The following is a 226,822-nucleotide window of genomic DNA, read 5'->3' on the forward strand; positions in this document are numbered from 1 at the left end:
CCAACTGAGCCACACTGGCCAGGACTACAAATACAGTTTTTAAAAAATCAAGTCATTTTCAGTCCTTCTCACCTAAATATCAATCCAATTTTCATATAACTAATGACTCTATATTACTCAGGTCATCAACTTCTCCCAAAGGTGGTGTTGGAGCACATTTAGATATCTGCAGCAAAGAGCATTCTAGAAACAAAACAAAAAGCTTTTTTAAAAAATATATTTTATTGATTTTTTACAGAGAGGAAGGGAGAGGGATAGAGAGTTAGAAACATCGATGAGAGAGAAACACTGATCAGCTGCCTCCTGCACACATCCTACTGGGGATGTGCCCGCAACCAAGGTACATGCCCTTGACTGGAATCGAACCTGGGACCTTTGAGTCCGCAGGCCGATGCTCTATCCACTGAGCCAAACCGGTTAGGGCACAAAAAGCTTTTTGCTATGTTCGTGAAAAGGATGAAAGTGCTTACCCAGCATGACCCCCACAGTGATGCAGATGAGGATATGAATATCTTTAGAGCACTGCCCATCCTCTCCCCACTCGCCAGAGATACTGGACATCCACAGCCGCATGGCAGAGCCAATGCTCACCACCCAAGTCCTTTCTGGGGCAGAGAGTAGGTAGTGATGTGAGTACTTGACACACATAAAACAGTCCAGATCAGCTTCTTTGTCAGTTTAGACAAATTATAATGTGTCACCCGCTTCTGACTTAAATAGAACCAACCACTCTATCCCAAAGAATCTGCCCATAGGAGATTGCAAAGTGGTGCTTAAAGCCAACACTCTCCGCCCCGATACACACACACTTTTTTCGTGTGGTTCTAGTAACTACACTCACTCATATGTAGGATAAAAAATTGAGCCTCCTCTCTCTGAGGGTGAGGGGGTAAGACAAAGCCCGCAGCTTCTCTCAGAGAAGCCATCCAGGCAGCCAGACTTGGCAAAAAGACCGGGTAATCAATGGAAGAGTGAAGCACTTGGCAGTTCTGTTCACACCCACCCATTCTCTTAGAAACCATTGTGAGGGAGAGTCACAATGTTCCTGTCAAACTAGCTTCCAAGTTCATTTATCCCCATTTCCTTCTCCAAGGAGCCTGAAAGCAGAGCTCACAAGTGCTGGCGTATGCATAGGCGTGTTTACATTTGGGTGGGTTTTGGAGTCTGAAAAGAAATCGGAGGAAAAGGATGTTTCTGGAAATCAAGCTGTTATTCCACCTACGCATCTGAATGACTCCCTAATTTTAAGCCTCATTTAAATAAGAGACTTGGAATAGCTCTGCTTTTATGATTTTAATAGACTTTCCAATCGGTACTTAGCCATCTGATATAATGAAGTAGGTGGACTTCAGTCTTTACAGGAAAAATAATAAACATTCTGAAAGCTGTAATTTACATTTTACATCTTCCTCCAGACCTTTTAACGCAATTATTGTCAAACTTGAAATAGCCACGGCCCAAATACAAACCTCAAGTTTTGCAAAAAACCTACCATGCTAGGGCGGGGTGAGGCAGCTGGAATCATTTTGGTAGAAATCCAATTCCATTGGATGAGCATTAACACGCTGATGTGTATTACATGTGAAATATGCCAGTGGTTAGAGCACACTGGGCATCCGATTTCCTTGAGCACAGATGAAGGAAGTTTGTGAAGTCTCTAGTCCACAATGCAAAATGCCTCAGCTCCTAAAGGCTCACACAGAGGATTGGTTAGTGGTTACGGAGGAAGGTATGAAGAGGTGAGTCCTACAGAAATAGCGAGGAAACCTTCAGTACAGAACAATTTAGACATAAAGGGTGAAGATGAGGTAGCTATCATAGATGACCAAGAAAATAGCAACTCTATTTATCAGTAGTTCAAGTCCAAAATTTTAGGGTCATCGTTGACCCATCGTATGTCTTGACTCAGGGATAAGATCCAAGGTTTGTGAGCCCAGAAATACATACAGTGAGGTTCCTTTTTAAAAGCCTTATTTTGGAGGCAAACTTTCCAAAACCATATGCTGATGGAAGTACCCTGAGGGTTCCAAAAGCTTCAGTAAATTCCCCTCTGCCCACACAGACTTCCTGTTGGTTCTACCTTCAGTACAAGTCAAGAATCCACATTCTTTTCCACCTCCCCATCCTGACTCCAAGCACCTTCATTTCTTGTGTGGACTACTGAAATAGCCTTCCATCCTTCTGATCTTCCTGCTTCTTCCCTTGTGTTTTTAATCTGTTCATGCCAAAGGAGGCGAATTAGAACATGTCCCTGGTTGGCTCAAAACCCTCCAAAGTTCTCTTTTCCAAGTAATAGAAAAAGACCTTACTATGCCTTTAACAGTCCTGTTTTACCTGGTCTCACAGTGCCTCCGGGACCAAGTTTCTGCAGCTACTTACTCACCTCTGATATTTTTGGAAGCTGCCAAACATGCCTCCAGGCCTTTGAATTTGTGTTTCCTGAATTCAGAATGCTTTTCCTGAAATCCTCACTTCCTTCATGCCACCTTACCAGAGGCCTTTCCAGACCATGCCTACAGCACTGCGCTACCCCTCTTCCATCCTCTTCTCCTTGCTTAGGAATTTTCTCCACAGGTGTAGCCTCTTTGGGCACACATTTGTTTGCTTACTAGAGGGGAGGGCTCCTAGTCAGGGGACAATTTGCATATTAGCTTTTTATTATATAGGACTAGTGGTCTGGTGCACAAAATTCATGCACATTAAAAGGGAATTAATTAGAGGAAATATTTTAATATTGCTATTTGCCCTTTCTCTATAATACAAGTGTCAGAGATGAAAGAAAATTAGTAAAATGTATATGAAAATCTCCCTCCTGTCAGAGTCTGGGGCGCATTGCAGGCCCCAGAGTCAAGTCCCCACCCACGCACTCCTCAAAATTGGATGAGACCCAGACCCGGCTGGGCCCCCCCCCCCCCCCCCCCCCAGGGCTGGGGCGCAGCCTCAAGTCCCCATCAAGTCCCTCTGAGGTGGGGGGATTTGCGGTAGGGCACAGCCTCAGGTCCCTGGCCCCAGCTCCAGGGCGAGATGACTATTTGCATATTAGCTCTTTACTATATAGGATTATCTTACCTCTTCTAGACTGTAGCTCAATGAGGGTAGGGATTTTAATTTATTCACTGCTTGACATTTAAAAAAATATCCTCCTGCACACTCCCCACTGGGTATGTGCCTTGACCGGAATCAAACCTGGGACCCTTGAGTCCGCAGGCCGACACTCTATCCACTGAGCCAAACTGGTTAGGGCACTGCTTGACATTTAATAGGTACTTCATAACTATTTGTGGAAAGAAGAAATTACCCAATGTGGGGAATTAGGTTAATCGTGATTACTACGAAAGAGAAATCATTTAGGGGAGATGATGGAATTCCTTTTGGATGTTAAGTCTACTAGTAAAATGAGATTTCGTAACTTAGAAAATCTTTGTGAATTAAAACCTGTTTGTGGATGAATAAGTGAGCCGAGGAGTTACCCACAAGGCACCATGATCGGGACTTTAAAAAAAAAAAAAATCAGATCTGACTTCGCAACAAGTTACCAGTTGAATGCACGAATTCTTCAATCAAGTTTACTCTATTTTACTACATGTTTATCTTCCTTTCTCTTCATTTTCCAAATAGGCAAGAAAGCCATCACCGACTGCAGGGACAAAATTCCTCCCAAGGGGGCATTTTCTCAAACGGTGAACGTAATCAGCGGGTCGTTTACTCGGATTTTTACTTCTATGGGTGAGGTAGCAACCGTCTCCCCCACCCCCACCCAATCTTCATTCTGGAGGTCTCTCCCGGAGGAAGTGTTTCAGAGGCGCCAACCCGAGGCGGTTCAAAAGGGCAGTCCCCGAGGGTCTGGCTCTTTGTCACCAAACCGTGCAGGGAGTGCGCGGGGAGACCTGGCTGTGCGCGGCCCCCTCCTCCGCGGGATGGGTCTCCGGCCCCTGGCCCGTGGGAAAGGGGAGATCTTGGCGGGACTGTTCTCTTGAGCACGAGGGTCTGAGTTTCCCAGCGGGAGGCGTCCCGGTGTTGGGGGTGCGGGGTTTCCGAGTTCGGGCTCTCTAAATAACGTTCCCACCTAGGAAACCATCCGCCTAGGTTCTCCGTTTCCCAGAAGACCGGTCCGGCTTTGAGGCTCTAACCGGGGCCGCGGGAGCTGGTTCTGTCCGGAGTCCGGCTTCCGGCTCCCTGGTGTCAGCTCAAGTCCTGGAGGACGCAGCCTCGCTGCTCATTCATTCGCAACCGTTTCTGCAGCGCGGCCGGGAGCCGGCACCGGGTGGGTGGGGGTCCCGGGGGCGAAGCAGCGCGCACGAGTGCCGTCCAGGGTCGCCGGGCTCCAGCGCGCGCGGGGAGGGCACCCAGCAATCCTCGCCCGCCGCCCGGCCCGGGGTGCCCAGCGCCCCCAGCGCAGCCCTCCCGACGCCCGCGCCGGGGAGCCCGCCCACGGATCCAGCCTCGGGGGGTGAATCCCGGTGGAGAAGGCGGGGGGGAAAGCAAACCACCAGCGGGCAAAACCGACGCCAGCCTGCCCTGGAGCTGCCGAGGGAAGCGCGCCGGGCGCAGCCGGAGCCGCAGCGGCCGGTCGGCGCGGGGGCGGGCGGAGGGCGCGGCGGCGGGAGGGGCCGGGGCGGCGCCGGGAGGGCGCGCGGGGAGGCGCGGCCGCCGGCCCAGCAGGTGACCGTGGCCGGCGGAGCAGAGCGAGCGCGGGCGGCGCCGGCAGCGCAGCGCGAGGCCGCGGGGCAGGCGGAGTCCCGGAACATGGCGGAGGGGCCCGCGGCGCGCAGGAGCGCGGGGGCGCGGCGGCCGGCGCCCCGGGAGTGGTAGCTGCTGTGGCGGCCGCCGCGGGCGAGGTCGCCGCCATGGCCCGCTGGATCCCGACCAAGCGGCAGAAGTACGGGGTCGGTGAGTGCTCCCGACTCACTGAGTGCGGCGCGAAGTTGGGCGGCGGACGCGGGCGCTGGGTGCGCGCTGCCGGGACGGGTCCGGGTCCGGGTCCGGGTCCGGGTCCGGGTCCGGCTCCCGCCGCCCCGCGCGCAGGCGGCTCCCCTCCCGCGGCAGCTGTGGGGCGGGCGGGGAGCAGAGCCCTCCGGGCCCCGCGGGGGAAGTTAGTGGCTAAAAGTGCATTTGGCATTTGGGGCCGGGACGGGTCGAGTTGCTTCCGAACCCAAAGCTCCAGCGCTTGGCTGAGGGGCGACGCTAGAGGCGAGGGCGCCCCGGTGACTCGGGGGACCCCCGCTCCTCCCCTCAGAGCCGTTCCCTTCAGGAGTTGCAACCGCCCAGCTCGGCGGAGCTGTGCTGCTCGCGGTCCCGGTGTCTGCCTCCCTCTTGGGCTCTCTCCGAAGCGCCCAGGCGAGGAGTTGGGGGTAGGAAGCCCCCTCCCCGTCCTCCGGGCCTGGGTGCCGGTTGCAGCCGTGAAGTGACCGGGGAGTCAGCCGGTGTGGGTGCGGCGGGAGCGGCAGGAAGCGCGGCTGGCCTGGGAATGGGCGTGGGGACCCTGGGCTCACCTCCTAAGGGGTGTGAGGAGCGGGTCAGACTACTTTCGGAATCTCCAATTTCGTCGCGGGCTCAGCCGAGGACATTTTACTTTTTAAAATTTTATGGGTTGGTTTAGGAAAGAGAGGAAGGGGGGAGAGGAACAGTCACTTTGTTGGTGCTTTCATTGGTTGACTCTTGCATGGGCCTGACCGGGGATGGAGCCCGCAACCTTGGTGCTTGGGCCAGCGCTCTAACCAGCTGACTACCCGGCCCGGCTCAGAGGACCTTTTATTCAGGAAACGTGCCAGGCACCTGGCATCCGCAGCAGCGGCGCGGGAGGGTCCCCTGACCAGCGGAGGGGTCGCTGCTGTGCTGGTCGGGAGCCCAAACTGATCGCCAGTGCGGGGTTTTGATCCAGGTGAACGCCGTGGTCCTCCGCAGGTCTTGTGGGAAGACTGCCATTCGAGGGGGATTATGGTGGCAGTTAGGTTTCCGAGGGATTCCCTGGTGTAAACAGATGTGTGCGTTGAGAATGGTATCACTTCTTCTCAGGTTCATTCATTGGGCCTATTCGTAATCTAATCTCTTATTTTACTCCCTTTCCTGCCCCATTTTTCCTCACCTCACTCCTTACTAGGGAGAGGTCCCTGAACTTTCTGATGGCAACGTCACTTTCAGAGATAACTCTAACATCTCTGGGTTCTTCTAGATTCTGTAGCCCTGCGTGAGTTAATCAACCAAACAGAGCCTCTCCTTATATATATTATTCATTGTGTTGACCTATTTCAAACCTTTTTTACCTTTAAATTTCTTTTAGAATCCTTGCCCTCTCCCATGGCTACATCTCAAATAGCTAGGCTTGTTTCTCCTGCCCCTAACGAACCACGTGGCCATGACTTGGTCTGGAGGCTTCAGACAGGGACTCATCCTCCCGTGACAATAAGTAGCCAGTGGTAATAGAGGTAAAATGCTATATAATAGATGGGATTGTTTAAAGCATATTGAGCAGTGCCTAATTGTTACTTAGTACTTACAAAAAAGGTTATCAATTCGAACTTTGTTTAACAGGATAAAAGCTGTTTCCAAAACTACTAGGACTTTGGTGTAGTTAATGCAATCATAGCTCCAAAATGTGTTTTTTCTTGAGATAGTCATAGGAGCAGTATGGTATGTTCTCTTTTTTCCCCTGCCCTGGACTCAGGTTATCTTATTTGTCATCATTCAAGAAAAGTATTTGGGCCCTAACTGGTTTGTCTCAGTGGATAGAGCGTTGGCATGCAGACTGAGGGGTCCCAGGTTTGATTCCCATTAAGGGCACCTGCCAGGTTGCGGGCTCAGTCCCTAGGAGGGGGCGTGCAGGAGGCAGCTGATCAGTGATTCTCTCTCATTGTTTCTCTCTCTCTCTCTCCCTCTCCCTCTCCGAAATCAATAAAAATACATTTTTTTAAAAAGTATTTGGGAATTGCATTTCCAGGGCATAGGTCGTAGCAAAGTTGCCCCAGGGTAGGATAGAATTTGAGACACTCATTTCACTGGCCACAATAGATTCTGATGAATCCATTGACAAAAGGACCCACTGTTAGGACAGATAATCTGAGAATAAATCTCTATTGTTTATTCCGAAAGCACATTGTTGTTCATATCACCTCGGTGCTTGGAAGCCTCCTTGGCCTACAGGGTAAAGTCTAAACTGAGCCCAACTATCAAGGTTCCCATAATCCAGTTCAGTGTATCTTCACCAACCTTATCTCCCCTGGCTTCTTTCATTAACCCTCCACTGCCCTCCTAGCCCTTGTGCAATACGCCAGGGAGTGTCCCTCTTATGACTTTGCTCCCTTGTGCTTGCCCCCTGTCCAGAGTGCCCTCCTGCCTTCTGCATCCCACAATCCAGACTTTTCCTCGGGGCTCAGATCCATTCCCACCTTCAGACCTCAAACCTTCATACTTCTTTCTCACAATTCCTACAACATGCCATCCCTTATTTCATTACATATCCTGCTGTCCTTGGGTTTAATGAACCAGAAGGTTATGGTTTTATTTTTATTTTTTTTAAATGTATATTTTTTATTGATTTCAGAGAGGAAGAGGGAGAGATAGAAGCATCAATGATGAGAGAGAATCATTGATTGGCTGCCTCCTGCATGCTCCCTACTGGGAATTAATCCCACAACCCTACCATGCAACCTGACCAGGAATCAAACCTTGACCTCCTGGTTCATAGGTTGACACTCAACCTCTGAGCCGTGCCAGCTGGGCAGGTTATGGTTTTCTATTCCTGTCATTCGAGAGGTAGACCAGGCATAGAGCGAGCATTTACTAGTAACTGCTTGTCCTTGGTGTGGGGATGATGTCCTAAAGCACTAGCTTAACTTCTGTGATGATTTAATGCAGTTTTTCCTCCACTAGGTTTTAGCATCTCGTTCACTCTAATATAAGTTTTGTTTTGTTTTGTTATACAGACGACAAACTAAGAGCCTTGCTGAGAAACAAGGAAGCATAGAATAGGCGGACTCTATTTACATGTAATTGGTGAAAAAAATGGCTTGTGGGACTTTTGGGGGGATTGTTTTCAATTCTGAGTGTCTGCTAAACAGATTTCATTTCCAGGTGAAGGAAACCATGTTTGGTCATTTTGAAGCCTCAGAGCTGCTCTGTGTAGGGTAGCACTTTGATCTCACTTTGAATTGTGGGCAGTGGAGCCAGCAGTCTCTGCTGTCTTACGTTATCTTGGTGCCACCGTTGGCTGTCCCTGACATAGCCTAGATTTTTCTACAGGGACTGAAATGCAATCTGCCTGGGCTCTCTTAGCTCTTAAACATAGCAATGTTGTCTCAATCTTTAGCATTAGGTGGGATTATTATACCTCCTAGACGAGGCCCAGTGCACGAAATTCGTGCATGGGTCCCTAGGCCTGGCTGGCAATCAGGGCCGATCAGGTTCCCTGCCTCCTCCTTCCCTTGTCACCCGCACTCTGCCACTGCGCAGTTCCCCGCCTCCCCTGCCTCCCCCCCCCCCTTTCCCTCGCTGCCCACGTCCACCACCACCCACCTCCGATTGTCCACCACCACCCACCTCCGATTCTCCGTCCCAGCCCAGGGCCCAGCCCCAATCGGGTGATCGGGACCTGCTGGCCATGGGAGGGACCAGGAGGTTGGCCGGCAGGCCCCATTGGCAATCGGGGCCTGTGGGCTGGGGGCAGCTCCTGCGTTGAGTGTCTGCCCCCTGGTGGTCAGTGCATGTCATAGCGACTGGTCGTTCCAGTTTGTTTCTGTCGTTCCAGTTGTTCTGGTGGTTCCGTTGTAATGGTCGCTTAGGCTTTTATATATATAGATGTGTGCTATCTTATCAAGTGAGAGAACCAGTGGGCCTGCTTCTTTAAACATCTGGTCCATTAATGCCCAGGTATGAAGGGCTCAGTACCTGAGAGCTTAGGAAAAAGTGCTCATCCCCACAGCCAGGGACAACTCTTTTCTTTCTTCCTTCCTTTTTCTTATTTTCTTTTTTGTTACTCTTTCTCTGTTTCTTTTTTTTAGTGTGTTCTGTTTGAGGCTATGAGGCTATAAACACTTTTATTTAGATTTTAGTGATAAATATTCACATTAGTGCCTGGCCAGTGTTGCTCAATGGTTGAGTGTCAACCTATGAACCAAGAGATCATGGTTCGTTTTCTGATCAGGGCACATGCCCAGGGAGCAGGCTCAATCCAATCAACGATTCTCTCTCATCATTGATGTTTCTGTCTGACTCCCTCTCCCTCTCTAAAGTCAATAAAATGATTTTATAAAATGAATCAAATTGTATTGAAATACAGTTGTCAAGATATTTTCAAAATGTATGATGGTGTAATAATATATATGCTCTCTATTAATTAAAAAACAAGATCTAGTGGTAAGTCTAATAACTACTATACTTTTGAATTAGTGATGGGCATAAATGATTTTTTAAGATACCTGCAATAACTACAATATGATATGAAAATACCTGTGATCTACTGGTACTGCTGTTGTAACTGGTTTTATTGCCTATAGTCGGAATTGAAGTATATGCTGAGTGTCAGAAAATAGAACTGTCCTTTTTTTCCTTTTCAAGTCCATGATCCTCTGAATTTGAGCACAGATTAAGAATCCTTGGCCGAAGATCATACAGCTAATTAGTTATAGAACCAGAATAACCAACAACAGTAACACTTGTTGATCATCTGTCTACAAGAAACACTGTGCTCAATATTATACAATTGTAATGAATTGAATCCTTGCCCTAGTGTATTCATGTTCTAACAACATTGAGGCTAAGAATGAAGGAATAGAGAATTAACATTTATTAAGAATTTATCTACTGACAGGCACTGTTCTGCATACATGGGACACTTTCAGGGGTCCATGAGATTAAAACTTTTTTGGCAATAATACTAAGATGTTATGGACCTGCTTTCACTCTGTTCTTTCGTGAGCGTAGTTTCCCAGAAGCTATGTGGAGTGTGGTTTTGCAACAGATTGAATGTAGAAGCAGATATGAGAATCCAGCAGCCTTTGTGAAACCAGACATTAAAGAGATTTACAAGTATGTAAAACAATGCTACTCCTCTATGTGTTTTGTTTGGAAAATTGGTTTTTAAAAAAATGCATTTTAAAACTACAATTGCTATACAGTATTGTAGTGATTAGGTATTTATATACCTGATGAAGTGATCACCCTGATAAATCTGACACCATAATTAACAAATAAGTACTTTTTAAATGTCTCACTTGAAATTTTAATATGGTAAATAATTATAGATATAACCCACATAAACAAAAGCTCTTTTGGTTTCTCAATAACTTTTAAGAGTGGAAAGGAGTTCTGAGACCAAAAAGTTTCAGTGTTGCTGTTTTACATATTATTTCATTAAATCATTGAGATAATGCTGTAATTCTCACATATTATCCCATTTTCTAGATTAAAAAAAACTGAGGTTCATTTCTCACCCACAGCCATGTCCATAGCCATATAAAATCTCACTCCTAAGCCAAACGCTTCACCATAAAGTGTTTCCCAAACTTTAGTTGTTTACCTTGATCTCTGCCTGTCCAGGTGCCCTTGTGTGGCAGTTTCGTGACTACTATCATACCCACTTCTGTACTCTACTTAGTATTTTCTTTATGTTGCCTGCCTTTTTCATTCTTTTCTACTTAGAACAATTATTGAAAAAGAAAACATCACATTCTTACCACAAAAAGGAGGGCCATACCTACCTTAATTCGTAATGTCTAGGGCAGTGGTCGGCAAACTCATTAGTCAACAGAGCCAAATATCAACAGTACAATTGAAATTTCCTTTGAGAGCCAAATTTTTTAAACTTAAACTGTATAGGTAGGTACATTGTTATTAACTTGATTAGGGTACTCCTAAGGCTTAGGAAGAGCCACACTCAAGGGGCCAAAGAGCCGCATGTGGCTCGCGAGCCGCAGTTTGCCGACCACTGGTCTAGTGTAAGAGGGAATTTCCCCCACACGGTGCATACACTGCTCGAGGCATGCTTCTAATGAGGTGCCATCAGCAGTAGGGGAGAGAAACACTGAAGTAATAGATAAAACAGATTCGGTGAGTTGTTTACACAAAGGATTATGTGAGCATTGAACTAAATGTTGCGTTATCACATAGGAAGGGAACAATGGGGATTTGCTTTTGCTTGTTTTCATTGTCTGTGGAGGTTTCATGGAGGAAGATGCCTTGTAGGATTGGCTCGGTGGAAAGATAAAAGCTTGGCCGCGGTGGTGAACAGGGTGTAGGAGGCCTGAGTCATTGGATTAATGCTGGGTTGAGCACATGAGTGGCAGGGAAAGAAGATGCAGTCTAACGAAAGAAACAAGGCATTTCAAGTCATTGTTACTCCCCAGGACCAATAAGGAGTTGTGATGCCGTACAGTAAGCACATGTACCATACACGGGGCAGTGCAGGGTAAACGATCACAAGGAATGTGGAGAAGGAAAAGCAGTTCAGAGGACTGGCGAGGGGCTCTGAAACAAAGCTGGTAGCTACTCCAACTTTAGTTTGCCTGGATTTCCAGAAGGCTTGTGGTGGTCAACCTGCCATCCTGTTAGCTGAAACCTAAATTAACTGTGGTTTGTCCTCATCTAAATTTTAAGAGACTGATCCATAGGGCCTGGGAGTAAAGAATCAGATCTCATTGCAATGCATTTTTACATAAAGCAACAGTTTTTCAACTGCTAGTTTATATCCAGCAATGTTATTAAGTATAATAGCATTATAATTATAACTCTAAACATATGTAATATTTTAGTACCGTCAAAAGAATTTAAAAAGGAATATTGGTCAAATTCTGTTACAACTCCTCTTTCCGTTCTTTGGAATGAGCTGTGATAGAATCTGACCCTATCTGTGGCCAGGAACTTGACCAAGCTCACGTACTTTGTTCTTCTCTAAGTGAAGGGACATTTCGTTTTCTCACTGAGGAAATAGGTTACAATCACCCATGATAAGTCTACTCTCTGTGGACATTGGGAGTCCTTTGACATTGGTTTATAAGTAGTCTCCAGCATAACTCAGGGTTTTATTTTTGAACTAAAAATGTGCTTTTGAGATTGGGGTGAGAAGTGATTTTGAGGCGGGGATTTGGGCGAGGAAGGAAAAGCAGAGGATGGCTGTGTTAATTTTATGTTTCCAAGTGATGTTCAGGCCATGTCCTCTCACAGCCTGGGCTGTAGTCAGGGTTGTCAGAACTGCTGGCAGCCTGTTCCAGAGCAAGAGACAGAAATGGTCTTTGTCTTTGACACAAAGCTCTGTGTCATCGCAAAGCTGCTGTTGTTCAAATGACTTTATATTCCTGGACCCACCTTTCCGGTCCGTGTCATTTTCTCTTACATTTTCACACCTCATTAAACTGTGGAACTGTGATATCAGAGGAAGTAGTTGGACCCCTAAGATGCCCTCAGTGAGACTACTGGGTGTTCCTTCTTTGTCTTTTAAAACAACTCAGGGGGAGGGAATTGCAGCGGAGAGGAATTCTTTGAAAATAGCCCTTTGCTGACTCACGGGAGGTGAGTGAGAAGGCCTCCTGCGGTCTAGTCTGTTACCTGCACCTGCGGGACACGCTGTTCCTTTTCTGTGAGCAGAAGCAGGTCGTCTACGGATGGTCTAGGTTCCCCACAAACGTGCGTTGTGTGAAGGGCAGGGCGGCACCCTTTCCAGCCACACCCCGTTTGCCAGGAGGAAGGGCTCTCTGCACCATTCTGAGGTCCCGGAGGCCAGCAGAGCAGCTCCCTCGCTGGGATCTATTGAAAGTCAGCCCTCGACGCCAGGGTTTGTAAAAAAAAAACAACAAACATCCCAGGACTTATTTATTTTGTAATTGGAAATTTGTGCCTTTTAACTGTCTTCACCCGTTTTGCCTAACACCTCCCTCCCCCCACCCGCTGCTTTAGGCATTTACAATCTGTGTTCTATAGCTGTGAGTTTGGATAGATACCCAAAAGTGAGATTGCTGGATCTATGTAGTTCAGTTTTTAATTTTTGAGGAACCTCTATGCTGTTTTAAGTAGTGGCTGCACCAGTCTGCATTCCCATCAGCAGTGCACAAGGGTTCCCTTTTCTCTACTTCCTCACCACATTGTTATCTTGTCTTTTTGATGATAGCCATTCTTGTAGGTGTGATATGTCATTGTGGTTTTGTCACCGGAAAGGGGACGGGCCCAGGGCCAGGAGCCAGTCTTCCTCAGGCGGCCTGTAGTGTGTGGGTTCTTGATGTGCAGGAAAGATTTCATAACACGAGTCCAGGTGACTTTTAGAGTATGTTTATTAACGCTGGGGACAGAGAAACAAGGGCGGGCCTAGGACAGAGAAGCAAGAGGAGAGGGACTAGATAGGGCTGCTTTGGCTCCCTCGGAAGGTTATGGGAAAGAGATGAGCTGAGGTGGGGCTGCTGTCAGCTCCCTGCAAAGTCAGAGAAAAGGGGGCCTTGGGGACAGGTTCAGGGGGTGAGCCTGGGAGGAGCTGCCACACTCATTGCTGCTCTGGTTGCAAGTTTCCTGGGGACCTATTTAGGAGATGCTTGCCTGTCTGGGAAGAAGGGGAAGGGAAAGGCTCAGAGCCAGGGAGGGAGCGTGTGCCTGGCACTTTTGTTTTGAGGGTTTTTAGAGGCTGGGAGCTTAGGGGGAGGATCTCAGTAGAATACCAGTTTTCTAGGTGAGCTCCTTCCGGGTCATGGCCCTCACTGATTGGTCAGTGTCAGGGCAGGGAGTCCTTAGTCATTGCAGCTGGTCCAGGTGTCACCCCCTTGGTTTGGCTGCTTTTCTTCCCCTGGAGCTGACATACAACTGAGGCCTAGATGCTATCTCTGTGGAGGAAAGGTCAGGGGGTCCAAACCGTATGACCAGGGATATGTTAGGGGAGGAAATGCCATCCTGCAGGGGGAGGTCTGGGGGCTAGTTTTGCCCCTTGCTAGGCATGCAGGGCTTTTAACCCTGGTGATCTTCTGTATCTGCTGTGAATTGCTTGGCCTGTTTGTTCAGCTAACTGTCTCAGTTTCCCCATTCTACTTGCCAAGGAATTTTTCTAGCTTCTTACTGTCCTGCCTCAGTTTTGAGTTGCATTTCCCTGATAATTTGTGGTGGTGAGCATCTTTCATGTACCAATTGGCCATCAGTATGTCCTCTCTGGGAAAATGTCTTTAGATCATCTGCCCATGTCTTTTATTGGATTGTTTTTTTTGCCATTGAATTGTATGAGTTCTTTACGTATTTTGGATATTGACCCCTTATCAGATATGTGATTTATAAATATCTCCTTCCTTCTGGTAGGCTGCCTTTTCATTTTGTTGATGGTTTCCTTTGCTGTTCATCTTCCCCTTTATAAGAGTTCCGGAAAGGAAGTTTGTGTTGGAGGTTGGAGCCTGCAAAGTGGAAGTCACGCTGCAGGTCCATGGTGGTGACCCGGTTTCAGGCCTGCCGCGGGCCCAGCGGTCGCTGGGCACTGACGTGGCGCCGGCTGCAGAGTTACCAAGCAGATATCACAGGCGTGCTTGAGAACGAATGTCCCTGTGCTGTACCAAGTGCTGAGGGCTGAGGGATGGGAGGGTCATGCATTGATCATCAAGTGTTGTCATACTGACCGAGAAGGGAGGGGACGGGGGTTTATTTTTAGACCTGTGTCTTGAGCAAAATGGTGATGCCATGTTCTGAAGACTTGACCTAGAAGCTTGAGTAAGGCTTCTTGTCCCCAAGGCAGCTTCAACTCCTGCGCTCTTCTCCCTGGCACCGATGGCTTAGTCCCGGGGACGCATCTGCTGGGATAGCCACTGTCGCTCTCCTGGGCAGGCCCCTCCTGAAACAGGGACCGTGCCTCTACCTGGTCTCCCATGCTCCCGCTGGCTGCCAGCTTCCTTCAGACAGGAGCGAATAGCAGGTGCCTGGCTCTTCTGTGTCAGGCAGAGAAGGTCTGCCCCCCCAAATCGTGACAGCGTGGCTCTTTGCGTTTCCATCTCGCAGGGTTCTGCGGCACAGATTCCATGGACTTACATGGTTTTGTATCTCTTGTCAATCAGTGGGCACTAGAAGCATAGTTATACATTTATGGTTTTAGAAAAGGGAGTCTAAGGCTCAGAAATGTTAGGAACTTTAGTGTGCTGTGTGTGTAGTTTGTTATGGTTTCAAAAATTCAATTAAAATTGGTACAGCTTCTATCAGTTATTGATTAAAATTTTTTTAAAATATATTTTATTGATTTTTTACAGAGAGGAAGGGAGAGGGATAGAGAAGTTAGAAACATTGATGAGAGAGAAACATCGATCAGCTGCCTCCTGTACACCCCTTACTGGGGATGTGCCCACAACCAAGGTACATGCCCTTGACCGGAATTGAACCAGGGACTCTTTAGTCTGCAGGCCGACGCTCTATCCACTGAGCCAAACCGATTAGGGCTATTGATTAAAATTTAAAATGCTTGTACCCTTTGACTTGGCAACTCCATTTTTAGGAGTTTGTCCTACAGATATGCTAACATATATGGGGAAGGACATATGGTTATTTATGGCAAAGTCATGAAAACAACTTAAATATCAATCAGTTGGAAATGAGTTTAGTAATATATGGCACATGCATACAATGGAGTACTATATGGCCATTAAAAAGAATCAGGTTCAGGATAGACAAAGTGTCTGACAAAGATGGCACTGACATACTGTGATTAGAGGACGATCTCTTCAAAAAATGGTGCTTGGTCACTTGGTTATCTGTTTTGAAAAATGTCACCTGGCTGGAGTGGCTTGGTTGAATGTCGTCCTATGCACTGAAAGGTTTTGAGCCATTCTGGGTACATAACTGGGTGTGGGTTCATGCCTAGGTCATCAGGGGCACCTATGGAAGGCAACTGATCGATGTTTCTCTCTCACATGTGTTTCTTTCTCTCTCCTTCCCTCTCCCTTCTCTCTCTCAAAGCAATACAAAAAAAATTTTTTAAAGAAAAATATATTGGACCCCTATTTACCTATGTCATTAAAAAAAAAAGTCGGATTCCAGCCATGGCTGGGTGGCTCAGTTGCTTGGAGCGTCATCCTGTGCACCAAAAGGTTGTGGGTTTGATTCCCAATCAGGGCACATACCTGGGTTGCGGGTTCAATTCCAGGTCAGGGCTCATAAGGAATGTAACCCATCTATGTTTCTTTCTCTCCCTTCCCTTCCTTAAAATCAGTAAAAGCATATCCTTGTGTGAGGATTAAAAAAATCAATTCCAATGTGTGAAAGGTAAACAGGTGAAAGCTTAAAAGAAGAAAAAAAAAGCTTAAAAAAGAAAGCGCAAGAAAATATCCCCTTGACCATGCAGTAGGCAGAGATCTCTTAACAGGGCACAAAAACACTATCTATCTATCTATCTGTCTATCTATCTATCTATCTATCTATCTATCTATCGAGAGAGGGGGAAGTCATACTACAAATAAAAACTCCTTTTCACCAAAAGATACCCTTAAGTGATTAGAGAGAATGTAACGACATTTCCAATACATCATATTGTGAATATGTAAAGAATTGCATACAAATCAATAAGAGAAATCAATAACCCAATAGAAAAATGGGCAAAGATTTGAATAGACACTTCAAAATAAATGATATCCAAGTATGTGATAAACGTATGGAAGGGTGATCTACATTTGTCATTAGGGAGATGCAAACACAAGACCTGACAACTCTACTGGAAGGGCTGTAGTAATTTAAAAAAAGAAAATAAATACCAAGTGTTGGCGAGGATGTGTAGCAATAGGACATCTTATGCCCTGGTGGGAGTGGAAATTGGCAGTTCCTAGTAAAGTTAGACATACACCTACCCTGTGACCTAGCGGTTCCACTCAGAGAAATGAAAATATGTTTTCACAAAAAGACGTGTGCAAAATGTTCATAGTACACTTTTCGGCATAGCCCCCAATTGGAAACAACACACATGCCCATCACCAGTTGAATGGATGTATACATTGTGGTATCCTCACACAGTGAGATCCTGTAGGGCAGTGAGAGTGAATGACTTTCATGTGCACACAAAGGTATGGATAAATCTCACAAAGGGAGGGTAGTGGATAGATGCCTGCAGGGTAAGAGGTAGAAGGTGTGCTGGTGCATTTGCGTTTAGGTTGTTAGTAATGTTCCTTCTGTTTCTTGATCTGGGTAATGGTTGGGTGGGTACATCCGGTTTGTGAAAACTCAGTGAAATGTGCATGTGTGGTATATGCACTTTTCTGTATGTATGTTAAACTTCAAATTTCCAGAGAGAAAAAGAATGAGGCAGCTTTAAATACATTGATATGGGCTATTTCAAAGATATGCTTGAGTAAACGCATGATGTAAAAAGTGTATGTATACAGTATTAATTTCATTCATTAAACGAATGTGCGGCACTCACTATTCAGGCACTGTTCTAGGCACTGAATACAGAAGACTGAGAACAGTGTGTGATACTTGTGCTAGACCATTCTGAAAGTGAGACATTAAATTGTTTATTAATTATTTCTTGGAGGGGAATGGTTGACTGGATGCCTGAAGAAGAGAGTTTTGCCCTTGGACACAGACAGCAGTATGGTGATAGCGAGAGGGAGGGGGCTGGAGGCTGGGTGGAGATGGGCAAAGTGTGAAGGAGGGGAGAATGGGGAACTTCTATAGTAGTGACAACAATAAAAATAAAGTAGAGAGTTTTTTTATTGAATATTTGTGTACCTTTTTATTTATTTATTAAATATATTTTTTATTGATTTCAGAGAGGAAGGGAGAGGGAGAGAGATAGAAGCATCAATGGTGAGAATCATTGATCGGCTGCCTCCTGCACAGCCCCTACTAGGGATTGAGCCAAATCGACTTTGGGACCCTTCAGTCCATAGGCCAACACTCTATCCACTGAGCCAAACCAGCCAGGGCTGTACCTTTTTTAGAAAATGTGCTTTCTATTGATTTTTCTAGAGCAAGAGGAAGGGAAAGGGATAGAGATGGAAATATTGATGAGAGAGAAACATAAATTGGCTGCCTCCTGCACCTACAGGGGATCAAGCCCACAACATCAGCATGTGCCCTGATTGGGAATTGAACCAGTGACCCCTTGGTTCATGGGTTCATTGAGCCACACTGGCTGGGCATGAATATTTTTGTATCTTTTAAAGTTTGTGCAGTGTGAATCTAAACAAACAAATAAAGTAAACCTAACTGTCCTATTATTATTAATTATTATTAATGCAGTTTGAGACTTAAAGGCAGTAGCTTTAGAGATCCAGCTACTGAAAGACTATTTTGGTGGTTTGACCCAAGCCACACAGGATGTCTTCTCTGGGTTTGGCAAGTAAGTCTGTGTCTCAAGCTATGTTGACTTTTTTTAAAATTTATTTTTTATTTCAAGAAAAATGATTTTAAATATGTTACATGCATTAAACACCAATTATTCAAGAAAAGCTATCTTAAATATAATAATATTACATGCAATAAATATTAATATTTCAAGAAAAAAGGTATTTTAACTATAATAATACCAAAACTGTACTAACATAGTCTGATATCACAAAAGTTGTAGGAAATAATAAAATTCTGCAAATGACAGGATTCTATTATATTCTAAAATATCCTGTTTTTCTTCTGGCTCTACTTCTGTTCATCAGTTTATGTTGTTCATTATATTCCACAAATGAGTGAGGTGATGTGATATTTATCTTTCTCTAACTGGCTTATTTTGCTTAGCATGATGCTCTCCAAGTCCATCCATGCTGTTGTGAATGGTAAGAGTTCCTTTTTTATAGCAGCATAATATTCCACTGTGTAGATGTACCACAGTTTTCTAATCCACTCATCTGCTTATGCGCATTTAGGCTGTTTCCAAATCTTAGCTAGGGTAAATTATGCTGCTATGAACATAGGGGTGCATATATCCTTTCTGATTGGTGTTTCTGGTTTCTTGGGATATATTCCTAGAAGTGGGATTACTGGGGCCATTTTTAATTTTTTGAGGCAATGCCATACTGTTTTCCACAGTGGCTGCACCAGTCTGCATTCCCACCAGCAATGCACGAGGGTTCCTTTTTCTCTGCATCCTCTCCAGCACTTGCCGTTTGTTGATTTGTTGACGATAGCTATTCTGACAGGTGTGAGATGGTACCGCATTGTCGTTTTGATTTGCATCTCTCTGATGATTAGTGACTTTGAGTATGTTTTCATATATCTCTTGGCCTTCTTTATGTTCTCTTTCAAAAAGTATCTGTTTAGGTCCTTTGCCCATATTTTTATTGGATTGTTTATCTTCTTTTGTTAAGTTGTATGAGTCTGTGCTGACTCTTGAGTGTTCTAGCAAAAACCAAACTTTATATGTTCATATATATATTTGTTAATCTTCACCTGAGGTTATTTTTTCCATTGATTTTTAGAGAGAGAGGGAGGACGGGAAGGGGAGAGACAGGGAGAGAAACATTGATGTGAGAGAGACACATTGACTGGTTGCCTACTGCACGTGCCCTGACAGGAGCTGGGGATCGAGCCTGTAACCAAGGTATTGCCCTTGACTGGAATCGAACCTGAGACCCTTCAGTCCTAGGGCCGATGCTCTAACCACTGAGCAAAGCTAGCCAGGGCTATTCCCATATTCTTGACGACCATCGTAATTTCATACACTTCGCTTTCTATCATTCAGTTAATTACTTATGACACTCTCTGTCTCTTTGTTTATAATCAGAAACCAAATCCAAACTTTTGCTTCAGTTAAGTGCAAAATGGATTTTTCATGTTTATACTAGTCTTATCGCTGTATAATCCTAAAGTTTAAAACTCATAGAATCACGTCTCATTAGTTGTAGTTTGTTGGTTGTTTTTCTGATCAACATGGCTATTTTATTATGGATAAACCATTCATCTCAGGCTTTGTCCTTTCTGTTTAAAGACATTAAAGTGTGATGTAACTGTCATATTTCGATAAAGTAATGGACAGTCTGACACATACACAATACTTGGTCTTGCATTACATAAAATAAAGTTATTTCAGTGATGAAACAGGACATTTATATTTATTTATTTACATATATTTATTTCTATAGTCCAATAGCATCTCTGATAAGATACGCATTTTTAAAAATAGGTCACCTTCTGAGTTACTGAAGAAGACTGAGACACAGATGGTGGTTTGCTTAGTGCCACATGACAAGCTAACTTCAGAACCATGGTTACCATTTGTAGTCCTGCAGACTGGAGTCAGGGTACTGTGGCCAAGCCATGCTTGAAATTGGATTGCCAGGGTGGATGCCAAAGCCATGTACTGCAGTTAAGTGTTGGAGAGCAGCTTCTTGTGGCTAGGAATTTTGAAGTCCAAGTCTGCGAACTTTTATTACTCTCTGCCTTTGTGAAGTCATAGAGGGCTCTGAGCCAAGTGAGAAGATATGAATAAGATTCGTATACTTCCTGGTATTGTGGGCTGTCCACAGTCATTATCTGAAAGTTTGTGAGGTGGGAGCCTGCCTGGCAGTACACTGGGCCTGGCAATCAGGCACCATTGTTTGCAGAGCAGAGTTGATTCTTACGTAGTTAATATTCGTTAACCCTGAACCTGTCCTCAAAGGTCCAGACTAGAGTCTGGTCTATTTTCAATTTCAAAGCCTTTTTGGCCAGAAATGACTCGGTCTTGCAAGAATTTTCCTGGAAGATATTTGAACTCCTAGGGGTCTCTGGGTGATGGGACGTCTGTTCTCTGTCCTATGGTTTAGGGGGGCTCTCACTCACTGACTCAGGATAGTCTGGGATCCGAACAGGTATAATAAATAATAAATTCACACCTAACCAGCTAATTCACATGGATGTCTTGAGTCAGGGCAACTGGAATTTGAATGCCCACTTGATGTGGGTAACTTACCTTCCTGCTCTGAGGAAGGGCACATTCGCTGTGCACCTGCAAGGTTCCAGTGGCCCCCGGGTGGTTGTGAGGAGTATGTAAGAGAAGTAATGTACAGAAAAAGCATAGGTAGGCAGGGCTTCATAGAGGCTGGTTCCTTCCCTTTGGCCCGATAGAGTGCCACAAGATAATCATAAACTCAGGGACATTGTGACCAGTAGTCCTAGGCCAGCCATTTCGGGTCCTATCACACAGGGTGTCGTAGAATCTGAAAACAGGATTCCATTGAGGACAGAATAGTAGATGGTTATTGCATGGGCCTGTAAGCCTTCCTAAGTGAAATAAGTCAGTTATTTCAAGTGGGAAGACTGATGCCCACTTGAGTTAAAGACTCGTCTGCCTATAGAACACTCTGGAATCGTTTTTCAGAAGAACCTTTTACGCCTGGGAGAGGTGGGTACCCGGTTCACTTTCGGCAGTGTGAGGATTGCTACTCAAGCTTGTTTTTAAATTTTTTGGTAGCTTCAGGGAGGCCTCAGAGCTCACAAATTCAGAAATGGTTTGAGTCTGTAGAAGAATTCTTTTCATGTTTAAGCTCTGATCTCAGCCAAGAGCCTTGGAAATTATGAATCTCGTATGTTTTTTATCCTGAATTAGATATGAGCCTCCTTGCTCAGCTCAGATTTTGACATGACTTATTTCACAAGCAAAAGGCTCACTTCATGAAGCAACCCATAGTCCCATCACTTTTCTCCTTTGGTGGCATTTTGATTCTGATTTAATTCAGTGACATGAGGACAGGTTTTAGACCAGGAAAACAGAGTCCCTCATTTGTTGCCCAAAGGACTAAATTTTTAAAATAGTCCCTTATTGATTTCAGAGAGGGAGGAAGAGGGAGAAACATCAGTGATGAGAGAGAATCATTGGTTGGCTGTCTCTGCTCGCCCCTTACTGGGGATTGAGCCCACAACCCGGGCATGTGCCCTGACCGGGAATTCAACCGTGACCTCCTGGTTCATAGGTCAATGATCACCCACTGAGCCACGCTGGCCAGGCCAAAGGACTAAATTTTTTAAATTTATTTTCTTTAATGATTAAGGTATTACATATGTGTCCTTATCCCCCTATCTCCCCCCCCGCCCCCCCCCCCTCGCTCATGCCCCCCCCCCCCAGTGTCTGTGTCCATTGGTTATGTTTATATGTATGCATACAAGTCCTTTGGTTGATCTTTCCCCCTTCCCCCCACCTTCCCCTGCCTTCCCTCTTAGGTTGGATGGTCTGATCTGGTTGATCTTTCCCCCTTCCCCCCACCTTCCCCTGCCTTCCCTCTTAGGTTGGATGGTCTGATCGATGCTTCTCTGTCTCTGGATCTGTTTTTGTTCATCAGATTATGTTGTTCATTATATTCCACAAATGAGTGAGATCATGTGATATTTATCTTTCTCCAACTGACTTATTTCACTTAGCATAATGCTCTCCAGCTCCATCCATGCTGTTGCAGATGGTAGGAGTTCCTTCCTTTTTACAGCAGCATAGTATTCCATTGGGTAGATGTACCACAGCTGATGGGCACTTAGGCTGTTTCCAAATCTTAGCTACTATAAATTGTGCTGCTATGACCATAGGGGTGCATATATCCTTTCTGATTGGTGTTTCTGGTTTCCTGGGATATATTCCTAGAAGTGGGATCACTGGGTCAAATGGGAGTTCCATTTGTAGTTTTTTGAGGAAACTCCTTACTGTTCTCCACAATGGCTGCACCAGTCTGCATTCCCACTGGCAGTGCACGAGGGTCAGAGGACTACATTTTTAAGGATCAGGTCTGAGTGTGTTAGGGAGGACATAGGGACTTGTGGATTTTTGCTTTCATTTGTTTTCTTATTTCCCATCTTTACTTTTGGTTTGATTCCTTTTAGATCCCAGGGGATGAAATTCCATGTTGAGGGGGTTTTAGCTAACAGCTCTAAACCCTAGGGAAAGGTAGTATCACCTCTGAGGTCCTGTCTTTCTAAAACAGCTCCTATCAAGAAAGGATAGATGGAGGAAGTATAAATGATATCTAAAATTAAATGTGTTCTGCTGTAATATGTCTTTAATTTCTTGCATTTTTAGCATTTGAGTGACAAGGTTTTATACTTTTGGAAGATTACAGGGCTTGCTTTCTTGCTGAAATAGCCACCCTGCCACGTTCTTTTGTCTGCCTTAGTTCTGAGAATACTTTTTTTATTGGTTTTTAGCACCATGGGCTTGGATTAAGCTTCAGGAATTACTCATTTCATAAAGATCACTTGTTTTTTATCTTCTGGGTCATTTAGGGTTTGGAGAGTTGGTGGGTGGAATAAAGCAAACAGAGAGTGTTGAAACCAGGATTAGGAAGCCGGGCTTGCATTTCCATCTCTGTTACACACACAATCAAGTGGCTAACTCTCTTTCACTTCGTTTTTTACTTCTGTCAAATAGAGATAATATTTGCTACTCAGAATGTGAAGCATTTTCAGTTTCTGAAAGGTTATGTAAGTTAATTAAGTACTGCCAGTAAGGCCACATTCATTGACTCCCAAATGTCATGATCTAAGTTGGACATGCCATTGAACTTTCTGCCCGAAGACTTATCAGGAGGTTTTTGTCTAGAAAAAGCTTTGGGGCAAAGACGCTTATTTCTTCGTGGAGACGCGCATTTTTTCATGGCCTTTTTCTTCACATGCCAGTAGGACTCTTATATTCCTTCTAACTTGGCATCTTTTAAAAATATATATATTTCTTTTTTTTCTTTTTTTAAAATATATTTTATTGATTTTTTACAGAGAGGAAGGAAGAAAGATAGAGAGTTAGAAACATCGATGAGAGAGAAACATCGATCAGCCACCTCCTGCACACTTCCCACTGGGGATGTGCCCACAACCAAGGTACATGCCCTTGACCGGAATCAAACCTGGGACCTTTGAGTCCGCAGGCTGATGCTCTATCCACTGAGCCAAACCGGCCCTGGCTATATATATTTCTTTATTGATTTTTAGAGAGGAAGGGAGAGAGAGTGAGAGATAGAAACATCAATGATGAGAGAGAATCATTAATCGGCTGTCTCCTGCATTACCCCTACTGGGGATCGAGCCCTCAATCTGGGCATGTGCCCTTGGCCAGAATCGAACCTGGGACCCTTCATTCCACAGGCCGACGCTCTATCTACTGAGCCAAACCAGCGAGGGCTAACTTGGCATCTTTTATATACTCTTCAGGCTGGTTAAGTCATTGGTAGCATGAAGCGCTAGTTTTCCACACTCGACACTGAACTTGTGATCTGGTTCGTCTGGTTTCCAGTTCTGAGTTTCCCCTAATGCTCCAAGTCATCTTTCCCAAAGTGTATGAAAGGGAGATCGGTTTTAACAGGGGCTTGAGTGTGATTTGAAGTATGATTCTGCCATTGCTAGATCAAAGTTTAATTCCTTTAGTTTAATCACTGATTTTCCTCCTCTCTTACAGGTGTTTGGATCTAACAAAAGTAATTTATACACACACACACACACACACACACACACACACACACACACACACATCCTGGATACATACATGCCTCTAGCAGCCTTCCAGTCGTGATTTCTGTTGTTGCTGTTCGATTGTCAGGACTCAGATCTCTTAGGGGACTCATGAGGTAGTCGGTCTAGTATTGTATTGAAGGCAAGGGAGAGAAGTGTTATTGGCAGACTCGTGGAAATAAATGTTCTGCATTCATTCACCATGTGCTTACCAGGTATCGCACTGAGGAGCAGGTATATGCTCAGCACTTGGAAGGAGCCAGAGAAGATGTGGACATGATTCCATTCATGGGAAGTTTATCATGAATGAAAGGACCTCATGGTAGAAGCCACAATAACTCGTGGAAGGCTGCGCATGAGAATGGTGCAGAGAAGTGCACTGCGTTCTAGGACTTGGGAGAAGCTGAGGCTGTTCTGAGGGAATTGGGAGGCTGTTCTGAGGGAACTGGGAGTCTCTATGCCAGTGATGGTGAACCTTTTGAGCTCGGCGTGTCAGCATTTTGAAAAACCCTAACTTAACTCTGGTGCCAGGTCACATACAGAAATTTTTTGATATTTGCAACCATAGTAAAACAAAGACTTATATTTTTGATATTTATTTTATATATTTAAATGCCATTTAACAAAGAAAAATCAACCAAAAAAAATGAGTTCGCGTGTCAGAGGTGTCATGGGTTCGCCATCATTGCCCTATGCCCTCCCTAACACACTCTGACCTGATCCTTAAAAAAGTAGTCCTTTGACCCTCGTGCACTGTCCGTGGGAATGCAGACTGGTGCAGCCATTGTGGAGAACAGGGAAGAAGCTGAACTTTGTAGAGACGGGCATTGGAGTTTGGGAAGGCTGGGGACAGGGTTCAGCATCAGCATTGGCTACGCTACCTGCCGACATTCCTGGCGAGTGGAGAAGGAGGAAGTGTCCATTCTGGCGGGAGCAAGGCTGGGTGAGGCGAGAAGAGGGAAATGAAAATGACGTAGACTATGTCAGGTTGGTAGGGAGCCTTGTTTACCTGGATTTTTTCATTCTCTCTCTTTTTTTTTCCTAAGAAAAATGTATTGATTTTTAGAGAAAAGGAAGGGAGAGAGAGAGAAACATCGATGTGAGAGTGCAACATGAATCCACTGCCTCCTGCACACCTCAGTCATGTGCCCTGACTGGGAATCGAACTGGCAACCTGCTGGTGCACTGGACGACCCCCAACCAGCTGAGCCACACTGACCAGGCCTTTCTTTCTCTTTAGCCATTATTGATGCTGCCGTGGTGTGCTGGTAACTAGCTGTCCAGGGAGAACAATAAAGCCCCCAATTTGTAGCATTTGCCCATGTCTGTGGTGTCAATCAATACTCCTGTTATGGCGAATTTCAAACTACCCGTGGATGAACAAAAGGTTCACAAAATTCTTGAAAATGTAACAGCACTGACATGCCAGTGCCAGCCTGCTCAGCACGGTGCACAGCCTGGGTTAGCGCCTGTGTGGCCGTAGTCACTGTTGTCCCTCTCTGGGCACAGCCTGTGCAGAAGATGGAGGAAGGCCCAGGGAGCGATGTGTGACACCCTGCCCTTCTCCTGTAACCATCGCCGATCGGTGTGTGGGAGGGTCCACCACTCCAGGGAGGCCATTCCATCGTCTGGACAATGGCATATGTCTTGGCACAAAGAAATAAGTAGCGTTGATCAGAATCCCTGCCCTGGGAGCTTCAGTGAAGGAATCCCACATATGTTTTGCCAGAGGCAGAAACTAAAGAGGGTGCCATTTGAGAGCTGAATCCATGGCAAACTGAAGTCACACAGCAGCCAAAGATGTGATTGAAAAAAACCACATCGTGGAAACGGAAGAAGCTGAGAGAAGGGAACAGAAACCCCACGTGCTATGAGGGGCACCCAGCCCGGGAGCTGCCCTTGTTCTCCGCAGCTTCCCAATTCCAGTCCAGACATCCTTTTTCTTGAGGCGGCCTGAGTGGGTCTCTGTTCCTTGCAACGTAATGGCTCAACTGAAAAAGTGAGCTCTGCACTTCAGCACCTTGCAGAGCACGCCCGTGGAGTGGAGGGCAGACCGCGTGCTTCAGCCTGAGGTTACACAGGCCCCGCCCCTTACTTCCTGGGGCACCCCCTCTCTGCAGGCCTCCCAAATGGCTGGTGAATATTCTTTTTCTTTCATTGCTGCAGGGCTGGCTTGGCATCCACGATGTTGAAAGAATAGCCAGTAGGACATGTGGTGGGTGATATTTGCTTGGCACTTACCACTAGAGACAATCATGAGAAAATGGGAGCCATTCGCAGCAGGGAGAAGGAGTTCTTTATTTGCGAGGGCATCTGGAGCCAGCGGATGTGAAGCTGGCCTGTATGCTTGGTATGAAATGCCATAGGGCATATCTGAGCCTTTACCCCGACCCTGTCGGATGGGCTCACCACACGCACATTTGAGAGAATTAAGTTGTCAGGAAGGGGGAAGTCGTGCCTCACTGTTTTTGCCCAAGGCTTAGTCCTACACACTTGAAGCAGGTGCTCTGGGAGTCCAGAGCCCAGGATGGCAGTGGGGCATCGCCAGGGGAGGAGCCTCTTTTAAGGGGAAGGGTAAAGGGGATGCTTGGGAATCAACAAATGTGATTCTGCTCAGAACTCGGTCCCTAACAGCCATTTGACCTCACCTAAGTGGCTTCTTTGGGGGTCTCAGTTTCCTCATCCCTAATGAAGAGTTTTGCTGACAAGATTTTAATGTTCTGTTTGAGAAATAAAGCTCCTTTGAGACCCCACTGAGAGCGATGGGTTCTTGCCACAGAAGTTGTGCATGTGCAGGCAGGCAAAATTTCACATAGAATTTTCAGGACGTTTATAAATCTTCAGGAACTGATGGACACTAGATTAAGAAGAACCCCTCCAGCCCTGGCTGGTGTTTCTCAGTGGTTAGACCATCAGCCCAAGCACCAGAGGGTCACCAGTTTGATTCCCGGTCAAGGGCACACCCCTGCGTTGCAGGTTCGATCCCCAGCCCAGGTTGGGGGAGCGTGCAGGAGGCAACCAATCAATGTGTGTGTCTCTCTCTCTCCCTCCCCCCCACTCCACTCTGTCCAAAAAGAAAAAAAAAATGTCAATGGAAAAAATGTTCTTGGGTAAGAATTAACAAACAAAAAGAAGAACCCCTACAGTAGATGATATCTCAGCTTTGGTGTTTCGTGGTCTGTAACATTTCATTCCAAAACTCTGGCCCGGGAGGAACCTGGCAAGTCCCACAGTGAGAGTGACTCCTCTGAAACATGCTGGCAGAGTCTGTTTCCTCAGAGTCCATAACCTCTTGAGGTGTGTGTTCCAAGTAAGAGACAGACTAAATTTAAAGCATGTGTCAGATCATGTCAGTTCATGTTAAAAGCTGTGAGAATACTGATAAGAGACTATAACGTATAGAGAACGGGGTGGCTGATGTAGTTTAGTTAGGGCCGAGATCCCTTCTCTGAGAAGACATTTGGAAAAATATCTGAATAAGAGAAGAAATGAGCCATGCATAGAGTGAGATTGTTCCCGGCAGAGGGCTTGGCACAATTGAGGAGCAGTAGGAGGGCCGGTGTGGCTGGGCCTGACTGAGGGAAGGGGGTGGAGGGGCAGTGGAAGGAGATAGGTCCAGGGGCTGTCAAAATTCTGGTGGGGTTAGTTTTCTGTTCCCACATGAAAATCAGTTGTTTATATCTTAAGTGGTATCTCATAATAATGGTTATTCATTAAGCCACCCATTCATTTGATAAATTTTGTTTGTTACCCACAGTGTTCCAGGAGGCAGTGAGCTAGTTGAGTAAGACGGTCTGGTGTGTCTTTCGGAAGATAAAGTTTGACAGCACCAACCAAGGCCAGAATCTACCTCCGGGATATGAGGCCCAGGCCACTACTTGGTTTTGGTTCAAAAACTTCCCAGGTGGTTCTTTTTGTACTGATTTTAGAGAGAAGAAGAGAGAGGGAAAGAGAGAAACATTAATTGACTGCTTCCTGCATACCCCCTCCTTGAGAGTGAGTTCGCAACCTGGGAATGTACCCTGACCTGGAATCAAACCAACGGCCCCTTGGTGCATGGGACATGCTCAATCCACTGAGCAACACCAGCTAGGCTCCCAGGTGGTTCTGATATGCAATTGCTGGACCTGCCTTGGGAGTACTATTTGAATACGATAGTCCATCTGCAGAGAGCGTATGGTGAACTGCCCGAATTATTGCATGTACATGGGAAAATAGGACTTGTTTCATAAGAAGCACAAAACGTGCTAAAGTGGGCTTCAGAAGAGGAAGTGAGTAGTTTCCATTGGAGAGGTCAGGGAGGCCCAAGGAACAACTAAGCCATTTCCTCACCCATGAATTGGGGAAGATCTCAGAACATACAATGTTGAAAAGGCAAAGTGAGTAAGTGCCCAAGAGATTTCCAAATAGGGCCTGGTACGTAGTAAGCGCTCAGTACATGTGACCAGTCATTTCAGCGGATTCTTAAAGAATGGTGAGAATTTCTGAACTATAGTGTGCTATCTATATAGTTTGTCATTTGAGAAGAGTTTTTTAAACTAAGCTTCCACGTAAAGGCTATTTATTGAAATAGCTATTACACAAAAATCTGGTGGTTAGCTTGATGTCTTAGTTAACAAGGCAACCCAAATTTTCCAAATAAATCCATCTATATGACTTGTACAGGAAACATACTGTTCCTGACATTAATTGGTGCTTAATCCAATACCTTTGAACCTTCTTCATTGTACCTGTTTATTGGACTAGCTTTTAAGGAACACCAGAGGGCCAGTCCTCGGTGCCCAAGGCTGGCGCAGGAGCTTACTGTCTGGAAGGGGAAATAAGGACACATGAAATCACAGAAACCACAATCGGTTGAATCTTCATTACCTTGGTACCACCTAGGAAGTAGACTGGATGTACATCTGCCTACAACATCTGGATCCCATTTCAGTTGGCATGTCTGTTTTAAAAGGAAATACCCAGATGTGTCATGTGACTAGCCAATTCATCCTAAGTAGTTGCAGGGGTCCTTAAACTATGGCCCGCGGGCCACATGCAAATATAAATGTTGTATTTGTTCCCGTTTTGTTTTTTTACTTCAAAATAAGATATGTGCAGTATGCAAAGGAATTTGTTCATAGTTTTTTTTTAAACTATAGTCCGGCCCTCCAGCGGTCTGAGGGACAGTGAACTGGCCCCCTGTTTAAAAAGTTTGAGGAACCCTGGTTTAGAGAGTGTCTGAATCATTTTGCTTATGTTGAAGCTTGCAAGTGGGAGGGCTGAGAACCCCGGCCCCAGGGCTCGATTTAGGAAAACCCAGGAGGAAGGCTGTAAATGTAAGGCAGCGTGCTTTCCGGAAGGCCGTGTCTCCGAGATGGCGTTCAGAGTCCTCCCACTCCGCAGGCTTGCATGTAAAGCTCGGGGGTAGATCAAGGCAGGATGCCTGGGCTTACATTGACCCCGGAATTTTGACTGCCAGAACCGAAAAAAGATCAATCTGCTGTTGAGAGAATATTCCCTGGCGGTTCAAAGGATAATTGCTTGATTCCAAGAAAAAGGCGCGGCTGATAGTTAGCACTGAGCTTTGTAGATTGCCCACAGTGGTGGTGGGTGGGCCCGTTGGTTTGAAAAGGCCCCCTGCCTCTTCTCTTGGTGGAGTGGCCGGGTGTGTGGGTTGGAATAAAAGATGGAAAGTTGAGCCCTGGGCGCAGTGGGAGTCTAATCAAGAGAAAAGTTTCCTGTGGATCAGGCCCAGACCCTACTGGCCGGGAGGCCTCTCTATTTCCTGCCTGAAATGCCCGGTGGTGTGCACAGGCCGCTGTGTTACAGCAGCTTCCCTGGGGGCCTCCTGCTCAGAGCCCTCTCACCTGGATGGGTTGTTTGTTTCACACAGAAGTCTGGGCCACCTGAAAAACAGCATAAGTGTAGCAAAACGGAGCCAGAGCGGCTGATCTCTAGGTTTCTCCCTCTCTGGCTGGGAAAGCTGCTTGTGGCTTGGCCTTTGTGCCTTTTCTGAAGCCTTTCAAGATGTGAGAAACTGGAGACCTGGGAGGCAGAGCTGGGCTTTCGTTTGGGTTTTCCCCTCGCTCGGTCAGGGCTTAATTAGAACCTCTTCCAAGTCGCCTTCCGGGAGGAATAAACTTTCATTGCGAATACCTCCTCCCTCCCCACACTCCAAGAAGTATAACACCAACGAAATGAGTGTCCACAATTGCAGTCATTCGAATCCTCACATCATAAACACATTCTCCTCCTAAGCGACCAGCAGGGAGCTGGGAAATGCCCCCCTTCTTACTGCGGCCGGGGCAGAGGCCCTTTGGGACCATCAGAAAGGCTGGAGGTTGATGGTTGATGAACAAACCTACAACCAGGGTCTGTTTGCACCCCCACCGCCCTCTGCTTTTAGGGAACTCATTCCTACCTGCGTGTTGCTTGTTGCTCTTCTGATGTTAACCTGGGGCTCTCTGCTGGCTCCCAGTGAGTTCCGTGCAGGCGTGTGGACGGATGAGGTGGGACCCAGTGTCTGTCCTGGTGGTGGGAAGTGGTTTGGGGGTTAAGTGATCGGGTGCGAGGGGGTAGACCATTGGTGAACACCTTCACCAAAGGGAAGTGGCATTGTTTTACACCTGAGTGTAGGATATCTGATCCATCGGTTCCTGCCTTCAGTCTTAGAGTTGTCTCTTCTGCCTCCATATGGGTGACACACACCGTCAGTGTCTAAGTTTGCACCGTGGTTCTCACTGCAGAGGGTCTGAGGAAAGCCCTCACCACGGCTCTGTCGACCCCGCCACGGCCGCTACTGCCTCTGGTATGGCTGGTCTCAAGCTTTGCTGTGGGTGTTCTGTTCCCTTATAGCTCGTTCCCTTGTAGCTCCTCAGATGCCAGCCCCTCCTCCTCCTCTCCTGTCAGTTCAGTGGGCATTGGTTGCTCATTCTCCTTTCACAGCTGTGCCCCGTGTCAATGTGAAGGCGACAGATGAACAGGACACTGGAGGGTTGTATGTGGGAGAGGCCCTGTCTGTCCCTGACCACTGGCTGAGAAGGTCACGCAGCACAGAGGACCAGAATGGATGACTTGAGTCAGTGTTCCCACCCCACCTTTGTTGCTGTCACCACTGTGGCCAACTCCCAATCTCCTCTTACCAACAGGAAGCCAGTGACCAGACGAAAGTTTTCATATCCTTCTGGCTGGACCTGGCTGGACCGTGCATCACCAGAAAGTCTTCTGAAGGAAGGGGTATATGCTGGACATGGGGTGTGGGAACATGTGCAGGTCATGGAGCTGGGAAGTCCTGGACTCCGCTTCCAGGAGGGAGCCGTGCTCTCCAGCACTGGGACCGGCGCTCCAGACCAGGGTGCCCTAACAATGGCTCAGCCGGACTCTTTGTGTCCCTTTGAAAGGCGTGGGGGAATTGGGTGACCAGTTTGATTTCAGCTTTAAAACATGGATAAGCTAGAGTGACATGGCAGTCAACGTATTCTGTGGGAACAGAGCAGCTTTGAACAAAACAGAGTCACTGGGGAGAGAGGAGGGGATGTTTCTCCTGTGGCCTGGATCCATAGACATTGAGGAGAGAGAAGTGCATAACTTTTAGATCTTCAAGTGCAGGAATTGCTTCTTCCATGCCCCCAGACCCCAGTGCTGGCCCATTAGCAGGTACAGAGTAAGGGCTCCACGGTGAGTTTTATGATGTATTTGAGGGAGGGACAGCCTCTCTAAAGGAGGGCAAAAACGGGGGAGAAAGGAATTACTCTTCCCAAACAGGACACGAGAGAATGTGCAACCTACTCAGTCTTTGGACTTTATGTTGTTTCGGTTTCTGGTGACAATGTATATTATTAGAAGACTTTTTCTTTTAAACCATAAAAAGATCATTTATTAAAGCAGTGTTGTCCTATTGTTACAGAATCCTATCTAATAAAAGAGAAACATGGTAATTAGCCGTACGTCTGCTATCCTTCCCATTGCCTAATCAGGGCGATATGCAAATTAACTGCCAGCCAAGATGGCAGCCATCAGCCAGGCAGCTTGAAACTAACATGAGGCTTGCTTGCTTCAGTGACGGAGGACTCCAAAGTTCCCTGCCTGCCGCTGCCGGCCTCTGAGCTTGCAGTTTGAATCATTGTTACAAATATAGAAGCTAAACAAAACCCCAGAAACCTGCTTTCAGCCAGCCGGGATCTCAGAGCTGGAGTTGAAACAGTGTTTCGATTATAGAACCCAAACAAACCAGATACCTGCTTTCAGCAGCAGAGGCCTCAGAGCTGGAGCCAGAGCTAAAGCTGGCCCAGAATAAAAAAAGAAAGAAAAAAAGGAGCAGTTGGGAGCTTCAGTCACCCGTCAGCCTGAAAACAGCCATCAGCCCCTCACCCAGACTGGCCAGGCACCCCAGTGGGGACACCCACCCTTGAAGGGTGTGTGACCAGCTGCAAACAGCCATCATCACCTCACCCAGGCTGGCCAGGCACCACAGTGGGGACCTCCACATGATCCAGGACACCCTTCAGGGCAAACCAGCCAGTGCCCACCCATGCACCAGGCCTCTATCCTATATAGTAAAAGGGTAACATGCCTCCCAAACCCAGGATCAGCGTGACAGGGGGTAGCGCCCAAACCCCCTGATCGCCCTGCGGCTCTGTGTGTGACAGGGGGCAGGGCCACAACCTCCCTATCTGCCCTGTTCTGTTTGTGACAGGGGAAGGCGCCCCAACCCCCTGATCAGCCCTGCTCTGTGCCTGATAGGGGGGAGCTCCCCAACCCCCTGATCGCCCTGCGGCTCTGTGTGTGACAAGGTGTGGCACCCCAACCCCCTGATCAGCCCTGCTCTGTGTGAGGCAGGGTGCGGCGCCCAAACCCCCCCTACCCCCCACGGGCCCTGCTCTGTGTGTGATGGGGTAGAGCCATAACCTTCGCATCGGCCCTGCCCTGAGTGTGAGAGTGGCGGCGCCCCAACCCCCTGATTGGCCCTGCTCTATGGGTGATAGAGGGCGACGCCCCAACCCCCTGATCCACCCTGCTCTGTGTGTGTCAGGGGGCGGTGCCCCAACTCCCCTATCAGCCCTACTCTGTGAGTGACAGGGGGGAGCTCCTCAACCCCCTGATCGGCCCTGCTCTGTGCGTGACAAGGGGGAGCTCCCCAACCCCCTGATGGGCCCTGCTCTGTGCGTGACAGGGGGGAGCTCCTCAACCCCTGATCGGCCCTGCTCTGTGCGTGACAAGGGGGAGCTCCCCAACCCCTGATGGGCCCTGCTCTTTGCGTGACAGGGGGGAGCTCCCCAACAACTGATTGACCCTGCTCTGTGTGTGACAGGGTACAGAGCCCCACCCCCCTGATGGGCCCTGCTCTGTGAGTGACAGGGGGCAGCGCCCCAACCCCCTGATTGGCCCTGCTCTGTGCGTGACGGAGTGACGTCGCAAGCTCCCCATCGACCCTGCCTTGAGTGTGACGGGGTGGTGCCCAACCCCCCAATCGGCCCTACCCTGAGCGTGACTGAGGGTAGCATCGCAACCTCCCAATCCACCCTGCTCTGTGCATGACAGGGGGCGGCGCCCCAACTCCCCAGTCAGCCCTGCTCTGAGCCAGACCAGGGGCTGCACCTAGGGATTGGGCCTGCCCTCTGCCACCCGGGAGCAGGCCTAAGCCAGCAGGTCGTTATCTCCCGAGGGGTCCCAGAATGCGAGAGGGCACAGGCCGGGCTGAGGGACACCCCCCCCCCCCCCGCCCACCCCGCCGAGTGCACAAATTTTTGTGCACCAGGCCTCTAGTTTACAATAATAGAAAGTGACAACTATTAACTTTGGTATGATTTCCTCCAACTTGAATAGAGTAAAAGTTTATTGAAGTTTCTATATTAAGTTATCAAAAATAACAAATCTTAGATTGTTCCTAATCTTTCCAAACCCTGTGAACACTGTACACACATGATTTCACATAATAATTGGGTGGATACTTAGGAAATATTTTGTGTTTAAACAAGTAATTGTATTGATTTCTGGACAGCTTAATAAGGGATCTTAAAAGGAGCAATTGAAGTTAGCTGTTTTGAGTCACCACCAGTAACTGAACTTACTCGTGGGACTTATCCTGACCACTGGGCTTAGCTTGTTTGAAAATTTGGGGTTATCCTTTCTATGCCAGCTGATAACAGTATTGAATATGCTAGATGTCTGGCATAGAGTAGAGTTCCAGTGCCTTTTTCTTTCCTTTTGCATTAAATTATTTCTGCATTTTATTGTTTTATTTTTCAATTATGGTTGGTATTCAGTATTATTTTATGTTAGTTTTGGGTGTACAGCATAGTGGTTAGAATTATTTATATAATTCACAAAGTGATTCCCCGATAATTCCAGTACCCATCTGCCACCATACTTGCTTATTACAATATTACTGACTATATTCCCTCTGTTGTACTTTAGTGCCTCTCATTCCAGTTACCTGAGCCCTTGGGGGGATATGTGGTGGAGGGCAGTGGCTCCAGGTTGCCCATGAGAACATATTATTGTCCAGGCCAGCACTTGCAAAAAAGGGGCCATGTCTGTGATTTCAGAGAGCCATGAGATGGTGCAGTAACGCATGACACCAAGTTATCATTGACTCATGTAGTGAGGGGGTAATTCCTTTTCCATTCTCTCCCAGTACTAGAAAGTCTCAGTGTGGTGGTAGCCACATCTCGCTCACATTGCAATCTCAGTCTTGCAGGCCCCTGTAGCGCTAAGACTGTGTACCACTGACATTGCAGGATTATTTTTCTTCTTTCTCATTTCTTTTGTTTCTCATTTTCTTCCCTTTTCTGTGCTACAGTCATCATGTGGGAGAATTTCCCTCAGATGTTTGCAGACCCTTGACTCCTTGACTGCTTATCTATATACTAGAGGCCCGGTGCACAAAATTTGTGCATGGGTAGGGTCCCTAGGCCTGGCCGGCGATCGGGGCCCATCTGTGGGGCAACTGGCGGGGTGATCAGGGACCCCCACTGGCACCCACCTTGGCTGGCCTGGGGCCTGGGGGCTGGGGGCAGCTCCTGAGTTGAGCGTCTGCCCCCTGGTGGTCAGTGCACATCATAGTGATCAGTCGTTCTGCCGTTCGGTTGATTTGCATATTAGGCTTTTATTATATAGGATATAAAACCCTAATATGCAAATAGACCGAACAGCGGAACAACCAAACAACCGGTTGCTATGACATGCACTGACCACCAGGGGGTGCGCGCTGAATGTGGTGGGCTTCGGTAGCAGGCAGCAGAGCATGGAACATGGTTGGCATCGGCTGCGGTGGGATGGTGGAGCAGGAGAGTAGGGGCGCCAGGGGCGCCTGTCGCTGTCATCAGGGTGAGCCTCTGGTGGTTACTGAAAATTCTTTGCTCCCAAGTACTGTGGTCCCACCTGGCACTCGCACCTGCTGCCAATGCTCGGTGCCGGCCCCGATCGCTCTGTGCTGTCAGCGGGTGTGAGTGGCAGCTGCCGGCCCCAATCATTCAGCACTGTCAGTGGGTGCGAGTGGTGGCTGCTGGCCTTGATCACCCCTCAGGGCTTCTCCACCTCCCCCTGCTCCTGATGGGTGATCGGGGCCGGCATCCACCTCTCACACCCACTGCCAGTGCCAGATCTGCCTCTCACACCTGCTGCCAGCGCCCAGTACCAATCCTGATCACTCAGCTCTGTCAGCGGGTGTGAGTGGCGGGTGTGGGTTCAATTCCTGAATCGGGTGCATGCCATAGGCAACCGATAGATTGTCTCTCTCATATCAATGTTTCTCTCTCTCCCTTTTTTCCTCTCTAAAAATGTTTAAAATAGGTGAAGCTTTTCAAAAGCTTGAGCTTTTTTTTTTTTTTTCCAAATCTTAAGTTCCATTTCTATTACTAATCACCATCTTTATATTCATCACCACCATCATACCCATCAGCATCATATCTATCACCATCATATCTGTCACCATCATATCTGTCACCTCACCATCATATTCATCAGCACAACCATCATCATGACCCATCACCATTACCATCATATCCATCACCATCATCATTATGTCATTGCCATCACCATCGATATCCATCTCTACCATTATCTTATCCTTCACCATCACCATCACCAGATGAGCCCTTGCAGGGACTATTTTTATTTATTGATTGATTTTTGAGAGAGGTAGGAAGGGGGAGAGAGACACAGAGAGAAAAAGAAAACATCGATTTGTTGTTCATTTGTGCATTCATTGGTTGATTCTTGTATGTGCCCTGACCAGGGATGGAACCCACAACCTAAGCACATTGGGATGATGCTCTGACCAACCTGGCCAGGGCTCAGGGACTATTCTAAGCTCTATACATTCTCATCTCATTTAATCCTCAGAGCAATCCTGTTCAAAGGCACAGTTATTAGCCAGTTTGGCAGAGGAAAATTGGAAGCTTAGAGAAGATTAATAACTCATCCAGGGTCCCAGAGCCAATAGGTGGTGGAGCTGGGATTCATATTCAGACCCACCTGTCAGGTGGGTCTCACTCTCTCTCCTGCCCTCATCCTTCCAGGTTAGCCAGGAGTGTTGGCTTTTGCCAGGGATCCTTGCTGTTCCTGAGCGCACTATTTTTTTTTGAGTTGATGTTCTCACTTTCTTCATGCTCCTCCGGTCTGCACTGTAGTGTGTGAAGAATCTCTCCAAGGCTCTGCATGGGGAGAGTGCCTTGGTTTCTAGGGTGTATGCAGACTTTTCTTTCTTATAATAATTCCACTATTATTTCAAAGAGGATCTGAGTGGCAGACCATATCCCCGAGGGCTTTCCCTTTATCACTTAAGAATTGTTTCCAAACCCCATCCTTACAGTAAAGGGAAATATAATTCAGTTGGTCATCTCATGTTCACTTCTGGATGAGTGGATGCGATAACTCTTAGGAGACAGGTGGCCGAAATCTCCCCCTGACTCAGACAGCCCTTTATTTTCTCAAATATAAATAAAAGAATGATATGCTCTATCTCTGGCTGTTGCACAGAAGTTCCATGAGAGTACGTAAGAGGATCTCTGTAAATTTGTTTTTCTTTTCTCTAATCAGATAGGATGAAGACCAGGAATCTTAATTATTGCCACATTAGCACACTGAGTGGACTTCATTAGAAATCATTCCTTTCTATCTGATCTCTTTTTGTTCACCTGTTCCTACCTTTCCGCAGAGGCTCCTGAACCCTGGGATGTTCTTGCTTACTTTAAGCAAGTGCATAGCCCAGCCAGCTACAGAAGGCTTTTATAAAGGTCATGGGCCATCAGTATTTCCTTTACGGTAAGCAGACTTCTCATCTCCAAGAAGGGTGAAGGGTTTGAGGAAATTTGCGAAGAAGTGTCTTCCACACTTGGTGCCACTGACAGCTGCCCATCAAATGACACACTATGGAACCCTATTTGCTGATCCCTGCTCACCTGTGAGTGCTGCTCACACAGATTCCTGCTCTGGATCTTTGCTCTGGTCAGTTGAGTGTTTGCATTAAAAGCCCTGGAACTGAGTAGCTTCTTCATCCATCCTTGCTAGGGCTCAGCGGTTAGCTCAGGGCCAAGATTTGGAATATGCATTCTGGGACTAAGAAGCAAAGTACACGTGCTCAAATGATTTATGATTATAAAGTGAGTAAGTGAAGGGCTTTTAATATAGCCAACAATGGAAAGTAAAAAATGACATGAAAATGGGTGATAAGAATCGATTGCCATTATTTTCATGAGAAGTAGTATCAGGCTGCTATAATAAAATGCCATAGACTAGGTGGTTTAAACAGTAGTCATTTATTTCTCATGACTGTGGAAGTGGAGATTCTGAGACTAGGGTGCCAGCATGGTTGGCTGAGAGAGAGCTCTGGTTTCTTCCTCTATAAGGACACTAACTAATCCCATCACGGGGACCTCAGCCTTATGACCTCATCTAATTATCTCCTGAAGATACCTTCAAATACCATTGCACTGCGGACTAGGGCTTCAATACATGAATTTTGGGAGAGTACCAACATTCATTCTATGCCAGATAACTTCTTTTATTTATTTTTTAATACTTTTTAAAAAGTTTCATTTATTCATTTATTATTGATGAGAGAGAGAGAGAGAGAGAAACATGGACTTGTTGTTCACTTATCCATGCGTTCATGGTTGATTCCTGTGTGTGCCCTGACCTGGGATGGAACCCACAACCTTGGCATATTGGGCCATTACTCCAACTATCTGAGCTACCTAACCGGGACCAAATAACTTCTTTTGAAAACATGTTACAGGTATTTCTTTCCATAGGAAGATGGACGTAGGCCCTTTTTGGTAGATGCTTTCTTAAATTTGTCAAAGTACTTCCAAGAATGAAATTTCTGTGAAGTAGAGTGACCCTGTACTTCATGGATGAAGTGTGGGCATTCATATCTCACTCATGTGAGGAAGTTTCCCTGGCCATCCTACCTAAATACCATACCAGCCTGTTCACCCAGCACTGCTTTGTATTACATGTACTACCTCCCGACTTTTTCTGTTTTGTTTACTGTTATATCTTCAGCAGCTAGAACAAGACCAGGTTAGTCTCAGTATTTGTTGATGAATGCATAAGGCATTTTTACCTTTAGCATTTTTATGCTTCCTATATTTATATACTATCCTTGAGTTCTTAAATTTTTACAACATCTGTATGTGAAGATATATTTCTTTTTCACCCTATGCAAATATTATGTATATTTTATAGCCATTAGAAAAAGAACAAAGAAGTGTGTCACTCTGAATCTCATTCACTTGCAGTTGGAAAGGTGCAGGTGAACTAAGACCAAATCTGTCTTCTGTTAGGAGAAAGAAACTTTAGAGATCAACCGAAGTACTTGTATGCATGCATATAAGCATAACCAATGGACACAAGACACTGGGGGGTAGGGGAGGCTGGTGGGAGGTCAAGGGGAAAAAAAGGAGACAAATGTACTGCTCTTTGTAATATTTGAAGCAATAATATATATATACTAGAGGCCCGGTGCACAAAAATTTGTGCACGGGGGGGGGAGGGGGAGGTCCCTCAGCCTGGCCTGTGCCCTCTCGCAGTCTGGGACCCCTCGGGAGATAACGACCTACTGGCTTAGGCCTGCTCCCGGGTGGCAGAGGGCAGGCCCAATCCCTAGGTGCAGCCCCTGGTTGGGCTCAGAGCAGGGCCGATTGGGGAGTTGGGGCACCGTCCCCTGTCATGCACAGAGCAGGGCGGATCGGGAGGTTGTGATGTCACCCTCAGTCACGCTCAGGGTAGGGCCGATTGGGGGGTTGGGGCACCACCCCCTGTCACACTCAAGGCAGGGTCGATGGGGAGGTTGTGGTGCCACCCCCTGTCAGGCACAGAGCAGGGCCAATCAGGGGGTTGGGGCGCTGCCCCCTGTCACTCACAGAGCAGGGGCCCATCAGGGGGGTTGGGGCTCCGTACCCTGTCACGCACAGAGCAGGGTTGATCAGGGGGTTGGGGAGCTCCCCCCTGTCACGCACAGAGCAGGGCCCATCAAGGGGTTGGGGAGCTCCCCCCTGTCACGCACAGAGCAGGGCCGATCAGGGGCTTGAGGAGCTCCCCCCTGTCACTCACAGAGTAGGGCCGATAGGGGAGTTGGAGCACCGCCCCCTGACACACACATAGCAGGGCGGATCAGGGGGTTGGGGCGCTGCCACTGTCACACTCAGGGCAGGGCCGATGGGGAGGTTATGGCTCTACCCCATCACACACAGAGCAATGCCCATGGGGGAGGGGGTTGGGGCGCCACACCCTGTCACACACAGAGCAGGGCCGATCAGGGGGTTGGGGCGCCGCACCCTGTCACACACAAAGCCGCAGAGCGATTAGGGGGTTGGGGAGCTCCCCCCTATCAGGCACAGAGCAGGGCTGATCAGGGGGTTGGGGCGCCTTCCCCTGTCACGAACAGAGCAGGGCGGATAGGGAGGTTGTGGCCCTGCCCCCTGTCACACACAGAGCTGCAGGGCGATCAGGGGGTTTGGGCGCTGCCCCCTGTCACACTAATCCCGGTGCCGGGATGCCTCGCGGCTCCACTGATCCCAGTGCTGGGGGGCATATTACCCTTTTACTATATAGGATAGAGGCCTGGTGCACAGATGGGGGCCGGCTGGTTTGCCCTGAAGGGTGTCCTGGATCAGGGTGGGGGTCCCCACTGGGGTGCCTGGCCAGTCTGGGTGAGGGGCTGAGGGCTGTTTTCAGGCTGGCGGGTGACTGAAGCTCCCAACCGCTCCTTTTTTTCTTTTTTTTCTGGGCCAGCTTTAGCTCTGAGGCTTGGCTCCAGCTCTGAGGCCTTGGCTGCTGAAAGCAGGTATCTGGTTTGTTTAGGTTCTATGATCAAAACACTGTTTCAACTCCAGCTCTGAGATCCCGGCTGGCTGAAAGCAGGTTTCTGGGGTTTTGTTGAGCTTCTATATTTGTAACAATGTTTCAAACTGCAAGCTCAGAGGCCGGCAGCGGCAGGCGGGGAATGTTGGAGTCCTCCGTCACTGAAGCAAGCAAGCCTCATGTTCGCTTCAAGCTGCCTGGCTGCCTGCCGCCATCTTGGCTGGCAGTTAATTTGCATACCACCCTGATTAGCCAATGGGAAGGGTAGCGGAGGTATGGCTAATTACCATGTTTCTCTTTTATTAGATAGGATGTGTGTGTGTTTGTGTGTGTGTGTATATATATATATATATATATATATATATATATATATATATTTATGAAAAAAGTAATTTAAAATAGTTACATTGAGGGAGGATGGGAAGGGCTTGTAGGGGTTGGCTCCTCTGCAATGGGAGACACAGCTTCATCTTTTCTTCCTATAATTCATTGGATCGCAAAACAATCAGGATGCCAATCTAAGAACCACTGGCTTTACTGACTCTACCCCAACCTGGGCAACACTGACGCCCCTCTCAGGGGACTGATGCGAAGTAGTCTGTCCTATAACTTAGCAACCCCCCACCCCCATAACCCAGTTAAAAATGGGCAAAAGACTTGACTTGAACAGTACCACAGTGATCATTCCTGCACATTTTTATGCATTTAAGTAAAATAAATTCCTAAAAATGGGAATGCTATGTCAGAATTTATGTACATTTCCACAATTTATGCATAAAAAAGAGTTGTAAGGCATTCTCTTTTTTTTCTTTGTTTAAGATTGGTAATACTTCTTCCTTAAAGATTATGTAGAATTCACTAGTGAAGCCATCTGCACTATAAGGTTTTTTTGGGAGAAAACTTTTATAATTATTCAGTTTCTTTAATAGTACTATACAGATTTTTTTTTATCTCTCCTTGTGTCAATTTAAGTTAGAGTTTTCAAAGCATTTTTGCATTCTACCTGAATTTTCAAATTTGTTGTCATTAACTTTTTAGTAATACCTATTAATTTTGTCTTTGTCAGTCCTATTTTCTGTTATATCAATTTTTGCTCTTCTGTCTATTACCTTCCTTCTACTTTTTTTTGGATTTAATTTGCTGTTTTGTTTTACAAGCTTCCTGATACGGATGATTTGATCATTGACTTTTTTAAAGTTTCTTATCTAAAAGCAAGTGTTAGGATGCGGAGCAACTGCAACTCTCACCCACTACTGGGTTGGGAGTGTAATTTGATACTTCCGCTGTGATACTGAAAAGGAGTAGTAACAGGAGTCACCCTTGACTTCTTGCTGATCTTAGTGGGAAAGCTTTCTAGTAGTTTCTTACCATTGAATATGCTGTCGTCTATCTGTAGGGTTTTTGTAGATATTCTTTATCAGGTAGAGGATGTTCCCTTCTATTCCTAAATCACTCACCAGTTTTTATCATGAGCCTCGTCCCGTGTGTGTGTTCTCTGTGATGCGTGTGGGACCTCTGTCTAGTCCGCCATGGCCGCCATACAGGTGACTCGTTTAGGAGCCGTGGGCCTTCCTAGTTGTTACGAGAAATTGGGACAAACGTGTGAGAGCGGCAGGGGAGTGCTGATGCTTCACGCGGGTCCTGGGATACAAGAACACCCCATCATTCAAGCATCGCCCTCCCTCGGCCCGCTGGCTGGGGCGTCTGCGAGCATGTGCACATGTTTGCCATGCGGGACCCAGAGCCTGTGTGGAGTCCGTGGTTGGAGCCGAGGCTCAGTTTGCATGTGGCCTTAGCCCCCTCGCCCAGCAGACATCCTAAGTCGGCCCCGTTGTGAGTAACTGATTTCTCTGAGTGGGCTTTCATCTGCTACCCTAGGGAGAAAGGAGGGGTGAACACCACCCTGGGCCTCACGTCGGGGGTGATGGCGGGCAGTGTCTTGCCCACTGCAGGGACGCACGCCCCAATCTGGTGCTAGTGAGGTGTCCAGAGCCACACGTGTGGCCACGCTCAGCCAGGTCTCTATGGCTGGTCTGCAGCCTGGGCACCGTCTCTGCCCTCCAATGTGTATTGATTGAGTGCTGTGCCCACTCGTATCCCTGCTGAGGCACCTCAGCATCTGCACCTCAGTGGTACTTGGCACTCGGCCTGGTGATGGACACAGAGATGGGCTCTCACTGCCTCCTGCCCACCCACCTGGGCTGGCCTGCGGGCTGAGAGGGAGCCAAACCCAAACCCCGGGTCACTTGTGTAGACAAAACGCCAGCACTACTCCAGCCCTGAAGCAGCACGATGTTGGGATGGTCTAGAAAGCTAGGGGTTTTTTGAAGTAAATTCTTAATATTTCATATTGTTAATATCCTAAAAACTTATTAAATGTTGTTGAAAGCCTTATTACTATTTTCAGATGCTTTCAATAAACAGACTTCTTTAAAAAGTAAAAAAAAAGTTTTTATTATGAATGGGTATTGGATTTTGTCAAATGTTTTTCCCCGTATCTATTGATATGATCATATCAATGTATTGTCATCCCCCCCTGCTTGTGATTTATTTTCCATGTCATTTATAGCCTTTGTTCTTTGGGAATTTTTATTTGACCAAATATGTAGCCTTTTTGTTGTCTGGTCTGGTTATAAGCTAAGAAAGGCTTTTCTTTTTCCAAAGTTATAAATATATTGTCCTATATGTTTCTCTTAGTAATTTATGTTTTACTTTAAATCCCTAATCTATCTAGAATTTGTTTTCATATATGGTGTGAGAACACATCAAACTTACTTTTTCTCTACCCAGTAAAGCAATTATTTTGACATACATTATTTCTACTTTATCTTATTTAGATTTCCAATTTTTTTTTTTTTAAATATATTTTATTGAGTCTCCACAGAGAGGAAAGGAGAGAGATAGAGAGCTAGAAACATCGATGAGAGAGAAACATCGACCAGCTGCCTCCCGCACACTCCCCACTGGGGATGTGCCCGCAACCAAGGCACATGCCCCCGACCGGAATCGAACCTGGGACCTTTCAGTCCGCAGGCCGACGCCCTATCCACTGAGCCAAACCGGTTTCGGCATAGATTTCCAATTTTATCCTTTACTATTTTCCTAGATTCAGTTCTATTTCTGAGGTTTTAAAATTCTGTGCAACTGATCTCTGTATTCCGAAAATCTCCTTGGTTTAATTACTGAAGATATAGGGTAATGTTTAAATGTTTTAGAGCAAATTTCCCTTTGTTAATTTGTCATTTTCAAAACATCTTAATTTTTTAATGTATTTATTTTTCCAGATGAACTTCATTATCATTTATGTATCAAACTATTTAAAAGCCCATTGGGATTTTAACTATAATCTAATTTAGTATATGTTTTAGTTAGAGCATTGACATCATCACTGAGTTCTAACATTATATCTTTTCTTATAGGAACATCATGTATTCTACTTATTTAGATCTTTGTGTCCTCCAGTCTTTTGCTCAAAAACAATTTTGACACAAGAATTCTAAAGATAGCTGAACTTGAAGGTAACAAAGATTCACAGACATAAAAGCCATGAAAGAGTGCCAAGCATATGGTCATCTTAAATTATTTGGAGATTGTCTTAGTTCCTTCAGGCTGCTATAACAAAATGCCACAGAATGTGGCTTATAACCAGCAGAAATGTATTGCTCACAGTCTGGAAGCTGGAAGTCCAAGATTAGGGTGTCATCATGGTCTAGTGAGGGGGCCTCTTCCAAGTCTCAGACCTGTGATTCTATTGTCCCAGGGTGATGAGGTTAGGGAGCTCTGGGGGATCTCATTGATAAGGGCACTGATCCTGTTCATGAGGGCTCCACCCTCAGGGCCTGATCACCTCCCAGAGGCCCTACCTACAAATACTATCACCTTTGGGAGTTAGAGTTTCAACATACGAATTTGGGGGCAGGGACACAAGCCTTCAGACCATAATAGAAATTTACTCAACCTAAAGATCACTCGAAATAATGCAAAGATGAGGAAGTAATGGTATAAAAAGATAGTAGTAAACCAATTAGACATGAGACTACACACAACTATTTAAAATATAGCATTCAACAGTAATTTTTGGTAAAGCAGATAAATAATATACAAATAAGCAATTAAGTATAATCTTATGCAATGAAACTGCCAGGCTATGTAAACAAAAAATAAGTAGTTTGAGGAAAGGCCTGAGGATTTAAAGATGTGCTAATTTTCTTTCACAGCAGTTGGTTAATGTTTAATTAAAGGTATTGATAATTAAGATAAGTGTAGGTTCAAGAGATTTCTTCTTTCTTTTTCTAAAACCTCACCCAAGGAGTGAGGATATTTTTCCATTGATTTTTAGAGAGAGCAGAAGGAAGAGAGGGAGAGGGAGGAAGGGAGAAAGAGAGAAAGACACATGGATTGGTTGCCTCCTGCAGCACCCCAACTGGGGCCAGGGACCAAACCTGAAACCCAGGTAATAAATGCCCTTGACTGGGAATTGAACCTGAGACCCTTCAGTGCACAGGCTGGTGCTTTAACCACTACGCATGCTGGCCGAGGCTCAAGAGACTTCTTAAAGTGGCAAAGCAATCACAAGCACAATGAATTTTTTTGCGTTTTTTTTTTTTTTTTAATTTAAAAAAATCAAGTTCTATTTTACAGTAAAATTTACCTCTTTAATGCACAGAATTGTGAATTTTGACAAACTCATTCAATTGTGCAAGTACCACCACAATGACCCTCACAGGTTTTTTCCTGTACCCCTTTCCAGCCAGATTCCTTTTCACCCCAATGCTTGGGAATCACCGGTCTGTTCCTCCTCTATAGTTTTAACTCTTCCAGAATGTTCTTTAAATGGAATCATCCAGTGTTTGTATGTCCTGTTGAGCCTGGCTCCTTTGCCTTACAATGCATGTGAGATTTATTCATGTTGTGTAAGAGTTGTTCCTTTTTTTGCTCAGTAGAATTCGACTGTATGGATGTACAACAACTTGTTTATTCATTCTCTTATTGCAGGACATTTGGGTTGTTTCCAGTTTTTGACAAGTACATATAAAGCTTCTCTATGTAGAGAATTACCTTATTCTATTATCGCAGGGGGAAAAGGAAACCAGAAACCACTGAAGAAGAGATAAAAGACAAAACAAAATAAACAGAAAATAGAAAGCATAAAATGACAAAAAATGAGATTCAAATATTTGTATTGCAAGAACAATATTGTTAAATCTCTCATTAAATGACAGAGAACTGAGCTGGAGGAAGTGGCTCTAAGCTTAAGCAACTAACTTTACCTTTTCCAGAAATTTCTTGAAAGGGTCAAAAAACTATCAAGGTAGAGAAAACCTGAAGTCATGCCTATTTTTTAGGGAGCCATCCAATTCCCCCATACTCGGCATTTTCACACATCACATATTTACATATGCCTTGCTCCATACTCACATGGCCAACCCCCCCCGCCTCCCTCCCCGCCCCAGAGGAAAATTTTGACAGTAGCATTAGGTGAGGAGAAACATGGGATCGGTCTCTGGGGGTGTTCAGATAGGGCCTGATTGAAGGATGCTATCAGGAACACTCTTAGTTCCCTTTTGTAGAGATTTCCGTGACGGGGAAGAGTCTTGTACTTTGGCTAAGTAGAGACTAACCTACACAGGCCCACCTTTGTCACTGTTGAGCAGCCCTCTTCAGGATGTGGCTGTAAGGAAGCCAGGACACGTGTCTTATGGGGTTTGCTTATGGGGTTCCTGTTTCATGGACCCCTGGAAGAACCCGGGCAGGCCTCATCACACAGCAGGTTGTGTTGACTAAGCTCTAAATTTTGTTGAATAGGCAGGATAACTGGGGCAAGCTTGGGTTGAGTTGGCCCTCTGTGAGTTACCTTTATGGGTAGGAATTGGTCCAGTGGAGGAAAGCAGAGGCCATTCGACCAAGGGGATTACAAAAGACGCGGGCAGGAATGAGCTTTACATTGGTAAGAAATAGAGACCCATGGGAAGATTTTTGAGCTGGGGAATAAGACTTTATACACAGTGTTAAAAAAGTCTTAGAGGGGCACAATTTTGTGGAATAGTGTTATAATACCAAGAATGGGTAGTTCTTCCCATGGTAAATGTTTTGTTTATTATTTTTCTTTATTGATTAAGGTATTACATATGTGTCCTTATCCCCCATTGGCCACCGCCCCCCCTCATACCCTCACCCCCCCATGTCTGTGTCCATTGGTTAGGCTTATATGCATACATACAAGTCCTTTAGAAATATTGTTTAATCTCCACAGTAGCCTTCTGATTTAATTATTATCCAGCTCGTCTCATGCATGAGGAGAGACTTGAGGCAGGGAAACCAGGTAATGCCCAGGCGTAGTAATCTGCGTTCTAGGTGATAAAGGAAAGATAAAAATGGGGGAAGCAGAAGTGGAGAGAATCAGTTCTAAGAGGACTCTATAGGTAGCAAGCCTGAGTGACTCAAAGAATCAAGTCCCCCATCCTCTAACTGAAATAGACTGATCTTTGGTTTTTTTCTCCCTTACCTATACTATACTCTGATGTTGTAAATGTCCTCTTGGGCAGAAGGGTGGGTTTGGGGCTGTGAGTGGGCAGTGAAATGTGATAGGATTTTTATCATAAATGTATTGCCAAAAGGTGGTACATGATCTTACCCTTCTCTGTTTGTGGTTCAGAGTAGAAGCAGAAGTTGGACTGTAACACTTTCCATTTGTAGGTCGCTGCTTACTAATTCATTATATTGAAGTAAAACATAACATGCCGGTGTGCAAGACCAGGACATACATTTTCCAGTAGCTTTAGAGTGATTTTTAAATGCCAGAAAGCAAGCAAGCCAAGATTTTTGGTCAGAAAAATGCTGTTTTGCTATTAACATTTAGATTAGGTTGTAAGTTAGGCTGTTATATTTTATGAGCAGTATGTTCTTTTTATGAACATTCATGCCTAAAATATTTTAATGCTTTGGGGATAACTTAAGAGGCACATTGAATTTGCATGCTTACTTTTCTATTCTTGATTGTTTTCAAATGTGTGTGAAAAGAAAGTGGAATTTAGGTAAATTTTTACATTTGTAAAGTGATAATAGTGGAATACAATCTGTGAAATTTAGAATTTTTAATTTGTTCTAAAAGTAAATCAGAAGTAATGTATTCACGTTCTTTAGACCAGAGGCAGAAATGAGATTGAAAAGAATTTTTTTATCTTTCCATGGAGTTCATTCCAGCTAATTGTATCTTGAAACGAAAATTTTAATTGGTTGCTATATGACGAAGGTAAATAAACCAGACCCTTAGCTCCTCGTGTTCATGGACCTAATGCTTGCTTGCTTGTGTGATTCATTCAAACATTTATTTTATTGCATAAATGGTAATTGATCATTTGGTTTTATTCCTCCATTATTTTCATTGTTTATGTTAGAAGCACATTTCAATGCAGGGTGAAATTTATAATGAAGAGTACTTATGTGGCCCTTGAAAACAATTATTCCAGCTTGCTCATCTCGAACTGCCTCTAATTAGCGGTATGATCTTAAGCAAGCCACTTCATCTGGTCTTAGCTTTTTCATAGGTGAAAAGAGCAATTGGATCTAGAATGTATACATTTAAGTCTTTCTGTTTTAAAGGTTTCTTAATTTTTTTTAAAGAAAGTTTTGTGAGACTCATCAATGTTGTTTTATGGTACCAAAAGCATTTGTGTTACCAATGATTGAAAAATGGATTTTTCTATATTGACAAATTGGGCCCTAAAACCTCTTTAAACTACCTCATTAGTTCTAGTAACTCACGAGTAAAATGCCTTAAGATTTTCTATACAGATGATCATGTCATTTGGCACAGCTTTATGCCATCCATTCCAATGAGTAAGAGTTTAATCTCTTTTTCTTGCCTATTGCACTAGCTAGAACCGCCATTAAAATATGGAATAGAAGTGATGACAGCACACATCCTTGCCTTGTTCTTGGTATTAAGGAAGCACAGGAATATTTGGAATATTTGATGGTTTGGTATGATGTCAGCAGTGGCTGTGTCATGTATGCTTCTTACCGGTTGAAGATATTCCTAATTTGCTGACAGGTTTTTTATTACGAGTGGATATCAGATGATCAAATGCCTTTTTGCATCTGTACAGGTGATTACATATTTTTTCAGCTCATGTGGTAGGTTACGTTGATTTTGAATAATTGTGGGTTATTTAGAGGTGGGTTTCCATTTCCTCATTTATGAAACAGGGAGATCTAACTCAGTGATTTCCCAGGTCTCCTCAGCTTCTGGCTTTCTCCTCAGCTGTTTGCTCCTCTCATTGCCCCTTCCCTCCTGGCCACACAGACATTCTGTTTCCTCCCTGTGCTCTCCGTCAGCGGCGGTGACTCTGGCGTATTTAAAACTGAAGAAGCTGGGGTGCAGCTCTAAGACCCTCCTGAACATGATCGGAGGCGTAAGGGTGTTGCTATATGACACCCTTTTTCATATCCTCGAGGGTCTCACTAGATTTATGGAGGCTCTCACTAAATTTATCGGCGGTTTCTAGAAAATTCCTGAAAAACCTTGTAAGTGTGGTTCTGAACTCTTGTCCAGGGACTGGCCCTGCTGAGATGTAAGCCCACCTCTGAAGCTGCTGCTGTTATATTTGATTTTCAGGCTGACGATTTTATTTATTTATTAATTTTTTTTTTTACTTATTTTTTTACTTATTTTTTAAATTAAATCTTCATTGTTCAGATTATTACAGTTGTTCATCTCCCCCCCTTTACTCCCCCCCACTGTCCTTGTCCATAGGTGTACGATTTTTTTCCAGTCTCTTCTCGCACCCCCCAACACCCCTTTCCCCCCCGAGAATTGTCAGTCCACTCCTTTTCTATGCCCCTGATTCTATTATATTCACCAGCTTATTATGTTCATCAGATTATTTATTCACTTGATTTTTAGATTCACTTGTTGATAGATATGTATTTGTTGTTCATAATTTTTATCTTTACCTTTTTCTTCTTCTTCCTCTTCTTATTTTTTTTTTTAAAGATATATTTTTAAATATATTTTATTGATTTTTTACAGAGAGAAAGGGAGAGAGATAGAGAGTCAGAAACATGGATGAGAGAGAAACATCGATCAGCTGCCTCCCGCACATCTCCCACCGGGAATGTGCCCACAGCCAAGGTACATGCCCTTGTCCGGAATCGAACCTGGGACCCTTCAGTCTGCAGGCCGATGCTCTATCCACTGAGCCAAACTGGTTTCGGCCTTTTTTATATATATATATATATATATATATATATATATATATATATATATATTTTACTGATTTTTTACAGAGAGGAAGGGAGAGAGATAGTTAGAAACATCGATGAGAGAGAAACATCAATCAGCCGCCTCCTGCACATCCTCTACTGGGGATGTGCCCGCAACCCAGGTACATGCGCTTGACCGGAATCGAACCTGGGACCTTTCAGTCCACAGGCCGACGCTCTATCCACTGAGCCAAACCGGTTTTGGCCTTCCTCTTCTTAAAGGATACCTTTCAGCATTTCATATAATACTGGTTTGGTGGTGATGAACTCCTTTAGCTTTTTCTTATCTGTGAAGCTCTTTATCTGACCTTCAATTCTAAATGATAGCTTTGCTGGATAAAGTAATCTTGATTGTAGGTTCTTGCTATTCATCACTTTGAATATTTCTTGCCACTCCCTTCTGGCCTGCATAGTTTCTATTGAGAAATCAGCTGACAGTCGTATGGGTACTCCCTTGTAGGTAACTAATTGTTTTTCTCTTGCTGCTTTTAAGATTCTCTCTTTGTCTTTTGCTCTTGGCATTTTAATTATGATGTGTCTTGGTGTGGTCCTCTTTGGATTCCTTTTGTTTGGGGTTCTCTGCACTTCCTGGACTTGTAAGTCTATTTCTTTCACTAGGTAGGGGAAGTTTTCTGTCATTATTCTTCAAATAGGTTTTCAATATTTTGCTCTCTCTCTTCTTCTGGCACCCCCATAATTCGGATAGTGGTACGCTTGAAGTTGTCCCAGAGGCTCCTTACGCTATCTTCATATTTTTGGATTCTTTTTTCCTTTTGCTCTTCCAGTTGGGTGTTTTTTGCTTCTTTGTATTTCAAATCTTTGACTTGATTCTTGTGATCTTCTAGTCTGCTGTTGGATCTCTGAATAATATTCTTTATTTCAGTCAGGGTATGCTTAACTTCTAGTTGGTCCTTTTTCATATCCTCGAGGATCTCACTAGATTTATGGAGGATCTCACTAAATTTATCGGCGGTTTCTAGAAAATTCTTGAAAAACCTTATAAGTGTGGTTTTGAACTCTATATCCAGTAGTTTGCTTTCCTCCATTTCTGTCATTTGTGTCCTGTTTCTTTGTCTCTGCATTTTTTATGCTTCGCTGTCTCGATAGAGTAGCTTTCTGTACTAGGTGTCCTATAGGGCCCAGTGGCTCAGCCTCCCCAATTACCTGAGGTAGACACTCTTGGTGCACCCCTTTGTGGGCTTTGTGCACAGTCTTGTTGTAGTTAAGCCTTGATTGTGGTAGGTAACACTGGGAGGGATTGACCTCCAGGCCAATTGGCTGTGAGAATCAGCTGTGTCTGCAGTGGGAGAACTTCTGTGCTGGAGATACCCCTCCGGGGCAAGACTTGCTTCAGTGGGGCTTTGGTGCTCACTGAGTCTGCCCCCTGAGTGTGTCCTTTATGAATCCGAGGATTTGTGATCTGGATGGTCCCACTCTGACCACTGGGTACACGGGCTCTTGGGTCTCTAAGGAGATGCTAATTTAGCCTCTGCCTGAGGCTACCCAGCAGGAGCTACGGAGAGATCTTCAGATTCCTCTTCTTTGTTTGGTGTTTGGAGGTGCCCAGATGAGGCCCAGCTGTGAAGCAATGCAAGCTCCTATGGGGTCTTGGGGCTTCTTTTGGATGTTCTGGGTCTCTCTGACCCAGCTGCAGTTTGTTAGGTAATTTTAGATTGCAAAGGGCCAGGCCATTGATATGCAGAAGCCTCTGGACATAGCTTGGGTGGGGTGGGATCTCAGGGAATCAACAGGGCAGAGCAAAAAGCTAAGGCTGATCCTCAGACCTGCCCTAAGAGGCCCAGGGTCTCAGTGTCTGGTGATAATCGCTTCAAGCACCTCTGAGAGAAAGCTGCCCTCAGGTTCCGACCGATGCCAGACAGTGCAGTTTCTCCTTGTATGAGTCCGGGTCCCCAGAGACTCGCCCGGAACTGGAGTTCAGAGCAGTCGGGAGCTTGTGACTCCCTCCCGATTAAAAAAGACAGCCGTGTCCTCAGTTGCCAGCCCTTTCTGTGTGCGCCTCTGTACCTCTGCACTTAACTTCCGCACCTCCTGAGTTTCAGTGTGCTTTTCTCTTTCCTTCTAGTTGTAGAATTTCCACTCAGCCAGCCTTCCTGTGGTTTTGGATGTTGTCCGTTTTGTCTTTTAGTTGTATTTTTGAAGTGGTTGTGCGAGGCAGCAATTTCCGGTGTTTACCTATGCCGCCATCTTGGTTTCTGCCAGGCTGATGATTTTAAATTGATGGCTTTTTCATCCCAGTTGGGGATCATTCCCTTTCTCAGTGAATGGTGTCTTGTCTCAAATTCATGAATGTACAGAAGAAAAGAGTTACTGACACTTCACTGTCATTTCAAACTGTTTGTCCTGGTTCCACAGTAACCTCAGATTCCCTGCTCTTCACCACAAGTTCTGAATGTAAGTTAGACTCAGTAAACTTGACACAATCTTAGTTGTGACCAGTTTTAACTTAGATCTGTTTAATTTTTATTCAATAAGAATACACACCAAGAAGAACCTGATAATCATCTCTTACATGTTTGGGGAAGGTGTTCTGAGCTTGTTAATTAATAAGTTTATTTTTTTATGTCATCATTAAAACCCTGCCTTCCTTGCCCTCAGATTTTTTTCTCTTATTTTTTCTTAACAAGAAAGAGATCAGTTGAAAAGAATAGAAGCAAATAGAACTTTAGGCATGAATAACACTAGAACGTGCGTCTTGAATGTTCTGTCCGTATTGACGGTGCTGTAGTGAGTGCATGGCTCAGGCCCCGCTAGGACTCTGAGTGACAGCTGGTACCACGGCTGCATCACTGCCGCATGCTTGTTAGGGGCAGGAAGAAGATGCTTAAAATAGGGAAATGTTCCCCGACTCCCACGCTGCTTCTGAGGGCAGCTTTGCACTTAGGTGTCTCAGTCACAGGGCCCTGCTGTCCTTATGGACCTGCATTTCATTGTTCAACAACCTTTACCTCTGTTACCTTCCTGATTCCCAGTTTTCATTGGCTTAGTGGGAAGGGGGTGGTGTCAGTCTTTGTGGGTATGGGTGTGGGTATCACATACTCAAGAGGGAAGTTGGGTGAGAAAGGGGAAGGGGATAAGGGAAGGTGACTGGCATTGACTCAGTGTCTACCAGGTGTTAGTCATCGTCCTGGGTGCTCTGTTTACCTTCTCCTCTTTGGCTTCACAAAACCATGTGAAGAATTTACTGTTGCCGCCATTATTTAGATTGGGGAAATTGTGGGAAAAAGCTGTCCCTGTTTGTAGAACATAGACATTTTGTTCTATAATCTTCAGTTGCCTTGTTTTGGCCTCTCTCCTTGAAATATTTCATGTCAGTTTAATTGAATATTAATTTAAATGATATGGCTTATAGTAATCACTTGGTACCAGTAATGAAATAAGTAGACTGTAGTTGAGTTTATGTCTTTGAAATCATCTCTCCAGTTAAAGATACATATGGGTTCCACCCACAAATAGATATAATCCTTAAAATAGAGATTTCTAAAGCAGCAGTTTTCAACTGGTGTGCCCCAAGAATTTTTATTTTTAAATATATTTATTTATTTATTTTAGAGAGGAAGGGAGAGGGAGAGAGAGATAGAAACATCAGTGATGAGAGAGATTCATTGATTGGCTGCTTCCTGCATGCCCCCTACTGGGGATCAAGCCCGCAACCTGGACATGTGCCCTGATCAGAAATTGAACCATGACCTCCTGGTTCATAGGTCGATGCTCATCCACTGAGCCATGCTGGCCAGGCCCAAGAATTTTTAAAACATGCAATACTTGACGATTTAGTCAGGGCCACTGACCTCTTTTCTCTTAGATTGTCAGATTAAAAAAATGACAGCAACCAACACAACAATAGCCATCTAGTGTGAATGCCCTGTCCTTAAGCATAAATATCCTATTAATAAAAGCCTATGTGGTTATCACACCTTCATGCTCTGATGCCCTCACACCACAATGAGCAATCACCAGGAGGCTGCATGCGCAGCGGGTGCCTGTGGTTGGGCAGGGCTGTATGCCCGCACGGGTGGGCGGGGGCTTGACGCTGCGTGCGTGGTGCAGAGGTGGGGCCCACGGGCTCCATTTGGTGAGGCCTGGGGGTCCCGCATCTCCGCACAGTGAGGCTGGGGGTTCCGCAGCTTCGCACAGGGTGGAGGCGGGACCCACGGCTCCGACCTACCTATTTGGGGCAATCCATCCAGGAGCCCCGGATGGGTGGGCGGGGCCTACCTCTTTGGGGCAATTGATCACAGGTCTCCTGCACTGTGAGAGGGCATAGTCCAGGCTTGGGGAACCCCCACCCCCCCACCCCTGAGTGCACAAATTTTGTGCACTGGGCCTCTAGTATCCTATCTAATAAAAAAGAAACATGGTAATTAGCGTACGACCGCTACCCATCCCATTGGCTAATCAGAGCAATATGCAAATTAACTGCCAACCAAGATGGCAGCCGGCAGCAAGGCAGCTTGAAACTAACATGAGGCTTGCTTGCTTCAGTGACGGAGGACTCCAACGTTCCCCGCCTGCTGCTGCAGGCGTCTGAGCTGCAACTCTAAGCAACTATGTTACAAATATAGAAGCTAAACAAAACCCCAGAAACCTGCATTAGTCCTCCGGGCTTCAGCCAGCAGGATTGCAACATTGTTTCAAATACAGAAGGTAAACAAAGTCCAGAAACCTGCTTTCAGCAGCGGAGGCCTAAGAGCTGGAGCCAAGCCTCAGAGCTAAAGCTGGCCCAGAATAAAAAAAAAAAAGAAAAAAAGGAGCGGTTGGGAGCTTCAGTCACCCCGCCAGCCTGAAAACAGCCCTCAGCCCCTCACCCAGACTGGCCAGGCACCCCAGTGGGGACCCCACCCTGAAGGGTGTGTGACCAGCTGCAAACAGCCATCATCCCCTCACCCAGGCTGGCCAGGCACCCCAGTGGGACCCCCACCCTGATCCAGGACACCCTTCAGGGCAAACCAGGCCTCTATCCTATATAGTAAAAGGGTAAAATGCCTCCCAGCACCGGGATCAGCGGAGCCGAGAGGCCTCCCGGCACCGGGATCAGTGTGACAGGGGGCAGCGCCCTAACCCCCGATCGCCCTGCGGCTCTGTGTGTGACAGTGTGCGGGGCCACAACCTCCCTATCTGCCCTGCTCTGTTTGTGACAGGGGAAGGTGCCCCAACCCCCTGATCAGCCCTGCTCTGTGCCTGATAGGGGGAGCTCCCCAACCCCATGATCGCCCTGCGGCTCTGTGTGCGACGGGGTGCGGCGCCCCAACCCCCTGATCGGCCCTGCTCTGTGTGTGATGGGGTAGAGCCATAACCTCCCCATCGGCCCTGCCCTCAGTGTGACAGTGGCAGCGCCCCAACCCCCTGATCGGCCCTGCTCTGTGGGTGATAGAGGGCGGCGCCCCAACCCCCTGATCCACCCTGCTCTGTGTGTGACAGGGGGCGGTGCCCCAACTCCCCTATTGGCTCTACTCTGTGAGTGACAGGGGGGAGCTCCTCAAGCCCCTGATCGGCCCTGCTCTGTGCGTGACAGGGGGTGGCGCTGCAACCTCCCCATCGTTGGCCCTGCTCTGAGCCCGACCAGGGGCTGCACCTAGGGATTGGGCCTGCCCTCTGCCACCCGGGAGCAGGCCTAAGCCAGCAGGTCGTTATCTCCCGAGGGGTCCCAGACTGTGAGAGGGCACAGGCCGGGCTGAGGGACGCGCGCCCCTCCCTAACCCCCCCCCCACCCCCCCAGTGCACAAATTTTTGTGCACCGGGCCTCTAGTGTCATATAATAGAGTTGTATGGTATTGGTCATTTGTACCGTTGTACGGTATTTGCACCGTAAGGTTGCAGCTGATTGGTTAATTACTGGTGCTAGAAATCTTTATATACAATTATAGTCACCTGATTTTTTAAAAAGTCACTTTGGAGCAAAAGGGGTAGGTAATTATTACTTTTTTTGTATATCAATTAAAATTATACCTTTTTTTTTTTGTCAGGTTGGCAAAAATATGTTTGGTGTGTTGTAGAATTTTAGTCATTCATTTATATGTACAATGAGATGAAAAAGGTTGAAAGTCACTGCTCTAAAGAATAACTGATAAAGTGATCATTAAATCCTCTAATCTCCTAAAGGGTCTGGATTAGGAAATGAAGAATCCTGTGTGAACATGCTTTTGTGGAGCACCGTGGTGAGAATTATAAGCTGAAGTCTGATCTGATAGCCCCAGGCCAGAAGGTTCTGAGTGGAGACACAGCATGATGGTCATCTCACCCTAAAAAGACTCGTTTGGAAACTAATTGAAACAACCAGCATAAACCTTAGATTTTCACTTCTTGGGGTCAGACCTGCTGTTGAAAGGGATTAATGACCAGGAAAAAAAGTCTGCTTGTCCTTCTAGGAAGACATTGCATGAGATCCAGGCGTTGCATGAAAGATGAGATGTGCCCTTTTAAGTTTTATAGTTCCAATGGCTGAGCGTAGGCAGATTCCAATACTAATGAAAAGGATGAAGCTGGGTGATCCTTTTAATTTTCTGAATAGCATACAACTCACATCAGGGCCTCATTCTGTTAGCTTAATCTTTCTTTTATAGAGTCTACTGGAAGACTAATAGAACATGTCATGTTTTAGCTACTCTTTCAAAGGGTTGTAATTTGAGGAATCATGAAAGGACCTAATTTATTAGGGATATTAAATACCAGCAACCCACAGACTTTTCATCATCAAATCCGATCCTCCTTTGGGGGCCTATAAATCTATTCTGTTGAATTTTGGTTCAAAATTTTAAAACCTCAAATTTCTTTTTTCCTTCTCTCCTAAAAGCCTGGTTTAAAAGAAAAGGCCAAATCAAAGATTTGGTAAAATGCAAACGCTTTTACATTTGTAGACATACTGTCTTGTCTTCTTGGCTCTGCAAAATTACACTTTCGGAATATAAACAGTAAGCTGCTTAGGGAAGAATTCCAGCAATGCGCCTTTCCCAACCTTGCATATTACAGCCGGCACGGATGTAGACAGCAACTCCCTGCTCGTGTTTAATTTCCTCAGACAAAACACAAGATTGTGGTGGTGCCTGCTAGTTCAAAAACGACGTAACTTGTTTCTCTTGCCTCTTATTGTCACCTCATGAATCAGATGGTGTCGGAGCTGCAGGGATCCTTAGAGTCCACTGGTCCAATGCCTAGATTACAGATGGGAAACTGAGGCCCAGGCTGAGGGACTCATCCAAGGTCATACATGTGTGAGTGGTAGAGGTGATCTTCAGTTCTGTCTTGTGGGGCTTCGGGGTTTCCTTTGTTTCCCTTTCTCTATAACAGTTGCGTACATTGGGGGGCGGGGGCGGGGGGGGCGGGGGGACGTGATCCCCACTGAGTGCGTTGGTTGACGCCTGTTCCTGAAATAGCACCAGAATCTGTCTGGGTCATTGCTTTGTTTCCAGGCTGTTCCAGGGCATGCCTTCACCATTCCAGACCCACCTGTGTGATGAGTGGGTCATCACAGGACCGGCCTTGGTGACAGCCTTGCTGCTTGTAAAGCTGGGGTACATGGGGCAAGGTGCTTACCCCTCTGAGTCTCCATTTCCTCATAAATAATGTGGTGTGTGGCATTCACTCCAGACAGTTACTATGTTACGGAAGGGAACCCACCAAATACAGTGGAAATGAGGTGTCACAAGGAGGGGTCCAGGGAGGGGATGGTTCTAAAGGGCATAGCGGGGATGAATATATGGCATCTGTAACTGACTGGAAGTCTTGTTGGTACTGTGTTGCCCACGGATGTGAAACAGATAGGATGCACATCCTCTAAACCAGCGGTCGCCAACCTTTCAGACCACCGGTTGGTGACCACTGCTCTAAACTTCCCACTGCACTGAAAGGCACTGTTGAAGGGATGTGTGCTTCCCGTGGGAATCTCTTCAGAAGCTGAAGTTGGAAAGACAGATTCTCTCTGTGTAATAAGCAAACATGGTGGGAGAGGAGATTTTGATCCCTTTACTGAGAGGTGGGGAACCACAGCTGCCGCTTCTGCGGCAAGCAGGCGTAGCTTAGATTTGAGCATCTTCTCTGTGTCTAATCCAGTGCCATGGAATGTGAAAAAGTCATGTGTAAAACCCCTCCTTCATGAGGAGTTTCCCTTCTGATTGGTGGCAGATGATAACACAAGATGATCTGTGATTAAAAACCCGAACTGTGTTGGAAGGAGAAGTTTCTATGGGACGCCAGAGAAAAAGAGATGCGTGCAGGCCAGTAGGGAGTCAGTGGTCCCCTGTGGGACTGAGTTGTGAATGTGGGCTTTGGACTTACGAAGGAAAAGATACGCTGTTGTTTTCAGGCAGGGTAAGTCGGGGGCTGGCACAGAATTGAGGAAAGAATACGAGGTGACTGGAGCAGAGGGAAGCAGATAGTGGAGGCAAAGGTAGACAGTTAAGGCTGGGGTGATTTTTGGAACATTTTGATTATCAGGTTTAGGAAGCAGGCTTTAATGAAACTTATTGGTCTATGGCAGCCGTGGGCAAACTACGGCCCGCGGGCCGAATCCAGCCTGTTTGAAATGAATAAAACTAAAAAAAAAAAAAAGACCGTACCCTTTTATGTAATGATGTTTGCTTTGAATTTATATTAGTTCACACAAACACTCCATCCATGCTTTTGTTCCGGCCCTCCAGTCCAGTTTAAGAACCCATTGTGGCCCTCGAGTCAAAAAGTTTGCCCACCCCTGGCTATGGTCTGTGGTCTGTGGAGTGTGTGTGTACACACACATACAACAGTCCGTGGACGGTGCTTGTGCCTGGAGCTGCCAGTGCTCTGTGCTTCCTGTGACCACTTCTGCTTACTTCCCTGATGACTATTAATGAGGAAGAGGGGACACATGGCCGTTACACAGCACATTGACACTGCAGCCTCGCTCCTTCCTGTTTCTGGCCGAGAGAGGGTGATGGAAGGAGCCAGCTCAGTTGAAGGCAGTGAATGGGCGCTAAGGGGAGACAAGGATATGAGAGCTATATTTTCTGTACAAAACCAGCCATATATTCAGCGAGCAACACATTTGAGCCAACAAGCAGTCAGATGAAGGAGTTGAACCTCAGTGGAACAGCAGCTGTGGCCTGGTGGCCCATGAAGGGTCTGGGGAGGGGAACTAACTCCCACTTCTGAAATCTGTGCAGGTTCTCCTAACCCACGTCATCAGCTCATCCTATTCTGATTCACAGTCTAGTGCAAAAGTTCAATAGTAAACAAATTCTCACATAATTTGTCCAGCTTCTGTGCCAAAGACGACAGAACACTACTTGGGGGATTCCCTTAAAAAAAGAGGCCATTTGAAATGGATGTGTGGAGGGGTGCCCTCCTGCTCACCCACCGACAGAGTGGCTGATGTAAGGAAAAGCCTGTGGCAGGCTGCAGACGCATTGCAGGCTCAGGAAAGCAGTAAGTACCCACAATTGGCACACAGAGACAATGGAGTGGGTGCCATGCGCTATATTACCTACTGTGGAAACTGAGCTCAGAAGGGTAAGCATCTTGCCCCAAGTAGCCCTTTTTAATCACCTTCCTGGCATCTGTCAGATGGATCAGTGACTCCCTCATGTGCTCTACAGAGCTGCAAGATGGGGGATATGGTAGGTTCCTTGGATCTTTGGGTAAATAGTTAGAACTGAACCTCTCAGTTGATTATTATTCCCTGGGAGGATGCAGATCATTCAACAAGAGTGAGGATAAGACTTAATTCTACTTAAAAAACAAACAGCTTTTTTGAGGTCTCATGATGTTCTATAAAATCCACCCATTTGAAATATGCAATTCAATGAATTCTAGTAAATTCACAGGTTTAGTAGCCATCACCACAGTCCAGCATTCAGCTCCCTTTAGAACTCAATCATCATTCCCACCCCAGCCCCAGGCAACCAATAACCTGCTCTACTGTCTCTGATAGGTTTGCCGATTCTGGACATTGCAAATAGATGAAAACCTAAAATATGCCTTTTCATATGGCTTTCATTTAGCATGATGATTTGGAAGCTCACGTGTTCCTATTTTGTTCCTTTTTATTGCTGAGTAATATTCAGTTGTATGGATATGCCATATTTATTTATCCATTCATTCATTAATTGGTGAATTGTTTCCAGTTTTGGGCTATTGTGAATAATGCTGCTATATTGACTGTCATAACAAAGGTTTACAAACTGAGTGGCTTTATTTATTCTTTAAATATATTGTTATTGATTTCAGAGAGGAAGGGAGAGGAAGAGATAGAATCAGCAGTGATGAGAGAGAATCATTGATTGGCGAGCCCGCAACTCAGGCATGTGCCCTGACACTGACCTGGAATTGAACCATGACTTCCCAGTTCATAGGTTGACACTCAACCTATTTATTTATTTTTTAATTTTTCAATTATCGTTTACTTTCCATATTGCCTTTTTATTAAATTTGTTGGGCTGACATTGGTTAATAGGATCATATATCTTTTAAGTGTAGATTTCTATGATACATGATCTGTATATTGCATTGTGTGCCCACCACCCAAAGTCAAATCACCTTCCGTCAACATATATTCGGCCCCCGTTACCCTTTTCTTCTCCACCACTCCCTTCCCTCTCGTAACCACCATACAGTTGTCTGTGTCTATGAGTTTCAGTTTTATATCTCACATATGAGTGAAATCATATGGTTCTGAGCTTTTTCTGACTGACTTATTTTCCTTAGCATAATATTCTCAAGTTCTATCCATGTTGTCACAAATGGCAGTATTTCATCTTTTCTTATTGCTGACTAATAGTCCATAGTATTTATATATGTATCCATATACATCTTTATCCAATCCTCTCTTGAAGGACACTTTGGTTATCTCCATGTCTTGACCATTGTGAATAATGTTGCAGTAAACATAGGGATGCATATATCTTGGTGAATAAATGTTTCTGAATTTTTTGGGTAGATACCCAGAAGAGGGATCGCTGGTGGTCGCATAGTAACTCTATTCTGAATTTTTTGAGGAACCACCATACTATTTTCCATAGTAGCTGTACCAGTTTACACTCCCACCAGAAGTGAATGAGGGTTCCTTTCCTCCACAACCTCTTCAACACTTGTTATTACCTCTCTTGTTGCCATCTAACAGGTGTGAGGGGTAGTTTTGATTTGCATTTTCCTGCTAGCTAGTGAAGTTGAACATCTTCTCATACATCTGTTGGCTGTTTGTATGTCTGCTCAGGTCCTCTGTCCATTTTTTATTGTATTGTTTGTTTGATGTTGAGTTGTGTGAGTTTTTTATATATTTTGGATATTAACTACTCGTTGGAACTATTATTTGCAAATATCACCTCCCATTCGGTTGATTGCTTTTTTATTTTGTTGTCAGTTTCTTTTGCTGTGCAGAAGCTTTTTAGTTTGATATAGTTCCATTCATTTATTTTTGCCTTTACTTCCCTTGCCTTTGGGGTCAAACTCATAAAATGTTCTCTATGACCAACATTCCTAAGTTTAGTACCTATGTTTTCTTTTTATGTGATTTATCGTTTCAGATCTTATGTTTAGGTCTTTGATCCATTTCGAGTTAATTTTTGTGCATGTGGCCAAACTGTAATCTAGTTTCATTCTTTTGCATGTAGCTTTCTGATTTTCCCAGCACCATTTATTGAAGAGGCTTTCTTTACTCCATTGTGTGTTTTTAGTCCCTTTGTGAAAAATTACTTGCCCATATACCTGTGGTTTTATTTCAGGGCTCTCAGTTATGCTCCATTGGTCTATGTGCCTGTTTTTCTGCCAGTACCATGTGGATTTGATTATCTTAGCTCTGTAGAATAATTTGAAGTTAGGTAGTGTGATGCCTCTGGCTTTGTTTGTTTTTTCTCAGGATTGCTTTGGCTATTCAGGGTCTTTTGTGATTCCATACAAATTTGGTGATTTTTGTCCTATTTTTTTCAAAAATAACATTGAGAAATTTTTATGGGGATTGCATTAAGTCTGTATATTGCTTTGGGTAATATGGTCATTTTAACTATGTTGATCCATTCCATGGACACAGAATATCTTTCCATTTCACTGTGCCTTTTCAATCTCTTTTAATAATGCTTTGTAGTTTTCAGTATATAGGTCCTTCACTTCCTTTGTTGAGTTTATTTCTAGGTATTTTATTCTTTTGATTGCAATTGCAAAATGAATGTTTTTCATTTCATCTTCTGAAGTTCATTATTAGCATATAGGAAAACAGTGGATTTTTGTACATTGGTTTTGTATCTTCCAACTTTACTTGTATTTGTTTAGTGTTTCTAATACAATAAAGAGCTGGTTCTTTGAAAAGATGAATAAAATTGACAAACTCCTGGATAGATTCACTAAGGAAAAAAAGAGAAAAGACTCATGAAAACAAAATAAAAAATGAAAGTGAAGTTACCACAGACATCACAGATGTATATACAAAAGATCATACTAGAATATAATGAGAAACTATATGCCACCAAATTCAATAACCTAGAAGAAATAGGTAAGGTCCTAGAAATATATAACCTTTCTAGACTGAAGAATTGGAAAATCTCAGTATACAAATAAACAATGAGGAAGTTGAAACAGCCATCAACACCTCACCCCCCAAAAAAGGCCCAGGCCCAGGCCCAGATGGCTTCACCTGTGAATTCTACGAAACATTCAAAGAAGATTTGAGACCTATCCTCAAACTCTTCTAAAAAATTGAAGAAGAGGCAATACCTCCTAACACATTTTATGAGGCCAACATAACCCTTATATCAAAAACCTGGCAGGAATAGCACAAAAAAAGAAAACTACAGACCAGCATCTCTGATGAATACAGATGCAAAAATCCTAAGCAGAATACTAGCAAATGGAATACAACAGTACATCCAAAAAATAATACATCATGATCAAATAGGTTTCTTTCCTGGGGCACAAGGATGGTTCAACATATGCAAATCAATCAATGTAATACACCACATTAACAATGGATAAAAATCATGTGATCTTATCAATAGATTCAGAAAAAGTATTTGGTAAGTTGCAACATCCATTTATTATTAAAACAATAAAATGGGTGTAGAAGGAAAGTACCTCAGCATAATAAAGGCTATATATGGTAAACTCTCAGCCAATATCATATTCGATGAAAAATTGAAAGCTTCTCCTCTAAAATCAGAAACAAGACAAGGATGTCAGCTCTCAGCACTCTTACTCAACATACTGGTAGTGCTGGAAGTCCTTAGAGCAATCAGGCAAGAGAAAGAAAGAAAAGGCATCCAAACTGGGAAGGAAGAAAAAGTGTCACTTACATAGAAAACCCTAACGACTCCATTCATATAACTCTGTGTTGGTTTCAGAGACCAAAGTCTGAAAGCAAGGAGCTGGCAGGCTGTGCTTCTTCTACAGGTTCCTTCCTGTCTCTCCCAGCTTCTGGTGGTTGTGGCCGTCCTCTGTTGAGGTCCATTCCTTCCACCTCTGCCTCCATCTTCAGTGGCCTTCTTTCTCTTCACCAGCATGTTATTGCAGCCAGGGCCCACCCTGACAATCTAGAAAAAGCTCCTCGCAAGATCCTTAACTGGTTCAATTGTTTTGCCACATCAGTAACATCCACAGGTTGCAGAAATTTGATGGGATATCTCTGAGGGGCTATTTTTCTTCCCACCACAGCAGCTATGAATATTCACACCAAGTTTCTGTGTAGGCATGCTTTCGTTTCTCTTTGTAGATAACTGGGAGAGGAATTACTGGGTTGTGCTGCAAACTTATGTTTAACTTTTTAAGAAACTGCCAAACAGTTTCCTGAACATACATTTCTACCAGCAATGCATGAGGGTTTCAGTGTCTTCTCATTCTTGCCAATTACCAGCCTTTAAAACTTATAGCCATTCTAGTGAAGCCCATGGTGGTTTTGATTTGCATTTCCCTGAAGACTGATGCTGTTGAGCATCGTTTGATGTGCTCATTAGCCATCATATATGATTCTTGCTCAGACGTCCCTTTAGAGCTTTACCATCTGAAAGATTGGGTTGTCGTTTTCCTTCTGAGTTATAAGAGTTAGTGGACTGTTTTCACAGTCTGTCCCAGTCATTGCCAGCCCTAAGGACTGTGGTGACTGAGGTCACCTTGATGAGGAGGTGCTGGGACAACCCAGTTCCCCGGGGTGCCTAGAACTGGGGCAAGCTGGCCACCCCCGCATTGCACCCTGTGTCAGTCTGTTATTGGAGGGTATATGGGACTCACAAGTAGTCCTTGGGCCACCAATCACTGTCATGGAAGCTGGGTGATGGATCTCCCCATGCCCTAGAGATCACAGCTCAGTGGTGATCTCTGGTCATTAGACCATAGGCTGGCTGTGGTCTAATGAACAAGGGGACTGACCAGCGAAACACCACAATGTATTCTCATTTTAGCCTGTTTTTTTCTTTCATAACTCTTATAATTTTAATTAAGAAGTATTTCTGTAATAATATATGTAATTTCTTTCTTCCCCTAGAAGACTAAAAATCTCTATCCCAGGGACCATGTCTGTGTGTTCTGTCACCCAGCCCGTGGTCTCTCACCCAATACATGGTACACACAAGGCACCCAACCAGTATTGGGTGGAGGGATCTCCATAAAACACAGTAATGGGGGTCCAGGAGGGTGTTCTCTGCTTCTCGGTGGGTGATTCACCTGAAATCATTAAGTAGAGGGTCATTGTCGCTAAGTGGTTCACTGACCACAGAATGTGCTACTGTGACCTGCGTTTTAACAGCCACTGATGCCGTTTCCCCTTTTGTTTCCCATTCCAGCGATCTACAACTACAATGCCTCTCAAGAGGTGGAGCTGTCCCTGCAGATCGGAGACTCGGTTCACATCCTGGAGATGTATGAGGGTGAGTCTGGTGGCCTCCTGCCAGGCAGGGCGAGAGGCAGGAACAGTGGAAGTTACTTATTAATAAGGCACTTAGAGCAAACTTCAACACGCTCCACTTTCTGGAGGGGTGAAAATCCAGGAAGTCCTCAGGTTATATGATTTCATACTGAGGGCGATTTCGAAACAGCCAGCTGAATACAAGAGTACGAACACGCCCAGTTACCAGAATCCAAGTATGTGAATCCAAGTATGTGAATATGTTGGGCTCAACCACTGGTTGCAGAAGGACCTGACACAGTGCTGGCTTGGAAGAGACACGTGGGACCCTGGGCTGGTGGGGGCTCCCAGGAGGCACTGCTGATTAAGTGCCTCTTTTTTTGTTGTTAATCCTTACTGGAGGATAATTTTTCCATTGATCTTAAAATCTTTTTTAAAAATATATTTTATTGATTTTTTACAGAGAGGGATAGAGTTAGAAACATCTGTGAAAGAGAAACATCGATCAGCTGCCTCCTGCACACCTCCTACTGGGGATGTGCCCACAACCAAGGTACATGCCCTTGACCGGAATCAAACCTGGGACCTTTCAGTCCGCAGGCCAATGCTCTATCCACTGAGCCAAACTGGTTAGGGCTCCATTGATTTTAGAGAGAGTGGAAGGAAGGGGAGAGGGGCAGAGAGGAGAGAGAGAGGGAGAGAGAAACATCAGTGTGAGAGAGCCACATCAGTTGGTTGCCTCCCACACGCACCCCAACTGGGATGGGAACCTGTAACCCAGGTACATGCCCTTGATCGGAATCAAACCCACTAACCGCTGAGCCATGCCAGCCAGCCAGGGCTAAGTGCTCTTTCTACTCAGCACCAAATGTTGCCAGACTGGGGGAGAAATGAGGGAGGCTTACTGGGGTTGCTGAGATTCTTGCAGAGAATTAGGTCAGGACTGCAGCTGGTCCAGAAAGCCCTCTACTATTTGTCCCGCAACTAGGTCGGGCTAGGGCGGCGGTTCCATTTAGCCTGTCAGTGGGCGGCAGGACAGGACTCATGACTTCCGGGTTGTCTAAAAAGTACAGATCACGTCTGCACCTCCCCACCCCAACTTCTAGCTCCAACTCAAGCTCTCATACCCAGCAGGGCTCCTGTATCCACATGTCTACCCCAACCCACAGGGCACAATGCACATGTATCCAGGCCACTGAAGTTGAGGATCTGAGCAGAGAACCACATTTAGGGCCCATTTATTCTCTGAAGATTGGGGCAGGAACGGGGTGGGAAACCAGATTTTGACACATAGGGCGAGCCTTGTTAGAGCAGGCACTCTGGATTTGCAGGGCCCGGCTCCCCATGTAAGTGCTTGTGAGGGTCGAATGGCAGAAGTGCTCACCTAGAATCCAGGTGTACCTTCTGAGGACAGGACAGAAAGATGCAGGGTGGGGATGAGATGGGAAGCAGGGTTTGGCCGTAAAAGCTGTCATCTGCCTGACTGCACAGAAGACTCTGCTGTGACTGCTGCCTCCCTTTAGTTTTAGCAGAGGGCGGGGTTTTGCATTGTCCTCTCCTTCACACAACCCCAGGTGCCCCGCAGCTCCCAGGGCAGGAGACGAAAGGAGGCTGCGTGGACTTTTCCCGCTCCATCCTCTTTTCCTGTCAGCCTCACCATCTCAGGTCCAGCCAAGCATCCATTCCACGGCGTCTCTAAGTCACCCAGACACTCAGCACAACCTACTTACCTTCTTGGGACGCCTTTGCATAGTGAAACCACAGTCCTCTCAACCTTACTGGGTCACATAGCTCACTCTCAGGGGCCAGATGAAACCGTTCTATCTGGTTTCTAGGAACACACATTTTTCCATTGTACAGGTAAAAGGCACATGTTTAGCTTCTGCAACTCTTCCTGTGGGCTTGAAAAGAATGTATCTTTTAAGATCACTGGGTGCAAAGTTCTATAGGTTCTGATTTCTTTGTCTTTTTTTTTTTTTTCAGACAATTAGGTTCTGATTTCTTTGTCTTTTTTTTTTTTTTTTTCTTCAAATTTGCTATATGCTAACTTTTTTGTGTTGTTTCTGTTACTGGGAGAAATGTGTTAAATCCTCCACCATGATTGCAGTTTGTGTCAGTTTACAGTGCTGCCAGTCTTTTGCTTTATATAGTTTCAGACTTGTTTTTAAGTGCATACAATTTTAGCATTGCAACATGAAACAATCCCAACTTTTAATTTCTGTTTGTTAAACCTGTTTTTATTATCTTTGTCTGTAGTAATCTTTTTTCTTTAGTCTATTTTGTCTGAAATTATAGCCAACTCATTGGCAGTCTCCAGATTTTGTCCTCCTGGCTCCACAAAGCTGTCAGAGATGCTGCTTGTGACACAGGAACCTTTTCTTAATTCAGCAGATGCTCCATGATAAACGCAGCCCCACATCCTGGCCTCATCTTTCTGAGTCGGTCTTTCCCAGATCTTGACCTGGTAACTGTTAGCTTTGCCGTGTTAGCTCTTTAGTGTGTGTGTGTGGTATAGTCCAGCTTTTCTAATTGTCCTGCCGAGTGTGGGAAGAAAGATGGAGCGTTGATCTGAAATAAAGCAGATGATGTCTGTTAAATACACTTTCAAAATTCTCTTTTCATTTTTATATGACCCCAACGTATTTTCTGAAATAGCTAATGGAAGCACTTTGTCCTCATAAGATTCATATTCATGGTAATTTTAAGTGTACATATTATTTATACGTTACCAAGTAGCCTCCCAATTGACCGATGAACACTGCTGAAGGTAGCAGTCTTATAGACAAGCTAAGGTGGTCACTGAGCTTGGTTAACTTTCAGTATAAACACACACAGACACACACACACGTCGATTTCACATCATTCCGGAGCTTGAGTTCCGAAGCCACAGTGCTCCTCGCACTTGCAGGTCACACCGCAGCGCGCTTGCAGGAGGCGCTGGCCCGCTGAGAGACAGTCATACTTTATCAACGCTGCATCTGTAGTGTGATGATCCAGGTGCTGTCTGCTGGCAGCAGGAAACTGATTTTTCTTGTTAACTGTTGCCATAAAATACTGGGCGTGCCCAAAAGAGGACATCAGCACCTGTTCTGTAAAAGTGGACACGTGTCAAGGTGTGAATGGGCAGATTTAGAACATGAGCTTACTGAGTTCATTCATCACCCAATAGCATGTCAGCTTTATAGAGGTTATTATTTTGGATTAATTTTAAAAATAGTATTTATGTCATTGGATTAATAGTGCCCACCTTGCCAGATGCAGTGATAGGTTCTTACATCTGCTAAGTACTTTGAGTTCTTGGCTGGATTCTCAAATTCCTTTATTATTTCAGGCAGTTCAGGACTGAGTGAGGACAGGAGTGCTCTGCAAACATTAAACACGATGGAAATGCTGAGTAATAACTTGTTCTCTCCCTCCTCCCCCATCTCCTCTTCCCTTTTAAAAAAATAAACAAAATGGAAACGCCCACGGGGCTGCCAGATGGAATTTAAGGGTGGGTAGTGCTGGCACCGGCTAGAGGCCTTGGGGCTTGTGCCTTCAGCTTCCTGTCAGGTCTGCCTCCTGGGGCTCCCCCTCACCCCACGCTCTGAGATATTTGCATCCCAGACCCGTGTGTGCTATTTTGGTGTGGACATGAGTCCACCCTCTGGAACCCAGACATGAAACATTCTTTTCTGCCCACAACCCACAACAGAATACCACTCGGACTCTCCTGCTGCTGCTTCCTGCCTGTGGTTGGGTGGATAATTATGAAAGTGATTGGTCCTTGAAGGCAAGGCCTGCTTCCCCTTCCTCTGCAGGTCCCGGGCCAGCACGGTTCCTGGCACGCAGTAGGTGCTCAGCAAAAGTCTGCTGAATGAGCAAAAGTCAAATCGGGGCGCAAGGCAAGCTAGTGTGGAGGGCAAAGGGGGCTGGGTCACGTCCACAGAATGTAACCCGGATGTTACAGGCCAGGACTGCTTTTCTCCTCCCAAGAGGGAAGTACAGGGGCTCCAGCATTCCCCTGTCCTCTGCAAACTGCAGAAGAATTTGGTTATTGCATGAGCTTTTGTCTTTTGAATTGAGAGGAATTTCAAACATACAGTTTACCAGTTTAAAGTAAATCATTTAATAGTTATTTACAAAGTGCACCATTCACAGAGTTGGGTAACCATTATCACTCTCTACTCTGAGAACATTTTTATTACCCCACAAAGAAGCCCTGTACCCCGCAGCTCCAGGCAGCCACCAACCTAATTTGTCTCCGTAGAGTTGCCTATTCTAGACATTTCATGTAAATGAAATCATATATAATATGTGGTCCCTTGTGACCGACTTCTACATAGCATACTAGTTTTGAGTTCATCCATGCTGTAGCCTGTCAGTACTTTGTACCTTTTTGTTGCTGATGAATATTCATTGTACCCATGTACCACATTGTTTATCCATTCACAGTTGAACACTCAGGTTGTTTCCACTTTTTAGCTGTTATGAATAACGCTGCCACAGATGCTTGCAGGCACATTTCTGTGTGAATCTGCATTTTCATTTCTCTTGGGTATGTGCTTAGGAGTGGAATTGCGGGGTCATATGGTAACCCTGTGTTTGACCTTTTGCAGAATTGCCAGAAGGATTGGGTTTTGGCTTCAAAACAGGAGACCACAGCCCAAATGAGAGAGCCATCATTCATCCCTTATCATTTGTTTCTCTCTGTGACTTTCCCCTGAACTTCATTTGTTACTAAAAACGAGGGAAGGGAGTAGATAGAATTGCCTGGGAAGCTGTATGCTGCTCACCTTTTATGGGCCCTGAAGAATTATTTGCCTCCAGAGACTTTTCCAGGGAACGAAAATCCACAAGGACTGAGGCAAGTGTCCTTGCCTCATCTGTGGCACTGGCCTGCCTGCAGTCATTGCCACGCCTTTGCTTCTTTAACCAGACACGGGATTTGGCAGCGAAGCAGTTGTTCTCCATCTTGCGTGTTCTTTAAAAGCACTGCCCCCGGGAGAGCTCTGTGTGGTCATTTGGCCCTCAGCAGCACTCACTGAGCAAGTACTATGTGCCAGGTGCCTTTATTAGGCATAAGAGAAGTTCCAGGTCCTAAGGTCACCTGAGCGACAAAACAGCAAGGCTCCTGCTCTCATAGGCTTTTCATTCAAGGGATAGACAAAAACAAATGAACAAAGTAACCAAGCCCAAAAAATCAGTCCTGGCTGGTGTGCTCAGGGGTTAAAACATCAGCCTGCACACCAAAGGGTGGTGGGTTCAACTCTCAGTCAAGGGCACGTACTTGGGTTGTGGGTTCACTCCCTGCCCCTGGTCAGGGTGCGTATGAGAGGCAACCAGTTTTCAATTGAAAGTGATTAAAGAAAAGTGCTTTGAAAAGCAGGATTTCAGCATCCCTGCTGTCCTGTGATTAACCAAAGTCTAGGTACCATGATTTTACGCCCAAGGCCTGTTGTTCCACCAGTGGGTACTGGGTTCCTGCATTTGACTCCTATCCATTGGTTAATTCATTTTAGCTCTATAAGCCACTCCAGTTTGAGAGAGTGGCTGGTGTTAGCAGTGATCTCTGGGGTAAACACAACACAGTTGGCCCCATTGGAAATAACAAAGTGAGATAATGTCTCAAAGGCGTTCCAAGCTCTACAGAGACAGGCACAGCAAAACATTTTATATTATTTCAAAGGATAGCACAGATGGTGGGATTGGAACCAGAGGAAATGGGCAATCCTGGAAAGTTGAAAGAAATAAAAAGAAGCATTTGTGTACATATAGGAGGTCCCCAATCTACCGAAGTTAGATCTTCTCTATGGAGTGAGGCCAGTTTTAAAATGCACTTGGATCAAGAAATTCACCCCCTTACAATCTGCAAAGGAATAAAAATGGATTATGGCTTGAGCTGGACATGACTCTGGTCTTTTTGTTGTTAATCCTCATCCCAGAATATTTTTCCATTGATTTTTAGAGAATGTGGAAGGGAAGGGGAGAGGCAAAGATGTGAGAGAGACACATTGATTGGTTGCCTCACTCTCTGACTAGGGCCAGGGATCCACCCTGCAACTGAGGTATGCGCCCTTGACTGGAATCAAATCTGGGACCCTTCAGTCTGAGGGCCAACACTCTATCCACTGAGCCCAACAGGCTAGGGCTTACCTCTCATTTTATAAAACATGCTTTCTTTAGTAAGTATAGAGGACAGTATTATGACAGATAGGTAAAGCTATACCAAATTTTGGCTCCATGGCTGACAAAACTTTATAACAGAGGCATAAATAAGAAGAGAGTGCATTTAAAGATTTTCTTCAAGCAGTGCCTTAATAAGCATCTTTTGGAGATGTAATAGGACTCTGTATGGGGCCATGTACAAAACAGAAACAAACTCATAGATACAGAGATACAGTACAGTCTCATCCAATTCTTGGAGAATGTCTGATTTGAGAAGATGGATTGTCACATCCTACCATATCCTGTGTAATAATTAGTCAACCCGGTAGCTCTGACTAATTGTTCCTCTTTTCTATCCAGTTCCTTCTCTGTTTGGTCAGCAAGGCCCATTGGTCATAGGTGAGTGAGAGACAAAGAAAGTCTAAATTGATTTTTAAAAATCAGTTCTTAGCATGTGCAAAAGTATGTGTTATAAGCTGAAATAAGGCATTCGAAGTGTCACTTTCATTTACCATTGTTACACCACTAGACAAGATAATTGGAAGTTGATTGTAATTCAGAATCTAGTCTCCCCATGCTCTAGTCATAAAAACAACCACCTTTCACAAATATAAATGGCAGTGAGCCCAACAGCTTGGGTTTTATGGCAGGGACTGCGTGCGAACGTTTTGGCACCAGCCTAGAGAGCAGATTAGGCCAGGTGGCATTTTGTTGAGTCTGCCGGTCACTTCCCACATCTGTTTGACCTTCACCTTAAGTACCGCTTGTCAGTGACTACTGCTGGGGACATATGTTCCTGAGATGTGTTTTTTCAAAAGTTGTGTGTGGCAGTAGGAGTGTTTTCACAAGAAAAGCTAATTAAAAAGTAGAGTCTGGGGGAAGTGTCATCTCAGATTTAATTTTATCAAAAAGAGAATGCCTTCTGTCTTTTTCTTTCGAGATGTATTTGCACGTGCTTCTAAAATTCCATCTTCAAAGTTTATGTTACTCAGGTGTAGGCATATATGGGATCTTCTAGCATAGGGCCGGGAACCCTTTCTGAGTGGTACCGTCATTCAGTGACTTTGTCATGAACCGCTACTTGCACTGGGCCCCTTTGGGCTCAGCCCAAAAGCAGAGATGCACTTGCGATGTTCTGGAGGAATGTTCTCCTGAGCTTATGGTGTCGCATAAGTTTTGGGCTCCAAGGGATCTAAGTGGAATCAAGGTTTTGGAGGGAGCAAAGTGATGGGCAGGCTCCTTCCATCCCATGAACATCCATGCCCACTCATGGCTGTGCTCACCCTGGATGCTGGGCCATTCACATAATTTGGTGTGTAACTTCTACCAAAAATGTCTTCGGTATCGTATCCCCATTATGAAACATAGCACGTCAAATCATTGCGGGTCTGGGTGAGACTCAGTTAAGGATTAATGTAAGAAGAAAGTTCTAGAGGCAAGTTCAAAATTGACTTATACCTGGAGAGAGAAGGCTAAAGGTATGCCTGGGCTTCGCTCATAGTGATAAAAGTCACTTAGGATCTTTAAAAGCCTATAAGGATGCTTTTACATCATAAATATTAATTATGCCAGAGTGCCTCCATTTTATTCAACCCACGGAAGCAAATTATTCAACAGAAAGTGTTATAGGAGCAGAAAACGCTGCCAGAAAAAACGTGTGTGCTGCACCTGGGTCTCGGGCATACAGAGAACCTGAGTCCTTCTCCTGCCTCACCTCCACGTGTACCTCGGGCTGCAGGGAGGGATGGACAGGGCCAGGGAGGAAAGGTCCTTGTTAAGAAGGATTATTTATTAGTCTAACCCTTATTTTCTGCGCACTGTCCCCAGTGTTTGTTATTGGAACAAGAATATTAAATGTGTGAGCATTTAACTTTGACAGTAGGAATGTAAGATTTTAAACAACTGTACCTGTCAATTTAATCCTTCTAAATGGCAGGAACAATTAACACTAAATTCCTGACCTCAAATACTTGTTCTAGTTTTCACCAATGCAGGCTTAAGACTAATAATTGTAGTTGGAACTGAAGTAATGGGAAAGGGTGGGGGGAATTTTATTTTTAATTAGTCTTCCTGTCAGATTCACTGCCCACTGAATATTAAGTCAGGCCTTAGAATAACCTATTTTGGGAACGTTTGAGGTCTCTTTTCTGTCTCCTCTCGGGCCCTGGGTTACTCAGGACCATGTTTCTCAATTTTTCCAGCCACTGTCACATGGTTTTTTGGTCACCCAAGTTCGTTCTTCTACTTTTTTTGTTCTCTTTTCCATGGTCATCTTCTCTGCCATTTTCTTGGGTCATGGGACTTATTCTGCTGGAAAATAAATGTATGTCTTATCAGGTGCTTGGACTTTGGACTGAGGCTTGCCCACAGCATGGTACGCAACTGCTTTTGTAGCTTCAGCATTGGTCATCTGTAATTTAAGAATAATTTAGACAGGGTCTGCTGCTTTTTCCAGGGGCAGACATCCTCAGAAAACAAAAGAAAGAGAACTCCGAATAGTCTCCTGCATGTGCAGAAATCGTCAGCATAGGAGCCCGGGGACGGCCCTGGAGGAGGATAGTCCCTAACTATCCTTGGGCACCTCATTTCCAAGTCTGCCTGGCCTTTTCCATTTCCGTACACGCCAGCATTGAGCTCAGAGCTTTCATACACTCGGGCTCCGCTCTTAAAATCCCGGAAGAGCAGAGCTCCTGATGCTGGTTTAAAGCTGTGAAAATCATGCTAAGAAACTTGAAGATGTCCACGTGGCTAGTGAGTGTAGAGCCGGGATTCCCACCAGGGTCCCCGGGAATCCAAGTGTAGAGCATACTTTCACATGGCAAGGCCGTTGAGGAAATGACACTTCTGTTTGCACACAGCATACGGTTTTCCAAAGGGGGTGCACTTCTTTTGCTTTTTAAACAGCTGCCAGATGAGTTTCCCACCACCCTACATGTGTTTCTGTGGGGGCGAGCTCTTCCTGAACTTACGCCCTCCACCCCCACCCAGCTCTTCCACACAAGCTGGTAGCCCTGGCCAGTTGGCTCTTTGCTGCCCTCCACTGGGCATACTTGGGCTCACTTCACCCCCAGATGCCTCACCGGCCCTCCACACACACCTGCCTCCCCTGCCTGTTTTCAGCAGCTGACTTTGCCCAAGCAGGTAGGCATGTCTGATCTAGGGGACATAGCCAAATCATTCCCTGCACCCAGGGATATTGGTTCCTCCCCCAGCCCACCCACTCCGGGTAAGAACACTGAGGCAGTGGACCTCTGGTACCAGTAGGTTGTCCAAGCCCCTTAGGTCTGGCAGGAGGTCAGGGAGGACACAATAAACAGAGAGGTCTCTGGTGGGGCCTTCGACTTCCACAACCCTCTTCCCACCGGTGTACAGTTCGTGTCCCCGATCGTGCCTGCCTACCTGTGTTGGGAAAGAGGGCACTCGAGTTGAACCCAGTGATCTTTGGCTCTGACAGTTGGAAGGTTCATATTCACCTTCTTGCTTCTCCTCTTTTGCCACCAGGACTCTCACTGCTGTCGCCACTCCTGAGCTCCACCTCTGCTCCTGCCACTGTTGGTCTTGTCAGGTCCCTGACAGCGTCTCTCCACCCCGAGTGTCTCATTCCTCAAAGGGGGATCCAGTGGTTCATGTTTAGAGCCCTAGAGTATAGCTCCACTCTTTCATTTTGAGGATGCGTTCCACTGAGGAACTTGAAGCAAGTTTCTGAGTGACCCGGACAGAAGGGTCCTTGGGGACAGTGCTGAGTGTTGCATTGGGGTACATCCCTCACCTCACTTGTCCTCTTAGCTAAGATGCACTATCCCCAGCGCCTCGGCACACGATGAGTTAGTTTCCTTACGGGGCCTCCATTCTCCCTTCAGACATTAAGGCAGCCTTTTCCTCTCCTCTAATCTCAGGGCCCTCGGGACCGTAGGTAGGTTTATGAAAAGAGAAGCCTGCGCTGAAATTCCAGAAATCCTGGTAAGCTGGACGTGCCAGCTGGTGTCTCCCCACTCCACCCGTGTCTCTCTGTTCCCCTAGCAATTAGATTACAAGTTCTTCCAGGTCAGGGCGCGGGGTTTATTATACCCTCAAACACCTTGAGGCCCACAGAGCCAGCACAGTTCCTTATGAAAGTGGCTTCCTTCAATCTATGGTGCTTGACTCATTGATTCATCACTCACCGACCTGCACCCCGTTCCCGCCCGTCCTGTAAGTTGGTGCTGGTGACAACAAAGCCCATAGAAGGGTGAGCGGCAGCAGGTTCATTGCTAGGACTGATAATACCACATGCTGCACTTTTTCATTTCAGCTTTCTGGACCTCATTGGGTAAGTTAGTGAAAGGGATACGGAAGAGGGAAATTAGAGCCAGAAGCAAGAAGGACTGTTTTTTTTTTTTTTTTTTAAACAGGGCTACTTTGCTTTAAAAGGTTTTTTAAAAGCCAAATGCAGAAAATATAAAGGGAATTGGCCAATGAGAGTGATGGTGTTGATTAGATGAGAGGGAAGTGTCTGTGAAGTCAGAGGGGTTCCCTGGTTTTGCAGGCAACATTTGGATGTGTCGCCTCTCCATTCTGTCCAGTGTGATTTGGATCTACCCCCACCCCACCCGGACCAGGTCCCACCTTCTTTCTCACTAATACATTCACTAAAAGCTTATGAGTGCCTGCTATATGTCAGGCACTACAAAGACAAGTCTCTTTCTTGTTCGTCCAAGAAAGAAAGTCAGAGATGGAAAGAGGTCCTTCCCACTTGCTTGGCATGCTGGTGCCCGTGGTTTCTGTTGGTGGGATCCCAGGGCCACGCCTTCCTGCCCCTGAGAGGCAGTGCCCGGGTTCCAGCCACTGTCCCAGGCATGGCCCTGGAGGCAACTGGGGCAGGAAAAGAGAGAGGAGCTGGCTGGTAGGAGACCTGCATTTGCATCACCAGCTTTGATAGTAAGTTGCTGATTGACTTTGGACAACCCTTTCATCTCTTTGCCTATATTTCCTCTTTTTAAAGCAAGGGTGTTAAATTCCAGTGAACTCGAGTTCCTTTGGAGCTCAGACTTCCAACAGCTACCTACCTTTCTCAAAGACATAAAACTGAGCTAAGATAACGAACCAGGAGGACTGATTTGTCTCGAAAAAGGTACAAAAGAATAGAACCTTGTCTTTGACCATCTTTGCGTCCTTTTACTTTCTGCCTTAGACCTTCTTTTCAAAAGCCCCAGTGAGCTGCTCTGTGCCTTTGGAAAGTGAGCATCCAGTGCGCTACCCACAGGGAGGATCCAACAGCTGGGCCTTTTCTTTGTCTTGTGCTGCTGCTGCTTCCCTTTCCTCAGAGGGATCTCAGGCATGGCTTGGGGGGTTGGAGGAACACTCACTGGGGATGGGAGGGCAGGCTCTGGCCTTGGAAACCTGACAGGTTACCTGGTCCCCAAGGGACAGAACCTTTTACTTGACCTAATTAACTGTGCTTTACCCAGCCAACTACCAGACCATGACACTGAAAGGGAAAACAACAGGATTTAGCACCTGCTTTTCCTGCCCCTCCCCCCGCCCCCCTGAAATGTGGGTGCATGTAAACAGTGGCTCCTTATCCGTTTGTTATCTTTAATTCCTGGAGACCAAAAGAAAATTAAGGTTGTGGAATAATGTGACTGTATGTCATACCACTGAACTGTACACTTAAAAATAGTTACAATAGTTAAGTATTTGTTATGTATTTTCACAACAATAAAAACTAATTTATTGATTAGGGGGAGAGGAAACTAATTAGGAACTGCAGTATAAGGAGGGATTTTACAAAACCCACTCCATGACTTCCACGTGTAAAGATGCTTTTGTGGTTCAAAAATCTCCAAAGTCCCCTCAGTAATTGCCTTACCAGTCTGCGGCATATTCATGATCCTCCCGTTGTGTGAGGCTATTCCCAAGCAGAGCCCTTAAAAGCCCTTTTGTATTTAATTGTTTGCAGATCTATTTTCTTTCTCCTTGAAGAAGTGTCTGATGTTCTGTGTTTTATGTATAATGAATGAATGGCTGCATTAGTGATGTGAGCCCTCAGCTCCCAGTACCTTCTCAGAGAGAATTTTCTATCAGGCTTCGTAGTCCCCCAACCCCACCTCCACCCTGTCCCGTGTTACCCTTTGATTCCTTCAGAACTTGAACGCTGTATGAAATTGCTTGCTTTGCTTCTTTGCTTGTGCGCTGACATGTGTATGTTTTTCTCTTCCCATTGGAAAATAAGACGTAGGAGGATGAAGACCTTGCATGTCTTGTCATCCTAGTGTCTCTTCTGTTGAATGAGTCAGTCTGTGAACTTTCGGAAATAGCAAAACTCATTCAGAATCAGTTTTGCAGCACAAAGTGGTCAATTAAGATGAATAATGTCTTTGGGAGGGAAAGTAATGAAGAAATGGTTCTTTGATTTTTTCACACATGACTCCCGCTGGCTTCAGAGGCAGTTTCAACAAGAGTATTCTGTAATCCCGGAGCAACCCATTATCATGGAATGCCGTGCCACTTTGAGGTGGCTACTTTGTAATGTTCTGTTGAGGTATAAATTCTGTATGGCTTTTTAAAAGTGCACATATATGCAATGAAATACAGTCCCATGAGATTTAACAAATAAAGGCACCTGTGCACCTCATACTCCAGTCACGATAAGAACACTTCCCTTGCCCCAGGAAGTCCCCTGTTGATTTCTTCCACACAATTCTGGCCTCCCCCAAACCACTGCTGTTCTCATTTCGATCACCATGGGCCCACTTCTACCGCATAGCCAGTCTTCCTGACAGAGGTGTTTATCTCCGTCTACGTCTCAGACAAAGGAGAGACTTTCTCGGTTCCTCTTTTTTCTTTCTTTCTTGGATTTGTCCCCCCTGGAATCCTCTGTCCTGCTTCATTCGGGACTGGCTGCTCTCGAGGCCAGGCATAGATAGCTGCTTTTCTGAGGCATTCATCATCTGTGTCAGAGTCAGAAAAATAAGAACTAGTAGGTACCTCAGCAGAGCTAGGGATTGTATGCCTGTGTGTACAAATACAGAGTAGCACTTCTGTGAATTTTGACCTGTCTGGGTATATTAAAAGTGATGAGTACGCATGGATACCTTTGCTCCATTCCAGGATCACACGGTTCATTCTCGTTTTTTTTCCCTTTCTGTGCTTGTAACTTCCTTCTGTGACAGTAAGAAAACTGTCTTTCAATATTCCTAATATGTTTCCTATTCAATCCATTCCCATTATATAACCAGTCTCAATCTTCATTACCACACCTTCTCCCATGTGGACATTTTCTTGCACGTCTGTTCTCACTCTTATAACCCACATCAGTGCCCTGTCCCCCACTCAAAGTCCCCCATGCAAACTCCTTAGTTGCCCTGTCCCACCTAATGGCCCAGGGCTCAGTTGCTCAGAAAGGGCAGCAGATGGGCCAAGATAAATCTCTTGATTCTGTCTTCTATTACTCAACATTTTCCTTTCTTCCATCTTCCTATACCAAAGAATACTACTATCCACCTGTTTACCTAAGCTCAAGATCTAAATGCCCTTGAGTATTTGCCCTTCTTCCCCCTATTCATGGCTATTCTCAGCTAAATCATGAGCAACAACTACATTATATTTAAAATCTGTCTCACATCTTTTTATCTCTCTTCATTTTTACTGTACCTATTAGTCTCCTCACTGATGCTCCTCTTTCTACTATGTCTCACTTCCCATGATTTATTCTTACAGAGCAGCTGGCACGATCTTTTAAAAGCGTAAGGCATACTGTCCTTTCCAAGCGTCCACAATAGCTAAGATCTGAAAACAACCCAAGTGCCCAAGTAGATGAGTGGATTAAAAAGCTAATTCCATTGTATTACACAATGGAATCCCATGCAGCTGTAAAAAACAAGAATCTCTTACCCTTTTTGACAGCATGGATGGACCTAGATACTATTATGCTAAGCAAAATAAGCCAGTTAGAGAAAGACAAATATCACATGATCTCACTTATTTGTGGAATCTAAAGAACAAAATAAACTGATGAACAAAGTAGATCCAGAGGCATGGATGCATGGAACAGAATAACAGATCTCAATGGGAAGGGGTGGAAGAGACAGGAAGAGATTAACCAAAGATCCTATATGCATATACGTATAACCCCTGGACACAGACAATAGCCTGGGGAAGGCTTGAGGTGGGGCGGGGCTTGGGTAGAGGGGGGCGGAGAGGGAGAAAATGGGAGACATCTGTAATACTGTCAACAATAAAATAAAATTTTTAAAAAGCGTAAGGCATGATGTCCTTTCGAACCCTCCACTGGCTTCCCATTGTACTTGGAATAAAATCCATATTCCACCTGGATATATGATAGTCAGGCCTGGCTGCACATTAGCATTACCAGGGGAACGTTTAGAAGCACTAAGCCTGGGCCCACCCAAATATTCCAATTAAATCAGAATATTTGAGGATGTGGCCCAGGCTCCAGTGCTTTTTCAAGTTCCTGGTGAATCTGGTGGGCAGTCAGGCTTGAGAATCATGCCTTCCTCTAACCACCTTCATACCTTCTTCTTCCCTCTCATGACTGGTTCCTTCCAGCTTCTCAGAGTGACCTTTCCCTGATCACCTCATCGAAAGCGATGTCCTGTGTCACCAGTCATCCTCTGCCGTGCTACTCTGGTTGAGCGCTTCTTAGCAATGTCGTTATCTGAGATCATCTATGTATTTCTTTCTTTTTTTTGCTATTAGAGTGTAATCTTTATGATACATTTGCTCTCCACTACACCTTGGTGCCTAAGCTAGTGTTTAATAAATAAATATTTGTGGAATGAATATGTATAGATATGTATGAATAAATATGTATAGAAGGGAGAAGAGCCAACTGAGGACCTGTCATATCGGAGCCAGGAAGTGAGAGAAGTGTTTGCACAGGAGGTGAAATGGAGCAGATGATGCAGTGTTGAAGTTTGGGGAAAATCTGAGAAACCAGATAAAGTAAGCGATTCTGACAATGGAATTAGGAACTCTCTGATAGCTCAAATAAGAGGGGACGGATTTTTCCTGTATTGGGGCAGTCCCAGGAAAACAGAAATGATGGTTTCCTAAATGGAAGAGCAACCCGTAGCATAGAATCACTTTTGATGTTCACCATGGTTGCTATAAACTTCATCTCACCTAAATGTTGGTAAGAGTAGCCCTCTGGGCTCAGCCATCCCCTCATTTCAGTAATGTGCTAACTTAAGAGAGCATCTGAGATGCCTACCAGTTCACATCACTCATTCATTTGGTTATAGTTGCTTATTGATATACCTTCTCTACCTCTTTGCATCATAATACATTCAGAAGCCTAATTGCATAACCATATTTAACTATAATTATCCTGCTTTAAACATTGGGATTGATTGAAAACTTGTATTCTTGGCTATATCACAACCCAGGTTTATAATGCAGAAATGAGCAAACATTCTCTTGACAAAACCTCAGTGCTACTTTGTGCTCATTATTAGAAGACAGGGTTCCTTGGAAAAGACACTAATGCCAGGAAAAGGAAAAACAGGAAGGCTGCAGGAAGAGAGGAAGACCACATATGAAATGGGTTTACTTCATAAAAGAAGCCATGGGTACGAGTCTACAGGAGCTGAGCAGGGCTGCTTTGGGCAGGGCACTGGGCATCACTCATTCATAGGGTCGTCACTAGTTGAAGACGACTCAACAGCACATGACAACCTGAACTGTTACCATATCCCTTGCAGTTATTAGCAATTGAATTTATGGAGTCTTTACAGTATATGATTAAAACTCTAGATTCCAGCAGTACCCTGCTGCTGCCTAAGGCCAAGCAAAATGTTCCCTTTCACAAATTCAGCGTGATAATTGTGTGCCTTTAGATAAGGGTTGTATACTTACCACGATCTAGAAGAGACTTGGGAGGTAAAAAAAAAAAAGGTTTTCAAAAATGACAGGTTTAGGAAGCATAATTCTGTGATGAATGGCTGTGCGAAAATACTGTTTACAAAAGTGCAGGTAAATTGCTCTCTGAAAGTGAAGTGAAGTCTGTATTGTAACAGCTTGGTTTTATAGGACATTGAGAGAGAAAACTGGTTGGAAAAGACTCAAGAGGGAAATGGGGGGGGGGAGTGATCATATAAATTATTTAAAATGTCTGTTTTAGTAGTATAAGGTGACTTGTAGAATGTATATGTATATGGATGAAAATCCAGAGTCATTCATGCAAAAACTCGTAGTATTTATGAAGGTGTTAGGAGGCTGGGTTGCCTTCTGTCTTTTTTGTTGTTGTTGTTTCTCAGCTTGCCTCCCCCTCCCCATCCCAGGGTGAAGTTGAAACCATTTACTTAGGCAATAGCCATTGTCATGTGTTAGCAGACCCAAGCAACTATGTGCCAGTGCTAAAGACTCTTGAGACCCGGGAGGTATAGTTAGCGTGGTGTTATTTAGCGTGGTGTTATGTCTAGATCTCTTGCACGCTTTGGCTTTCTAATCTGGGAGCAGTATTTCCTGTTTCAATATCTTTCTCTCAGTCATGGGCCTTGATGCAAACCTATAGATCCCACAGGACAATGCTCCATTTCTCCCTGTAAAAAACAATAGCCAAATTTATTAAATTTCTGAATACTGTTAAAAATTTTTGAAAATGTTATTAAATCTATGTGCAAAGAAGGTAAGTTCAACTTTCTACTTGTAACATGTCCAAAATAGATTGTGTGACTATTTTCTTGGTGATCTTACATAGAAAAAATTACGAGAAAGGTCTAGAACCCTATTAGCAATTACCTAACGTTATTTTAATTACAGCTTGTATCTATTCTCTGTGTGTTTATGGCTGCTTTACACATATGTGCCTCTTACAACAGGACGCCTCATGGGCGTGGGGAATAAGGAAAATTATTACAGTGAATTACCTATAGTAGGTGTTCAATAAATATTTAATATAAACTATGTTTATGGACAGATTAAATTGTATACTCTCTCTACAAAGTAGAGGGTGGGAAAACATCCATAGGTATATGTGTATTTATTGGAATTTTGAAAAGGAAGTTAAAACCTTTTCTTAAAGCCTCATCAAGCAAATACATAACACCTTTATTACTGTGGGGGGGTGCTTATAGCACTGCGAAGAATTAATTTGAAATGTTTTATTATTGATTTCATTGTTTAAGTGCAAATATTTGTATATATAAGATTTGCTTCCCCAATTTAAAGTTGTTCCATATTGTGATTCTTATGCTTGGAACGAGAGAGAGAGAGAGAGAGAGAGAGAGAGAGAGAGAGAGAGGAGAGGGGAGAGGGAAAGGGGAGAGAGAGAGAGAGATCATATAAATTATTTAAAATGTCTGTTTTAGTAGTATAAGGTGACTTGTAGAATGTATATATATAGATGAAAATCCAGAGTCGTTCATACGAAAACTCGTGGTATTTATGAAGGTATTAAGAGGTTGGGTTGCCTTCTGTCTTTTTTTTTTTGTCTATCCTTTCTCCAGAGGAGCAGAGATGAAGCATGATTCTAAATGAATTTTAAATCCTTTAGTTATTAGGAGGATAAAGCTCTAAAATTGATCTAGATTTTTATTGTATAATAAACCAAAATGTGCATAATCTGGCATATTATCTGTAAATTGTCTCTTGGATTCCACCTACTGTTCTAACAGAATGTGAGGATGTATATTGCTAATATCTTTATATTATCCCAGATAACATAAAGGATTGTGTGTTCTCTTATACCTTGACAGGTTGGTACCGAGGATATACCCTCCAAAATAAAGCTAAGAAGGTATGGCTTATCATTCAACTTTTGAGTAAATCTGTCTGCTAGTTTCGTGTTGTGCTGTCTGTCCCATATCTGCTCTCTGCTGTCTCTAGACCGAGTCTGCTGTCTCTTTGATGGCTGCTCTTTAGATGTGAACGCATATCCTCTGGTAAAATAGTGCATATACCATCAACCATTTTTTCATCAGCCAACTCAGGATAAAGGCCCAGAGGTGAATTCAGAGACCCGCCCGGCCTCTGCAGGCTTCTTGCTCCCGGTCCCTCAGGCTCGTCAGTGTGGTGATACAGTGACATTGCTGTGGTTGGCTCTGTCTTTCTGGTCAGGCCTGCACCTTGTCCTCCTCAGCCACACTCAGTATTTGCACTCGCCTGTGTACACACACACACACACACACACACACACTGTTAACTTTGACAATTTAATAACCTACCAAAATAAAGGAGTGTTTGCCTGTAATATGAATATCAACTCAATTGGTATTTTGCTCCTTTGATTCCTTCCCAAATCCTGGTGCTGAATGTTTCTACCCACACACTGTAGCCTGTACCACATGCCTTCATTTATAACTTAGTTATTTTCATTTAATGTCTTGCTGACTTTAATTTCTCGGGGCCTTCAAACGGGCCTACGATGGCATGACCTAAAGAAGACCTTTCTATCTGGATGCTGGTTACGCAGAGTCCCTGGTTTTTACAGCCATTCTGCTTCTTGGTTTGGGTTTAATCCTATCAGTGTTTGTTTTGCTCATTACTGTAGAAGTGGTAGCTATTTTAAAGCATAATCAGAGTTAATTATTTTGAAGTTCTAAATTTATTAAAGGGAAAGAATACTTATGTCACTTAATTCCCTATCCTTTAAAAAGTTAATTTTTTAAATGAACAAAGAAACTACTCTCAGATAAAATCATATGAACTTAAAAAACAAGCAAAATTTTTTATTTTAACTGGTGACTGTGACTCACGTTGAACCAAGTTCCCAGTCCACAGCTTTTCCTTTCAGGGTCTGTAGTGTAAGGATCCTTCATGAGCATAAACGACTTTGGTTTTTGTTCTTTTTTTCTATTGATATCAGAGAGAGGAAGGGAGAGGGAGAGAGATAGAAACATCACTGATGAGAGAGAATCATTGATTGGCTGCCTCCTGCACACCCCCTATTGGGGATCGAGCCTGCAACCAGGCATGTGCCTTGACCAGAAATCAAACTCTGACCTCCTGATTCATAGGTTGACAATCAACCACTGAGCCACACTGGCCGGGCATGACTTTGGTTTCTAAGGCATCCTATGACTTTCTAATAGATCAGGACCCATCTAGCTTGTGCCTTTATTATCTGCTTTGAAATGTGGATAGATGGGTGCCACTCTAGGATCTAAAGGACAAGTTCTGAAGGTGGTTTTAATGTATTTTCTTAAAACCCTCTTTAAACTTTAAATCTCACACTATAGGAGGATTATTTCAGGAAGGGCTTTTCTTCGTTCTTGATCATTAAACTTTGTGATTCAACAGCATGATAGGACACACAAAGGCTGTGCATTTGTTCATTGGTTGTTAAGTTGAAATACCTTCCTTGTGGGGAGATCCAGGAAAAACAGGGGATTTAAAGTCAGTTGTCATGAATTATGCTCAGCTTTTGACACCCCTTCATTAAGACATCTATTTGAAATGCCTCCTAATGTTGTTTTCTTCTTCGTTTGCCAGTCTTAGGGGAACGCTATTTGAAAGGCCTGTAATTTTAATGGAAATTTTTGGTATCATTTACAAGCAGACATGGCCATTTAGAGTGGTGATAAAATGAGCTGTGGTTTCACAAATTGAAGAAACCAGACCTTGTAGAAACAGATATTGATCCTGGCAGGATTGTGAAAGTGTGGGTAAGGGCAGTGTCTGGAGAATCTTTTTTTTTTTTTTTACATTCAAGTGAGTAGTTTACACTGAGAAAGGAAAAGCAACAATGAGAGATGGGCTGTAAATCAGAACTATGTTACCCAGGTCCATAGTGTGTCGTAATGGCATCGGACAAGTTCTACAAGCCTCTGGTTTATCTGAGCAATTAACTGTCCGTAAGTGGACTTACGCTGTCGTAGTGGAAGATGCCTACAAATAACATTGTGATGGTAATACAACAAAATAAATATTCTCTTACTATGAAAACCATCGTACCTGTAGACCCAATATAACGAATCAGTGTCACAACATGAGTCAGTGTTTGTTTCTATTATAAATGCTTCTATCTTGGACTTCTCCCAGTTATTAAGAGGAAACTAGTTATCAGATTATGAATACATGAGAATTGCAATTGGTCCTTTACCTTCTTGATCTGAAAAATCTTCTGCAAGGGTAGTCCTTGGAACTAGCAATGTTACATCTTAATTTAACCTCCATATATGGCTCTTTATAACTACTACTTCAAGTGGTTCATCCTTATCCAGTACTCTACTTTCTTAATGAGTTCTGGACAGATTTTTATTGTAAAATATACATACCATAAAGTTATTAGACACACAATTAGACACACAACCGACGCCGGTTGAAGTTCACTCGTTTTCTGTCTCTGAATGGATTGAGGATCTCTGGGTACACAGGACTCTTTGACCCAGTCCACCAGACAGCAAGATGTCCCTCTGCCACATTTGTGGTGAGCCACCCCTGCCATGGGATGGGCCACACTGACTTTTGTAGACACGGGGCTAAGAGCAGTGGAGCCCTGGTGCCTGTTAAACAGGTTCTTCTCTTACTTCTCCTGGCCCGGCATGCAAAATACCATAAAACAAAGAACCACAATGCCCACTCCAGATGGCAGTCTCTCTGTTTATTGATGAGCGTATCTCACAGTTAAACAACAGCAGCTTTTGCTATGGAAGGAAACAGACATTCATGGCTCACTTCCTGTTGCTTCGATCTGATCTTCATTTCTTCGGTTTCCACTGACCAGCTTCTAGTCCTTCTTTTAGGCCTTTGTGGGCTTTAGTTTTCCCCTGGGCAGTGCCACAATACTGGTGTAGAACTGCCTCCTAAGTGTGTAGAACGGAGAGCAATTTGAGACTGGGAAGTGCTAAAAATAACCAGATAACCAGCACTGATTGATTTGGGGCACATTTGGTTAAAGTGAAAGTGCTGAGCGGAATCACTTCGGAAGATTACAATAATGTTATGGGCCACGACATACAAAGCCCTCCGTCTCACTAATTATGTGAAATCCTTTAAAGGGGATCATCTCATGGCATGTAGGGTCTGATGGGATTTAGGATCTCACTGTTAAAATCCTCTCCACTACTGCCGCTCTGAGCTCACCTGGGCATGTTTCCCTGTTCATTTACGAAGCATTTATCTTAAACTCTCTGAAGCCAAGTCTTCATTGATGCCTTTTCAGTGTTTCAGCTGTGATTTCACTTAGGTAGCCTCACTGTGATTGCTGCCCTGCAAGCCCGGCTGCAAACAGCAGCTACTGTCCAGGAGTCCTCCCGCCCCTCCATTCATTCTCGCTGCCGTCTGTGCCTTCCTCTGGGCTGAGATGTCTATGGCCATGTAACCAAAGTTCTTCTCTCTGTAGGGTATTTTCCCTGAGACATATATCCATTTGAAAGAGGCAACTGTGGAAGACCGAGGGTAAGTTCCATTTGGGGAAGACTCTAAAAAATGATAAAGATGTAAAATTATCATTGCAGAATGCCTCATGAACTAGTACATGATTTCTCTCGACTCATTAATTCGACTTCTCAGATGAGAGAAATAAATAAACACATTTTCCTGGCACAATTGTTTATTCTGTCTTCTGTTCTTATAATTGTTCCTCCCTGGAATCCTTCCCAAGGACAGAAAAGACAGGCGGTGAAAGAATAGGGCGTCTTTACCTTCATCTTGCACTGCCTGTTCACCGATTGCATGCGCATGTGTGCACACACGTTAACGTTTGACACTCCTTTGCTGATAATATCTGAGACCCCTTTTGGGAACTCTGGGAGACAGATGAGCAAGCTAACGCCTGCACTAGTCAGCCCTGAATCTTGGACAAGTCCGCCAGCCTCAGGCCACCGTGGGCTTGGGAAACAAATCTGGCCGATGTGGGTCACGAGCTTGATGAGAAATTATGAAATAACGTGCATGAACGTGCTCTACAGTAAACTTCATGTTCAGCTATTTTCTTGTTCACCTTTCTGTTTGTCCTGGAAATTCCTGCCTCTGGCAGTTATGAGGAGTGAGACACCCAGCCTGAAGTGGGGGAGAGGCCAGGTAGTTGGTGAGCCCACAGCAGGGGAGTTGAGGGAACCAGGAGTGCCCAGAGGCAGACGGGTCCCAGGGCTGATACTGAGTAGAATGGGCCATAGACTCAAGGCTGCCAAACATTCTCAGTCATAAATTCTGCCTCCTTGTATTAGAGACAAGAGGTGGAGACATGTCCAAATACACTGGACTTCTCAGAAGCTGAATCTGGACACCCTGCCCTCACGGACAATCTTATTCCCAGAGGGCCACTCCTGGGCAACCTCCTGTGTCATTGCTACAGCCCTGTGGGCGCAAAGGAGGGGTGGAGGACACTCCCTCTAATTGGAGTTGCTGTGTAAAATGCAGGATGCTCAGTAAATCTGAGATTCAGGTAGCAACAGTAAATTTTTATAGTGTGTTCCAGATATTTCATGAGACATGCTAAAAAAAGTAATTGAATCAATCTGAAATTCAGACTTAACTGGGTATCCTGTATTTTTAAGTCTCACAAACTTACCACAAATCCCCGCTCGTTTGCTTGCTCTCTCTCCTTTTCTCTGTTCGCTAATCATAAAAATGCCAGAGAGGATTTATGTGACTGAATGTCAGGCCTACCTTGTCCTAAGTCCCCTGGGAGTCAGAGGAGTTTGGTACGGATACATTTTCTGTGCTGTAAGGCAGCAGAGAAGAGAACCTAGTCCCATTCCAGAAAACAGCACTGCCCGCTGCCCGCCAGCAGTCTGTGTGAGGTTACAGGCCCCAGGACCCTGTGCATGAGCTTCTCCATCCACCCTCCCTACAGAAGCGGATGCTTGGCAGACACAGCCAGAATACTGGATTTTGACTTCCCTTCCCGGTAATCGCTGGAGACAGCCTGGCTCAGTGATTGAGGCTCCCATAGAGATAGATGCAAAATGGAGAGGTTGAGGCTGGGCTAGGAGTCCATTGCTTTGCTAGAAGATGAGTTCATTTTAAGAACTGCGGTGTTCTCTGCTCCTCTTTTCTCAAATGCTTAGGTATGACCGTTTCCTACACAAACCTCCCCGCAGTGGGCAAGTTTTGCTTTGTTTCAAGCCCAACCAGCCCCATTTCCATCTCTGAGTTCTGGGGACTCTGACCTCTGTCCAGAAGAGCAGTGACAGCTTGGAGTAATGTGGGCGTTTGTCTGGTTCTCTTTAGGCAGAACGAGACTGTGATTCCCGGGGAGCTCCCGCTGGTGCAGGAGCTCACGGCCACACTGCGAGAATGGGCTGTCATCTGGCGGAAGCTCTACGTGGTGAGTTTTCCCCTGGGGTCGGAACGGGTGGCGTTATTCCTGGGCTCTCAGCCTGTCTGTCCTGCTGCAAAGCCGTCCTCTGCAGGGGGCCAGCCACGTGTTAGTCTGTGGGGACTGGGTGCATCTTGCCCGGACCGTGCAATGGTTGATAACTAGCAGGTTCCCATTCCCCAGAGTAGGGTCATTGGTGATACGGGGGTGGAGGAAGTGGATATAATCGTTAGTTCAGTCTTTTCTCAGATGACACCAGGCCGATGGTAAAGTAATGAGGATAACAACTGCAAACACTTGGCGTAGTCCTAAGTGCCAGGAACTATTATTCATCCTACAAGGCTCCTATGAAGTAGGTGCAATTCTGACCAGCTTATCAGTGAGGAAACTGGGCCATTCTGTTAACCTCTGTATGTAGTGAACATTAGGGGCAGCTATCTTGCACAAGGCCAAGAATGTTCAAAGTCCGTCAGCAGCAAGCTTGTACCTGTATCCGCTTTGGGATGTGCTTTTCACGGCATCAAAATATACAAACACTGTTTTCTAAAGTTCCTTCTTTCCCAGTGGCCTCGTGGATAAGCATTGCTAGGTCTTGTCGCTGGAGGCATCTTCAGCCTTCCCTGGCTGGCCGGAATTCCTGGAAACGTGCTTCTCTTGTTCTCTGTAAATGAGTTCAGCAAGGGACCACACTCCCCTAGATGGCCTGGGGGTCATTCTCCTTCCTTTATGTGTTTTTTTTTTTTTTTTTTTTTTTTAATCTAGGTTGTTTTTCAGTCATGTTTTGAGTCTTCATTTTGACTCTCAAAAGCCAATCTTATAAGTTATTGGGAGCACATCACTCTCGACCATGAAGAGACAATAATCAAAAACTCACCCTGGCATAATTCTAAGAGTTCCTGTTGTTTCCCAGGGTGGATCACAGCAGCAGAAATCACCAACCCCTTTGGTGGAAAAGCACAAGATTTTTCTCTGCCTGCCCAGCCCTCAAGGCCAAGTTTAAGCCCTTTCTTCTTCATAATCTGTCTTCTAAAGACACTAATCCATACGTTTCCTTCTGGACTATAGGAGCACTTACAGCTGAACCCATCATCTGGTCCTTCGGGCATACTGCCTTGTAATGCAAGTGATATTTTGATCTTTTTATGTTTCATTGAGGAGAGAGCTAACCTGTACGTTCTTAAATCACAAGCCCCAGGAGAATAGAGATGCTGTTTTAGTAAGCCCTTTGGCCTACGTCCATCATCTTATATTTCTACTGAAAACACTCTCTAGTTCTGGTTAATTGATTGGTTAGTGGTGGATGGAACAAGTTTGATAGATGAGAAATGATGTAGACATCAGTTAGCTCCTTAACATAGAGTTTCTGGAAATCAGTGAGTGGTGAGACGTATTAGATAATAAGTACCAGAGAAAAGGTTTTTTTTGAAGGTGGAATGTACAGGGGTGAATATGGTAGACTTTTCCTCTTGCTAAAACACAGCTCTTGTGCTGAGTTTATTATCTCTGACCTCCACACGCCCACAGGTAATTGTGCCAAGTCTACTCTTGAAATGAGAATCAGGGAACCATGGAGGAAGAAGTACGGTTCATGTATTTGGGCGTCCAAATCCCTTAGCAGTTAAACGGCAGTGAGCTCAGGTTTGGGATTTCTTATGTGGGTGTTCTTGTTCCACTATTTAATAACAGAATTGGGTTCTAAGTTTTAAAAAAATCCATCTCCTGTCAGAGGGTAGCACATTTTTCATCATAATTTTGACATCTATTAAAATAATTATTTTGTTCTTTGGGAATATTTGAAAAATGTCTTACAGCTGCTATTGGTTGACTAAAATACATTCATTGTGGGAACCTTAATCAACTGATAGGGTTGAGCAGTCTGCTTCTGCTTTTGATGTGCGATCACCATTAAGAAATAATCTACTTCCCCCAGCCAGCATGGGTTGAGCGTAGACCTATGAACCAGGAGGTCACAGTTCGATTCCCGGTCAGGGCACATGTCTGGGTTGTGGACTCAGTCCCCAGTGCGGGGGCGTGCAGGAGGCAGCTGGTCTGTGGTTCTCTCTCATCATTGATGTTTCTATCTCTCTCTTCCTCTCCCTTCCTCTATGAAGTCAATAAAAATTTATTAAAAAAAAATAATCCACTTCAAATGGTTTTGTTATAAATCATGGCTTTCTTTGTTTTTCCCTTGTTCCTTCCTAAACATTGATGGTTCACTTTAGACAGAATTTCTAAACTTCTTTCTCAAAAATTTGTGTGTCAAAGGGAAAACCTCAAATATTATGCTTCACTGGGAAAAAGTAAAAGGAACCAAAATCTGTAGTTTTTACCACCACCAACCCCCCACCCACACCTCATACACTTTTTTCCATGTTTCTGTGTTCTGATTCTGTGTGTGAGTTTCTTCAGCCTAGGTAATGATAAAGACAGATTTTTTTCATCTATATCAATACTTATTTCTCTCGTGCATTTCCTGTCACAGATGATGAACCGTGCATTCTGTTTGTCTCCAACCTGTGGTACCTTAGGACCTCCACATTGCCTAGTTCTGTTCCAGGTCTAAGTGCATGAGGAATTGATGTAGACCAAGCATGTCAAACTCAAAGGCTAACACGGGCCAAATAAACAAGGTTTAGGTTTATGTGGGCCGGAAAAAAACAAAACTTTTAATTTTCATAGAAACATAGGTTTATTTCGATAGAGACATGCTGAATACAAAGGGCTGAAATAAATGAGTAATCCTATATAATAAAAGGCTAATAAGCAAATTGTCCCCTTGACCGGGAGTTCAACCGGGAGTTCGACTAGGAGGCCGGCTGGCTGGCCAACCGCCCACGGCCCCTTCCTCCGGCTGTCCCCCGCCCCCCCACCCTCCCCCATCGGGACAGCCTGCCGGACCCCACCTGTGTACAAATATGTGCACCGGGCCTCTAGTCGTTAACATAAAATAATAGAACATTTTAATAAAAATTAATATTTTTTCTTGAACATTAACTTGCCAGGTAATGAATAACTGCACAAATTAATAAGCGTAATGCAAATAAACCTATTTTTCTTGTTCTCCGAAAGTGAAATATTTTCTGTCGTGCACACCACACAAGTCAGTACAAGACTACGTGGCAGTCGGCTGCTAAAATATTCCCTGCTAGTATTAGTGGAGAGAAATGGTGCCCCTGCACGTAGGCGAGTAAGGGAAATGAATGCAATACGATTATAGTGATCAGTCATTAGGGAAAGTTGTAGTTCGTTATTAATAATTATGTATAACGGTATTGTAAAAATCAAGTTACGAATTTTTTATTAAAAAGTTTCTTACATACCGTTATATTGGCTGGGCCGCAAAAATATTCGTTGTGGCCTGCAAGTTTGATATGCTTGTTGTAGACCCAGAGTCTTACCTGAGAGGAAGATGCGGTCCATTAACTAGACTCGGCTTCGCTGTGTAAACAGGGGCAGTTGTGCTGGACAGGAGAGATTCGCTTTTAGAGAGTCACCTGAACAGCTGTGATTCGCTTTTAGCAGCTATCCTGTAATCTTGTGAAATAACCATAAATATTTTTGAAAGGGAGGGGAGTTCTTATGCTGAAATGAGAGGAACCCATTCATCAAAATAGAAAGAAGGAAGGTCCATCCGCCATTAACCAAGGAACCCCATCTTCCTTCTGTTCTTCTTTGTTACATTAGTATTATTTTTCCCATTTATCCTGGTTGGCCAAGCTGTAGGGGACAGACACAGGACTAGAAATTGGGAAGCTTGGTTTCTCATCCAGGCCTTGCCCTAACTGGCCTTTTGGTCTTGGGCAGGCCCCTCAAGGTCCTCAGTTGTCTGCTGGATTTTGCTCTTCTGTAAAAGTGATATAAAATCTGCCTTGTTGACTCCATAGAGTTTGAGGTATGAAAAGAAGTGATGCCTGCAAAGTCATTGTATAGGCAGACCAAGGACTCTGCAGCGTGAGCACATGACCCTTGATGCTGCTGTTGCTGGAAACAGGAGCGGCTCTGGCGGCCCTCCTGCTGGACAGCCTTGGCCCGTGTCCCTCTGATCTGACTTGGAGACTCTGAAGCTCCCTTGTGTACACTGCCTTTATCCAAGGCCACTTCCTCCCCATGTGTTATCGTCTTAGGCGGAGTGACCTTGAGCACTCAGTAACCAGGCTGTTTCTCTCCATAGATAGGGAGCCTCCTTCGTTCAGGTTCAAGTGCAGGAGGCACAGGTCATTTCAGAAAGGAATGCAGAGTGCAGACTCGCAGCCGCTTCCCAGGCGCCAGGCCTGCACTGCTGCTCAGCCTCGGTTGGATCCTGTTTTACCGCATGTGCTTTTAGTAGCTGATAGAAAAGAAGGAAACTGTGAAGGAGGAGGTGGTGGCCTGTGAAATGGCAAGACTGTGGACACTGGTGTCAGACAGGCAGCCAGTTCTTAATTCTGGCTTGCTCCCTTGCTTGGTACGTACTTTTATATTCACAAAAAGGAGCGAACCCAGTAACAGTTACCGCAACAAACCAACCGCAACAGAGAGAACGCAGGTTCTGAAGGCAGGCTTTGGGTTCAGGCTCTGCCACTGGATGAGCCCATAACCTGAGACGAGTCCTTTGACCTCCTTAAGTTAATTTCCTCACTTCAGGTGGTAATTACATATTGCACAGGCCTTGCAAATTTGCTGTAAGAATTCAATAGACTAATCTGTGTAGAACTCCTGGGACAGTGCCTGGCACTTGTCTTTAAAATGGGCAGCCCTGATTACCCCCTGACAGCACTGTGGGATGACCCAGGTTAGAAGGGATGGCACTGTGGGATTTAGCCCTGAGGTCTGTTAAAGGGGGCCCTCCAGCTTGGGGCCCCTTCCAGCCCTATGGGGACCTAACTGGTTCAGGTGGATGGCTTGAAGTACGCAATCCATTTTTCTCTGCTGCCTCTCGGGATTTTGCAGTTTTGCCCGCCCTGGAAAGGAGAACCAATGAGCTGGACTTGCCTTCTTTTCTTTCTAGCGGCACATTCCTGCTTCATGTGAGTCCCCCCACTAGAAGGGCAGACGCCTCTGCATTGATTTAGACACGATTGGGTTGTTGTAATACCTAAGTTTACCTTTTCCATAACAATCAAGTTATACTTTCTGAATACACACAACCCTGCATCCTACCTCATAACATTATACTTTCTCAACTAAAAATCAGGTCTCGAAAACTGACATGTTGGAGTTTACTTTGGGGGACATTGGGGCAAGAACTTTTGAAAGAGGGACCCCTGGAAATGGAGATGTTTTGGGTGTCATACACATGCTCTACAACAGCTCACCCTGAGACTTAGCTCGGTGCTGCTCCCATCTTCCAGTTGGAGAAATGGTTTGTTGAGTTTTGGTCAGCCAGGATGTTTTGTCCATATAAGATTGGAAGAGGAATCGAATCCCATCTCCTTAAGGAATGGGGAACATCCTGCCCAAGGGCCATATTAGGCCCTGCCAAGGCATTAGGGGTGAGTTAATTAAATGTTTGACCATGCCTGGCCTATGTAGCTCAGTGGTTGAGAGTCAGCCCATGAACCAGGAGATTACAGTTCGATTCCTAGTCAGGGCACATAGCCAGGTTGTGGGGCATGCAGGAGGCAGTCCATCAATGATTCTCTCTCATCATTGATGTTTCTATCTCTCCTTTACCCTTCCTCTCTGTAATAAATAAATAAATAAATAAATAAATAAATAAATAAGTGTTTGACCAAATATAGCAGGCTAATTTTTAAGTTGATAATTTTGTATGGCCCATGAATGATTTTATAAATATCCAAATGGCCCTTGGAAGAAAAAACGCAAAAAAATATAAGAACCCGAGGTAGGATGTGGTTAATATATATTTTGAATTAAGTAAATTTAACTATTAAAATGAAGTTTATACTAAGGACTGATCTCCTTTCATTTAAAATGTGCCAGCAAAATAATTTGAGAAAGAGCTATCATATGACCCAGCAATTCCTCTCCTGGGTATATACCCGAAAACCTCAAAATCATGTATTCACAAAGTATATGCACCCGTATGTTCATTGTAGCATTATTCACAGTGGCCAAGACATGGAAACCACCAGTGTCCCGTGATAGAGGACTGGATAAAGAAGATGTGGTCCATATACACAATGGAGTACTACTCAGCTATAAGAAAGGATGAAATAGTGCCATTTGTAACAACATGGTTGGACCTTGAGAACATTATGCTAAATGAAATGTCCGTCAGAAAAAGCTAAGAACTATATGATTTCACTCATATGTGGGATATAAAGCTGAAACTCATGAACACAAACAGCAGTGTGGTGGTTGCCATAGGAAAGAGGATTGGGGTGAAGGGGGTCCTGATATATGGTGACGGGAGAAGATTTGACCTTGGGTGGTGGGCACATAGTGCAATATACAGATCTTGTAACATAGAAACCCACACCTGAAACCTGTCTGTGCATGTTGACCAATGTCACCCCAATAAATTTAATTTTAAAATGTGCCAGCAAAATAAAACCTTGTGCTAGTCTCTAGTTCTCTAAAATTCTGGAGTAGAACAAATGCCCATAACTGAGGGGGCTGAGGGAGGGAACTTGCCCCATACAATGAATCGCCCTTTCTTCTCATCATCGCATATCCGGGCAGATTAAAGCTACTTGGGTCTAATCTTTTTGAACTGGTGCTGGGTACTGGCTTCTGGAACATGGGCTCTGAAGTGTAATTAAACTGGTCTCATAGTTTGAAACCAGCGTTTGGTTGCTTATTACTAAGGACAGAAATTCCCGTACCAACTTCTTCCTGTTGTCAGACAATTTCATCTGTGAGTTGCAAGCTCCACATCATGCTAGCTCTCAGAGAGGCAAGGGCAGTGATCGGGACAGGGCAGGGACAGAGTTTTGGGTGTTTTTCTAGTTGCGGTTTTTTTCCTACTTTGGTGCCTGGCTTTCAGGATTTCTTGTACTACTTCCAGAGGCAAAACTTGTCCTTTACTGGAATCTTTTCTTTAAAAATCAAGCCTTGCCCTGGCCAGCATGCTCAGGGATTAGAGCATTGGCCCAAAAACCAAAGGGTCTTGGGTTCGATTCCAGTCAAGGGCACGTACCTGGATTTCAGGTTCCTTGGCCCACCTGAGGCATGTGAGGGATGCAACCAATTGATGTGGCTCTCTTTCACATCGATGTTTCTCTCCCTCTGTCTTCTCTCCTCTTCCCCCCTCCCTGCCACTCTCTCTAAAATCAATGGAAAGAATATCCTCCCTCTAGGATTAACAAAAAAAACAACAACCTAAAAATCAAGCCTTTGCTAGTCAGCCAAAGCCTTTAGCTGAGAGGAGAAGGCACTAGAATGGCCAGCAAGAGTGTGACGGAGGCCTGTGGGTTCCCTTCCTCCCAGAGGAAGAGTCAGTGCAGCCCAGGACACAGGAGCAAGACACCGTGGGGACCCCAGGAGTGTGGGAGGTGTGAGGTGAATTGCAGAGCGCTCTGTGCAGGTGAAATGGAATGTAGAGCCACCGAGTGTGCGAGGGCATCAGCAGGCATCCCATCGGCGGAGGACATGAGTTTACGGTCTCCATCTTAGACTTGAAGGCACTTCTCCTAGGGAAGGAAGGGATCTTCCTGCCCGTCCCTTGGTTTTACAGGTGGGTGTGTCAGGGAGAATAATTTGCCCAAAGTCACTTGGGAAGTCAATGGTAGACTTAGAGATAGAAATCAGGTCCCCATACATTCGGTTAAATACTTTGCCTCTAAACCCTAAAATCCCATGGAACAGGAAAGGTTGGTGATTCTTCTGCAGAGGGCGATGGGAGGAACAGAGACCCGCCTTTGGACGTGGTCTGCATTGTTTAGGAAAGGGGAGCATTGAACCCAGGTTTCTGACCCCAGTGAGGCAGTGCTGTTGCCTCAGTGACCCCAGAATTCCTAAAGTGCTCAGTTCTTGCCCTCTGTATTCCTGCCATCATTGAAGGCAAAGTTGTTTTCTCTTATCGATTTATTTTATCACTACAAAGTACTTTTTGTACTAGGCATGTCCATTTTAATAACTATATATCTACATAACCGTTAAAAATAAATACATTTGCAATCCCATGGCTGATACCTACATAATATGCTTCTCTAAAGAAAGCTTGCTGTTAAATAGCCTATAAAATAATTCTGTCATTTTGAATATGCCTCCAAATTTAAGAGAAGCTCCAGTTTCCCTATTTATAGCAATTTAACAAAAACAGTCAGTTATCATTAACTTCTAACCACGTATGTAATGTGCATTTTCATGTCACAATTAGTTTCCTTTTATATTAAAATAATTTTGAAGGTCTTTTTAAAAAAATAATTATGGTATTGATGTCCAATAAACTGTGCATAGTAAACAACATTTGTTGCAGCTCATAGGAATATTATCATTAATGATCAATATGTGATCATTGACAAACATAAAATTTTGCAAAATTAGATTTAGGTATATAATTACCCTATAAAACAATAACTTTTTACAAAAATTATTTTATTTTTTTCCCCATTACCATTCATCCCCTTATACCCACTTCCACCTCCACCTAACCCCCTCCACACAAAATAAAGGTAGATAGGCATCCAGAATCAAAATGTAAAAATAAGACCTCCGAGATCTCTTAGTGGAAAAGAGGGTAAAACTTGAAACAAATGCAGGAATATCTTACTGTCTGGTAGAAAAAAATATATAGATATCTCTGTTTGGTGGAGGTGATCCTCAAATTGAAACCGGAGTGGCATTATACATTTGAGTTGTCCAAATTTGTTTTTGAGTCCCTCCTCAGTCCCAGGATTGTGATGACTTTTGCAGATAGGATCAAAGAAATGTATAATAATAAAAGCATAATATGCTAATTAGACCGGACGTCCTTCTGGAAGACCTTCTGGACGAAGCCAGGGCTGCGAGGGCCAATCCCCTTGCACGAATTTCGTGCATCAGGCCTCTAGTTATAATAAATGTCCTGCCCTCCTAATTTTGTGACAGTGGCTGCTAGTGAAGAAAAGGTGGAGATGAGAGAGGGCTAGAGGTACCAGGGAAGGTATTGTGCCAGGCAACTTGGGCTGTGCAAGATTAGAAAAGGGTGTGGGAGGTTAGGGCAAGACTGGAAAGCAGATGGAGACTCATGGGTCCTTGTCTCATGGTTTTGTGGGGGCACCCGATTTTCTCCTCACCTGCCCTCATACGCTGCCCCAGGAATCCATAAAGTGTCAGGGGCCAGCTATGGCTCAGAACAGCCAGCTTACTAGTAGAACAGTCTGAGGAGTGTGGCAACAAAATCCATTTCCTTAAAGTAGAGGGGGAAATTGTGTGCTTTGGTGCGCTCCAGCCTGCTCGATCAGAAGGAATTGGGCAGAGTGAGTCATAGAAGAATGGCTATCTCATCCTTCTTTGGGGGAGAACTTGGCAAGCAAGGCTGACGTGGACAGGCAATAATTAAGTTGCCTTGGCTAACGTCTAGTGTAATTGAGACCAAGACTGGTGAGTGTGTTTGCAAAGAGCTGTCGCTCCTAGGGGCTCCCCTGGGACTTCGAGCCCTTTCTTGACCACATTATGGGACCTAACAGCTTAATTAAATTGAGAAAGCATTTCAAAAATCCTAGCAGGGAACAGACAAATAGATTGCAAATAAGAAAAGAAAAAAAAAAAGATCTCCTTTTTGCCCAGCAGCTTTGAAAGCAAATTTTATTTAGCTTCATTTCTCCATCCGTTTTCCAGTTTGAAGGACGAGATGGAAACATTTTTTATAGAATTTACTGAAAAAACAAAACAAAACAAATTTTACCTTTGCTCATTCAAAATGGGAATTAAAAGTCTCATTCTTATGCTTTCAAAAGACCAGCTGATGAGAAAGAGGCAGTTCAGAAAATGCCAAAAGCCTAACGTGCAGTGAGTATCAACATTTTAAGCAGTCTTCGCAGCCTGTGTTTTCCAGATCAGTGGTGTTAATAGAGCAGATTGCAGTCACCGATAAACGTGTTGTCTCTCCCTCGTATTCTTACAGAACTTTGACTTTCTTTTCGGGCCTTTCTCACACTCTGCTAATCTCACTGCTGCCTCCCACTGTCCCCACTTGTAGGCGGAGGCCTCCTCCCTCACGTTTACTCTTTGTTCAGGAATATCGTGGATGTTTGCAGCACTGATTCTAGTCGATACCTTGTGTAGCAGCTGTCCTGGAATTATTGTGGAAGGACATCACCCAGAACAGAACGTGCTGTACAGCCAGCAGCAACTACTGTGTGTGTGTGTGTGTGTGTGTGTGTGTGTGTGTGTGTGTGTTTGTGTATTGGCATTTCAAAAATATTTTTTTTTTTATGATTTCAGAGAGAAAGGGAGAGGGAGAAAGAGATAGAAACATCAATAATGAGCCCTAGCCAGTTTGGCTTAGTGGATAGAGCGTTGGCCTATGGACCAAAGGGTCCCAGGTTCGATTCCGATCAAGGGCACTTACCGCGGTTGCAGGCTCCTCCCTGGCCTGGGCCCTGGTTAGGGCACTTGCAGGAGGCAACCTTTCTCACTTCTCTCTATCTTTCCCTCTCTCTTCCACTCTCTCTAAAAATCAATGGAAAAATATTAGGGAGGATTTAAAAAGAACATCAGTAATGAGAGAATCCTTGATTGGCTGCCTCCTGCACACCCCCACTGGAGCTCGAGCCTGCAACCCCGAGCCTGTGCCCTGACCTGGAATCAATTGTGATGCTCAACCACTGAGCCACACAGACCAGGCTGGCATTGTTTTTATAGCAGATAATACTTTCTATAATTTTAGAAGTGTATGGTTATATAAACATATCATGACTTTTCACCTATAAAAAAAAAAGAAGTGTTATTACAGTATGCATGGGGTATGTTGAATTATACAGGTTTTTATTTAAAAGGCATATTTCAGAAATGATACACAAAGCATTTTTCCCTGGCCCATCTCTGTATAGGGGCACCTTTCCCCATGTACACCCTATCATATCTTTATTTATTTTCCTTCTTGCACCTTTTTAAATTTACTTTATTGGGGTGGCATTGGTTAATAACATTGCATAAGTTTTAGGTATACAATTCAGGTAATACATCATCTGTAGATTGCATTGTGTGTTTTCCACCCAAAGTCTAATCTCCTCCCATCACCATGTATTTGATCCCCTTTACTGTCTTTATCCTTCCTCATCTCACTTCCCCTCTGGTCACCACCGTTCTATTGTCGTGTCTATGAATTTGTTTATTCTTCTGTTGCTTTCTGTTTCATATACCACATGAGTGAAATTATATGGTTTTTGTCCTATTTCTTATTTCACTTAGCATGATGCTTCTTGTACTATTCATAGTCTGAAATTATCTTTTGTATGTATGTATATATTAATATTATATATATTACATATGTAAATAGTATATATATAAATGTATATAGTTTACTTATTTATTGCTGTCTTTTGCCCTCTAGAATGTGGCTAGAATTTTATTTCCAGCACATAGTAGATGCTCTTGACCTTTAAAAAATATAATGAATCAACCAATCATTTAGATAGGACTAAGGTCATATGGCTCGACATAAAGTATTTGACTCTTAAAATGATTGGAGTACAGATGATTAGTTGGTCATAAGTTAAGTTAGTTCAGTTATAGGCAGTTCTGACTGAAGCCCAGGATAATGGTTAATTTTTTTCTACATCTCACAATTTTCTGGATGGTCTACCAGTTTTATGGGGATTTTAAAATAACATTTTACATTCTGAAATGACAGTTCTTTCTCCATCCATAATTCCCTCACACTGTACCCTTTATACAGCGCCTGCTCTGTGCCAGCTCCTAGGGATGCAAAAATTGGCAATGGCAAGCTCCTTGCCCTGTAGGCACTTCCATGTAAGCGGAGAGCAAGCTAAGCCAGCCAAGGCTGGGGTTCTGATGCTGTGACAGGACTTAATTCCAGGAGCTGGGAGAGGGACAGTGAACTCAGAGTTAGGGTTTCGAGGAAGAGACTTCTGACTTCTAAGTTGAGGCCTAACAAGTAAGAATTAGCAGTTGATGGAGGGTGTAGTGTGTGAGTGAGTAGGGATGAGCAGGGAGTAAGCGTAGGGGAGAGGAGAAAATGGTTCCAAGTAGAAGTATCGTTAAAGGGTCTGGAGCACTCAGGAGAAATGGACGTAGCTCTGCATAGAAGGAGCATAGATTTTTGAGGTAGAGATTGGTGTAAAATGCAGCTACGTTGACCTTACAATTGCTCATCTGTTCCTAAAGTTCTACTGGGAAGGGAGTGGGACTGGCTTAGGGCAAGGCCATCCCCTCACAGTGCATGGCTTACTGTATGGCACAGGTACCTGGTTAAATAGCACCTTATAAAGAAAATAGTCAAATGGTGAAAAGACGTTTCCATCCTTTATCACACCTTTTTTTTTGTGGGGGTCTCTTTCTCCACCTCATTTTCCTGTCCTAGAACAACAAGGTCAGTCTCTTCCGCCGGCTGCAGCAGATGACGTACAGCCTGATCGAGTGGCGGTCCCAAATCCTGTCTGGAACACTCCCCAAGGACGAGCTGGCAGAGCTCAAGAAGAAGGTCACAGCCAAAATCGATCACGGGAACAGGTAAGCCAGGGCTGACTTCACTGAGAACTTGGACAAAGGTGGACACATTCATGCTAAGCACACAGCTCACCCCGAGCTTTTGACCTGGGAGCTGCCCAAGAGCAATGCTTACTGCTCTCTTTTTGTCTTGGAAAACATCTGATTCTGTTGAAAAGAAAATTGGCAGGTGCCCTTCATGGACCAGACCCTGTGCTGGGTCTCTGATCTCAGGGAGATGATGGAGAGGTGGAGAAGGGGGCTCCAATTTTAATGACAGACTGAACGGGGCTGAAGCAACATTTTTGGACTGTCTCTGTTTATATTTTAACATTGGATTTTACGTCAGTACCAGACTCAGTCTCTCTCCATCTTCCCCTAACCAGAAGTGCATGCAAACCAGCTTTGCCAGTTTTTAGCATGTTTTTGCCAGTTAAAGCATGTTTTTAGCCTGTTGATTGTAACTCCAATAAGTTCTAAAGAGTTAATCACTTCCTTCCTTATCTGATTAGCTCAGGCAGATATGTAGGTTCTAGTACTGCCTTTTAGAAAATGAGAAATTTAGTCAATTCATCAAATTTATGATGACCTAGGGTTTATCCCTCCTGACTGGCTCTTTTTAAAAGACTGGGTTTGGTTCTTCATTTTGTTTTTATTGATGATTGTTTAGATATTTAGCCTCATTTTTTAAATGTGTTCAACTTGTGCATATATGATTTTTTTTTTTGCCTTACTTCTTCGACTTCATGACTCTGGGAAATGTTTCAAAGACCTGTTAAAATTGTCCGAGTCATTTAAATGTTGTAGACTTTGACAGCTGGATTCAGAAATGGCTAGAGTGAACATAGCATACAAGATTCAGACTCAGCCATTATTTATGAAATCTTTCTCATGTACACTCCACATGTATTACCTGGTTGTAGCTGCTATTCCAGTTTTATGGTTAAAGAAACAGACCAAGTAAGTTTAAGTGATTTGCTTCCAAGTCATAAAGTTATAAGTGGGAAAGCTTAAGTTGAACCCAAGAGTTTTCTATTTTATGTCTAATGCTCCTTTCTTAGGGTTAAGAATTAACAGTTCCCACCCTCGTCCCTTGTCTATCCACAGGACTATAACCACCGGTGTTGCTTTGCCAATCATGAGTGCCAGGGAACTTAAAAATCAGCAAAGGTGACATAAGGCATCTGCCCCCTTGCACATATGCTGCCTCTGTAGTTTTGGGCATTGGCCTGGGAGACCCTGATCTCTGGCATAGATGCTAACCTCCTACAAACAGCAGAACAGGCCTGCCTTCCCATTCCAGCGCTTGGAAGCAGCTCAAGTAATGAAGCTGCTCCGTCAATGCAGCATGATCCAGTCTCTGAGCAGCCACTGAGGCCCCTTGCTCATGAGTCTGGGTGGCCTGTGGGTCTGGCTGCCATGGAAAGGAATCTGCCAGATGCAATCAGTTGATGGAGATGCTTTAGAACACGGAGGAGGAAATTGAGGCATTTCTGCTTTCTTCCCAAAGAGTTGGCACATTTCACTGTTACCCCTGAGTTTTCTTGCTGTTTGGATACCCTAGTCCCAAATTGCCGGTGCCTGGAATGTACATTGGGCATTCAGATAGCAGTATCTGGTTTCCACCACAGTCCCCACTTCTTGGGACTGAGTACAATTTCTTCTACTTCTGTGTGCACATTGGACATGAGGGCCCTGCTGGGACTGTGCCATGCACAGGCCATATAGCTCCCTCTCTTCCTGTGCATTACTCAGAATTACATCTTAACTCAGTCAGGTGTTTTCTTGTGCCAATTGCCACAATAAAAGCTAACGCTTATTGAGTGTACACTATCCACTAGATACTGTTTCGTGCTTTACATGCATTATCTCATTAAATTCTCCCATGAACCCTGAAGGGTGGGGAATATTCACAGGAAATCAGAGCTTTGCAAAATTGCCTAAATTACGCAGAGCCACCTTGCTAGCAAGTATGAGAGCCAAGATTCAAATCCTGGTCTGATTGATACCAGGGCCCACGCTCTGAAATGGGTCAGGAGATACCAGTAACCAGGCCTTACTTCATTGATCTCCTTTAAGACAGTCTTGAATTAGTACTGTCCCCCAAGCCTGCACCTGGAAGGGTGGCAGGGCAAGCCCCAATATTTATGCAGTGGCTTTTCATGATTCCTATGTCAAACAGCAGAATACACAGGGAGGAAGCATTGGTCAGAGGAATTTGGTCAGTGCCAATTTTGCCTTTGCTGGTGAGGTTCTGTGGACCAAATTATTTTGCAAATCATTATATGATTTTGGTTAATCTATATATATAAAAGCCAAGTGACTAGAATGACCGGAACATCTGGTCACTATGACGCACACAGCGGCCAGCCAACTGGCCCAATCTGGGGCAGGGTAGGCAGTCAACCTCCCGTGGCTCCTACCCCCGGATGGCCCAGCCCCCGATCAGCCCCCCCCCCCCCAACCCCAATCAGGGGTGGGGGCAGCTGGCCAACCTCCTGCAGCCCCTCCCCCCAGCCAGCCCAGCCCGGATCAGGGCAGCCAGGTCGGACCCCACCCATGCACGAGTTTGTGCACCAGGCCTCTAGTATTATCATAAGTTTTTTAACATTGTGATATGGCATGTAGACAGGAATTGAAAGGAGACAAGCCAGTGAGCTGTTCTTGACTTGTCCAGCATCCATGCTTCCTCACCATGACTCCTGGCTCTCTCATAAGGGCTCTTCAGGAAGGAGTCTGTTTCTGTTGAGGACCAGCTGACCACTCCTTTCTTTCTAGAATGCTTGGGTTAGATCTGGTCGTGCGAGATGACAACGGAAACATCTTGGACCCAGATGAAACCAGCACGATTGCCCTCTTCAAGGTGCATGAAATGGCCTCAAAAAGGATTGAGGAAAGGATTCAAGAAGAAAAGGTAATCTTCCTCAAATATGCCGGTTTTGGCCACTGAGGTTCCATTTTTGCTTTTGCTTTTAATGAGAGAAAGGGAATTGTTGACCACAAGGTAAAAATGTTCAGAAAACCAGTTATGCCCTCATTTTAAATGTAACAGAAAGAATGACGCAGCTATAGGTATGTTCTGATGAGGAAAGATTGCAAAACTATATATTAAATAAAAAAGAGCAAGATGCAAAACTGTGTATGAAATACTATTATTTGTGTTTCAAAAAAGAATATGCAGCCCTGGCCAGTGTGGCTCCCTTGGTTGGAGCACTGTTCCATACACTGAAAAGTGGAAGGTTTGATTCCCAGTCAGGGTACATTCCCAGGATGCAGGTTCTATCCCCAGTTGGGGCACATGCAGGAGGCAACTGATTGATGTTTCACTCTTGCATTCATGTTTCTCCCTCTCCCTTCCTCCTCTCTAAAATCAATTTAAAAAATTACATACATTTGTGCTTGCTTATGTGTTGACTAACTCTGGAATAATAGACAAGAAATTGGTAATTAATGGATACCTCTGGGAAAGAGCTGGGTGGAAGGGAGCCTTTTTACCGTGTAACCTTCTATATTTAGTGCATGTATTACAATTTTCAAAATAATTTAAACAATATTAAGAAATAAAGTGTTTGAAAGATTTTGAAAGTAATAATTGGACATTAACTAAAAGTTAGAAAGGTACAGAAAAAGAGAAATGTTATTCACCTGTCTTATGACTGCCTAACCATATTGATATTTAGGTATAAGGTCTTGCAGTCTTTCTGTTATAATAAGTAGAAGTTTCTGTTTTTCTTTTCTTTTCTTTTTTTTTGAAATATATTTTATTGACTTTTTACAGAGAGGAAGGGAGAGGGATAGATGTTAGAAACATCGATGAGAGAGAAACATTGATCAGCTGCCTCCTGCACACTCCCAACTGGGGATATGCCCGCAACCAAGGTACATGCCTGTGACCGGAATCAAACCTGGGACCCTTGATTCCGCAGGCCGATGCTCTATCCACAGCCAAACCAGTTAGGGCTCTTTTATTTTCTTAGTTTATAGGTTTTATTTCTTTAGCACAGTGGTGATAATACGTTAATTGTGTTTCTGGATTTAATGGTTAATTGTGCCTGAGGGTGAAGCTTCCCAGTGGAATCTTTTATTTGCAGTGAGAGTTATTCCCCAAAAGAAGGATAATGATTGTGATTTTTATGCCTTTGAGGTTCATCCAGAAGTGATTGTGAGAGATGAGAACTTCTTGAAGCTACTAAAATCATGAATTATCACCTTTTGGCAGCTATTCAATTACTTGGGTTCAAGGCTCTGAACGGGACAGTCTTGATTATGTAAATAATGATTATATTTTGCTCACTTGATTATTTGTCCACTTTCGTAGTTTCTCTTCTTGGGTGGTAATTATATTTGTCCTCCTTTTTTAAAATTTATTTCAGAGGGAGAGAGGGAAACATCAGTGATGAGAGAGAATCATTGACTGGCTGCCTCCTGAAGGCCTCCTACTGAGGATTGAGCCAATAACCTGGACATGTGCTCTTGACTAGAATCGAACCTGGGACCCTTCAGTCCACAGGTTGACACTTATCCACTGAGCCAAACTTATCCCCATTTTAAAAAAAATGTTTTTATTGATTTTTAGAGAGAGATGAAGGGAGAGAGATAGAAACATCAATGAGAGAGAAACATCATTGATCGGCTGCCTCCTGCATGTCCCCCTTGAGAATTGAGCTGCAACCCTGGCATGTTCCCTGATGGGGAATCAAATTGGTGACGTCTTCGTTCATGGGCCAACCACTGAGCCATACAGGACGAGCTGCTTGTCCCCCATTTGCCAATTTTTTTAATACATATTTTTATTGATGTCAGAGAGGAGGGGAGGGAGAGAGAGATAGAAACATCAATGACGAGAGAGAATCATTGATTGGCTGCCTCCTGCACACCCCTGACTGGGCATTGAGCTCACAACCCAGGCATGTGCCCTGACTGGTAATTGGACAGAGACTTCCTGGTTCATAGGTCAAAGCTCAACCACTGAGCCACGCCGGCTGGGCGCATTTGCCAATATTTCCCATTTGCTGAAAACAAGATGCTTTCCTCTCTTGTCCTCTGTGTTCAGTCACTCCTGCAGAACCTGGACTTGCGGGGCCAGTCCAACTTCAATACCTTCCACACCTACGGCCTCTATGTTAACTTCAAGAACTTTGTGTGCAACATCGGGGAAGATGCAGAGTTGTTCATGGCCCTCTATGACCCCGACCAGTCCACGTTCATCAGGTAATAGAGACCCAGCCATCAGCTGCCCACCTCACAAAAATATCCAGCCTTCACCTACCCTGCCTGAGGTTAGGTTTGAGAGGGGAAGACAGAAAAGGGTGGGAAGGATTTCTGGGCAGAAGAAAATAAAATCCTTTGGGCTAAAAGCCTTTTGTCTGGCTGCTGAAATAGTGCAATAACAGTTAGTGGACTCCCTGGGTCTTAGAAATCACGTAAAACTCATCAGAACACAGAGACGGGAACAAAGAGCTCAAAAATAATAGGGAGGTGTGGGGAAGGCTGAATCTGCCGAGCACAGAGGTGGATACACGTCATTATACGTTTGTCCAAGCTCATAGAATGTGCAACACGAAGAGTGAGCCCTAATGTAAACTCTGGGTGATAATTGATGTGTCCATCCATGTAGGGTCGTCGACTGTAATAGATGCACTACTCTGGTGGGGGCATGGATAGTGGGGAGGCTGTGCATGGGTAGGGCAGGGGGTATATGGGAAATTTGTACTTTCTGCTCAACTTTGCTGTGAACCTACAACTGCCCTAATAAAGTCTATACAATATTTTTAATGACTAGTGGGAATGATAATAGACTTTGTTTGGCCCTACAGTGGCATTACTACTGAACAGCTAAGATGTATTTTGAAGAAGATGGTTAAAAGTAATTAAAAACAGATTGTTTATTTCTAAAATAGAAATTGTATTTGAGTGTTGTGATATGTTTTCCAGGGGAAGGATTTAGAGTGAATATCATAAAATGATATCCTTGATTCAGCAAAGCTGAAATGTTTAGACAGAATTTGAGGTGGAAGAAAGGTCCCAGATGGAATCTGCTGTGTCTGTCCATCTTGAGCATTGCTTGTCCCCGATCCACACAGGGTGTGCCTGTGGGGCTGGGCTGCAGGAGGCTCCATTCACACCCGCCTGACGAATTTAACAGCTTTTCTGGGCCTTGCTTTTACCCTGCCAGTCTATACTGTGGGCAGCTCCAAGCCCAGTTAACTTCTTGTTAAGAATCAGTTTTTTCTCCTTCACCAGTGAGAACTACCTAATTCGTTGGGGCAGTAACGGGATGCCCAAGGAAATCGAGAAGCTTAATAACCTTCAGGCGGTTTTCACTGTAAGTCCTACCTTCTGTTTAATCATTTTCTTTTTTTATGATATTGGTGGATGCACATGATAGGTATATGAAAACATTAAAACTTGAAACAGTGAAAATGCAGGTTATCAAACAAAAGTCATCATAATCCCCCTAGCAGGAATAACCCACTCATTTGTTCAACAAATACTTGTCAAGCACCTATTAGATGCTGGGCACTGAGTATCAGGGCACTTGAGATACATTAGTGAACACATCAGAAAAATGTTTGCTCAAGAAGCTTTTGTCCAAATGGGAAAGACAGTAATAGGCAATCCTATATAATAAAGAGGCAATATGCAAATTAACCCTCACACTGTAATGCTGTCACAAGATGGCGGCACACACAGCGAGTGCGGGGCTGGCTGCTCTGCACACCCGCCTGCTGCCACAGTTCCCGCTGCCCCACCAGGAGGCAGGTCCCAGCTGCTGCTCCCCACGGCTTCCCCGGAGTTCCCTCAACCCCGCCGGGGAGTGGGTCCCCGCTGCTGCTCCCCATGGCTTCCCCGGGGAGTCGGATATCCCCCGAGAGGTCCCAGATTGGAGAGGATGCCGGCTGGGCTGAGGGACACCCCTCCAGTGCACGAATTTTGTGCACCAGGCCTCTAACTAATAAAATAAATGAGTAAATCCTGTAGAATGTTAGCAATCTTAATACATTGTGGACCAGTAGTTTTATTGCTAGCTTTACCCAGTGGCCAGATAAGTTTCTATTGAACGAGTACAAAAAACGTTTTATATAAGTGTTAAAGGCATGCTTTAAAATTAAATACCCATTGCATTTTGAAGTTATTACATATTCTTACAAGCTAATATCTTTTTAAAGTATGATAGTTGTAAAACACTGTGTAATATGAAGCAGGAATTCTCGTGATCCGTCTGCAGTGTGTTAAGTGTTTTGGGGGGATCGGGTGTTTCTGGGCTGGGGGAGGGTTGCCATTTAAAAAATAAAAGGTGTATCAGGCAGAACTCTGGGATGGAGCCTTTTAAGCAAGAACTTGAAGGGAGTGGGCAGTGCTCATCAGGGGCTCTAGCATTTCCTCAGCATTTCAGAATCAGGTTACAGCTCAGGCAAAGATGGGACTTTCTTGTTTGCATATATTTGAATGGCCTTCCCTTTTCCTCCTCCTTTCAAGGTAAGAAAAGTAATGCTATATATGCATCAAGACAAGGAAATTTTGGGGCTGTAGCTTGGGCATGGTGACTCTATTGCACTTGGGCTAAGAACTTTCTCGGGATTCTCTCACTTTGTTAGTACTTCAGTGCTCTAAATACCCTAGAGCTGCTGCCACCTGCTCTGGAAAGACTGAGAAGACAGGTTTCCCCAGCAGCCATTGGGCCTAAAGGCGATGCGCCCTTCCTTTTCTCCCTTTTTTTCCTTAAGCCACACCCGTTTTATCTTCACGCCCTCTCACCACTCTATGGCAAGGAAAGCAGAGTCTAAGGTAGAGCGCCAAATGAAGTGATGGGAAGCAGTAGTCCCATATGGGCTTGTCCATTCATTCATCCATTCATTTCTCATTATTACTCATTTCTTCTATTAACATCCCATCCCTAAGACAGGCATGGTTTGATGCCTATCTCTGCACTGACCCATCTGTATCTTCACCACCTGGTAAAGGTAGATAAAAAAGCACTTAGAACTAACTCTTCCCAGAACCTGCCCCCAACACATAGGGTATTTCCTTATTTCTGAGATATGGGAGTGTTTTCCCTAAAATCAGAAGGCATTTATCAGTCACTGTGTACATTAAAAAAGAAAACACATTTCAAAAAGTCATTACTGGCCCTGGCTGGTGTAGCTCAGTCGGTGAGAGTGTTGCCCTGCACACAGAAAGGCCTAGGCTTCTGTTCCCCATCAGGACACATCCAGGTTTCAGGCTCCATCCTCGGTTGAGGCAACCAATAGATGTTTCTCTCTTTCTCCCTCTCCCTTCCTCTCTCTAAAAATCAATGGAAACGTGTCCTTGGGTGAAGATTTTAAAAAGCATTATTGAATCTTTGGTCCATCTTCTAATCAGTTCTGCATAGCTGCAGTTCATCTCCCTCCCCCATCCCTCCCACCAGCTAGGACCTTCTTATATATACATTTCATGTCCAGCTCTTTCACTTAAAACAGGGGTCCTCAAACTTTTTAAACAGGGGGCCAGTTCACTGTCCCTCAGACCGTTGGAGGGCTGGACTATAGTTTAAAAAAAAAACTATGAACAAATTCCTATGCACACTGCACATACCTTATTTTGAAGTAAAAAAACAAAACGGGAACAAATACAATATTTGTATTTGCATGTGGCCCGCGAGCCGTAGTTTGAGGACCCCTGACTTAAAAGAATGTAGTGATCATTTCCTGGGTCATAAAGCCTTCTTCAAAAACCTTATCAGTTTTTGCATATTCTTAAATAATATGAATGTGCTACAATTTATCTAACGAGTCGCCTGGAGCCATTATCTCTCTCTTAACAGAAGCCTTACAAAACCAAGAGTAGAAATTCAAGGTTGATATTATCATTGTTCTGTATTTCTATTCCTATGTTGGAGGTTTAAGTAAATTACAGAGGATGGATTTGGAGTGATTGTTTAAAAAGTAATTCTTGATTCAGTAAAAAGGCCTTGGACAGCTGTTTCATGAAAAGAATTTGGATGCAATCCAATTCTGTTTGGTGCTAAAGTGAATGAGATATGAGAGCTCATTCATGGGTTTCTCACCCATCCTTAAGAATACAAACCAGTGTAGCCCTGACTGGTGGTTCATTTGGTTGGAGCGTCGTCCCATACACCAAGAAAAGGCTTTGAGTTCGATTTCTGGTCAGGACACATACCTAGGTTGCAGGTTCAATCCCAGATCAGGGCGTGTATGGGAGGCAACCGATTAGTGTTTTACTCTCACGTTGATGTTTCTCTCTCTCTCCCATTCCCGTCTCTCTAAAATGAATTTTTTTTTAAAAAATCCAGTGAAGATTAAAAAGAAAAAGAATACAAACAAGTGTAGAACATGAACTACAAAGAAACAGATATTTCACCTACGCATCACTTATCAATCAACATACACCCAGGAGCTCTCAGTGATGCCTCCGAAAGCAGATGAGCGGTTACGAAAAGCGCTGCATGTAAATTTCTGTGTTATAATTGCCTTGCAGGCTTGTTTGGAAGATGAAAGGAACCAGCATGTGTGGGTACCCAATAAATGTCAGTACCACACATGTTTTAATCTCATTAGACACTGAAATGTATCCTGCACTCAGATATATCTTGGCAGTATATAAAGTAGCCCTGACAAGTATCCTGATTTTGCATACCCTGCTTGAATGAATGGACCAGGGACTTTAGATTAAATAGAATCCGATTTATAAATTTGAAGTAGGAACTGGGGAATAAATGTCTTCCCGCTGTTGAATAGTCATTTTTCTGAAAAACAGTCATTTTTCTTGGGCACATAGGGAGAAGAGAGCAAGCATTTTGATCTTTCAGCATTCTGAAGGTGGTGGGTGGGTAGGGGCTGGGAGGAGGGGAGGAAAGGAGGAGATAATAGAAGATACCTATAATACTATCAATAATAAAAACATATTTTAAAAAATAAAAAGAGGAACGAAGGTGACAGGTGACATGGTGTGGCCCCTGTGACGCTCTGCTTCTTTAGGACCTCAGCAGCACCGACCTCATCCGGCCCCGCATCAGCCTCGTGTGCCAGATCGTCCGGGTGGGCCGTATGGAGCTGAAGGAGGCCAAAAAGCACACCTGTGGACTGCGGAGACCCTTTGGGGTAGCAGGTATGGGAAGACCCAGAGACGAATGTAGAATGTGCAGCTCCTGTGAACACAGTGTGGGAGGCCCCCCAAAATTAAACATAGCCTGGCTGGTATGCCTCAGTGGTTGAGCATCAACCCATGAACCAGGAGGCCGAGGTTCAGTTCCCAGTCGGGGCACATGCCCGGGTTGTAGGCTTGATCCCCAGTAGGAGGCTTGCAGGAGGCAGCCAGTCAATGATTCTCTCTTATCATTGATGTTTCTATCCCTCTTTCCCTCTCGCTTCCTCTCTGAAATCAATAAAGACATATTTTTTTAAAAAAATTAAACATAGGGCTTCTAATCCAGCAATCCCTCTTGTGGTTGTATACCCGAAAGAATTAAAATCAGGGTCTCATGGAAATAATTGTACATTCCATGCTCACTGCAGCATTATTCACAATAGCCAAAAGGTGGAAGCAATCCAGGTGCCCAGCGATGGATGAATGGGATAAACAAAAAGTGGTATGTCCATACAATGGACTATATTCAGCCTTAAAAGGAAGGAAGGAAATTCTGACACCTGCTACAACTTGGATGATCCATTAAGATATTATATCAAGTGAAATAAGCTGGTCATAAAAAGATAAATGATTCTACAATATGATTCTACTTACATGAAGTATGCATAGAATGGTTAAATTCATAGACACAGGAAGTAGAATGGTAGTTACCAGGGGCTGGAGGAGGACAGGAACTCCCTGGGGAGTTAGTGTTTAATGGAGACAGAGTTTCAGTTTGGAAGGATGACACATTGTGGAGGTGGATGGTGGTGATGGCACAACCATCTGAATGGACTTCATGCCACAGAACTGCCCACTTAAGTTGGCCCTGGCCAGGGTGGCTCTGGTGGTTGGGCATTGTCCTGTGCCAGCACAGTGTCCTGCACGCAGCAGGCCCTCCGTCATGCCTTCGAATATCCTCCCTGCCTACGGCCACACGTTCATTACTGATTTTAGTCCAGTAAATTGTCCCTGGAAAGTGACTGTCTAGGGCAGTGGTCGGCAAACTGCGGCTCGGTAAACTGCGGCTCGCAAGCCACATGCGGCTCTTTCCCCTTGAGTGTGGCTCTTCCAGAAAATACCGGCTCTTCCACAAAATACCGACTTCTGCGCATGGGCCACGAAGTTTCAATCACTCTGTACGTGCGCCCGCACGTGGTATTTTGTGGAAGAGCCACACTCAAGGGGCCAAAGAGCCGCATGTGGCTCGCGAGCGGCGGTTTGCCGACCATGGGTCTAGGGAATTTACTCTTCAAAGGCAACACTGTTTGTAACTGCTTTCAGAGAGGATCCCTGGCTTAAATCAAACCCTACAACCTTCCAAGAGGCCCTTCCTTTCCTCTGTAGTTTGTTAAATTGAGAAAATATATTTTCAGTCTTATGTTGAAATTTTGTCACTAGGTAGTTTGGAAAGCCATCAGTGAAATGTCGTAATTTTGCTCCTGGAACAAGGGCCCAGAAACCCCATGTTATCGGGGTTGTGTGAGTAATGAGGCGGCCTCTGTACCCTGAGGGACTGTATGTCTATATCCCTGGAATAGCCCTGCCCTCCAGCTGCTGCTCAAGGGCTGGCAGTCTGTGACCAGAGGGCACAGCATCACCTCCTGATAGAGAATTTAAGTGAAATCTCAGAAAAGGCAAAAGGCTGGCCCAGCATTGGTTAGCCGTCTACATAACCATCTATTGATCTAAGGCAGTGGTTCTCAACCTTCCTAATGCCGTGACCCTTTAATACAGTTCCTCATGTTGTGGTGACCCCCAATTTCATTGTTACAAATTGAACATAATTAAAGCATAATTAATCACAAAAACAATATGTAATTATATATGTGTTTTCCGATGGTCTTAGGTGACCCCTGTGAAAGGGTCGTTCGACCCCCAAAGGGGTCACGACCCACAGGATGAGACCTATGCCTAAGGAGTTAAGGCATAGTAGACGTCGTTGTCATTCAGAGTGAGCCAAAGAAATTGGGAGAACATCAAGCAGGATGTTTGGTGGCTTTTCTGTATCAGGGTGTGTGTGGGGGGGGGGGGTGGGGAGGTGGGCATGGGGTGTGATGGGAAAGGAGAGATTTCCTTGCTCTGACCCTTGATTCCGAGCATCAGCAGAGCTTAGGAGTAACTAGATGTGGCAAAGACAAACGGACTGCCTATTTTTATTTGCAGGGGTGGGAGGGGGTATCAGATATAAGTGTTGCAGGTTTGGTGTGTTATTTGTACAGTTTCGCAGGGTTCCATTGAAGGCTGGCAGCAGGCGGATGCCATGGGCCCTGCCTCTTGCCATGGGCCCTGCCGGATTTCAGCAGCTGGAGAACGGCCCATGTACTACTGCAAACAGCGAGGGATTGTTAGGCTCAGTGATTTGGCCTGTAATCACCTTTGGCTCAGACCCTGGCTTCTATGCTTAAAACTGCTGGCCTAGGGCAAGTTCCTTACCTGGGCTGTGCTCAGTTTCTCGTCTCTTACAGTAGCGCTCACAGTGTCTGTACACGTAAGATAATACTGTGCAGGAGGCTTAGAGCAGTTCTTTATTTATTGCGCTTCTTTCCCATGGAAAAGCAGGCCGCTCTGGCATCCTCCAGGCCTGGGTTGGCATTCTGGCTTCTCTTTGTTCAAATGTGAATCAGGTGAGAAGATGGTAAGTCAGGGACAGCTGACCACTAAAGCCCTGCGTGTCCCTGCCAGGCCTCTTCTTCTGTTGTCACTTGTGCCCAAAATGTGTGTTCTCTGGGCCTTTGAATGCAGGCTCACTCACAAGCCATCAGGGTGTCCAATTTCTCAAGAATTTAGCGACGGGGTCTTGTAGAACTTTGAAAAGGGACTAGTTGGCAGGGTTATCAGGAAATCTGAGCCCCTGCAGGGGGCAGCTCCTCTCATTGCTCTTTGCTGGGCTGGCACACTGGGAATCCTTGTTGGCAAGGAAATCGATGTCTCTGATGTGGCATCTTCCTCCCACAGTGTCCTAAGCTGCTGATACTCTTAGTTCTCCATAGGAACCCAGTGAGGCCTAAAGTAATTAGTGTCTTTACTTAAGTTTATCTTCTTCCTAGTGATGGATATCACCGACATCATACGTGGGAAGGTGGATGATGAAGAAAAGCAGCATTTTATTCCCTTCCAACAGTAAGTACTTGGGCATTTGTCCCAGGCGACTTGGGACTTGGATTAGCACTTTGAATAGTGTTAATGCAGAACCATTTGCTTAGAGAAGGAATGTTGTCAGAGAGGAGCTGGCAGAAGACTTCATTCGAAGTCCTTTACCACGTACACTGGACTCCAATTGCAGAGCGTAAACGGAACTTTTCTGAATCTACCGAAATGACTGAAGGAATATAAGGGAAAAATCTGTGTCTGTACTACAAACCAGAGAATGGTGCCTTAAGTGTCAGAAATGCCCAAGATAGCTGTATGTGTCCCCTGGAACAGGTGTCATGGAAGACAAGGAATCAGGTAGGACAGCGCAGGCTTCTCAACGGGCACATGCAGGCAAGCCACCTGGGACCTTGTTAGAATGCAGAATGTCTCATGTCATCTCACAGGCGTCCAGGTGAGGCTCATGCTGCTAGTCAGGGACCACACCTGGAGTAGCGAGGTTTGGGAGGTGTGAGAGTGAAGGCTCCCTGCTCTGTAGTTCCTGCAGAGGGGGGGGGAAGGCCAGCCGGAGGACATGCAGCCGTTCCCTGAAGAGCTTTACTAGAGTCGGCCCCCATACTGAGTTCGAGCCGGAGCCCATGTGGGCCGCTGGGGAGCAAGTCTCAGTCCCCGCACCTCTGAGGAAGCACCTGTGTGGGCGCTAGGCCTGGCCCCTGCAGCCATGCTCTGCCCACCCCGTGCACAGTGGTGGCTTAGGCGAGGCGGGGCATTGCTGGGACTGACTCCCAACAGCTTAGTTGTGTCAGTGACAGAAGGTGATTATTTAAGCTTGTAGCTGTCACAACAGATCGACATGACAAATAGAGAATTCTACAAACTAGTCAAAGGATATTTATATAACATATTTTATTAGTAATAAATAATATGAGATCAACATAATTTGATGAACAAGAATAGATCCATAGGCAAATGGCAGGGGAGAAGGGGTTAGAGAGCAACCAAAGGACTTGTATGCATGCATATTAGCATAACCAATGGACACTGGGCGGTGTGGGCTTGCCCGGGGTGGGAATGGCTTGGGGCAAGGGGGTGCAGGGGTCAATTGGGGGAAAAGGAGACATATGTAAAACATATAGATATATGTAGACAATAAATAAATAAAATAATAATATGATCATCTTATTTTAAAATTGTTTTGGGATAATAATAATAAATCAGTGGAGAAAGACAAACTACGCAAAAAATGAGAAAATTAGCTAGCCATTTAAGAAACATAAATTAGAACCTTGTCTCACAACTTACACTGGTGTCAATCCTGATGATGAAACACACATGTAAGAGCCTAAAAATTAAAATGTTGAGTTTTAGATAATAATGATTTATGGGAGGCCTTTGAGTCGCACACAAAGATTTAACTAGAAAAGAAAATTGACAGGTTTAGCCACACAAAAATTTTAAACAACTTATACATAGAAAAAAATTAACAAATCTTTGTAATGTGTATGGAGTATTTTTAATAGATGAAGAATGAATAGAGGTTCTTAAGGATATAAGGACATACACAAAAGCACACAAGAAATGGCCTATAAATTCATTGAGAATAAATGAAATGCAAATTATACAATGAGGTTTAGTTTTTGGCTTGACTAAATTTAAAAAATATATAAGATACCAAGTGTTGGGTGGGTGTAAGGAAACATTACTTTTATATATGCATTTATCTAGTTTCATACAACCTTTATACTGATCCACCAGAAACATGGTGAGGTAGATATTATATGTAGCTTAGTGCTAATTTAAATTATGAGATAACTTGCAAACTCATGAATGCTGCTCCTAATATAATTATCTACATATATTTAAATATATTAAATAGATATAACCTATTTCATGTATTAATACAATATATTAAAATATATTAATACATTATATTACGTGTATTAAATATGTTAACATATTCTTATATAATCAGTAAATCTTAAATAAGTAAGATATATAGAATAGATATGCTTAAATATAAAATATAGTAACATTACTATATTAAATATATAAAAATATATTCATGTAAAAATAACTTTCTATCCATGAATGTTCTTATTATACATGTATTAGTATACATTGTTATTAGTTATATGCATAATAGGAGCAGCGTTTATGACTGAAAGTTATATGAAATATATAATGTGACATAGTATGTTATATATGTGTGTGTAAATAAAAGGGGCGGCATTTATGGATATGAAAGTTATTCTGCTTCATATGTAATATTATAAATATATCTAACATAGGTGCGGCATTCTGGATATGAAAGTCAGTTATCTCATAGGTCAGTGATGGCGAACCTTTTGAGCTCGGCATGTCAGCATTTTGAAAAACCCTAACTTAACTCCGGTGCCTTGTCACATACAGAAATTTTTTGATATTTGCAACCATAGTGGAACAAAGACTTATATTTTTGATATTTATTTTATATATTTAAATGCCATTTAACAAAGAAAAAACAACCAAAAAAATGAGTTCGCGTGTCACCTCTGACACGTGTGTCATAGGTTCGCCATCACTGTAGGTACTTCTCTATATTGGCTTCCCCTGGGAGGGGTTTCTTTCTGTGGTGTGTGCCTCCCTCTGAATTTCTGCACCAGCTCCCGTGTAGCAGCCATGACGAAACAGTGTGCCTGAGATTGTCCCCACCGTGTCATAATGCATGCTTTGCGTCTCAGAAGTGACCAGCCCTAATTTGACTATCACTCATTGTGTGGCCAACAGCCACTGTAAAGCTTTCACGATGCAAATTGCAGCCTGTGGCATTTAACTCCTAAGATTTATGGCATTTGCTTTTATAACTTACCCACAACAGTACAGTATTTTATAAGAGAGTTTTATATGTGCACCCTGCTCGTCCACCTAAGAGTGCAAGTTGTTGAAAGCAACTCGGATGACAGCAAGCCCACTTTCAGCGACATGTCGCAGTGTTCCCCATGTTGTCAGCATACGGATCTGAACCCCGCAGGGAAAGCTGGCCTGCAGAGTGGGCAAGAGGACAAACCACGGCCGAGAAGACTGGGGAGCATTGTGCTGCACCCGGCGATGTGTAGCTGCTGATAGCGCTGGGCTGTCAGTGGGGTGGGGCTGTGTTAGGTTCTTTGATCGCCTGCCCGAGCCTCAGGCTGATGCTACCACTGACGTGAAGCTTGTTCCCTGGTGCCTGCGCTGCTGCAACCCTACATACAGTGTCGTCACGGGAGTCCAAGAATGCGCCCCGAAGGCCGCACACGTACTGCTCTTGGACATTGAGTGTTGGCACTAGATGGGGCCTTCGGGGCGCATGATCCGGCCCATCTCCCTCCTTACAGAAGAGGACACTGAGGCCCAGGGGGAGACAGAGGGGCTCGCTGCCAAGTCGACCAGAACTGGAGGCCTGGTCTCCTGCCCCTTCCCGGTCCTTCTTCAGAGCCATTACAGCAGCCTCTCCCTCTCATGAATTGCCTTCCATTTTACTTGTTCATACTTGGCCATTTTGTTTGTTCTTGGGTGTGTATATTCTTTGCCCCAGATCATTTGCAAGATGAATTTGGTGTCTACGCCAGGCACCCAGTGGAAAAATAAGAAAAGATAGTCTCCTACTTAGCTGTGTTTAGTGCTATAGAAACGTCCTCCTTTTTACTTACCTCTCACTTCTGACCTTCCCAGAATCGCCATGGAGACCTATATCCGGCAGAGGCAGCTAATCATGTCGCCCCTGATAACATCCCAGGTGATCGGGGAAAATGAGCCACTCACTTCAGTCCTGAATAAAGTGATAGCAGCGAAGGAAGTGAACCACAAAGGACAAGGTACACGCCTGTGTGCTCCGCTGGGAGGGGCGGGGGCGGGCATTCAGAGCCTGGCCTGGGACGCCCGCCCTTTCACTGCCTTCCTCTGGGGGCTGCCCACCTCAGCTTCCTGCTGAAGGCATTTAATACTGAAGAGCACCCAGAATGACCGATCACAGCTCTATTTTGTAAATTCTATGGAACAAATTTTTATCCCATGACTCCTTCCTCACTTTTGTCTACCCTGCAGTCCTTGACTCTAGGTAAATGCACAGACAGAGAATTTAGAGGATAACTATGTCCCACTCTCTGAATATGTTTACCCCAATACATTTCCTAAAATTGAGAGCAAGGAGACCAAAGCAGTATGTATTAATTTAAAATAATTGGCTGTCTAGCAAAATGTTTTTAGTTGTTTTTAGTACTTCATATGTTCTGTTGACATTGTTTTAACCAAGAGAAATTCTGCTTATTGAAACTGCATTTTAAATTCAAAATAATAAGGGAAAGTAGTTAAAATTTTAAATTTAAATACCAAGATGGTGACGGTTTTTGGATAATTTTGAAGATTGAGTAATTTTTTTAACCCACCCTATAACTGTCTTCCAAAGTGTAGGCAATCAGAAGACACATTGTTTTCAGCATATTTAGTTTCCCCTGTATTAACAATTATCCTTTATCCTGAGTGGGAAAGACATGTGAGGAAATGTTAAAAAATTAAAACAAATAACTATATTTCTATTGTTTTGGAACTTCTAACCTTAACATATAATTTGTTAAAGTAAAAAACCCTTATACTAAATAAATTGTCCTGTACATATAACTTATTTTAACAAAACTGGAAAAAGGTCATTTTTTGCTGCTTAACAAATCAAACACTATTCAAATGTTTTTATGCTCTTCACAGATATTTTTTGTGGCTGCATGTTATTCCATTACTTGGATTTCAGAAAATGAAATCTAGGTAGAACTTAAGTGTTCTCTAATTTGTCACCATTGTAAGTTTAAATAACTCTACTATGACTATCTTTATACATTAGCTTTTTCTGTATTCAGGACTGCCTCCTCCAAAAGTAGGATTTCTGGGTCAAATGATGGCAACAAGCTTAAACCTGGAAACATAGCTATAGGTTTCTACCAGCAGGCACTAACTACCATCTTGCCCACTTTCCCAGCTGATACTTAAAAATTTTCCCTGTTTCAAAGGTAAAAAGTAGACTTCCATATACTTCTCTTAAATAAAAACAAAAACTATTCTTCATGTGTATTTGTGAATTTTCTAAAGTTTTCCTTCGTAGCACTTTATATAATAAAGATAATCTTATTTAGGATACATATTTTTCAATTTTCAGTTTGCCAAATAGTTATAAACTTCTTGTATTTTCCTGTGAATTGTCTGTTCATGTCTTATTTGTAAAGATCTTAAAGTTTTTTCTTCTAATGAGTAGTATAAATTCCTAAGTATTTATAAGTATTTCACGACTTTATAGTATACATTTTATTTTTATGAATATCAAAACTTTCCGTTTATGTAGATAAGTCTTTTGCTTCTATAATTTCATTTGTTTTCTCTACTTGAAAAAATGGTTCATTCTAAGAGATGTAGTAACTACCTTTATTTTTCCTTTTAATTTCCTATCTTTTTTCATATTAAGAATTTATTTTAATCAAAATGTGTGGTGAGACATTAGATTCTGTTCTATGTAGCAGCACATTTACGAAATTGTGTTTTTTTCCATGATTTGTGTCTCTTTTGCTATCCTGTATAATAAAAGCCTAATATGCAAATTGACTGAATGGTGGAACCACCAGTTGCTATGACATGCACTGACCACCAGGGGACAAACACTAAACGCAGGAGCTGCCCCCTGGTGGTCAGTGCGCTCCCACAGGGGGAACATCGCTCAGCCAGAAGCCAGGCTCACAGATGGTGAGCGCAGCGGCTATGGTAGGAGCCTTTCCTGCCTCTGCAGTAGCGCTAAGGATGTCCGACCGCAAGCTTAGGGCCTAAGCCGTCAGTCAGACATCCCCCGAGGGCTCCCAGACTGGGAGAGGGTTCAGGCCAGGCTAAGGGACTCCCCGCTCCTGCACCCCCCCACCAGTGCATGAATGTCATGCACTGGGCCTCTAGTATATTATAGTACTTAACCTCATAGTTTACATGGATTCACATAACTTTTTTACCGCTAATATCATGTATTACTAGAGCTTTACAGCATTTTGGTATCTAGCTTCACTCTTTTTCCTCCCTCAAAGTAAACATCTGTTCACTTCTCTGTCAAATTCTCAAGAAGCCTTAATGGAGTGTCATTAAAGTTATAAGTTAACTGGGGGAGAATTTTCATCCAGTAACACTGTATCTCTATATCATTACAACATATTTTTCTCAGTGTGGGTGTGTGTTTATTACAGAGATCATAGAGAGAACTGAAAGTTCATCTTTTATTTCTTTAAAGGACTTTGGGTGTCCTTGAAGCTATTGCCAGGTGACCTCCCGCAAGTTCAGAAGAATTTTTCACACTTGGTGGATAGATCAACAGCAATCGCCCGGAAAATGGGCTTTCCTGAAATAATACTTCCAGGTAAACATTTTGCTTGAGTCACCTGCTCTGCTTCCTCTAGGAATTCCTTCCATGAAGTAGTTACTTCTAACAGCACAGTTGAAACAATACAGATCTATCGATTTAGTTATCTGCAGTCAGTGGTATAAAGACAGAGGGAGGTACAAACAGAGTTGCATGCAGTACCTTAAAAAGCTACCCAGTGCCCTCGCTGTTGTTTGTCAGTGGTTAGAGTGTCAGCCTGTGGACTAAAAAGTCTCAGGTTCGATTCCAGTCAAGAGTATGTACCTCGTTGCAAGTTCCCCAGCCCCCGTAGGGGCACATGTGGGAGGCAACCAGTTGATGTGTCTCTCTCATGTCAGTGTTTCTCTCTTCCCCCTCCTCCCTCCCTTCCACCCTCTCTAGAAACCAATGGGAAAAATATCCTTGGGTGAAGATTTTTTTTTAAAAAAAAGGCTACCCAGTGTGCAAGGCCAACATAAAGCTTCTGAATGTCACTCAAAATTTTTGGTTCGCTCTCTCTTCCTTGTATGTTCTACACAAGCCCGTCTGAAATGCTTCCCTAGACCATCGTTAAGTTGAACTAAATGGCACAGTTCTCTGCCCCGAGAACAATCTGCTTTAATTGCAAGTACCTTTCCTCACGGTGGCATCACCAGCATCTGGGCTCCTTGCTGGGAAGCTGCAGCGAGGAGCTGCAGCTCAGTCTCAGCTGGACCGGCTGCTTCATTTGCTTCAGCTCCAGCTGTGTTATTGGCAGTCCCCGTACTTGTGGTGACAGAACGTAAATATTCCGCAGTTTCTTACTTTAGTTCCATCTGATTTGCCACCGCATGTTGCGATCTGCATATGTGTTTTGTTGTATTCACTGATTTAACCCATTTAATTTCTTTTTTTTTTGTTAATCCTTACCCAAGGATATTTTTTTCCACTGATATTTAGAAAGAGTGGAAGAGAGATGGGAGGGAAGGAGAGAGAGAGAGAAACATCAATGTGAGAGAGACATCGATTGGTTGCCTCCTGCACATGCCCCAACTGGGACTAGGAATCAAACCTGCAACCCAGGTATGTGCCCTGGGCAGGACTTGAACCCATGAATCTGCAGTATGAGGGCCAGTGCTCTAACCCAATGGTTCTCAACCTTCTGGCCCTTTAAATACAGTTCCTCATGTTGTGAGCCAACCATAAAATTATTTTCGTTGCTACTTCATAACTGTAATGTTGCTACTTTTATGAATCGTCATGTAAATATCTGATATGCAGGATGGTCTTAGGCGACCCCTGTGAAAGGGTCGTTCGACCGCCAAAAGGTTCGCGACCCACAGGTTGAGAACTGCTGCTCTAACCACTGAGAACACTGGCCAGGGCCTATTTAATTTCTTAATCTTCATGTTAGTAAAAGGAAATGATTCCCTCAAGGAACTTTATATAAAATACCACTTTATTATATAAAGATTGAGTAAAGTGTATGGTTATAAACAAATATTAAAATATGAATATATGAAATTTATTTTATAGGTAGATAGAACATATAAGTAAATAATCTTTGGCATATTAGAAAAATTCTAGAAAACCAAGCTCTTATCTAGTCCATAAAAATTCAGCTTCTCATAAAGTAACACAAGGCCTTATTTCCCTTTGGTGAAATTAATGAGCTGTGATAATTTGTTGCTCCCCCGGTGATTCTGGTGATGAGCCAGCTTTGAGAACAATAGAGGTAGACCTACGTCCCTCACCTTGGAGCTTCCGCTCATCCCCATTTAAACAGGCCCCTTGCTCTACCCTACCTCCCCTCCCGCAGGGGCGCTCTGCCTCTCTGCTCGCCTCTTCCAGCTAGATTTCTGGAAGTGATTATACTCTCTCTCTGCTCTCATACCTGACAGTCACCCTCTGGCCACTCCAGCGTGGCTGTCACTGAGCCACCAAAGGTTGCAGTCACTAGGCCAGAGGGTATTTTTAACATGGTTGTGTCTGGTATTTCTGCAGCATGTGACACTTGGTCGCTCCTTCTTGAAATACTTTCCCTTCCTCATTGGTGAACCTCCTCTTCTCTTTCTCCCGAGGCCTCTGCTGGGAGTCTTGCCACCTTGTCGTCTTCTGCTCACTTTTAGATGTCAGCTCTGCTCAGTATTTGGCCCTTATGCCCTGTATTAGCTTGCTAGGGCTGCCATAGCGAAGTACCACGGACTGGGTGGCTGAAGCCACAGAAGTTTATTTCCTCACAGTTCTGGAGGCTGGAAGTCCAGGATGAAAGTGTCAGCAGGTTTGGTTTCCGTTGAGGCCTCTCTCCGTGGCTCACACGTGGCCACCTTCTCCCTGTGTCCTCACATGGTCACCCCTTTGTCTGTGTGTCTGTGCCCTAATGTCTTCTTGTAAGGACACCAAGAAGACATTGTTGGATTAGGGCCCAACACGTGACCTCATTTCATCTTACCTTTTAAAGGGCCTGTCTCCAGCCCTAACCTGTTTGGCTCAGTGGATAGGGCGTCAGCCTGCAGATGAAAGTTCCCAGGTTCAATTCCAGTCAAGGGCATGTACCTTGGTTGCGGACACATCCCAAGTAGGAGGTGTGCAGGAGGCAGCTGATCGATGTTTCTCTCTCATCGATGTTTCTAATTCTCTATCCCTCTCCCTCCCTCTCTGTAAAAAATCAATAAAATATATTCTAAAAAATAAATAAATGAATGAATGAATGAATAAATAAAGGGCCTGTCTCCAAATATGGTCAAATCTTGAGGTACTGAGGGCTGAGACCTCAACACAAGAATTTAGGGGGACACAATTCAGCCCGTAACAGGCCTCCTTTGCTTCTCATCTGCTTTCTCTCCCTAGGTGCTCTCTCCTACTCACTTGGCCTTTGTGTGTTAGTTGCCTCAAAATCCATCTCTGTCACCCCAGGGCCACTCCCTTGAGCTCAGTCACCATCGATCCAACTACTTTCTGCCTCAGGACCCTACTAGATACTGTCCCCTGACAGGGCTAATCTCCTCTCTTTAGTTGCTTAGTTCTTGCTCCAAGTTCCCAGTTGGGACGTGTAACCCTGTGCATCTTTTGTTGAGTTTTATCAACAGAGAGTGGCCCCCCTCTCCAGCCAGGTGCACAAATAAGAGGTCTGAGTCACTCTCGACCCCTCCCTTTCCTTTACACCTCACTCAAAATTCCTGGGCAAGACCTGCCAGTTTTACCTTTAAAAGGCCTGTTAAGTCCACAACCTTGCCCAGCCTCCATGGCTCAGTGGTGGAGCGTTGACCTATATGAACCAGGAGTCCACTGGTTCAATGATTGGTCAGGGTACATGCCTGGGTTGCAGGCTCAATCCCCAGTGTGGGGCGTGCAGGCAGCCGATCAATGATTCTCTCTCATCGTTAATGTTTCTATCTCTCTTTCCCTCTTTCTCCTTCTCTGAAATCAATAAAAAAAAATTTTTTTTTTTAAAAAAGCCACAGCCTTCTCTCTGTCTCCATTGCCACTACCTGAGCAGTAGCTACTATCATCTCTTCCCTAGACATGACCTTCCTAACTGGTTTCCCTGTTTCTGCTTGCTCTCACTTCATTTCCTCTTCTCCACGCTGCAGCATGAGTAAGCTTTTATGAAAGCCCACCTAATTTTGTCCCCTCCTCCCATGCTGAAAACATTTTGATGACCTCTGTTTATATTTAGGATGAAGGCACAGATTCTTAGCTTGGCCTGCAAGCTTAAGGAAACATGCCTCCCGCCTGTCCCTGTAGCCTTATCTCACACCAGACTCCATCTCCCACTGGGAACACTTCATTATAGGTCGGCTACCTCTGGGCGTTTGCACATGCTGCTGTTGCTCTCTCTAACTCTTATCCCTCCAATGTCAGCTCAAAGGGAGATGCCCCTACTCCCCCGACAAGGTTGGAACTTAGGGTTATGCTGCACGGAGCCTGGCCTGTTCCCTGATTTATGGTGATGCATTTCATCGTGTGATTATCTGATAATGAGCTGCTTGAGAGTGAGACTTGTGCATGTCTCCCCGTCATCTCCCACACTTGGTACAGTGCTTGGTACAGAGTAGGTAGGTGCTCAATCAGTGCTTTAAACGACTATTATCTTATCTGATGGTACCATCGTTCATTCTGCCAGCTGCTTTATTGTTGGAAACTGAGGGACTTTCCAAGTGCTCACTTTCATGAACAATATCACAATGAATATCCTTATGGATAATCATGACTCACATTTTTTTTTGTTAATCCTCATCTGAGGATATTTTTCCCATTGATATTTTTAGAGAGAGTGGAAGGGAAAGGGAGAGACAGAGAGAGAGAAACATAGATGTAAGAGAGACACATCGATTGGTTGCCTTCCAACCGGGGCTGGGACTAGGCCTTGACTAAAATCGAACCCCAGACAGTTCAGTTCGTGGGCAGATGCTCTAATCACTGAGCAACCTACCAGGGCAAGGCCCACATTTTTAATACTTTAAAATAAATATTACCAGTGAAGTTGCTGTGTCAGTTAAGGTTTTTGACACAAACTGTCAACTTCTCTACTGACGAAGAATATGTCATTAAGATTTCAAACTGTAATATATAAATAAACCCCTTTTTCTTTACCGTCACCAGTTGTTAGCAATATCTTAATTTTTTTTCCAGTCAGATAAGTGATGAAAATGATGTGTGTAAATATGCACCTCGATTTTCTTGTAGTCCTCCAAGATTTTATTTTTACCCTTGGAGGCAGTTTATGTAATACAGATATTGGAGTTATTTTTATAGTACTATCTTTCCACCTAGGAACTAAGCTTACCTTTCATGCATTCCAGGTTCCATTTCTGTGTCTCAATATCATTTAAATTTTGTCTTCATTGTGGGGAGAAGGGCTACATTTTACTAATTAATTTAAAATTTTTTGTGCTAGTTAACCAAAAATATGACAAGCAGAAATTATTCTGATATCAGTAAAAACAATTAAGCTGATTCACATAAACAAAATATTTGATAGGCTTTCAGAAATAGTGTCTACCTCATCAGGTTGTTATGTGCATTAAATAAATTATTGCATATAAGACACTTTATTTATTTATTTATTTATTTATTTTTGTTGATCCTTTCCTGAGGATATTTTCCCATTGACTTTTAGAAGGGAGAGGGAGAGACAGAGAGAGAGAGAAACATCAATTGCTTGCCTCCTGCCCGTGCCCAATTAGGGCCAGGGATCGAGCCTGGAATCAAACCCGGGACCCTTCAGTCTTCGGGCCAACACTTTATCCACAGCGCCAAACCAGCTAGGGCAGTATAAGATACTTTGAGCAGTGCCTAGTACATAGTAAGCACTTGATAAATATTAGCTTTCATTATTTCAGATGCATTAAAATACCACACTCTCGCCCTAGCCGATTTGGCTCAGTGGATAGAGTGTCGACCTGCAGACTGAAGGGTCCCTGGTTCGATTCTGGCCAAGGGCACATGCCTGGGTTGCAGGCTCAATCCCCAGTGGGGGAGCTTGTGGGAGGCAGCCAATCAATGATTCTCTCTCATCATTGATGTTTCTACCTCTCTCTCCCTCTGCCTTCCTCTCTGAAATCAATCAATCTATATACATAAAATAAAAAAATAAAATAAAATACCACACTCTCAAAGGCATTATTTAAAAAACATGACACTATAAGCCAATAAAACATTGTGTACTTTATTAGACAGCAGTTATTAAATAGGATAAAAACTGCTATTGAAAAGAGTTCATTCTTTAAAAACCACACTTCAGAGACAGTTGGGCATGTGTGGAGAGGTAGAATGAGGTAATGGGAAGAGAACAATATGTGGAAAAAGTGCGGTATGAGCAGCTCACTGTAGAGTCAGACCTGGCCATTCCTAGTTTACTTGGAGTTTGTCTATCAGAAAACTTAAAAGTGATTCTCTCAGCACCATTCACAGGATGGTTGTCCTGTTACAGGAGATGTCCGGAATGATATTTATGTCACCCTGATCCATGGGGAGTTTGACAAAGGGAAGAAGAAGACGCCAAAGAACGTGGAGGTGACCATGTCTGTGTGTGACGAGGAGGGCAATACCTTGGAGGTACGCACCCGCCCGGAAATGCTCTGCCATGGCACATTTCTTCCTCTCTTTTTTTTTTTTTTAATTTATCTTTATTGTTGAAAGTATTACAGAAGTCCCCTTTCCCCCACTTCTTTACAACAACCAGGGCCTTCTGGCCTGGAGTTGATTGTTCTCCACATTAGGGTGCATTTGGTTTTTCATAAGGAAAAAATATGAAACCTGTTAAATTTGTGATTAGCCTTGACCAGCTTTAGTCAGAAAACCACTGAGACTCTTATTTTTACATTTCTCCTGAGCTAAGAAACATCTCAAGCCACTACCGATCTCATGTACACGCAGAGGCTCTTTATCATTTCCAAACTGTGCAGCCCCTTCCAGGCCAAGTTCCCCTGGGGCTTGAGCGCAGAGGCGTGTGCCCAGGAGGCGCTGAGAGCCACCTTTCCTCCCCAGGCGAGTGGAGAGCAGGAGACACACCCATGAGGGAGCTTCCAACTGGAAGCCTGGTGCTTAGAGGTCATGGTTAGAGGTCAGCTACAATGGCTGTTAGTTTCAGGATCAGGAAACTGCAGCCCAGAAAGAATAAGTATTTTCTCAGGAAAACACAGGAGTGAGTGGGGGAGCTGGGAATGGATCCAGGTATCCTGGCTCTCCGACCAGAGTTCCGACTGCCCGAATGGAGAAGACATGGGAGAGGAGATAGGCAGGAGGCTTCTTTGTCGCAGCTGGCATCTGGCTCCTCTGTCTGAGCCTTAGTTACCTGCTTTGGAATCCAAGACTCGAACGGCCAGCTCCCTCCGCTCCCCGCGTGCCTCGCTGCACAGGCACCTGAGGGACAGCGAGACACACAGTCCTGCCCCCTCCCCTGGATGTTAGAGTCTTTGAAGGAAACAGTCCACTGAGTGACTCAGTGTTCTGTGCCACGGAACAAGCAGAATGCTGTGGGCCATGCGGTGGGGGTGGTTTATTTGTGCTATCGGTAGAGCTCCTAAGCCCATGAGTTCAAGTACACATCTTCTCCGAGTTGGTCATTTCACGGCTTTGCTGACCAGCTGGACAGTGCCTCATCGAAGCCTGGTCTACTGAGCTGAGAGGTTCATGACTAGGAAGAGACAGCCCTGAGTTTCAGTGAACATGCTGTTCCTACAAACCTGGTCCTCAAAGCAGAGTCCACGGGCCCTCACAGCCGTGCGCCTGCATGTGCTCACAGCTGCCAGCCAGCTCACGGGCCTCTGCTCCCGGGAAGGAGAGGGAAGAAAAGAGAGTGTATGTCTGGGGTGGGGGAGGGAAATCAGTGGTGTGGCTAGAGGAGTGTGAGGACGGTGCTGGGTCCCTTAGTGAGAACCACATTTAGACCCTCAGGTAGAGTTGTAGAAACTCATTCTTACTCTACTCTTCATCCCCAAATGGAGTCAGCTTGTGGGTGCTGGTGGTCAGGCCTGCACTGGCCACGGGGAGGGCTCGTGAGTGCTGTGCGGGGTTCTTTTATTGTTCTAGTGACATTATCTCCTAACTTTTTCTCTCCATCTAAAGAAAGCACTTCACCCCGGTGCTGGATACGAAGGCATTTCGGAGTACAAATCAGTGGTCTATTACCAAGTCAAACAGCCCTGTTGGTATGAGACTGTCAAGGTGAGAATGGAACGCCTATCATAATTAAACCTGGTTCACATTCCTTTCTTCCTTTTACCTACAAATCGTTCCCACCTTATCTGGAAGTTTCAGATGGGTCGCCTGTGGTGTGCAATAAGGAATGAATTGATCATTACAATTCTGTGTAAGAGTCAGATTTCTTGAATGACATTCTCCTTCGTTAATGTGTAGAAATTTGAGTAGACAGACTGTTGTAATGATACAATAGGCTGCCAAGATGGTCCAAACCCAAATGGGAACTTTCCCAGTCTGCCAGCAGTTGCCTAACTTTATTTGCTTCTTGGCCTCTAACCAAGTTTTCTGGGCCTCTTTTCAGTTTAAATACGTGTATTACAAATTCCAATGTGCTTTTCCGATCAGTCATCTTCTGTGAGCCTCTCAGTAGCCCTGCGACTGAAACATTCCGTGCTGTAAGGCCCTTCTGACTAGGTGCCCGGGACTCGGAGGAGAGGCTCGATTCCCAGGCCCTGCAGCTGCTCAGCGCTCTTTCTGATTGCCCACGTTGTCCGAGCTCCACAGAAAGCTCAGGAAATACACGTTTGTGTTCATATCTCCATTTAGGAGTAACTATTTCCCACAATTTCATATACTTCAGTTATGTTTTCAGTTGTGCTATTTATATAAATTTATACTGTGCTTTTAAAAACTACTTTATCTCCAAACATTAAAGTTACTCAGAAATGTATTTTTCGATACTTGTATAGTACTCCTTCGGAAATCGTGCCAGGATTTATTTAACCGTTTGCACAAGTTCTCTGCTCTTTTCATTGACTCATACTTCTGTTTTTCCTGTCTCCCATCTTCATATGAGCAGTAAATTCTTCCTTGTCCCCAGTATATCTCTTTTCCTTCTATTAGAGGCCCGAATTATTACCATATATACACCTTGCAATCTGAAAGGTCCTGTGTGAACCTCAAAGTGCTGATGTTTCCCTCTGAAGTATTTCCTGTTGCAAACAAGAAGACAGTAGAAAAGTGGATCATCTCCATTCTCAGGATCTTCCGTAAACAGCAAAGAGGATCTTCTCCCGAGAGTCTTTTGGCTTGAAAATAGCTAAATCTCCTTTGAATGAAACCTCCCGCCAAATCTCAGTTTATAGGAATTAGTGCTGGGACAAGACTCTGAAACTAAGCCCGACTCCGTAAAACGAGCTCTGAGAACAAAGTAATATATATGTGTGTAAGCTATTGATTCCTTCCTATTATGCAGGTATCCATTGCTATCGAAGAGGTTACTCGCTGCCATATACGGTTTACCTTCCGACACCGATCGTCGCAGGAATGTGAGTACCAGGAGGTCTGGGACATCTCCGTGTGAAACAGACATGGAGAACAAGATACTTGGCACCTTCATTTCAGAACTCATTGGTGCTTGGATATCAGAAGAAAAAAAAAAGAATTTTCTTGGGCTTCTAAGATCTGTTATTATTTTGTATCAGAATTTCCCCCAAATGTGTTCAGTGAGCACTAAAATTTTGTAAGATGCTAATAGATACTCTATGACAAAGAGGGTTTCATAGTCCACAGGAATAGGAAATGCTATAACTTACCTCTCTCTGAAACAGTCACACTGTGTGTTGCTGAAAAGTCCTGCAGCAAGAAAACTATTTAATATGAAACTGTTTAACCTGTTGTCTCCCCAAATGACCACTTTTCTCATTTCAAGTCTTTGATTATGGATAAATGTAAAGGCTGCCCTTAAGTGTGAACAGAGAAGAAAAATGATTGTTTTCAGATTAATCACAAAATTTCTGCAAGTATCTTGTTCTCATTTAGCACATAAAAATGCAGTTTTTTATTTCAAACTGGATGTAGTCGAGCCATCTATGTACCAGACTGCAGACCAGGCCCTGGGTGTGTCCCAGCAGATGGGGCACGGCCACTGCTCGGAAGGGCCTCTGTGAGCAGGTTAGGAAGCTGAGCAAGAGAAGAGGAGACTACGTTCAGAGCGGGAATACGGCCACAGCAGCACAGAGTTGTGGGGAACACGGAGCCCGGCACCTCGCCCATTAGGGGATTCATGCATGAGATTTCCTACAACTTAGGTGAGGTCTGAAGGGGACTAGAAGTTAGCTCAACAGAGAGTGACAGTGCAGAAAAGTGCCTGGAAACCAAAGTGAGCTCAGTAGAGCCCAACGGGAGCAGGGAGAGCAATCATAATTTCAGGTTGAATGACATGAAATGGCACTTTGTGGGTCAATGGCAAATATCAGCAATTTCGTACGGCTCTATGCAGAGCATTTATCCAGCCTTAGTTTGTACCAGACACTCAGTGAAGCTCCATTTCCACACCACCTTGTTTATACCCACAATAATCTGATAAAATGCATACTACTTTAATCCACACTTACGTATAAGGAAACTGAGCACAGAGGGGTTAAGTCCTTGGTCAAATGCACACTGCCAGGAAGTGGTAGAGCCTGGGTTGACAGTCTTGCCAGGTGGGCTGGAGCCAGATCACGAAAGGTGAAGGTTCTTTTGAGCCCTGTATGAAGGAGCCATTAAAGGGTGTGTTATGGCGGTGGGTACACGTTTGGTACATGTTTAAAGCAGCTTTATTAATAATATCATGTTGGACATAGCCCAGATGGTCATCAAAAGGAGAATGGATAACCATTGTAGAAATAGAGGGAAGAGGTGGGGTGGCCTGAACTTAGGCGGGAACAGAGGGGATGAAGAAGAATGGCACAGGCCCCAGGGGTATTCAGTACATGGAGATGACATGGGACGGAGTCGGTGTCCACACCCACATTTCTGATGTAGATCATCTAGGGGTTGCTGGCCTCATTCATTTGTAAACGTAGGGAGAGGAGCATAGTGGAGGTACCAGAAGATTTCTTTGTGGGAAATACTTCCTTTAAGAAGCCTGTGACACACACTGTATGATTGTAACTTGCTGAACTGTGCTGCTTACGGCATGATTGAACGTCACACCCCAGAGCAAAATGTGAAGCCGGACGTCATAGCCATCGCTTCCTGACCACCTCTCTGCACTGCTCAGACTCGCTGTTTCTGTCTTTTCAGCCAGAGATCGATCGGAGCGAGCATTCGGGGTGGCCTTCGTGAAGCTGATGAAGGCAGACGGCACCACCCTGCAGGACGGGAGGCACGATCTGGTGGTTTATAAGGTGGGGCACAGAATGAGCCTCAGAAAATCACTGAGGAAATGTTTACTCCTTCTGAAATTGGCTCCGAAGGTTCCTTTCAGACTTATACCTATAAACATCAAAAACTTCTCAAGTCCTGGCCAGCATGGACCAATGGTTAGAGCATCCCAGCCTGCGCACTGGAGGTTCTCCAGTTCAATTCCCTGTCAACCCTGTCAAGGGCATGTACCTGGGTTGCAGGTCCGATCCCCGCCCTTGGGTCAGGGTGCTTTGAGAGGCAACCAATCGCTGTGTCTCTGTCACATCTGTTTCTCTCTCCCTCCCTCCTCTTCCCTGCTCCCTTCCACTCTCTCTAGAGTCAATGGAAAACATATCCTCACTCATCCAGTGAGGATTAAAAAACAAAACTTCTCTAGAGCTGCATGTGTTTGCCCCTTTAAGTCTAGCATCCCGAAGGCTACATCCCCCTGGCTGCGTGGTCTCCCCTCCGCTTTCTGGAAGGAGTGAGTTCAGTATTAGTCTCCCTCTCCTGCACGTGGCGCTCATGGCCGCCTGCTTGCCTTTGCGTCACCCTGTGTGGCGTGTAGACAGTTGCACTGTTGGGCGTGGTTAGAGTGTGGTAGGATGTGTTTTTCATATCAGCGTGAGCCAGGCACCACTTCTCTGCTATCGGGCATCGTTTCCTTCCCTGACAGTGTTGTCTTCTAACTGCTGCAGAGCTATCGCATCTACTGAGATTTTAGAGTGGAAAGTAGATGCCGGAAGATCTCGTCCATCCAACAGTATCATGGGTTGGCAGCTTTTTTGAGATGTACCCGCCTGATCTGTATTTTTCTTAATAGCTATAATTAGTTCATAGATAGTTTGGGAAGGCAGGGCAAGCTGTTTCTTCCCAGTGACCCCAGTCAACCCAATGATTCATAATTGTGACCATTTAGAGGTTCCAGATAATAAATTCCAACCTTATTCTTTATTATTTATTTATCTACTTATAGCAGACCCCTAGGCTATTCTTAGTCTAGCTCACAGCTTACTCCGTGTTTATTCAGTTTGAGACTGGGCTCCCACCCTGGGTATTGCCGCAGTTCTCGGAGTTGGAAGGGACCTGGTTTAATTTGATGAAACCTCATTTCTCATCCCGGAAAGGCACCGTCTTCATTGGCGTGTAGAGGCTGTGCCCCTCCTTTGATCTTCCTGACATGCTGCCTTTCCAGGGAGACAACAAGAAAATGGAAGACGCTAAGTTCTACCTGACCCTGCCTGGGACCAAGGCAGAGATGGAAGAAAAAGAGCTCCAAGCATCCAAAACCCAGACCAGCTTTGCCCCCACCAAGGAGAGCACCAAAGACAGTTTCCAGATCGCCACCCTCATCTGCTCCACGAAGCTCACGCAGAACGGTAGGTGTGGGATGGAGGGGCCCCAAGCGCACTCTGCTTAGGCCTCCTGGGGCCTCCCGCTAGGCTCTGGCTGGACCAAGTGGGCCACGTCTTCGGACGTGGGTGCTGGGCACTTGGGCTGGGTTTTCTGCTCTTCAGGAGATGGCCAGAGACGAGAGATCCTGAACCGATAGCTAAAGCTCCTTCTGGGGTATTGTTGTCCATCGTTCAAACAGGATAAAAAGCATTTGTGCATTTTTTAATACTTTCAAACCTCTAAATGTATTCATTACCAGGACCCGGCAAGGTTTCTTTTCTGGATTTATGACAGTGTTTAGTAAACGAAGTCTGAGCAAATGGGAGAGTCAGGTTAGTGCTGACTTCTGTTGCAGCAACCTTTAGGCCTCGGCATACAAGTCTGGTGACAGTTACTGTAAATTGGCATTCATCATGCTACAGATCTTTATAAGTGATTTAATCATTTGCCATTTTGTAGGTTATGTACTGACATGAACACATCCTTTGGAAAAAGCCACTTTAAATTATGAACTGTTTTCAAAGAATGGCTTAAAATGAGGTCCTATTCTGCACAAAGAAAATTAAAAATTTAATTTATATAAAATTGGAAAGTCTTATGTTTCTTTCCTTTAAGGGAGCGAAGAGCTCTGATAATGTGTCCTGTGTAATAAATGTAACAAGGGATGTTGGTAATAAGGGGAGGACACTGGCAGAGAAATAGAATCGGTCTTGGCCTAGATCTTTATATTGTCTCCATAGTTTTGCCTTTTTCTGGCGTAAGTTTTGGTGAGTGTGCTTTTACTTTCCAATATGTTATGTAAAAAGTAAATATAATAAACTGCTGATATGAGTTGAGTTGAAATGTTACAGTATTTATGGAAGATGATTTAGAAGGTATATCAAATATATATAAGGTATTCAGATTCCTTGACCCAGTAACTTGACCCCTAGAAATTGAACCCAAGTAAACAATGAGAGAGGTGCACAAAGATTAATGAATAAAGATTTTCCCTGTTATTCATAAGAGGGGAATAGTTGAAACAACTAACTATCCAATACTTGGGACCAGTTTAAATTATAAAGTGGAATTAAAGGACAAAATACATGCCATTGCCAAATATATTTCAAAACAGTCAAAGACATGAAAACTTTTTAGCACTATGTAGAGTATAATCTCAGTCTTCTTTAAATGTCTGAGGACAACTTGGAGCCAGTTGCCTGGGTTCAAATCCCAGCTCTGCCACTTACTAGCTGTTTCTTAGGCAAGTCACTTGATCTGTCTGTGACTTGATTTCCTCTTCTTTAAGGGAGTATAATAGTATATGTTTCAAAGAACGACATAAGTTAAAATATGTAAAAGCAAAGCAACAGAGTCTAGCGGCCCCATTGGAAACACTATATGAGAATTAACTCTTATTACTGACACCATCATTATAAATACACAGAAAAAGACGAAAAGAAACAACTTCAAAAGTTTGGATAGTTCTTATTTTCTTTGTTTCTTTCAGTATTTTCCAAATTTTTAACTATGAAATGTCAAAATGTTATTTTTTTAAAAGGAAACATTTATTTATTTATTTTTCATTGATTTCAGAGAGGAAGGGAGAAGGAGAGAGACCTAGAAACATCAATGATGAGAGAAAATCATTGATTGGCTGCCTCCTGCACTCCCCCTACCGGGGGTCGAGCCTGCAACCCAGGCATGTGCCCTTGACTAGAATCAAATTTGGGACCCTTCAGTCGACAGGTTGATGCTCCATCCACTGAGCCAAACCAGCTAGGGCAAAATGTTATTTTTTTTTAAAGTATAGCAATAGCCTATATAAAGCATTAGTGTACTTTTGAGACTATCAAGGGACACTCAAGAGGGATAGCATTTATCAAACACCTAGTAGATCATCCTTCCCAGAGATTAGAGCTCAAAGAAAACAAGTAACAGAAGCCTGAAAACGATTTCTAAAACAAAGAAAAAGGGATTTCTGTTAGAGAGAACCATATTGTTATGTTGCTTGTTGTCTCTGTGTTGAACATTTAGGAAGCTACTGCCAGGTAGCAGTATTCGGCTCAGACACTCGCCCTGCGGCATCTATATCGCCCATCGTCCACGTGTTCTAAACCTGTGCTGTGCTGACAGCCACTGGCCACATGCAGCTTGGGACATTTAGGTCAAATAAAAGTAAATGAGGGGAGGAATTCAGTTCCTTAGGTTCACTAGTCTCATTCAAGGGCTCAGCGGCTTCACGGGGCTGGTGACTTCAGTTGGCCAGCATGGATAGGCAATGTTGCCATCATCACAGAGGTTCTGTTGGGGGGACTGCACTCTTTCCTTTGTTGTCATCTCATTCCTAATGTTTAGATCTCAAAAAACTCATCCTAACAAACCAAAAGAAGTCTTAAATAATGTCCTCTCCCAAAAAGGTTGAAGGAGGCAAACTGATCTTAACCAAAGAGAAGTGACCTCTGTCGGCGGGATGGGATAGGAAAGGGGACAGAGAGGGGAAAGTTGGGGAGACCAGCAGGACGGCATGGGCATCAGGAAAGCAGGGCCTTCAGAGGGACAGGTCATGACTGTGGGTTCCTCATGCATTGGCTCTCCTCTAATTTGATGTAAGAGATAACGCACCAATGGAATTTGTTCTGAGAAAGAAGAAGCTGGAGAATATTAACAAGCCACCAATCTCAGAGCATTTCCTGATCAGGAGGGTAGCTGTTCTTTCGCACAGACCTGACAAAGGCATTTCTTACTAGTGGTACCAGGACTATGCAGACTCGGAAGGTGAAAAGCCACAGGCCATTGTCCAGGCAGAGCTTGTTGGCTCTTTATTAGTTTTTTCAAAGCAAGAACAGACCGGTTGTTTACATGGAATTACTTGTTGCTGGGCCCAGGTGGAGGGTGAGAAAAGATTTGTTGTTCCAGGAAAGGGAAAAGGGATTTCAGTTTTGAGCGAACTGTTCACAGTCACCCAAACCCTAGCACATGGAGACCCAGTATTCCCATTAGTAACCTCAGTTTACTGACCAGAAAATTGAGTCAAAGTGCTAAAATATTTCGCCTGAGATCATAAGTGGTGGTCTTGGATCTGAAATAGATAAATAACTCCAAGGCCAATGTTTTGTGTGTTTTTTTTAAATTAAATGTTATGGTTTCTAATCCTCTCCCAAAGGTATTCACTATCCTGAATTCTGGGATTATAAATTAGAGTATCCTGAATTCTTACATACTTTTCTTGGGGATAGAAATTGGGACAATTTGATAATACCTGGTTCAGATGAAGACGGTCATTCCTGATGACCCAGAAATTCCACTCCAGTTTTGTATCTCAGAGAAGCTACTGCACCTGGTCCAGAAGACACATGAGAATGTTCACAGCAGAATTGTTTGTGATAGAAAAAATTAGAAACAACCCTAATGTTTATTGGCAGTGGAATGAGTAGGCAATTATGGTGCATTTATACAAGGGGGTAGATGTTACACAGCAATGAAAATTAGCTTGAGCTATCTGTATCAACCTGTATGGGTGCAGAAACACAGCTAGTCCAGGGCTGTCCATAACACCGTGCCACCACCTAGCCCCAAGACCTGTGATTCACCAGATGCCAAATGGATTCCTAACATGAGAGTGACGAGGCATGCAGACATGTTTAGGGAGTAAACTTCCGGCTGGTCGATGGGTTCTTTGCAACTTCTTGAAGCTGCTGGGTGACTGGAGTGTGTAAGTCCTTTTTCTCAGGCAGCGGTGAGTGGAGTGAAGTGTAGATGGAGTGGTCCCATTGACTAGCCTGTGACAGAAGTGGAGATGGGAAGATGGAAGGGGACAGTGCCTAATGGGCAGGCCTAGCACAGTGCCTGTTATTACATGCTGAATTAATGAATGAATGAATGAATGAATTAAATAATTACATTGAGCACACGACTAGCTTCCTCAGGGCTACCAGTTCTCTTTTCATCCATCTATTCATCTGTTCATTCAGTCTTTCATCAAACATATATTGAACACCTACTACGTACATAGCAGCATGGTGGTGTACAAGAATAAAAACAATATGATTCCAGCCCTCAAGTGACTCAAATCTATGGGAAGAGAAAGAGATACCAAGAGTGTCTTTATTATCTGTTATTTTAAGGTTATGGATATGGGTATGTAGGAAAGAGTGCCAACAGCAGAGAATGATTAGGAAGTTCTTCCCAGAGGGAATAGAGAATGGGCCATGAAATGTAAAGGGCTTGGCTGATGTGGCTCAGTGGTTGAGCAGGTGGACCAGGAGGTCACAGTTCGATTCCCAGTTAGGGCACATGCGTGGGGTTGCAGGCTTGATCCCCACGTAGGGTGCATGCAGGAGGCAACCAATCAATGGTTCTCTCTCATCATTGATGTTTCTATCCCACTCTCCTCCCTTCCTCTATTTGAAATAAATAAAAACATATTAAAATAAATAAAGAGTATTAAAAAAATTTAAGTAGGGGCTTGCAAATACATAGTATTTGTGTACATTTCAGAAAAAGAGAAGAATATATGCAAAGACATGGAGCTATTTCAGATCATGCCACTGTGGGGGATGAGGCATGCAGAGAGAAAGGTGGGAGATGTGGCTGCAGGACCATAGGTGCGGCCTAACTGCCTTCCATGCGGAGTACTGGGGCCTTATTCTGTTGACAGTGGACAGGCCTTGCGCAATGTCTCTAGGCACCACGTTTAGGAGACTTCCAAGAGATTAAACATTAAACAATATTTAATAACAATAAAACAAACACCAGTGAAGAAATGACTATTGTAATGAACAATATGTGTTTTCAACTACTTACATATATATTTATACAAGTCCATTGATGAAAAATTACGTGTTGCTTCTTTTACTAGGTAAAGCTCTGTTAATGGCAATAGTAACTTGATGTATTAAACAAAATAGTAACAGTCCAGATGCCTGTTATATTTCCATGGGACACTTTAGTAGCCAACATTCATTAAAGCTGAAGTGGCTTAAAGATTCAAAAGTCTACGTTTTAAATGTGAAGTCATCTGAAGATTTTTGTCCCAGACTTACCCAACGGGGCCATGGATCTGTTCTGCCTTCCTTTGAAATAGCAACTTACCTGGTTTGCTTGTCTGTTTCTTTGCAGAACTCTGGGGAGGCAATATGTCAAAGTAGCAATGACATGATTTTTTGGAATCAGATGAATTTACAATTAGATTCCATTCCTACCACTTCCTGGCAGTTGTGTGACCTAAAGCAAGGCATTCAGTTTCACAAAGCCTCAGTTTCCTCATCTCAAAACTGGAAAAAATGAAGTCTGCTCCGCAACATGGGTGTGACGTTTAAAAGCATTAATGCATGTGTGCAAGTCCCCTTTCCCCTTTGAATCTACTGAGACACACACACGAGGGAGAAATTAACCAGTGCAGCAAATTAGAGGTAGGAAGATTACTTAAAAATAAATACATTTAAAAGGGAGTGTTTTAGGCATCAGCTGTGTGGCTGTGATGTCATTATTGCAAAATGTGAGTTCTATTCAGGTATTGTTTTATGGTCGTGAACATTAGTGGTTAATTTTTTAAAAATCTTTTACAAATAAAAGAAGACCACGAAGTTTTTCTCTGAGTTAGATGGGACACAGTAAATTAATGGAATACATGAGGTATCGGCCACCATGAAGAGCCATTGTCTTTTCTAGAGAGTTCTGCAGCTATATCCAGCAGTGGTCTGGGCTGCTCTTTCTAATCGCTGTCTAATGTTTATGGTTTGTGCTCTTTTCTCCTAGTTGACCTGTTAGGCTTGTTGAATTGGCGTTCGAACTTCCAGAATATTAAACACAACCTAAAGAAGTTAATGGAGGTGGATGGAGGAGAGATTGTTAAGGTACGTTTGGATATCCATACTTAGAAATATACCCACTATATTATTACTTCAGCATTTTAAATTAAACCTATCTTTGTAAATATAACACTTGCTATCTACATTGAGGAGCAAGCGTGTGATTTTTAAGAAAATGCTATTTTAAAACCTATGCTATTGAAGCCTAATTATCCCTGAATTTCTACAGCATGGAGTTGAGCCATAACCACCAAATAACCTCTCTGCTTTTTTCTTTCTGCAGTTTTTGCAGGATACACTCGATGCACTTTTTAATATAATGATGGAAATGTCAGACAATGAAACATATGACTTTCTTGTGTTTGATGCACTGGTAAGCAGTTAAGCATATTAACTAGTGTTTATTCTCTGAACCGTTAATTTTCGTTATGCCTCCTGCATAAATATTTGTATACATCTGTCTTGACTATTTCTTGAGGCTAAATATCTAGAATTGAAATTAGAAACATTTGGTTTAGATTCAAAGCCCTTTTTATTTCTCTTTCCTAATAGATCTCAATTTCAGGAATTACTTTAATCACCTTAAAGTTATCTAGTCCCACACCAGGAGGAACCACTCAGAGAGGCTTGCGGCTTGCAGCGTATGTGTGTATGTGGGTTCACGCAAGGCAGACTGGCTTCCCAAGTCTTAGTCACATATATGTATGATACACAGCCCTGCAGATGACTCAGTGTCACACAAAGCACTTAAACACACAGTCCGTTCCAGGAGCTGAAATCTAGACCAGGAGAGGTGATCTGGGAAGGCCAGAGTGGTGGGGGGAAGGGGAGAGTGGAAAAGGCTGACACATCCAAGCCGAGCATTATTTTCTCGTCAGGATTTAAGTTCAGTGCAGAATTTGGAAGGTAAATTGCACCTTTAGGTCATTCTCCAGCTCGGAGAAACGTGAATGCAAGCACTCAGGGCTGGATGATAAGGGATGACAAGACAGGAAATGCCTCCAACTGAGGTCACACCTGGTGAAGTCCTGAGAAGGAGAGACTGGCTCTGAGCCCTGTGCCTAAGGTCATGGAGGCATTCCTGCGCCAGGGCAGGGACAGTGGCAGCTGGGGAAGTCTCCGTGCTCCTTTTGCATTTTCCTCATGAGTAGGTGCAGATGCAAAGAGGTTATTTGCGGATTATGCACCTGACGATAGGAGAGCGAAATTAGGGGGCAAAAGTCCAGTGAGGTTCAGTTACTGGGGCTCTCACCCTGCACTCAAGAAAAGAATGCCATAGAATATTTCCTTAGCTGCATCCAGGTCAGAGTTTATTCTTCCCTTGGAAACCCTGTCCGTATCCCCTCTCTCCTGCCCCATGTCTCCCCGACCGTGTCCCTTGTGCGCTGCACTGAGACAGCGAGGTCCCTGAGGCCAGGGTGCTTCCGCTGGTTTCCTCGCAGCATCTACGCGGTGCCTGACACGTCATAGTCTCCGTTCATGTTAAATAGAAAGGAACTCAAGACATGAGTTGGGCTGGAATAGAAAGTGAGAATGCTGCAGACATGGTGAAGAAGGAAAGAGCAACCGATGTGAGATCCAGGTGTGGACACAGCCTGGGGCGTGTTCAGAGCTGCTATTTGTGTTCCTCCCGTGCCAGGTGTTTATTATTTCACTGATCGGAGACATCAAGTTCCAGCATTTTAACCCCGTCCTGGAAACCTACATTTACAAGCACTTCAGTGCCACCTTGGCCTACGTGTGAGTACGACCCCGGGAGCCTGCTGTTGGGTTGCCCAATTTGGACTCTTCGATCTGCTTGTTGAGAAACGCAAGGATCATAGGCTGAGTAAACGTGGCTCCAAGGGCAGAGACTTGTTCTGAGCTTCCTGGTGGAAAGTGGGGCCATCTAACATTCTTACCCTGGAAATGTATGAAGTTCAGGCTCTCCTGGGAACTGAGAGAAGAGATAAGGCTGTATATCTTTAAGATTCCAGAAGATATAGGGGAGGAGTGTGGCCATCAGGAGCATCAGCCAGGACAGCTGGCCATACTCAGGATCTTTGCAATCGGGTGTCAGTGAGATTAGCCTGAGGCCCTGGGGATCAAACAGTGGAGTAAACAAAACCATGTCTGGTAGAAGAGCAAGTCAGGCTCTCAATCCTATGCCACAGTGCTGTACAATTATTACTAGTGAACTATGAGAAGACTTCATTTCCCCTTCTTTGCATGAGAGGGAATGGTCTCTCCCTCTTCCATGGTGTAGATTTCTTTCTGTCTTTGGTCCCTGACTGGAGAGCAGCAAATGTTCGCTCTGCACTGTACCCAGGAGCGCTAAGTTCATCATGTGGTCTACGTGGCCTGTCATTCCAGTTATTGTGCAAAGCAGTGTGACAAGTAGTGACAGGAATGTAGCAGAGGTCAGCAAGATCTTCTGACAGAGGCTTTTGCCACATCATGCCAATTGCTGCCAGCTGGTCTGTCGGGGTAGCTGCTGACCCGATCTTTAGGTCAAATCATGCATCCCTTGTGTCCTCTTCTGAGTTATACAACTCCTTAGTTTTATTTGCATGAGAGTCCAGAAATGTAATAACACATAAGTGACATAAAAGAGGTGTCCTGCAGCGTAACGGGGGCTGCACTGCCCACTGCAGGGGGGAAGCAGCAGCAACACCAGTGGCTTTACTTTCCACGCTGGCGGCAGCCATAGGCGAGGAGGTCCTGACGGGCACCTTCATTACACAGGGTGAAATGCAGCGCTCTGGTGAGAGGAGTCTGGATTTGGCCAGTTCCACATGTTGCCTCCAGATTTTCTCTTAGAAACTCGGAGATTCCCAGAAGGGAAGTTCACAATATCAGTGCCCTCAAAAGCGTGAATTAGCAGAAGATTCAGACAGTGCCTCGTCTGAAGGCTCTAGAAAGACAAAAGGAGCTGTCTGCAATCTCTAACCAGGGCTGTCTGTCGGGAGTTCGTGACCAAGGGCGCCCTGGTCTCCCCACACTCATGATGTTTCCTTCTGGCTCTATAGTTACTGATTGCCACAGGTTTGGGCAGATGGGAGGGAATTAGACATCCTTTAAGGTAACTGTCTCAGATGGGCAATCTCTCCCTTCAAGGAACATCTAAAAACATCTACAGAACATACCAGAGACGAAAATGTCTTTTCAGGATTTGAATCTTCAACTCTTTCATTTTTTCATCCTGTTTTAACATCCTGCAAAGGGGAAGAAACCATTCCTGTATTTAAGCAGAAAGGAAGTTCTGAATCTAGACTGCCCTGAGGGAAGTAAATTGCAAAGGAGCTGGAGCTAACTTCCCCGTTCAGGACATAGTCTAGAGGAGAAAACGGCCGCTGTGACGTCTGTACCCCAGTGTGCCAGCGCCCCCCCCCCCCCCCCCCCCCGCCTACCCCAGCCTCTGAGGACTACTTTCCCAGTGACATTTCCTTCTCACCCTTTTCAGGAAACTCTCCAAGGTACTGAACTTCTACGTGGCTAATGCAGACGACTCCAGCAAGACAGAGTTGCTTTTTGCTGCTTTGAAAGCCTTAAAGTACTTGTTTAGATTCATCATCCAATCTAGGGTGCTCTACTTGAGGTAATGGTCACTGTGACAAGGTGTTGACGCTGCCCATTCCCTGTGTAGTTTTCCTTCGTCCTCGTGCTCATGCTCAGCGCTGTGAGCTCTGGGTCATGAAGTTGCCAAATTTCAGAACTTCAGGGCTGAAGATGGAGGTGGACTATGAAACCATCAGAGAAGGTCCATGGGAAGTCCGTTTGGATCAGTAGAATTTCTAGGGCAGTAGTGACTGAAGGACATAGGGATGCCGGTGGCTAACATGTGCGGTTTGCTGGAAGCCTTTGTTGGTGACAGCAGCTCTAGGGAGGAAAGACTGTATTTAACACAGCAGGGGGCTTCATAGCAGTGCTGGGTGTAAAATCTAGGACCATGGCTGTTGTTGGTAGTAGAGGGAGAATGGTGGCAGTTATATGGGGAGATGTTTCCTGGCCTGGGGGGCGGGGGGGGATCTCCTTGCTGACACCGTACTTAGCTGTCTGGTGAAACAGCCACAGAGATAATTCCCAGTTTGGATTCCTAGAATAATGGCTCCTTCAGAAAGAGAAAAAATCAGGAAAAAGGAAGTACCTTTTCTGAGAATGCTTGCAATGCAGTGCCTTCCCTGACCTTCAGTAATTGTAGCTGGATTTCCAAATGGTTAAATATATCTGTAAGGCAGAAGGAAGGGGTCTGCAGACTGGAGCATGTTACCTGAAGAAACAAGTTACCTGAAGAAAAAAAGCCTGTAGCATATAGCACAGATCAAAGGTGAATAGCTTTACTGATTAAAGGCTCTTATGAATCAAGAAATGATTGACAAATATCTCTAGACAATAGAAAACAAGTTACAAAAGAAAAATTTAAGTGGTTGATTGTTTTTTTTAATCCTCACCTGAGGATATTTTTTTCTATTGCTTTTTAGAGAGAGTGGAAGGAACAGAGGAAGGGAGGGAGGGAGGGAGAGAGGGAGGGAGAGGGAGAGAGAGAGAGAGAGAGAGAGAGAGAGAGAGAGAGAGAGAGGAGAGAGAAAGAATGAATGAATGCCACATTCGTCCAGTAATACTTACTGACGTGGATGAACCAACCTTTCAGTTGGTGGGTACGTCTTGAAGACTTCAGAGCACTTTAATCACACAAGCATGCGTCAGTAAAGACTAAGGTGTCCTGTGTCCGGGAAGACCCCTCTTGGAGAGGAACCAGCATGGCCAGTTCAATGGACAGAGTGACACTAACTGGACTGGCGGACAGGGCTGGGTTCAGAACGTTTTTGGGGGGTTGAAGGGCTTTTCTACTCATTGTCTGAAACTTCAGCTCAAAAGGCCAGGACTTGATTAGATGAGACAAAATGATTAGAGTGACACAGAGAGGAGGGGGCAGGAGGGAAGGAGTGATGCTGAAGAGTAGAGCATAGCAGGTGTGCTGTGTAGGGCACTTAGCTGGGCGTCCCACGCTTATTGGGCATCCTGCTCCTGAGCTGAGGAAGGCAGGTGAGCATGCTGGACTCATCGGCCACTCCAGGCCAAGCAGCTTCCTGTGTTCTCTCCGTGCTGGCAGTGCCCCGAGACCACCAGCATGAGGCCATCAACAGGGTGGTCTTCTGACAGCACGCGGCATCCCTCCTGACAGGCTGGCCATAGTGGACCGGCTGAGAGCTCTGTGGTAGGACGGTCTATACATACAAATGACCTCCCTGATGGTCATAGCAGGTGGTGATAACTTCTCAGGCCACTGGGTTTCTCCCCAAAACTATCTCAGAGCAGCTACGACTTCTCTTTGTACAATTCCAAGTGGTGACCAAGGGAGGCATGGGTCTCTGCCACCGTTGTTTAGGCAACAGATATATCTCAACATTTCTTTTAAAGATGGAAAATCTCACTCCTTTTCTCTTTTTCTGATTAAGATTTTATGGCCAAAGTGAAGATGGAGATGAATTTAATAACTCAATCCGCCAGTTATTTCTCGCTTTCAATACACTAATGGACAGGCCTCTGGAGGAAGCTGTGAAGATCAAGGTCAGGATGGCTTTGTGGGGACCCCAGCACTGTCAGTGAGGATGGCCTGGGTCACATAGAACCTAGTCTCAGCGGGGGAAACTAGTTCTTGTGAATTTTAGTGAGAGCTTGTGAATTTTAGTATGACTTACAGAAAGTACAGGGGAAAACCTGTTACGTTTATGGCACGTTTGTATTCTCAAGGGCCAGTTTGCCAGAAACAAGCTGCCCTTTGAGAAATCCCTTGAATGACTGGTGTGGCCCCTGGGAATTTAGCCCTGGATTCTGATGTTAAAGGTGGAAGGTTTTTATTTTTAGTTCTCTTGGTCTTTCCACAAGCCCAGGGTCACCATCGTTTTCATCATTGTCACCTTTTTTTTTTTTTTTAAATATATTTTATTGATTTTTTACAGAGAGGAAGGGAGAGAGATAGAGAGTTAGAAACATCGATGAGAGAGAAACATCAGCTGCCTCCTGCACATCTCCTACTGGGGATGTGCCCGCAACCCAGGCACATGCCCCTGACCGGAATTGAACCCAGGACCCTTCAGTCCGCAGGCCGACGCTCTATCCACTGAGCCAAACCGGTTTCGGCCATTGTCACCTTTTTTAATGTAAAATAGGTCATCTCTAAAGACTCACTTTTGAACTTTATTATTTCCTCTTTGCTCATTAGGGCAGAGTTGTGAGGGAGAGGTCAAGGTTTTAACTACCTCTTGGATACAAACATGACTCCCAAGTGGGCAGAGCCTGTCAGCAGTGCAGACAGAAAGCTGTGCCTCCTGACTTTCCAGGAAAAAAAGATCTGAGGAGGCTGTGTATCACATCAGCGTTCCTCTTCGTTGCAAGAACACCTGTGCCCAGTTCCCTGTTTCAGAGCCAAGCCTTCGGGTCCTGGGCTGAAGCAGTGAAGTCTGTGTTTGTCCTGCTCGGCCACTGACGCTGCCTGTGGTGTTTCCTTACAGGGCGCAGCTCTGAAGTACCTTCCGAGCATAATTAACGACGTCAAACTGGTGTTCGATCCTGTTGAGCTCAGGTAAATTGCAAAAAGCGTGTTCACTGAACCATTTTGTGCTCAGTTCTGGGAACACTCAAGAGAAGCCACAAAGCCTGCTTCTGAAGGGGTTTGCACGTTGTCAAGGGAAATGGGATGCGCAGACCTAAAATTAACTGCAGAAGAAAGTACATAATAACATGCTTCCAGCCCTATACCTAAGCATCCCAGGAATGCTAAGTCAGATGGCAGTGGGCACTGGGGTGGAGTTAGCAAAAAGGGATTCTGCAGAAGTTGAGTGTTAAGGCAGGTCTGAAAGCGGTTATGGCCCTGGGGGTACTTGGGAAGTTTAAGCAGAGTTAGCTCTAAGGCTGATCCCAGTAGTGAGCAAGGAATATAGTCTCTCCTTTGCTTCCTCGAGACAGACTCTCAGGCCATTTGGGAGAGATTTCCAGGTGAACCTCAGAGCAGAGGGGAATTGGGTAAGGGCACCTTGAACTTGGCGCCATGGAAATGCTAACCACGGGCTTCTCTTCCAGCTTGCTCTTCTGCAAGTTCATTCAGAGCATCCCTGACAACCAGTTGGTTCGCCAGAAGTTGAACTGCATGAGCAAGATCGTAGAGAGTAATCTTTTTCGGCAGTCGGGTAAGTCTCCACCAAAACCAGCTGCCTGTTGAAGTCCTGCTCTTGCTTCTGCAGCCAACACTGGCCCCCTGTTAAGTGCCACTGATGTCCTTGCCAGTTGTTTGCTGGCACTTAAGAACCTCCTGGGAAACCAGCTTTAAGGAGAAGGTGAAGTCAGTTCGGTATCTGCAATAGTTCCTAAAAGAGCCGAACCCTGTGCTCCTTAATTAGAACAGTCAAGTGTTTCATTAATTAGGGAGCTTTGTCTGCAAAATAGGAACCCCAGCAAGTAACAAGCAAGCAGGAAAGATAGTCCTTTTAAATAAGTGCTGCTTCTTTGGCCCATATGTACCATATCCTCGAAAACTAGGGGCAAGGGTCAACTAGTTTATTAGTTTCATGGCTTTGCTTTCAAGTATCAAGTTGGCAATTTAAAAATATGGCGCATCTGGCCCAGCACTACTTATTATGTGCATCTAGTCCTATCTCCATGTCAGTCATGTCACATGAATAGCTGAAAATCAACCGTGGTGGAAGTATTTACACCATGGAAATTGGCAAACACTATAAATCAGCAGTTCTCAACCTGTGGGTCGCGACCCCTTTGGCAGTCGAACAACCCTTTCACGGGTCGCCTAAAACCATCCTTCATATCATATATTTACATTACGATTCATAACAGTAGCAACATTACAGTTATGAAGTAGCAACGAAAATAATTTTATGGTTGGGTCACAACATGAGGAACTGTATTTAAAGGGCCAGAAGGTTGAGAACCACTGCTATAAATCAAAGGGGTGATTTTTGGGGGAGGGGGATTACTAGCAAACTGCTGGGAGGGGAGGGAGGTGGAGAAAGAAAATACTTTCACTGGTAAAATACTACTCATTTTTTGAAGAGTCAGGCATGTAGCCACTAAGTCTAAATCACTGTGACCTAAAGCTGATAGGGGGAAAAGGTGCGATAGCAAGTCTTTCCCCCAGTAAATCCCAAACTGGCTGGAGTGGGCAGCTGTGGGAACTTCTTTTGCATCTTCCAGCAGGTCAGGAAGTCCTGAGGGTGACCTCCTGTTAATTTGTGTTGCCTGGGGGAGGCGAGTGAGACCATCAGGACTCCTCAGAAAGAGGAAAGTTGAGTGAATCATGGTGACAGAACCATCCTGGCCTTGCCTCTGGCTGGTCATGTGACTTTAAGTTTCCACTTCTGTTTCTGTGGAACCAAGGACTTGAACTAGATCGAATGAGAAACCTCTGACTCTGATGGTTTGTGACCCTATGAATTTGTGCTTAGAGATTTCACCTTTTGCAAGGACACAGTTGGAAGTGGTACAAAAAACTAGTGAGTGCTCTGCAGTAGAAAATGTAATATTACTAAACATCTTGGTATGCCTCTGCCTCTGAGGATGCAGAGGCAGAAAGGATAAAAGCCAGTAAAGGTGGGCGTTTGCGCCCTGGAGCAAGCATGCCCTATTTGGGTTCATTTAGGGGAAGTGTTCTCACTGTTGACCGTCACTCTGTGAGTGTGAGTGTCAGGATATCTAGACTCGCCATGTAATGTTTTACGAGGTGAAGATTCCAAAAGGAAGATGCAGGCTCTCCTCTGTGAGGCCCATGTGCCTGTGAAAACGTGGACAGGATGTCCGTGAAGCACATTACAGTGTCGCAGTGAAGCTGGGTAGTTATAAGAATTTTAGAGTAAATTTTTTCAGTTAGGTAGAAAATGTCAAAACAAAATTATTTTACTTTTTTTTCTACTTTTCACATTTTTTTCAACTATAGTTCACATTCAGTATTACTTGGTATTAGTTCCAGGTGTACAGCATAGTGGTTAGACAATCACATCTTTACAAAGTGATCCCCCTGATATTTCTCGTGCCCACCTGGCCCCATACATCGTGATTACAGTGTTACTGACGACATTCTCTGTGCTGTCCTTTACAGCCCCATGGCTGTTTTGTAACTACAATCAGTGCTTCTCAATCCCCTCACCTGTTTCACCCAGGTCCCCACTCCCTCCCCGCTGGCAGCCATCAGTCTGTTCTCTGTATCTATGTCTGTCTCTGTCAAAACAAAATTTCTAACTGTATAACTTGCTTAGTTTATTAGTTTCATATGACTTTGCTTTCAAGTATCAAGTTGGCAATTTTTAAAAATGGCTAAAGAAATTGTTAAATACTTTAAGCATTGTGTTACAGTTACCTATGATTGGTACAGTTTTCTGAGTTTTAAAAATCGAGTTACAGGGCTGAAGTTCCCAAATTCAGGTGCTCCTGAGGGATCCAGCGCTGCGGGCGGAGTCCAGCCGGGGCTGGGGAATAGGCAGGCGGTGCAGCGGGGAGCGGCCTTCAGCCGGTGGTCCTGCCCTGCAGCGGTGCTGTCTCCTCTTCTGTCTCAGAGTGCAGAGACGTGCTCCTGCCGCTGCTCACAGACCAGCTCAGCGGCCAGTTAGACGACAACTCCAGCAAGCCTGACCATGAGGCCAGCTCGCAGCTTCTGAGCAGCATCCTGGAAGTGCTGGACAGGAAAGATGTGGTGAGTCAAATGGCCACTGATGTGGTCTGCAGCACACACTGGTCCCGTTGCCGCGGGCGAGAATGACGCTGTGGTGGCCTTCCGGGTCCCAGGGCTTGGCCCAGGCAGTTGAGAATCTGGGTACTGGGCAGGCCGCCCCCGTTTTGGAAATGGTTAGAGAGGCTTGTCCTTGCTGGAGCCTGCTCTGCAAGTCTTGGCCAGGAGAGTCTGTTGCCGCTGGGGCCGGCACTGCCCGCTTCTCCTGCTTGTCCTCTGTGAGGCCCTGTGAGCACCTGTCAGAACCAGAGGCTTGTTTACACGTTGCTTTTTACGCAGAAACCTTGGCCTTCTTAACCTCTGGTGCCTGGCCACACCATTGCAGATGTTCCTGAGATTCTTGGAAGTTCTCATTTTCACAGTGTCTCTGACGCCGATCCTTCGATCCTTCGGAGCCTCGAGGAAATTACATGTTTTCTTATCTGGCCTCGTCTCTATGATGTGGGCAACTGTGCCCATCAAAACCTGGGGCGGAGTCAGCCTGCATTTGCGATGTCCCAGACTAGCACAGCCCACAGCCGAGGCGTAGCCTCCACTAGAGAGGCTGGAAAACCTCGCAGAATGTGTTCAGTTTAGCACTAACCATGGTCACCACCTCCCACGATGACTGCATGGCATTAACTTACAGAGCAGGGAAATCACTGTTGGTTTTGCCTAAGCCCGTTCTCTTACCGATATCTTTAGATTCAGTTCTGCTGAGGGATAGGAGAAACGCTGCCCTTTCCCCATAGGTAGGTCCTGTGTTCACCTCTCAGCGTCCACCCCAGTTTGGCCACAGCCTGACTCATCTCCTGCTGGGCATGACATGGGCATGCCTGCATTTCTGAGAGTTCACACCTCTGCCACAGAGGGACAGCAGGACACACTGCTATGTACCTGCTGTCTCTTCTTCCCCTGAGCCCCAATTTTTACTATTTAGTATTAATTATAGATCATCCTCCCCCCCTCCTTTTTTTTGCTTAAATGTATTCTTAGAAACCACATTATAAAATGGAGTAACTTTCCCATAAGGAATTTTGTGATTAAGGATTTGATTCCTAACCAAGGACTTTGTGACAAATAAATAAATGTGATTACTCATGTCATAATAACAATAACATTTTTAAAATGTAACTCTTTACAACTCAGTAATTAAAAAACTAAAATGAAGCACAAAGCCCCATAAAGTTGGCAACAGTGTGCTAGGCACTCTGGCCTAGTGAGGGCTATGGCCTCTAAACGCATTTACGTAAATGAGCCTAAACTAATCTGAGACACAGGGATTGGGCAGTGCAGGGTTTCTAGTCCCAGTATTACCAGCTCTTTATCCTTTGGCAATCTCATGGTGCCCACTTTGCCATTCAATAATGCGTAGGAATTGTTCGAGATGACTTCTTTCATTCTTCTGATCCTGCTGTTGTTGTTTTTTAAAAAAATATATATAATATCTCTGTCTACCTTCTTACTACAGAGAATGATTCTTCAGAAATGACTTAAAATTATTTTTTTTAACTGGCTTAAAATTATTTTTCTCTTCCCTATAATGTTTCCTATAATGAGTATAGGCATTCAAAATTATTGATCTTTAAACTCTGTTAAAATAGTAAATTCAATCATTTTTGTTGGTGGTGATGGTATGTTGCTTTTTCCCCCCCACCATAAGCATTTAAAAACGTACAAGCTAACTTCCTGTGTCTTCCCGTATTCTCTCATCTCCTCAGCTAATTCCTGGCTCTACTTACTGGCACTGATTCCTGTGCCTCTTTTACAGTCCAGGATTCCCTCTCCTTCCCAAAGCTTTATCTCCTCCTTGTCCTTATTCTCCAAAGTCCAGCTGCAATAAACACCTCCAAGAAGTTGTTCCTGGCACAATCCTGCCCAAACTCCACACTCTGCTACTTCCTTCCGCCTCCTTATGTCTTTTTTAAGGGTATTATCCTTTTGTACCTTGAATTATGAATTTGGTTCACAAACACTTATTAAGCCGCCCCCATGCTCCAGGCCCTGTGATAGGTCTAAGAATGCCTGAGGGAACAAGAGGAGCAAGTGCCCTGCCCTCCTGGAGCTGACCTCAGGCATCTCTGTGCTTTGCTTATTCATACTCATGCCCCAGCTCTCCTGCTGGAGGGCAAATACCTTAAGGGCTCAGGGGATGCTGTTCATTCCTCCACACAAGGCCCTTTGACGACTTACACACCTCCTCAGGGGTAGAGTATGGAAATGTTATGTAATTGGAGGCGAAAGCAGCATCACCAGGACAGGCAGGGGGCTTGTTGTTGTTGTTGTTTTAATTTTTAATTGATTTTAGAGATGATAAGAGAGAAAGAGAGAGAAACATGAATGTGAGCAAGAAACATGGATCAGTTGCCTCCCGCATGCACCCAGGCCAGGGATTGAACTTGCAACCTGGGTATGTGCCCTGACTGGAATCGAACCCACCACCTTTTGATGTACAGGACGATGCTCCAACTAACTGAGCCGCCCCACCAGGGCAAGAGGCAGGTTTTATGAATCACTTTCATTCAAAGAAATGGGAAGCAAATAAATAAGTAATAAAAAGCAAGGAAGGAAAGAAGTGAGGGAGAGGGAAAGCTAACAATACTTGATGTTTTAATAAAACTACATTCGGCAATGATTTAGTTATTTGAAACATTAACCAGGAGTTTCAAAATATATATCATGAAGCAAGAATGGGTAAAGGCTTTGAAAAGTCAGGTTGAATATTAATAAGTTGAAGTTGAATGAGTGTAACACCAAATCACTCCTCCCTGCCCCCCCAAATAAAACAAAAACAGAAAGAAGGAAAAATAAAAAATGAGTTGGGCAGATGCACACAGTAATGAGGCATTTTTGTGTTCATCTGCCTAACTAATCCCTGTAAGGGAACCTTTTTATTTGCAGCTATGAAATACTGAAGCTCAACAAGGTTAAATAATTGCTCAAAGTCACACCTGACAGAATCAAACTGCTAAATCCCTATGTTAGTCTGCTTGGGCTGTCCAGACAAACAACACGATAAAAAAAATGAGCAGAGGACCTGAGTAGACACTTCTCCAAAGAGGACATACAGATGGCCAAGAGACATATGAAAGAAGTTAAATGTTTTCATCAGAGAGATGCAAATTAAAACCATAATGAGATATCACCTCACACCTGTCGGAAATGGCTTTTATCAATAAATCAACAAACAAGTGCAGGCAAAGATATGGAGAAAAGGAAAACCTCATGTGCTGTGGGTGGGAATGCAGACCGGTACAGCCACTGTGGAAAACAGTATGGAGTTACCTCAAAAAATTAAAAATGGAACTGCCTATGACCTACTTATTCCACTTCTGGGAATATATCCTAAGAAACCTGAAACACTAATTCAAAAGAATATATGCACCCCTGTGTTTATTGCAGTGTTATTTACAATAGCCAAGATTTGGAAGTAGCTCAAGTGCCCATCAGTAGATGAGTGGATAAAAAAGCTATGGTACATCTACACAATGGACTACTATGTGGACATAAAAAAGAAGGAAATCTTGCCTTTTGCAACAGCATGGATGGGCCTGGAGAGTATTCTGCTAAGTGAAAAAAGCCAGTCAGTAAAAGAAAAAATATCATTTTACTTCACTTACATGTGGAATCTGATGAACATAATAAACAAACAAAATAGAAACAGCCTCATAGATACATACAATAGACTGACAGCTGTCAGAGGGGAGGGGGTTGGGGGCGCTGAATGAAAACGGTGAAGGATTAAGGAAAAAACAAAAAACTCACAGACACAGACAACACTGTGGGGATTACCAGAGGGAAAGGGGGGTGGGGAGAGTCAGAAGAGGGTAAATGATGATGGAAGGAGACTTGACTTGGGGTGGTGAACACAATACAATATACAGATGATGTATTACAGAATTGTACACTTGAAACCTATATAATTTTATTAGCCATGTCACCCCAATGGATTCAATAACCATTTTTTGAAGAAGTCAGTCCTCATTTAATGTCATTGATAGATTCTGTGACTTTAAGTGAAACCATGTATAATGAGACGTTTTACCATGGGCTACTTACGGTAAACAGAGTTAAGTTTCTCTGACATCTCATCAACATCAAAATGCAATGACATTATTTGAGAACCTGCGGTACCATAGACTAGGCTGGAGGCTGGAGGCCCAAGGTCAAGGTGCGGGCATGGTGGGGTTTGCCTGAGGGCTGTCCTCGGAGCTCACAGGTAGGCAAACTCTCAGTCTCTGACTTGGACACTAATCCCATCAGACCCAGGGCCTTGCCTTCATGACCGAATGCCCCCAAAGTCCCCATGGCCAAAAGCCATCACAGTACTGGTTAGAGCTTCAACACAGGAATTTTGAACACATCTCCTTGACTTGCGTTTCTCGGGGGTTTTCCTCCTACTGCGAACTTTGCATTATTGCCTTTCACTTCCCGGGCGTGTACCTAATTGTCCTGGGCAACCTGACCTGATCAGAATCGGGACCAAGGACCTCGTGCCAATGCTGTCCTCCCAAAACTGTGCAGAGTCCGTGGCCACAGTGAGCGCCCCGGGGACCCGGCGGTCTGGACTGTCAGGGCGGCCTTCCCCGGCAGCCCCATGCTCATCTTCAGAATGTTACAGCTGATGACTTTCACCTGAGTCCTTCGTGTCGACATTATGTATTTTTCTGTGCAACCGTGTTTTCCTTTTGGATGAGAGGTTGCTTGGGAGGGAGGAGCCAGAAACAACCTCTTCAGGGTTTCCCGCAGAAAAGTGCCCAGTCAGAGGGGTGTGCCTGTCTGTCTCCCCAGGGCCCCACGGCCATGCACATACAGCTAATCATGGAGCGGCTGCTGAGGAGGATCAATCGGACCGTGATCGCGATGAACCGGCAGTCTCCCCACGTCGTGAGTATCGCTTCAGGGGCCCCCGGCCGCTGCTGCTGCTGCCTCAGCGTCCCACCTGCCTTAATGTGAGGCCTGGGACCAGCGTCTGGACCAGACTCACAGGCTCCGCCCAGCCCCGTGTGCTGCCCGCCCAGCCCCGTGTGCATCTGCGCCTGCACACACTGTGGCTTGGGCGTGAGGGGTCTGGAACTTCCCAGCCTCCCCGGATGGGATGGGTGGCGTGTTACCACTGCAAGCAGATCTTAACTCTGACTGGTTTTCTCTTGTGGGAAGACGACCCAACAGGGTGGGAAGGTTAAGGGGGAGCGTTTTTAAGAATTCCCTAAATATAAGGCATGCCAGTCCATCCCTGAGGAGTCTTGCTCAGGTTGAAGGTTAAACAAAAGCCTGGTCTAATACATTAAAGCGGAGACCCACCAAGACCCACCGAGACGTGCGGGCACCCTAGGGAGACTGATAATGCTGTTTCTGTTGGACTAAATATTCTGAGTATTTAATATTTTATTCAAGGAAAATCTGAGTCTTTGTGAGCAGAAAACGAGGGGTTTTGGTAGCTGCCTTCAGCATTTCCTCTACCATCTCAAGTAATTTAGTTCTGACTCTGTTTCTGCAGGCTCTGTCTGGATCCTCCTCGTTAGACCCATAATAGTGACAGCTCCCAGCTGTAGTGCTGATAATAGAAGTCATTAGCCAGTTATTTGTGTGTTCCAGAAACTGTCTTAAGCACTTTATAATTCAACAAAAGCTTGCACCCATCCTGTTAGGAAGCTCTTTCATTAGCTCCATTTTTCAAATGAGGAAATATGCAAAGAGTGGTTACGAAACCTGGTGAGGTTACATACATGCCAGAGGGTTGAAGTAGGGTTGGGACCAGGCAGCCAGCCTGGCTCAGAGCCTGGGCATGTTGTCAACCAACCCCGTCCCCAGCAGCTTTTACCAAGTTGTTTCCAACTGTGCCCTTTAGGTGCCCGGGAAGAATTCGGGTCAGTTCAGTTTCCCCCTTGCATCCTGGTTCCACTAATGTTCAGTGTGCTTATAGATCAACACCTTGTTCAAAGAAAAGCGCTTTTGGTTCAAAGAAAAAAACAAACATTTTCAAGAACCTGTGATTAAGATGCTTTTAGAAGTGCCTGTGTTGCTCTGGCCTCTCATTCTCCATCTACTTTGTCTATTAGATGTCAGAATATATGACTGAAACCACAGGTAACTATTGAAAGCCAAGTTGTATCATTATAAAAGCAAAGCATCTTTTATTTGTGATATTAAAAGATATAATTAGATTTTCATTAGAGGACATAGTAAGAAAGCTATCCCAAATTGCTGTAGTAAATAAAAACCATTTATTTAGTCAACAGATGTGTATTAAGGAGCTACTGTATGCCAGGTGCTCTTCTAGACACTGGCGATACATCAGGGACAGAACAGACAGAAACCACAACCTTAGCAGAGCTTCCCATCTAGTAGTTACAGCAACAGCAAATAATGCATAGTGTTAGAACGAGGAGATAAGTGCTCTGGAGAAAAAAATGTGCAGGATAAAGGTGGGAGAATTTAAACAAGATGGTTAAGAATGGCTCTCCTGAGAAGGTAGAACTTAGACAAAGACTTGCAGAAGGTGAGGGAGTGTGGGTGTGTGGGGAAGGGCCTTCCAGCGAAGGCAGAAATCCTAAGAGGTCCCTCATAGATCTCCATGCAGGTGCTGGAGCCGATCCAAATAAGCTTGTAGAGAAATGCCTGCAAGCAAAACGTTGTCTTTCTGCTAGATCAACACTCAGGATGATCCAAAGCTTATTATAAAGGGATCTAGTTCTTGTATTAAAGGTGTAGCTACTGGCTGGACACACCATTAATGTTATTGCCACACCATTGCTGCCATTATGTAAAGAATATTTAAAGAAAGGCAGGTTGGTAACTATGCTGATTAGGAAGTGATATATTGATACACATAATACTTAGTATGTCTGAAATTGAATTTACCTCTTCAGCTCCTGTTGGTAGAATCATCGTTTACCCCTCTTGTTGTTTAACTCAGGGATGGTGGCTCAGTATGTTTGAAAGGAAGGATGAGGATGTGAATGTGAAAGTGGCTGAACTGCTGCCATGTCTCTGTTAAAGCAAGATGATGGCTGTGGACATGGCTGAGATGCATGAGTGACAGAGGGACCGGGCGAGCACAGCGAGAATGCTTGGGAAAGATAAACGTAAGACGGAGAAAGCGAGGGAAAGACATACAAAGAGGCAAAGACACAGTCACAAAAAGAAATACACACATACATATATATAACATATCCATATACACACACTATATATGTATTGTTTTCATAACTATATAGATGGCTTAATAAAGTTCTGGATATTCAAGAATAGCTAAATATTAGAGGGTTCATTAATAAAATATATCAAACAAAAGGAAAAATGCTTCATGACTCCAAAGATGCGAAAATATATGTGATATAACATCTATTCCAAATTAAGAATAGGAGATGTTTTTAACATGCAGTCACCAGGCACACATTAGGTAATGGCCATAAAAAGGAGAATTAAAATATTAAATCTCAACACTGTTGAGATTTTCTATAAGTTCTAGCCAATGTAATAAGACCAAAATAAAACCCACTCTAAATATAAATATTGAAAAGGAAAAATATCATAATTGTCATTATTTTTAGCTGAAATGGCTACCATATCTAGGGAACCCAAGAGAGTTAACTGAAATCTTAATAACTGATGAATAATTTATTAAACTAAGTGCTTTTAAAATAAATATTATTCAGCGACCTTTCTATATTACAAAAACAGCTATGCAGAAATTTCAAAAAAATGTTCATTTAATGTAGAGTCACAAAAATATTAGAGTAAAAAATAAATGGAAGATACACATAATGAATAGCCCAATAGAAGTGATAATGCAGGATATGCATGCCAGATTTGAAAACATTGTAATGCTGCAGTAATTAAAATAGTGTTGGACTCAAGCAATAGAGTACATATATCAACAGGACAGAACTGAGGGAATTTAAAAGGAGCCTTTCGATTAAATGAAAAATTTTACCTTTCAATGGGGAAAGTGAAGATTTTTAATAAATTTTATTTGGAAAATATATGAACAGTGTGGAAAAAATCTGTTTGACTTTTATGTTATACCCACAAAATAAATTTCAGATAGAATGAATGGCTTAATGTAAAAAAAAAAAAAAAAAAAAAAAATCCTAAGGCAGCTAAAAGAAAATACAAATGAATATATACCCGTGGTCGGCAAACTACGGCTCTTTGGCCCCTTGAGTGTGGCTCTTCCTAAGCCTTAGGAGTACCCTAATTAAGTTAATAACAAGGTACCTACCTATATAGTTTAAGTTTAAAAAATTTGGCTCTCAAAAGAAATTTCAATCGTTGTACTGTTGATATTTGGCTCTGTTGACTAATGAGTTTGCCGACTACTGATATATACCTATTTTTAAGAAAAAAGAGATTCATGATTTTTTTAAAAATTGAAAGGCCCTAGCTGGTTTGGCTCACTGGATAGAGCGTCGGCCTGGGGACTAAAGGGTCCCAGCTTTGATTCAGGTCAAGGGCATGTACCTTGGTTGCAGGCACGTCCCCAGTAGGGGGTGTGCAGGAGGCAGCTGATTGATGCTTCTCTCTCAACGATGTTTCTAACTCTCTATCCCTCTCCCTTCCTCTCTAAAAAATCAATAAAATATATTTTTAAAAAATTGAAAGGATACCATCAAAGAAGACAATAGATTTTGCTAGGTAAAAAATTTAAAGTCTTATATGTGAAAAAAAATTTTATATAGGCAAATGAAACTTTAAGCACCAAATTATAAAAATTCATTTTAAAATATGTGACAAGTGGCTAATAGCCTTAATATTTAAAGAGGGATTAAAAACCACTAAAACATATTTTAATTAAAAAAGGATAAAGAATATGAGCAAACAGCAAAGGGAGAAAAATAAGTGACTGACAAACCTATGGACACAATGTGTAATTCAGAGCAGGAAATGCAAATTAACCAAAAATGAGATTAAATAAAAGCTCAATACCATGAATAGGTAAAAGCCTGGAGAAACAATGGTGTAGAGTCTACACTGTAGACACTGATGGGAATGTAAACTCAATGCTGGATTGCAGTATATGTGACAAGCCTTAGTGCATTAAATTTACATTGTGTTATAATTAGAAAAAGCAACTTTTTAAAAAATATATATTTTTATTGATTTCAGAGAGGAAGGGAGAGGGGCAGAGAGATAGAAACATCAACGATGAAAGAGAATCATTGATTACCTTCACACCCCCAACTGGGGATCGAGCCTGCAACCCAGGCATGTGCCCTTGACTGGAATCAAACCTGGGACCCTTCAGTCCGCAGTCTGACGCTCTATCCACTGAACCAAACCAGCTGGGGTTAGAAAAATCAACTTTTAAAATGAAAGAGGTTAAGATAGACTCATTCAGAAAGAGTAGTACACGAATAGACTTGGTTGTTTTGTGTTTAGAAAGTCATTCCCTCCATCCCAAGAACAGCTGTATATTCATCTGCTCTGTGCCAAATTCATTTAAATTTGTGTTGTTTTCATAATGATGCCAATACAGGAAGCTATTTACCTCTGGATATTTGCCCTCTGGCTAGAAAAATTATAATTCAAATACATTTGGATGAGGGGAAAGCACATTAAATATGTAATTCCTGACCTCAAAAATAGAAATGATAGTAATCATCTAATAGGTGCACAGTTACACGCGTGTGACATACTGGGAGTAACTGGCTCCCGGCTCCTAGAGTTGCTGAAATGACATTGAAGTGTTCCACCAGGAGCCTCACTTCCTGTCTTCTCTGTTCCTCCGCTCTGTTTTGCCATCTCTTTTTCCTCCAAACCATATTCCTCCCAACACTAAGTATTCCAGACGTTTCTCTCTGGACCTCTAGCCGACAACTCTGCCTCAACAAGAAGCTGGAGTCCACAAGCTGGGGTTTCACTAGTACTCTAGCTGAGATCGTGAAGGCAGTGGCCCCTGACCTACTGGCTGCACAAACCTTCGCTGCTCACGGGATGTGGGAAGCCCTCCACATTCCTCACCTCAACATTGAAGAGGTCAATTCGGGCAGAAACAGCACAGCGCGTACCCTGGGAACCCTTGGAATGTTTCCAGTTTGTTTGGTCCCTGCTTAGGTGATTGGCTGGGAAAGCCAAGTACATGTGCCCAAATCTTGTTTGTCAGTTGGTCTAAGGCAGTGGTTCTCAACCTTCCTAATGCTGCGACCCTTCAATACAGTTCCTCATGTTGTGGTGACCCCCAATTTCATCGTTACAAATTGAACATAATTAAAGCATAGTGATTAATCACAAAAACAATATGTAATTATATATGTGTTTTCCAATGGTCTTAGGCGACCCCTGTGAAAGGGTCGTTCGACCCCCAAGGGGGTCGAGACCCACAGGTTGAGAACTGCTGGTAAGGGGCTTGGTTCCTGTGTTTTTTCTCCTGCAGGGGAGTTTTGTTGCGTGCATGATTGCCATCCTGCGGCAGATGGACGACAGCCACTACACCCACTATATCAACATTTTCAAAACCAACCAAGACATCAGTGTAAGTTGTCTTCACTGAGTCCTGGTGACCTTCAGGATTCTTACATTCCGCATAAACAGTAACCAAAACTGAGCACCAGGCGTCCAGGGGTCTCTCCCCATCCACCTTCATGCCAGCTCCTCTCATGTGGGGTCCATAGTGATAAAGAAAAGGGAAGTGTTCATTCTTTCTCTCTGGGATAGGATTTGAAGACGAGTATAATTTGTATACCCGGGGTCCTCACTCAACCCCCTGAGTTTCTTGGGCTTAAAGAGAGCTTTATTTAGAAACCTTTGGGAGATGTTTTTGCTCTCAAAAGAGAGTAGTGTCTTATTTTTAGGGACAATACTTACTAATACTTACTCCTGCCTGGCAAGGGTTTTAGGGGACAGAGGTGTACAAGGTCTTCTGAGATGTGGTTGAAGGCATCCTTTTCAGTAGTTCCTGGAAAGGGAGACAAGAAGAGGTAATGCCTGCCCCTTACAACCTGTATATCTTCAGTTGAAAGTATTCCATTCCCTTGTTTTAAACAAGAAAATTTTTCTCAGTTACTATTCAGGGTATAAGCAAAGGTTACCTGAGGGGCTAAGCCAGGCCTCTGGCTGCCCCCAGAATTCTTCCCTTCAGGGATTTTTTTAGTGGCTGGTAAATGTCCCTGATGGTGTATCATCTTGTAAGCAGTGAGCTGGACGTGGATCTGGATTAGCAATTTGATGTCCCATGGCAGTGGTCTTTGCTCTCAATCACTTCCCATCGTCCATGCATATTTCAGTCTTCTTTGTGCCCTAGATTGTCTCCTTTCTGAATGGTCTATGGCCATTGCACACAAGGACACCCAGCTCCTTTCATGCCAGTCACCCTCCATTTAGTGAGGTCCCATGATGGAAAAACACAGGGAATTGGAGAGAAACGACTGCTTAGTAGTATTTAGTAGTTGGCCCAGTCATGAACTCTCCAAATGCTGTATTGGACCATGTGGCTTAATCTGGAGGCCTACTCGGGCCATGCTCTGGCAGGCCGTGTGGCACAGGACCCGCAGCAATGAGTAGGCGTGCCTGCGAGGCCAGGCGCATGAGAATTAGGAAGGAAGGGGGGAGGGGAGAGATGGAAGCTTCCGGTAGGGTAGCATTGTTCCTCCTCCATAGGCAGATGGTGTAGTAGATTTAAGAACCCAGATCTGGGTTTGAGTTCTGGCTCTTCCACTTCCTTCTATGAAATTTTAGGCAAGCTTTCACTTCATTAACCTCAGTTTTCTCATCTGTAAGGCAGTACGCAGTACCTACTTTGAGGGGTACTGTGAGTTGAGTATTGATTGAATCGATGCATAGAAAATGACTAGCTTTGTGCTTGACATGTAGTTAATGGCCTTGGAAGATGAGCTATTTATAACAATAATCTTATTACTATTATGATGTAAGTTAAAATTAATATAGAAATAGTTTAGTGACTTTTTAAAAAGTTCCTTCAGAAAACAAATAGAATAGTGGAAGTTATACTAAATTCAAACTCTTGACAATTTGGTTCCATTAAGTAAGCAAAAAACAAAACAGTTTTAACTCGTGTTTTCTAAAACAAGGGTGAGCTCTTCCCCCGCTTTTATTTAATTAAAAAGAAGATTATCCCCATGGGGAATTGTAGGCTTTGGTGGAGGGTTATGTTGCACACCTAGATCTTCTGACTTTCAGTAGATTGCCCCCCCTCCTGCTGCCTTCTGAATGAATCACTTGAAAGACTGGGAAGTGGTAGATAAAAGGAGGGATTGGCCAAACAGCTGTTTTACTGAAAAGGGGGCTATGAGCAAAAGAAACTGGGAATTTGCCTTTATTATTCGATCACTGTTTACCCTTAGATTACCAAGAGTTCAATGTGGAGTCCTTGGCATCCAAATCGAATCCTTGTTCACAAACCATGAATTCTTTTGAATTGAGGGAACCGGTTAATAGAATAGTTAATGAATTGGTGGGAACACTTAAAATCTGATGAAAAATGTTAAGAGGCATGAAATACGTCTATGATTTCAGAATTGAGAAAGCAAAGTTTGACTCATTGAACCGAAGGGAAGATTCAGGGGCATCACAGATTTTCCAGCCAGAGTTACCCTCACTCCCATGCTGTTTGGCATCCAAAGTGCAGGGAGTTAACCACCTTGACCAGTGTCCCAAGGAGTACAGTTCGAAATAGAGCCCAGGCCTCCTGCCCCCCACGCCCTGTGTTCTTTCTGCTACATGGTGCAGTTCATAAGATAGAACTGCATTGGTTCGGTGTCAGAGAAATTGGACAGGGTTTCCATTTCAGGAATCCGAGTGGAAAATGTCTAAATTTAACTAGCTAATAAATAAAAAAGCTTTTCAAAGTTTTTAGCTTTGGTTTTTAGCTCAGTTGTTCTGTGTTCCTTTTTGCTCATAGCCCCCCCTTTGAGTAAAACCGCTGTTTGGCCAATATTGGACTTTGATTATCAGTTAATACGGTCATCATGATCCACTGCTGGAATCTCTTTTAAGGACCAGTTAGGACCCTTCTCCCAGGCTTCATGTGGCTGCCTTCCTGGAATAGGAAGAACCCTGACTTTGCTTCTACTTACAGCATGTTTGTTCTGTTCTAACAATAATAAAGGAAAATTGGACTCAGTCATTTGAAATACCAGTTTTCCAACCATTGTTGGTGGATTTGTTTTAAATGCAGTAGCCCCATTCAGACAGCACTTGACTTTAAACGGAGAGTTCAGAACCCCAAGTTTTTCCCTCAGCTCTTCTGCTTCCTCGTTTCTACAACTCTGAGCAAGTTGTTTAATTTTTCACAGCCTCAGCTTTATCATTTGTAAAATGTGGGCAGTTTTTTCATCAGAGTATATGATGTAAGAATCAAATCATACGATAGCTGTAAAATGCTTGCTATCCCCAAAACCTTATTAAAAAGCTAAGCTGTCGGTGAGGGACTAGGACAGCTTATTCTGGTGTAGTTTTCTTCTTGTCCACATGCCGAGGAAGGCTCATGACATGCAGCCCAGTTTTCCTCCAGCCATTCCTTTGTTCTCTGCAGGACTTCCTCATGGAAACTTTTATCATGTTTAAGGATCTGATTGGAAAGAATGTTTATGCCAAAGACTGGATGGTCATGAATATGACTCAGAGCAGGTAAGCCCGCCTGGGCAGGCCCGGGGCATTTGACTCTGAATACTGCTGACCCTTGAGCAACATGGGCTGAACTCTGAGGATCCATCTATATGGATTTCTTTCAATAAACACAGTAAATGTATTTTCTCTTCCTTATGTTTTTAAAATAATATTGCCTTGCTCTAGCATACTTTATTGTAAGACTACAGTACATGATACATGTAACATACAAAATATGAGTTAATTGGCTATTTATGTTATCAGTAAGGCTTCCAGTCAATAGTAGACTATTAATATAATCAGCCCTCTGCATCCACGATTCCCAACTTCAGATAATAAACACCATTTTTGATCCACAGTTAGTTGAATCCGCCAGTGTGAAACCCGAGTGTACAAAGGACTGACTGTAGTTAAGTTTTGGGGGAGTAAAAAATTATATGAGGATTTTTCACTGCGCCGGGGGTCAGTGTCCCTAACCCCTGCGTTGTTCAGGAGTCACTGCACTTGGGCCTGGTAATAGCTCTCTGACTTTTGTGAAGGCCTGTGAAATCCTTTGCCTCCAATCCACCGTCTGTAAAGCAAGGCTCCTCCCACTTCCATGAGCCTGGTTTGTGTGCTCATGTTCCCGATTTCACCGGCTGCTGCTGTTGCTCTGACCCGGCTCTCTACCCCCTTCTCTCTACTGTAGTCTCCTCACCGAATCGTCAGCATCAACTCTCCATGGCACCTGCCAGCGGCTCCATATGGTCTTCGTCATTCTGATGGTCAAAGACGGCATCCTGGCCCTGCCTGCTTTTCTAGCCTTACCCTCCACTCTTCCCTCTGTCTCCAAGCCGCGCTCCAGCCAAACTGGCCGCTTCCCAGCCCCCGAGCGTCTTCTGTCCTTCCCTTCACGCTGCTCTGCCTCCTGCCTCACCTCCTTCTCACCTCTGGCTGTCACCCTGCCACTCACTCCTTCAGGTCCTTCTCAGGTGGCATCTGTGAAGGGAGCCTTTCTGACCTGGATCCTCTCTTCCTTGGGTTTCCCAAACCTCTTTACCCCCTCATTGAATTTTCTATATTTTTTCTTGGGTCAAATGGCAAATGGCCCCCACCAAGGTTTAAATGTCGTAAGACAGGAACAGTCTCTTCCAAAGCAAAACCTAAGCCAGCGCTTTGTAGATTCTGGCCCACAATAAATACTTTTGAATGGAAGTGAAATGAACTAAATACATACGTTCTATTAAAGGAGCTTCAGAATTTTTAAAGAGGTAGATAAAGTAAATCATTATTCTCACCATTATTGTTAGCTCTACAAGGTCCTCATACCTGACTAGAAACGCCCTTCCCTTCTCTATGCAGATAGAGAAACATTGCATAGACTTTGGATCAGCAGCATGATAGAGTGCAGAGCGTCTCGGGAGGCCTGGCTTGTCCCAGCTCTGCCCTCGGGCTAAGTTGAGATGCAGCCTTGAATGGGGCTTGTAGTCAGTTCCAGACACTGACCTTCAGTGTCCTCTGCAGGCGTGCTCTGTCACTGGTCTCTTGACGACCTCGGTTGATCTAAAGGTCGTCTGTTGCCAAGCCCAGGTTTGCTTTGCTTTGTTTTTAACAGATGGGAAGTGTTGCAGTGAGCACGAAGGTGCCTTTCTTACCCTGTGTTTTCCTCCCCAAGGGTTTTCCTCCGAGCCATAAACCAGTTTGCTGAGGTTCTCACAAGGCGTTTCATGGATCAGGCAGGCTTTGAACTTCAGGTAAGCCTGCTACGTACCTAGGAGTTCCTTGGATTCTCAGCCAAAGCATGAGAACCAGCTCATTTTGGAAAACGTCACCAAAGATTTTGTCATTTCCAAATGAAAAGGTTTTCTTGTCCTTTGTCCTTTCCTAAAGCACACATTTTTGTTCCTCTGTCCTCCAAACATAGTCAAACAGGATTTTTTCTTCTTTCTGTAAAACTAATACATGTTAAAAAAAATAATGGTAGAAAATATAACTAAGCAAAAAGACGGAAATTGAAAGACTGTCTTCTGCTGTTAACATAACCCATGTGCTCTGCCTACAGATGGTTCAGTTTCTAAAGAGTGGTTTGTGTACACACTTGGTTGGAAGTCCACAAAGTGATAACCAAACAGGTGGTCACTAGCTGCACCTTCATTCATTCATTCATTCATTCATTCATCAACAAATATTAGAATATTTACATGTTCACGGCCTGTTCTAGGCCCCAGTGAAGGCACTCAGGGCCCTGCTCTCATGGAGCTTATGTGCCAGCCTACGCTCTGTTGGTGATGTGCTCTGCTGGGTCGTATCTTTGTATCTGTGGAATGTTAAAAGTGGGGAGTCATAAGTATACATGTAGATGTGTGTATGTATATATGTATATGCATACCTGTACATATGTATTTGTATGTATGTGCCAAAATGGAATTGAGCTGTGCAGTTCTTTGATAACCTCCATTAATCTACTTTATTTACTTTTTCTTTGATCTTCTTGATGATAGTAAATATTTTTGCAATGTTTTTAATGGCTGATACAGTCCATTGTCTGGCTACTCCATGATTTATTTAGGCATATTCTCATGAACATTTAGATTGTTTCCATTTTCTGTTCGCTTAAATAGCACTTGGAGGGCCTTCCTTGTTCTCAGTATTTTTAAATAGCCATGATTTATTTTGCCAGGATAAAGTCCTGAAGTATTTACTGCTTCAGAAGTTTGGCAGCATGTTAGGGCTTTTCATACATGTTGCCAGACCATTTACTATAAATAGGTATGCTTCTTGGCAGCAGCTTGCCTTTATCCCAGGAGTATAGACAAATATAATAGTTTGGATTTTTTAAAATTAATATTAACATGTTAATATTAATATTTCATTAAAAATTTCAGGGCGGAATAATTGAAACACAAGGAAGTAAAAGAAGTCCTGTGGATTTCTTAAAATTAATCCCTGGCAAGTGACTTGCTCCAAATGGCACCATTTGGTGATGACCCTTGTTAATGTGATTTTCCTTTTCTTCTCGCCCACACAATTAATTTTGAACAGCTCTGGAACAATTACTTCCATTTGGCAGTAGCGTTTCTCACCCACGAGTCCCTGCAGCTTGAAACCTTCTCTCAAGCCAAGCGCACCAAAATTATGAAAAAGTAAGTGTCCTCTCAAACTTGCTTAAGATTAGGTAGGTGGTATTTTCCGTTTCAAAACAAGATTTTGGGTGTCACAGACATCGCTGTCCACTGGGTGCCATTATAAGTATAGCTCTTATAAGTATTTCATCGATTTCCCCAGAATCACCTCTTTCCCCAAGGCCCCATTCATTTTCCCATCACCCATCACATTCTCTGGGAACAGCTGGCCCTCTGCTGGCAGCTTGTCCAAATTGCAGGCACAGTGCCTCTTCCTCCTTAGTGCTTCACAAAGCAGGCTCCTTTGTGCCTCTCAGTAGTCCCTCGGGCGCAGAAGCCGAGTCTGACACATCACCTAAACAGGCCCTGCAGATTCCTGCTCGGAATTCAAAGTGGACTCACGCATGAGAGTGATGAGCGCTCAGGGAAGCTTTGCATTGCTTTCGTCTCGGGCCTGTTTCGGAATTCGAGAGCCTGGAGACTCCAAGGCTGTGCGGTTAGGAAGAACTTGAGGAATTTATCATTTAAAGGCTGTGAAATTTTGGTTCTGCTCCACCTTCTGGAACGTCTGGCATTCTAGACAAATTACTTAGCACCTCTACCTCTGGTTCCTCCCGAAAACACTGGCTGTTAGTGCCTGGGGCGGGGGGGGGGGGGAACGTAGTGATTGTGTGTTCAAAGGTAGAAATAAAACTTGTAGATTTCTTTGTGAGGTGGGTATCAAAAGATGATAGATTTTTAAGATGGATACCTGAATCTCACTCTTTAGAATATCTTAAATGACAGTTTCTTTCAAGGAGAGATTTGATTTTGGTTGGATAACCGTCAGTGAAGTTTTTGTTTTTGTTGTTGTTGTTTTTTAATGTATTTTATTGATTTTTTACAGAGAGGAAGGGAGAGGGATAGAGAGTTAGAAACACTGATCAGCTGCCTCCTGCACACCTCCTACTGGGGATGTGCCCGCAACCAAGGTACATGCCCTTGACCGGAATCAAACCTGGGACCTTTCAGTCCGCAGGCCGATGCTCTGTCCACTGAGCCAAACCGGTTAGGGCTGTAAGTGAAGTTTTTATACTGGCTTCTGAAGGCATCTCCAAAGGAGGAATTTGACAAACAGGTTTGGCGCAGTAGTCACATGAGTAGACTACTCATTTCCAAATGTAGAGCTGAGCTTGTAGGATGGCCGTAGGTCCATGTGGAGCTCCCTGGGAACGTTTGCAGTATCTGCTTTCACCCTCCTGCTTCTGGTTTTCCAAGCCCAGGCCTCTGATCTGGCGTGTGGGGAGGGGTAGCCAGGCATATGTATTCAAGAGAGAGTTCCAGGTCATTCTTAGTCACTTCCCCCAAGAACCACTGTCTAGATCAGTGTTTCTCACTTTTATGTCCCCACTATCAACTCCTATAAGTAATCCTTTTAGAAATTACTTTTCTAATCACACCCTCAAGGAATATTAACCCAATAAATATATGCATATCTGTTTATGTACTACTTGTATACCTGTACTTTATTCATGAAAACAGCAGGCTTTTTTGCCCCCAAGAACCAATTTTCACCCCTTCGGGAGCAATATCCCCCCATGGAGAATGTATGTCCAGAGTTTCCCAATGTGGTATGAGACATGGTTACTCAGATATAAGTGTATACGTTCAGCATGGTTATTAGCCACCAGTCCCATTACTATACAAACCAGACCCCACTTCCCTTCCCAATAGTATTTCTGTTTTTCATTTCTTTGCTTAACAGCAGCCAGATTGTTTCTCGCTCTGCCTCCTTAAGCCAGTTTGTCAGCCTTGTCTTCTCTGTTACCTTCCGGTGCTTGCGTTGTCCCCTCCTGCTGTGGAAGGTGCCCCCCCCTCGGGGCTTGGTTAGGTATCAAAGCCCGCCTTTCACGTGACCTAGCGGAACACAGGCTATAGGTACTCGTTTATTATAGGTACTCATTTTCACTGCAAATCATTCTCTTGTCTGTGGTCTTCTTTCTAGATATGGGGACATGAGAAAGGAAATCGGCTTTAGGATCCGGGACATGTGGTATAACCTGGGTGAGTGTATGACCTTGAATGAGCCCATGCACACACCTGTGTGATGAGCATGCCCGGATGCACTCTTTTTTTATTTTAATTCCAGTAACCCTACGATTAACTTGTCTGTGTGTTGGAAGTGAATGGTGACTCTGGGTCTCTTGTTATGACATCCACTTGTTGTCAGAATACAGTATGTAGTCACCCAGGTCTGAATGGAGCTGATCTACCCACATAAACGTACTCTTTTCTCACGGGCCCTGTGGAGGAAGATTGTAACACTTTACCTCCAGTGAAATTATTTTTATTTTCTTACTTTCATTTCAGGTCCCCACAAAATTAAATTCATCCCGTCCATGGTGGGTCCCATTCTGGAGGTCACATTGACCCCTGAAGTAGAGCTTCGCAAAGCCACCATCCCCATTTTCTTTGATATGATGCAGTGTGAGTTCAATTTCAGTGGAAATGGCAATTTCCATATGGTAAGAGGTGTAGACCTATAATTTTACTAATGAACATAGTCAACTCTTATTTATTTTCTTTCTATATAGAGAAGCCATAACCTGAATAATACTAAACAAAGTAGGTCTACAAATGTTCTTTTACATTTCACTTTGTAAGGCAGTTAGAGATAGAAGCAGATATTCCATCCCAGGCTGGCCTCAAAGCAGTCTTTTTGCTATAGGAGTTTCCTAATGCGGCCTCTATCCTATATGATAAAAGGCTAATATGCAAATTGTCCCCTCCGGAGTTTGACCACTTAGACCACCCACTGTGACGTTCGCTGACCACCAGGGGGTGGTGTGGAACAAAGGAAGGCCCTGGCCGGCAGCCAGGGGAAGGAAGACCCCGATCAGCCGGCCAGGCCTAGGGACACTACCTGTGCACGAATTTCATACCCTAGGCCACTAGTCTCCAGATAATTAAAATTGGACTTCGTGCACATTAATCCTATTTGCTGCAGCACAGCGGAGAGAGTAAGGAGGTGAAATGGGGGGAGGATGCAGCAGTCTCTAGTTTAGTGATCTCAGTGTGCCTGATATATTTTCTCTTTATTTTCTTTACCTACACCATGTATTAATATCGAAAGGAAGATTTTGCAACCCTACAGCTCTGCAAAATCAGAAAAAAAGCAATCCCATTGGCAAGGCTAAGACAAGAACCAAAAACAAAATAGAAAATTAGAATCATTAGGCTGTATTTACCTGCATAGTTGTGATAAGAAAATAATGTTTGGGGTAATTATTTTGTGCAAATGTAAAGCAAAGGGTAAAGTAGCATGTGGCTACATTAGAAAGTTTAGATGGGGCCTCAGTGTGCCGTAACGGACGATGTGACAAGTGGTCTTCCTCTGTCTATGCTGGAAATAATTCACAGTTAAAAGGGGGCTGGGCAGGTCTGCAAAGGATGGCCGGGCATCACTCCTGTCCTCTTTGAAGGGTATGACATCTGTGAAATTCTGACTCTGCTTTCAGTTTGAGAATGAGCTGATCACAAGGCTGGACCAAGAGGTGGAAGGGGGCAAAGGAGATGAGCAGTACAAGGTCCTTCTCGAAAAGCTGTGAGTATTTCAGGCAGCAGATCTCAAGCTGATGACATCATTTAGGAGTGGACAGAACAGGTTTCCACGCACTTACAAACCCACTGATAGTCACAGAATCGCTGGGGTTACCACTCCAGTTGGTTCTCGGTGGGGTTAATGATACTTGCTTAACTGACATGAGCCCAATGCCCATGTTCCCCTGGCCAGCTGGGCCATCAAGGACAGAGCCAGGCGGAGGGGGGAGAGATGTTCAAAGCATTTTGCCCAGTGTTTGAATTGATGAACTTCATCAACAGTGATAACACCTCTAATTATGGCTTCAAATCAACAATTTCAAGGATGGGGAGAAAAAGAAAACATTTCAAAGTCCAGTTTTCATTTTAAAATACCCTGTTCCCTGCTCTGGTCAGTGTGGCTCAGTTGGTTGAGTGTCATCCCATGCACCAAGAGGTCGCCAGTTCTATTCCTGGTCAGGGCACAGCCTGGCCTTCAAGCAGAATCCCTAGTAGGAGGCGTGCAGGAGGCAGCTCATAGATGTTTCTCTCTCTCTCTCTCTCTCTCTCTCTCTCTCTCTCTCTCTCTCTCTCTCTCCCTCCCTCCCTCCCTCCCTCCCTCCCCCCCCATCTCTTTTTAAAATCAATAAAAATATATTTTAAAAAATAAAATACCCTATGCCCTTAAAGGGCATATAAGAACACCAGTAATATCTCCAGCCAGGTTGGTCTTTTCACTGCCCAGAATCCAACATTCATTCCCGCTCTGTGCTCACATTACCATTCCTACTCCCCACCCACCCACGTCCCCAGAGACCTTTACCCTCACTCTCTTGCCCTCTTAACTGTCCATCTCATGTAGGGAATTACAGTATAAAAAGAATGATTAAAACAATTGCATGTTGGAATTAGAGAAAGATTGGGTTTCAAATCCTGCTTCTCTACATTCTAGGAGTTTGACTTTGGACAAGTCACATAACCTATCCAATGCCTCATTTTTCCCCTCTACAATAATAGGACCTATATTTTGGTATTGTTGTGAGGATGAATCGAGATAATGCATTTTCACAGTGTCTGTTACAGATTTCGCGCTAACATATGTTGGCTGCTCTGGGTTTTTGCTGATTACTATTATCTTATCCTGCCATCATCCAGGGCTGTAACTATTCTAGACTATTTAAGTCTTGTGTTCTCTGAACTTTTATGATATTGATCAACTGGTAGGAGGTGTGCCTGGGTCATTTCATTATTCACCTGTTTGGGGGAGTGTTGCTCACTAGACCAGGGGTGGGCAAACTTTTTGACTCGAGGGCCACAATGGGTTCTTAAACTAGACCGGAGGGCCAGAACAAAAGCATGGATGGAGTGTTTGTGTGAACTAATATAAATTCAAAGTAAACATCATTACATAAAAAGGTACGGTCTTTTTTTTTTTTAGTTTTATTCATTTCAAGCGGGCCGTAGTTTGCCCACGGCTGCACTAGACTATACTTGAGGACAAGTCTCCCAACTTTGTTTGGTTTTGTTTTTTAAGATTTTTTTTAAGGAACCAGCACACTGGGTACTCAGAAATGAATTGATGACTCATCTGTATTTTAAAGAACCAGAAGTCCTTCTTATATTGTTTTTAATGGCTAATAAGATAATTTGTTGATCTTTTTATCCTGTTTCTCTTAGATCTGCCTATTCAAACTGGTTTTAAACCTCCCAGCTTTTTACTTTTGCAATTCTAATCTCATACAGGAATTAAAATGCAGAAATTACACACACATTCAAACAGACCCAAAATATTTACAAATGTGAACTCATTTTTTAGTCCTATAGCTGATTTTTCACATAAAATATCTTATTTTGTTGTTGTTGTGTTCATTCTTCCTGGATCACTGCCTCAGAAAAATATGGCCACATAAATCTCCAGTGCCCAAGAATAATTCTAGATCCAGACTAATTCTTTGAACACACCTTCCTCTTCTTTTTCTCTTGCTCCCACGTTTTCTTCTAATTGTCTAATCTAAGAAGCTCCTATAAAAATCTTTGCTCTCTAGGGGTCCAAAGAAAGAGGATTTAATCTCAATCTTATTTCCAACCTTCTCTTTTTTCTGAAAATAGCACTGTATCTGAAGAGCCACGTGTCTGGGTTTATGCTAGATTCCCAGGTTCCTCTAGGCTGGGCATTCACACACAGCTCACCAGAATGCCCACTGGATGCCCTGAAGTGCCAGGCTTTAGGGAGAATAAAGACAGGAAAGATGATTTCTTTCAACCTGAGTAGAGTGATCAGAAAACATACACAAACCTTTTGGGCAAAGGTTCTTGTTTTTGTGATATTGACAAGAAAACAAAAACCAACAAAAAATACAGTTGCAAATTCAAAGAAGAGCACTGTGGGCTGGGATTCTAGGTGATGGTGGGGACTGAGCTGAAGCTCTAAAGAACCATGGAACTGGAGTAATTGTGTTACGTGAAGGGTGTGTGTCTCCTCATCTGGTGCCACCTGCTGCTAGGACCTTGGATAGCGCTCATAAATGGTGCTGGAGTGACAGGATGACATGGGCATTTGTCTCAACTCCACCCTCCAGGCTCCTAGAACATTTCCGGAAACATAAATACCTCTCCAGCTCAGGAGAATCATTCGCGCTCCTGGTCAGCAGCCTCCTTGAGAACCTCTTGGACTACAGGACCATCGTCATGCATGATGAGAGCAAGGAAAACCGGATGAGCTGCACTGTCAATGTGCTGGTAGGTGCCAAGCCTCTAGGATGGCGGGAGGGCTCTGCAGGCCTCCCCTGCACCATGCACATCAGCTCCAAGTCGATCTCACAGACACAGAGGGACCCGGGGCCACCTTTATGGAGTCTGTTCTGCTGAGTGTAATGGGAACAGCCACCTCATCTTTGGGCTTGCATATACGAGCAGCCACAGACATTGAGGATAAATTTGGAAACAGGGATGGAAAATACAGCAGAAGATCTTAACTCGGCTCTCTTTCTGAGGGCCATCCTCAAACGGTTTCTCTGCCTTGTTTACATGTCGTTGCGTTATCGTTGGAATTCCTGGGCACAGGCGAACATGCGTGAGAAACACTGTACCATGAGTAGAGTGTTAGTGCCTGGAAACCTCATGATGCTAGAATTCTTCGGTCTTGCCTTTCCCTAGATGTATGTATCAGGGACCTCAGACCTCAGAGGTTTGGGCTCCCACGCCTCTGCTTACTGTAAACCCAGACCCACTGCCTGTTTCTGTGAGAAAGCAGAGCACCAGGTGACGCAGAAAAGCAGCTACCTGTTCCTTTAGAAGAGGGTGGGGCACCTTTTCTCTGCCAAGGGCCATTTGGATCTTTATAACATCATTCTCAGGCCCTACAAAATTATCATCCTAAAATTAGCCTGCTATATGTGGTCCCAAGGGCTGGAAGTTGCCCACCCCTGATTTAGAAGGTTCCCCTCAAGTTACTCAGAAACATGGTTCTAAACAATCCTTCAACTTGTCTTCTGTGTAAACTGTCACATCCTTTCCTTGTGGGGGTATTTGTTAAGGAAAATAATAAACTCTGGAGAAGTGACACTGTTGAAAGACAAAAGTAGCTATTTGGCCATTTTCATGGCAAATTAGTCAATAACTCTTGATTTACATTGGTATTTTGGACTTTTTTGTAGAATTTTTATAAAGAAAAGAAGAGAGAAGACATATACATAAGGTAAGCTGAAGGGAATGTCTGCTTTTTCTGTTTATGTCATGGCTTTGCTATTTATTTTTTCAATCAACAAATACTAAACCCCAACCCCATGCTTGCTGCTTTGAGACACCAAAAAGTATGTGATATTCCCCCTTCCACTTGGAAGGGTAAACTGTTTAAACAGATACACAGTAAGTGCAGTACGAGGGAGTGTGTAGGGAGGATGGTTTTGTGGTCCCAGGGAAGGGTGGGAGATGCTGGCCAAGGCGATCAGGAAATTCTGTCCAGGGAGAGGCATGAGGATTTGCCTGGAATCCAGCAAGCCCTGAGCATGGAACACACTTGGACATATTCATATGCCTTTTCTTGGGGGAGATCCCATAGCTCTTATTAGCTTCTCAGAGAGGTCCAAGGCATACAGACAAGTAAGCACTACTGCCTTCAGTGAAGAGTGTAAAGTAGAGTGGATGGAATAGGAAAGACACACAGGCAGGAAGCAGCTCCCAGGGTTAAAGGAATAGGAAGATAGGAAGCAGGGGATTCCTTTGCCCAAGAGAAAGGACGAGCGGGGGAAGAGATGGGAAAGCAGGCTGCGGCTTGGTTGTGGAATGAGCTGAATGCTAGAGCAGCTCCCCGGCGACTAAATGCCCCCTTTACCCAGCCAGTGTTGCTCAGTGGTTGAGCCTTGACCCAGGAGCCAAGAGGCCACAGTTCAATTCCAGGTCAGGACACATGCCCGGGTTGCTGGTTCGATCCCCAGTAGGGTACGTGCAGGAGGCAGCCTATGAATGATGCTCTTCTCTCATCAATGTTTCTACCCTTCTATCTCCTCTCCCTTCTCTCTCTTAAAATCAATAAAAACATTTAAAACAAACAAAAAATGCCCCCTTTTTACCAGATACTTGTACAAGCTGCGGGATTTGCACCGAGACTGTGAGAACTACACGGAGGCTGCCTACACGCTGCTCTTACACGCTGAGCTTCTGCAGGTGAGTGGTGTGGGCTGCTCATTCCAACACAGCGCAGGACAAAATGCGGCGTGTCCGCTGTCCAGTCCTTTGGGACCAAATCCTATACACTTCGTGATTTTGATTGGAATGATCCTTATTCAAGAGAGATCCTTTCACCCAAGAATATTTTTAAACTTTCTAATTAGGCACAGCTGATTTTCAGATCAAGGTCAAGAAAATGTCAGCTATCATTGGATGAACGCATAAAGAAGTGATTCCACTGATTTTAAAATCCTTAGGAAGCAGAGTAGAACCTATAGGTCCCTAGTAATTAACACTATAATTGAAGAAACAAACATTCATCAATTAAGAAATATAAAAATAATGTAAAACTACAGATACATGAGTTGTAAGTAAATACAGTGCCACAAGAGAAGTTTTCTCTTTATACTCACTCAGTAAATAAATTTATAGTGTGTTGTGGATATAAATACATCTATATGTCGTAGATCTCAAATAATTATTTCTGGCTCTGACCGTTCCTCCAAGGTCAGATGCGGGAATAAACTGTTCTTTCAGCATCAATCTTTCAATGACTAATAGACAGCACACACTTCACCTGTCAGTAACAGAAGCTATAATTTCTCACTGTTCTCTATCCATTCTTTCCTCGCCCTTCTTCCCATTTTACTAAAGGGGACCACCTTCTACCCAGTTGCTCAGGCAAGTACCTGTCATCATCTTTTATTCGCCCCCTCCCACATTTTCCACCAGCAAGAACTGTGGACTCTGTCCACAGTTTTAAAAAAGCTCTCCACTTTTTTAAAAGTTGTGATATAGTTGACATATAACACTGTGTACATTTAAGGTGCACGTGTTGATTTGATACGTTTATATATCGCAATATGATTACCACCATAGCTAACACCTCTATCATGTCACATAATTATCACTTATTTTTTGTGGTGGGGAAAATTGAGATCTAGTCTCCTGGCAGCCTTGAAGTCTATAATACAGTATTGTTGTCTGTAGTCACTGTGCTGTGTGTTAGATCTTCAGTACTTGTTTATCTACTGGCTACAATTTGTAACATTAAACTGCATCTCCCCAATATCCCCCTCCCCAGTCCTGGTAACCACCATTCTACATTCTGTTTTCATAAATTTGGCTTAATTAATTAATTTATTTTTAAATATATTTTTACTAGAGGCCTGATGCACAAATTTGTGCAAGAGTAGGCCTTCCTTCCCCTGGCTGCCGGCACTGGCTTCCCTCCGGCACCCAGGACCCCTGCTTCCCTCGAAGCCCCAGCTTCGTCCGGAAGGATGTCTGGTGTAATTAGCATATTATGGTGTTATAATTATAGATTGATTTCAGAGAGGAAGGAAGAGGGAGAGAGAGATGGAAACATCAATGATGAGAGAGAATCATTGATCGGCTGCCTCCTGTATGCCCCCTACTGGGGACCAAGCCTACAACCCGGGCATGTGCCTGACCGGGAATCGAACTGTGACCTCCTAGTTCAGTGATGGCGAACCTTTTGAGCTCGGTGTGTCAGCATTTTGAAAAACCCTAACTTAACTCTGGTGCCGTGTCACATATAGACATTTTTTGATATTTGCTACCGTAGTAAAACAAAGACTTATATTTTTGATATTTATTTTATATATTTAAATGCCATTTAACAAAAAAATCAACCAAAAAAATGAGTTCGCCCTGACTGGTTTGGCTCAGTGGATAGAGCGTCGGCCTGTGGACTCAAGGGTCCCAGGTTCGATTCCAGTCAAGGGTATGTACCTTGGTTGTGGGCACATCCCCAGTAGTGGGTGTGCAGGAGGCAGCTGATCGATGTTTATCTCTCATCAGTGTTTCTAACTCTCTATCCCTCTCCCTTCCTCTCTGTAAAAAATCAATAAGATATATTTTTTTTAAAAAATGAGTTCGCGTGTCACCTCTGACACGCGTGTCATAGGTTCACCATCATTGTCCTAGTTCATAGGCCAATGCTCAGCCACTGAGCCACATCGGCCGGGCTAAATTTGACTTTTTTGTACTTGTCGTTCTCTGTCCAACTTACTTTACTTAGCGCAATGCCCTCTAGGTCCATCCATGTTGTAAAAGGCGGGATTTCCTTCTTTCTCGTGGCTGAGTAATTCCATTGTTATATGCACAACATCTTCTTTTTCCATTTGTCCACTGATGGTCACTTAGGTTGTTTCCATATCTTGACTATTGTGAATAACGCTGCAGTGAGCCTGGGAGTGCAGATCTCTCTTCATCCTGCTTCCATTTCTTTTCAATCCACTTTTTAAAAAATCTCCATTGCTGCCATCCTGGCCCACGCTGCCATTGGCTCTCTCTTAGAGAACCACAGTAGCCTCCTGTTACACCTCTCTTTCTCCATTCTTTCCCCCAGCAATTAAATTTCTTGTGTAATTTAATATTTATTTTACCCTAAAATAGTACATGTACATTGTTCTAAGCTTTATAATGAAAAACAGGAGTCCTTTACCTCACACTTCCCCACGGCAGCCGTCCACCACTCCTATGCAGATTTGAGGCACTAAAATCTTACTCCGTATGGGCTAGAGAGGAGGCTTGTTGACCGTGGGATGATCAGAAAGAAACCCTGGTGTCCGTAGCCGTAGATGTTTTTGTTTGTGCTGCTTGGAAAATTAAATTCTCCTATCCTGGCATAGTAAGGTATGAGATGTGGATACAACTTTTTCCCCCAGATAGCTACTCAATAGGGATGTGTAATATATAGTCCATATTTTCTCATTCATACAAGATCCCCTCTTTATCATGTATTAAATCCCAGTATGGGGTGGGGAGAGTCTCTTTTTGGATTTTATATACTTTTGTATTGGTCTCTGTCAATTCATGTGTCAGTACCACACTCTTAATTATTAATTCTTTTTAAAAAATATATTTTTATTGATTTCAGAGAGGAAAAGAGAGATAGAAACATCAGTGATGAGAGAGGATCATTGATTGGCTGCCTCTTACATGCTCCCTACTGGGGATTGAGCCCACAATCCGGGCATGTGCCCTTGACTACAGTTGAACTCGGGACTCTTCAGTCCACAGGCCACCGCTCTAAACACTGAGCCAAACCAGCTAGGGCTGTTAATTCTTTATAGTAAGTTTTATTACCTGGTAGTTAATAAAACTGTCTTCGTTGCTCTTCTTTTTCAGAGTTTTCCACCTAGTCCTTTTTGTTTAGTTTTCCATATGGACTTTGGAATCATAAATTTAAAATTTTAATTTAGGGAGAATTTTCATGTTTAGGAAATAGCGTTTTCTTATCCAAAACTATGATATGACTTTCCATTGTTCAAGTGTGCTTTTGTGCCCTCTGTGGTGGGTTAAATTTTTTGGTATAGAGTCTTTATTTTCCTTGTTAGGTTGATTCCTAGATACCTTTTCTTTTTAAGTTAGTTATGGTAAAAATACACATAACATAAAATTTACTATCTTCACCATTTAAGTGTACAGTTCAATGGCATTGAGTACATGCACATCGCTGTGCCTGGATATTGTATCACTTTGGATTTATTCATGTTGGATCCTTTCCTTCTACTATCTCCAGCATGGTTATCTCTTCATGTGAAATCTAGCTCTAAATTATTTCTAAATATGTCAGTTTTTTAACCCTCTGATTGACTTAATTCTCTGTACTTTTGGCAGTTTTTCAGTTGGCGCCCTTTGTAAAAGCTTTGATTGTGAAGAATACAATCATTGTACACAGTGGCAGTTTTACCCCCTCCTTTCCGCCTTTATACTCCCGATCTCTTCCTGTTGTCCACTGTGCGGATGTCTGCAGTACACAGTACACAGGCGCTGTGCTGGCTGCCGGGTGTGCCTGGTTCCCCACTCGCATGGGGATGCCTGGAGTGCGTCCATCACATGGCCCTTGTTTTCAAGCTGGCATAGATTGTCTGTGGATGCAGTTTTTTGTTTCATGAATAAATCTAAAACACAATATGGATGAGTCACAGATATATGCGATGTTTCTGCACCTTTTAAAAACGAAATGTTTGTTAACCTCCTTTAGTTAATGGCTACGTCGCATTCATCTCTTCCGTTTGCTTTCCAGTGGTCTGACAAGCCCTGTGTGCCCCACCTCCTTCAGAGGGACAGCTACTATGTGTATACCCAGCAGGAGCTGAAGGAGAAGCTGTACCAGGAAATCATATCCTATTTTGACAAAGGCAAAGTGAGTGTGGGGTCGCTTGTTTTGTATTTGGGGGAAGAGGAAAATGGCAGCAAGATCGCAGTGCCCTTCTGAAGCCAACCAGCCAGAGCCAGTGCAGAACCCACCGTGAAGGCCACGGTCCCAGCAGACAGCCCTTACTTCAGATGCTGCCGTTCAGGAGTCCCTATGCCCACATTTCTGACCACTTGGCTATAAATTTGGGGGGAGTCCCATGGCCCCCTCAGGTCTGATAATATGCTAGAACAGCAACCAAAACTTGGTAAAATGCTGCACTTGATTACAGTTTTGTCTTAAAGGACACAAATCAGGGCCAGCTGAATGAAGACGTACATAGGGCAGAGCTTCTGTTTCCCTCTCCGTGGATTCAGAGCACATAACCCTCTAGGAGAGCTGATGTGCTCGCCAGGGGGGAGCTCACGTGAGCTGCTATATGGAGTTATTATTGGGGTTTTATTCTGTAGGCTTGATTGATGGAATCATTGGCCATGTGAGTGAACTCAGTCTCCACCCCACCCTTCTCCCTTTAGATCTGGCTAATATCATGTAGCCCAAGGCCCCAGCCCTCTAATCACATGGGTAGGTTTTGTTTTTTTGGTTTTTTTGGCAAGGGGTCCGCCATGAATAACCAAGACAGTCCTGTCACTGGGGAAATTCCAAGGGTTTAAGAGCTTCCTCCCAGGACTCAGGACAAAAACCAGACAAGTTCCTCATTGGACAATAATGACTCATGACTTATTCTTTATTATTCCCATATGTACCTTTGAATCCTGGTATTTTTAACAGGAGAGAAAATAAATAAATAAATTAGTGTAAAAAGGGCAATAAAGATCAGTTATCTTGACAGTTAACCAACCCAATGGAGAATACAATGGGCAGCCTTCACTTTCCAGAATCGTAATTTTCCCTCTTAAATATTGGTGAGGGTGGGAACCAGTGCCATCACTTGCAGTGCGTTCTCTAGAGATTGTTGGCTAACACCTGGTGCACATCCAGCATCCAGATCACGCCCTGCTGACACCATACCCTGTAAGTAATGACCAACTTAGATGCCGACGGGTGAGAAGGTAAAATAAACATAGGAACTGGGCCCGGAAGTTGTGGTCTGTGGTCAAGTGGAGAAAGCATATCCACCTGAAATGCTTTTACAAAATTTTTTAAAAAGAAAAAAAAATATTAAAAAGGGGTTGGGAGAGAAAGAAAAAAAGTGCATCTGCTGTCCAAACAAAACAGATCCCGATTTGACCAGTTTCGGAGCCTGGAGAATTCCTGTGGACCGCCACGTCCAGCCAACATGTCTTGCTTTACCAGGGGACCTGTTGGTTACATGAATAAATAAGCCACATAATCATCATGATAAAATAGCTGCCATCTACTTACTGCTAGTTTCTGTTTGGGGTGATTTCCAGACTTTTTTCCTGATTTAATTTTCCCCATACCCTACAAGGTAGATTTTACCTCTGTTTTACAGATGAAGAACTTAAGGCTCAGGGAGCAAGTGTATGTGTTCAAACATTTTGGTCTTGTACACCCCTTTACTCTTAAAGATCACTGAGGACCCCAAAGAGCTTTTTTTTTTTTTTTTTTAATATATTTTATTGGTTTTTTACAGAGAGAAAGGGAGAGAGACAGAGAGTTAGAAACATCGATGAGAGAGAAACATCGATCAGCTGCCTCCTGCACATCTCCCACTGGGGATGTGCCCACAACCCAGGTACATGCCCCTGACCAGAATCGAACCTGGGACCTTTCAGTCCGCAGGCCGACGCTCTATCCGCTGAGCCAAACCGGTTTCGGCCCCAAAGAGCTTTTGTTCATGAGGACTGTATCTGTTGCTACTTACACTTTTAGAAACGAAAACAACTTTTGAATATTTACTTATTTGTTCTTTAAACAATGATAGCAAGCCTATTACCAGTTAAGGTAAATCACATCTGTTTTTGAAAAATTACTATATGTTCCAAAAAATTAGTGATATGAGTGGCATTTGACATTTTTGCAAGTCTCTTCAACATCTGGCTTAATAGAAGACAGCAGGATTCTCATGTCTGCTTCTACATTCATTCTATTGTGGCATCACGCATCCTCCAGCCTCTGGAAAGCTCCACACATGACAGAATAAGCGGTGGAAAAAGGCAAATAGTATTAGGAAGAAGATAATTTGATCTCATGGATTCCTGCAAGGGTTTTGGGGGCTCCAGAGACCAGGGACCACACTTTGAGAACCACTGTGCTAGGCTGTCTCACTGTCCCTTACATAACTTGGCATTTGGTGAAATGAGGAGAGAATTCGACCCATTGATGCTGTTGACTGGCTTCTTGCACCAGGCCCAGCCGATCTGGCCCTGGAACTTCAGAGGGACACATTTGGCAAATGATGATTTTAAAATATTTTAAAATGTTTTACAACTGTATGAGAACTGCACACACATTTCTTCAGCAGCCAGAAACAGTGGAAACATAGCACCTGGTTGACAAGAGTCAAGTAGGAAATTACCAGATGCTGTCTTACTGATAGCGTCCACTTAAGAGACATGTTATGAAAAAAACAGAATGAACAAGGGGTCAATCTGGGATGCTAGCCTCAGGCACCAAATGTGTGCTTTCGGCTGTAACTTACAAGATCATAAATGCTCCAAGGGATCTTCTAAAACTCTCTAAGTAGATTTTTTAGTTAGATATAGGAAACCAGTGCCCTAGAGATCATTGGCTAACACTTGGTGCCCAGTTTCCACACAACAGAACAGTTAGCCTTTCTTCCACTTCCCCTTCTCCAAACAATCTAACTGGAAGAGCGCACGCACTCACACAGAGAACTTGACCCCATCTCAACTTTCCCCTCCAGCAAGGCTCTCACAGTCTCAAGACCTAGGCTTTAGCACGGGTCCCCACCACTTTCAAAGGTCTTCAGTGCTCTGCCCTTTGAAGTTCAGTATGGCTTTGTTTGGGGACACATGGTGTTTGTTCTTCATGGTCTTGCAAACAGAATTATGGAAGATACCCCCTGGGAAGGCACCAAGATATAGTAGCTTCATGATGTCAATAAAAAATGTTCAGTTGGTCCAGGAAGTGAGGCATGTCGGGAATATCTGCAGAAACTCAACCCTCCTGACTCCAGACTCATTGCCCGTTACTTTCAAGTGGCTTTTGCTCCTGGATCAATGACTGCTTCGTTCTCCACTTTTCTTTTCCTGAAGATGTGGGAGAAGGCAATCAAGCTGAGCAAAGAGCTGGCGGAGACGTACGAGAGCAAAGTGTTCGACTACGAGGGCCTTGGCAGCCTCCTGGTGAGTCTGGGTCGGAACATGCCAAGCCTCCAGCGGGGGTGCTGAAGTGAGTGTTCGCGAAAATGTTTTGTAAGCTTAAGGAAGTCAGGATAAATTATGTTCTTTTTTTAAAAATGATTTTTTTTTTATTGATTTCAGAGAGGAAGGGAGAGGGAGAGAGAGTTAGAAACAATGATGGGAGAGATCACTGATTGCTGCCTCCTGCACGCCCCACACTGAGGATCGAGCTATGACCTCCTGGTTTATAGGTTGACGCTCAACCACTGAGCCACGCTGGCCAGGCAGGTTAAATTCTGTTCTTTACAATGGAAAAGTAAACCTCACTTGAAATAAAAATGAGAAAAGATAAGGTCCAAAAGCCGTTATCCTTCTTTCTCCAGATTATCCCTGATGGAGGGCTCAGGCCCCTCGCCTACCGCCGTCCTCCGTCTCTGTCTCGTTTCTCTGCAGCCCGTCCATGTCTCCACACCTCTTTCCCCTCTCGGTCACTTTGCTTTCAGTGAACACCAGGCGTGTTCCAGGTGTTTTCTGACTTCTTCTGTTCATCAGGATGACTTGCTCGGTAGCCCACAGGTCCCTGCTGAAGGATGGAACTGCTCATCTTGGAGCCTTGCTTGGTTTTCTCAGGAGTGCCATTGTGCACATTTTGGTTAAGTTGTAAAACGCTTCTGATTCTCACATTCTGCCTCCCCCGAATGTTACTGGAGAGCTCTACTTTCACAGGTCCCTGAACTGTGTATTACGCCTGGCTGTCAGCACAGGTCAGCTATTTAAAACAATAAAGCAATGCCCAGTGGTAGGCCAGCACAATATTAATTTGATCATTTTGGGTAGAGTAGTCACAAAAGTTCAGGTCAGCCATTGTCACGCAGTAATAATTTATTTGAGGAGATAGTTGTCAAGATCACTTTGAAAAGTATTTGCCAGTGTGTTGTACCAGCCCCTGCCATTACGCGAACAATCAGTCATCATAACTAAATTGAGTTATGTTAGTCATGTAACATGTGACCCTTCTAAGGGAACCTTGTGATGGAGACCTTTGCCTGGATAGAGCACAGCAGTCCTCCCTGCTCTGCATTCTCACTTTCGGTGGTTTCAGTTACCTATGGGCAACTGCAGTCTGAAATATTAAATGGAAACTTTCTGCGGAAAAGAAAAATTTATAAATTTTAAATTGCCCGCCATTCTGAGTATGGTGATGAAATCTCACATCTCACTGTATCCCACCTGGGATGTAAATCATCCCTCTGCCCAGCGCACCCACGCTGAGATGCTGCCTGCCCTTTGTTCACTTAGTGGTTATCTGGGTTATGAAATCAGCTCTCAAGGTACCACAGTGCTTATGTTGAAATAACCCTTATTTTACTTAACGGCTCTAAAGTGCAAGCGTAGTGATATTCTGGCAATTGGGACATGTCAAAGAGAAGCTGTAAAGTGCTTCCTTTAAGTGAAAAGGTGAGTACAGACAGTATAAGGTATATTTAGAGGGAGAGGGAGAGAGACACACAAAGACCAGATCCACATTACTTTTAAGATAGTATATTATAATTGTTATATTATACTATTTGTTATTGTTGATCATCTCTTTCTGTGTCTAATTTATAAAGCAAACTATCATACGTGTATGTACGTATAGGATAAAACATAGTATATACAGGGTTCAGTACTATCCGCAGGTCAGGCATCCACTGGGGGTCTTAGAAGGTACCCCCTGCAGATCAGGGGCAGCTGTGGTAACACAGTCATGGTGGCAGGGCTTGGAGCCACCCTTGGGCCCCTAGGTCTGCCTGCCTGCCTATCTGATTCTGAGCTCGGGCTGGGAAGCCTCTCTGATGGGAAAAGTTAAAGACGGGGTGGGGGGGGGCGCCAGATATTGAAACACAGAACTTTATCTTCACCTCTGGGCACCTGGGACTGAACCAAGGGCTTTCGCCGAAACCACCTGCACGAACTGGAAGGTTCTTTATCTTCTTCTATCATTTATCTGCACTCAACTGCAACCGCCTTCGTTAATCTCAGCTTGCTAGGGTCCTGAGCCCCCTTCAGGGAACTGTGAAAGCTAAGCAGTGCTCCCGCCACGCAGAGTGCACCGGTTCATCCTCCTGCAGACGTCAGGGAACGCAGGCCCCCACGGCCCCGTCCTGGGCCCAGGTCCAAACCTCCTGTCCAACAAGAGGGTAACATTGTCCGGCAAGATATTTTCCAAAGACCTTTCATTTCTCTGTGTTACATGGGAAACAACAAAGTAAATAGATCTTTTTATTTTCTCCCCCCAACTGTGCCCTTGTAACCTCGCTATGGAATGTCTTGTTTTGTTTTCCAGAAAAAAAGAGCCTCGTTCTATGAGAACATCATTAAGGCCATGAGGCCGCAGCCCGAATACTTCGCTGTGGGATACTACGGACAGGGCTTCCCTTCTTTCCTACGGGTAAGGAACCTGAGGGTGGTCTCCAAGCCATTAGCCGTGCAGCCTGGAGGAGGGAGGGCTTCCTCTCTTTTCCAGATGGGCCTGGGGTGCTGGCAGCCGGAGGCCCGTGTTCTCGCTGTGGGAGGTCGGCAGGGAAACCGCTTCCTGAGCGGCGGCCTCTTCACCCCACACCCGGCCACCTCTGGGATTCTGGCAGCTCTTTTGTAAAATGACCTTTCCCAGGTGGAATGAAAGGGGAAAAACAGAACATCCTCCCTGGCTGCTGCTGCGGGTCAGGCCAAGGAAAAGTGCAGATTGATGCATTTGGTTGTTTATTTTATTTCCAGCCCGAGTGATTTTGAAAGCAAATATCCCAAGGATAAGACTGCAAAAGTTTTGCCAAAATAAAAACAATCTTGTTGTAATGGTGAGAAAGGACTATGTTTTTCCCTTCTCAAAACTTTCCACAATGCGATGGTATTTTACAATCTAAAAAATAAACAAACCCTCTTATTTCTCCCACAAAGAAATAAGTTTCTTTCAGCAGCACTTAGCAATGTTTAAGCATATTGTCTATCTCCCTTCCCGTAATTGAAAGAAAAAGAAAAAGTGGGCAAGGACTTTACATTCTTCACAGTGCCTAACAAGGAGGTGGTTTATTCATTCATTCAAAACCTGTGGACTGAGTACTTGCTGTCCCAGACTCAGCATTAGAGTTACAGTGCTCATTATAATTTGATATGGTCCTTGCTCTCTTAGAACCTTACAACCTAATATTTGAGATGTGAATTAGATAATTACATAAGCAAATATAACATTGACACTAACCAAGACAGGTATTCTGGGCTATATGAATTGGTTAACCAGAGACTTCTTACCCAAGTAAAATAAAAACCTACATTCACATAAAAATATAGTGGTGAAGGCCTGGGGTCGGGGCGGGGGGCAGTTGCGGAGTGCAGGGGTTAATGAGGTGGGGGGAGAGGACATCTGTAATACTTTCAACAATAAAGGTAAATTTTTTAAAATGTACATGGTGGCCCTCGCTGGTTTGGCTCAATGGCTAAAGCGTCAGCCTGTGGACTGAAGGGTCCCAGGTTCGATTCCGGCCAAGGGCACATGCCTGGGTTACGGGCTCGATCCGCATTAGGGGGCGGGCAGAAGGTAGCCAATCAATTATTCTCTTTCATCATTGATGTTTCTATCTCTCTCTCCCTCTCCTTCCTCTCTAAAAATCAATAAAATATATTTTAAATAAATAAATAAATAAATAAAATGTACATGGTGGTTTATAGCACCATTTTTCATAGTCACCAAAGACTGGATAAGCGAACGTGATGCAGCCATACAATGGAACACTATTCAGTAATAGAGAGGAATAGACTCCTCATACACACAGCCATGCAGATGAATCCCAGGTGCATTATGCTAAGTGGAAGTTAGACTTTAAAGTCTACATACACTGTGATGTTATTTCTGTGACATGGGGATGGAAAGCACATCAGTGGTTAACTGATAGCTGGGATGGGGGGAGACTAGGCTACAAGGGCATGGGGCATTTTTGGTTGTGATGAACTGTTCTATATCTTGAGTGTGGTCAGAGTTATATTTGTCAGAATTCACAGAATTTTATACTGGAAAGGGTAGATTTTGCTATATGTACATTATAGCTGAATTTGTTTTAAGAGTCAGGAACAACTTCCCAGGGAATGTCAGCTTCAGCTGCACTGTGAAAGGTGAGTGGGGCATGAAGGAGGTAAAGAGGATAGGACAAAGCATGTTGAGCACCGGGCACAGAGGCAGCTGAGTGAGCCAGGCCGATGAGGCAGGAGGTGCGGGAAGAGCATACAGGCCTGGTGACGTGGGTGCTGTCGGCATCCCGAGAGCAGTAGGAGCGTTGCAGACTTGGTGTTGGCAAGGTGATAGCTTTGGTGTGGAGAATGGGTGGGAGGGGTGTGTAAGTAAGCCACTAGGGACTAGTGAAGATGTCAAGGAAGAGATGACAGGTCGGCCTAGGGACGTGGCTTCAGACAGAAATGGAGGGATTAGAATCATGGACATGAAGTAACAGCATTTGATCATTGACGGGATATGTGGGTGAGGAAGAGAGATGTCAAGAATGATTTCTTGGTTTCTGGCCTGCATAACTGGATGGTACTGGAGCCACCACTTAGATAGGAATGCGCAAAGGACAGAGTCACAGAGGAGGGAATTAATCCATTGAATGACTTCATTCAGTTCATACAGTGTGTCTTGCTAATATAGTCATGGGAATATAACCTAAATTCAAATTATAGACAATTTCCCCAAACTTGGAATATGTAAATTACATTATCTTCTTCCCCATCCCAGCCAGGTCTCTTTCTCTTCTCTTTCTGGCAACAGCACCTCTGTTCTTCCTGCTCCGGGGCAGTGATCTCAGAATCCTTGTTGACTTCCCCATCTCTGTTTTCCTTCACGAAACACCAGAGTCAAACACCAGATCCTGGAGCTTCTCCTGCCCCACCCAGTCCTGTCTCAGGTTCCTGCAGCTGGATGTGTGCTCCACCATCAGATTAGGTTGTCTGCACCACCTCTTTCATTGTGTTGCTCCCTCCTTCCAGAACTTGCAGTGATTTCTCTGGGATTTCTCCTGCCTCTCACGCCTTTCATGCTCTGGTTCTCCAAGCGCTTTCTTCTACCTGAACTCCACTTCCTGTCCTTGGGCCTTATCCCTCCTGTCACTGACCATGCCTGGGTGTCCTCTCTCCTGTGTCTCCTCCCCTCACCCTATCTTCCCATGTAGGCCCAAACAAGTTCCGTATCTTCCTTGAAGCTCTGTCTCACATTGAGCTAGTTTGTGCTGACCTTTTGCTTGTCTATTCCTTTCACAACCATTGTCCACTTCATGCAATTAGTGTTTTATTATATTCTGACTAGAGGCCTGGTGCACGAAATTTGTGCTTGGGTAGGGTCCCTAGGCCTGGCTGGCAATCAGGGCTGATCAGGGCCTTCTGGCTGCTGGCCGGGCCTTCCTTCGATCTGCGCCACCCCCTGATGATCAGCACACATCATAGTGAGCGATAGAACTCCCACTTGAACTCCCACAGGGACACTTTGCATATTAGCCTTTTATATATATATACATACATATACATACATACTAGAGGCCCGGGGCACGAAATTCATGCATGGGGGCGGGGGTGTCCCTCAGCCCAGCCTGCACCCTCTCCAATCTGGGACCCTTGGGGGATATCTGACTGCCGGTTTAGGCCTGATCCCACATCAGGCCTAAACCGGCAGTCAGAGATGCCTCTCGCAATCTGGGGACCAGGGCAGCTTCGCCTGGGCTGCAGCCGCAGCTGCAGGCACCCGGGACAGGGGTGGGGTGGCTTTGCCTGGACGGCAGGCGCCTGGGACTGGGACTGGGACCAGGGGCAGGGCAGTTTAGCCGGGGCCGCAGGCACCTAGGACCAGGGGCGGGGCGGCTTCGCCCAGGCTAAGGCCACAGGTGCCCGGGACCAGGACTGGGGGCGGTGTGGCTTCACCCGGGCCTGGCTTTGTCAGGAAGGATGTCTGGAAGGTCGTCTGGAAGACGTCCCATCTAATTAGCATATTACCCTTTTATTAGTATAGATCCTTTTCCCAGCTAGTTTTGCCTGAATGAGGAAATTTTATAATGCATGAATCAGTCACATACATCTTTCCCAGCTTGGACAAATTTTATCAACTATTCCAAAAGTTCTGGAAATTTTTATTGCCTTCAGTGTTTGGCCTAGAAGGTGTATTGCCTTTACGTTATTTACACTGTCTAAAATTATCATATTTACTAATTTGTTATTCATTTTCTATTTCTCCCCACCGGAAGGTAAGATTCGTGAGAGCAGGGTCACCGTATAGCCCTAGTGGCTAGCATATTTACTATTTTCTCAATACATACTTGTATGTGAATGGATGCGTGATTAAGAAAAAAACATTCTACAGAACAATAATTCCCAAGTTTCAGTTTAAAGTGGATCACGAGTGGGCTGCCAATCGATACTAAGTTCTCATCTGATCAGATGAGCAGAATCCTTCAAAATATGGCTATACTTGAACTTGCATGGGCAAAACCATTCTTATGCCTGGGGCCCAGGAAACTTCTTTTTGTTTTTAAGCCCATCCACAGTGATTTGCAGGATTGGCTAGGGACTGCTGTAATTTACTCCTGATGCTATCACTCTGTCACTGTGTCAAAAGACATGTTGTCTCGATTCTCCTCGTACTTTGATGTTCCCCGTGGCTGAGTCACTCAGAGTGCTGGTGCACACTGTCCCTGGACCGTGATGAGATAAGGGTCTTGCAGAAGATAAATTAATGCACTTCCTTCACTGAGAATGCCTTACTGTGCAGATATCAGCTAAACTGAACATCATTCCTGGCAGTCATGATTCTATGTTAGGGCACAAGGTCCTTATACTCTCTGTGGGTCAGTGTAGACTGCACCATCTGTGGTTACTGGGCCAACACTGTGAGAAGCACTGCCTGTGACCAGCTTCCCAACTAGACCAGGAGCTTTTGACAGATATGATGGCTCCTGTGAGGCACGTAGTAGGTATTCAATGAGAACTTGATGGCAGGTTGTACTTTGGCTGGGATGGCTTCCTCAGTACCAAGATCTCCGGTTGTCCCTTCATTCTTCATGTTTAATTATTCCCCTTACTGTCTCTGACCTGCAGAACAAAGTCTTCATCTACCGGGGGAAGGAGTATGAGAGGCGAGAAGACTTCAGCCTGAGGTTGCTGACCCAGTTCCCCAATGCCGAGAAGATGACCAGCACCACACCCCCGGGAGAGGAAATCAAGTGCTCCCCGAAGCAGTGTATCCTTGCACAGGGAGACCTGGCACAGAGGCTCTGTACCGTAACCTGCTGCAGCTCAGCCCAGCTGGGAGCTCAGGGTTCCACCCCGTCTCTAAACTCATTAAACCACTTAGCCTCAGTGTCCCAGTCTGTATAAAAGCTTTGAGACCCTACTGTCCTCATCTCGTGGTTATGAAGTAATCAAAGCGGAGAGATGACAAGCAAATCTTGAATATGAAAGGATGTATTTTAGAGCCACATGGGAAGCTTGAAGAGAAAAGACTTGCTGTTCTGAATTCTGGATAAGGATGTATAGCTTTTTTTGTGTAACATACCATAACTTATTGAAAAATCAGTTACACGCATTATCAAAAAAAAAAAAAAAAAAAAGGGAAGAAAACTAATACCAAGGGCTCCATAACAAAGTTACTTCTAAAGCTTTCTCATGGGTTTTATGCTAAAATAAAGATGTTTAAAACTGAACAGTGGTCTAAAAGGAGTAGATAAGGCAGAGCCAGTGTGGCAAGGTAGATAAGAAAATGGGCTCCATCACTATGTCACTTTGGGCAATTTACTTAAGTTATCCGTTGTAGGGAGCTGATATAGGGTTAAGCCTCGGACTGACCTGTGGGCAAAGTCACAAACAATTCCCAGCTTAGAGGGCACAGTCCGCTTAGCATAATTAGGCTTGACCTTGTAACACTCCCTAGATCTTATCTGGGAAGCTAATGGGCTGAGGAAGTGCAGGAAGTATAACCATGGTGTAAACAAGTGAAACTCAGAAGAACAAAAACAAGTGAAACTCACAAGAACAGTGTAACTTTGGTAACCACTACCTTGTTTACCTCTCACTATAAAAAGCTTGGTGAGGCCTGAGCACAGTGGAAGTCCTTCCTCTTGAGTTGGACTTGCTCGCCTGGTCCCCCAATATTCCCAAATTATCTTGTGTCTTTTCTTTTTCATTTGTTGTGCGGCTCCCCTTCCAGACCCGAACCCTGAACCACGCAGGACGTGGAGGGAAACACTTAAGACAATCCGTACCTCAGTTTTCTCATCTATAAAATGGGGATGATCATCATTCTTCCTCTTGGGGTTCTCATAAGGATTGAATATGTAAATATATGTAAAACACTAGGAACAGTGCCTGATGAATAATAAAACTTCATATATATTAGCTATTATAGACATAGATTGGTAAATGGTGATAGAAAGAGATGATAATAATAGTTCAATAGACAGACATACCTTTAAGAGTAGTAGTGACCTGTTAACACAGTGGATGCTTGGAAAAGAAAGGTCTTCCAGGATAAGTCCTTGGGTTATGGGGGCTTAGGAAACACCAGAGGTGCCTTCATGGCGTGGCAGTGAAAGAGGTCTTCAATAGGTGAACTTAGAAGCAGGAGCCTGGTGCTTGGCCTTCGGTAAGGTCTGCAGAGCCATTTGGCCTTGCCCAAGTTGCCTCAGTTACCCAGGCCTTGATTTTCCCATCAACAACTTTGAGGGTGAGTCTGTTTTCCCTAAGTAATGGCACTTCTGTGAGGATCAAAATAAAAAGGAGATAATTTATAAACTCTAACAGCATAAGCCACAGCCCAGTGGTTCTCAGATTTTATTACACAGAAGAATCCACACAGAGAGATTCTAATTCAGCGGCTGTGGATTCTAATTCTGCGTTTTGAATTAAGTCTCTGGTGACTGTGGTACAGGTGGACTGCACACGTCACCTGGAGAAAGGCTGGTAGTTCCAGACCCAAGTGCCTTAACTTGCAGTTTAAATACTAGAGGCACTGAAACCTATACCTGCTCTGGTGAAGACAATGAAAGTCATTTCAGAGATCAGATCATTCAGTCAGAGAAGGAGGCCTTACCCCCGAGCCTGACTTCATTTCCCAGTGGTGTGGTCTGGGTTTTCTCGGATCCTCAGAATCTTCATTGATAAACGGAGAATAATGACCTGGTAGTCATTGTGTTTACTGAAGATAACATGTTCAAAATGCCTCATACAGTGGCCAGCCATGACCCTCGATAAACAAGTGATGTCCAGAGACTGGCTACTTCAGAGGAATGTTGTCCAAGAGAAATGATTTAAAAGTTTCTAATCACTTTTTTAAAAATATTTAATTGATATCTATGTTCCTCTATTTTCCCCTGGGAAGGTTGTTTACAGGTGTCTGACCAAAACAATGTCCTAGGATGATGACTGAATGAGGCATGTAGGCAATAGGAAAGGGAGCCCCCTCTCCCATGGGGTCCTGGCATTTGGGGAAGGGGAATGGTCCGTGCACGTGCCATTTCCGTCTGTAAAGCAGGAGGAGCAGGCAGCTTTCTCCTGTGGCAGCTTCATGGCCCGTCCTTATCCTTCCTTAGCGAGCTCCTCAGACATGCAGTGTTTCACCGTCAAGCCAGTGATGAGCCTGCCGCCCAACTACAAGGATAAACCCGTTCCAGAGCAGATCTTAAAGTAAGCGTGTGTTCTTGTGTTCTAAAACACCTGTCTCACACCCTTTATCTAGAAGTACATCAAAACCAGAGTCTTCAATTCATTGCAGTTTGGAAGACTTCTGTTGTCTTAGGAACAGAATGCAGGCTGCTGTAACAGAATTCCACAGACTGGGAGGCTGATAAACAACAGAAATTGATTTCTCACAGTTCTGGGAGCTGGGAAGTCCAAGATCAGGCGCTGGCACATTTGGTGCCTGGGGGGCCTGCTTGCTGGTTCATAGATCTTTTCCATGTGTTCTCACGGGAAGGAAGGGTCGAGGGAGCTGTCTGGGTCTCTCTTATAAAGGCACGAATCCCACTCATGAGGGCTCCGCTGTCATGTCCTAATTACCTCCTGAAGGGCCCACCTAATACCATTACACTGGGGGTTAGGATTTCAACATAGGAATTTAGGGGGGACAAGAACATTTCGACCATAGTAGCTGTCCACTGCATTTTCAGTACAAGACCTTGGTAATGCAAAGGGATGTGAGGATTTTGTTTTTTAAGCAGATGGAGGGAACTCAGGAACTTCACTCTCAGATCCTGTGAGTTCCACCCTTTGGGTCTCTAGAGCAACGTGAAATTGGGCTCCCTAGCTCTTACACTACTCAGCAGGCTCTCTGGTCAGTACTGGCTTATTCAGCCTGCCTGGTGAGTTCCCCAGTGACTAAAGGTCTAATCCCTTCTGAGAAGCTAAAACACTAGTAGGATGGATAGAACTGTTACAAAACTATACAGATGAGATTACAAACGTGGCCATAAATACATACCTTTTTAAATTGTGAGCTGTGAAGCAGATTCCTAAGTAATAAATGTAAGGTGTACAGTAAAATGAAACTGCGCTGACGTCAGCCCTCACTGCAGAGACTGTTGGCTTTGAGAGCTCAGTGGATCAGACTCGTGTGCGGAGGATGTCTCGTTTCCCCAGGCTTTGTTGCAGTCAGATCACGGAGAGCTTTTTCTAAGAGCTATGACAACGTCAGGCTGTCTCTTTCCCCAGCTACTACAGAGCCAACGAAGTGCAGCAGTTCCAATATTCGCGGCCATTCCGGAAAGGAGAAAAGGATCCGGACAATGAATTTGCTGTGAGTTCTGCCCTTAGGCCTCTAGAGAAAGGTAGAATTGACATCCAAAATAGCCGCCTTCCAGCTAACCAGCTCATCCTGCAGAAATGATGGCGGCTGGGGATATAGGCTTCATGTGCTTATTGCCAGGACAGCAGGCTGTCATCTAAGTAGAAAACTAGACCAGGAGTCCAGAAACAGCTGCACTCCTGAGCCTGCCACCTCTGTGACTGTGAGCAGTCACCCCTCTCTAGACCTCCAAACTTACCATCCAGAGGGTGAGAGGGCGCAGAGAGAGGACCCTTGCAGCTTTTAACATCCAGAATGAGTCCTTTTTTAGAGAAAATATGGCCTTTTCTCTAAGGAGGCATTTGAGAATGGAACCTCATTTAATGGAACCAGGGAGTTTTGCTCTTCTAAACGCCTGGGAGTTGACCAACATTTCCTCTTCTTCTTTCCACCAGACGATGTGGATTGAAAGGACCACGTATACGACTGGGTACACCTTTCCTGGGATCCTCAAGTGGTTTGAAGTCAGGCAGATTTCAACAGTGAGTCATTTGAAACTGGAACTCAGAAAAGTATTTCTGTCTCCAAATATAATAAGAGCCTTTGTTAAATCCCCCCTCCAGTTCTCACGAGCTCAGCCAGCCTCTTCTGGCAGCTCCATTTTCCAGAAGAAAAATAAAAAGCATGCTTGTCTGATAGACCGTTTTGTAAAACTGATGTTGCAGCACCAACCCTAAAGGTTGTGCACAGTGAATGCCTCTTTTATGACCACAGGAGCGCCCTCGTCTCCTGCCAGCACCCAGAAACATTTTTGAAATGCCTCCTTGAGTTTCCTGTCAATCACTTTCTTCGCTTTCAGAATGTTTCCTCTTTTTCTCAGCTAATCACATCAGCAGTCATCCTAGACTCTCCCATCATCCACTCCCCAAAGCTGCCTGTTTTTAATATTTATTAAATCTGTTTTCTTTTTTTTCCCAGCCCCTGTACCTTGTTTCTAGTCCCCCATTCACCTCTAGTTTGATGTCATTGAAAAAAACTTACTTGGCCTCCCTGCCTGGGCCTTCTGAGGTCCACTTTCCTCAGTGCCTCAGTGTGACTTCCATAGTGAAACCTGATTCTGTCATTTTCATATTTAAAGCCTTTCTGTGGCTCTCCAGTGCCTAGAGTGTAAACTGCATACTCCTTAACACAGGGTCTCTTTGACTCAGCTCTTCTCATCTCTGATGGACTCTACTGGAACTAAACTGCTCAGTCCATGCTATTTCAACCATCTGTGAAATTGGGGCATTTTCTCTACCCAGAATGCCTTCTTGCCACTTCTCAACCTAACTCACTCCCATTCAGATTCCATATAGGCACCAGCTTCCCTGGGAAGCCATCTCTGAAACTCCCAAGCTGGCTTAGAGGTTCTTTCTCTTTGCCCATCGCTTCCTGCACTTCTTTCTAATGAGCTGCTTACCATGTTCATGCGACTTGAGACCCCACTGAAATCATAAGTTCCTCCCAGCCATGAATTATATCTTAATCACTTTGTTACTGTGGTACATAAGTAAGCATTCAAGAACTATGTCTTACACAAATCTAAACTGGGGTTTGCATGTCTCATTCCACTGGTGTATATCATTATTCTTTAAGGATGAATATGATTTTTAGACAGAGACTCTTAGAATCAAGTCTGGAGAAGATTAGGGAGTAATTACCCATGATAATGGATAAAATGAGGAAGGAGACAGTTTTTCTTAAAACCTGGTTTTGAAGACATTTCTACAAGAAGGTCTCTCTCTGAATCTATATTACATCTATTTTCATCCAAAATTCAGCCCGAATAGCCTAATGCATCCCACTGTTTCTGACTTCTTTTAGCCACAGAACCCATACTAAGGTGACTTGTGTATAGTCTGAATGTCTGGCTGCTAAAGTCCTTTACCTTTCCTCATGGGAGAAGCAGTGAACATTTGTGGTGGTGCTTCTGTCTTGGATCAGATATCCTGTTACTCTGTTGTCATTGATTTTCTCAAAAATTTCTAAGGAAGCTTTGCCTAAGAAACCATCATTATTATAGCTCCAACTTTTTTCTTCTCAGAATTTCTGTAGATGCTTTGCCCCCCAAATAATCATTCTATAGCTCCGATATTTAAGCCACCCTTATACTTTCAAAGGAAACTTTTAAAAGCTTATTTTTGCAACTTATAACACCATTTCAAATAAGTACGGTATCCTAAGAAACATAACCTTGACCAGCAAAAGCTCACTCTTCTTTGGTTGGTGGGAATTTTATACCTTATTAGGGGAATACTTGGGCTTTTTCCAGTCTCTGCTGTGGAGCTCACGAAGGGCCCTTCCCCTCCCATGCTGTCTGTCACAGGAGGAAATCAGTCCTCTGGAGAATGCCATCGAAACCATGGAACTCACCAATGAGAAGATCAGCAACTGCGTTCAGCAGCATGCCTGGGACCGGTCCCTCTCTGTGCATCCTCTCTCCATGCTGCTCAATGGCATCGTAGATCCGGCCGTCATGGGGGGATACTCCAACTATGAAAAGGTGGGCTGGGTCGCCCTGGCCAGTGTTGCCCAGTAGTTACTGTGTCAGCCCGTGCACCATAGGTCTTGGGTTCAATTACTAGTCAAGGGTACATACCTGGGTTGCAGGAGCATGTGCAGGAGGTAACCCTCTCTCTCTCTCTTTCTCTCCCTTTTCTCCCTCTCTTCTACTCTCTCTAACAATCAATAGAAAATATATCCTTGGGTGAGGGTTAACAAAAAAAACAATAGAAAAGGTAGGCTGAGTTCCCGGGACCCCACAGGACTCAAAGATCTGGGTGTCACCATGCCTCTCTGTGGCATTGTGCGGCTGATGAATTCATTTCTTACCACTTCTCTGAGAGACTTTCATTCCCCCTTTTTATATGAATAGCCAAGTGAAATTAATAAAAAGCTTGTTCCCAATCTCACAGCTCCTGGAGACCCTCAGCAGCCCGCCTGGGTTAGGCTACTGCCTGGAGAAGAGTCACTGAAAGATCAGTCAGACATACCGTCTCCAGTTGCTTCACCTGCTATTCTCTCCCCCTCCAACTCCCCTGGGAGGTGTAAGGGTGCAGGTGGGCCGACCACTGAGGACGCTCTGGGAGTGGAGCAGCGTGTGTGGGGGAGGCAGAGCACGCTGTGTTTAGAATTAGCCTCTAGGAATCCCACCCCCACTTGATGGGCCAGAGGATGTGTGGACAAATGCTGGCCAGGCTCTACAACTAAATTAGGTCAACTAAGTGTTGTATATGCTCCTCGGGGGACACATGAAAGGAGCGCTCCCCTGTGCTCCATTGCATAGGGTTGGGGTGGCACCATCTGCAATGGAGGGGATGCATCCAGTAAGTAAAGTCCAATTAAGGATCCAGTTGACCCTTGACTAGCACAGGTTTGAACTGTGCAGGTCCACTTCCACCTGGACGTTTTCATTAAGTATAGTTGGCCCTTCAGATCCCTGGCTTTCCCATCCGTGAATTCAGTCAACTACGAATAGAAAGCAGTACTTTCACATTCCCAGATACAGCTCGAAAATAGTTTTCCACCTGCAGTTGGTTAAATCTATGGACACGAAGGGCACACTGTAGAATAAAAAATTTCCAGGGATTTTCGACTGTGGGGTTCAGTGTCCCTAACCCCCTTGTTGTTTAAGGGTCAACTAATTAGTAGAGGCAGGCTTTGTAATTGTTAGGTACATTTTTAGTGGCTAAATAATTTTGGAATCCTCTTCTTGAAAATAAACATTTGGCTAGTACCCCGCTGTGCACTATCCTGGAGATTGACGGGTGGTCGGGGGAAGATGGATGGGAAGGGTCAGTGGACGTTAAGTGGGCTGATTCTCACCACCAGCAGTAAAATCCAGTTTGCCCTTGCTATGTTTCAGTAATAATTTCTAGTGTTACAGTGGAATTCAATAAAAAACTGGGATCCAAAATACGATCCTTTTTATACTATAACTAGGGGCCCAGTGTATGAATTCATGCACCTTGAAAGGAACTGTGGGCCGGAGGCTGCGGTGGGCACAGGGGCTAGTCTTGGCCCATCCTCCGCACCCCCGCCTGGCCCCTCCCACTGAAGCCCCACTCCTGCCACGGCTGCTCCCACACACTGACAGCACCTGCCCCGCTTGCACCTGACGGCACAGAGCAACTGGGGCCTGTGCCAGCAGCGGGTGCGAGCAGTGGCGACTGCCCCAATTGCCACTCAGGAGCAGGAGGTGGAGAAGCCCTCAGGTGCTATTGGGAATTTAGTTGCATTATATTATACTAGAGGCCCAGTGCACGAATTTGTACACAGGTGGGGTCCCTCGGTCTCACTGGCAATCGGGGCTATCTCGCCCAGTCCCAATCGGGACTGATGGGGGCCGGCCAGCCAGGGGGAGGGACCGTGGGAGATTGGCCGACCGCAGGAGGTTGGCTGTGGGAGCACACTGACCACCAGGGGGCAGCTCCTGCATTGAGCGTCTGCCCCCTGGTGGTCAGTGTGCATCATAGCTACCAGCCAATCGTCCAGTCATAACGGTCGCCTAGGCTTTTATATATATAGGTATCAGAAAAATTTTTTGAATTGTCAAAAATTTAAACTGCTTGTATTTGAAGATAGATGAAGATTTAAGCAAATACTACTTTTTCATTTATATCAACAGTCCCTCTGATTAAGAACCTCGCTAGAATGAGTGGCTGGGGAAATGTCCTTCCGAGGGCTGTGAGGAAGGAGCCCTGCCCCTCTCCTAGCTTCCGGTGATGGGCAGGCAGTCTCTGGGTTCCTTGGCTTGGAGATGACTGTCTTCTTGTTTCTCTTCACACAGTCTTTTCCCTGCGTGCATGTCTGTCTCCACAGTACCCCTTTCTAAAAGGTCACACCCTGAGGTGTCAGGGTGTAGGATTTCCCATGTGAATTTGGGGTGGAGGTGGGGGTTGGGTAACACAGTTGGACCTATAACATCTCCCCACAAGGAGAGAGTTTGTGCCTGTTCTGTTGTCCACACCAAATGGGCCGACCACTTCTTTAACTGTATCCTGTAGTTTCAGGAACCCTCGGCTTGTGTGTAATAGGGTGGCTTTCCTAGGCATGGAGCACGTGGGAGTGTTAATGAGAACACATTCCTAACTGAGTTCTTTGAAGGTTGGTCTTTGAAAGCACGCTCAGAAATGAAGGTACCGGGAGAAAATATAGAACTCCCAGTGTGAACGCTTATTGGAAATGTTCACTATAGAATTCTGTTTTCTTTCCTATGACTTCTGTCTTTTAGATGATCTGTGTAACTCCTATATTTATAGTTTGAGTTTTATTTTCCTATTACAGGGCCTTGGCCATGGGACTATGAATTTTTAATGATTATGTTATAGGTGATGTAATTTTGATATGTAATAAATGCATTTAACATTTTCAAAACATTTTACATCTTTGTCTCATATTGTCCTCAAAATAGCTTTTTGGATAGGTGGTTAGTAATAAAATACAGGTATTAATCTTCACTTAATATAGGAAAAAATTATAGTGCAGCCTGTATCACGTGATAGAGCAGAAAATCCATCAGCCACATCTCCAGTCTGTTAATTTTTTGCTCTCTTCTTTATAATACCTGTGTACTTAATCTGACACATAACTTTTTGATATGGTCATTTGGCCTTTTCTTAGTTTTTTGGAATAGTTATTTTAAGGAATGACATTCTAGCTCTCCCTCCAGGAGCAAGCTGGTGCCTTTCCCTTCCTCCTCCTTCTACCCCGCCCTCCCCCCAACCCCCACCCCCTTCAAAAAAAAAAAAAAAAAGAATGACATTCTTCTCTGCTCCTGAGTACTTGATTGGGGTGTGTGTGTGTGTGTGTGTGCTTATTGTTACGAATGTGCTCTTGGTAGAAACTGCATGATTCCAGAAGGACCACAAAATAGCACCTGCTTTTTTGAATTGTTCACTATGGATGCGGGCTGTGCTGTTACTTAGCCGTTCCTGGTTTATGACGTAGGACAGAAGGCATGTTTCAGCCTCCCAGCTTCCCTCCCCTCCTTTAGGGCCAAATACACAGACAGGTATGTGTTCTCATTAACTCTCCCATGTGTTCTGCTTTTAGGCTTTTTTTACAGAAAAGTACTTGCAGGAGCACCCTGAAGACCAGGAGAAGATCGAGCTGCTGAAGAGGCTGATCGCGTTACAGGTGTGCCCGCGGGTGGCGTGTGGCTGGGCAGCTCCCACTGTCCTCCGGGGGCGGCTGTGGGGCACGAGCGTAACATCTTCTCTAGGGCTCAAATCCACGGCTCACTTTTAGGGTTACTTTCCCTTTTTTAAAAAAGCACCATGGAATCACAACCTATCCCTTTGTTTGGCAAAGCGACCTAGGAATAGCAGCCATTAGACTGCACAGTGTTAAGAGGGGCCTTTTTAGAGATGAGACTCTAGGCCTGTGTCACCTGAGAGACGTTGGCCTGTCTTTCTCTTTCTCACTCCTTCAGTGAACAGTGGGAGAGAGTGCAGCCATCCACGCCATCGAAGGCTTAAGCCTATCGTTGCTCATCCACAGAAAGGCCCGGGCTCAGATGGGTTTGCCTTGTCTGGCAGCCCTCCGCCATTTAGGGCTTGCCTGTGTCCATGGGGCATGCATTTCTCTGCTTCTTTGACTCAAGGCGTTCAGCTCCCAAGCACTGCACTGACAAGTAGCTTTCTCATTTGATATGTGCTGTGTCTGCCTGTTTACCTGTCCATCCCCAGCCTCCGTCTTTCCCCAAATCTGAATGATCCCTCATCCAAAACCACATTGCAGTCTTTCCATGCCCTTTTTCCAGATGCCCCTGCTGACAGAGGGGATCCGCATCCATGGGGAGAAGCTGACCGAGCAGCTCAAGCCGCTGCACAACCGATTGTCCTCTTGCTTCCGGGAGCTCAAGGAGAAAGTGGAAAGGCTCTATGGGGTTATCACACTGGTAGGCTTTGTCTACGTAGCCTTTAAGCTTTCTCTGTTCTCTTATCTTTTACAGTATTGACTGGTTTTTCAGATGCCAAATGAGTCAAAGTAGCGGAGGTGGCATGAAAATAGGGGGCGGGTGATGGGGAGGTGGAACGTCAGAGAAGCCATGATCTACTGTTGACCTTCTACCATCCTCCTGCTACCAAGGGCTTCTCCAACTTGAACAACCCTCATAACCTTCTGGAAGGTTTGTGAAAACACAAGCTGCTGGGGTGGGCCCGAGAATTTCCATTGCTAACATGCTCCCAGGTGGTGCTGATGCGGCTGGTGCAGGGCCCGCGCTTTGAGAACGACTCTGTTAGAAGTTGAGGTGCCCCTGATCCCAGAAACTGGTTGTTCCTGTCCTGACTTAGCCCAATTCTTACAGTTTTTTTCTAATATATTTTTATTTTGATAAGTTTTCACTCTTGACACCTTTGAAGTGAGAAAGAATTGTGAAGGACATTTGCAATGCATGTAGCTGATTTCATAATTTTTTGACCATTCTAACACATTTCTCACAGCAACAAATTTCTGTTTTTCCTCTTGAGAAGTTGGGTGGGGGGTGCATGTGCTAACCTTTTCAGCAGTCAATTGTTTGCTTGGTCCCACCTTCATTTAGCTGCTCTTCTTAACGTGAGTTCACCTGCTCTATTTAACTGCCTTATTCCGGAACCTCCGATTTTCAGATTTTCTTCCTCAAATCAAGCTCTAGGTTTCTTTTCTGCACTTCTCTCTTCTCTTCCCATACCTCCATCTCCACTGCCTTTCATCTCTTTCCGTCATCCGAGTGTTCAATCATGAATTCCTGAAATTTGCCTCCTAACCTACCACCAGTTAGGAGTTTTCTCCTAGGAAAATTTGTCTTCCACACAAATTCCTAGATGGCAGGCAGAGACTGTGACTTTCACCTCATGAGTTTGGTTTCGATTAGACCCAGGTCAACATTAGCATGTAAATTTGAAATGGTGGCATGTAGGGTTCAATGTCCCACTGAGAAATTTCTCATGAGGGTAGGTCAGTGTTCCCGGACTCCCTGAGATTCACCAGGTTGAGATTCAGGTTTGCAGTTTCACTCTAAAACTTTTCTATTAGGCCAATATTCCTTTTCTTTTCTTTATTTTTTTTTTCTGTGTGGGAATTTGGAGGCTGGCCCGTGGTAAATTATGACCAATGAGACAACACTAGACCAGTACTATGACCCCAACTTACTCTTTGGCTGCATGATGTTTATAATACTCCACTTTTTTTTAATGCCTGAAAGAAGCAAATCTGGAAAAGCAGGCGGAGGATTTTGCTGTTTTATTGGTGGGCGAACATATTGGTTCTCTCTCTCCCATGTGGCTGACAGCAAATTACGGTGTATTTCTTCTAGTCTTAGAAACAAAGTAGGTTTAACGTAAGTTGTGTTTATAAATAAGAATATAAGTGCTTCATTATTTAACAACTGAGGCAGCACAGTCACCAGCCAATCAGAATGGGGTGCCAGCCCATACAGCTGGGCACTTGCCACAAGCAAACAGGAGGCCTGCACTCCTTCCTCTGGGCTGAGTTCTGGGCCAGCTAACTGGGAGGGGCACGTGTTCTCCAGCCACCCAACCTGACCGAGAGGAAGCAGAGCCGCACGGGGTCCATTGTGCTGCCCTACATCATGTCGTCTACGCTGCGGAGATTGTCCATCACCTCGGTGACGTCCTCTGTGATTTCCACCTCTTCCAACTCGTCCGACAATGCTTCCTCCAGGCCAGGATCCGATGGGTAAGGGTTTGATCTTTAATTGCCAGGAGGGGCGGGGTAACTCTTTCCAATATTTACTTTTGTTACCAAAGTGAGCCTTGGTCAATGTAGATACTTATCCTCACAAGGGAAATTATTCAGAGTTCATGGGTTATTAGCCTTTGGGTCATTCTTATTTTCTCCCTCATGAGGAATACCATTATTTACATAATGATAACAACAGCTATGAAAAACAGGGGTGGGGGGAGAGGGAACCATAACAGTATCACATCCTAACATTGACCTAATCACATTCTGATTGATTTTTTTCACAATAACTTGTAGTTATTGCTTCATTTTTTATCATTTTAATTTTAAAAAATAATTTTAAAATTAAATTTATTTCATGAATAGTTAATCTAACCCCAAGATATGAAATTCCAAAGGTACAAAAAGCTTTATCATGAAGCATCTCCCATCGACCCCTGCCTCCCAGCTTACCAGGGCCGCTCTGCAGAGGCAGGCGATGTTAGCGTCCAGGTTCCTGCTGCCTTTCCAGCAGCTCCTCACAGGTGCACAGCAATACCTCAACACGCATTTCTCCCCACACTTTCTTATTCTATGAACAGCAGCGTGTAATACTCTGTTTCCCTTGCTTTTTTCACTTACAAGATCTTTAAATTATTCCATTTCAGAGCATAGAGAGCCCCTCTTTACTTCGAGCTGCAGACATGTTGTGGTGTGTCTGCACTGGATACATGCCACCAGAGCCTGTTGGCGGTCATTTAGTTGATGCAGCAACTAGGAATCTTAAAAATCAGTTATTTTTCAAATATATAAATATATCCACATGAGAAAAATTCCCAAAGTAAAATTGCTCTGTCAAACCTATATAGTTGCAATTTCCAAAATTATTTCTAAACTGACTTCCATAGAGATTATACCAATTTACAATCCCACCAGCAGCATACATGCCTGGTCGGTCACCTGCACCTTGCCACCAAATTGTATATTACCAGTCTTTTAGATTTTTGCCAATCTGGTAGGTGGAAAATATTTTCTTGGAATAGGGATTTTTTTTTATTTATCTTGTATGAAGTTTATCATTCTTTCACCTGTTTAGTAGCTGTTTGTGTTTTGTTTTCTATGAACTGTGGTCAAATATTTTGTGTACATTTTCTGTTGGATGTTGGCCATGTCTGTGATATGAGTTGAATGTTTCCTGTAATTTCTCCTTTGTTTTTTGAAATTTTATTCTTTAATTATAGTTTACATTCAGTATTATTTTGTATTAGTTTTAGGTGTACAGCATAGTGGTTTGGTTAAATCTCCTTGTCATATATATATATATATATATATATATATATATATATATATATTATATCATATATTATATATCATGTATTATATATATACATATATATTTTTTTTAATTGATTTCAGAGAGAAAGGGAGAGGGAGAAAGAGATAGAAGCATAAATGATGAGAGAGAATCATTGATCAGCTTCCTCCTGCACACCCCACACTGGGCATTGAGCCTGCAACCCGGGCATGTGCCCTGACCGGAAATCCAACCGTGACCTCCTAGTTCATAGGTTGATGCTCAAAAATTAACCACTGAGCCACACTGGCTGGGCAGATCTCCTTATCTTTTGACTTCACTTCTAATTTTTTAGTTCTGACTTTTTTATGTAATCAAGTATATTAATGTTTGATCTTATAACTTCTGCATATAATATCATGACGGAAGGCCTTCCCTACAAGAAACTAATTTTAGGGTTTCACTATTCACAATTAAATCTGGATTCTTTGGAATTTAATATAAAGTGTGAGGTATAAAGCCAACTTTTTCTCCTCATACAACTACCCAGTTCTTTCTATAACATTTAGTAAGCAAGCTGTCTTCTCTATTGATTTAAAATGTCAACCTTATAAAAATATCACACTCTTATATGTTCTTTAGCCTATTTGTGGACTCCCCCCCCTTTTTTTTTTTATCTACCTTTGTGTTTATCCACTGCTGTTATGCAGTTTTAATTACTATAGACTTTAAAGATTTTTAGCATCTAGTAATCCTTTTCCGAATTTACCTGCCTAGTTTTACCCATTGCTCACTTTGGGATTAATTTGTCTACGATCCCCTTTTACATTCCATTTATGGACTGACTTTAGGAGGATGGGTGGCTTTGTGATACGGAGCTTTCCTTGCCAGGAGCACAGAGTGCCTTTCCACAGCCTCAAATTTAAAATATTTTGAAGGAGTGCATTTGTGACGTGTTCTTTTGTTTTAAAGGTATTATTTTAAAATAGTATTTTGCTAATTATAAAGTTAATATATGTACATGTAGGCATTTTTCAAAGTATTAGAAACTTTTAAAAGAATAAAGGCTTATAACTTTGTCACTCAGAAGTAACCGCTGTTAAGTTTGAGTTGATAATACAGGAAAAGTACATAGACATTGTACGTAAGTGCAGAAGCATTGCAGGTACCGTTTTGTGACCTGCCTAAGTGAATATGTATGATGAATACCTAACTTCATTGTGTAACTTCATTATGTATTTTAGTGTTGAAATAAGTCAAGCCACCTGACTCACCATTTACTCATAGATCTGTAATTTCATATTATAACACACAAAAATAACCTGTCCAATGGCTCCCTACCCGGAAATCAAATGTTTAGTATTCCAAAATTGCTAATCCATCCTTTTCCGTGACGTGGGTAGCTCTACATAGTTACAATTATAGCAAAAATATAGTTTGGTAATTTGCTTTTCCTCTTTCTCTTTTTATTATCAGCATTTTCCGTGTTGCTATGTAATTAAATATAATTTTTCATAGATACATACCATTGCATTGTACAAATGTACCTTAATTCATCCTTCTCCTACTATAAAATATTTAAGCTGTGTCATTATTTCTAAACAGATAATCATAAAAGTTTATTGTAGTTCGATATAAAACATTAGTTTGTATCAATATAAAATGCATTTTTGTTATTAAGAGTTGTAGCAAACATGCGTACATGTACATCTAACTTACTGATTATATTAGGATGCATTCTCAGATCACTTCTTGGCCTTTTGGTGAAGATCAAATGAGGAATGCATTTCTGGAAGCTCGCATTACTTAGTCAGAGTGTGAGGTTTTGTGGTAATTCTTAACATACTAAATACCAATATGCAATGCCATATGCGATATAGGAAATACAAGTGATTATATAATTTTTATTATATATTCACTAATATTAAGTATTTGCCCTGTATTTAATCTTTTGAAGTCCTAAATATTAAATAATTCCTGAATCATTTATTTTTTTCTCTTCTGTGGGTTTTTTCATGCCATAAAGAGATACTACCTGCTTTAGAAAGCATAGAAATTCTGTGCTGTTCATGAACTCCTTTTTGAAATACACTCTGTCCCATTCAAAAAAGCAAAGTTTGGAAGTTGCTATTGAAAACCAGAGACTCCATAATCGCGGATACAGTAGGGCAGTAAACAAAGCAGGTGAATGGGGTTCTCTTTGTGTGGGAACCCCAGGCAAGTGGGTTATTGCTCTTGCCCAGGTTTCCCCAGTGAGCACGAAGTCGTCATTGATAATATTTTCTAACATTTATTTAGAATGTGTCTTTAAAACAGCTCAAACGGATTCACACCTGATGACCCTGAGTCTCCTATCGCCAGTGTTATGGCACAGTATTCATTAAACTTCCGTGGTGATATGGGTGTTCCATCTGTACGGGATCAATTCTTCATTGGCAGAAAGTAGAATGTATCCATCCTGTTTGGCAAATGGGAGACTAAGGCCCAGAAAGAGAATTGCTTTATGAAACACGATGCATCTTGTTAAGGAAGCCGGAGTGATTACACAGCTGGCCAGCTAAGTGCCTGCTTAGAGCACCACGAAGTAGGGGCTCCAAACCAAACTTTAAAAAAATTTAATCTTTGATGTTTCGGGAAAATTGTTGAAGTTGTCGTTATAAGAAAAAAATAACTCAGACACTGTGGGACTGTAAATAACTATATATTGCTGTTTAGTGGTTTAATTTGGTTCATAATTAGGCCCTACTGAAACTCACATCTCTTTGACTGTTGATTTAGTGACTCACAGTCTTTTACCTTTATTCTCAGTCTCTCAAGTAAAGTAATAATTGATCCGGTAGAGTCTTGGGTGATGATTGTTTTTCTCTCTGTAACAATTGGAAAATACCAAAAAATAAAAAATTCAGATTTAATCTTTTAAAAAATAAATTTAAAAAGTGATTCAGAAGAGGAGAGAATAATTTGAAATAAGAAAAAAAAATTGCATTCTAGAAGCATCTCCCATTGTGACTCCAGTGGTTCCTTAATCGAACTTCTCTGGGACGTTCTCATCCTGCCACACAGAGGGAAAATCTATTTTGTAGAAAGGGCACCTACACCTTAAAGGGCTTAAAATGACGTAAGAAGCATATCAACCAAATACACTGAATGAATCTTGTTTGGATCCTGATTCAAACAAACCACTTACAAAAACAGTTATCAGACAATCAGGGAATGGGACCATTGACTGGATGTTTGATGAAATGATTACTTTTTTAGGAATGATGGCGGGACTGTAGTTATGAAGATAGGGCTTGTCTTATAGAAATAGGCGCTGAAATATTTATAGATGAGATGATGTGACACCCAAGAGTCACTTCCAGCTAATCTATGGGCGGGAATAGACTGGGTGTGTAAGAAACAAGCTTGGCCGTAAGTGATCATTTTTGATGTTTATATAGAAGTTTATTATTATTATCTCCACTTTCTTATATGTTTGGAAATTTTCAAAATAAAATGTAAAAAATTTTTTCCAGATTATCCTCTCCAAATAACTTGTTTTAATATTTGTGTATTTAATAACTAGTGACACTAAAATTTTAAAAAATTTTTGGATATTTTTTATGAAACACTTGTTTATATCCTTTGACAAGTTTAAAATATTTTAACTCCTCATATTTTCCTTTTTGATTTGTAAAAGTCCTCATATATTAAAGATATTTGCCATCAAAAATAAAATGGCAGCCCTGTCCGGATAGCTCAGTTGGTTAGAACATCGTCCTAATACGTCAAGGTTGCCAACTGGTTCAGTCCCTGGTCAGGGCACATACAGGAAGCAACCAATACTTGCGTAAATAAGTGGAACAACAAGTCAATGTCTCTCTCTCTCTCAAATCAACTTAAAAAAATATGTATAGCAAATAGTTTTAGTTGACTGATGATGCTTTCAGCTGAACAGAAGCTTTTAATTTTTAGATACTAAGAGCTGATCGCTGTGGTTTTTATATTGTCTTATTTATACCAAAAATGTCTTTTTAAATAGGCTTTGTTTTTCAGAGCAGTTTCAGGCTCACAGTGAGTTCGAACAGAAGGTGCAGAGTTCCCGTATACACTGCCCCCACGCGCACAGCCCCCCATATACACTGCCCCCACGCGCACAGCCCCCCATATACACTGCCCCCACGCGCACAGCCCCCATATACACTCCCCCCACGTGCACAGCCCCCCATATACACTGCCCCCACGCGCACAGCCCCCCCTTGTCAGCATCCCCACCAGGGTGGTGTACTTTGTCAGTTGAGGTGCCGATAATGGCACATCCTCACCATCCAAAGTCCATAGTTTCCATTAGGCTTCACTCTTGGTGTCGTACATTCTGAGTTTTGGTAAATGTGTGATGACATGCATGCACCATTGCAGAATGATCTCACTGTCCTAAAAGCCCTCTGCGCTCTACCTGTGCATCCCTCCACACTTCTTATTTTTATGAAGCAAAACCTACCAATTTGAAATCAATTTAGGAATTATTAAATACCTATTCCAGCCCAGGCTGGGTGGCTTAGGTGGTTGGGGCGTCATCCCATACACCAAAAGGTTCCCGGTCAGGGCACATACCCAGGTTGTGGGTTCAGTCCTCAGATGGGGTGTGTACAAGAGGTGGCTGGTCAATGTTTCTCTCTCACATGGATATGTCTCTGTCTCCCTTTCTCTCTCTCTAAGATTAGTAAACATATCCTTGGGTGAGGACTAAAAAATAAATACCCATTCCTAAGCTCTAAATGATACCCATCATAAAGATGTATCTTTTTAAGCACCCTCCCCCATTTTCTATTTTTATTTTTTACATTTTTGGCACATTTGTTTCTCTTCTCTGTCTTTCCCCCTCCCTCTTACCTCACTGTGCCATTTGAGCTTAGGTTACAGACATCATAATGTAAGAACAGGCATATTATCTTATACTAGAGGCCCAGTGCATGAAATTCGTTCACTGCGCCCTCTCACAGTCCAGGACCCCTCGCTCCTTACAGCTCACCTGCTCTCTCACCTTAGCACTGCTGCAGAGGTGGGAGAGGCTCCCGCCAATGCCACTGCACTCGCCAGCCGTGAGCCTGGCTTCTGGCTGAGCGGCGCTCCCCCTGTGGGTGCACACTGACCACCAGGAGGCAGCTCCTGCATTGAGCATCTGCTCCCTGGGTGGTCAGAGCGCATCATAGCAACTGGTCGTTCTGGTCATTCTCCCATAACGGTCACTTAGGCTCTTATTATATAGATAACCACTCCCTGCAGAACAGCCTGAAATTTGACATTGACATAATACTTTATGTTACAACTCATATTGCAGTTTTGTCAGTTTTCCAATGTCTTTTATAGCAATTTCAGGCACAGGATCCAATCAGGATTATATATGGCATTTAACCATGTCTCTTTGTTCTTTATTAGGACAGTTTCCTTAGTCTTTCCTTGTCTTTCACAATATTGACATCTTTGAAGATTGTGAGCCAGTTGTTTCATGGAACCTCCCTTCACCCGGGAGTTTCCTTGTGCTTAGGATCCGGTTGTACAGCTTTGTGTGATGAGCTCTTTTCCGGTATTACATCCAGAAGCACATTAAGTCCCTTTTTCTCTCAATGGTGACGTTAATTGATCATGTGGTTAAGGGTTTGTTCATTTATTTTCTGTGTAGTTACTATTTTTCCCTTTGTACATAAAAAAAAATAATTTGTGGAGTGATATTTTGAGACTCTCCTGTTTCTCATAAAACTCACTCTATACGTAGGATCTAATTTTGGTTCTTGAATCAACATTTACTGATGTGCTTGAAAATCTCTCATTGCCATTAAAAACCATTTAAGGAATACTCAGATTCTTTTGTAATAACTTTACAAGGAAGGTACTATTATTACCCCCATTTTACAGATAAGGAAAGTGAGGTATAACAAGGTTATCTGCCCAAGGTCATCCAACAAGTAAGTATAGGTAGGGTTTGAACACGGTTGTCTGACTGCAGAGCATGTGCTGTTATCTTCTACACAAAGCTGCCCATTGATCTTTTACTGTGTGACTTCTGTCTTTGCCTGTAAGTGTAATAAGACCTTCTCTTCCTGAGATAAAATAGTCACTAATATTTTCTTCCTGTACTTTGGATGGTCTCACTTCTGTACATGTTTACCTTGAGAAGTTCAGTTGGCAGCTGGAAATTCAGCTTTAGAACCTGAGAGGGAGGTCACAGGTCAAGATTAGGTTAAGGAGTCATCACCCCTGGTCTTTTTGGAGTAAATGTGGATTGTTGGGTGACCAGTGTGTAGTGATATGTCCGTGTTCTCTGCTGATAGGTCGGTCCTGGAGCCACTTGTAGAGCGCAGGGCCTCGTCAGGTGCCCGAGTGGAAGATGTGCCCCTCAAAGAGGACAGTGAGAACCGGATCAGCAAGTCCAAGAGAAAAGAATGGAGCATGAGCAAGTCCCAGGTCATTGCAGAGAAAGCGCCAGAGCCTGACCTGATGGTAAGAAAAGGGGTGGGGGCACGCGACAGAGGTTTTCCAGAGCATTCCCTGTAGCCAGGGACATCGCCATTCACCTCACAGCTCCGAGTCAGCAGACAGAAGCGTAGCCATGGCTTTCCCAGGCCCCGCAGCCGGTGGCAGGGGCAGTTCTCAGCCTGTGCTAAGAAAAGCCTGCTCAGAGAATCTGAGTCTCTAAGTCAACAATGGCGTAAGATCTTGGACCACAGTGTAAACATGTGGTTCTCGCCACCATGTTCCATGAGTCCGTCTAAACATTGTCGTTTCTCTTCTTTTAACTTAAAAAAAAAATAAAAGGTACTTTTCCTTCCGTAAAGCCACATCAAGTGTGGCCAGACCAGCTTTCCCTGAGAATCAGGGTGGCTCACTTCCAGCCTAAACGACACAATCCAACTGTGGTCAAAACCAAGTCCACAGCCGGCCAGGAAACACCCTGTGGTTCGGGAATTGCTGTTAGTGTCTTTGCCGGGGTGGCCACCTCATGGGAATGTGCTAAGCTTGAAATGGCTCCCGGAATTACGCCTTTAACACGTTTCTGCTCAGCAGACAAGGTTGTTCAGCATTGATGAGTTCAGCCGTCCTCACCGTGAGTACATTTTCCTGTTTCCCCCACCCCCATGCTAGAGTCCAGCCAGAAAAGCACAAAGGCCCAAGAGTCTCCAGCTGTTGGACAATCGGCTGACACCGTTTCATGGTTCTTCACCTCCTCCGTCAACACCCTTGAGCCCGCCTCCCCTCACTCCTAAAGCTACCAGGACCCTAAGTAAGTTTGTTGTTGTTTTTTTTTAATATTTTTTTTATTGATTTCAGAGAAGAAGGGAGAGGGAGAGCGAGAGAAAAATCAATGATGAGAGAGAATCATTGATTGGCTGCCTCCTGCATGCCCCCTACTGGGGATCGAGCCTGCAACCCGGGCATGTGCCTCTGACCTGAATCGAACCTGGGACCCTTCAGTCCACAGGCTGATGCTCTATCCACTGAGCCAAACCAGCTAGGGCAGTAGGTTTTCCTATATATGAATCCCTTATATTCATTTTACTAAAAATGGAGTGTATTTATGAATCTGAGCAGTTTTTTTCCAAAACAGCCACAAGGTATATGCAAAGCTGGTCCAGTTCAGTGGTCATGGGTATAGTGCAGTTAGACTAGTCCCCGCCAAACCAAGGAGCCCTCCGGTTACTAGGACTCATTAACCTTTTCTTTAGTGCTCCAAGGGGCGCCACTCCCCTTTCCAATTATGAAAGTCTAACTGAGGTAGATCCAGGCAGGACCAGAGAGGATGCAAGTTCCTTATGACCTACTGACTAGATAGCCCTGTACCTTATCTAGGGAAGGGTCCAAAGTGAGGGCAAGAAATAGGCCCATAAGCTCCTCGCGGCCACACGGCCTGAGGAGAATTCCAAGGCACCCTTGGTAAGGGGAGCACTGCAGGGTAAGTCGCTGCGCCAAACGGGAGACAGTGGTCAACCAAGAGCTAGAGAGAAGCAGGTGAGGTTTCCTGGAGGAAGTGGGTATCGTACCCTTTAAAGGATAAAACAGACAGTTCAGTTACATTTAACTCGTACTTATAGGCCACCTATTATGTGACTTTTAAGCACTTGGGGAACGTCAGAGAACAGAGTAATACCCTAAGTCCTAGGAAATGTTTTCATCATCAGTTTAATGGTAAAAACCCTGAACGAAAAGTGGAATTTTTATAGCAGAACTTCTTGTGAAGCCTTCCGGGGAATGGAGGGCACTGCCTTTGTCACTAGGGGTAAGCAGGTCTTCATTCCGTCCGCAGAAAGCATGGACTATGAGCTTAGCAATTTGGCTGGTTGGTTCAGGTGTTACCTGGCAACCAGAAGTTCCATGAGAATCCTTATGAATTCTTTGTCTTCATCTCCTTTGTCTCCTTTCTAGGCTCCCCATCTTTGCAGACAGATGCGCTGGTGACTGCTACTGTGCCTCCTCCCCCTCCCCCCAAAAGCAGCCAGCGGAGCTCCTCAGAGGTATGGGCCCTGGGGCGGGAGAGCACCCTCGTGGGAACGCAGCCTTGGCCTTCCCGGCTTTTTAGTGGACAGGCTTCCCATAGGACGTGTCACTGCTCAATTCTTGGTTCTTCCTGAAACCATAAAAGCGAGGGCAGCTTTCGGCGGGAAGGAGCGGGCGCAGGGAGGCCTTCTCATCTGATGGAAGCGTGAGCGTTCCTCCGTTCCCCACCCAGGGTGGAGCGGGAAAACAGGCAGCGTTCCCGTTTACACTTAGTTTACTTCTGAGTGGGTGACGGTCATTCCAGAATGGCCTCTGGTAGGTTGCCGTCATCCCTTTAACAAATGTTATTGAGCGCCAAGTACCCACGTGTTGGGGATAGATCAGTGCTGGCGTATAACAGATCAAGGCAAACGGGAGGATACGTCAGCCTCACTTCCCTCCACTTGGCAAAGGTTAGCTAGAAGCTGAAGCAGAGCTGGAAATGTGGAGGAGAAGGCAGGCTTGGGAAGAAAGAGGACTCATGTCTCCTTCCCCTTGCTCCCTCAGATTGCTCCCCCGCTGCCCATGCGAAGAGAAGCCAAAGTCCCACCCCCACCACCTCCCAAAGCTCGGAAATCCGGCGTCCTTTCTTCTGAGCCTGGACCCCAGTGAAGACCGTGTCCTCTGAAACGCAGAGCGCCTTGGACAGCTGAGGCCGTGTCCTCCCGGTGCCGGGCCCCTGCTGACTGCCTTTCCTATTCTGGGAGGAGGCTCACCAGCTCATAACGTTTAGTTCTTTCCTACCTTCTGTCCGATCGTGCCTGAGGCCATGCGACAGTTTTAATCCACGTGGAATTCCACAATTGCCTGTCCTGTGCATTTCTCAAGAGAGCGAGCTCCCTCCCCCTCATTAAATTTCAGCCTCAGCGCAGCGCCAGCGGGACCTGCTAAAGCCTGGAAAGGTCCTGTGGTGGTGGCTGGAGCGACCCCAGGAACCCACTCCTTGGACGCATTTCTTGCTCTGCTGCTGCTGAACAGTTGTGCTTGTGGCATAGTTTTCTCACGTGGATGTCTGCCACCCCATATAACCTATTGGGAGAGACTGATATCAAGTACTTTGAAATAATTATAACTTTCTATGTCTACTGTGTCTTTTTTGAGGAAAAGAACATCTTTTTTAATGAAGACTGGATGCTCTCAAGTATGAATGGCTGTCATTATTGACAAACCATGGACTCTCGTGAGCCCCAAGCTCCTGTGCCCCTCACCCGCGCCCACTTGTGTAAGAGGGAAGCTGTCCGCGCCCCTGGGGGGTCCACCCCACTCCCACTGGGGGCCCTCACTGCACAGCAGTGGTGCCTTCCTACTGTGACTCCTTCAAAATTCTTTCTTTTGCACAAACAGTTTCTTGTCCTGTTAGCTCTTCTGAGCTCAAATCACTGGATATAAGGGACTTAGAAGCCCAGGTTCAACAGTTTCTCTTCCAGCCCCCGTTTGGATGGCTCGGCAGCCCCTCTCTGCAGCCTGATTTTACCCCGGAGAATACAGTGCAATACCACCTTTTGATTATTTATTCCTCTTGATTGTGGATTTAATCTGATTATGTGTTTATGGTACTAATGTGATTTAGGTGATCAAATGTCGCCTACACACACATCAACAGCCACACAAATTAAAGACATTTTGAGATAGAAGGGCCTTAAAAGTCATTCAAACAACCCCCTTCTTTTGTAGATAAGGAAATTGAGGTTAAACACAGATAATCCTACTAGAGACTCTTACTAATAACCCAGCTTGCTAATTGAGACCATACCCAGATAACACTTATATGTAGAAGACAATGCTGACAAACTCTTTAATGCATACCCTTAGCTAGATCAACAACGGAAATGGCCCAGGTATTTCTATCCTACGTTGGTGTTTGTGGCCAACTAGACAACCTATTGACTATGGATCCCCTAGGTCAACATGTGGGGGATTCAACAGGGCCTCTCCTATACGTGGTAGAGTCCCCTTTCTTCAAGGCAGAGAGAATTTCCCCTCTGAGAATTTGGGTTTGCTTGCCTAGGTCAGTGTTTGTGTGCTTGTCTGGCCACCCCTCTTTTAGGAGAGACAGACTCATTCACCACAGGGTCAGGGGAATAGACCTCTCAGATATATCCTTCGTTCCTCAAGAAGTGAGGATGCATATTTTATTTTTTTAAATACGTTTTTGTTGATTTCAGAGAGGAAGGAAGAGGGGGGGAGAGAAACATCAATGATGACAGAGAATCATTGATTGTCTGCCTCCTACATGCCCCCGACTGGGGATCAAGCCCGCAACCCAGGCATGTGCCTGACCGGGAATCGAACCGTGACCTCCCTGGTCCATAGGTCGATGCTCAACCACTGAGCCGCTGAGGCCGGGCATGACTATGCATATTTAAAACGGTGGGGAAAGGGCTGGTCTTCACCCACGAGAACCTACAGCGTGGTGTAATGGAAAGAGCCTGGGCTTTGGAAGTAAACCCATTTGGTTTCAAATCATCAAACTCCCCCAAATTATTTGAAATTTTCGGGGCTTCCATTTCCTCACCTCTCAAAATGGGAATAATACTTGCCACACAGGATGCTGGGAGGTTCCAATGAGATTAACATGTGAAGTAGTAGGCACTCACCTAATGGTCCTTTCTTTTCTCTGCTCGGCCAGAGTAAGGCCTGGGCCTCTCTAGGAGTATTATTGATATTCTGTATTTTTTTTAAGATCATTTGGAATGTGAGTGCCGGTTACTTCTGCACGTACAGTCCCTCTCATCTTGTGGAGCCTTTTACATAATTACTTATGACTGGAGATACAGTGATAAGAACCGAAGGGGATTTTATTAGTAAGTGGAAAGAACTCAAGAAAACGAAACTGAGAAAGAGAAGGAGCAGAAAGGCCATGCAGGGCTTGGGCAGAGCCTGGAGCCACCTCTGAGAAACTGCCCCGCACACTGCCTGGAGGGGACCCGTATGCCTCACCCACTTTTCGTGCTGCCATTAAGACAGAACGATGTAAACGGGACAGAAGGAAAAACTCAAGCGTGTTCTTGCAGCGTGGGAGCGAGTCCTGGTGCACACATGCCAGATACCTTCCCTTTCTTATTATAACATTTCCCATGTGGTTCCTTTCCCACATTAAAGAGAACGTAGGGTCTCTCCTGCTGAACAGAAGGGATTCTAGGTAATGTCCTGAATAATAGATTACAGGACATTGGAAGGTTCATCTCCTTGGGAAGCCATTGGATTGGGTAGGGAAGAGTGATATTTGACAAAAGGTCATGAATAAGGTGTGTGCTGAAGTCACAAAGAAAGGCTGAAAGAAATGCCTTGATTCTGTTAAATATAGGAGAGATGAGGGGCAGGGATAAAAAGAAAAAGAACTACCCTAACCGGTTTGTCTCAGTGGATAGAGTGTCAGCCTGTGGACTGAAGGGGTCCCAGGTTCGATTCCAGTCAAGGGTATGTACCTTGGTTGCGGGCACATACCAGTAGGGAGTGTGCAGGAGGCAGCTGATCGGTGTTTCTCTCTCATCGATGTTCCTAATTCTCTATCCCGCTCCCTTCTTCTCTGTAAAAAATCAATAAAATATATTTTTAAAAAAACCAAACTTACGTTCCCTGAGAAGAACTCTGGAGTATTGAAAAACATTGAAATTAGCCCCAAATTGTCACAACCCTAGTGAATATTGGTTTATGAGATATTTTTAATCTCCTTTGTCCTGGTGACTTTTCTTGCTTTGATTTTTTTTTTCCAAGAATTGTTTCATTCAACATATATTAGGCTTCTGTTAAATAGCAGGCACTGTACTAGACCCCAGGAAGAGGCAGTTCAGTGTCTTCAGTGGGAGCAGCCCCGGGATACAAAGATTGTTGTGTGTTGGGGGATGGGAAGTGAGTGGTATTAAAGGAAAGTGAAACCAAAATAAATAAGGCTCCTGGGCCATGCTGCCCTCCCCTCCACCTTCACACCTGATTCCAGAATTGCAGCAATTTTCTCCTGCCAGGGACACCCTTCAAAACTTGCTGTCACACTGCAAATCCTTAAGGAAAAACAAGAACTAAAGCAAGATTTGAGATAATCTACCTTTGTTAGCTTTCCAAGCTGCAAGAATCCTTGCCCTCCAGCTACTCCAGATCATGGGGCCATTCCTTATTTTAAAATCGAGGCATAACTTTTATACAGTTAAGTGCTCAAGTCCTAGTGTACAGATGGATGACATTTAACTGGTATACACTCATGTCACCACCTCTTGGATCCAGACGTAATCGACTTCAAATTTGTTCCTCCTTTCCTCTCATTCTTAGGTGTAATGAAAAGGAAAGAAAAACTCCACCATCAACACAAAACAATAGCATAACTTTTGGCAAGTCAATATGTAGTCCAGTCATATTGGGCCTCAGTTTCCTCATGTAAGAAATATATATACATACTGAGGTTACATAATTTTTAGAATCCTTTCAATCCTAGCTTTCTTTTATTCTAAGTAAATGAAGGCAAGTTTGAAAGAAACGAAGTTTCTGTAGGCTTTTAAGTCAATACACCATGACCAAGTGGGATTTTAAAATTAAGTTGGAAAAGGTAAGTTCCTCTTTGGGTGGGTTGAGATTGGAACGCCACTTCTAATCTACAAAAGGAAAAAGTTTTCCTTCCATGTTGATGATTTCAGGCTGATTCTTAATAATTCAGCCAAAGTTGTTCTCCAATAGTCCTGCCCAAACTCATCCATTAGCCATGTTTTGAGTTGTTCATTTCAACTTTGTCAAAAGCCCTGTTGCCATGATTTTTGTAAACTACTTGGGATTCAAACATGGATAGTTAGGAAAATGTGCATTGAAGTAGAAAAATTGTGTTCAGATTTGCTGTTATTTATTTTTTAAATTAAAAATGGAAGTGCATTTTAAAGTTCATTGTGTGTTCAGTTTATTATCTATATCTATAAAAGCCAAGTGACTGGAATGGCGAATGACAGTCACTATGACACACATGGGGGCCCCGATTGGCCCCCCACCCTGATTGGGGGTGGGGCCGGCAGGCCAACCTCCCATGTCCTCCTCCCTGCTGGTCCGGGCCTGATCGGGCTCCCATCAGGCAGGCTGGCAAGACCCCCTCTAGTATGTTAATGAAATGAAATCATTTCTGAACTCCTTTTTATTGAAGCCTCCTTTATGACACATCCCACCCAGAGTCCCTTCTGGCCTCCTTCAGTGCAGGTCTATTAAACTTGCACTTGGGGGATGACTATCTTTGCCTCAAAGCAATAAAACTGCAAATTTTTGGTTCTTTCCCTGCCCCCACCTCTCCATCCATCCCTTTGGCATCTGAGCTGACTAGTTCATTCAATACAATACGTTCTATTTCTTTACTCGTTCACCACAGATAATTAGGCAGAGGTAAAAGGGAAAAAAAGAGGTTAAAAGGAGTGTCTAATAACTTAGATGGAAAGGATGGGAACCAATTCTCAAACTAGATTGGACAATAGTATCCCTTGGGAAGAGGTGATATATCCAGACAAATGAAATCAGATTTTCTGGGGGCAAGGAGTGGGACCTGAACATCCACTGTTTCTTTTAAATCTCCCCATATTATTCCAATATTAGGGCAAGGTTGAGAACCACTACCTTGTAAGAAATGACAGCTTTAGGAAATTGGTGTTCAAGGTGTGCTTCTTAAATGCCCTGGTTTAAGTCCTGGCTTTATGCATAAGAATTTTTTAATGTTTCAGCTCTTTCAAACATTTGCAATCTATTGCTTCTTAGAGCAAAAATGCTCCACTGTCAGTGTACATAAGACTCATCAGATGCTTGTTAAAAATTCAGATTTGAATCAATAGATCTGGGAAATCACTTGGGGTTTAGGTCCACATTGAACAATAATACTACTTTTAGCCCAGCTGATATGGCTCAGTGGTTGAGCATTGACCTATGAACCAGGTCCACTTGTTGGATTCCCAGTCTGGGCACATGCCCAGGTTGTGGATTCCATCCCTAGTAGGGGGTGTGTGGGAGGCAGCTGATTAATGTTGATGTTTCTCATTGATGTTTCTATCCCTCTACCTTCCTCTCTCTCTCTGAAATCAATAAACACACACACACACACACACACACACACACACACACACACACACACATATATATATATATATATATATATATATATATATATATATATACTAGAGGCCAGTGCATGAATTTATGCATGGGTGGGGTCCAGCTGGCCCACCCTGATCAGGGCAGCTGGGGGGAAGGGCTGCAGGTAGTTGGCGGGCCGGCCCCATCCACTGGTTGAACTCCTGGTCAAATTACCAGTTGAGGGGACAATTTGCATATTAGCCTTTTATTATATAGTCCTAGAGGCCCAGTGCATAAATTCATGCACCAGTGGGATCCCTCAACCTGGCCTGCAGGATTGAGCCAAAACCAGCTCTCCGACATCCCCTGAGGGGTTCCGGATTGTGAGAGGGCGCAAGCCAGGCTGAGGGACCCCACCAGTGCATTATCGGGGCCAGGGAGGGACATGGGAGATTGGCCAGCCACAGAGGGACCGCGGGAGGGCTCCAGGGTGTGTCCGGCCCATCTCACTCAGACCCAATTGGCCAGACCCCAGCAGCAAGATCACCTACTGGTCAGAGCATCTTCCTCCTGGTGATTAGTGCAAGTCATAGCGACTGGTCAACCAGTCGACTGTCTGCCCCCTGGTGGTCAGTGCATGTCATAGTGAGCGATTGAGTGACCTTAGCATATCATTATCATATTACACTTTGGTTCAACAGCCGACTGGACAACTGGACACTTAATATATTAGGCTTTTATTATATAGGATTTTTTTTTAAAAAAAGACTTGATTTGGAAACAAAAGAAGAGAAAAATACTTCTTTTAGAGCACCTTGCCCTGTCAAAATTTGTAAGCGAGGCTATTCATGCAATAATTCTTGCCTTTTCCCCCCAATCATCTCTAGAATACTACAACTTCTGTTAAAATGATCTCTTTTCAATCTCTCCTTTCTGTTACTTTCTCATTTCAAGCCATATATATTTGAGAACTTGCCTAATTAAATCTATCATGTTTTATGTTTCCCCAACTTCTATTTTGAAATAATGCAGCCTTTTTTCAAACTACACTGATAAGTTAGAGAGTTCTTCAGATTTAGGAAAATGCTAAAAATGTTAATAAAGGGGTCATTTTTACTCTCCTTCCCCTCAGTCACTTAGGCATTTGAGAATTAAATTATCCAATATGTTCATGTTGCAAACTACTGGATGCCATCCCAAGCCTCTAACATCAGCATCGGTCATACATACCATTCAGGGAGGCCCACAGCTGGCTCCAAAGAAATTGTCCCAAAGACAGGCTTTGGCAAAGGAAATCTGAGACTCCAAACAGGATGTATAAAATATGTTGCCTTTTTAAAACTTTTTAAAATATATTTTTATTGATTTCAGAGAAGAAGTGGGAGGGAGAGAGAGAGAGAAACAATGATGAGAGAATCATTGATTGGCTGCCTCCTGCATGCACCCTACTGGGGATGATGTGTCATAAAGTAGAGTATGGACCACATGACTGCCTAATTTTATTGAAGTGGGAATGGAGAAGTCTTGGATTCAGTTTTAGAGATTCTGCAAATGGTGATATTTGGAAAATCTAGCACTGTACAGTAATAAATATTTATACTAAAAAGGGGAGGTTTTCTCCCCCATAGAATGTTTCTGACCCATATTTAAATTCCTTAATATAGGTCTTTCTTGCCCTTTTCAGAGGTATAGGGCCAGGGAGGGAAGGAGAAAGGCTTCATTTCTTTGATTAAAAGAGGAAAAAGGCCTAGGTCTTTGCCATGTGAATACAGGCACAGTTTGTTGCTGTCACACCAAACAAGTAATCTGAAATTTGAGTTTTCCAAATGGTCTCTGAGTCTCTTGGAGTTATAGGGATAAATGGGAATGTTAGTGTTACAGTGTCTGGGACCGCATAGAGAAATGGTCACCAGTAAAACTAAGTTGACACGGGAGCCTCAGTATCCTTTCTCAGCTCCAATTAACAAAATAACTGAGCTCCCAGGTCCAAGTCCATTGGCTGCTCATAATAGTGCAATACAGAATCACTGACCCCGGGACCCGACACAGGGAGTGGGTCTGTCTCAAACTATTGGAACCCCAGTTTCTTCATTGCAAAGGGAAGACCATAATACCTACTTTCCCTGGTCATTATGAGGGGTAATGAAAATATGCATGTATCTAGCACAAAACCTGGCTCTCTTTGTAGAGAATGAATGGTGGCAATGCTATTTGACCAAGGGAACACCTGTCTTCAACTGACTCCACACTCCGTAGTGCGGAGGAAAGTAACATAAACATCAGGCAGGTGAACACTATTACTTTTGGGTCTTGGTCCCAAAACTCGAGTGCACCACTTGCTCTGGTGAACCTGGAGAGACCACATGGGGCAGAAGAAGCAATGGACTAGGAGCCCAGCGAGGCCTCCCTAGGCCTCTCTCAGGTGTTAATCGACTGTCAAAGGAATTAGAGACATTCTGACCCCATCTAACTTCTGTAGGGTATGGTCAAAAATAAAACTACAATCCCATAGAACACTGTAGCTGAATCAGCTGTTTTGGCCCAGACCAACATGGGGCTGTTGCCCTGTGGGTACAGGGTGGCGAAGGAGGAGAGCCTGAGATTCCTGGCCAACAGTAGTGTTGACTTTGTGTTCTCTCTCCTCTCCTCTGGTTCAGCAGACACATCTGGAGGAGTCCCCTTTGTGGCTTACAATGTCCCTCCCTCACCAGGGGTTTGAGTTAGAGAAAGACTTCGTTAACATTTATGCCACTTTATTCACACTACTTCATTATGAAATACATGCACCTTGGCATAAGAATTTCTGAAATTCACACAATTTACAGATATTAAATGGGTCACAGATTTCAAAGTCAGAATTATACTTGTGTTGTCATTCCTTTTGGACCAGTGGATTTAAATCTTCTGCCCGGTTTCCTCTTCAATCAGACTTTCCTGAAAAATATGTGAGTAACAAATAGCTCAGGGTTGATTTTACTGGCTAAATTTCATTATGTATGTTTTGATACATTATTTCTAAATCATTGAAATAGAAATAAAAGATTCATTTGTTTTGTGCACTAGGAAATGCTAAATAGATATACAATCATGTTTTTTAAAGTTATTTATAATAAAATCTACATCAATAATTTAAGGATAGGACGTGAGGAAGAGGCCAAAGAAGGGTCTGAACTACCAGTTTGCTATTAACCAAGCCTTTGCTTCAATTTCTTCTCCTAATGTCATGTTTGGGAAATTTTAGTGCTTGCTATAGTATTTTATCATGCAGTAAACAGGATTAGAAAGAGAAAGGAAATAAAGATGCCTGCCTGCGTTTTTCATTTTCCTATGGGTGTGGAAGTTCAAGTCAATGGAGAAAACCAAAACTATAGCTTAACTTCACCTATGATCTATTCAGGCTTTCCCTGCTCCTGGCACAACATCATTACCTGCCATGCCTCCTAACTGTACAAACAAGTGGACATGGGGCTCAGAGAACACCCACACAGACCTCAAGATTCCATTTCTATATTCAATTCTCTTTGTACTTTTTAAAAAAATCAAGTCTACATTGGGTTACTATATTTCCATTTTTTAAAGTCCTTGCCCAAGGATGTGCTTAGTGATTTTAGAGAGAAAGGGGTGGGGGGGGGAGAGAGAGAGAGAGAGAGAGAGAGAGAGAGAGAGAGAGAGAGAGAGAAACATCCATGTGAGAGAGAACATAGATTGATTGCCCTCCAGACATGCCCCAACCAGGGATGGAACCCACAACCCAGGTATGTGCCCTGAGTAGGAATTGAACCGGCAACCTCCTGGTACATCGAACGACATTCAACCAGCTGAGCCACACCGTCTGGGCTAGGGCACCACTTTTAATTTCTGCATTTCCCAGGGACCACAATGCCATACCAGGACAAATGAAAAATTGGTGAGAGGGATGGTTACCTAGAGAAGAGTCTGGGGTGTATATTTGAAGACTATATGGACACACGGAAGGACTGACATAGAGCAGTGGGAAGAGATTTGTTTTGTCCATCATCCTAAAGGCTAAAGCCAACATTAGCAGATAAGGGTTACAGGGTGATTTCAATTCCATTTATGAAAGAAAACAAAAAGAAAGGTCCCAGCCATTGTACTCTAACCACCAAGAGGGGGTGTCATGAGATAGTGAGGACCCTACAGGAGGAACTCAGGCAGTCAGGAAGGGAAGTCACAAAGTGGCTGAAACATGGTTGCCCTAAGTGGACTCCCGACAAGGTGGTACCCAGGGGCCGGTCCATTTATAAAGCCCATGTTAATATATATATATATATATATATATATATATATATATATATATATATATAAAATTGATTTCACAGAGGAAGGGAGAGAGAGATAGAAACAACAATGATGAGAGAGAATCATTGATCGACTGCCTCCTGCATGCCCCCACTGGGGACAGAGCCCGCAACCTGGCCATATGCCCTTGGCTGGAATCAAACTGGAGACCCTTCAGTCCGAAGGCTGAAGCTCTATCCACTGAGCCAAACCAGGTAGGGCATTATTTTCACTGTCACTCACCAGCGCTCCTTTCAGCTCCCTGAGGGCAGAAGGTGGCTGGTGAAGGGTGCATTCGAAGTGCTGAGGCTCTGCTAGCTGATCAACCTCTTTGGCTCTCTGAAGTAAAAGAATGTGATTCTTGGAGATGGAGATAGAGACATGAAACAGGATTTCCCATTTCCACTGAAAATCATCTGTGGAAAGTGGGGTCAAGGTGGATGGGGGACTGAGAAGGGTGCGGGATTGGGATGGGGGCTTGAGGAGCGCATGTCTGCCAGGCGGTGGGGTGGAGGTGCTGGGGAGGCAGCAGAGATTTCCTCTCCGGAGATGCTGAGGATGAGGCACTTCTAACTCAGGAGAAGACAGTATCCAAAATATGCCAGAGTTATAGTTATGAATAGAGTTGATTTTTATGTTCTAATTTTTAGTAAGTGTGTCATAGTTAAATGAGAGTTGCTTCACATACAATCTTTTATAAAGGAAACTTCAAATTCTGGGGCTTCTATATTTCATACAAAATTATTATTCTCCAAAAAGAGAGATTTCTTTCCAGTGATTTTAAGTTTCTCCCGTTAAGTTTCCCATTTTCAGGCTTATATTAAATGTCCCAGCCCCGAATCACACATCCTTTAGGGCCAAGTTTATTTACCATTAATTAAAAAACAAATAATAACAAGAACTGTTTTTTATAAATCCACTGACTTTTTGGGGGAGGTTAACCAGCTACATATATGGCCCCTCTCATGGAATCCTCACATTCCAAGAAGTTGCGTTTTATAAATTAAGGAAACCAAACAAACCAAGTCCTCTGTTGGTACTGAAATCTAATTTACATGAAATGAAATCCAGCATACTTTCCAGTATATGTTTTGTCTCCTTGAGTTGCTAACTCTTCTGCTCTAGCAGCCTCTGGCTTCTATGCTTAAATACCCATATTAGTAAACAGGAATTATAGAGCATGCACCCGTGATAAGGATATGTATTTATGTTATAAAAATGTGCTGCTGACATAAATCATAGGTATTTTTTAAAAGATAAAATAAGAAAGAAAAAATCATAAGCAGAAGTTCTAAGATTTTCTTTCAAACTCTCAAGGATTATCTTGCCCTAGAGACCCTGGCTCCATCCGTTGTGTCTAATTCCTTTGGCAATTCTGTGTGCTCTGAGTACCACACCTTGGGCACGTGTTGCTGTATTCTCTTGGAGTTGTTCCTTTCCTTTGCCTTATTGGTCCTCATCTGAATTTAAAGCAGGAATGGACTTCACTGTGTAAGTGTCTTATCGCCCCCGGAACACCCAGGGTGGAGTCTGGAATAGTATTGTGGACACACCCAGAATTCGAGTATAGTTACTATATTTGATTACTGAGCCAAATAAGTCATGTCTCATTTGGAAGGTGAGAGAGACTTACCTCTTGGAATGAGTCAATCAAATTTTCTGCATTTCTTTTTCCTCCAGGGCGCAATCCGTAGGACCAGTGCTGGCTGGAGCAGCTCACCACACACAATGTCAACAAAATAAGTCCAGCTAGAAGTTTTGGTATTGGCTCCATTCTAATAAACATCAATGCAACAATCAAAATAGACCCAGACCAGGTTGAGCAAAAAAGACCTCTTTGGTGGAAAGCCTAACAGTTGTGTCACTAACCCAGTGGAAGATGGGGGTAGGAGTCGTCTACAATTTTCACACACGGGTACATACCCACTTGCTTATCTTGAGTTTCCTAACCATTGGGGACCAACGCAGTTCTTTAAAGTAAAATATTCTATTTTTATTTTCATTATTATTTTGTTATCCAAATTCATGATTTCTCCCTTATGAAGTTCACCTTTTGTTGTAACCTTTTCCCCTTTTGTCATTGGTTTTCAATTTTGTTATTCCTGGGGTAAAGGCAATTGGGGCATCTACTCTGATAAATAGCTTCTACTGAAAATTTCTGGCTAAATGTATGTTTTATGATGTTAAATGGCTACACTAGGTACTAATTACATTTTGTTGACTATCTGTCCTTTAGTCTCCATGCATTGGTGCTGGCTGGACTGTCTGTGAGTGAGAAAGGGCTCACTCAACACCTTTAAATGCACTGAGTCCCAGACCAGATGTCTCCCTGGCTAAGGTGGTCTCAAATGATCTAACAATATGTTGAGTTTTCTCAAGAATCTTCAAATTAATTTTCATTTGATGGGAAGAGGCTAAAGACAAAATCAAATACTGGTCCATGAGCTGTTGCAACTCCCCAAAGGCTAGATCTCTGTGGCCAGGGGTGACAATGGCCATAAAGGCCAGTGTTTCTTTAGACACTGTCACACCTGGACTTAGCCTGTAGGGTGCAGAAGCCCCGTAGACAAACAATAGCATGCAGTCTTTAGGAAGCGCTAGAAATACCAAGCATTTTACCTGTCCGAGAGCAAAGAGCCAAAGAACGCACGCTTCCTCTGGAGGGTGCTGAGTGCTGTGCCTTTTCATTTTCCTAGCTTCTTTTTTTATATGAATCTCTTCCAGGGCCCTGCAGTCTTTCCCGCTGGTAAATTGTACTGCACTTGGACTATTTTTTAAGAGTATGTTTTTTAATCCTCACATAAAGCCCTTTAATGGAGTGTGTAATTGGAACACCCACTGGTATATCTGTTAAATTTACTTAAATCTTGCCCATTAAAACCTCAGCTAAGACTTTCATTGCTGAGGCCACAATTCAAAGAGATTAAAATCTAGCCAGGACGGCTTTCCTTGAAGAAATTGACAGATCTATCAAAAGTTCCAGGACAATAGCTATCTTAGATTAAGTGATGTTGAATGCACACATAAAAACTTCCACAAAGGAGGCCATGTAATAATTATAGAAAGAAGTTGACATGAAGATGCCTGGGAGCTGGTCTCAGCACTTAGATCTGTAAAGCACTTAGACTTATAAATAATAATGATTGTAGGCACTACACCAAGCCCATGTAGAACCCTAAAGGATATTGTATGGGTTGGAAAATCCCCCAGTCTCCTACCCAACAGGCTCCCTCCTTGACTTGAAAGCCTTCCATAGCATAAAAAATGTAAACAGAAACATTGCAATTGGAATACATTAAGCACAAGACCATCTAGAGCAGACTTAGGTCAACAGTTCGCCTCGTTCCAGTAAATGCTTACATACCCAGGTAAAATATGCAAATCACTGTACTAAAAGCAGTGGGAGCACAAAGATGAGAAATAAGTTTCCTGCTATAAGACCAACCTCACTCATTATTAATAGTCCTGCAAAATGGATACCATTATCCAAATTTTATAGAGGCCCAGTGCATGAAATTTGTGCACGGGAGGGGAGGGTCCCTCAGCCTGGGCTGCACCCTCTCGCAATCCGTGACCACTGGCTCCTAACAACTGGCCTGCTTGCCTGATTGCCCTTAACCACCCGCCTCCCTGCCTGATGCCCCTAACTGCTCACCTGCCTGCCTAATTGCCCCTAATCGATCTGCCTGCCTGCCTGATTGCCCCTAACTGCTTGCCTGCCTGCCTGATCGACCCTAAACACCTCTGCCTCAGCCCCCGCACCCAGGACCCAGACTTCCCTCCTCCAGCCAGCCGCAGGCAACCAGGACCTGGGCTTCCCTCCCGCTGGCCAGCTGCAGGCAACCCGGACCCAGGCTTCCTTCCATCTGGCCGGCTGCAGGCACCTGAGATGCCAGGTGGCTTTGCCCGGGCCCTGGCTTTGTCAGGAAGGACGTCCAGAATGACGTCCGGTCTATCTGGTCTAATTAGCATTTTACCCTTTTATTAGTATAGATGCTTCAACCCAGCAGTGAGCCCTTGGATATGTTGTTTACACAGTAAATTATTTAAAAGACAGCGAACCATTGATCATTATTACATTTATTTCAGTACATATTGTCTTTCTCTAATTTACCAGTGGGCTCTGACTCATGATAGTCAAGGATTTCATCTTAAACATCCTATATAATAAAAGCATTAATATGCAAATTGACTGGGATGGCCAAACAACCAGTCGCTATGACATGCAATGACCACCAGGGGGCAGACGCTCAATGCAGGAGCTGCCCCTAGCCCGCAGACCCCGATCACCTGATCAGGGCCTGCTGGCCAACCTCTCAGTCCCTCCCCCTAGCCAGCAGGCTCCAATGACCCAATGGGGAATAGGGAACTGGGAGTGGGTGGTGGTGGACGTGGGTAGCGCCAGGCCAAGGCGAGTGTGAGTGGGACCCCAATTGCCCCGCCAGTTGCCCCACACACAGAGGGCAACTGGGCTGGCTGCTGGCAGCTGGGGAAGATTGGCCCTGATCACAGGCCAGGCCTAGGGATCCTACCCATGCATGAATTTTGTGCTCCGGGCGTCTAGTCTGTTAATAAATTTGTAGTTAGCATTCAATAAATATAGGTATGAATAAATGAATGAAAGTAAGGGTCTTTAACCAGATTAAGCCTAATGCTTCCTCTATTTCTGCAACAAAGATATGTTTAATCTGACATAGAACTAAATTTTCATGTTCAATTGGCTGTAAGGACTGTTATGACATAGAGTAAAATGGTTCAAAATAACTGGATATTGGTCATTATAGAGCCAGGACTGGCAGCTTCTCCTTGGGTAGAACGCTAATCAATCAGTTGTTGCCCAGTGTCCTCTGGAACAATCACATTTGCAAGGATTTCAGAGAAAAGAGCAATGGTGTCCTGCCCAAATAAACTTCTCTGCTTTGCTCATCCATCCCTGGAGGCTATCAGATCCTCAGGACAAGTTGCAGGACAAGTTAAAGTATAGTTGCAAATGGAAATTCTAAAAATAAAACGTGATTATTTTTTATACTCTTTGAATAATTTAAGGCCCATTCTGACATGAAGGAGTGGACTATCATCTCACCATAATAGAAAGGTAACCAGAAGCTACTTTTCAACAAAAGTTCATTATGTGTGAACAGTGTCCATTGAAATTGTCCAGTTGATTTCCTGTTTGCTGAAAGAGATGTGCTTCTTTTAATAGTGTTGCAGAACAGATGTGGTCTTTGGTTAGGACTAAAGAGAAGGGAGTAAGGACTGCTGGCCCTTACTGTCAGACTGACCACTTAGCTCCGGTTAGGCCTCACTGGATTTCTTATTTCTATCAGCTGGTATGACATTCTTAAATAATGCTCTGAAGTTTTTAGATGAAGATAGCCACATACTCTATGAACTCATTCAGAATGCTTTATGCGCTCTAAGCCTGCATTAGTATTGTAGTAGGTCACAGATATCAAGGGCAAAGGTCAGATTTGTTTAATTTTCTATAGCATCAAACAGGGCATCACATATGCAATTAACAAGATCTTGATGTTTAGTGACAAACTCTGAACTTTTATGTAGTTCCAAGGACAGAACAATTTACCATGAAGCTAAATTTAGTAAACTGGATTTTAGAGTTACCCTTTTTTTTTCTAAATTTAGAAATTTCCTAACAAAGTATGGCTTTAGAGGGAAAATGGCTTCATTATCAGCATTAAAAGAAACACTTTTAAATATTAATATGCAACAATAGTGATTTAGTAATCTTGTCGACTGACAGATGCAAACCTCTTTTTTTGTTCTAATGTGAAATCTCAGCAGGAAGAACTCCTGAACACCTGCTGACATATCTAAGGTTGTGAAAGGGTTTCAGAAAATTAATCCTTGAATAGGTGCTTGGTACGGAAAATAAAGTAACTGCTTTTCTTTGCAGAGGTGTACCTTTTAATTTTAAAAAGTTAAAAATAATACTTCCTTGGAGATTTAATAACATTCTAGGGCTTTTCATATATTAAAGACGATTTAGTCCTGGCCGGGTGGCTCAATTGGTTGGAGCATTGCACCTTACACTGGAAGTTGGAAGGTTCAATTCCTGGTCAGGGCACAGACTTGGTTTGTAGGATGTCTGTCTGTCTGTCTGTCTGTCTCTCCTCCTCCTCCTCCCTCCCTCCAACCCTCTCTAAAGTCAACAGAAACATAATCCTCGGGTGAGGATTTTTTTTTTTAAAGATGATTTAAAGTGGACGTGAGGGTAGATTTACAGTATAAATAGCCAATTCATAAATGAACTGGAGAAAAATCTTCAAATCTTGATTTGTGATGGTAACTTCATAAGGAAATAAATTTACATTATTTCCTACTAAAATTTCTTTGAAACTGTAGTTTTCCACTGATTTTTAGAGTGTGGAAGCAGGTGGGCTAAATTACTAGGCTAAATTACAGCATAATATAAAATAATGCTCTAAACAACTACACAGTAGAGTATTAAATTTTATACATGTAGATAATTTAGCTATAAAACATTTTTCTGTCCCTTCTTTCCAACAATAACTGTATTTTTGCCTCTGTACATGGACATGTTTCATCACTAGGCCTAATGGAAGTTTTACTATTTTGAAACTTCCCTCCCTCCTTAAAATTCTCTCTAGTGGTCAGGCAAGAGTGTTCTGGAGGGTGGGGGCAACATATTTAAACAACCTAATAAAGCTAATCGGTAATGCCCATCAGCTAGAGTGACACAAATTAAATGAATTTTGGGAGGCAGTCTTTTCCTTTTTGAAATTTCTTCCTGTTGGTGGATTTTAAGGGGATCATAAAATAATGCTTAAGCAAATAAATTTACTTTAATGGCCCTTTCTTCTTTTTCTGTTAATGCTCACTGGAGGATATTTTTCCATTGATTTGTAGAGAGCATGGAAGCGGGTGGGGAGGGGAGGATGGGAAGAGAGAGAAACATTGGTATGAGAGAGCCACATAGATTGGCCTATGCTCTAACTCAGTGATGGC

At 44.2% G+C, this 226,822-nt stretch overlaps 2 protein-coding genes and 1 non-coding gene across 4 annotated transcripts; 1 reads left to right on the forward strand and 2 right to left on the reverse strand.

Annotated features, from left to right (window-relative positions):
* Positions 1 to 4,628: 4,628 nt before the first annotated feature.
* DOCK5 (dedicator of cytokinesis 5) lies at positions 4,629 to 211,062 on the forward strand. Its single transcript, XM_036314683.1, has 52 exons — positions 4,629 to 4,890; positions 64,632 to 64,715; positions 82,537 to 82,577; positions 86,124 to 86,179; positions 87,956 to 88,052; positions 100,456 to 100,604; positions 103,359 to 103,494; positions 105,634 to 105,791; positions 106,824 to 106,905; positions 110,561 to 110,690; positions 113,759 to 113,831; positions 117,492 to 117,634; positions 120,070 to 120,195; positions 126,092 to 126,216; positions 127,729 to 127,827; positions 129,059 to 129,131; positions 130,873 to 130,976; positions 132,170 to 132,353; positions 138,109 to 138,206; positions 138,445 to 138,534; positions 139,801 to 139,901; positions 141,604 to 141,738; positions 143,600 to 143,711; positions 144,656 to 144,726; positions 145,224 to 145,330; positions 147,704 to 147,840; positions 152,647 to 152,742; positions 158,234 to 158,332; positions 161,351 to 161,445; positions 163,079 to 163,157; positions 164,446 to 164,546; positions 166,510 to 166,568; positions 166,875 to 167,029; positions 168,023 to 168,108; positions 170,663 to 170,822; positions 171,740 to 171,780; positions 172,658 to 172,748; positions 176,809 to 176,928; positions 180,123 to 180,212; positions 182,536 to 182,640; positions 187,317 to 187,458; positions 189,818 to 189,899; positions 190,923 to 191,007; positions 191,451 to 191,537; positions 193,361 to 193,537; positions 197,089 to 197,172; positions 197,798 to 197,935; positions 199,550 to 199,716; positions 207,307 to 207,475; positions 208,118 to 208,256; positions 209,396 to 209,484; positions 210,014 to 211,062. The coding sequence occupies exons 1-52, from the start codon at positions 4,848 to 4,850 to the stop codon at positions 210,116 to 210,118; spliced, it is 5,595 nt and encodes a 1,864-aa protein (XP_036170576.1). The 5' UTR covers positions 4,629 to 4,847; the 3' UTR covers positions 210,119 to 211,062.
* On the reverse strand, positions 199,087 to 199,200 carry LOC118659463. The gene has a single exon (XR_004968580.1). It is a non-coding gene; the product is annotated as a small nucleolar RNA SNORA23 (small nucleolar RNA).
* Positions 211,063 to 218,272: 7,210 nt separating the features above from the next.
* Positions 218,273 to 222,448, reverse strand: GNRH1 (gonadotropin releasing hormone 1). 2 transcript variants are annotated; one of them, XM_036314695.1, is made up of 3 exons: positions 221,469 to 222,448; positions 220,079 to 220,174; positions 218,273 to 218,470 (listed from the first exon to the last, which is right to left on the reverse strand). In XM_036314695.1, the coding sequence occupies exons 1-3, from the start codon at positions 221,619 to 221,621 to the stop codon at positions 218,432 to 218,434; spliced, it is 288 nt and encodes a 95-aa protein (XP_036170588.1). In that variant the 5' UTR covers positions 221,622 to 222,448; the 3' UTR covers positions 218,273 to 218,431. The 2 variants fall into 2 exon arrangements, 1 of the variants encoding a protein (XP_036170588.1); XR_004968404.1 differs by lacking the exon at positions 220,079 to 220,174.
* Positions 222,449 to 226,822: the final 4,374 nt, after the last annotated feature.

Source organism: Myotis myotis, unplaced genomic scaffold (genome assembly GCF_014108235.1).
Source record: "Myotis myotis isolate mMyoMyo1 unplaced genomic scaffold, mMyoMyo1.p scaffold_m19_p_6, whole genome shotgun sequence".
NCBI lineage: Eukaryota > Metazoa > Chordata > Mammalia > Chiroptera > Vespertilionidae > Myotis > Myotis myotis.

Bases quoted from the DNA above. Each gene is read 5' to 3' on its own strand.
- DOCK5 (XM_036314683.1), top strand. From the start codon at position 4,848: ATGGCCCGCTGGATCCCGACCAAGCGGCAGAAGTACGGGGTCG. The intron at 105,792-106,823 runs GTAATAGAGACC...CTCCTTCACCAG, and splicing joins GACCAGTCCACGTTCATCAG to TGAGAACTACCTAATTCGTT. The intron at 145,331-147,703 runs GTAAGTCTCCAC...CTTCTGTCTCAG, and splicing joins TAATCTTTTTCGGCAGTCGG to AGTGCAGAGACGTGCTCCTG.
- GNRH1 (XM_036314695.1), bottom strand. From the start codon at position 221,621: ATGTTTATTAGAATGGAGCCAATACCAAAACTTCTAGCTGGACTTATT. The intron at 220,175-221,468 runs GTAAGTCTCTCT...CTTTTACTTCAG, and splicing joins TGATTGACTCATTCCAAGAG to AGAGCCAAAGAGGTTGATCA. The intron at 218,471-220,078 runs GTGAGTGACAGT...CATATTTTTCAG, and splicing joins GGGAGCTGAAAGGAGCGCTG to GAAAGTCTGATTGAAGAGGA.